Source organism: Labrus mixtus, chromosome 23 (assembly GCF_963584025.1).
Source record: "Labrus mixtus chromosome 23, fLabMix1.1, whole genome shotgun sequence".
In the NCBI taxonomy this organism is placed as follows: domain Eukaryota; kingdom Metazoa; phylum Chordata; class Actinopteri; order Labriformes; family Labridae; genus Labrus; species Labrus mixtus.
Window position 1 is genome coordinate 10,970,314 of NC_083634.1, and position 288,358 is coordinate 11,258,671.

The 288,358-nt window shown below is 40.7% G+C and overlaps 5 protein-coding genes and 2 long non-coding RNA genes across 13 annotated transcripts; 3 read left to right on the forward strand and 4 right to left on the reverse strand.

Moving 5' to 3' along the window:
- Positions 1–205: 205 nt before the first annotated feature.
- On the forward strand, positions 206–36,913 carry LOC132958792 (RNA-binding protein with multiple splicing-like). Of its 4 annotated transcripts, XR_009666831.1 has the most exons (9): positions 207–648; positions 14,843–14,920; positions 15,654–15,692; positions 18,293–18,355; positions 21,711–21,861; positions 23,541–23,668; positions 26,424–26,487; positions 34,057–34,177; positions 34,701–36,913. XR_009666831.1 is itself a non-coding variant. In XM_061031832.1 (8 exons), the coding sequence occupies exons 1-7, from the start codon at positions 586–588 to the stop codon at positions 26,484–26,486; spliced, it is 585 nt and encodes a 194-aa protein (XP_060887815.1). In that variant the 5' UTR covers positions 208–585; the 3' UTR covers positions 26,487–26,493; positions 34,057–34,178. The 4 variants fall into 4 exon arrangements, 1 of the variants encoding a protein (XP_060887815.1); XR_009666833.1 differs by lacking the exon at positions 23,541–23,668 and having other exon boundaries at positions 206–648; XR_009666832.1 differs by lacking the exon at positions 23,541–23,668 and having other exon boundaries at positions 26,424–26,493.
- Positions 36,914–42,810: 5,897 nt separating this feature from the next.
- LOC132958247 (fatty acid-binding protein, intestinal-like) lies at positions 42,811–45,212 on the reverse strand. Its single transcript, XM_061030963.1, has 4 exons — positions 45,055–45,212; positions 44,169–44,341; positions 43,891–43,998; positions 42,811–43,781 (listed from the first exon to the last, which is right to left on the reverse strand). Exons 1-4 carry the CDS (start codon positions 45,119–45,121, stop codon positions 43,731–43,733), a joined length of 399 nt encoding a protein of 132 aa, XP_060886946.1. The 5' UTR covers positions 45,122–45,212; the 3' UTR covers positions 42,811–43,730.
- Positions 45,213–70,192: 24,980 nt separating this feature from the next.
- LOC132958321 (doublesex- and mab-3-related transcription factor A1-like) lies at positions 70,193–72,006 on the forward strand. The gene is made up of 2 exons (XM_061031069.1): positions 70,193–70,773; positions 71,041–72,006. Exons 1-2 carry the CDS (start codon positions 70,308–70,310, stop codon positions 71,787–71,789), a joined length of 1,215 nt encoding a protein of 404 aa, XP_060887052.1. The 5' UTR covers positions 70,193–70,307; the 3' UTR covers positions 71,790–72,006.
- A 1,297-nt stretch (positions 72,007–73,303) lies between these two features.
- LOC132958319 (glucosidase 2 subunit beta-like) lies at positions 73,304–203,614 on the forward strand. Its single transcript, XM_061031068.1, has 15 exons — positions 73,304–73,455; positions 73,854–73,970; positions 76,821–76,916; positions 79,287–79,344; positions 80,309–80,426; positions 85,430–85,559; positions 94,813–94,879; positions 98,839–98,917; positions 118,981–119,067; positions 131,232–131,301; positions 163,733–163,802; positions 165,814–165,903; positions 185,108–185,179; positions 200,679–200,778; positions 203,166–203,614. The coding sequence occupies exons 1-15, from the start codon at positions 73,374–73,376 to the stop codon at positions 203,301–203,303; spliced, it is 1,374 nt and encodes a 457-aa protein (XP_060887051.1). The 5' UTR covers positions 73,304–73,373; the 3' UTR covers positions 203,304–203,614.
- LOC132958053 (uncharacterized) lies at positions 176,217–178,861 on the reverse strand. Its single transcript, XR_009666706.1, has 3 exons — positions 178,310–178,861; positions 176,527–176,891; positions 176,217–176,431 (listed from the first exon to the last, which is right to left on the reverse strand). It is a non-coding gene; the product is annotated as an uncharacterized LOC132958053 (long non-coding RNA).
- Positions 203,615–224,146: 20,532 nt separating the features above from the next.
- elavl2 (ELAV like neuron-specific RNA binding protein 2) lies at positions 224,147–256,016 on the reverse strand. 4 transcript variants are annotated; one of them, XM_061031055.1, is made up of 8 exons: positions 255,580–256,016; positions 242,870–242,960; positions 241,541–241,784; positions 235,012–235,115; positions 231,376–231,529; positions 229,521–229,707; positions 228,829–228,867; positions 224,147–226,799 (listed from the first exon to the last, which is right to left on the reverse strand). In XM_061031055.1, exons 2-8 carry the CDS (start codon positions 242,939–242,941, stop codon positions 226,469–226,471), a joined length of 1,131 nt encoding a protein of 376 aa, XP_060887038.1. In that variant the 5' UTR covers positions 242,942–242,960; positions 255,580–256,016; the 3' UTR covers positions 224,147–226,468. The 4 variants fall into 4 exon arrangements, with proteins under 4 accessions (XP_060887038.1, XP_060887037.1, XP_060887035.1 ...); XM_061031054.1 differs by having other exon boundaries at positions 229,482–229,707; positions 241,541–241,781; positions 255,580–256,015; XM_061031052.1 differs by having other exon boundaries at positions 229,482–229,707; positions 255,580–256,013.
- Positions 256,017–258,035: 2,019 nt separating this feature from the next.
- LOC132958816 (uncharacterized) lies at positions 258,036–260,361 on the reverse strand. The gene is made up of 3 exons (XR_009666838.1): positions 259,823–260,361; positions 259,540–259,634; positions 258,036–258,242 (listed from the first exon to the last, which is right to left on the reverse strand). It is a non-coding gene; the product is annotated as an uncharacterized LOC132958816 (long non-coding RNA).
- Between the last annotated feature and the right edge of the window lie 27,997 nt (positions 260,362–288,358).

Sequence of the window (288,358 nt, forward strand, 5' to 3'; positions counted from 1 at the left end):
GACTAAAATAACACTCAGCTGGTGCAGAAGCCGATTGGTGATATGCACCAATTTTCCACTGCCACCCTCTCAGCCGTAGACTGCACAGTGTATGGCTCTCAGCACTTGATAAAACTTGTTAAAGCGCAGCAGACGGTGCATCCCACCCTTTACCCCACCCTAAACCCCTCCCTCCCTCCCTCCTTCATCCCTCCTCCTTCCCTCACGCGGAGATGAGGAGAGAAGTTTGCCTGCGGCGCAGTCCACTGAACATTTACTGTATTTCATTTTGGGAACAGCAAAAAAAAAGAGCCTGCGGAGAAGCTTTCCAGGGAATGCTGAGGAATATCCGCCTGCACAGAAAACACTTCTCACAGCCGACTTTTCCCCCCCCCTCTTCTTTAAAACAAGTTACATTTTAGTCATCGTCGGTGTCGCTAAACAAGTGGGAAGCCCGGGTCAGTGAGACAGCGGCCGGACGCGAGGGGGCTTTTAATATTTGGGGTCCTGGAGCAGAAGGAAGGAGCCTCACAGAAACGAAGGACGAAAGAAAAAGAAAAAGAAGAAGATAGTCCACGTGAAGGCGAGAAAAGAGCCCGACTCAGAATGAATAACAACAAAATCGAGAAAGAAAACGAGCAGAGTGAATTCACCAACCACGAAGAGGAGGTAAGCACCTCTACCTGCAATTTGAATTTGAACAGGTCGTTACGTGACGCATAACGGCATCTTCGTACAGCATTTCAGCACCGCAGGGACGGTAGTTGCTTTTAACCACCATTCATACTTTGTAACCTGTAGTGTAACTTAAATATTCTGACATGACTTTGAACGTTTTAATGTCTCTATTTTGTTGAATTGTGAGCGATAAAACAGAGTAGTAAGCTCATTACAGTCCGTCTGCTAACTTACTGCAGTATGCACTCATTATTTACTCACTCAATCTAATTTCCTTTTATTAAATTATGCACCTGTCCTGTTCTTTATCCTTCAATTAATTGAGTTCACATAACCTCTCCTTTATACGCTGCCTCTTGCTGTATCTACGTCAAAGTTGAAGTCAGCCGTGTTCTTTCTCTTCATTTATTAACAGTGAAGTCCAACACATACTCTATCCCTCCAGAGTGAAAAGTGAGGAACAAGGAAGGACTTTATAATTGATGAATCACATCTAATACGTTCCTGAAACTGTTCTGAAGCCAGGAACTTTGTTGGAGATGATCAGTAACTTTCCTGCAGTTTGCAAGAAAGTAACTACAAGTGTTGAAAGTTGTTGCTTACTGTACCATTAAGCCAAACTTCACACAACACTGAAAATCACTACTTTCTGGAATCTGGAGCCAGGGGGGCGAATTAGTGTTCAAATATCTGCTGCTGCAACATGAAGGCTATATGTCTGCTGCACTACAGTCCAGTAAGAGTAGCCCAATCTACTAGACTTGATTATGTCTTAACACACCAGAATGATGTTGTTTGTCTAAAAAAAAAAAAGTGAGGTAATCCATTTCCCTTCTAACTTGCTGGGTAACAGCCCAGTTCTTCCTCTTCTCCTGGGTAAACATTGCATAATCTAGATCCATAACATGTCTTTCTTAGTAAATTGGTTTATAGTTCTCTCCGCATGAGGCGATTTTCTTTGGCCCCCGAAGTATCTCTACGCAAACGACAGATTTGTTATTTCAGAGCTCCACACATCCGCAGCAGAGTGACGTAAGAAAGGTGTATCAGATTATATCACATATTTCTCTTGGAGCAATTTGATTAAGGCTCGGGTTTTCGGGTTCGTCACTTTGTAACTGAATAGCCAAACGCACCCGATGCAACACCATATTTGGTCCACAGCTGAGCTTAGATGGAGTCAGTGAGTGTAGCGTTCTGCAGATGAGCTGCAGAGGAGGAAGCTGACTTCTTAGGAACCAGATGGAGAGTTTGGATTTAGAGCATGCATATCAAATGTCTTCTTTTTTTTTTTTTCCTTCAGGACATGGCAGTACAAAATGCAAAGATGTTCAGTTTAATTTCATAATAATTAAGAAAAGCAGGGTTTTTTTTGGGCAATTTTTTCCATAACCTTAACCAGCCTGAATAGTTTTTTGATTTGATTGATTGCTTTAACAGCACTAAGCGGTTAAACATCTACACTTCAACTAGATGTGTTTTTTTTTGTTTTTTTTACTACAGCGCACAAAAAAACAAGAAAATGACAGTTTCTCAGCTTACACACGATTCATTTTAGCGTCTGACTGCTTTGTTTTAGATCAGTAACGATTCAATCTTTAGTGAATTAGCTGTAAAGTTTTACTTAATTCTTCTTCCATAATCTAGATATCACTTAATTCATCATTCAGGCACAAAAGACAACAAAAAAAAGCAGACTTGTTGGACAAAATAAGCAATTCACAATGTCAAGGCTGTTATGTTTTAGTGGACCAAACAATTCATCTAGTAATGGTCAGAATAAACCGTTCTCAAGTTTAAAATTCTGTAACCTCTACAAGCAGCAGGACCAGACGAGACGAGACACGCTTTATGTATTGTGTAAAAGGCAGACAGAGAGAGATTAATGGCCGGACGAATCTTAATGGTTGTAGAAATGTTGGAAGCCACCCAGACTGGCAGGGAGTTAAATTTACTCTGGTGAATTAATGTAATGTAAGAGAACGTCACTTTGTCTTTTGTGTAATGATGTGTGTAAGCAAGCGAGTTCAGGAGCGATATTCCACATCCACATCCACACTCACATATAAAAGCAGACGTTTTTTGTAGGCAGGTGTGCATTACTCACGCTAAAATACACATGATGTGACTCATGATAACGGCACTCATTTCTGAGTACGACTTTCACTTTCATCACAAGATTTCATTCACAGTAGAGTTCAGTGTTTTGCAGAGATACAAAATCCGCAACTGCATAAGCGACGATCAAGTGACAATATTTCAACTTGTTTTGTATCACATTTTCCATCTGATTCTCCTGTGTGGAAACATTCATGATTATCACAGTAGCAAGTTCATGTAAAAACGCCAAACAGCACTAAAGTAGCCATAAACTATGACCTTATGTGTGGGAGCCAAAGTTTAACAACCTCTGGTATGACTCTCACATGCTGAACAGCAGCAGAACCCCCCCCCCCCCTTCCTCCCCCCCTCCTCCTCCTCATTTTTCTTCTTTCCGCACAGTGTAGTATGTGACTCAATGGATCACTGATTCTCACCACTAAAGTGCTGTAGCGAGCTCTTCTTCTCTTGCCTGCTTCACTGCTCAGCCATCTTCACTGTAAACCAAAGCTCTGTGATGCTTAATGTAAACCAGCGCTTACCAAACATGGTGCTGTTGCAGGCGAGGTATGCAGGTTGGAGCCCCCCCCCCCCCCCCCCCCCGGCAGCATCTAATCTTGCAGGCTGATTTTGATAAGCTTTATTATCAGGTGTTCTGGAGGCTTTCACATGCGGTGGCACTCAGCGGGTCACTGATGTAGTTGAGGTGACAGACTGACTCTTGCGTGGTGGATGTTTTAAGATACTCTCAGACCAGCTGTGTGGTTTCCACGCCTTGTATGGACAAAGAAACCTGCAAGGGTGTTCAAGTAGATCTGATTTTCTACTGAAAAAGGTGATTTGTAGATGGTTTAACATTACAGTTGCACATGTTTTCCTTAACTTTTTGATGTGTATTACCGATGACAGAGGTGAGGTGACAAACTCCAGACGTGTTTGTGTTATAAGGAAGGTAACATAGCCTGACATTGCATGCAGTGAAGGAACAGCGAACCAAAAATGTTTCACATCGAGATTGTGTTTACCTATTTTTGTGCCTTAAGGATAAGATTTTTTTTATAGATTTGCCCAAAAAACTCAGATGATTTATGATTTATTTGAATCTGCTTATATAAATTCATGTGTCCTTTAGCGATCACCAAAGCTGATTTTCTTTATAAACCACACTCAGAATCTGCAGAATAATCAATAATGATATAATTCTTTAGTTGAGGTCGAAATTCAAATCTGCAATTTATGATTTACCGGCGGTAGGTCATCTGTCGAGCAAAACTGTTAAAGATTTGCCTTTTTTTTTTATGTGTCTTAAATGTAAGAATGTGCACCTCTTCTCCATTGTGTTTAATTATAACAGGGATAACTTCATGTTTTGGACCGAGTTTCAGACAGAACAAGCAGAAAAGCTCATTGTGTGCTGACGGTTTCTCTATTATCTTGGTCTCATTAACAGAAAAAAACAACAACAGGATGTTTAATCTGTTATGGAAATAATAATTTGTACTTCAGATAATTGTTAGGCCTGTTTTGCGTTAATAGATAACAGACAGTGAAGAGGAGGGGGCGGGGGGGGGTGATGGAAGAGGGAGAGAGGTGAGGACAAGCAGTACATGTTGTGAGTTCATGGAATGCATCATAGCTAACCCGAGTCAGCCGACTAAGCTTGACCTTCAACCTTGTTGCTGTCAATTTCCCACAAGCTGACTTGTGTTTATTTAAGTGAAGACCTGTGCAGCCCGCTCTACATTGGAGGTCCCCACTCTAAATGCACCTTCTTTTTTTGACAAATAAGTGTGCAAAGAGTGTCTGCACATTTACTGTTTCATTTAGGATTAAACCACATTCAGTTGTAATCATACTCATGATCATAGTTATTGTAAACTGACCCTTGCTGGACATCTGAGCAGGAGTTTGAAGCTCGTAAAACATCTGTTGATTCTAGTTCTTGACTGTCCATAAACGTGTAAGTGGATCTTTACAAGCGCCCGAAGAGAAACAGGATATAACTCGAGCAGAGTTCAGCAAATGCGCCGTGTCTCCCTGGGGTGTAATTGGATTGTGCTTTGGCCTGCTTTGGGTATCCACCGGGCTCCTCTTCAAATAGCGGGTCATGTGGCCGGCATGACCTTTTCTGCGGGGAGACGTCGGCGGGGGGAATTGGTGCTGCTGGAGGAGCGTGACGGAAGCGGAGGGAGGCAGCATCTCTCCGTAACACACCGCTGAGGGCACGTGTGTGGTCCGTACTTGTGTCGCATGTATCTATGAAAAGGGCACGCCGATGTATTAACGCTCTGTGACATGAAACGTTAACAGAGGGGAGCTCAGAGGGGAAAGTGGCCCTGAACGGGCAGAAAGGAGAGAAGATTTACCGTCGATTAAGGCGATAATACACTCTCAAAAACAGTAAGATATACACAATAAAAAGCCCTCACACAAGGCACACAAACTCTAAAACCTAGCTCCTGCTCTCCGTCAGATCGGTAGGAGTTTATTTATAAAAGCGCGCAGGGAATTGTCATCTTATCTTAGCCATTTGTCAGCTGTGCGACAAGAGGTATTTGAAAAGACAACAACAAGGCTTAGCGTCAGGAACGGCTGGCAAAGGATCCTGATGTGAGGAGGGAAGGGGGGGGGGAAAAAAAAGAAATCAGATAAAGAATTGCACAAGATATTTGAATATATTTATAACCACAGCTATATATAAACTATAAAACTGACCATGAGTGAGGAGTGAAGTCTCTCATATGTTTCCCTTTAAATGCCCTACTTGTCATCGTTGAGTTCGCTTTGTAGCTAATGATACTCAAATGGAAGAAGTGTGTGCTGGTGCCTAGACAGCGTCGGCCATCTTGTCTTGCTTTGTCATACTGTACATTTATGTGCTTGTTCTGTCATCCCATTTAATATGCTAACTCACGAGCTATAATTACCCACCAGTTTTGCCTCTCTGAGCCCTCCTTCTCTTCAAGTAATTCTTTAATTTGTGTAATTTCTTTACGTCTAACACCCCTAATCCGTCCTCGCCCCCTTCACTCCTGTTTCCTCTCCTCACTTTTATCTGGCTTCCCCCTCCATTTCCTCCCCTCCTTTCTTTCCTCTCTTGGCCTTTTTCGTCCCCTTTCTATTTTGTTCTCTCGCTGCTTCCGTTGTCCCTCCTTCCCTTCTTCTCGCCACCCTGGTGCCGTTTATGATTTGCCACTTTTCTTCTCCTCTTTCTTTCTTACCACTCCCTTCTTCTCCATCCTGCCTTCACTCACTCCCTTGCCCATTTTAGTCCCAGTAGACAGACTCCTTATCCCTTATCGCCCCCATACGTTGAAAAGCATGACCCTGAGATCTCTGAACAGAAGGACCTTTTATGGTCATGGGAAGAGTCCTAAAGGCAGGAGTGAGCCAGGCAGAACGGTAACCAGGAGAACTGAGTGCCAACAAGTCTTTTTGGCCGGCCAGCGAGAGTTAGCAATGCAAGGTCAAACCGCTCAAGATTAGCTCAACAAGTTGGAAGAAAAGTTGAATAATAAGTATGTTAGTAAGCTCGCTTTGGATTAGTCGGTTAAATACTTAATGTTAAGTTATTTATTCTTCGACTGGTTTCATACTTCCAGGATAATGAGATTTGCTTTCTTTTTTTGTGTGTCATCCAGTTCACACAAAAGTCTGTGTTGTGGTTTGTCAGGCTAACTTTATTATTATGTAATATGAATGATCAACATAACACTGACATGATTAGCTGCTGGATTTATAAATCGATGGATTAATCTGCAACTACTTAGAACATTTAAAAAATCATTAGTCATTCTTTTTCTAAAAGACCCACAAGTGAGATTCATATACTAAACCGTTAGAGGGGGATTTTTGTAAAACCGCAGCCTCTTTGACTGCTGTGCTGTGTTTACATGAACTCCTTAATGCGTGATGTGAATGTTCTCCTGCACTCTCCCCACTGTTCAATCGCAGAAGAAGTATCCAGTACTGAGCGAGCAGCATCAGGGGAAAATATTGTTTCAAGTGTATGACGTCAGTACATTTTGGAGAAAAAAAAAATGGTTCTACTTCTGCTATTTCCGGCAGAAGAGACCAGCTGGACAAAACGTCTTCTGATTATATGATTGATGCTCGTCTCTGTCAAATCATTTTATTTAGCGTCCATGTAAACATTGCAAATGTAAAAAAAATATTATGAGAGAAAGATGGAATAAATGCTAATAATAAACATTTAGTAAATTACAAAAGTAGATAAAAAGTTAGTTCAATAACATTACCCACCACAAGCTACCAGCCAGAAAAAAAGAGCATTTAAAGCTAGAGCTGCAAAACCTTGTGTGCACTGAATTGAGTATTTTTACATGATTTTGTATGAATTCAACGGTACATCATCATCATCAACAGCTTTACATCACCATCATTGTTATTGACGGACTCAGGAGTCAATTAGAAAACAAACAAACAAATGTGAGCATAAGCCGACTTTCTTTATTTGAACAGTATCCTCAGTTTACACTCTTTAGTTACACATTCAAGCAAGTTACAGTTCTGAAACATTCATAAAACATGTATCACAGAGTGTCCAAGTTGAAGCGAAGTAATAATTATTGGTTATCCTAAAAATACAGGTCTCTAAGCGCTCTCACTTGTAAACACAATGAGGAACAGCTGCACATAATGGGAACATATTAGCAGAAGGCTTACATTTCCTCACGGAGAGACACAAAGCATGACTGAGTATCTGCTGTTGTTTTTGTCTCCACTTGCTTGGGACACTTTAACCCTCTGCCCACCCAACCTCTAAACCAAACAGTGTAAGGTGTCCACTCGGGCAGGCGGCAACAAAGGGAGTCCAGGAAAAGGCAGGGTCGGACTTGGCCGAATAGTTCACGTTAATGAGCGCTGAGGAATGTTAAGTCCATTCACCGGGAGTCATCAGATAAGAGAAAGGAAGGAGCGAGCAAACTGGTATGAGGGATTTTGACGAACTCTTAAGCTGACAGCAAAGATGTCGCTCATTTCAACGACACATCTTCCAAATAACACATTGACGCTTTCCTTTTTGGTGACGCCTTTTCCAGTCTACGTTCAATACAATGGAAACTTTTAATAGAGCTAGGAAGAAAAGAGTAAGAGAATGGGGGGGGGGGGGGGGGGGGAACAGTGAAGTGAGCGCTCACTTGCCTTTCCTAGGTCATTTGTTTTAAATGTCTTTTAAAGGTTAACCTGTTGGAACATTTACAGGCCCTCACTGAGCCGTAATTGTTGCTCAAAAGCACTTGAGGGAGAGAGAGAGAGAGAGAGAGAGAAAAAAACAAAGAAAGTCTCCTAGCTAAGTTGACGTTTGGAGTGTGCTCAACCTCAACAGCTGCCCTCTGACCTGCACTATAACTTGCGTCTTACCTACCTAATCTGTGACCCCGCATGTGAAACTCGACCCCTCAAACACTGGTGATTAACGCACATATGGAGTCATCCATTTATGGTCGTTTGACACCTCTCTCAGCCCTACAGTCTCTCACTCTTCACATTCTCAGACACGGCAGAGGAGGAGAAAAAACCCTGAGGATGATGGAGAGCGGTGCCAACACTGAACAGAGACAACTCAGATAGCAGAGGAGTGTGGGAGTCTGTCAGTTAGTCTATTTTTTAATAACGTGGCGCCCAACTGATGCAATAAAACTCAACTTGCTCTGAGTTCACATAGGCTTGTAGGCAGACTTTGATGTCAGATCAACAAAGTAAGAAGCAAATTGTATAATAAAATGTTTCTTCTCTTAAAAAATAATAAAATAATCCACTGTACTTTCACTTTCAAGGCTTCAAGGTTAAAACAGTGTCCTGCCACATCTGGGTCGAAGGCCCTCTGTCTAATAACTTGGCTGGCGGACACACACACACACACACACACACACACACGCACACACACACACACACACACACACACACACACACACACACACACACACACACACACACACACACACACACAGAGAGAGCTATCATCTCACATCGCGCCAAGGTCGTGTCCCTCATTTCAGCCGGAATGAACGGTCAAAAAAGCTCTCAATTAAAGTCAGGGCAAATATCTGAGAAAGTCACACAGATTATAATGAGGCATTTCGGGCCATAGGTGTTACAGATTTTATAAGTCTGCAACGCACGCTGAATAGAAATGACACATGAATAAGCGCCACGGACATTTATTTAGACAAATCAAGCAGCTTTTATAACAGCTGACAAATTGCCCTGATTTGTGACATTTTAATGCATTAAAACGTTTTAATGCATTAAAATGTTTTAATGCATGTTTTGAATGATGCTGAAGCTGTGAACTTTTGGATTTGTTATTTTTAAAAGCGTCATGACATTTTATACTCAGGTGGAAGGTTTGTCTCTTTGTTTCACACCTTGAGTTACATTTTTAGTCAACATGACTTTTTGCATTGAAGCAAGAAAAACAATCCTCCCTTTGCTGATATTTTTAGCATCAGATGCTTTTTTTTCCTCATTTCTAAATTGATCATCCTTTGTAATTTTGCTCCTTCATCTGGCATATTTTAGTGACAAATCTGGTTCATTACAACTTGGATCTTAATTCTGGAGGTTTGACCGTCACTTCTTTCTGTAGAATTACACAGACACAGTCGAAAGATAACATCCCAGAAGGAGGAAGACAGGGCAAGAGACATGAGCTATCAGACTGAAATGTTATACTCCCATTGTTCTCAAACGAGCAGACAGATTTGAAACCATTTTTAAGGTCAGCTGAACCTTTGGGGAGGTTAAAAAATAAGGAGGAACATAAAAATAGTACCTGAAGTTTTCTTTAGCAAACTTATGTGCTGTTTAAAATGTATAAATGTTGTTTAAATGTATAAACACAATTAAATTGTGTTTAAAAAGCACAGAAACACAACAAAAGTTCTCATGAGACTTTATATTATTTACAGAAACCCCAAAGTATTCAGCAATGAGCAAGCACTTTGCAACAATGGCAAGAAAAAAAGTTATTTTAACAGGACCTCAGGCAGAACCAGACTCATTGGTAGTAAGCCATCCGCTGTGTCTTGATGGGTTTTATCAAGGAGGGATTGTTGCTGTCTTTCAGTTGTACTGCTCACTTTTGGTTTTGCACAGAAATAAGTGGTTTATATAACTTGTCTGCCTGTTTACAGTCTCTATGAGCGTCTGAATAGTTGAACATCACGACCACCTGACCTTTGTTAAAGCAAAATATAAAAAAAGACTCCCCCATAGGACAGAAACCATACTTGGATTATATGATCAATTTATTGACAAAGTTATAACAGCAGCGGATTTTCACAAAAACCTCCCAAAAAAACAATTTAATCAAAAATGTCATCCGAAAGCTGCGACCTTTTGTTGTGTTTCGGTTGTTCGTCTACATGACAACGGCATTTTGGGTGCCTGAAAAAGGAAGGTTTTGAAAACAGATCCCAGAGTGCAAACTTTAGAGAACAGTGAGTCTTTGTCCGCGAGTAAACTGTTAAAACAATGTCCTTCTGAAAATCGGAGCTCTTAACAACATGCGCACTACGGGCCATACCCGAGTAGACTCTTTGCACACATGCGCATTAAGGTTTCAGTCAATAGCCAAGCATGAGTAGGTGGACTACAATAGAAATGTCAGGGTACTAATGTAAAAATGTCAACTTGCATGACTTTCAGTCTTAATTTCCGTGATATTTACTCTCTTTGTAGTTTAGGGTTACCTGGACTAACAACCCCAGCTCACTGCTCTGTAGAAGGACGAGGATGTGTGCATGCGCTTTCATTAGAAAGTCAAAGGATTGTTCTCGTGTGAACGTGGCGTTAATGAACTGTTGAATTGATCCATCGTTTTTAAGCAATAATGACAACCATTCAGGTGTTAGACATAGAGTGTTAGACAAGTAAAGGATTTCCTGCCCTTAGTTTAGTTTTTTGTAGTTTGTTTTTAACTGTTAGTTTTACAAAAAAGCTATTTAAAGACCTTACTTTTGTCCTTGGGAAATCAAGGAAAAAAGGATTACATGATATAATCAAATTTTGCAACATGTTTTAAACCATCATAAACTGTTAGATGAAGATGAAATCATTGTAAAAGTAATTAATTTTTGGCGGTCCTCCTCCCCTGTTGTGACAGTCCTATCCCCCCCCCACACGCTCACAACCAACACCACCTCAGGGGGGCACCCACAAACCTTCCAGGTGAAATGATAGAGTATCAATAAGGTGATGACCTCATCCGGTGCTTGTGGAGTCAAGGATCTCTGATTAGAGGTGCATTGATCCCCTGAGACTTGCTGCAGAAGTGGCCTTAATAGGATCTGATGTTTTTGGCCTGGGGCTCCAAGCACTGCTGTGCTTCACTAAGGCGTTGCCAGGGAACTGCGCTGGTAGCCGGCTGTGAGGTGCTCAGCTGGCTTGTGGTAGGTAGGGACTGCTGTTTTTGATCGAAGCCTGACTGCTTGTTGGTGTGCGAGCATGCCATAAATGGTCAATGATTCAAAAGCCCATACCAAGCTACTCAGCACTATGGAAATGTAGGTATGTGACTCACAGAAGAACCAACAAAACAGTGCTTTTATAACCTAATAAAACAATGGCAGAGGGTTTATCTCTACTCTTTTATGAATACACAGAATCCGCTCAACCTGAGGCATGACCTTCAGTTTAGTTTACTACATCGTGAAACTTTGATTCCTCACTCTACCCATCGTTTACAACTCTCATGTCTTATTTCCAGTTAGTCCTGGGGCAGCATAAATAAAGGCTGATACCGTAATCAACAGCAGATGTCTGCAGGAGAGAGCTGATGACACATTTGCCTGTGAGTCATCCCTCATCCAGCGTGTGCAGTCAGCTCCACACCGGACACACGACGAACAGATCATATATCACAACAGCTGACGTCAGGAAGTCTCAGGAATGAGGTTCTACACAGCCAAGAATGTCCCATTGTTCTGAGTGTGTAGGACCCATTGTTGTGTGTTTGCACATTTAGGTCTCAAGTGTCTGTAAGCAGACAGGAGTTAAATCAGAGATAGGGTATCTGATAACATGTTGTTAAGATGTGCACCGCTGTTGATGGTAAAACTTCTACACTATTTTTGATTTCAGAGGAACTTTCAGAATGAAAAATAACCCTGTCCTTCAAACAATATCCAGCATTTTACCGTTTTCCTTAGTTATTTTCGGCATCTTTACTTGGTCAAGTGCTGCCTCAACAAGATGTTTACAAATTTAGCAAAAATTAAAAAAGAAATCGAAACAATTCTCCTAAAACTCAAACATATTAGGCTTGTTTTTTAAAACTCTTTTAACAACTGTGTTTAGCTTTTGTTTTGATTTCTGCTGCACTACCACTCTATTAGTTTAATCAGCCTCAGCAGCTGTCAGTGAATGCCAATGCTGGTGCCCGATTGATGCCATCCTGTTCTGACTCTTTGTTCCGAGTAACTCCATATAAGGAGACCCTCTAAAAGAGTTTACTTAAACAGAACAGCCAGAGACAGAGCCCAGTGACGGGCCCCGCGGGGTTCAGCTCGGCTCAGATAAGATAAGATAAGAGGCGAAGGTGAGAAAGGCGCTGAGGTGAGATTTGTTGGCTGGATGGCCGGTTTGGCACTCTCCAGCCATCACTCGCCCAGTTGCTAAGCTCCTTTGTTTGTGTGTTGCTCTGCCTTTGGCATCAGTGGTGCGTATCAGGTTACATGTGGGAATGATGTGTAGTGTTAGTTCAGCAGTTCCTTTGTCTCCTGAGTTGTAAATCTACTACTTAATGAATCAAAGAGCTTTAAATCTACCGTGTGTAATGCATACCTACAATTTTATTCTAAATTCCGCCTTAAATTGAATCAGAATATTGAATAATTCAATTATTCTTCCAAAATCCACTATCACAGTATTGATGTGGGTGTGTAAGCTGGAGTCGCTCTGATTTACAGTCTACTGTTTGATTTTTCTTTTTTTTTTATATCTCTCTTGTGCACTAAAGCAATTATTTTCTTGTACCAAGTCAACTTCAATCATGGGATAATTACAGGTATGAGGAGTGATTAGTGCCTGTTATGTTACCTTGGTTATCTTGGTGCAGAGGTTGGCATTAAGTCGGATTTGACTCAGGGTGATCCACTGAACAATAGTTATGAATTTCACCAGAACAAGTGTATGAGAGAAATTTTGCGCTTAAATTCCCATCCATGTCAATCCGTGTAGCGTGAGCATGCTTGCTTTTAAAAAGAAAAATAACCCATGTATTATATTTATCTCATAAACATCTTCTTTTGTTACATGTAAGAAATACAACTTTCCTGTTTCCTCCCCTCCCAAATGTAACCGTATCTGCATTCATAAGCTGTGGTACGACATCTCAGCACCTGTTTCGTGTAGCGCTGCTATGTCTGTGTTGACTAAAGGTTGCCGCTGGAGCTGATGTGTCTGGTTTTTTGAAGGAGCTGCTGCTGTTCAAACAAGCCTTTTGAGACATGGTGGCCAGGATGCTGATTGTGATGTTGAAGGGGTGAAATGATATGTGTAGAAAAAATGAAGTTGTTTGAGCATGGATAATTCACTTTTTGCCTCTAACATTTTTAAATAACGCTCGCTTAAAGACTGAAGCCACTCTCGTGGACGCCGTTCTGTATTACACTTGAGCCAGCACTTGGTTAGCTTAGCTTAGCCCAAAGCCTACACATGTTGCATTAGAGCCGTGTAGCATTGTAGCATCTTAGTTTCACACTTTCAATTTTGTATGGATTGAACAAACCCGATTTAAAGAGATATTTAGTAAGGAGATGGATAACAGTTTGGCTAGCAGTTTTCTATTTTCTTCTCTTGCTTTGCTATGCTAACTTGCTTATGGTTCCGGCTTCATAAAGAATAAGTATTTTTAATTCTTCAAAACCATGTGTTTCATGTACGAGCCATTTACAAAAAAAACAAATCTGTACCATCTGATGCCATTTGCTAGCATAGCACAGCTTTACTACCCTCTCCTGTAATAAGTACAGATGTAGGAGATGAACTACAAGTGACTTACTCCACAGCTATTGTCCTCTTTGGGAGGGTGTCCAATCTTAACATGAAACACAACACATGTATTTATAAAATTCCAGTGTCGACGTGCTAGTTGATATGCTAACCTGTAACCTTTACATACAAGCTGGTGCTTCTGACAATGTGAGACACTCACACACTTCTATATAAGCTACAGCAGGGAAGCTAAGTTTTGGCTGATATTTGAATAATACATATTTTTTGTTGAACTCTTTAAGTGCACAGACAATTTCTTGTACCTTCTTGTAGTTCCAAAGCAATATTTTAATTTGATCCCATTACTCAGCATGAGTTCACCCCCGCACACCTCACTATCAGCCCTTTGTATCTCTTACTCACCGATGTAATCTAACTCTTTCATTTCTTAAAGTTGAGAGTGAGGTTAGAGGAAAAATATGCAGTAAAAAAGGTTTGTTTTCACAACAGTTTAATATTGAGATCCTCCCTCAGAAAGTACAGCTTGCAGCTGATTTTTTTTCTTGTGACAACCCTGAATTTTAATGCAGTAAACCGTTCATTTTGCTGTCTATCAACACTCACATGATAACAACATCTCTGCCTGAAAACACATTTGTATTCTCTCTCATGTTACTCATGCTGTGGTTTCCCACCTTCTCAGACTCATTGAGGACCACAACAAGTAAACTCTCTCTTAGTCTCCCTTTGCTAACATATACATTGTGATTCCCCAGCAACGCCAGCTCAAGTTGCAAGTTGAAGAGTTCAAATGTAAAACAGAGGCCAGAGCTGTGAGGGAGGATTGCCATAAAACACAGCAGGCTGTAGATTACACAGGAGAACACAATATGCTCACTGTAGAAAGGTGTGTGCGATAGTGTGTGTGGGTGTGTTTGGTGAGCTAAACCACATCCCTATCAGGGTTTGAAAAGTCTGCCGTTAGTGTACAGCCTACCTTGAGAACTATTAACTTATTTTCAGTGTCCTTATTACCTCATCTGTTACTGTCATGTATGCAAATCACCTATTAACAATGGCTGGAGGTTAATGAAAAATAAATGATCTCTCCTGTCTTCCTCAGGTCCGAACACTATTTGTCAGCGGGCTTCCACTGGATATTAAGCCGCGGGAGCTCTATCTCCTGTTCAGACCATTTAAGGTATGTTTGTATGTTTTAAATGGATGGGCTGCAGCTATTCTTAGCAGCTTTTTTCTTTCCACCAGTCAATGGGACCTCCATTAATGGTGATGAAATAAACGGCAATGGAAACTCTCCCGCGAGGTTCAAGTGTCTGTGCGCCTAAAGCCGAGTTTCAATCACATCTTGATCCACGGGAAGCTTGTGTGTGTGTGTGTCATGGAAAAATGGCTCGCTGCCTGCGAAACAAAAACAAAGCTATTTGCTTCACCTCAGAAACTTCACTTTGTCACAGGCACAAAGAGTCCCAGAGTTGAGCTCAGGTGAATGCATGTAGGTAGATGCTGGGAGCCTTTTGGACTGTCGCCCTTGAATAATGCACTTTAATGGGACAGCAGCAGCACCGTTCAAGTGAATAACGAGACAATCACTATGCATCCATTTCTATTGAATAAAGCTTGTTGCATGTACACCAAGTAGATTGTTTATAGCATGAGTATTGATGCAGTACATCTCAATTAATCAAGTAAAACACAACAACCAGTCAGTATGGTCTTAAGAGCTCTTTGAAACGAGAATCATAACTTACATTTAACCTTAAAATTCTGCATTAGGAATGAGTCCGCCAGTGTCTATGTTGGTCTTATTGCTTATTCCTACCTGAATCCTAAATATGTTGATCTTTGATGAGCTTTGCTTATTAACAATAAACAAAGTTAACAGTGCTGACATTGTCTCTATCTTTTTTCCTCAGGGCTATGAAGGCTCCTTGATAAAACTCACCTCAAAACAGGTAAGCTTCACCGCACAGTAAGGGATGTTTTCCTATACAAAGTGAAGGCATCAGTCAGTCTTTCATTATGTCATTACTGTATACATATCCCAATTTCTTGCTCATCTACACCTTTAATTTCCTCCTACGTCCTTTGTTCTGCTTCTTCCCTCTTGTGGTTTTCTTCTTGTTGACTGTGAAGGATTAGCGCACTTTGTCAGGAAGTAGCTGGGTTAGAAGAAAAAAAACGTCATTGGGGGGAGGGAAGGGAAAAAGAGTTGCACCAACTTGCCTTTGGCAGTCGGGTAGTATGCTTGTAGTTGCAGACTGGTGGGATGTGCGAGGATGGGAAGGGAGACGGGGGGGAAAGATTTTTTAAGGCGTCAAAGCGAGCGTTGTGACAAGAGCAAAACTGACGCTTGAGTTTAGCCTTGAGGGGCGCGGGACTGAAAATGAGCTCAGCTGGCAGGTGTCCACATCCAGACTTAAGCAATTTAGCTTCATGTCTGTGTTCTTATTACGACATTACACTGTTTCCCATAAAGACATGACAAGCTCATTAGAAGGGTTTAGGGCGATTTAAACTGAATATGCCGAGTATAATACCTCTAAAACTAAGAACAAAGGAAAGCTTTTTTCTTCTGGTGGTGAAACTTCTTTAGATCAAGTCAAATCCTATTGCTCAGATTGGGGCTTTCCTGTCCTGTATTTCATTGTGGTTGCATTCTTTAAATAAACTTTAAAAGGCAATTAGCAGCTAAATACTTTTTTTTTTATAAATTTGCACCTCATTGTGCAAATTGCCTGCAATTAACAAGTTTTCTCTACTTATTTATCTGTCAGTCCCTTTCAAGATTAGTCAATGCATTGTTAGGTCTGTAATTACCTAGAAAGTAACCAAAACTTCCTACAATCAGTCAAACATTCAATTTCTAGTGATAGAAAACAATAAACAAATGTGCATCATGGCTCAAGAGATGAGCCAGTAAACAACTTTTGAGGTCATGTATTCATTCACAGGTGTATGTTAGCCACCTTCTACACCATACTGAAAGTTGCTGCAGGTGCAACACTGCATACTCAGCATCCCTGTAAAATAAACAGATCATGTCCCTTAGTTTCTGCCTGTTGTTAAGTAAGTCTTTGAATTATCATTACAACAGTTCCTCTTTCATTTGATATGAATAAAAATGATTAATCGACTTAATTTAGCTGTTTTTGTTGTGGCTGAGGCCAAATTATTATTCATCTAAATTAAAGGACTCCAACATTCATAATATGGACGATGTGGTCTGTGCAGGTTTTCCTCTTTGTTAAATGAATAAATGAGTCGCTCAGCAGCTCTTTGTGCTCTTTGGCCTTTCTTTCCACCTCCCAACGTTGCCTCCTATTTTCATAATTGCCACCTTCTTCTTTGGGGCCATAAGTCACAGACGCTTATTTCAGGTCTTGCAACCTGCCTTAAATTTCCTCCTGCTTGTCTTTGTATTGAGCGCCTCTCCTCCACTTATGACAATTACGATGTAGAAATCAATCGATCTCACTTTTCCTCCTTGTCCGAGCACACACAGCCATCTCCATATATAGTAAGAGCCAGATCTCAGACCTTTTCTATTTATACTCCAGTTACACATCCTCCTTCTGACGTCTTCACTTAGTCCCTTTTTTATTTATTTTTTGGTTTCATTTCTCCCCCTCCCCACTTTCTCCTCCCCTTTCCCTTCTTGTTCAAAATTCCCATAACCCTACACTGCTTTTCAGATCACACAAGCAGCAGTGGGCCCCTATGGGAGCAACATGTTTGGAGATTATCTCCTCAGCCCCAATCCCCCCCCCCCCAACATCCACACACACACATTTCCCAAAAAATGTACCGGTATATTCTTTGTTTGTAGATGTTGTGGTGGCTAGAAATCTGTAAACCAAGCCTGCCAGCATCTGTGTTTTTTTTTTTTTTTTTCAATTTCATTTTATTTTCCTCACATTCACAATCGTGTGCACGGCTCTGGAGTGATGTCATCAGAATAGAAAACAAGCAGCTGTGAAATAAATGTGAACAGGAATATATTGCTTTGTTTTTCCGTTGACAGGCTTATTTACAGAGTTCTTTCATTTCTACTTTTACCTTTCACCTCTACATTCTTGTTTTCAACCCCTCTTTCCCCTTCATTTGTCTTTCTTCTCTCTCTCTCTCTCTCTCGCTCTCTCTCTCTATCTTTTCTCATTTTTCTGTCCCCCCCCTCCCTCTCTCCCTCACATGCACTTTCTCTCTCGCACTGCCCGTATTTGGGCATAGTACAGCTGAATGATGAATGCTCCTTGTAAGCGTCCAGCCCTCATCTCTCTCTGTCTGTCTCTCTCTCTCTCTCTCTCTCTCTCCCTTTCTCTGTCACCACGGTTTCATAAACAGGGATAAAAGAGGGAGACAGCAAAAAACAGGGGTGGGGGGGGGGGGGGGGGGGGGGGGGGGGGGGGGGGGGGGGGGTGATAGGAAAAAAAAGAATTATTAAAAAAAAAAAAAGAACAACATGTCTATGTCACTCAGACAGAAACGCCGACTCAGTTTTCTGCCTTAAACCATGTTTCTTTTTTTCTTTTGTTCTGTCTCCTTGTCTCCCCAGCCGGTGGGGTTTGTCAGCTTTGACAGTCGATCAGAGGCGGAGGCTGCTAAGAATGCCTTGAACGTAAGTGTCATGCCCTCTTGGTGCTCTGGCTCTGCACTTGTATATCTTGTGATGCATCTCTGTCTGCCTTCTGTGCAAATGCATGTGATAGCCGCAAAAAAATCCAGACATTCATACATTTCCTATCACATGCAAAACGCCAGAGAAGGGAAGCAAAGTCAAACATGCAAGGGCTGCTCTCCATACATGTCCGAATGTATCTGTTTAAGTTAATAAAGCCCTCTTCTTAAAGCTTTGCAGAGGATCCTGCAAGGTCAGGAGGAAAATTAGCTCCTTCTTCACATATAAATAGAAAATATTGATCCAGGGTTTAATTTTAATCTCTCTTATTTCAGAATGTAGCTCAGTAGAAAGCCTTGATGAGGGAGAATCAAATATGAAACATCCTCACAGGGTTTTATTCAGCTCACTTAAAACAAAGTAAAGACTGAGCCGCTCTCACACAGCTTAAGTTTCCCAATGTTTTTCTAACCTGTCTACATATTCAACAATTCTTCCAGTGCTTTTAAAGTTTTTTTTTGTTGATCTCTTTGTCACAGAAAAAGATCAGTTTTATCATCCTCCTAAAGCGGGAGCGTGACAACTATAGCAGAGTCTGTCAACTTTTCAGATGTTGACATATTGTTGCGCATCAAAGGCAGAGCAGAGAGTTGAAGAAAGGATACAAATTATCATCTTATTATAAGCCAACAATAGTCAGACTGTTTCCGTAGAATAACACAGTGGGGCTGAGAATTGAGCAGTGCTCTTGTTTTTTCGGGGAAAGCTTCGTCCCGGGGGTCATATGGAGATTTTGCAAACATCTATCTGCATATTGAAATATGGGAAAGACGGAGAAAAACCAAAGGAAGGAGGGGATTTGTTTCCCGCCATGGTACCTCTGTGATATTTCTTCTAAACTACAAGCAGATATAGCTTCAAAAAGAGCTCTTCATTCTTGCTAAACAACACCATTACAACAATTATCCCCAAAACAATCCACAAGGAAGTGCAAAGGAAGTGCAAAGGAAGTGCAAAGGAAGCTAAAGGAAAACACAACATTTCAAGGCAGGGATTCAACATGGTTCAAACTAAGATGTGCTCAGGCCTCATTATAGCCATGTACCTTATTATACCTCTGCAGCCTCCACTGGCAGAAGCTGCGAGTGCACTGAGCCAAGGCAATCCTAGTTAATTCCCTCCCCTTCATGAGAAGAGCCATCTCTCGCTTGTTTCAGCTCAGCTCCGCCTGAGCCTGCAGGGACGATCAACGCAGCTTCACGCTCTCTTTTTTTTGTGCTGCAGAGAACTTTACTCCTCGATGCTTTTTTTTTTTTTTTTCCATCATTGATCTGACCCTCGTTGTTTTCCTGCTCCTCTACTTACAGACAATCGAATGAGGTTAATTAGAGTGCGCTTATAGTTGCTGGTGGAATTCTTCCTGGCCTTGTTGCGTCGATTGCAGGCAAACAAATATCAGCTTTGTTTTTGGATGAAGAAGGCCTTTGTTTATGTCACATTCCTTGTTTTTCCTCAGGCAAAAGTAATTGAGAAAGAAAACTGATTCGGACTAGTGAACATGTCAAGGTTTTTGAAGTACATCAAACTGTGAGAGAAAAAAAAACCTGCTATGTCAGAGGGCCTTTTGTTTTGGCAATTCAAGGATTTGCCAGAATTTCGCTCACTTTAAGAGTTAAGAATCGCAAAATGTCTCACCAAATAATGGATTTCATGTCATGATATGAAGTTACTGAGTACAACACGTTGTAAGAATCAATGGATAGCTTCTGATTTTCTATGTTGGCCTTCATCACCAGTCTCCAAGCAGAATAACACGGCATAGTGAGAAAGTCACAGCAAGCTTCCGAAATAATCAAAATGTCCTCTTGCTGCCAATTTCATTCATAAATGTTAAAGCAAGTACTCAAACTGACTTCTTAAAGATACGAGTCACATCCCACTGGACATCTAACCAACACCCAATAATGGAAAAGATAAAAGCATGTGTGATAACTAAGTCCTCAGTGGTCTTCATTTCTTCGTTACCAAGGCACAAGACAGGAAGTCTTATCAGATGCCCTCATTTCATTTAGAAAATACTACTTCAGTGCTGAACAAAATCATTCCTCTGGCTTTTTCAGATTGCTTTGGGCAAAGGTTGATGAAGCAGAGTTTGAACTGTTGTCATGTTTAACGTCACTGAGAGACATCATGTGGTGTAGCCAAATTTAGACAACAAAGACACTTCCCGAGGTGTTGACTGAGAGTAACCTTTCAAGAAAACGATCTATCTAAGAGTTCCAAACAACTTGTCCTGATAACTTCAAATATGGCTCGAAGGTCTATTTTGGATGAGAAGAATATTTCTCTTTACAAAAGTGTTCACCTCAAATTGAAACAGAATATAAAAAACAAATAAAAAACTAATTGAAAATCTTTAATATTGTTATCAGCATACTTAAAGAAACCATTAAATCATGAATACCTGAATGAATTCTGTTTTCTTAAGATATAATCAACAAAGGTGAAGTAGCTGTATTGATGAATTGAGGTCAGCTGTTTAGGCATTAAAGATCATTTAGAAAAGAAAGTCTTAAGGGTTCTCAATGTAAACGTGGCATTTATTTTTTCTGTGCAGACAGAAAATGTGTGTTATTCTAAAAATAATTGAGTCTGTGAAGAAAAAATAAATAAACTGAGCTAAATGTCCTAGAGGCATTTATAAAAAAGAAAAGAAAAAACAACCTTTACAATCTGATCCGCCTTTAGTGAGTGACAGCCAAAGACACAACAATATTGAGACACTTTCATCAATGACAACAACAAAGCATTTTGAGGTTGTCTGTGAACGTTTTGATTTATTATCATGGATATTATAGAGCAACCCACCATTTATGTGGAAACTAAAGATACTAGGCTGGAATATTTAATACCCTCAACATTAACCCATATTATTCTTATGTTATCAAAGGCTCTAATTTGACTCTATGTTGAGAATTAAAAAAATGATTTTATAAGGCTTTTTTTTAAAGAAGTTGGCAGTTTAAACTTTGTTATTTTTATGTATTTATTCAGCTCTGAAGAGGTGCAATTTATGCTTTCAATGACGATGTTGATGATGATGATGATGTTGATCTTTCTTTTACATTTAGAGAGTCTACAGAAACATTATTATGACACACATATTTACCACCATGATTTGATTTCATCTCACAACTTACATATCTGATATACAGTATTCCTTTTCAACCATTCCTGAAAGGTGATCAGCGATATAAAACTAAAGTAAAAGATTAGATTTTATGACTTTGTTCTTCTCTAAGGGCAAACGTCTCAGTTTATCTTTTTGCTGATACATATCTCTGTTTGGTCACAGGGCGTCCGGTTTGATCCAGAGATCCCTCAGACCCTGCGGCTGGAGTTTGCCAAGGCCAACACCAAGATGGCCAAAAACAAGCTGGTTGGCACCCCCAACCCCCCGCCCTCCCAGCAGAGCCCCGGGCCACAGTTCATTGGCAGAGACCCATGTGAGTACTCCGACCACTTCTCTGCCTGAGATCGTGGTACTTTTTCTCTGTGCTGCTGCTTTCCTTGGCCATTAGTTTCCCTTGTTTGGGTTGATTGGACAGCTGCTTACTTTCAGGATTTGTTGTCATCTGAAGAGGAGTGTTTCAGCAATGGCTGTACATGAAAATGGAGAATGACTTGGCTGCCAATGGTTTTCATCGTTTGCAAACAGGTTAAGGCCATTTTCCTTTGATAATCTGTTACCAAAATAGATGCTCTCCAACTATTCATGCAGGACGTTGCTTTAAAATAAGATTCTGTGCACATCTGTCATTTAATAATAAGCGTTCTTCCCCTGAATCGTAGATGCCTCCTGCTAGATGAATGATTCATAAACAGAATGTGTTCCCTGTTAGATGTTCCTCTAATCATTTAGACTAAAGGCCCTTGAGTTGAAGTACCAAGCATCTACGGAATTTGCTAATACTTGCTGTCCTTTTTCCTATTTAGTCAAATATTATTCCAAAGGTTCAGCACGAATCAGCCTCTGATAGTTGAACGTAGGCCAGCTGTGGTCATACATTCTTCCCAAATGATCAAGCTGCTCTTATCTTGGAGAAAGGGCGTGTACTCAAAAGCCTGCTAGAAAATGGAAGGAAACGATTAATGGAACCATGACGTAATCAGCAGGAGAGAAATTGCCGGCATTTCCTGATAAGAGATGTTTAAATCAGCCATTTTTTCTGATTACGCCATGATAAACACTTACCAGGAGACACAGAGGGCGCGTGGAAATTGCTGCTTTCTGACGGCTCTTTGTTAAGCTGATGTTTCTATTTGACAAAAATACAATTCTAATCCTCAATTACAACTCTGCACTGTCACCTATTCCTTCACTCATGCACCATGATCTTTTTTCACTTTAATGCTCGACTCAGTGAGCAAATCATCATATCTGAGGTGGTTTCCTCTCAACTGATCCTGAATTAAGTCAGCCTTACTGATTTTGGAGGAGTACCACTGACTGTTAGCTAAGACTTAGCTTCTATTTACGTTAGACAACTCTCAGTTTAGTTTGATGAGTTGTTTGAAATGCAGAGTCATGCTTTTAATGGACTTCTATATATTGTACGAGGGTAAAACCATTCAGTTGATAGTTAACAGTAGCTTCTTTAAAGGGATTGTATTCCCACAAACGTATACATTGACTTAATTTTATGAGGCTCGGTATTAGAAGTAAGACTCAGTTAAGTTTGTCGACAGGCGTGAAGATTGTTGCTTATATAAGAGCAGATAAACACGTGTTTAATCCATTTCTTACATTTTTTCTGTGTGTCTTTTGGATGTGGATTTGGCATTTCTTCAAACCTGATATTAATCTGCCAAGTGTTATTGCTACAGCCAAATGCATACCACTTTGACATGTACAGAAATCCAAGGCTTGACAGGCCTGCCATGCCTAGTTACAGTTGCTAAGCCATGATTGGACAGTTGTTTGGGTTTAGGGGTTTTGGAAAACAGTCAGTTGTTTTAAAAGACGTTAAATGAGAGGAAGCAACTTCAGGTCACAAATAACCACCTATAGCTCACCTCGACCACCGCGTACACCACCACCACCCCCTCCACCCTGTCTCTCTAGCCACCCGCCCATCCACTGGCCACCTTCCTCACTCCACTCCTCCTCTTCTTCTTTCCACAGATGAACTCACAGTGCCTGCTCTATATCCCAGCAGCCCAGATGTGTGGGCGTCTTACCCACTGTACCCGGCGGAGCTGTCGCCGGCCCTCCCACCCGCTTTCACCTACCCCTCCTCGCTCCACGCTCAGGTAACCTTCAAACCCATCCCCTCCTTCCTCCCCCCCCCCCCCTGCCACCATCAACCCCACCTTCAACCACCACCCCTCTCCGTTTCTTTAACCCCACAAACAGCTGCTGCTGTCAGGCCTGGAATCACTCACTGCTTTATCCCACAAACGAACCACAGAGCACACACAAATCTACTGATAAGCACCAATCTTTACTTCTGCTGTGTTGTCTTAAAGTCACGAGGTAGTTAAGAATTTAGAGAATTTCTCTTCTTTTCTTACAGTCACGCATGTACATTTTTTCAATGTTTACAGGCAGTTGTGAAGCTATGCTGAATCTTTGGTTCAATTCTCAGCCGACATTTAGGGATGTTGGAATCTGCTGCTCTCACAAAGAAACAAGTTCTTCTTAAGCTGACTTTTTTTTCATTTATACTTTTAGTTGAATAAGTCCTCAATATATCCATCTTCTGTTGTAACCATGTGCCATGAAATCAGATTGTGTGCAAGTCATTTGATATATATTCAAGTTGTTTATGAAAGTGAAAGTAGGAACATTTAAATCTACAGTTTTGGCGAACATGAAATGCTGTTTAAAACATTACTCAAAGACTTGAGAAAAGTTCTCTCCATCCAATCAACTTTGAGAAATCAAACTCTACTAATCTCACTCTTCACATTACCTTTAAACCACCTGCAGATTGTAAAGCTCCTGTGTGGAGCTTTTTACTGGTTATGAAACAGACTGAAATGAATACTGATGCCTGAATATTACCTGCAAAATCAAAGTAGACTATCAGCATCAACGCTTTTAATTTCTAAAATGTTATTATCAGTGCCTGAAACTGCGTCTGTAGGGTAGGAGAAGCGATAAACAGCAAGCTGTCAAAACAGCCTGTTTTTCACATTTCCACAACAAAGATGCTCTGTGAGTGAAACCATTGACTGTTAAGGGAAGCAGGATGAGATTTCTTGTTAATAGAAACACTACACTTATGGGGTGCAGATGGCCTACAATGCTACATTTTAAACCACAGGAGTGGAAATGGGTAACCAATACTGATTGCAACCAATTAATTGCCTTATTACTCCGGCTGGAAAAGGGTGTGCTCATGGCGTCTTCAGAAGCTTGTGTTAAAACCACTTAGACTAAGACGCATTAAAGGTTTGATAGATAAGATTAAAAAAAGAATTCAAATGGAGAAATGTGTCAGGGTCAAACATCCCGATGACACTTTATTGTTCCCCATTAGTGGCATTATCAGTCAAAATAAGAGTTTAAATGGTTTAAAAGTTGTTTTTTACATCATCGTTTGACCATCAGATACTTCTTTAATTCTCTCTATTTCAACCAGCCATGATCCAGTTTATTGAGGTCTTCTAATCTGCACAGCTCCACTGTGGGTTCACATTCGAGTTCAGTATTGATCTCTTGAAATTCTTCTCATGGAGCCGGTATGCTGCAGCCGACCCTGTTTAGATTCCAGTATTAGACATGCCGTTCCTGAATTTCTGTGTTTTGATTTCCTTTTGTTTGGTGCTTTGCAGCATTTTAAGATCAAATTGTAACCGTTTCTTTAATGTCTTTTATCTCTGCTATGAAGAGCACATTTCCATACATAATGCAGATGATTCGGCTGTGAAAGTATAAAGGCCCCTAGCAAAGAGACCAAAGCTGAAGCTCAGGTGATGTCAGAATTTGAAATGAAGTCGAATCTGCCTAGCTGGCTCTTTTCCATATTTCTTGGATATGTGAGCACACACACTGACACACACAAAGAGATGCTGGCTTTGGGATGTAGCTGAAGCCTCTTCTGACCCGGATTAAATGCTGATGTGAGACTTAAAAATATGTAAATAAATTAGGCATGCGCTTTAGACTGAATGATAAAATCTCATTTGGATCAACATGAGCTCATCTGTCTGACTCCCTGGTTAATCTGCAGCTGTCTTCATTTCCAGTGACAGCACAGTCATGCTATTGGATTTCTTGTAAAACTGGGCTATTTTCAAAGCTATAGATTTGGAGAAACAATAGTCCCTCTGTAATGAAGCATCATGTGAATTTCATTTAAAAACAAGAACGTGTCTGCATCATTTTTTTTATATACAAGACATGTGACTATTAGCTACAGATCACTTTATACAGTACAGCTATGCAACAGACTAGAAGGAACATGTCATTCTATCGTTGTAACATTTTAAGCTAATGTCAGTCAACTGATTGCGAAAGCAAAAAAGTAACACGCTTCAAGAGTTGCAACTATATATTGGGGGACATTTGCTTCTTTGCCAAGAAACTGATTGATAGATTCTCGCTTATTTTTATAAAAAGTAAATATGAAGCTATAGCAAGCATCAATTATCTTAGCATAGCTTTTATGCCGGAAACTGAGGGAAACCGCTACCTGCGTGGAAGTAGTCCAGCAGATTACAACCCAGTAAAACTAAGAATTATTGTTTAAACACTGTTGTTGTTTTTGCAGTTTTCGCATGATTAAAAAAAGGATAAAACATTAATATGTAGTCTTTGATTGGTGGTTGTTGTGAGCGTTGGAAAGAGATTAGCTAGCTGTTTTGTTTTGATCTATCTGCCAGCAATGGGAATTTTTGTCGAAACTATTTCTTTAATATCAGTATTCCGACATTAACGATACTTTTTGTCCAGCTAACATTAACTCACAAAGCTGTATGTCATAATAAACTTTGTATAAAGGCACATCATGTTATGTGTGTGTGTGCGAGTGTTAATGAGTTTGTTATTATGCGTGTTTAGATTCGTTGGCTCCCACCTGCAGATGGAACTCCTCAGGGATGGAAGTCCAGGCAGTTCTGCTGAAGTATGTGTGAGTAACAACACACACACACACACACACACACACACACACACACACACACACACACACACACACGCACACACGCACACAGACCTCTACCCTACACTGTCATGGAATCGTATACTTTGTGCTATGCTATGCTAATACTTATGTAAATGTTATGACACTTTATCTAAAAGAGCGCAGAGATTTTCTTAAACATACCGTACGTTAAGAATATCACAGAGTATTACTCCACATGGCCAATACGTCAAGTAAGCAACCTCTACTTACCCTCAAACCTTCACATGAAAAGCAACCACTGAGCCTTCTACCAACTGACCAATTAATTAGCATCACTTATGCTGGTTGACTTCAAATGTAGACATACGACAGCACACAAAAATAATTAGCCTTTAAGAAGCAAATGTTGGGGTGTAAAGCCTAGTGGGTCAGTGAAACCACAGCCACTACTCAGGCAGCACCATAAGAGATGAAAGATGTGATTTTAAGGGGGAACTCCATTACTTTCCCCACTCAGGTCACAGCGTACAGAGCGTTGACTTCTCCTATTGATGTGAAGCTTGATCTCAGGCATCAAAGGCAGCGAGTCAAACAGAATATGCAACGAGCTCCGACGCCAACATTTTAATAAAACCGTCAGGGTTGATCTCAGCAAATACGACTAAAATGCTAATACCAGCTGCTTTGGTAGGTAATGTTTTTAAAGTAAGGTGGTGAAAGTCACTCAGTACATTCATCAAGTACTATGTCTGGGTACAGTTACAGTGTGTGATATACATCAGTAGTCCTGTTTATGGGTACTTTTTACTAGGATTGTAGAAAAAATTGTATCAAGAGGTTGTTCAGGACAAAGAAGAAAAGAACGCCATTGGCTTTTTTATTCTAGACCAGTACTCACTCAACCATTAGCTCTAGCTGTTTCAGTCTTAGCTAACTGCTGACTAGCTGAGCTAGCTGGTTAGTTAGTTAGCGTCTAACTCAACAAAAAACAACATCATTTATATTGAGCGGTGATGATCACTCTTGCTTTAGGTACGATTTAGTCTTTTATGAAAGATACAGTATATCTTGAAGGTTTGTTAGCTCGCACTTAACTGGGAGCAAATTAGCATCCATAATGGAGTCAAACATTCATGCGTCCTATTGGTCAGTTTCAGTCCTAGCCAAATGTAAGAAACATTAAGATAGTTAGCTCCTTAGTCGCAGTAGTAGTAGTTGTAGCTAACTTGTATATCCTTAAAAAGGAGCAACATTAGCATTCATATTGAAGCCCTATATTAACTCTCCCTTTAGCTCTGAGATGCTCGTAAACATATCTTGATAGTTAAAGAAGCATTAGCACATAAATAATTACAATTACCTGCTACAAACTTCTTTAATGAAGGCGGTGCAAATAAAAGAAACAGTGAACTTGAATCTGGAAAAAACAAACCAATGAGATGTTAAAAATGCTCTGTAGAGCTATTAGCTAAATCAGGTGATGATTTTATTACAGCCAGCGTCCCCTTTCATGTTACTCTAGTGATTTCAACCATTGAAATTATTGAAAGAATCCAATCTTGAGCCATGGAAAATTTACTGATTGTCTACAATTTTAGGACCAAATCATCTATTTACATAGAAATGGTAATGAATGAGCACTACACAAGCTGAATTTAATAGTGGCGGCTCAGAGGGACCTTATTGGCTCCACAGATCTGCCTTAAGTGTTCATGTTTGTGTGTAAGACTTTATTACCATGCACTCTCCAACTTTCCCATAAAAACAAAAACATTAAATATTGTCCTATAATAATGTTCCTACTGTGTTGCAGATATTATGGGATATTTGTCATTTTGTCAAATCCTGCCAGCAATGAAACACAGTTTTAATTTTAAAACGATTTCTGCATGTTGTGTTGTGACAAAGCACACAGTGGAGAATTATAAAGACCACGAGATAAAAAGAGAGACGTAGGATGTGATGCTCCAAAAAGTTGTAAATGAGGAATACCCACCATGAACCGCTGAGGTATCTAGTTTCTGCCTCAGGGGCAGTTTTTTATGAATCTTTATTAAGAATGATTAGCATGGAGCTCTATTTAAAATAAATTACAGGTGAACTAGTTAAAGTGGAGCTGCGGACAGTACACGGAGCAGCTGGTTTCAAATAAGTGCTTTGATTTCAATTCATGAGTTGACTATAACCAAGCATCAGCTTCACGGCACATGTGCCTCGCCTTTTTTTAAGACAAACTAAACACTGTTGTGCTTGCAGAAAAACCAAACCACAAAGCACAACAAATCCTCTGCTAGTCCCTGTATCTGTGTTTGCTGACTGTGTCTGGGTGCATTCGTGTGTGTGTGTGTGTGTGTGTGTGTGTGTGTGTGTGTGTGTGTGTGTGTGTGTGTGTGTGTGTGTGTGTGTGTGTGTGTGTGTGTGTGTGTGTGTGTGTGTGTGTGTGTGTGTGTGTGTGTGTGTGTGTGTGTGTGTGTGTGTGTGTGTGTGTGTGCGTTTGCACTCGGCGCCAGTCACTCTGTCACCAGTACCCTCCCTCTAACGTCTCAGGACAGGAAGAAACATGTCCTCCCGACCCCTCTGGGAGCCAGTGGGGAGTGGATTGGTAGTGATGTTAGCATGGAGGCTAACATTCATCAAGCTGTTGATTGGTGCTGGTCCTTAAGTATCCCTTTGTAACCCTTTGTCCTAGCTGATTTCAGTATTTACAGGAAATGAAACCTACTGCATGGGAAGAAGTAGGAGTCATTTGGGGGATTTCATCTCTGTTGGGGGATGGGGGCGGGGCCTTTAGGAAATAATTACTTCTCTATCAAACCAGGAGGAAGTAATTTAAAGGGTCAGGCTGCCCCAGTGGATATTAGCCCCTCAATGAAACATCAACATCCGGTTTGCAGTAGAGGATGCAGTGAAGCTGAGACATCCAGTCAGAATACTGTGAGAAGAAACAGGCCTCTGCAGCAGATGTACATGTTTGCAATGCTCTTAAACTATGTAGTGTTGACCCGACATGCTCAATCATCAGGCCTGACATGTAGCTGTACCACAAATGTGAAAGACATAGTTTTATAGTTGTCATAGTATTGAGAAATTAGAATTGAATGAGTTAGCAGCTCGCTCTTGGAACAACACAGGTGGGCAATTTCCTTTGGAAGTCCTTAAAAAAAAAAAAATTTAAAAAAAGAAACAGCCCTCAGTTAGTTGTTCTAGAGGTACTGGGGCATTTTTTCCCAGTAAAAGGAGTTAGTGTTGATGAAATTTAAACCAAATACCTTAAGCTTTCAACAGGAAGAAATTCCATTTAACTGAAAAAAATAATTCAAAGCCTGCCTACATGACAAAATGGAAAAATAGACATTACCAAACAATGTATGGCACAAACACATGCGATACACATAGATGCATATTTCTTATACTACATCGTGAAGCTTTTCAAGTCTCTGAAAGAATCGTATATTCTTAAAAAATTAGATAACACCAAGCTAAAAACTGTATTAATTTGAAGCTGGCTCCAAAAGCAAGTCAATACTCATATGATCCCAAGTTTTAAGACTAGGAAGCTTTGAGTGACACGTTGGTGCTGCAATCAGCTGCTAGGTCTTACCCCAACAAATTTGATTCAATGAACATTACATATTAGTTATCAAAACTCTTATCTGGTTAAGGTAAGGTAAGGTCAGTTCTGTTTATGGAAAGATGGCAGCAGCCAAAAGGCAAAACCAAAAATGTAGAACTTGGCTAAGTCTAAACAAACAAAAACTGTAAGAAAAAAGTTCCCACGATGGCCCTGCAACAAAGTTTCATTTGATAAGAAATGTGACAACGGAAGAAAGAGCGGTGTGGTATTTAAGTTCACTGACCCTTTAAGACAAACTGACTACATTTTCTGATATCCACCCACCTGGTTATTTCATAGACATGACTCTTCAACACTCTTCAATGTTATCGTGGATGAACATAGAGGCACTGTGAAGCAAATCTCCCATGGTTACCTTGTGCAATCTAATAATTCCCCTCTTTAAAACATCTGTCTCGTGACCTGAAGTAAAAAAAAAAATCTCTCGAGAAAGTAAAAAGTCAAAGTTGAGTGAGCCGTGCTGCTTTGTTTTGTCCCTGACATTTCACAGCTGTAGCAGACCTTGTGTCTCTTGGCCCTGATTGTTTGCTCAGTGGATACAGTTTGAAGTCAGAAAGACTGTTACTAAATGTCTTGATGTTGGCTGAGAGGAGGGTGTGACTTATTTGTGCAGCGCAATCTGTTAAGCGCAGAGCTTGTGAAACACTTTGAAACAATTTTAGCTGCAAGAGAGCAAGAATAAACATGAAACAGAGGTTACAGAGAGGCTGTCTGAGTTGCACTAGTATTGTACAATCGGTCTGATTTTGATGTGATTGAGTTCATTTGGAGAGAAAAAAAGCATTTGTGAATTGTTACTCATGTTGAAGGTGTCTGATGACAGTGAACGTTCACAAGGGGAATTCAAAGAGGCTCTGCGCCTGCGGTCCTGAGGGGCTTGTGGTCGGTCAGTGGTTGTGGCAGCATTGCTTAAGGAAGTGTAACTGTGGGATACTTGTGAATGTGAAGTAGCGTTCAGGGCTCTTTAGTCATGGCTAGTATGAGTTGTTGGAACCACCTGGAATTCTGTCCATCAAGAGAAGTGCCAACTTGGAAACCTTGAACCATTCTGAAAACCAAATGTACAGCAGTGTCACTTTAAGGGTCCCCGTTTTGACTCTTTAAAAACATGTTACACTGTAAGTTTTTGTTGTTGTAGTCCCCTTAAAAGCTTAGAGACTACCTCTATATCTGAATGTCAGTGCAGGTGAATTATATTTGACATTCATGCTCGGGCACAGAGCTCCATCCAAAGACAACCTAATAGTGGACATTAATGCCATTGCCTACTGAACTGCACGGAAAGGTAATCCGGATTTTCCATCTGACAAGACATGGCGGGGGACTGTAGTGTGTGATGCATGCTTGTGTGTGAGTGTGTGTGAGTGTGTGTGTGTGTGTGTGTGTGTGTGTGTGTGTGTGAGTGTGTGTGTGTGAGTCTGGCTTCCTGCCCTGAGGAGCTTTTTTACCCAATAGCCCGACAAAACCATTGGTTCCTGTGCAATGTTGGACTAAGTCCCACTGGAGAGCTGAGGGCCAGCTGGGGCGCCTTCTAATAAGGAAGTGGGACTTTGGTCCTTTGCCCCCTACTGACACATGACACACACACACACACACACACACACACACACACACACACACACACACACACACACACACACACACACACACACACACATACAGTATGGCTGCCTTGTCGCTGCACAGGGTCTCAGGAGCTTGGATACATGTCAGCAGCTGTGTTCATCACCACCCAGCTCCAGCAGCCAACGCTGGTATGTGAGAAACACAGCCGGGGCCTAAAGGCTTTTCTGCAGATTAAAGGGGCTTCAGACAGGCTGCTGTTTCGCGGCCAGGCTGCACAGGTAGAGACATCTTAAAGGAATATAAAAGTTTGATTGCCGATTTGAGCCCTGGATTTACACATTGAAGATACGCAACACTTTCAGTGATCATTGTTTGAACATATTATAGACAGCTTTATTTCTGATGTATTCTTCCTCCAGTTCCAAAGAGCGATTGGTTAACATTATCCTTCTCGTCACATGAAAAGAAAAGACACATGACACCTAAGTAAGGGAATCTAACATGATGAATGACTCTGCATTCGTTTTAGTCAGCCTTGGATTGATTGCGCGGTCGTTAAAGTGCACTTTGATTTGATTTGGAGCGGCTACAGTACCTACGCTGCATTGCCTTTCATGTGTAATGAAATTTTGACCGTGTCACTGCTGAAACTGAATATATGAAAGAGTTCCAATATCTGAGTCTAGAAAATGACAATATTATAAATCCTCTTCTTTTATCAAACATTTGATATATGCATATACAAGTACCACTGCTAGAACATCAAATGAATGCTGTGCATGTTGATATCATTAGTTTAAGCCACATTGGTTGGTTTCCTGAGTTCTTCTATTTACCTTTAGTGCATTACCCATCAACCATCATTTCCCCAAAGAAAACGAGACATGAAAAACTGCTCTTCACTGTAATAACTAAACTTTAAAATAACACTTTTCTTAATTAAGATCATTTGCCGTTTTTGACTGTGGACTTGTTGGTTAAAAGTTATCCAGCTAGACACCAAATCTGGTAACTGGCTGACTAGTTGAGAAGAATTAGCGCAGATGTTTGTCAACTCTGGAGTCTGCAATTGTTTGCAAATCCTATGAATGGCAAACTGATGATGCCTAGAATGGGAGAGGAAAAACACACTGTCCTTCTTAAACATGCCTACAGGGTTTGGCAATGGAACAGTTAAGGCCAAGGCAAACCAGTGACTTCTCTCTTCATTTGCAGCATGAGATCAATGATCACTGATAACACACACACACACAGGAACATTTTCTGCATGGAAATAAAGCACACATTCATGAGAAAGTGAGTCAGCTCCCACATTCTCAAACACTACTTGTTTACCTATCTCACATCATGCGCCTGGCCCGGTTATTGGCTGTAACACATTAAGCCAGCAGATCACTAAACCTTTTCCTAATCCACACAGACATGTTCAATGATCAACCCAATCTTTAACCTTGGCGTCTCAGCCAGAACAAATAGGGAGGTCTGGTTGTATGCGTCGCATCAGCTTAGCCGAGCGGCTGAGTATCGCATCGATTCCCTCACCCCTGATTGAGCGCGCAACAGTGCATTAGCTAGGCCAGCCGTGCCCCTTAAAAAAAAAAACACTTTTCTGAACTGTTCCCAAACCGTCTTCCTTCTTCGCCTGAAACAGTCTGTTTCTCTCCTCCTCTCTTAAGGTTATGTTTGGTTTTCTAATTGTTTATTGTTCCAAAGAGTCCTACCCCCAGCCCCCCCCCCCCCCCCCCCCCTTCCTTTGCCCCTCCCAACCCCAGTTACCAAGGCCTCCTTGAGATGTCTATTTTTGGTGATACATCTGGATTTGGGTGAGGGGTCCAAAGGCTTGACCTTTCTCTTCGGTCTGCTGCTGCTTGTGGGGGTGGGTGAGGGGGAGTTGAAGTGGTGAGGGATCATGGGAGATATGGTTGTTTGGGAAGTATTTAAGACTATTGTTGGCTGACATCCTTTGTGTAGCAGCTGGGGTTTGATTTTGAAAGATTTTGGAAAAAGATGGCAAAGTGGATTGTGAGGGGATAGTAAGCAGATTTGACATGTCATTACTGGTCCACATCATGAAGAATCAGTTTTTGTAAGGTCTGTTACTGCTAGGGAAAAGCTTTGTTGAATGTGAGAAGATGTTTTAGAGAAATCACTTCAACAATATTGACATGGGTTAGGAGAACACACATTTAACCCTTAAAACTCACGTAACACTCAAATCGACATCATAACGGAAAACGTGATTTGATTTATTATAACAGAACCACAAACTGTGGCTGTAAGGATCAATCAGCACGAAACACTCTTCACTAGCAGTCTGGACGCTGTTGCTGCGTGTTCTCTCCACTAAATCTGTCTCCTTTGTGTTGCAGGTTCCTGATGTGTGATGGTGGCCGTGGCCGGCTGTGATGGGCGTTTGCTGATTGCCTCTCGTGTCCAATTAGAAATCAGGAGGACGGCGCTGACTCTGGCTCTCAGAGCAGCATACCGTCGGTGAGTTAAGGGCTCGGGGACTTGAAGGCCATTGATCCCAACAGGCGAGGACAAAAGGTGTAAATCTCACCTCGCCACCAGAGAGCTGTCACTCTCCCTTCTGCCACTATGTCTACTTTTAAGAGAAGATTGGTGAAAACAAGCCTTTTTTGAATAACACATTGTCTGGGATGACTGAGCCAAACTGAGCCATATTGTCAGCTCTCAGCTGTGTATCTTATAGCCTTCTGCTTCAAAACTGTTTTGAAAATAAATCTGGTACCACATGTTTTTGGGATAAAAGTGTGTGTGTGGTTTTGGCATCACTGCGAGAATTTGAGGAGAAAACAAGAAACATGTTTTGTGTGTATATCTGTGTGTGAGAATCTACCGTTTTCTGATTCGTGTGGTTGTGTGACTATTTGAGTCGTGCAAAAGTTCCACACGCTCCCCTGTGTTTTTTTTATTAGTGTACATGGTTTGTGTGCAGTGACCACATCAACCTCATCCCCCTTTATTTTTTTCTCCTGTCTCACCCTCTCAGGCAGCAGCAGCCTCATGGGCCTCAGGACATACCAGACCCCAGCCTCCATCACACATCGAGCACCCCTACCCTCCCCCCAAAAGTCCCTCCAACTCTTTTTATACTGTTACATACTCCAGATTTTCCTGCAGCGCTTTGGCCACACCTCCTCTGACACCTTAAAGGTACCAAAGGCGCACACACCCTTTGTGACTGCATCCCCTGGCCAACGGTAGCAGGCCTCTTGCTGTGCATTCTGTGTATGTAAGTGTGATGACGATTCATGCAGGAACTTTGCAAGGCCAGATTTCTGGAAGTGTCGCCAAAGCGCTGCTGGGTAATGTTATTATATAACTATAATTATTACTATTCTGTATATCATTCATATTAATGTTATTATGATTATTAAATACATGTTGAAGCATGACTTTGCAACAAAAAAAAGATGGAAAAAAAAAACAATGTTGTACATTTTTAGATATTTTAAAGAAATACAAAAAAGTATTTTTGTAATCAAGACAATGTTTGAAACGTTTGATTGGTTCATGTTGTGTGAGAAACTTTCATATGTTTTATTCTTTTTTTTCGTGCCATTGTAGAATGGAAAGTTTCCCTGCTATACCAAAGCAGCCCTGTTGGTTTTTTCTTGTCTTCACTACATACTTTGTGTCTTTGTGCGGCGTCCTTCCCTGAAGAAGTCAACATTAAGTCCTTTGTGGGATGCGCAAATTGTCACCTGATCCAGCTCCTCATTTTTTCAGTTTTCAGATAATCAGTTGGGTTTAAAAAAAAAAAGAAAAGAAAAGAAAGAGGCATTGACGGGGAATAAGCCATCACAAGTGAAGGTAGAGTGACCGTGGAGACTGCAAAACACAGCAACCTGAGCCCTGCTATAATAAGGAATCTGCCTCTTCATTGTTCAGCAAGAGGACAGCAGTATAGAGAAACAAAAGACCAAAGGCATTTTTTTTTACACTGGAGAGCTATCTAGGCTAGTGGAATTATTCTGTTTTTGACTGCTTTGTACTCCTCAATCTGATTTCTTATGAAGTATGACATATTTTTTTTTGCCGCACGTCTCTTTTGGTGTCACTCCAAAGAGCCACTCTGCATCTGAAAGGAGATTCACTTAAAGCAATTTGTCTCTTCTGTCTATTTTTAGGGAGCCAACCTGCTTTTTGTAAAAAATTGAATTTGCATAACAATGATTGGAACGATCAAAAAGAAAAAAAACTCATCTTTTGTAATCTTGCGTCCTCTGGGCCTGCAATAACGTTTTCGCTGTTTGACATATCATGGAGTGATCATATTTCTGTGACATTTTGACGCCAAAACTTCTCATTCATGTCTCATTGTCACGAAAACAAAGAGTGATTCTTGTACTTTTTCTGATGAGGCTAAGTCACATTTCAACGGTGATGTGACAATCAAAAACCGAATCACTGCTATAAAAACAATTCTTTGTGTAATCTCTAGCCCAGGTGTGTACAATCATGGTGGAGCGGTTGAATCATATAATCAGTGTTTGTAATGATTAATATGAATTATATGCACATAATAGCAATTGATTTTTCTGAAGCAGTTTTTGCTTTTGCAGACATTTTTTGAAAGCCAAGTGTGGCACCAAATTTATTAGAACAAGTATTTATAAGGTGTGTGTGTGTGTGTGCGTGTGTGTTTTTATGGGTACTATGTTTTTAAAGTTAATAGAAGATGCCCATTATATAATTCATTGTAAGTATTATTGTAAGTTTAATTGTATATTCCTTTGGTAATTTTCTAGAGCTCCTTTATGTGTTTGTATCTGATATATGAAACATGTTTTACCTACATAATTCACTGTGAAATCCAGAGAAAAACACGCTCTTTGAACAAATGGATCTTTCTGTGTGTCGCCAGCAGTACGGTACAGACGTTTCTGGAAAAATTAATATGATGATCCCTCCCTTCGGTCAGTGAGAAGACTTCCTTCCCTGTTTCAGTATATCATGTGCGTACCTGTGTGTTCTGTGCATGTTCACGGCATGTGTGTTCTTTTCTTTCTTTTTTTCTTAATGCATAAAGTACTGTTGATATTTATGTACTTTAACCACTGTGAGGAGAAACTGTATTTCAGTGAATTGCAGAGGTTTGTTTGTTTGAAACCAAAAAAAAAGTGATCAAAATGAGAAGTTTTTATGAAAATGTTAAATGAAGACATTTCAGGCCATCTGCCATTAAAGATTGACATCAACCATGCTGTCATTGTGACTTCTTTATGAATGTAGCTGTTGTTGTGCTTGAAGGAGGAGTGAGCACTTATCTACTGCATACCTAAGGTGTGGATCCTCCTCCATATTTGTACTGTGATGCTAAAGTTACCCAAAATAGACTAACCAAACCATGGCTCAAAGGGCCTTTGTCCAGTTTGTTGGTTGAAGTTGGTTGCGTACCTTTACTTGCTTCTGAATGCCTATTAATATTGTGCATGTGTCCTTTAGGTTCTTTTATTTGAAACATATCAAGCACATCTTTTTGAGCTCCAAAACGGACGCTCAGCATTAATCATTTGAAAAAGCAACTTATCTGTAAATGAAAAAAAAACAAAAACAATTCAGAGTCAAGAGTAATTATGTCACGAAGTTAAACCCTTTTCTCGTAACCTCCAATCAATTGGGGAAATCAAAGCGTCACATCGCATTGAGCTGCCACAATTCTCCATGAAACAGCCATGTTTTCAACCAGCGCCTCTCAGGAGCTCATTTGTCATTAGCGTGGATACTATTTAAACAAAACACTTTCCATCACGTGTTGTGGCCGTAAATTGTGATGAAATGGTTTGGCCACTAAATTAAATTGACTTCAAAGCCTCGCGCACTAGGGTCTTGGTGCGCGCTCACCCCGAAAGCTCCATTGACGTTATATAAAAATGTAAATACACTTCTGTCCTGGACATTTGTGGAAATGGCACCTCTAAATAAAGCATCAAAAAGGAGACTGGAAAACAAAAACTAAGTAAAAGCTTATTAAATCTAATAGAGTGCAGAAACAATTTTCATTCAATCTTATTAACCAATTAAGGGGGGGGGGGCCTTCTCTTTTGTCAGTTTTCTGTGGTCTCTGTTTTAAGAGAATGGAGACTAGATTTTGACGTTTTCACTGCATTCAGAAAGTGCCTTTAACCAACAAAGGCCTGTTTAAAGCTCCATTTCCTCTTCCACTCTCACACTTGTCATTGGATAACACCTCCCCCACATTCCCAGGAGGCCGTCAAAACATGATGTGGGATCCTATAAAGTGGTTTGTGTACCAGGGGAGCGGGAGACCTCTTTCTGCCCTCTATAAGAATAGCCCTCCTAACCCAGGGGCTGGCTACTCCTGAGACAGAGGCCAAAGCCAATTTAGTTTCTCTCCACAGCTCCACTCTCTCCTGTCTGCTCAGTCACACCGGGTGGCGCACACCAGCTTCTCACATGACACACACTCGTCCACGCCTGGAGGGGTTACACAGAGGGTGTCAGAGCCGAGTAAAGAGGGGGATAAAAGTCCTTGTGTGTGCGTTCGTGTGGGCAAGGGGACATATTCATCTGGGTGCATGCATGCATACTGGCAACACTCAGTAATGGTGTTACTCCCTTTGACAAGTCCATTAGAGAGGTGTTTCTGTCCACTTTTACATCCCCCTTCAGCTGCAGCAAACAAAACATGCTCACCGCTAACAAAATCTGCAATGATTGGTCAAAACTACAATAAGACAATAAGATGAAAGCTCTTTATTCTCTCCTTAGGATTTATGCAGTCTGTATTTTATTTGCCGTGTCAACTGTTTTGCTTGGTTCATTGCTGTAGAACATTGACCACTCCTGACTGTAAAAGTCGACCCTGCTGGTATGTTGTCATACATTTCTCTTACAAGCAGTGCCTGATCCATTTTTAAGTGACCCCCCCCCCCCCCCCTTCTTCTTAATTGTTTATTCTGATCATTTTTAGAGGCCGGTGGGGGGGGGGGGGGGGGGGGGGGGGGGTGTGGTTAAACTTTCCCAACTGTCACCGAAAAAAAGAGACGTGTCAGAACAATGCTAGGGGCTCGCTGAGGCGTACAAACTTTCGGGTAGGAGCGGAAGTGTCAGAATGTTGCAGCTGATTAAATGTTTAACATTTAACAACAGCTGAGTCCAGAATATAACACGCTATTGTCATGCTTATAGGCAACAAACACAGAGTGAAACTGGATTATGGGATGTCATTGGTTTTGCAGGTATTTTGCCACAAACCAAAATTAGGGCGACAAGATTTATCCTGGCAACATGATAAGATAATAAGATAAGATAAGATATACTTTATTCATCCCAGCAGGGAAATGTAGGTGTTCCAGCAGCCAGCATACATACAAACAACACAACACAACACATATATACATACATATCCCACCCATACAAAAAAACATGAGCCCACAATACAGTTTGATATATGATATATGCAACTCAGGCTAAAGTTTAAAAGTTGAAATGTCTTCTGTCCTTACTCAAAGGGGAGTCGTTATGAAGTGCAATTGCAGTAGGTAAAAAAAAAAATGGCACTATATGAAAAATCAAAAGATCACCAATGTGATTACATCTCAGACGGCAAAGATTATGTATGTACAGATAAAATGTAGAAGTCAAGTTACAGAAATAACATTTTTAATCCTCACATCTTTGTGCACTTTGAGCACTACTTCCTGTCTGATAAGTGTATTTTGACTTTATCACAAAGTGTATCCTATCTGGGTTATTACTTTTAAAGTACAGATGTTGTATTGTAATCCAATGTAATCCAGCATTCAATACTTAACAAATTGTGATCATAGTCAACCATGAGGTCAATCTTTTTTTCAATGTGTAATGGGGAAACCATAAAGTCTGTAGTTGATGAGATCATCTTGGATTTGTAGTCACAAAATTACCCCCGGAATGGCACAGCTGGTAAAAGTTACATTTGAGCATGCACAATGGCGTAAATCCTGTGTCATTGTCAAGTCTGAAGACATTAAACTGGCTCAGATACAGAATCCCATCACTGACTCATCATTAAGCAGTTTGCATATGTGTCTGCAAAGGTCTGCACCGTCATTGTCTAGTTATGGGCCTAAACGGGGGTTGTTTTCTTGTTGGAAAGATTGCTCAACTATAAGGGCCCCTGACTCTTCCCACCACGCTGCTGGTGTCTTTTGTGATTGTTAGTCTTCCAGATAAGCTGACGACTTCAGAGTGAGTCAGTAAATTTGATTTCACAGCGGGTTGGGTGGGGGTGGGGGGGGGTGGGGGGGGGGGGGGGGGGGGGGGGGGGGGGGGGTGAGAGGAGGGGCAGAGGAGTGTTTTCCGCCTGCACTGTCCTCTCTGCGCTCTCTTCGTCCTCACTCTCAGCCTTTTCTCTGTCCACCTCTCACTATTTTTCCCTCCTCCTCCTCTTTCACCCACGGCTCCCATCTCCCTTGGGTGGGCCCCTGTTCCCTCAGTCTCACAGCAATCAAAACACTGAGGGCTAACTCTCCCACCACTTTCCTGTTTCTCACTGACTTCTTGTTGCTACAGTCGACTCCTCGGTTCCACAAAAGAACAGTGAGATGTTATTCTAATAATTAGAGCTCACATCCAATAATTCTGTAGGTGTGTGTGCTCGTCTCTGTACAAACTGGGTGTGTGTCATATGATAACTTGACTGAGGATGACATCATAGAATAACCAGACTCTTTCTATCAGGAAATAAAGAGCTCCACAGCGCTACCCAATGGTTGTAACAACACATTGCAGCCTGAATCCACAGGCTAAATGATTCTGTTCATAATAATAATCAGTGATGTAAACAGAGACATAAATATTTTTGAAACAAAAATGTTTCATACATATAAAGACATTGATCTTTGTTCTATTCATATGGAAATATAAATCCAGTTTTTGTTTACTTCATGACGTTCCTGTGAAATGAGTAGCCTAATGAGTAGCCTACTTTTGCTTCCTGTTCTGTGATTTTGTTTGTTGTATCACTTTGTGTTTGATTGTGTGGTACACAGTTAAAAAAAAAACATTACTCTGACAGTTTGTAAAAGTCAAATTAAAAGAAAAACTATAAGTTAATCAGCTGGATGTGGACCGTGGCACTGTTGTTCGTTTGACAACTGCAGGAATAAATTAATCTATTTTTTTTCTGTAGAAGTAGTAAATGAAGTAAGAAGTGAAACTAAGTCACTGTACACCTATTTGAACCTTTTTATCTGCTTTATTGGTGAACAAAGTAGCCAAATTATACAACACCCCTTTATACTTAAAGTATCAATATAGCACTCACTATGAAAACTTCCCCCGTCAATGTTATTATTGAGCATTATTTTGAATATATGAATATACAGTAGTAAGTGCTGCAGTTGCAAAGATGGAGCTAATTTATACTTCAAATACAGTTTGGTGATTTAATCTGTAGTAAACGGCACATTTTGTGGATCAATCTGATGTTTTGTATTAAGAATCTTAATCTGAAGTTTACTGGTCAGGTAAATGTAATAAAGTAGGAAAACCATTTTTATCCACATTTGGAGAAACAAGAGCATTTCATTACATTTTCATTGTACTGATTAGAGTTCTTAAGGAAACATAATCAGTTTAGTAGCATTAGTGTAAAATGTGTGATATTTATCAATAAAATGTTTTGGAAACTTTGGGGTTGTTCAAAGTCAGACCTACTGAGTCAGCACAGATCTGTAAGACTGGACACAACTAAATTATATTAAAAGTATTTCAGATTTTAAAAAAGACAGTCTGAAAATTCACTTTGTACAACAGATCTGAACTCAAAGAAAGTAGGTCCACCAACCCATTTCTCCTGCACTTAAACCTGCAGCTCACAGTATCTGAGGGGTCTCAGAGGACTCTACTCCCCACGGTGGATTCAGGGGCAAACCGGTGTTCAAAGCAGCCCTGCCTTAGCCAGATTAACCTTGTGCCACTCAGGGCTCAGCAGGGGGGCTGCGATCGATTGAGCCTCGACATCATCTCAGGCGGTCCAGGATTGGATGGCTGTCTTGAGGGATAATAGAATCATTGTTTGGACTATTGGTCTCTGTATGAGATCTGTTATATTACTTTAGGTCAGTACGGAAGAACAAGACAGTTAAAAACATCTTCATTAATCATAAAAAAAAGAAGAGTAAAATGTACAACAGATAGCCTCACCAGTTCATTGACAATCAGTTCTCTATTCTTATACAGTCTGAAGTGATGGAGGGGATTTTGTTATTGATATTAGCCCCGCCCCCATTGCATTGAAGCCCATTGGAGCCATAGTACATAGGCTAATAATTCATCTTTATAGAAGTGAACATTTTTACTTGTTTGTATGTGTTTGTTTGGCAAGTTAAAATGTTTATACATCAAAATGTAAAAATATGGAAACATACTTACTTAACAACTATTTAAAATCGCAAAACATTTTCTGCTTTATTTGCTGACAACATCGTTTACAAGTGCTGCTACTTTAAAAACGTAATATTTCATGCTTCACTTAACTCAATTTAGACAAATGCTGCCCTCTTGTGGTCAGAGAGGATCATTGCATACAAAGTCCCTCTTTCCTAGCACCATTGAAAGCCAGACTTCAGATTTTTTTTAGATTTTTTTTTTTACTATGAATGGATGTCATTATCCCCAATCTTTCTACAACGTCATCATGTGAGAAATCCACATTTCCAATCCATTTTTTCCACTGTGTGTTCCTGCTGATGGTCGCACCCAAAGACCAGCACATGACAGCACAAGACCCAACTGCGTTCATGTGATTGAACTGCAGACACGGCGTAAGAAGAAGAAGAAGAAGAAGCTTTTAAAGCACATGCCTTGTATGTCATGGTGATATGGCTCATCTTCAAAAATACTCCCCTTGATAAAGACCTTGATTATGAACTTATGAACGATGCTCATAAATTAGAATCACTATGAGATGATCTTTGTGCTTGATGTGATCGGGTTGATAACACTTGATTACATGACGAGCAGTTCTGACTTATGGTAGAATATTTACACTTGCATCATTCATTATCAAACTTTACTCACATTAAAACAACCTAACAATGACCCTTATCCTCAAATGTGTAAAAAAAAAAATGACACTGAAATTCGACTCAAGTGGTAAACAAAAAGTTGTTTTTATTATTACAGACTAAATTAAAAGACCATTAGTGCAATTTGAATTAATCCCCAACAGTGTAAAGACAATATACAACATATTTCAGCTTGTGTGGGATGATTATTGTACTGCTGAATACTACTCATGATGAAGTCCACTGTGTGAGTCAATTTAACAACAAAGACATGTTTTTACCCTACTGTTGGAGACATTTAAAGGGTAACCCCCCACCCCCCTATAAGCCAACTAAAGCATGTCACTCTTTTTTCTAGATACATCTTCTTATGTGCATATTTTGTATTTTCTTTTTTGCTCTTTTTTATTGTAAGATGTCTGCCTACACTCCAATAAAAAGAGGCTCAAATCTATAAAAATCTTCTTTCAATATTCCCCCCCAAAAAATTGAATAGTTTGGTTTTACCAATAAAGTAGTCCCTCCGAAAAACAGTTGTTTCTAGAGATACTTGATACTGTTCTCTCTCTTTTTTTTTTAGGAATTTCTAAGGTGATTGCAACATACTTCTTGTCCCAAAGGCTGGGGGGAAAAATCCACATGGTTAAATATCTCCGGACCGTTAGGCCATCTCTGGGATACTCGTCGTTAACGCTCTTTCTAAGGCACAAAGATTGGCATGGTGATGCACTTTCTCCTTCAGATTACTTGTTTTTTTTTTTCTTCTTTCTATCTATTGGCTGTCAATCATCATTTTTCTCAACATGACCTGCTGTTAATTGGAATAGCTGTTTAGCATTGCTAATAACAGTTGAGTGTTAAAAACTCTGGAAATTTCTAAACATTTTTGAGGTATATGAAGTTGAATCCCATTTAAAAAAAAAAAAAAATCTTTCTGTTAGGAAAAGAAATCTATATTGTGTCATCTATATAAAAATAAAATATGAACTTCAGAGGCCAGGTTACTGCTTCTTGAAAACCCTCTTGGCATCCACTCCCTCATAGTTGTAAGTCTGCGGGGAAAAGAGAGAGGCGTGCTGCAGTATAACGGCTTTTATAGATGTAAACAAAATAAATAAACTTAATAAATATGACAGATTAAATATATCTACACCTACTGACCTGCACCAGCTCTCCTCCCACCAGAGCTCGGGTGGTGGTCAGGACCTTGCTGTTGTCTTTCCTGGTGAATTTGCCTTTCAGCATGTCGCCCTCCATCTCCCATGTTCCCTGGTTGAAAATACATAGTCTGTTATAGAAGCTCATTTGTTGAGTATAATTTGCGTATATCTACCCTTCAATCCACTGATGTACTGTACATCCAAAGTAGCTTGATTACAACACCACACACACTAGCTGCTGTTGGTTTAATAATGCTTGAACTCCTTCAGGACACTTACTGAGACTTCTGTACCATCGGCCAGGCTGTAGTCGAACTGCACGCCCAGGGTGAAATCGATGTCCTTGGTGCGGAAGGTGCTGGACTCCTTGATGTGAAACTTGTCCCCGGTCTGCTCGATGGTGATCTTCAAGTTGTCGTGCTCTGCTAGCTTGCGCTTCATGATATTAATACCTATGTTGTTAAAACAGAAATGATAGAAACGTGAAGCCGATACATTTGTAACTCTTTCTTTCTTCACTCAGCTCAGTTTCCACTTGTACTCATGGAAAGTATTAGACTGTGCCCACATCCAAAGGAAGATCTGAATTTAGCTGCTGCTATTAATATGGGTTTGCACCACAAACAACTCAAGCATACCAACACATCCCTGTACTATGTATCACTCATACAACAATGTCAAGCTGTAAGGAAACCCATGACACAGCTACACAAATAATAATGTTAGAATAGCACAGATCAGACCCATTCAACTATTATTCAGGCCCTTAACATTCCCTTACCGGCCCTTTAAATATTTCCCCAAGTTTTCATCAGAAAGGCTGTTTAAGCATGGTGTTTACATGGTTATATTTTGAGAAAATTATCATTTTTAAAGAAGGCTATTCAGCCAATTCATTAGTAACTTTTTTTTTAAAGGAGTGTCAATTTGGAAAAAATAAGGTTGTTTATTTTAAGAGTTAAACGTGTGCTGTAAACAAATTCAAATCCTTATCTTTAATGGCTACACATAGGAGAAGTAGATGATTTGGCACTTCTCTTTTTTTCAACTTGGGCCCTACTAAAAACAAATCATTGAATAGGCCTGGAAATATAAAAATATAGAACTGATTTAGTATATATATATATTTTTTACACTATTCATCCTGCATCTATCACACACTCACCCATTTGCTCCATGAACTTGTCATAGTTTTCGTTGCGGTCGACCTTCCAGTTTCCGTTGAACGCCATGTCTGCAGGCTCTCTGGGTTTGAAGGCAGCTGGTGATGAAGCTCTAACAGACCGTGGGATTGTGAACGACCATTGGCCTGCATTTATATACAGCCCTCCCTTCACCCTATTCAACCCTCACACCACCTCCACCCCTCCCTGAGTTGGCATGGAGGATGCTCGTCTTTATCTCTCTGATTATCTGTCTGCTGATGTGGCCATTTAAAGACTGTGTCAAATGTAGGGCGATTGCCGCACGACCTCGCGGATATACACATAAATAAACGCAGGGCGACTCTCTCAGTGAATCTGGCACAGTTAAACACTGACCCATTGTCATGCAGGGGAGAGAAAAAAGAAGAGGGGGTGGGTGGTATAGCTGCCCTTGGTAGTCACTCAACTGAGCCCCTTTCTGTTCCTCAGTCCTTTTTGTGCCGCCCTGTTTGTGACTGGCATGAAAATGAGTTGTAAAGAACTGGCAAACAGTGACAACCAGAGCTGGCATGCTTACAAAGAATAGTGGCCCAGTTGAAAAAATGTTGAAGAAACATTCTATTTGCCAAAAAGTCTGAGACAATGAAGTAGCACCTTGAAACATGTTGATATCTTTAACCCAGTATATATCACATTGCATTTTTAATTGGAAAAAGAGGTTGTAGATTTGCTTTTTTAGCTCTTGAAACTTGTTGATGTACAGTATGATCGTTCAGTCTGCATTCAGAGACACAGCTCTGTTGTCGTTAGCTTCACTTCAAGTGATGACAGTTTCATTTATACCACTTTAGGAATTCTGGAAGAAATAATCTAACATTTTGGGAAGTATACCAACTTTTACACACATCTCAATTTCTTTAATTAGATAAGAAGACTGATACCACTCTTATATGTGACATTTTTTTGCCAGTCATTGGCTGCTTATAGCTTAGCTTAGCATTGCCTCTAAAAACAGAGGGAAAATAGCCAGCTGTGTCTGTGGCCAACAAAATGTGCTTGACATAAATCCAAAAGCTTTTGTCGATCACTAAAATCTTGTTTGGTCATTACAGTGGAGTTCAAAATTGAAACTTTTGAAAATTGTTCTGGACTATTCTGTGACCAGAGGGTAAAACTCCTGAAGGGTAAGCTACGTGTGTGTGAACGCAAACAGGTGATTTTTTCCACTCTTGAATTGGAAAGTCGACTTTGATTTTGATGGTCAAGATTGAAACTTTCCATTAAAGTGCAACAATTTAATTGAAAAATATCGATGTCTGGAGTGGTAGCGTCTCAAATATTGTAGCATTGTTTGCTAACATTTGACTATTGTTAGTGAGGTAGAGTGGATTTGTAACAAAATGGGATGTCGTGTGTTAAAAAACAACAGTAGCATTGTCCTGCTGAGTACCGATGTAGTTGTCATTCAGCTTGTTTCCCTGGACAAAGGGGCACTATAGCTGCATTCTTGAGGGGAGAAGCTGAGTACTCAGAGCTGGACTGTTGGATCATGGACACACACAGAATACTGAACACATTGTCCCACTCAGTCACCACAAGATTCCACTTTCATTTGTTATAACAGCATTAGAGGAGCAGTTTGGGTGTGACAGGTAAATCCAACCTAAAGAGAATAACACTTAAAGATGATAGTACATAATGTTGTCTACTACAAGTTTCATAATGTTACCCTGATGCTTTGTTAAACATGCTTTTGGGATCTAAGCTATTTGCAAAGATAGTGTAGCGTTTGCTTCACATAGCTAAACGGATGTTGTTAATGAAATGTGGAGAGAAATCTGTGTGTTAAGCCAAAAACTGAGCTGATTTGATCTGATTGTTGAGCGCTCAGATATTCTAACGTATGGGAAGGAGAAGTACTGCTGTGAATTTTTCGTGTCACAAAAAAAAATATAGATGGGTTAAAGCTAAAATAGCTAAAGTTCTCTTTAAGGGTCTTTTTTTTCTATTTAAAGACATATATTAAAATTGCAACTTTTCAAAATGGTGGAATTATATCTAACAGTACTCATGACTTTATACCGCCATGCACCAATGGCGGCCATTTTTAACCGATGCCAGACTGGAGCTGTAATTAGACGCTGCTCAAAAGGACAATGATTTAAACACATCCCTGTGTTTAAAGGAAGACTATGCGATATACAATTTGAACTTTTAAAAAAGTGGAAGTAACATTTATTCATCCATTCATTTGGCAATTATACAAATGTCAAAATGTAATGTTAGCTTGAATACTTTTATTCGCGATTGTACAGTTAGCTAATGGGTAGACAACCACCTGCAGCATAGTGAAGTGTGCAGACGGTAATAAATGTATTGTGTACAAGTAAGGTAAATCATGTAATAATACCAGAACCATTTAAATAATTAATGGTTTAAATGTTAAATAAACGTACACTTTGTTTTTTGTTGTCAACATAATTATTTCTTCCGTTTTTATGATTCAGAATCTGGCCTGCAATAAAATTACATAAATGTTGTGTTTGTTTCTAAGTGAGTTTCATAAAACAATGACAGCCAGCAGGTTACTGTGGTCTGTTTATAGCCCTGTCACCTGTCCCAGAATAATCCCTTTTTACTGCCACCAATAAGCACAGGTTGTACTTTGACTCTTGATTTAGCTCACATGGTTTGTACAACTGACTGTAGGCATGGTGAAAATGACATAATAAGACACGATAATGAGATTAGCGCGGACGTTATTAAACTTTTATATACCTGCTTTATATGGACTAAAAACACCCACACCCTCTCCACCCATCCTAAACACCCTCATTATGTTGTTGATGATAAAGTTGGAAGTGCAGCCTGCAGAGATTTCTCTTTTGTGTGTCTCTGGGGCTGATATCACCCTTAGATGTCAAACACTGATGTAACTCTATATAATCTCACTAATGACTCTTTGTAAATACAAATCATTAGATCAATGTTACTTTTTCCATATTGTTGTTCCCCAGTGGTCTCAATTGATTTTTGACAATGTCAGCAGAAGATCTGGTGTTTCTTCAGTGTATGTTAGTATAAACTGGCTACATTCAAAAGTCAAAGAAACCAGCTACACCAGAAGTTTAATCACCATATAAATCGCTTTTAATCTGAACTCTTTTGCAGATCCCTCTTTATCATCGACATGATGCATTGGTCACTGTTATACACAAACCAATAAACTGCCCCACGCAGAGGCATCGACCGACCCTGTAATAATCAGTTATCGAGGCTTTCTAAAAAGTAGAGCTCTCAGTGAAATTGAAGCTGCTGGCACTGGTTTAAGAAGTGCTCAGTTATTATACTGTATGTATTTCACAAATATTGACAATACAGTATAGAATTGCTCATGCATCATGAATCACAGTTTTGCAGCTGCTACAACTGGGAATAGTTTGAACTGTGTATACTTTATTTACTTCTGTATAGCTTTAGCTTCTGTAAATAGAAAACGGACATGTACCTATATTGGGATTTTCTCGTCTTGTGACCACTCAAAGCGCTTTGACACGGGGCTGAACCTGCCGCTGGGGAAGCATGTTCATGACAGCAGGACGAGTGGCAAAGGCACTCCTCAAGGCTGCGTTCATTCCCCCCTGCTCTTTCCACTGAAAACCAACAGCTGCACCTCAGGTCCCTAGTCTGTCAAGCTCCTGATGTTTTCTCAGACCACACCACCCTCATTTGACTCATCTCTGTTGAGGATGAGTCTGCCCTGCGTGCCTGGTGCGGTCAGAACCACTTAAAGCTTAATGTTCTGAAGACAGTGGAGAGGGTTTTAGTTTTTAGGAAAGAACACTACTGCCCCCGCCCATCGCCCTATGACTCCACTGTTTCCACTGGGGAGTCTTCACACTGGACTTCAAGTGTGGACTAAACATCAGTTCCCTCATAAACAAACAACTTTTGTAGTTCGTGTGGAAGCTTAAGAATTTCACCCGACCAAAGACAATGATGGTGAAATTTTACACTGCCGTGACTGAGTCCATCCTCACCTCTTCCTTCCTTCTTCCTCTTCCTTATCAAAAAAAGGTCAAGGGCAGGTTGAAGCTTATCATCTGCTTTGCAGAGAGAGTGGCTGGCTGCAATCTGCCTTTATTGTATTAATAAACTACAACTGTTAAGTATAATGATCTTCATTTATAAAATATGTGTTACTAGTACCTTACACTTAAGTTCAGTAGTTGATGTAAAGTACATTTCATCGCTGTTCTACAAGCTCAACATGTTGATTCTGGCTCACTGTAAGTCATAAATATCTGAAGTAGAGCTGAAAAATCAAGTCAGCATTAGAAGAAACTAGTTTCAGTCTTCCTTCTGTCTCTCTTCAAATTAAATATTGGAGACTATAGACACAAAAAGTTAAACATTGAAAGTTGTTTTTTATTGAGAGTCAAAATCTCACGAGCTCTGCAGATTCTAATGTGACTGAACTCTGAATGGACCCAATTTTCATTACACCACCTTTTCCGTCTGAGCTACACTCACCTGCAACCAGGCAGAAATCCACATATGACCCCTCAGGGATCAAGTGGATTTACCTCTCATCATTTATGTATTTTTGTGTGAGCAGAATCTTTCAATTACATATATTATATGGTCACTCTGTGTGTGACACTATTAACACAGCATGATACATGCATATATTCACACAGCTGACACTTGAACACAAGATAGGCAAAGAATATGAAGAAATTAGAAAATCAATTAAAAAAAAGAAAAGAAAATGAGAGAACAATAAATTCACAGATATTTCTGCGATTTTGGGAAGGTTTTACTCAATGTTGTTCTTCTGTATATCATGTATTCACAAATCCAAATATATCTGTTATTTATTGTTTCTTTCTGTATAGATTGTGTATAACGTACTTTACTCAGTGTGTCTCTCCTGCTTCAACTAGTAGCAGTTTCAGTGTTGGCTTACTCTATCTAGTGGACAACTGATGCAAGTGCACCGTGCCCATCACTGTTAAATATGTTAGTGCCCAGTGTTAAAACTGCAAAAATACTACAAAATATAAAACAGATATTTCATTTTAAACTTCAAAGAGTTGCAACTTTTGGGCTACACTTAAACACTGAGAAACGTTGAACCAGCCACTTTTAATGGTTCAGATTTTTTTTTGTCTCAGGTTTGCCAATGATAAAGAATTTATTGTACCATTACAAAAACTATTGACAACGTCTTGCAGTTTTTTCAGGAATATTGATTTCCACTGCCATCAAGCCAAACAAAAGTTATAACTTCCCTCAGAACCAGACCAGAAAAGCCAAAGAAGCAAGCATATATAAGAAAAAACACAGTCTTGCCCTAATTATATCCTTGTCGCCTCTGGAGAGTAAGGGAAAGTCAATATTATCAAGGCTCAGCCATAAGGCAAGATTTGAATTTCAAATGAGCCCCAGACAGTAGAGAAAGTTGGCATTCAGTCATCCCTGACATGAGTGCACACATAGTGGAAAGGCGAGCTCACAAAACAGCGCTGACAAACTGCAGGTACATTATGCTGAAAGAGAAACAGAGTTTCACTGAAGAGAAATGAGATTATTGATCCAAATGAGGAACAAGTGAACTCATGCACTTTGCAAAGCCATTATAAAGGCAGAATGTGAGTGCTGTTAATACATCGTTTTAAATGGAGCTGGGCCTTATAATCCTGCACGTATACATTACTGCTGCTCTATGTGGTAAAATGTGATTTAAATCTTCAAGGTAAACTGTATTAAAAACTTGCAGAGAATGAAAGTATTACAGAAAAGTTTCAGTGTTTTATGAATCATTACATGTCATAAATACTGCACCTTAAAACGTTAAAATAATCTCAAATAAATTCCTTGTCTTAATTGTTCTTTGAAAAAGCGTCACCCCTATCTCCCTCATTCAGCGTGTCACCCTTCCATATTTATTTTCCTGCGTCGATGGTGCGTTCCAGCTCTGAGAGCGGGATTACACGCCTGGCTTGGTCTACATCCTACAGCCTTTGCTGGGTATGACGATGCCACCCACACCCGCTGCAGGAACCCCGGCTGCTCTCCGGGGGGGGGTACCAGCATGGATCAGGGTGTGGGTTTATAAATGATCCGGGACCAGGCGCCATGCAATGCCACCCCTGGAGAAGACCCCTGAAACAACCCTGGTAGACCTGTGTTCATTTATTCACAGAATTGTTATTACAACTTGTTAAAGACTCAGAATAAGTTCAGAATAATACAAATACATGTAGCACCCTTCAGCGAGATGTATTTGGGTTTTTAGATTTTGATGTGAAATTGTGCCCCTTTGGCCTGATGGAGGCGCTAAAGGTAAGTTCAGTGGATCACCCTAAAAGTAATACAGAGATACTTTAAACTAGAAGGAGCTTTTGGACAAAACTGGGACAAAATAAAAAGCACTTTGGATGAGATCTTTGGAGCAGAAAAAGTTTTAGATGGTAATTCTTTTAATGCAAGCTTTGTACGTTGTAGAGGAATGCTGTAAATATTAGTGGTAATTATGGAGCCCAGATGGAAGAAAGCAGCAGATCAAATAAGATGCAGTAATAAAGCTGATATTGCTTTAGAGAGGATATGGCAAGATATTTGTATACACTACATGTTTTTATTGTATTTTAGCATTTGTCTGAGTGTTACCAAAAATGTTATTTGTTCATCTCCACATGCATTAAGGGATATCTTACATTCAAAGCTTCTGTAGTTTGAGCTTTTTGTATCTGAAATCATATTGTGACACCAAAAAAAGGTCTTTAGAGTTCAGCAGTAAATGTAAAAAACTCCAACCGATAATTTCCACTTGAGTTGATTGAAGAGCCGTTCATTACAATCATTTCGTCTCTCCCTCGGCGGATTCTAATTTCCACTCGGCGCTGTTGACCCAGTTCTGTTGTAAAGAAGTTGGCATTGTCAGAAAAGTTCAGAAATGTTTCGACACTAAACTTTCAATCCGGTATCAGACTTTTTTTTTTTTACTGTAGATCAAGTGGAGTGTGTCATATTACTGTGCAGTGACATTTCTCATGACTATTTCACACCTTCTCATCCTCAGCAGATGTCCGTGTACTAATGGCTTGAGCCAACATATGGGCAAACAAACAAATGCCTGTTTACATTGTGTGTGACCGGGGTGCAAAGTCGTTAAAGTGCTTAATAGTCATTAATAGCCAGTAATTATCAAACCCTCCACTATTCCTCTTCCACAGGGTATAAGGTGACTGTCCTCCTGCATCCTGTAAGTAATATTCTGTGACAAACGTCCTTATTCTCACAAGTTCTTGTAATACCCTCGTAGCACTTCCCACCTAATCTTGACGTTTCCTCTCCTCTCCTTGCTCGCTGAGTGTTTTTGTGCCAAGATGAAGAGCTCTAAGCTCTTAATTGCAGGTGGTGTGTGTGTGTTTGTGTGTGTGTGTGTGTGTGTGTGTGTGTACGCCTTTTCCCCCCCAATCCCAACCCCTTTTGTTCGCGGCGCTATGGGAGAAACAAAGCTTCCTTTTTTCCCCCCCTTGCTCCCTGCCCTGACTCTCAGAAGCAGTGTGGACGTAGGAAGGATTAAGTCAACATTTCTCATGACCTCTGAGGCCTTGTTTGCTTACAATAGGCAACCTGGCAGAGGTGTGTGTGTGTGTGTGTCGGTGTTTTTATTTGTGTGAACAAAGTGTTGGAGAATACAACAAAATATAGAACCTGAAATTACTTTGCAGAATTCAAGATCATTTTATCACTCTGCTCAGTTTGCTAATACTCGAGAATTCCCCCCCAAAATGAGAATCAGGCATGAACATAATTCTGCTCCAGAAATCTCCCGTAGAGACAATGAGTCATAAAGCACGGAGCAGCCTGCTACAGTTAACCGTTGTTGATCATTTGTTTCCCATTACAGAAGCTCCATTTTGGCTAATTAGTCTTGACAGTAACTTTTCCCTGCGGTGTTGATTAGATCTAATTAATGGCTGCAGGCGAGATGGAGGACTGGTGCCCTGAAGGAGCCGTTTTCTAACTTCCCTGGGTAATTTAAAGCTGTGCAGGAAAATCCAAGATTTTTGGGGGGGGTTTTGTGTTTATAAAACTTTTCCTCGCATCAATTTCCTGTCATACATTTGGAGTGATTGCTGTTATAACGTAAGTCCGAACATTTTACGTCAGCAAATGTCTGATGTTTTTTTTTTGTTTGTGTCATGCCAGTTGAGTTGTGCCTTCAAGTGAGCGCTGGCAGCAAAACTTTGCTTAAATCAGTGCAGCCTATGGAGCAGGCGACACAAAGAACAGAGCGATCCCAGGCAAACTTAATCCTCTTGATAAAGTTTACATGGAAAACAAAATTTCACAAGGACAAGGTAATCCCTGTAAATATGTGTTTGTTAAACATCAGTGACCTTCTTTGGAGAAAAAAAAAAAAAGATCTTTTACCAGCAAGCTCCTTTGACCCCATTCTCTTTTTCTCCATCGTTGCATCACACAATCACGATCTTGCCGTAGTAACTCATCCCTTCGAGCGCGGAGCTCAAGCGGATTAGATCTGATGTGAATGTCTCATAGGAAAAAACCCATGCCCAAACTATGCATGTTTCAGGGGAGCAGATCGCGGGGATGATCTGATTAATAGTGCGAAAAACGTTCCTTATCTGCGATGACTTGAAACCTCTGAACAAAGGAAGCAACAGACAGAGAGGAGAGAGAGAGAGAGAGAGAGAGAGAGAGAGAGAGAGAGAGAGAGAGAGAGGAGATGAGATGATTAAGGTGGAAATGGATTCAGCACCAAACATCTGCCAACATGTTGGAGCAACAATTGTCAGCTCTGGAGGTGGTTTGAGTCATCAGAAACTATTATACAGTTGAACTGAACGGGTTACTAAAGCCCATTACTATACTTTTGTTTTTGGGTTGTTGTTTAAGAAAATATAGCCTACAGTGCAGATTGAACATTTTCAGAGTTGTAAACTGAAAGCTTTTTGCACATTGTACAAAATCTGCTATAATTTGAATTCTTATTGTGTTAATGCAACAGGGCATTTTAATCTTAACTATTAAAAAAACACAACTGTACCTAATAATCACAGATCACACATACCATAAACTTCATAATGTAGGCTAGCATGTCACTTTCTGTCTTCAAGTTGCCAAACATGACAGCTAGCCTACTCTGGGCAGAAATCATTGAATGTAACTTCAAACAAACACAGTATTAGTTAATTCAGCTTTTAGTAGTTTGACATTTCTAGAATAATGCAAATAAGATTTCTTCTCCTCGGTTTGATTAGGCTAGTAGATGATGCTAGCTTATCTTTAAAAAAAACAGGCTAATGCGTCGATCACTGCAAAAACTGTACAAATAATGTAGCTAACAATTGTACCTAATTACTCCGTGTAACTCTGAATGCAGCTGTGCGTGAAAACATACAATCGTAATTAGTTATTAGGGTTGACATTCTACTCTTTCATTGATGTTTCTGTTGGTCATAAGGGACAGAAACCACTTTATTCCCATGCTAGTACGAGCTCTAGCGCAGAGCAGAGTAAAGTGTTTTTACCATCCCCCTTGGCCTTTATTAATCCCACATTTTCTACAACATACTGTTTGTAATTGCTGCATGGTTGGGGAGAGATATGGGGGCTCCCAGTGAGCGTTGCAGGGGCTGGTAGCAGTGTGTCTCAAAGGCCCCTGATGTTTATCAGGAGATACTCGGGAGTCTGATCACGGACTCTTCTGCTTCCATCACCACCTGCTTGCAGAAATCCAAATAATGACCTGTGTGCTAATGTGGGTGGTGGTCCTTATCTGCAGCCAATCACAATGAGGAATGATGGAATCGCCGCCATTGCTCATGGCGTTGCTCATTTCTTCAAAGACGAAGAAGAGGAGGGAGCTCATTAAGGGGATGAATTAATTTCGATGGGTTGCCAAAGCTAACAGAGAAGCTGGATTGACTTTTCTTTATTTATTTTTTTACTGCAGACTCGACTGCAGGCAGACAACAGCAGCTCTCTTGATTTACACTGTAGTGTACAATTTATGAATCTGGTTCTACCATAGCTACGTTTACTGCATTTCAGTCTATATAAGAATTATGTATATATACTTTGTGTTGCTTGGTCTATCTTTGTGGTTGGTTAATCACTTTGTTTCAGACTGGTACATCAAACCAGCTGTTGGCAGCTTGTAATATCCTCGTAATTTAAACATTATCTGACTACATTCTTGGTTTGATATATGCATGTAAAAGTATCTTTACAAAAAAAAACTATGTGGGTTGTCATGAAAAACTATTTCATAAGGCAGTTATTACTTGAACTATGCACTTATATTCTAACACTGGACGGAGAACACTTTTTTGTTTGGTTCCTCACCATCTTTTTTTTTCACAACTGAAATTTAATCCACGAATTTGACATTAATTGGGTAAAAAATCATGCACCCACACTTTGTTTGTACCCGTAAGTAGGAGTCAGTGTTCTTTTCCTCAGACCTATCAATACTTGCAAAACCTGTAATGTTGCATAAGCCTCCACTACATTGTGTTTGGTGCCATGAAGCAGATTATGGCATGCTAACATGTGCATACCAAATTTAGAGAAGGGACAAAAAAAGGGACAAAATTAGATCACTGGAATTTAGTAATGGTCGCGGAGCAGGAAACCCGTCTTAACATGAGCACACCTAGTGGGGCTAGCAAGGCTGTAAAATGTAAGTCATGTCCTCCAATTGAATCAAACATATTATGAATAATTTTGGTAGACTGAGCAGAAGTATTCACCCCAGGAAGACCATGGCTCTGGTCCATCCTGCTCCTGAGGTATCTCTCCACCTGTTAGAACCCTGCCCCTCCCACCACTTTACATGCACAGCATGACACACATACAAGCAAGCAGGTCTCCCGGGGTCTCAACAATGGCAACCCCTCCTCTAAGAAAGGGGAAACATTTGGGGATTACAACGCAAGTTTTTCAGAGTCACTCACCTAGAAAATAGAGTCCCTGAATGGAAGCCCTGACCAATATATTATGGTCACTGAGGACATAGAGGACCGCCCGAAGAGCAAGGGGAGCCAGGGAATTGTGAATTAAAAATCACCTATGGATAAAAAAGCATGTAACAACTTCTCACATATCAAGATGTGCTCATATCATCTGTCACACTGGAATTAAACAGTTGTTATTAGAATACGAGGGGCAAAAAATCTGTGTTGAGTGATATGCTCATTATTCTTATTGTACAGCAACATCATTTTACCACAATTACATCTCTAATAAAATGTGCAGTTACTTGCTGCACAAACACACACACACACACAGACACTCCTAATGGGGATGAGTCTACTTGTGCAATTACTCACAAAAAGTTTTATCCCTCATCATTATTCTCTAAACCGTGAATTATTCATGGGATTGGAATCTCTTCAGCATGTGTCGCCTGCAAGCTCAAACTCGCATTTTTAGTATTTGTACACTTAGTGCCAAGTCATGACATCGCGCACATAGAGATGGATGGCAATTACTGTTCATCAGCGTTCAGCGGGATTTAACACTGATGACATAGATTGTTGGAGCCAAATGCTTCAAAATAGAGCAATAACAGAATACCTGGCTGTAGTTTAAGCATCGTAATTGATAACAATTTGAATGTGGTTGGTATTTTGTTATTTGCATTGTTTGAGTGTTGTTATCGCATGCCTTCACTGACACTCCTATACACTACTTAAAGTGGGGAATGTGCTGCATTTTGACTCCCACACTTCGCTGCCGTCCATTTAATAAACACTCATGTGCATGGCAAAATCTGATTACATGAGGCTCCCAAAGACTCCGAAGCCTGTGGTATTCCACCATAAGATCAAGGACATGGCATGTGCTGCTCCTCATTATAATATCTAATGAATATCTTCTTTTTTTTACTGAGCAAATTGCATATATTGGAACTTAAATTATGCTCTAAAGCAGCTTTTATTTCACAACATTGTGACCATCTTTTCATACATCCTGGTATTAGATATTGATTGGATCTAATTTGACCCTAAAATTCAGAATTGCTTCGTAAAATTCTGTAAACTAGGGGCGCCGGTGACCCAATGATTGGTTCATGCACCCCATGTTCAGAGGCTGCAGGCGTCCCGGGTTCAAATTCCACCAGTGGCTCCTTTCCGATATCAGTTCTAACTCTCTCTCTCTCTCTCAATGATTTCCACCTCTATCCACTGTCCTATCCCTCTAATATAAGCATTTAAATTCCCAACACAAACTCTTAGACTACATGTTTATCTTTATGTATTATTTTTCACGTACTGACTGTGAACTAAAAGCAGATTATCCTCACATTAGACTATCCCAAAGGATTTTACATTAAATTGCAAAACTGCAGTCAAAATGTTGGAGATGAAACTTTGTTTTTTTGTTCCATCACCAGCAGCTTCTATATCTATTCAAAGCACTTTCCCATTTTTATCGAATAATATAATCTCAGGATGCAATTTTTACATTTTAACAATCCTGAAATATATAGTCTATGACTAAATTTACAACTCTCTAAAAGTATATTCATGCAATTGTTGTTATTGGATTGAGCTTGAATTGAGTGTTCTTATAACTGTCCTGACTTTCAGTGACACTACTGTATGACAGTTTTAATTGGGACAGTGTTTTATTCAAAGTCACACAGAAAGGTCCTTGTTTGAAGAATTTCACACCTTATTTAACCTAAGCTTGTTTCCAATAGCATTACATGGATCATATTGCACACAGTCAGGTTAATCCACCTGTGGAAGGAGGACAATAACTCTGCTGTTGTCAGAATCACCTTGTGCAAAGCACACATATGCTATTGAAGAATTCACACATGAAGATGTCAGTGCCACTTAGACAGACAAGACAGCTAAATAAAAACCCTCAATGTAAATTTGTGGTTTCATTTTTCATGCTACATAAAGTTAATTATGCTTAATAAACAATTAAGAAAAGCAGATCATTCGTCCTTTTTATTCCAACTTTATGTTTCTGTTGTATTTTTAGTCCATTATCAATTTTGTTTTTACATTTTTTATAAATAATTCCTGTCAGTATACATACCAAATCTCATGTACTGTAAGTCACATATGAATAAATACCAAATTTGAAACTGAATTTATAAGCTATATGTATTTAAATGTACCCCTGTTTTACAATACATTTACACATTTTGGCATCTTTTCCTACAGTGAAAAACAGTCTCAATGCTGAATAAAACACTTTGGGGTGTGTAAGGTTGTTAAACACTTAAATGAAAGGTTTTGCCATAGGGAAAGTAAGACACACAAATAAACTGTTGCTCTTATCCACAATATGCTATTACCTGAAAATTCACCTGCGTTTTTCTCAGTGGGCAGCCTTTAACAAATAGATGTATTTTCCCTGACAAAATCACTCTTTGATGTCTTTCCCTGTTGTGTTCGTCTTTTGTCCCGGTGGACAGCCCATCTTTATTCTATGCTAGCAGGGTAGCAGACCTTCAGAAGCTTTTCCAACCTTTATTTTCATGGTTTAAGGCTTTCATCTCATTTGCTGGCTGAGGAAGTGTCATGCTGCTGTGGAGTGGTGTGATGTTTTATTGTGAAGGGCAGCCTCAGCTTGTCTCTCTCGTTGGGGGGGCCAAAGCACCCTGCTTGCTAAAGGAAACCAAGCTGGCCTTAATAGGACAAAGTCCAGGCATTGATTTGACAGAATAGTATTTGGAATTAGATGTTGTAGCACAAGCAAATCACAGCTGGGGTAAAAACAATTCTCCCATCGGGGGGGAGTTGTCCCTGAGGGGGAGTACTGTACCCCCTGCCTACTTGAGAGGATCAAAGCCACGTCTTAAAGAGGAGGGAGAAACATTTGTAAAAACTGAAAAAAACAAATGCTTCCTTTTATAAAGAGGAAACACATGTTAGCTTATTAGCTTAACTTACATTAGCTTATTAGCTTAACTTACATTAGCTTATTAACTCAATTTACGTTAGCTTATTAACTCAACTTATGTTAGCCTATTAGCTCAACATACGTAAGCTTATTATAAAAAATCTAATAAAACATTTCATGTCAGTGAAAGAGAGGTTGGTATTTAATCATGTCAACTATAAAATCGATTAAAGATGTGCTAGAGTGCTATGTGTTATAAACAATCTCAAACCATGTTTCACTATCTCCATTAACAGATCTTTTAAGAAATATATATATTTTTCGTCTTTCTGAGATCAAATCTTAGAGAAACACCCACTGACCAAGACTGAGAGGTGTTGTTAAAAGTTCCAGGAATAAAAAGGTCCATGTCAATTTATTATTTGTGAAATGATGCCTTTAAACCTTTAAGCTAAATCAAGAGCTCATGTTTCCAACATTTTTCTTTGACTATATTTTCCCAGGTTTTCATAGAAAAAGCTACTTAAAAGGTGATGCACTGCAATTAAAACAAACACTTGTGAAAGGACATATATTAAAGCCACTACAAAGTTAATCACTTGTCAAAGGGCTCATTATTATAGGAGAGGGACAGGCCTGAAGAGAATCAGACAAAAGCAACACAGCGGAGGCACTTGAGTTACAATGAGGCTCTCAACTGGTGCTGGGGTGACATCACAGTTCCTCTAAGCTGTCCTTTGTATCCTTTCCCCTTACGCCTCGTCTCTTGGACCGTCCCCCTTGTTCACACCAGCAGGTTGTTTTCTCTTCCTCTCATTAAGCCTTGATCCCAAAATTAGAAGCCCTCCGAACACCACATCTGACCGTCTACTGACCTTGTTTGTCAGCTTGAGGAAAAGCCATGTTTATGTGACTGGTATGCAACCATGTCTTGTTAAAATTCAAAATATAGCAGTAAAATGCTGATCACTTTATTTCTTGAATGAAACAATGAGGATTACTATCCCTTTACATTTTACTTTACATTCGAGTTAGTTTTATATTCTTCATCTGTACACATAGGATGTTGGAGGGTTTTTTAGTCCTAAAATTGTGGTTAGATTAAAGCCAATAAAACGCCTTAGTTTGGTTGCACTGGCCAATATCGAAAAATTTAACTACATATTTTATCATAATTACAACAGCCACTAGATATTTCACAGAACAATGGTAAATCTTTTGGAATTATCTTCATTTGATTGGGCTGATGTTGTCAGGCAGGAAATGTGGAGAGTCAAGATCAGGAATTGTACCTGTGACCAAAATTTAGCCTCTGTATATGTGACGCCTCCTCAACCAACTGAGCTAAATCATCAACCACAGTACAAACATTTTAAGAACTACCTACAGGAGAGTTGATTAAAAAAGTAATTCAGGTGGTTCTACTTTTCTTCTGTGTCTTATTGTCTTAACAAGTTAGATAATTAGAGTGAGACAGTTGTCTGGCAAGTTGAATAACGTGTTAATTCAGTTAAATGTTTCTTTATACGCAGATGACACCTGTCTGTACATTAATATTAGTATTAGTTTATCTATACACTTTACTCTGCTTGTACACACACTTTAACATTAATTTATACATTTCAGCCTTCAAAATAATCCTGGACTTTCAAATCAAAAACACATTAGCCAAAGGGAACATGTTCCAGCAGCTCAAGTTTTTTTGTTGGAATATTAAATCCAGACACATAGAATTTTTTTTTAAGGGTAACTGATTAATCCCTCATTGCTAAATTAGCCTTGATAGATCTACAATTTATATATCTAAAGTTATTTCTCATTTTTCTCAGCATTATACCTGTGATCATTTCACCTTGTTTTACACTTATTAGCTTCATTTTCTCTTATTTACAGACACTTTATACTGAGGTAAATTTAACACTCCTGGATTTACTTCAGATAAATTATAATCTAATCAAAGTGCCTTTTATTTTATTTTTTTAATGCTAGTAAACAATTATATATCTTCAAATATAAGTAGAACTTTCTCACACTCTCTAAAGCCTCTTCAAGAGGATCTTAACCAAAACGTGAACGATGGCCATGATAAGCTGTGTTTGCAATTCAGGGCGTCATGATCAGATAAATTCCCTAAAGCTTGTGAACTCAAGGTTGCAGTTCTAAGGAACTGAAACCCGCATTGATATTGGGACTTCAGTTGTACAATTATACAACATCTAAACTGATAAAAGATCCCATTTATCTTTGGTTTTTGTAGAAGTGAGGGAGTAAGATCTTCAAAAAAGTTCCCCAAAGACCCACAGAGTCCCCCATTTGTAAATGTTTTTGAAAATGGGACTTTGTTCACACCTGTGGTCAGCTTTATTTTGTATTTATCCGTTTATCTGAGTTGAATCTGCATGCAGCCAGCATTTTGCAGTCCATAGTTGTGAATAGACTGCAGTGTGTATTGTTATCTGCTCCTGCGCCTCTGTACCTGACTGACTGTGGTTCCCCAGTGACTTTGAACCATATCCAGGTGTCAGTCCATGTAGTTGCATGTTTCTATGGTTTGGTGCCAACACATCTTAGTTGGATGGAAATAAATCATCATCTACATAAAATACAAATATCTTCACTTGATGCCTGCAACAGAATGCAAAATATCACAATGGAATAGCAAACGTAAAGAGGCTTCTGTACTTTAAATTCTGAACTCAGTTTGGACATCACATTAATTATATATCATTAATTATATCCATTATTATAATTATGTTGTCATTTTCGGAAGACATGCTGAAATTATCTTAGCAGTAAATCAACAAGTGTAACGGACGTTAGTAGGAAAAAAAACAGAAAGGGGGTGCCACTTTTCTTTTCTCAGTTCAGTCATTTATTCGGATCATAACCAATTTTCAGTGTCTATTTATTCTTCTGCTCCGATATTTTAGATGCCCTCATATGTGGCTCCATTCAACTCCATTTGTCTCGATGGTTTATCAGGTCATGCACTGTCTGAATAACGCACAGCAGGTGAGGGGTTAAAATAACTAACACAAGGTTACAAAAAGAATCTATTGTGACCTGTCCCCTCAACTGTAACAGATCTAACACGTCTCAGTAGTTCTGAGCAATGAATCAGATCAGGTAAGACATAAGGAGACAGGTATGCTGGGGGTAAAGACATCAGGGCAGGTTAGTTTGGTATTTCAAAATCTTTTTGAATTATATAAAATACCTCCCATTCCATTTTGACTTAGCAAACAAACATTTAACAAAATATTAAAAACTGGAGAAACGTGTATGCTCTCAGCTTAACCCCCTTAAAAAAAACAAAAAAAGTGTATTTGCTTCCGCTTCCCTGACAGCTTCATGTTTCCCATCATCTCAGTTGCAACACACATCTGATCTTAATGCAGATTACAGTTACTATCGGAGACAATGTTTAACAATTTCTAAGGTGTTATTGTCTGAAACTGTAAGCAAGAATATTTTCCCATAACACCCTGACAGAGATGTACAGCACTGATGTCTCCCCTCTGTGCTCTGTGTTCATCTGATAGCACCTTCACCTCCTTCTTTATGCTTCACCTCCCCCTTTTCCTTGTTTGTCGTTTTGTTCTCACAGGTTATTGCAATCTGGACATGTTTCAGATTGTTTCACTCTGACCTGGCATTTCGACAAATAAAACAGTTGCCTATCTTGCATATAAGATCGACAAAGGGCTGTTATAACAACACCTGTTTAGCACGAATACATCGCCAACATTTAAATGTGTTATATATTTCTCATTAAAGCTCCTGTGAGGTTTTCTTTCTGGTTTTGAAACAGGCTAAAACCAATGCTGATGCCTCCTTATGACCTACAGAGGCAAAGTTATAGTCATTTTAATGCCTGTTACCACTGAAACAGGGTAGGTGTCATACTATCTGTTACAGCACACTTACCAGATGGGCTTCTGTTTACATTTTCCACTTTGAGTTTACGTCTACATTGAGTTATACGTTTAACATGCAGTGAAAAACAAAACAGAGAGAGCATCACATGCATACGTACAATACAGGATCTAGATCAGCAAGAAAAAAGATGTACCACTTTGTCCACAGTGGGCGCTGAGATCGACTTTAAAGCTTTAACCAATAAACTTGATCAATAACTAGAGATGGTTGCTCATAATGATAAACACACAATAAACTGTCACCCAATGGTGCAATTCCTTGAATTTTCATTCAGCTATTTAGCAACTTTAAGCGCAATATTTAGATTTTGCAAACCGACAATTACAGTTTTGCTTCAGTCTCAGCGTTTTTCTGCAGTTATTGTTTTTTTTTAGCTCTGATAAATGTGCCTATGATATCTGCCCATAACCAATTACAATTGAAGGGAGCAATTAGCTTTTGACAAAGGAAGCAGATACAGAGAAAGATAGTATTCTGATGAGGTGGTGGAGACCAAAACTGAGCAACAAGATGAGTGCAGAATGGTCTTAAATTAATTTGGTGGCTTAAAAACATTTTCTCCGAATGTTAGTATCCATTTGCTGGATTAGTGACCTTCTAACTTGCTAACTATGACATGCTAAGGTGCTAATATATCACTCCTGTTCCTGGTGGGAAAATTTAAGAAAATTCAAATTGGAGAAGGTAATAGCAAGTTAAAAAAACACAAACATAATTTCTTCCTTGTGGCCTTTTCTTACCCACTGAAGAGCTAACATCAGGTTTAGTGTTGTAGATTTTCACATCCACTTCACCAGATTCTAATGACAGCTTAAGACCCTTACAACTAAAGCAAATCTTTTCCAGCATACAGAAATTAACCAGAAGCCTTTGCCATTAGGATGATGACAGGTTCTTTCACTCGAGACTGTGTAAACAACCCCTTGGAGGTCTAATTGTTTGCTTATTTGAGTTTGAGAGTTTGAAGATGGAGAGTCATTAGGTTTTTGTTTCGCTCTTTTCAAGACAAAATAATGCTTTACATTTAAAATTGTTACTACAAAAGCACATTTTAAACCTATGCAAAAGTAGAAATGGCCCATTTTGATGTTGTAGAAAAAGTGAAAGCAAGCGCTCATTGTTATAAGGTTTTCTGACTGTCCGTCAACTCTGGCTTATTTACTGAAGAGTCAGTCTTGTGTTTTAATGTTTACCAAGTAATATTCGATTATTTCCCAGGTTGTTAGCGCATTCATTTCCTTGTTACAAAAAGAACATACACTTAGAAACCTGATTCTCCAAATCCTTCACAGGGGGTTGTGCTCATGTGCCACTCAGTTATGCATTGTTGAGCTGCAAAGCTCTCGCTGCAAGTGTATCGTTAAATAAAGACGCTCCTTTCGACAGGAAACAAACAGAATGTGTAGCCAGAGTGAGTGCAGAATGAGGAATTCTCAGGGTTCAATCCTAACCTGTTTAGACAGCGAAGGTTTCATTCACTGGCACTTGACCTGAACCTTTCAAGCTACTAATGTTCCCGACACACACACACACACACACACACACACACAATAATTAGCCTGGAAAGCACTTAAATGCGCACAATGAGCCAGTATCTAAAAGTGAACCAGCATTTCCGTATAGATGCACCCATGTTGACGCAGATGTAATATGCATGATTAAAACAGGTACACACACACACATACACAACCCACCCACACACACGTATATACATAAATACGCAGTGCTCTTGAGCAAACTTGGCTGTCTTTGGCCCACCATTGTTCACTTGCACTGAGGCATAGCCGGGCTAAGTGAGGGTCCCTGATGGATACCTACCAGACTCGGACCACCAGTAAAGGTGTGAGGGGAGGAGACAGAGAGCAAATGGAGAAATACTGAATAGGTGAGAAGAAGATGGAAGAAGATAGCAGAATGTAGAATCCAAACGAGTCTGAGGAACATCTATTGTGCTATGCTTTGAAATGCACAGGTGTGTGTAAGTGTTATAGGGACACTTCCCTTCTTCTCTGGATTACAAAAGCAGACGTCTGCTGTATGAAGAGCAGAATGGCTTTATGCTAGTTTAATGTAAAGTTAGCAGAGCCACAAGTAGTAAATAGTCCACCATGTTTTAACTGAAAAAAAAACTTGTATGCAGTTTATTTAAAGCTGCTCCAATCAATATTTTTGTTTTAAAAAAGGAGTGATCAAAACGTATGTGAAAAGACGTTTTCTGTAGAGACTAACCAAAAGGTAATTTTTCACCCCATCAAGGAGAGTTTCATTTTAGCTCAGTATAGTATTTTAGCGTCATTCAGCTAAGTGTTTTGGTTGTTTGGTCCATTGTTTCCTTTTTTGAGGTTCCCTATCACTGCACTCATGTCATATATAGACACCAGGCGGATGTCTTTAGAGTCTTATACACTACCTGCCGAGCACAAAGTTAGCAAACAGCTTGCAAAGGTAAATAAGAATTATGCTGAAAAAAGTGCAAGAAATGTCCCCGGGACTGTTGCAAGGTATTCAAGGCTTCTGCTCCTTAGGAATATGTCTGTGCTGGTTGACATTAGAACACTTTTTTTTTTAATGCAGCGCAATAAGTTCAAACTTAGTTAAACACAGCACTAGCTAGACAGAAAGAAAAACTATGCTACCTCAACGTAGAGATCCTGTGTTTCCAGTTAGTGCCTTTTTCCACTATAAACAACCAACTTTCTGTAAATTATCCCGAAAGATTTTGTCTTTCACTGTCTCCATTTTAAGGAAGTTGATATTGTCCACTTCTCAGAACGCCGAGGCATTTTTGTTTTCCCAATTTGCAAACTTTTTGGGTTGTAGTTAAGGTCGTTATCTGTTTTCTTATTTTAGTATGATGTAACTGCTGGGTTAAAAACAATTGGGTCACAGATGTCTGAGTTGTGACTAAATATCGTAATGCGTGGGATTACATACTAAGAGTAAGGTACAACTTTCTTTAGGATATAATTCAAAGTTTAAGCGTATAGCTTTCGATTGAGACCACATCATTAAAAGCAAAAAAATCAAGTGATGTTGAAATTTTAAGTCTCATAAACTACAAAATCTCTGAAAGTAGAAGTATCTCAAAAGTAGTTTTTTAGATACTAAATGTCAACCTTCATGACGAACATCACAAAGATTTTACTCGGGATCAAAAATCTGCACCAACATATGTCTCCCAAGATGTGTGAAAAATTTCTGTAGGGTGCTGGCAAGAGGCGTAACTTCTGCTCCAGGCGATGTAAACAGAGACATCAAGTCTAAAAGCATAGCAACAGTCAATATCCCCTGACACATAAATAAAAACAGCAGAAGCAAACTTGAAAGTGCTACTAAAAGCAAAGTTGAGTGTTGATATCCGCTGAGACAAAAAAATCTGTTTACTTTCTTTTGTTTTTATACAACAAAGCCTTGGTGGCATTAAAGTGCAACGATGGAAAAAGACCTGCATATAAACAAGAAATCATTTGGATCTGTAGATCAAACGGCACGGAACCCAACCAGCCTGACGGTCGGCCATCATTGGTGGTCATTAAGCCGTCAGCGTCAAAGTGGAGGCTACTGTGTGACACTTAAATAACAAGGGTGTAAAGTGACAGAGGAGAAAGCAAATACACAAAGGTCAAGACACTTCACATGCTGAAAGAGAGGGAAATTTGTTGTAACTTGAGCGCTGTGATTTCAGAAACAATACTGCAGGTGTGAAACTTGAGGTGCTGAAATGTTGCCATGAGAAAGCTGGGTCATGTGATGTTTTTTTTTAACATCTTTGAATCAACTTTGAACAATTACATGATGCAGTTTTCTTCTTTGTGCATCAAAAGACTTAAAGCTGAAGGGGAAATTCTTCAATACAGACCCATTTAGATAAAAAGTGAAAGAATGGAATATCTAAATTACAAGGATTTATTTGATGCTATAAAAAAAATGACACCAGAAGCCATTTTATACTGTTTAATGAATGTCCCCCCACCACCAGCAGCATCACCCTCCCCCTCACCTCTCTGACAGTGGGAGACATAATCAGGTTTTGTAAGATTTGGGAGTAGATTAGCCGCCACCTTGCTTGCAGATAAGAAGCTGCGCTGATAAAGCCCTGTCCTACGAGGCACATGTCTGTGATTAAAACACCATATCTGACAGGAGCAGATCTGTTAAGAACACAATTAAGACACTGTCTGGTCATATCTACTCTAACTTCACTTGTATCTGCTAATCCCTTTGCTCTGACTGGAGGTAAGGTTGAACATTTCAGACTATAAAAATCATCCATGTAAACTTTAAAACTCTAGGTTTTCTGGTGGAAACAACAGAAATGTTTAACTCATAAACGCCAAAACATATAGCCCTCTTCATTTCACTTTCTAAGCTAAAATCAAAGACTCCTCTACTTGGGCATACTGTTATCAGACAGATGACATTTATTATAACCGGTTAAGTAACTGTTGAACTAATAGAACTTAAGAAATAGTTACCTGGATGTGAAGTCAAACAAATTGCGGTCAGCAAAGGAGTACCCCAGGGATCTATTCTGGGACCCCATCTATAAAATTGTATAGAAATGGAATAGCCACAAAATTAGAAATTGTAAAATTGTTCTTCATACTGTTGACAGTATTATATTCCTCAGAGCACTAACATAGACAAGCTCTTTCACATTTATGGACTGCTTTTAACTCATTAAAACAAGCTTGTCTAGCCCTCATTGGGTCAATGGCTGAAGACACATAGTATGTTATTTATTCATTGGTCAATTATTGGTGAACTCCAACTGTACTTGAACAGTTTCTTGTCTACAAACATGTCAAGACTTCAGTACTGCTATATTCCCATTAAGAGAGATAATTTTCAGACAAAGGATAACACTAGTTAAACTTTTTCCATTTAATAGGGTGGGACTTTTAGACTGTAATACTATGGTCAAGACACACATGAGAGGTAATGAGTAATTAAACATAACACTATAGCTCTTATCGATAATCCTATTTATTCAGGCTTTTCTAAAACATCTATTTTTGTCCCATTTTCCACCTATGTGTACTTGGTAATAACCCTGAAACAGTGTACTGGGACATGTATTTACATGTGGTTTTCAACAGCATGCTGCTCTATGCTAGAAAAGGCTGTAACTGGTCCACATAAAGGGCCTAAGTGGTCTGTTTAGGTGCGAGCGGCTTATCGTGCTTGGATAAACTTGCCAGCCACAAATCCAAACCTCAAATTCCTCTTCACAGTGGATGCAATGATAAAAAAGAGCTGCATGTGCGTCCACGTAGCATCTGCATCACTGGCATTTATTTGTTGTCTTTTGCTTTCTTTGTTGATGGATTCATTTCACATTATCTCCATGTCCTGCACAACTGGAGTGAATCTGTACCAACCCCTATCTGCCTAAACCCATAACTTGTGGTCCATCTTTCTGCAAATAGCAGTGTTCAGTACGAGTCATTATCTGGAGGCTTTGGTTACGACAAATTGCTGCACACAACATTTCAGGCTATTGTACAGTATGCCCTATATGTGTTTGCTCCTGTCGTAGAATCCGAAACAGCCTTATCACTATGTAATACGGGGTCTTATTTATATAAAGACTAGAATTTTATAAATACATTTAAATCCAAACTCAAGATTTTGTCGTTTGAAATTCAACAAACTTTACCATTACTGGATGTTAAAGTGGATGTGGACATGCTTGGAAAACTATTATCAAGTTGATTTGATGCAATCATTTCCGATTCCTGGAAAAAGTCACTCAGCAGCTATTTGTCTGTTTCCAACTAGTTTAGGTGTCATATGAGAGGAAAGTTTTGACATTGGTAGGTGTTGAATAAGGCGGGGTTTTAGTGTGATCAGTTGATAATCTTTCTTGATGGTGGATGATGTTTGAGTGGAGAGGTTTATCTCGATAAAAACAATATGCTAAACATTACAGAGACATTATTTAGTATTGCATGAATGCCTTTGAAACAAAAATTGGCATCTGAGCTTACCTTCCAAGATGAATCTACTGCTGACTATGACATGCTAAGTAACATGCAACTCGCCACCATGTAAGCATCAATTTCACTGATTGTCACCTTGGGCGCTGATGTGCTGAGAGCCGACAGATGTCAATCAAAAAGAGATCAGCCATATCAACACAGACTTCAGAACTGATTTAAAATCAAAATGAGCTGTTTCTGAACTTGTCCGTCTCTTATAAGTCTTGTTTTCAGTAGCGTTGGTCTTCTTTTTCAGAACGTTTAAACTCCTGCACCACTCTGCATTTAAAGTATGTAAAACTATTAATGCCTAATAATATCTTTGTCTGCATCATATAATTGTGTATTATACTGTAAGCAATTTCCCTGGCCTGTTCTGCTGCATATATTGCTCAGATGTCCTTCGGGGGAATCATTATCTCGATAAAAAAAAAGACCCACAAGGGGGGTTTAGTGCTTCCATCCTCTGCCTTTTTAACCCACATTCATTATTCAGAGATTGTCTAGTGGAGTCAGAACTACAGGGAATCCAGAGAAGCCACTGAAGTCTCAGTCTTACATGTACAGACGGAAAAGAAGATGTCTCTGCGCACTTTATATTTAAGTTACTAAAATATTATTTCACCTGACATCTCAGGCGATTAAAGGCATGCACAAGTGGCAGTGTTTTAGCTGTGTTTCCTTGGTGACCGCCACTGTGTTTGTAACATTAAGCTGTTTTCCATATAATGTGGGTAAGGCAATCTGCTGCGTGTAACTGGATCCTGTTTGAATGCAGAGAAATGGATGAAACATGTGACAAGGTGTGATCCGCCAGTCTTGCTGGGTGTTTGTTGGCAGATGGGTCCTTTGTCGGGGTAATTTGTTTGACAGAATAACCAGGTAGATAATTACATGTTGCTTTTGTGACCATTAGGGCTATTGTTGTGTTAAGAAACATCCTAATACTGAATATTCATTGCTCTGTAGGGAGGTCATTGTGTCTGGTTGACCTGAGGCAACATGTTTTTCTTTCAGAACACCTTTTTCAACTCAATCTGCAGGTTTGTTTTCTGTCGGTGCATATTAAACAACAAAAGTTAACAAAACAAGTTAAACTTAAAACAACCAAAACCAAAATACAATTTTGAATGGAATGATCCAGTAATTACAGAAAAAGTTCGACTGAAATCTGGTGTTGCTGGAAACTGCATATAGGCTCAATTGCATCAGATTAGCCCACTATTCACCCGGGATGCAAATAAACATGATAGGGTATTAAGAGGTTGGAGCGGAAAGGGGTGTGACGAGGGTGTTGTATTTCATGTCAAACCACCTGGAGAGGAGACACTTAAGGCGCGCGGGTTCAGGGTGCCAGCGTCAGTTTGGAAACACACCCAGAGAAGGCCACATCCCTTGAATGACTACACTTGAATAGCTAAATTTGACGGCAAGACTTCGTGGGAATGGACAGCAGGATCAGACCGCTCGGCATGCCCGGGCACACCGCCAACCCACTCGGTGGCTTGCAGGTCCCCCCTTCCCTCCTGCGCCCTCCTCCCCTCTTCCTCCGGGCTTGCAACCCTGCATTAGAGAGGGGTTACCCGCGCACCCCGAAGTGTGCCAGATGCAGGAATCACGGGGTAGTGTCCGCGCTCAAAGGTCACAAGCGCTTCTGCCGCTGGAGAGACTGCGTGTGCGCAAAGTGCACCCTGATAGCGGAAAGGCAACGCGTGATGGCCGCTCAGGTGGCGCTGAGGAGGCAGCAGGCGCAGGAGGAGAGCGAGGCCCGGGAGCTCCGGCTGTTGTACCCCGGCTCAGAGGCAGGGATCCCTCAGGGGTCTCCCGTAGGGCCCGTGGTGCCGGCAGCAACCAGCAACACTCCAACTTCTGCAAGTTTTGATGTTTTTGGAGGGGAGAACAGAAAAGATGGTGAGTTATAATGAAAATGTGAAGATACTGAGAATATTCACCTCATCCATCTCTATATAAAAACGATTTAACCATGCAATTGAGTATTAAGTACCGAACTTAAGTTGAGGTGTTATTAAATCACATACCAAAACATCGTCTATAATAACATATAATTAGTTAAAGATGACAGTTTCTCGCATTTTACGCACAGCTTTTGGGCAGACACGCATGCGTAAACATAATTTAACCACCTGTTTTTCTCTTGTTTCTTTCCTTGAATTTTAGATGAAAAGCTGTGCAAGTACAACTTCTATAACGGATTCATGGGTCGACCCCTCTATGCCCCCCACACCGCACGTCTCACAACTCCAGACGACAAAAAGGATCTGTCTCCAAACAGCGACATCCCCATGTCATTAACTGATAACAGCGCGAGTCCATCCCCGGTGTTCGATCAATCGCAGAGTCCACACAGGTCACCTTCCTCTTCGGATCCGGAGTCAGGCAGTGAGTCGGAGAAACCCAGAGACTATTCGAGCTTGGAACGGGATCCCACTGACATCATGGCCAGGATATTCCCCAACCAGACGCGGGACACCCTGGAGTCTATGGTGAGAACGTGCAAAGGGGACATTGTCAGGTCCATTGAACTGGTCCTGAGCTCCAAAGAAAACAAAACGGACTCTGATGTCCCCAGAGCTTCTGCTGGGTTTCCTGGAGCGCTCGGTGCTCTTGGGAACAAGTCCGCTTTCTCTCCGCTCCACATGCCACCAACGTCCGCAGGGGGGGACAGTCTGTACGGGCTCGGGCCTCGCCTGGGCGTCAGCCCTCTGCGGATGACATATACCTCCCCAAACGGTGCTATGGCAGGTTTTATGTCACCGTACATGACATCCGGACTGATGCCAATGTTTCCACTGCGTCCACCTTTGGACTACTCCTTCCCGGGCATGATCCGAGACCTTGCTTACCTCCAGAGCAAAGAGTCACTGTGCAGTTCAGGTCTTTACGCACGACTTAACACGGAAAAATGACAAACTTGATATTGAGACATTAATAATTTAATTGTTATTATAGATTGTCCTTCCAGTTTAGTTTTAATTCACAATCGAAAGTGCCTCAAACCAGAGCTTACGTTTGTAATGACCGCACTCCCCCAATTTCATTAAAAAGTAACGACTGTTTTGTGTTACGTGTATTTACATGTTGTAAAGACTGTGTATATTTGATAAATAAAGCTATCAAATGGTGTTCCTGTTTTGTGTCTTTGATTTTGTCTATCTATCTATCTATCTATCTATCTATCTATCTATCTATCTATCTATCTATCTATCTATCAAGTAAGGTGACATTGTAGTGATAAAATAGAATAGAATAGAATATAATTACTTTATTGATCCCAAACTGGGAAATTGTGGCGTTACAGTAGCAGGTTATCCAACACACAATATGAGTAAAAAAACACAATGTTAGCAAATCTAAACACAATATAATATTAAAGACAAAGTAAATAAGCACTAAAAATATCAAAACTAAGAATGTGAATATATACAACCAGGATTTAACTGAGCATTACTAGTCTTAAATAGGAAGATTAAATATGAAAGATTAAATGTAAATGTGCAAACAGAGTCGTAAATGGACAGTATTGATATAAGTTAAAGTACAGGATATACTAATCTAAAAGTAACAACAAAAACAAGTTTATGTATAAAACAGTAAAATCACTGTGTTAACTAACGCCTCCTTCAGGTCTCCAACAACTTTATAACAATAACAACGTGCTGATTCAGTACAACACCGCAGTTGTACAATAACGATGAGTGTGCGAGGCTATATTAAACAGTAATGCATGCAGCATTAGTACAGAGTAGGCCTAATAAGCAACAACATGATATTTTCTAAAATTGATGTTTTTGGCTCCCCCAACACAATAAGCTCCATAACCTACCTGTCTATAATTGGACTTTTCACAATAAACATTTCCTCCACTCTTGTTACGCACAAGTAGGCTATATGTCACATACCTACAGGTAACACACACCATACCATTTATCTGTATGTTTTAATTAATCATGCTTTAGTGTCTGTTTTTAGTCTAATTTGTGGCATGAAGGACTTTGTACCAAGTATTCAAAAAAAGCAAAGACCGTCTGTCATAATGTTAATTAACAGTATTCAAAACACCTGAGGCAAAGTGTAATTTCCAGCATGTATTCAGTTAAAACTGGTCGTATTGAACTTCTTGTAAAAGTCTTCTTGAGAAGTGATTATCTTAATTTGTAAAGAATTCATAGTTAAGACTATTGAAATTGAAAAACCTAAAAAAAAATGTGCGCTTTTAGTTTTAAAATGTAACTCAGTCTAAAAATAGAAGCCGCACAAGAGTATTTCTTTCTCCGCCTCGGCAAGCTGTTCTCGCTCATGATTGGTCAAAGAACCCCACGCAGCCCGAGTGCGAACCAATCAAATGCCTCAGCAGCGTCACGTGACCGCATGTTTCAGGAAGTACGGACATGGACAGTTTAATGTTGGCCGCAGTATCATGAGTTTGAAAACGCTTTGAGCGGGACTTCGTGAGTCAGGAAGGCACACGATTACAAAACTGGGTCCTTGTCATGCGTCTCCACGTCTTCGTCATCGCTGTCTTTTGCTGTGGTTTCGTTGACTCGCGGAAAATAAGAGGAATATCTTCGTCCTGTAAGTTCACTGTCCCTGTCGAGCTAGCTTCAGGCTAAGCAGCTGTCATCCTACTTAAGAATAACACTGCATGGTGTTACATGCTGTAACTTTAAAAACTCATGAGCTTCATTACAGACAACATTCTGCACGTCCTCATGAGGTTGCCACCACTGCATGTAGTTTGTAAATACATTGAAAGTGTAATGAAGGTAGTAGCAATAATACATGACCTATCATTATTTACACTTTCTGAAGTAGTTCATCAGTGACTTTGTGCTAAACCACCGAGATTTTCCTCTTAACACAAGTACTGTAGATATGCATGGTCATTCTGCTCCTGTTTCTGCTTAGATTTCTAGTTGCAATTCAAGGTCAACAGCATGCATCAGTGTGTTTTGTCTTCATCCTGCAAACAGATAAGCGCTTCTACAAGGAGAAGAAATCCTTTCTGTGCATCGATGGATCCAAAATAATCCCATTCGAGCAGGTGAACGATGACTACTGTGACTGTGAGGATGGCTCTGATGAACCAGGTAAAACTAAGCGAAGCACGGGCTAGTGGGTGTCAGCGAGCTGGGAGTCAACAGCTGTTCACTTGTCATTTAATTTTCATTTTACCTTTATTTATTCTCGAGAAATCCTCATTTACAATGACGTCGAGAGTACAATTAAAACGAATAAGAGACAAAAAAAGACAAAATACATAGATTTAAAGACCAGAAGAATAAGCAGTAAGCAGGTAACTACAGTTAATAACATTTACACTCATGAGTACAGTGAGCTGTGATCAAGTTTTTAAATTGACCCATGGTAACCGTTGTATTGAGTTTGAATGTGTTTTGTATTGTTTTTCCAGGTGTGTGCAGCACAATAGGTGAAGGATGTTTTCCCAAAGTTTGTTTTTTACATGCGGAACCGTTAACATCAGCCAGTCACTTGATCGAGTCTGATACTGATTATCAGCCCAGATTAATAAAGAAGTGATGCATGCTGGTAGATTACCCAAATAGCAGCCAATGCCGTTCACGTCTAACTGTTAGTGAAGGCCAACCAACTTTATCGTACAGGATGCTGAATTACTGAATTCAGGTTTTCTGTATTTTGGGAAGTGACATTTGACTTGACCTACCGAAGGCTTTGCAGACTCTTTAACAACCACACACAAAGATATGAAGAAATGTATGAATTCAATGCTTTTTTTGTTTGTATATCACGCCCCTTTGTGGCCCCTCCCTCACAGGGTTATGAGGTTGTAATGAGGTCATAAGTTCTTCTTTTTAAAATCACGATTGTAAATAATAAATCAGCTTGATAGTTTAAAAGGTAAAGAAAGCGTTTTGTTGCTTCGCATCACCATGTAAAAAAAAAAAAAAATGATGTAGTTTTTGGAGTTAAAGGCATTTCAAACGGCTGCTGAAGTTGAAGTGAATTGTTGGTCCTGTCATGTGTACTCGTGTATGTTCAGTGTTTAACCAAGAAAATGAGTCAAAAAATGAGTGTAGGTAGAAATATTCTATCACAATGTGTTTGGTATCTAAAGTATGTACTCTGTGTGTGCTGCTGTTTTGCTGTCTCATACTGTTGGGGTAAAAAAAACAAAACAATCGTTGTGCTGTGTCAGTAATATTGGTTTCAGCGCTGTAATGGACTTGTTTACTCATTACAACGAAAAGGAGAAAGATATTGACACATGCTACACACACAGGCATGGACAGGTTCCTATGGAGGGCACAAGTACCTTTGTGTTTATTTGAATTTGATGCACCAATGGAGAGGTGTCAGCGTGCTCGGCTGCACATGATAGAGTGCCTGAGCGGTTGTGCGTTTGGGGCCTTGCTCAAGAGCTCATCTTCAGTGAACTGACATCTCTCCAGCTAACAGACCAACTTCCAGACTAGATCCATGATGGGACATGAAACGGAAAACCCTCCAGTTCACAACCCAAGTCCCTCCAGACTGAGCTACTGCTGCCCCATTATTCAAATATCCGAGTGAATGACGACAGTGTCATAAACCAAACACATTAGCAGCTGATGCAGCCAGAATAGATACAGTTTCAGGTTTGTGCAGTATGAGTTGTTTTCAAATTTTCTTTTAAGGAATTAAACCGTATTTAAAAGCAACTGTGATGAACTTTGTTCTTGTGGTGGTGTCCGGACATAGCCATTCGTGTTATTCCCTTTCCTTCACATCTCTTTGTGTTTGTGGTATTCTCCCATGAAAAATCTCCTCCTGCTAACTTTGAACTGTCTTCTGTACTACTTATTATGAAACTTTGCAGGGGAAACTGTTATTAAAGGCATCTCCGGCCTGTGTGCTGTAATAGCTCTGTCAAAATACAACATGTTGACAGCTGTAAAAATCCTAAAATAATGATGTGAAAATAGTCTTATAATTGGCTGTTTGTTTTGAAGGTCAAAAAGTATTCCATTGTGTATTCATAGCCAGGTAATCTAACCTTATAGAATCAGTTCAGTTCAGACCTTTAATGTCCCTTAAAGGGAAATTGGATTTAACAGCAGTGGGTCAAAGCACAAACACGACGAATGTCACAGACCGAGGACACAACCTGATCCAATACAATCAAGAAGGTTGTACACTGACATGTGGAATAAACGAAACACAGACAAAACTAAAGCCAAAAAGTCTTAAAACATGATCGTTTATAACATACTTTAATACATATTGAGACAAGGTGAAAAGTTGAGGAAAATCAGCAGCTATCAGTGTTTCCCCTAGGTTTACAGCGTTGGGGGGGGGGTGGGGAAAAGCCGACACGACGACACGACGACACAAACACTTGAAGGAATCTTGGTGTTCATGGGTTACTTTTAATGACAGATGTCCTTTTCTATCGGAAAGGTATCCTTAAATGACTTCTTTCCCTGATTTCCGACTTGACCCACTATCCTATCCCGACAATAAAGGCACAAAAAGCCCAAAAATAAATCTTAAAAAAAGGGGGCCCCCCCCCCCCCAATATAATGGTAGGGGAAACACTGGCTACTTTTTAGGAATGTACAGAGGCATCGTATCGGTTGAACAACACTATCAGCTGATTCAGCCCTGTTGACAAACACTGGCCGCTTCAGTAAAAAATGTGGCGTGCGCCGAGGCCAGTAGCCGCTATGTATCTGTTGTGTCGTATCCGTTTAATGCTGGAAAGCTAGAACACCTAATTGCTGAATGTTGTTGCACAAACTCTTTACGTTTAGGTGCATATACAACTTCAGACTGCTACCACTAACGGGTTTAAAGCACACTTATGCAAGACTTTTAAAAATAGTTACCAAACATCGCTCCATCCTCGTCCTCCTCCTCATCTGTTAAAGTCTCCTCTGTTCATCAGACAGTGCTGACCTCTCCTCCTTTCCCCCCTGTAGGCACCTCGGCGTGTCCCCGTGGTCGATTCTACTGCACCAACCTGGGTTTCCGCCCGCACTACATCCCATCATCACGAGTCAATGACGGCATCTGCGGTAAGGCTTTTCATACTTCATTATACTGAATGGGGAAATGCTCTCTGTAGACTGAGAAGTGACTGTAATATACTCGACACAATGTTCAGAAGTGAGGCAACGGATCAGCAATGTTTTCCGCTTCCAAGGACAGCAGCCCTTTTATCCTTGAAGAAAGGGAACCTCTACCTTTATGTGTTTGACAAAGCAGGTGGGAAGGTTCGACGATTAGTGTACTCGAACATCCAGCGACTTACGACATTCTTGATGAGTTGAATTGTTAATGAAAATAGTTCCTCTTTCGTATCAGGTTCAAAGTTGTCTGTTCACTTCTGCTCCTTTTGTGTGCTTTGCAAACATGGAGCAGAATTCATATTTCACATTATTCCAAGAAGCTGACGTGTTGGTGTACAAACTGTCACTCCTTAAGAAGTACAAACAAACAGATGAAGGAGACACAGCAAACAAAAACATGGCTCTGTAACACACACATGCCAATGTGAACTCTCCGCACACAGTCTTCTTGAAAAACATCCTGTCCTCTTCCCAAGGCTGCTCTCTATTCTTTCTCGTGAAAAATCTGCCACAGTCTTTGCCTAATCAGATAGTTTTTCAGCCCTTCCTTCTTGTCCACTTTTGTTCTCTGCTGGCTCTGCACTTTGTAAAAAAATCAATATGTTCTGTTGTCGACATCTGCGCTCCGTCACCGGCGCTTTCAGCAGCGTTAGGCGGCATGTAACCATCGCTGGTAACACAAAAATGAAGGCATGAAGAATGAAAGAGGAGCAGTGGTGGAATATTCCTCAAAGCGTCCTTCTTCCTGTCCTCGCGCTTTTATTTCACTCCCACCTGTCTTCCCACACCTTTCCTGCCTCGAATGGAGCCACTTTAGAAGCTAACGCATCCTCGCGTTTTGCTCTTCTTCTGGTTGTTGAGAGATTCTATTGGCCAATCCTAGGCTCGCCCAGTGGCTACCATTAGGGTTCTGGATAATTGAGAAGTATCACACTGTGCCTTCTCTCTTTGGTGAATCATCTGAGCTAAAGTCAGAGCTCTTATAGAACGCCTTGCAGCTATAAGTGGATGATCTGGAGAGACCCTCAAAACCAAAGAAATAAAAGGAGGGACATCATGCACCTACAAAAATCTGTCTTTCATTTTTAAAGAAATCAGATCACCAATAAGTGCAACCAAGAGAATATCCAGGACTGAAGCTGTTTACTCATTAGGAAAAACTGAAGGAATAAATCATAACTTTATAGAAGTGGGGTCATTTATATCAGTTGGTTTTATTGAGTGGCAACCTCAAGTTGAAAATTAAAGATAATGCTATGAAGAGAAAGAGCAAACACATTGCAGTTCCTAGAATGTCCACTTGGGGCTGGTAATCTGTTTTGACTGCAGAAATGAACATTTTAACAGCCTGTTTCAAAAATGGTTTTGGTCTGAATAGCTCATGTCTGTATTGGTACACAATATACTGGAGGTGCATTTTTAATAACTCATATATTTTTGCATGATTTGAGGCTTGGCCCGATCTTACTTGACAGTTGGGCGTGTTGTAGCTGTTCACCACGGGGCTAAAGGTCTGTTGCTAGTTTGACCAAAGCTAGGTTGATAAAGCAATGACCGCCATCATTAGGCTTCAAAGCTCCACTTCAAAAACCAATAGGTGACATCACTGAGACTACGTCTATGTTTCTCACAGTCTACAGGTTTTATTCGACCAGTGAAGTCGCCCTCTGCTGGTCATTAGAAAGAATGAAGGTTTAATTTGAATTCCTACATTTACTTCACTTTTGGAAACGTTGGAAAGAAGGAACTTTAACTAATACAGTCTAAGAGTTGATGCTCGGATCAATTAGATTAGAGTTTTAGAATAGAGGCCTACAGGTAGCATCCAGTTAGCCTAGCTTGCACATATACTGACAACGCGGGCAACCTCCGGTGTTGAAAAAAGAAGCTAATGCGGAAGGGCCAAATCCTGCAGGTCATCGAGGGTCCGCTTGAGGCTGGCTGGAGCCCGGAAGTCACACACACACACAACATTCAAAAAAGCAGTTTTTTACAGCAGAAATGAACATGTTTACAGCCTGGTACAAAATACTAAATAGGTCTGATTTGACAGTAATAGAATCTCAAGTCTTTACTTTTAGGAAGCACAAGTCACTGATACATCTAACAAGAGGTACTTCAGTGTTGCTCAAAATGTGTTTTTTTTTTCATCATTATTATTTAATATACTTCAACCTGTGTTTCTCTCTTTTTCCTAACTATTTATAAATGACACGGTTCATGAACAACATATTGCTCACCTCTTCCTGCTGATTATCTTCCTCTGTTCTGTTTTTGTATGTGCATTGGATCGGTTCCTCCCGGATCTGGTGCCAGATTGCTGCGATGCTTCAGATGAATACAACAGCCACGCTCGCTGCCAGAACACTTGCTGGTCAGTTGAATCCAAACTGAGATTCAATATTTATCAAATAACACATGCAGATTTTGTCTCCAAATGTGTTGGAGGCCCACACACGGATAAGGAATTAAATATTCCGAGTACCAATCAATTTAGAAAATCTATCAAAGAGAACATTTTGGACAAACTGTTAACTGTTAAATAAACTTTTTCTTTAACATAGGGTTCTTTTTTTTCAATATTCTATCTGTGTGATAAAGTGTAAACTTGCTCCATTCATGTGACAGTGAGTCATTCTCTGAGCCACCAGGGGGCATGGTGTCACTATGATTCAAAACTTGATGCAGTTCAGACCAGTTCTTGTAATGCATATGCATTTCAGGATCGTATTGAAGAGTTCATCCTGACAGAGATAGAACTGACTCACCACTTCATTACATCTTCAATTCATACCTCAGATTGTTCCACTTATTTAGAGATGTTTTCATGCTGATCGTTTAGATTCTACAGGATGTCAATTACGTTTTGCATAGACGCTCGGTCTGTGGAATAGAAATGTTTATACGAACCCCGAGCTCCTGCCAGGTCATATTTATTATCTTCTCTGAGATTGTCCATACGACGATGCTGAAACGCAGCCCGCTGTGTAAATGTGACTTATTTTACAGTAACCCTTTTCTTCTGTCGACAGTTCTCTTTTATTTCATTCAGTGCATTTCAGCCCAAAACCCACTACAAGCAGAGTATATCTCATTATGTTTTCACAAGGTCCACACTCATATTGAGTTTGCCAGACTTCAAAAACAATTTAGTGCAGCCGCAGAGCATCAGCCCCCGTCTTATTTACTCTTCTATTTCTCCCATTTGGATTCCTGCTGCATTGTGGGCCCTTAAAAAATTGGATTGCACCATCTGAGCGGCCGTGGCAGGGGTGGTCGATGTTTTTTTCCTCTTGTAATGACGGGTCCATGCGTCCTGTGCTCTCGCTCTCCTGCAGGAATCTGGGACAGCAAGAGAGAGCGTACGTGGAGGGCCAGATGAGGACCTTGGATGAGGGTTTGCAGCTCAAGCAGCAGCTGATTGAGGAGGGAGTGCTGCTCTGGAGGGAGAAACAGGTACACGGTATTCTGCCCGGGTAACGACTGCACTGTGGCGTGCAGCAGGAACAGGAGAGAGGCATCAGGGTTTTACCTCGAAAGCTTTATCTTGTTCCTGTTGTGAGAAAAGAACACTTCTTGTTTTTTTTTTTTTTACTGCTTTTCAGACTTTGGATTACTTTCACCTGAGCAAAACATACACTCACTTCATTAAGGGGTTTATTTAAAGTCTTTGGGGCCCTTTGTTAGAACGGGGCCATAAAACAATTTAATTAGGGGAATAGGATACCTTTTTTTTTGTCTACCTAACAGCCTAGCATTCAGCAAAAACAGCAACTACAGCCAGTTAGTCTGAAGTTTCTTTATTGCAGATGAAGTACAGTTTGTTTTGAGACATTGGAAGATAATAACTCACTCTTAAAAAACAAACCAAAGGACACTGAATGGTTCCAGACAAAGGGTAAACAAGCTAACACTAGCTAACTTTATCTCAGGCTGCAGCCCCCTGGACATGATTTATTTAGCAGAGGAACATTGTGTTACACTGTCTGTTTTCAAAACTGCCGACTGTAATAGTAGTACGTACTGATTTGGCCAAAATGCAGTATGCAGTATGCGTTTCCCACAAAGCACCAGGTCAGAGATCGAAATGACGAACGTCCAGCAGGTGGCAGTAATACAACGCTTATGGACGCCAACCGCTATAAAAACCAACAGAAGAAGAAGAAGAAGAAACGACGATCAGCCAACATCTATTGTAACAGAGGAAATAATCACAATCAGACCAAACCACAATAAAATACCACTAATTATATTTTTTGATTGTAAGAATGAATTAAGTCTAAATGAATCACTTGTCAGCTTTCTTTCAGACCGGACGCTACACTGCAGTGAGATTTTCCGCCAGCGCGGCTGTTGTTAACTTCCGCGTTCCAAGACCACAAAACCAGATTAGCAGAGCCTGGCATACTGCATGCCTATAACCATAGAGTGGCAGTCATACTACATACTACTGTTGAATGTACTGTCCAACATAGTATGCATTACACACTGCATACTTTGTTGAATATGTTCTAGGAGGTTTTGAAAACAGCTCTTAAATTATGCTCTCTAACCTGTACAGTAACAATTCAACAGTTGTTGTATGTATGTATAAAGTCCTCAGGATATATTCCCAGCATGCAATTCATTCCAGAAATGTTGAGTCTTTGGACATTTCAGTAGTCAGTGAAGAAGAGCGCCTTTCTTGTTGAAACATTTAGTGCAGACGTCTGGAATGTTGGCAGATACATGATGAAGTTTGACATGATTCATGTACATACATTTACATCTCATATGTTTTCATCAACAATTCATGTTAGTTAAGAAGGTTTCTACATAACAAAACATCCCGTATGTGTAATGTACAGTATTTGTCAAGTAACTGCTTAAGAAATGGTCGAGTGTACAGTACCTTGGTCCTTTGTACAGGGTACAATTAATATTCTTAACAGCCTTTAATCCACTGATCTGATGCAAAGTGTTTGCTTTGCTATGCTCAGGGAGACTTTGCATTAAAATGAAGTATTTCTAGAACGTTCGGTTGCAATTTTCTTAACCCCGTCCTATGTTTTGATTTGGCCAATCAGCTTTTAAATGATGCCAGAACGCCTCTCAAATTATCATATCTAAAAAAAAAAACTTTTTACCCTCCAGTGTAAAGCCATTGTTTCCGTTATTCTCAATAGATTTAATTAACTTTTCACCCTGGCTCGGTGCCCTGCCACTTAGTCTCCGCAGTGTTGTTACCTGGCTCGCCTGCTCACACACTTTGATTGACGGGGGACACGGAGGTTAATTTGCTTTTACATGTGTTGTGCGGCGAGAATCGCTCTAAATGAGCAGCTTGTGCTCCGTGATATTGTTTTGACAATACATGTTCCTGGCATCTGTTGCTAAAGGCGTTTCCATCACCAGACACTGCCTGCTGTGAAGGTGGTTGATGACACATCAACATGAGTCATTCACTATTCTATAGCTCGAAGTCGTGCAGAAGAATCATTTTGAAATGTAACTCCGTTCTGTCAGTGTTTTAATTGGTGACTTTATGCCCTAAAAACAGTGAATTATGATTATATTGTCAAGTCTCTTATTAGAAAAGTTCCAGTTTCCTGTCATCATGCTACACATTAGCATTTTCTCTCTTTTAATTTCAGTTGATCTGAAACAGTAAGGAGAAAATGGCCGAGTTAAATCTACACAAGAAAAGTACCAGAGTGTTTTCAAGCCATTTCAAGTCGGCATGCTCCTTTTCAAAAGCTCCAAAATAAGCAGCAACCACTTCACACTTTCTCCCCTGCTCTCCATTTGCACGTTTAGTTCAACAAGTGCGAGACCAAATTAGAAGCTGCAGCCCTGGAGTTTGGTGCAAATTGAATTGGTGAAATTGGTGGCTGAGGATCTCTTTTCGATGTTTGCGAGTTATATTTACTGCTTCAGTAGTCTCATTAGCTCCATTTAGGAAACACAAGCTGCCCTCGTTACACTTTCTGATTGATCCAGTGCAGCATGTTGCACACATATAGAGGGTTCTTAGTGCATGTGTTTAACGTGCAGTTAGTATCATTCGAGGTATCAGGATTCTTAAGGGTCTACTTTAAGCATGGCATTGGAAGAATTTGCTTCACTGCAGAGTATTTGGAAGCACTTTAAAACACCATTTTTGAAAGGAAAGGCATTTCAAGATGCCTGTAATGGAATACAGTTAAAGATGCCGCTTATTTGAGACATTTTTGACTGAAGGCCACTTTTTGCCGCACACACACACACACTCACACACGCCTGATATGCCAGCCGATGGTCTCTGAGGATGCACCTTCCTTTTCTTCTTTTCTCTTCTTTTGTGTTCTCCTTTTTTTCCCCCCTCTATGTTCGTTTCCTGTGGCAGCTGATTGGCAGATCGAGGCTGAAGCGTCACCCGGCGTGCGCACCCCCCCCCCCCACCCCTTAGCTGCGCCGCACATCCTCTCAGCGTGCCTTTTTTGATACGGCAGGGTTACCTCGGGGGCCTCGTCTCGGAAACCTAACACAATGACTGAAAAGTGAACTCCCTGTGAGGTACAGGGGTTATAGAAGAATGTGCTGTCAAAGAAACAGGATGCTTAAATCAAATTTGAAAAAAAAGCCTTTACGCAATGAAAGCTAGTCAGCACTGTTGGCTGCAGATAGAACGGAAATAAGCATGCGGCTGTTAATGGAATACAAATTGGTATTCAATAAAATCCTCCTTCAGGAGTTTTGTCATTATCTTTCGGTTCATTGTCCCACTTTGACTGTACTTTTAAAAGGAGGAGTGTTAGCTAATCGTCTTTTTACCCTTGAGCTTTGTTTGTATTCCTTCCAGATTTCAGAGTAAATTTATTTTTCTGTATGAGTAAGAAAGCATATAAGTAAAGAAGGCTTTGAGATAACACTCTGTGCTGCGTGAGCACATCTGGATATTTAATACAAATAGTCTAACCACAACATTTTCTGATCTTTGTATGCAGTTCAACAAAACAACATCTACCGTAATGCTTTAGCTCTTGGTTCCTTGTCACAAACCTAAATCTTTTAACATGTTCTGGGTGTTATTCCCAAGTAAATACCTTCTGGTACTCTTAAAATGGAGTCCATAAATCACTGCGGCAAACTGAAGGTGGCTAAGCAAGCAACGTGTCCTAGAAAGTTAGTCATCCCTGTCCACAGCGAGCAGAATCCATCACTGCTTTATGAGAGTCTCCGAGGAGAGATGAGGCTGTATTGACACGTGCGCACACACACACACACACACACACACACACACACACACACACACAAACACAAGGCATGTCTGCTGCTTTCATATTAATTGGTCCATTACAGGGAGTGATGATAGGTTGTGCTGGGTTGTCAAAAGCTGTCGTTTTTTGGTCTGACAGCAACACCTCCTGACGCAAGTGATTTAAATAGTCCACTGCTGTTGGGGAAAAAAAACACAACCGATACATTCAGGTTGGTCGAGGGGGTGGATATAAATTGATGAATAAAGAAATGAAAAAGATAAGCCAAATGTAATCCTATTTCTTTTTAAATATCATTATGGTTCTATCTATAAATGCCTCCGGGGCTATGAGTCACTTTTCCTCTTTCAAGAGATGTATTAATTGTCATTTCAGGTACCATTTAGTCTGCGTTCTGGACTCTTAAAAAACATTAGATTAAAAATCTGTACATGAGGGTGCAACTGCAGCCAAGACTGCCATTAGGGGGGGGGGGGGGGGGGGGGGGGGGGGGGGGGGAAGGGGGAAGGCTTTATCGGGCCCAGTCGAATGGGGATGACCCATTCCCAGGTTTGCAAAAAAAAACAAACATTGTCCATCTGAATTTTAATCAACAATGACCACGTTTTATTTCACACCTGAATTCTCAAAAAACACATTTATTTCCTGTTGCCTCATCAAAAATAAAGCCTGTTTCAAAATGTAAACCCACTCTACATCATAAAATGATATGAGCCCTTAATAGTTCAATGTTACCGCCAGGTGAACTTAACTGTCATGTTGGAATGGGTGTAGCCAGTAGACCTGCACAACGTTAGCATGAAAGCAATCAAGAAAGAAGAAGAAGAAGAAAAGGAGTGAGCAGCCTCGGGCATTTGACCCCAATAAGAACTTGTTAACAAACTTACTTCAGTCGGCTCTAAAAGACTGATAGTAGCACAGAGGGAGGTAACGTTAGCCAGGAGGCTAGCGCTGACAGTACTGATTGAAGGTGCATAATCCTGGGAGGGCCCATTCACTAACATTAGCTTATTAGCACTAAATGCAGTGAAATGCTGAAGCGGATGGGAATGCAATTAGTTTTGCCCCTCGGTCACAAGGCAAAGTGTTGGAAGAATGTGAGTTTTGACCTCATGATGGCGCTATATGAAACTACAAAGGATTACCAAACTGAGTTTTTCTTGGATTATCCTAAGGGTCCAATACATTTCTTGTGTTTGTCTTCTCTTCACCTCTCTGCAGGCTCAGCTCAGAGACCTCCAGCAGGTAGCTGAAGACCTACAGATCAAACTAGAGGAGCACCGGAGGAGGAAACACGAGGCCGACAGACTCAAAGAGCAAACACTGAAGGCGCTGGAGGCAGGCGACAGCGGTAAGCGTCCTGTCACCTTTAACCTGCTATGATTTGGTTTGACTCCATTCAAAGCAATTCTCTACATAGTTAGGCTATTGTTACAGCCACCACAGGGCAGCCTTCCATTTTATTTCAGCTCCACCTTACATTGAACTAAAGCAAATTGACCTTCGCACCGCGGGCTGCGCGTTCAAGATGACAAATGGCAGCACATCAGAAACACCCGTAAGGGGTTAAACACAGCTGCCTTTGCCGCTGAAATAAATGGACCAGCAGAGGAGTGCTGAGCTACAGCATATTGCAGTCCCACAGCACTCCTTTTTTAACGTCCCTCAAACCTTCACAGAGACGTTTCTTGTATGACTCACAGGCAAAATTCCCTTATCGCTCAGAGCGCTGGCTGGCTCGGCATTTAAAGTGACGTTGAGACGTGTGTGTGAGAATGTACAGAAAAGTTGTGGGGATGGATGGGAAAGGTTCTCTGCAATCTTTTGCGCTGATGCCACAAGGAAAAGAGAAAAAACACGACAAGAAAATGGGTCATTGATCTGAATGTAAATACACAACAAAAATAACACGTTCATTTAAAAGAATGCCTTTTGTGCACATTTCTACTTCCTTGCCGTCATGATCTTTTCATTCCCCTCTGAAATGCCGCCGATTGATTGTGTGTCTTGCGTCAATCCGTCCCTCAAGTGAAAGTTTTGATTGCAATAAAGGTCATTTGACTTTGGCGGCTCCTCCAAGCACGCATCCATCATGCTCCCCGCCGTGCGAGCTGACCTTTGCTAGTCATCACACCTTCCCCATGCTCTCTTGGCTGTCATCCTTTACTTCCATTACTGCTCATCTTCAGGCTGTAACAACCATCAATTTTCATTTCCGTGCTTGCGTTGGCATGTCTTGTTGGCGATCCATCCAGGCTTTTGTTATGCACTTCTAATGAGTGTGTGTGTGTGTGTGTGTGTGTGTGTGTGTGTGTGTGTGTGTGTGTGTGTGTGTGTGTGTGTGTGTGTGTGTGTGTGTGTGTGTGTGTGTGTGTGTGTGTGTGTGTGTGTGTGTGTGTGTGTGTGTGTGTGTGTGTGTGTGTGTGTGTGTGTGTGTGTGTGTGTGTGTGTGTGTGTGTGTGTGTGTGTGTGTGTGTGTGTGTGTGTGTGTGTGTGTGTGTGTGTGTGTGTGTGTGAACTGAATGAAAGTTTCAGAGGCCTGTCTGTAAACTATTACACATGTTGATTACTATCTTAATTTAGGTTACTAAGGATGTGCTGATAGGCCTTTTTTTGTTAATATTGGAGGTGGCTAGTTTAATTTGGTTCCATTTAAAGAGCTAAAAAAAAGCAAACAGGAAAAAAGATTGTAAGGGTGAAGAGTAATCATTAAGGGAGTCATTTCCTGAGAGTTAAACTGAATATTTGATTGAATCTTTAATGCAGCCTGGCATGGCCCTGAGCTTGCTTTTAGAGATATTGCTCCTTCTAAACTCTATTTACAGATTTCTCATCAAAATGTAGAATGGGCTGGATTTAAGTACGGGAAGTGTTTTGGTTTTTTAGTACTCTCGCTGTCACAGTATATCTGAAACAACAACAACAAGAAGTCCTCGTTACTATACAGTAGATGTAGTTGTAAACACAACATTCCAACAGTGCCCGTCCTCCTGAGCTCATCGCCCTTAAAGGCGCACGGCCATCGCAGGAAGTAGTGTGTACGTTTATTGCTTGTACCTGCACTGCAAGCTACTGCACGCTAGCGCAAGCTAACCACCAGTGTTTGGCACCCGCCTGTCAAACAGAAAGCAGGCCAACTCTGCGTCCGAGGGTGAAAGCCAACCCAAGGCTCACCCTTTTTTTTTTTTTTTTTTTTTTAGATCAAGCTTTATCCGCGTGGTGTTTCGCCTCACTACGAGATTATATTTCCTCTTCTTCGCAGCTAGAACCATGTCCGTCTCATTCCCCTGTTTGTCCAGTTGTTGAATACTATCTAATCCCAAACTCACCTTTGCGCTGTCATTGGCTGGGGGGAACGCACCCAAAACGTCCAGTGTACTCAGAAATAAAAACTTCAAATTACAGGCAGAGGACCGGCTCTCCACCACTCATGTATGGAGGCCCATACGTGATGATTGAGTGGCATTACTTCTGTGTAAGTTTATATTGCACTTTTAAGGAAAAAGCTACTGACTCTCTCTTTAAATTAAACTGCACGCCTTAAACAAGGATTCTCAATTTTCAAAGCTCCTAAAATCTCATTAAACTTAATTAAACCGAGCGGACTTTATGACCTGTTAAAGAGATAAACTCAATTAAATAAGGATGGCTCTGTATGACCCAGAAAAGCAGAACAGACAGTCAGGTAGTAGACTGCCTTCTTAGACGATGACGTTTTGTCGAAGTTATTTTTAATGCTTTGTCACAGCCGCCACCAGGTCGGGTCCGGATGAATTGATTCAAAACCCAAAGAGTATTTGTTTACATGCTCCCTGACAAAAATCCAGAGTAAGCTGTTTTTTTAGACAGTTGAAATGAAGCAGGACTTTTATATGCGATTTTTTTGATCCAGCAGATGTCGCCCTTGCGCACTAGCATGAAACCAAAACAACTTGCGGTGCATTGTGGGTTAGCATGCTAATGCTAGCGATCTTTATTATGCTCGTATCCTCACACTGCATGTAAATTTACCTGAAATGAGCGTGATCTAGAAACACAGTTAAGCAGTGAGTACAGTATGTTATTCTTCTTTTCTCTAGTCCCTCAACAACTTTTATACGAGAGGGGAGGAGTCAGCCGTCGGGCCGGCTATGTCAACATACATAAAAAAAACTCTGAAAACATCACAGACAGTGGGACTCCGGTGTTACACCCATTGAAGACAGTCATGACTCACAGAGTTATTTTCAGAGGATGTACTTGATTTCTATTACATTTAAGTGTGAAAAATCACATATAAAGCCTTTAACATATACTGGACAAAAATCAGCTAAATCTTTTTTTTCCCACTAGGGGCGCCAACATCAACACAACATGAAAGCTCCTCATAGCTGCTTTAAGAAGAGGGCCATGATTATTTTTTTTTTTACATGCAATTCCAACCTAATTCATCACCTAATTTAAGATCATGATCTGTCAAACTGTTAATAAAGGTAGAAATAAAAAAATATTACTTCCCATAGCTTTCTTTTTCTTTAAAGTCTCCTACATGTACATTCTCCATGTTCATTGTTTGTTCAGTCTCTAAAAGACTTGATCCTCAGACTACAGGGGGCCCACAGGGACAATCTGTGTGTTATCTCAATTAAATACCAGAACATCACGACAAAGAATGTCTCGTCGTTCCCTTTGTGACCTGTCAATGGCATGTCTCCGAATAGAAATGAAAAGCCAGAAGAACATACAGCTGAGTCTGCAAAGTACAACTGGACTATGTTTTCCCTTCAGTGCTGCCGTCGCTCAAACATATCTCCGGGGCTTCACGCACAGTTATTGAGAAGTTTTTAAGGGACAGGTTATTGGAACATTGCAGTTTTGCTGGACTTGAAGATATTGGATATTGTTTTACAGTACGAGCTGTAGCATTTCATTTAGCCTTTTGCTTTTTTTGTGTGTAGCATTGAGTCCAAGACAAATGTCCTCAAGGGGACAATAAAGTAGATTACTTGGTATGCTATTACATGATATAGCATCGTATGGTGTCATTTTAACTAGCTTGGTATATTAAGTCTGCTCACACTTTATACAGTTCTGTGTGAATCCTCATTGAATAACAAATACTTTGCCTTTCCCAGCCAGTCTGAAAGGACACTGAACATGTGTGCTGGCTAAAAAAAGAAAAACTCTGATTGCCAACCTGAATAAGCTTTGGGTTCACATGGAGGTCTCTTCCTCCTCTGATGTTTATTTGATACGATCCCCCCCCCCCCCCCCCCCTCATGTAAAGACAAACTGCATTTATATCTCTTTAATGGTGCGTGCCAATATGCAAAGCTACACAGGCTCTGGGTTCACCCGGAGTTTGAGGGGATTTCCTCAAGTTCATCATTAATCTAGTGGTTGACCTGATTTCTGCAGCGGACCGTCTCTCTACTACTCGTGTTCTCCAAAGGTACACGAGTGCAGCGAGACACCACATGGCATAATTTAAGAGTGCTGAGATATCAGGTTGCCTCAGCAGTCAGACCCGCTTTGATTTACCCCTGAAGATGTTTAAATTTAGTTTTCTTGTTCTCTAAAGTAGAGCCTGACCCATTCATCGGCCAGCCGATAATACATATCCAGTTACTACAGATATTATATATTGTTTAACACTTGCAGTTCTCTTTCTGGCTGTCAAGATCCAGAGTGTAAAGCGGTGATGCACGTACATGTGCAGTTACTCTCCAGTTGAGTGACCATCTTGTCTTTGTCATACTGTTGATCTTGTTTGATAACCGCATTTGAGGGATCAACACAATAAATGTGTATATCTATCTATCTCTAGATATCAAACATAGATATAAGAAAGATATCGGGCAATGTATCAGTATCAGATTATTTGTCTCCCCAATAATGATATCGGTATCGGCCCCAAAAATCCATATCGGTCGGCTTACGCTAAAGTAACCTTCTCAAAGTGTTTGAGACAGACTGTCCATTTGAACTGGGATATGATGCAATATGTCCCTGAAAGAACCTCCTAATCAACGTCACTTCCTTCACTGTTTTTCGCATCTGAATTTCCTGTTGAGTGTCTGATTCAGTTTCTTGCAGAAGGATGAGACGTTCTCAGTCACATTCCTGTTTTTCTACAGTGGAGGAATCACTGCAGATTCCCCATCCTCTGATGAATCTTTAGGGTCAGTAAACAACGCCGAAAATAGCACCACTTTCTTCAAAGATCGACTGACCATAAAGATATTCAGCATAACTAAGGAACTAAATGAATGTGATTGAATAAGACGTGGCACTAAAGCTCTTAGAATAACAAAAGCTAATCTGCTCCCCCGATGTACCAAAGCCGAAGGAGGGTTGTTGTTCTCTTTGAAAGGGAACTGATTACGTTTTTTTGACCATATTAATAATGAAGCTTAGAGGTGTGACGCTATTTCACTAAAAAGGCAGGTCAACGAAAATGAGGCCAAAATGATGCAAGGACCCCGTCTACACCTGAAACACACGAGGGATCTTCAAAGTCATCTCGCTATGAAATCTTATCACCTACCTGTGAATGTACACCTGCTCCTTAACGGCATTCATGTTGTTTTGATGTTTCAAATATTGTTTTTCGGATTAAAATCTGTAAAGTTACAGGAGGGGGAGCTTGTAGAATGATGTTATCTTTCAGCTCTGGTATAAGGCACCTTGAGATATTTGTTTCTATTGGCACTGGGGGAGAGCTTGTCTAACACCTGTTATCCTTGTGTTTGTTCACACCTTTATAAATATCACATTTTTCATCCAATGAACAATTTAAGCCCCTCAAAACCGTTTGTTTAGCCTTTGTTTAATTACGACATTTCAATATTTGTCTTCTCCCTCCCTCCCTCCCTCCCTTCCTGAGTAATTCAGTTGAATTCCCCCTGAAGTCTCCTATAAACCAGTGGATCAACTGGTCTAGCCTCAGGACCCACCAACTACTCTTTCATGAAAAATCCCAACCCAAATGTATTTTATTTTTCAGTCAATCACATTTATTTAAAGAAGAATTGTGCGGTTTGGACCTCAGACGGTACGAAGCTTGATATCACAAAGAAACTGAATGAAACAAGCTTGTTGAAAAAAAAAAAGAGCTTCGTAGACCTCGAGTCGCGACCCCCTGAAAACGCCTCCGTGACCCACTTTTGGGTCCCAACCCACCAGTGGAGAACCACTGCTATAAAACAACAGATCCAGGGTGAAACATTCAGTGTTTCTAATACTCAAGTACTTCTGTCTACTATGAGAAATAAAGTGAGACCCTTGAGTTGCTCGTATGTATAATGTATTATTTTAATATGATACAAAGAAGGAAGCACACTTTGTCCTTTAGTATTTTGACTTTATGTTGTTGAAGAAATGGATATTTCATTTAAAGATACTTGCAACGCCTCTTGAAAAGAAGGCCATCCATCGTACTAGTATTTTTCATAGCCTATCTTTTATTCATTCTTTTATTTATTGTTGTATTTTATGCTCTTATCAGAAAGCAGAACTTGGAAACAAAGTTGAAAAAGGGATGTTGAGGTTCTGGCTCCATAGACCACCATGGCCCCCCTCTATCCAGTCATTAAAGCTGCTGTGAGTGCTGCTTATCTCGTTGTCCATATTGTCCTGTACATGTGTAAAGAAGTTTTTCTGATGATAACTAGTCAATCATATCAGTCACTGTGGAAATGTAAACAAAGGCTGTGTCTCACTCTGTCTCCCACTTACCCCGCGCAGCAGCAGCTTCAGACATGAAAGATAACTTAATCGAGTTGAAGGCCTCTGAATATTAGTTTGGTGTTTGAATGTTGGGACAAATGTTTGTATCTTTGTATCTTTTTTATGTTGTAAATGGAAATGCTGTGAAGGAAGACACATTTCAGACACTAAAGTCCTATCCATCCATCAGTCGATGATGGAAATCTGTTTTGTTTCTGATCATCTTGTCTGCTTTTGTAGCTCATAAAGAGGCATCACTATCAATTTCAGTCCATTCCATAACCAGCTGAAAACTCACCGGAGATGTCAGTTTTTTCTCTGTAATGTTTCCCTGCTATCATAAATGCTAAAGTTTAAGTTTATGTGTGTGGAAAATCTGGCCCGATACGGACATTTGAGATAACAACTAAGCCAATTGCAGATTCTAATGCCGATGTTTGCTTCATGACTTCTCTTGGTGTAAGACTCCCTCAAACCGTTTTCTCTCCCGTTTGACAATAAAGACAAGTCAGAGTTTTTTCAAGTGTTGACTTCATCTGTCCAATCAAAACCCTCCTCTCTGAATTAATAGTTAGATGTAATAGATGTCAGCATTAAACTGATTTGGCACAACAAAGAAACATCAGCCACTGACATTGTTTCATACCACATTATTTTCCGATGCCTGTCAACAGGGCAGATATCGGCCGATACCAATGTATCGGTGCGTCTGTAGTGTTAATGTTAAGTCCTGGAATGTAGGAGATGATCCTTTATCTGAGAAAGCTGAGTTCATGGTCTTTGCTTTCTTTATTTCAAGAAACTGTTCAGAGCAGACGGATGAGAAAAGCGATGGCAAAATATCTGAAAAATTATAATGTGAGTGTAATATCAAACACGTGTGTTATTAAAACCACTTCCAGTATTATCAGCTAATAGAGAATAACAAGAAGAGAATAAGTAAGAATCAGGCATTTGCAAGGTCGACCCTGATGAATCTAAATCATTATTTCTGTACACTTGAATGTTTTTATTGTGCTGCAATGTTGACGCAGGATCTGAATCATTGTGCTGCTGTAAATCCACACCATCTGCTGCACCCTTCAGGGTTAAAACGCTTATTTGCAGATCCAATATTGAGATTTACATTTTCTCCTCTTCTCTGAAAAGTAAAAGTTCAATGCGACACCTGCAGCCTTTTGAAATGTTTCATCTGAAAGCATTTTCCTCCTCAGAAAGGGGTAATTTCCTTCCAGGAAATACTGCTTGAGAGTGTCTCGAAAAGAACGCAGAATGTGTGTTTTGTTTGCCTGTGAGTGCGGCGCCTACAATAACAAAGGAAAAAAAAAAAAAGCTCTGTGTGGATAACATGCTCCGTGGATCTGCAGTCTCCTGCTGATATGTTCCATTTTCTCTCTTCTCTTTGTGCCTCGCTTATTTTACGAGTGTGCCGCGCTATCGCCAGGGCAACATGGGCGGATGAGTGATGGTGTCCATTAGTAAACACAGCCCCCTATATGTGCCATCGGCCTAAAGAGCCACTGTCTCCAAACCTCCTCTCTTTCTTCACTTATTTTCCACATTCTTTCCCACTCTTCCTCTTACCTTTTACCACATCAACCCCCCCCGCTCCATCTTTTTATTCCTCTCCTCTCCTCTCCTCTCCTCCATCCATTCTCCTTATGGTTGTTTTTCATGGCTACAGCTCTGCAGTAGAGGGGAGGGATGAAACCATTTCTCTTCCTCTGCTGTGCGCTTCTCGTTTTTTTTTTTTGTTTTTTTTTGCGAGACCGAACGACTAGAGGATGGGTTGAGAATGTCAAGCACTAGGCTGGGAATAGAGCTCAGTTCAAACAGAAGAATAGGCCACTAATATGACAGATGCTGTGTGTAGAGCAGAGGAATATTAGCAAATTGCGTTTTTTTTCCCCTCTTGGTTGAACAGAGGCAGCAACAGGGGCGAGGATTCTGGCTCCTCCATAAACATTTGCCGCCTCTGATCGTGTTCATTTATTGCTCCCTATTAAAGTTAAATCTAAAAAAACAGCATGCTTTTATAAATAAGGATTTAAGACTCATTTTGGAAACGCTGCACTTGGGATCTGTGTTTTTTTTTTTCACCAGGCATGCTACTGTACACTAGCAAAAAAAAAAAAAATGCTAATTTCACAATTAGCTTTTCTGTAATTAGCACGGGAAGGTAATTGCGGCGGATGTGCAATTAGCATTATGTAAAGTGCTTTTCCCCAGACTTAGGGGCCAATCAGTTTGCCCCTTTACATTCTCCACTCCGCTGATGATGTGGGAGATGCTTCAGAGAACTTCCTCTCCCCTCCCACTCCCAATGAATGCGATTCACAAAAAAAAAAACCACGAATCAGCTGGGGTCACATGCTCGCTGCTAAACGGGGGCCAGGGAAGTTTGTGCGTCTCCTTTTCATCTGAATGGAGAGGAGGGAAATCACTGTCATAGCAGCCGCTCCAGCACAAAGCCTCCTGATTGCATTCTGGACTCTGACATGCTGTTTTTTTCTTCTACAGGGAAACCAAATGTTCTTGCACAGCGTGACTGACTCATTGCCTGATTGCCCAAAAAGCACCCCCCCCCCGTCCTCCAGCCTCCCCCTCCCTCTCTCTCCCCCCCCCCTCTGCACCCCATGTTTTCACATCCAACTCCAGCTCTGTCCTTCTTCTCCATCCCTGCCTCTCAGTTTGCCTTCAGATGGATTAGTGTTTATAACTTTGATTGGTGATTACAGAAGAAAATCCTAAACAGCTTTGTAATTATAAAAATATTACCTCTTTGTCAGCGTGACTCATTGTGCTTAAAATCTGAAAAGCGAGATTACTGTTTCTCTTCAAACTATCAGATAAGTTTGGATTAACCTAGAATTTTTTTTTCATTTTTTTTTTTATAGATCTCAAACGTCAGAACGGCACAGTGAGCAGCACTTTCAAGTTACTGGACAGCAATAAAGATGGAAGGTAACTCGATATACTGATTATCTTGTTATTTAGTTATGCTGTAATGTTTCATTGCTAACACATAATGACCCTAGAATCTAAGACACCCCTCCAACACTTCACATGTATCTGTGTTGCCTTGAGATCTTTAAAAACAGTTTGGGAAAAAAGGTTTTCTTGATATTTAAAACTCCCTTGTTCAGTTTTTTACCAAACGCCACCACTGATATTTTTATACTGATACCCTTCTCCCCTCAGGATTTGACTCTCGCCAGGGTGAAAAGCCTTCTGTCACAGTATTTAGATTGCTATGAAATCCAATACTGAAGAAATTCTTAAAGCGTGTTTTCTCCTCCTACTGTGCAGTTTTCATCAAATGTTCCAGAGTGGGCATGAAAACTGGGCAAAAAGGAGCAAGGTGAAAGTTTTTCAGCTCGAGCTGTGTATTTCAGTGGTACCTTTTTTTACAGTGTCCTTGAACATTGTGCTCCTCCAACTTTAACCACTGCATGATGAAAATCAGCGAGATGAAATGGACTCACAACAGCTGAAGCACACACGTGTGTGAACCAAAAGATTTCAGTTCAAAAAACTCAAAAAGGAGGTTCATCCTTGCATCATTCACTGACTTGTATGATATATGTGGTATTAAGCTTTTTTCATAGGCAGATTCTTTTTATTGCTATCAAGCAATTCACGTAAAAATTGCATTAACAAAGAACAATGACTCACATCAGGAGCGGGTTTTAAGGTTGATTGACAGCTTTGTTTATACATCAAAGGTGACTCGATGTAAAGATTCAAACCTGTAATTTCTGTAAATGAGCATCAGGGGATTCAAAACCATGTCAGATGTGGAAAAGAGATCATAGACTTTGTGTTCTCTCTCTTGTAAGTCTTGTAGTCCTCAAGAGATTTCCTGAAAATGCAGCAAAGTGCTGCACATACAACCTAAACAACAACCGGGATTAAAATCATGACTCATATATTTTGCTCTCACCTCTTCTATTGCTCATCCTATAAAATAAATGGATGTTTCCTTAGTACCTAATTCCCATCAATATGTATACAGTCATTAGTCCCAGCCTGACTTCTGATGCAGTGAAGTCTCATCAGTCTGAGCTGAGTGCACACGTCTAATTCCCCTAAAAACTCCTACACTTATTTGTTCTCCGGTGAACTCCAAAAAGTAATCCGTTGCTTTATTTGCATTGTTTAATCTCCAACTCCCAGCAGACCCACTTGTCACCCCCCTCCCCCCCCCCACACACACACACACTCTGCCACCCAGGCTGCCTAACTTGCTGTCGTGAGCAGTGCTTAACCTCTGAAAGTGGTTCCCATTTTGCTTTCGAGCCTTAAATGTGCTGGTGGCTTGCAGAAAAAAAAAATAGTCCCCCTAATATCCAATGAGTCTGTCCCTTCTTATGCCTTTTCCCCCCCAACTGCTATACCCAACCTTCCCGCACCACGCCTGGTCCAAAAAAAGGAAGAAGAAGAAAAAAAAAAAATACTGTTTAAGCTAACTGGGCATATTCTCCCGTAAAAGAAGCAGGACCGGGCATAGCAAACAGAAAGCGCTATAAAACATATGGCCGCATCAAGGACGAAGTGCTTGTGTAGCGGTTTTCCCGGGGAGTGCTATGTGCCCACTTATGCATTCCTGCGCCTGGACGTGTACCATTATTCAGCCCTTCTGCCCTCCCTCCAATCCCTCCCCAGCTCTGACTCCATCCATCCTCTCCATCCCAAAGCGGTGTCTGCGCTTTAAACAAACACATTACTAAGCTGAAATATCTGCAAGTGCCGCTTATTCCTATACGGCCATTGTTTCCCGGCCCCCGTCAGTCAATGGGATTCTGGAGGCAGGACGTGTATTGATGCCCATTTGAATAAAGCAAGGTGCAGGCTTTTGTATATGTATGCTACATCACCATTTATTCTGAAAGGCTCTGCAGCGCACACGCCCAAGTGTCAGGCTTGATTTAGCCGCCGTTGTGATAAATGCAAAGCCCAAAGTCACCGGTATACCTGATGCTTGCACATTGCCTGGCAATTTGCTGACTTTGAAGCGGATTAGCATGCACATTGCAGACTCTTTATCTTGTACGAAAAAAAACAAAAAAACTCTTGGCTTTGTCCCTAATGACACTTAGCAAAACACTACCCCGTTCTTAATCCACTCGATTGGAATTGCTAATTATCTTTAATGCAGATTCATAGATAATTGTTTGCTCATTTATGCAGCCAACTAATCTCATTTTGGTGTCCATTCAGCCACCAATAATTGCTTCATGACAAAAACAGCAACCTTTTTTTTTTCTAATCCAGGAAGTTTTATATCCACTCTTGAATACATAAAGGGACATGTCAGAAGCTAACATGCTGCTGATTAGCATCATAATTGTATTTTAATACCAATATTAACTCTGGAAATGAGTTATTCTTCCGGTGATTTGCAGGTTAGCAGATTCAGATTCTCCGGTCACATTTAGAACATGTAGTTAGTAAAGTTTTACTCTGAAAGTTTCTTCCCATCAGTTTGATCTATGGGGGAGGGGGGGAGGGTAAAAAAAAAAAACTCCCCCACTCATTGGTCATTAAGGTAGCTTCTGGACTTCCTCGCCAATATTTCATCCCCGAACCTTCCCAAGCCACGCATACACACACACACACACATAAGTGCGAGCCAGCTGGCAGGCAGTTGGCAGCCCAGTGCAGGATTAACTGGTACCAGTATGCCTGTCTATAAATAGAGTCTACCAACTGCTTCAGGAAATGAACCATGATGGAGCCTCCCAAAGGCCCATGAACAGGTTGTGCTTTTTATCCCCTCCTCTCTGTCGGGATTATGAGTGTGTGTATGTGTGAGAGCCAGTTCCCTAATGTTTATTACTGTCTCTTTCAGTCAAATCAGCTGCAGGTGTGTGTTTTTGAAGCACCTGCTTTCATGATGCCACTGTCTATATGTGTAAAGATGCCCTCCGTGATTTGGGCCAAAGCCAGTTTTCTCTCCACATCCGTTCTTCTGCTGCCTCCCAGAGAAAAGAGCCATTGTTTTTTTTTTTCTCCCGCACTTACCTCGATCATTGATCCTGCTGTAGCGGAACAAGCCATTCGCTTTGTATGTTTGCCGGCGATTCTGTTGTTTTGATGGACTCCTGGGATTGATCTAGTCATTATCTCAGCACAGTGATGTTAGTTTAGGTTGGAGCCAGTGGAAGAAAGACACCAGCAGGAGAGGATGGCTGAAGAAAAGATCCAAGTGTTCTGGGATAAGAGATGGTGTTCTGTGTGTGGGATTTGATTGTTGTTTGTGCCACTTGGAGCCCGATAGGCTGAAAGGACAGATAGCGGGAGCCAGCGAAACGTTGACTGAGGCCAAACTGACCCAAAAGAAAGAGCGCAGGAACATTCAGCTTCAGCCTCGTGTCGCTTTAAAACACCGCTAAAGTTTGTTTGCACGTCAATACAATGGGTTAGCAAGTGCTGCTCGTGTCTGCTATCTCCAGAGGGGGAAACACAAGAACCACCTGCCTCACTTATAACTTAGATAAGACCAAACAGATAGTGCAGCTTAATCCATGTTTGTGAAGCCAAAAAGATGGAGCTTAGGGTTTAAAAGTACAATATTGACGTTTTTTTTTCTTCTTTCCTCTAGAGTGGATGTTGTTCTTGCCCTCAGGTGCTCTGGAATAAACGCTCAGCTTGTTGGATTCAGTTGTAGTGTCGAATGCCGTAGCATGTTCAAAACATCTTACTAGAAAGAACCACAATTAACTTCTAAATGAGGAATCCGTACTTTGCTCACCACAGTCTGTTAATAAACTTAAGCTACTGTAGTCAGTAGTTTTTCTTTCACCTTCAAACTTGCGTCTTACTTTTTGTGAGTTTTAAGTGTATTGGAACATTCCTCATCATTCAACCAAAAATACTTAATCATCTCTTTTCTTCTTTTTTTTTTTTTTTTACCACAACAGCATCACAGTGGAGGAAGTCCAGGCCAGAGTGACACTCGTCCATGATGAGGAGAGGATTCTCTCAGAGGATGAAGCAGTGGTAAGTGGCCTTTTTTTTCATAAAGTCTGCAATGCATTGGAGATAGAGCAATGTCCGTGGGCCACCAAAGGGTGTTAGGTCTTATTGATTTGGCTCTGTTCAGCGTGTTTCAAGCCTTGAATCTGTCTTATTGGCCTTTGAGTTCTTTAATAACCCACACTTCAAACAAAAACGTGAAACAAAGCATGGCCACATTTCCATTGGAGGACATCATTGTTTTGATTCAATACTTCTGTTTATTATTAATAGATCCCCTAAAAGACCAACATACTCCACATATTTCATTAAGAGTGATTTCCATACGCCGATGAGCTCTCTAAATCAAAGACAACATGACTTAAGTTGCTGTAGCGAGTGTTTAGTTGGTTAGTGTAGAGTTGGTTTTTGGCGCTAGAAGCGACTTTACTGGATTGGGAGGAAGGAACATGGAGTAGTCAAACACAAAGTTTTCAAAGTGGTGCATTCAAAGCCCATGATTCATTTCTAATTAATCGCTAACTAGCTAATAAGATGATTAACACACAGTCTTTCTCACAGTACAACATTAAATGTGTTACAGCCTTCAGAAAAGGTTCATTTCATCACTGCTCATTCACTCACGTCTCCGCTGGGAGATTCACACCTTTAAGCTTTTATATGATATATAGTGAGTTGTAAACAGTTAAAAATTGCTAAATGAATTAGCATTACTATTATTGAGGCCTCATGTTATTTCTACTACGCTCTAAACATGTTTGCTTCTGTTAGGGCATTTGGATAATGGGGCCTATTTGGGATTGTCTGGCATTGGAGCCAGCACAATGTGGTTGTCCTAAGATTAACATTTAACACTCTGCTGTTACTATTCAACTCTGGAGATTACAGTTTGGTATTTACCACACTGGTTACTGAATCATCCACAGATACATCATTCAAGATGTGCATCTAATCCTTAGAAATAATCCAGAAATAAGACACAGTCCTGTATTTTGTTTCAGTATTTTGAAGCTTTGCAAACAACAAACTGCTTCGTCTTTTAAAAATCCTTTTCGCCCAGACTTTTCTGTGTTCTTTTTTTTTCTTTTTCTTTCCATCTTCCTGTATTTGACTGTCAGTCCGGGTCCGCCGTGCTCTCCTCTCGTACCACAGGGTCCCTTCCACATTCATTTGGATTCTGAACAGGATGAGCACAGTTTCCTCACAGTTCGATCTCCGCTCAAGCTGCACGGTGCAGGGAATACGTCTGTCTGTTTCACTTTGAAACTTGTTCAGCCTCCCTCTCACCAGGCAGCACGTATCAAAACCTCTGACTGTAAACAAAATGGCTAGAGCTCAATTTCTCCCCTCTTCTTTTGCCGGCTCCCTCTTCTACCATAAATATCAATTAGTACGCACAACCTTACATGCTACAACAAAAAAAAGACACTGATGTAATCTCCTGCTGCAAGGCGGGAAAAATTCAGTTTATAGAGAGATTTCTAAATGTTGGCTGCATTCAGGGTTAGAGGCAAAAATGTCGTCGCTTGCTTTCATTTTTTGACATTGTGGAGTAAGTTTATGACAGAACATGAAAGCCTTCGTGGTCGGGAAAATTAGCACTCATTTGTTTTTGTTTTTTTTACTGATGGCTAATGGAGACGCATTTCTAATGCGTACAACGGCATCGGAGGAGAATGAATATGCATGAATCTGAAAATCTGCACTTAACTGCAAGCACAACAAACGGTGATCAAGCTGGGCAAATTAAACAGGGTGCCATTGACAGTACTTAACAGGCGATTTGCATTAAAACTGACAAGCAGCCCGGTGTTAGCACCTTAATCAAGGTCCAAGGACGGAAACGGTTTGCACTGTATGAGGATTAAATTCTGTGTTTCTGGGAGCGGTGTAATCGAGTGATTTTTTTTCCTTAAAATCAACTACAAATTGGTTGCCTTGTTGTTTCTGTCTCATAAATATGATTAATGTTGCCTTTAATATTGCAAGTTAGGTGCTGTACAGCAAGTACATTAGCTGTAGAAGTTTTGTAGTAAATACCACAGTTGCATGGAGAGCCCTGTAAGATGTTGTTTTCTTTTTTATATGTGGAGAGAAGGAGAAGAGGTGTTATTTCCTCCTCACTGCTCAGACATTGATTACTTTTTCTTCTGTTGCACTGGACCATGATTTTATTTTTTTTTTAATCTTTTTGCACACTTATTCAATTTGTGTCATTTTTTTTTCACCTTTTTTTTTTATTTTATTTTATTAGTTTCCTCGCTTCTCTTCCGTCCCTCTTAAGAAGCTTTGGCCTCCACAGAAAATTCAGTTTCCACTTCAGCGGCCCAGATAATTCGAGAACAGAGAGGATTTTCAGGAGAACAATTTGATGATCAAAGGAGGCACTCCACTTGGGAGAGGAGAAGAGATATTCGGGCGCGTCTTCCCCTCAGTGTTCTATCGTCACGTTAAAGCCCTCCACTCCTATAGAGAGCAGCGGTAATGCAGATTCAAGTTCACACACTTTTGGAAAAGGTAATCATAGGTTTCCAGGAGGAGTTTTTCTTTTTCATTGTCAGAAAAAAATAGCACCTGTCTTTTTCGGAGCTGTCTCCTTATTTCAGTCTTTCAAACACAACAGAATGCCAACAGATATCATTTCAATACTCTGAAACATTTGAAAGAAATCTCGCAGAGAGAAAGGACCACTGCTCTCTGCTATATTCTCAGATTTGCTGATCTGTGACCGAGCCGGGACTGTACACTTTGTGCTGGTGAACAGAGCTGCAGGAAATTGCCTTCTTTCAAGAAATGGGCATTTGTGCAGAGGTGAATTTCACTTATCCATCTACTACCCTACCCACCGCCTCTTAAAGCCCCTTACTCAGTCTACCAGAAACGGAAGGAGATTGAATATAGAATATGTTTTTTTTTTTTTTTTTGCGAATGGAATCCTCTGATTAAAAAGGAAGAAAAAAAGTCAACCTTTGTTGCTCAAGCACTTCTCTTCTCGGAGGTGATAGGAAGAGCGCAAAGATGGAGGACTTTCACCTTTCTTTAAAGTGTAGACATGGAAAAAAAAAAACTTCACTGGAGGCGCATGAAAAGGTTGGGAATTCCCCTCAACTGCTCGCAAGTAACTGTGAATATCTTGCATGTTTCACAGTTTAATGGTTGTAGCTGTGCCCCGGGGGATTCCGATATAAAGAATAAGAGCTGTCATCGGGTGGTAACAAGGCAGAAATGAAGACGATGTAGTTGGAAGGTAGTGGTGCATGGACAAAGTGGGAAAACAGGACCGTAAAGATCTCATTAAACTGAACTCTGACGCATCCATAACTATCGAAGAAGCAAATCCTGTGCGGTATAGAACCAGTGGACGCTTTAATGGTTTAAATAAAGGAAAGAAAGTGTGAAAGTTGTGTTCTCATGTAGACTTGTGTTTATAATTAAGCTCCTCCAAAACAACTTTGCTGTTGATTGAGTTTCTACATCATGAACATGGACATGAACATGCAGTTCTTTGAGGAGGTTGAATTGATCAAAAAGGAGACTTATTTTAAAGTTCCATAAACTGAAGTATCTACCTGAATACACCTGAAGACGCTACACGCAGCTACACGCAGCTACATTAAAGAAATATGCAAAAAAAAAAAAAAAAAGGTTGAATTTTATACTTAAAGACCAACAATCAGTTTATGGAATACATCATGAACAGCTTCAGCCACCAGGCGGTCAGGAAGCTGAACTCTCCCCCCCCCCCTCTCAACCGCCCATGCCCCCCCACTCATTTTGGGTAGTACTCGCTACTCTCTCTCTAACTCACTCTCTCTCGCTCTTTTTCTTTCTGCCCTCGCTCTGATCTCACTGTCTCTCACTTCCCCAGGAAAACCTAAATAAGCTCCGGACACTTTACACTGATGACACTTTTTTAACTTTCACTCATACTGTCCCCTCATCTGTCACTTTAACACAAAGGACTTCTTTTCAAAAGATTTATTTTTGGAGCTTTGGGCCTTTTTATTGGAGAGATAGATCAGTGGATAGAGTTGGAAATCAGGGAGAGAGCGAGAGTGGGGAATGACATGCGGGTTTGGAGCCACAAGTGGGATTTGAACCTGGGACGCCCGCTTGAAGGACCACATGCCTCCATGCATAGGGTGCGCGCACTAACCACTCCGCCACCAGCACCCCAAGACAAAGGACTTGGACACATATCTTTATACTTTCTGATTTGCTTTTTAAATATTTTTTTATACTAAGCAGTTTGCACCGTGGCTTGAAGATCTTTTTTTTTTTTATATTTGTGTATGTCCAGTACACATGGCAAAATGACAATAAACATGACTTAGACTTTTGTATATTGCGTTGAAGCGCTACGGATGTTATAGCATGACACTGTTCATACAGAGCGGTTTTAGAACTTAATTTCATTTCATTATTTACAGAGACCAAACTCAATCCTGCCTTTGAAGCTTTGTAGACATTTTATAAACCACACTTACTCTTAAGTCAATATTTCAAACTAAAAGATATTATTTTTGGTAAATTAAGACTCTTTATTAACCATAAAATGTCTCCATTCCTGATATTCCTCTGCACAGTGACACATTGACAGCATCCCGCGGCGCCAGAAAGCACCTGCAAAGCGAGCCGTCCTGACTTCACCTTTTCTCTCTCTTGGCAACAACAGAGGGCTCTCTTGATTTTCACAACATCCTCTGATACACACACACACACACACACACACACACACACACACACACACACACACACACACACACACACACACACACACACACACACACACACACAAAAAACACCCGGCGCCTTGCACTGCCCTCCAAACCCTCTTATGTACCGTCCAAGGTCAGCCGCTCGGCCCGGCTCTTCATACCATCTGTTTGGGATGGTTGACATTTGGCCCCAGCCAACACTGAAATCTCACTTCAGAGGGGGAGCCGGGATATTTGCATTTTGTTTTTGTGTTGTGTTGTAGGAGGGAAGATATCGGCTGTTTTTGATCTCAGAGGAAAGAATTAAGATGTTGTTTTAAAGTACAAGATATTAGTTAAGATGAGAATCGGGTGTTGAATGATTAATCTGTTTTTTAGGCTCTCAAACTGAAGTTCTACATTCATTAAAGGATCATGACTTGTCATAGAAGCTGCATATGAAGCACCTTTTACATCTTAGGTTTAAGTACATGTCTGACTGTTTTTGCTGGCCACATTTTGACCCCAAAACTGTATGTTTAAAAGTCTAATCAAAGCCACACAAGTAAGGAGGGTAGGCGTCTTTCTTCATCTCACTTCATGGTGTTCCCCCAGCTACCAGAAGGGGGCAGCAGGCCTCTTAAGTTGAGCGCAATCTAATGGGAAAAAAATGGAAAGTCACATTCACAGGTCATTTAATCTCTTTGTTTTGTCATGGGCTGGGCCTCCGGTGCTGCTTCCCTGCCTCACTCTCTCTCTCTCTCTCTCTCTCTCTCTCTCTCTCTCTTGGAAAAAAAAAAAGAAGAGAGCGAGAGAGAGAGAGCGAGAGAGAAAGATCCCTCCTGTTCAGAATGAACAATTCTCCATCTGCCTCCAAGAATTTCCTTTTTCATGCATTTGGAGGGAGCTCGCAGTGATTCTAGGATTTAATGTGTGTGTTCTGAGGAGAGTTCTGGCTCTTGATGGGAACGTAAGAGCAGTTTTTTTTCCCTCTCCTTCCCTTCAGTATTTAACTTTCTGAAATGCCTTTTTTTTTTTTTAGGAGCACTACATCCTCTTGCGTCACCGAGAGCAACCTAGAAGTAGAAGAAATCTGCAGACCTAAGCTGTACTTAGGATCCTAGTCGTACTGAACTGACTGTATGCATGTAGGCCATGATGTCACATTACAGTGTGTAGGCACTATGCACAGGCATGCTGCGTTTGAGTGCAGCTTATGCTGTAGTTACGGTATTACACTGTATGATCTGAGGTACTCGGATGGGGGAGTGAGATATGTGCAGGCTAGCAGAGTCATGGTAGTAAACACTGGCAGCCATACTCAGGTTTTGCATCTCATTTCCTGTATTCCAACAAGATTACAGCCTTGTGGTAAAAGCCTTCTGGGTATCTGAAGCTCACTGGGTTGATGGAAAAAAAAAAAGGGGGGGTGGGGGGGGGTGGGGTGTCTGTTCATTCCCCCCCCCCCCCCCCCCCCCCCCTCCCAGTCTCCCAGTACCATTCATCACATCCCATCACAAGTGTAATGTTTTTTTACTTCCCCAGCTGGAGTGCTTTCAAGTTATATAATATGAAATGACAGGCTGGAGTGATACGCTGTTTGTAGAGAAAACTGACCTGCTTAAAAGAAACGCTGTAACGTGTCATGTTCTTTTTGAGATGAGACGACAGCGAAGGGGGGAGGGGGGGGGCAGAGGAGGGGTTCCTGTAACTGCAAAGGGATTTTTGTTTTGTTTTGTGACTGTGCACCTGACGCCCCCCCCCCCCCCCCCCCCAACCTCATCCTCCCCTACAGCGCAAAGTCTCCTCCCCACTCGTTTCATTGTTGAGCGTCTGTAGTCGTCAGCTGTGCTGGAGGTCACACGGGTGGCAGAGGTAATGATGGAACCAGTGGGAGGTCACAGGAAAGAGAGGGGAGGAGGAAATGCTTTCGGCTGCTTCAACAAGTCTTGACAGAGGAGTCTCATATCACGAGGTGTCATTTCTGTCGTATGTACGTCTGCCTGTCTTCGTTTTTAGTGTCTGCGCCTTATGTCTTTGTTTAACGTCGCATCTATTGAACTGTTCCCTGACCACATTTTGAGAATTCACCCCCAAACCTGGAAATATCTCCCGATTGAAATGCGTGTCACCATCAATCAATTTAGTGTCAGACTTGAAAAAGTTTAAATCCCTCTCCTGCGTTTGCCCCACCTTGACTCCATCGCTGATTATTCCCTCTTACAGGCTGCACTGTCAAACCAGCCTGAAAGCAAGCTCAAGGCAACAATTTGTATTCTTATCAGCTTTAACCACTTGACAAACACTATTGATGTTGCACCGGTGTAACTGCTGCTCCCAAGAACAGGGTACACACTGTGCGACGAGCAGCATCCACAGAGAAAAGACATCGCTTTCCCTCTGAGACCATCTCTGCTGCTGCCTCTCGGGTGAATGCGCTGAACACTGATTTTTACATCACAAGAACAAACGGATGTTTTACCCACAAAACATGTAATTAACACAAAAGAGGGATTATTCCTTTTTTTCTATGAATAGAGTTTAATTGACTTTTATGACATGACTTTCAGCAGCAGGTAGAAAAAGTACAACGGGATGATTCTCGACTGATGCTAATGTAAGAAAGTATTAAATCAGCTGATTTTGGGCACATGCATTCTGTCAGCAGTAAGGTCAGGGTAGAATTTTCAGTTCAAGTCAGCATCACAACAGTAAAGTCCTAACCTGTCGTTTTGACATCACAGTTGATTTGTTGACATCAGTGGACACAAACAAACCCAGAATTTAAATTGCAGAATATTTTTTCAACATCTACTTTCAAAGAAATACAAGAGAAGAGCAACTTGGAGAAAAACCTTTTCAAGGGAAGAAGTCAAGAAAATATCAACACGCATCAGAGCATCTTATCAAGTCAAGTCAGTGGTCCCCTTTCACAGCTACAGCTGTATGACAATGACAAATACATGTCAATGAATCTATTCACTGGCTCTTTCTCACTGTCATAGCCTCTGTTTTTTTTTTTTTGGCCAGTTCAGCATTTTAGTTGCAAAGCAGCAGTAGAAAATGTAATTTACAAGTAACTTGATACATCTCTGACACAGCTGTGAGGTAGTGAGAAGTAAAAGGTGATGTAAAATTAAAAACTCTAACGCTGCTGCAGTTCTTTATTGTTTCCTGTGAAACCCTTGTGGGTTGAAAGTAATTTCAATCTAGAGTGGAAATACAGCATAATGGAAAAAATACTGAACTTATGACTCCTCGTGGTAATTAGAAAATGTAAGCACATTTAATAGCCGAGCTGAGATCGCTCATGGAAAGCATCAAGAAGGTGAAATTTAAAGAGGAAGTAAAAGAGAGAACCAAGTATTTTCAAACCACATTATCTGTTTCATTCATGAAGCTGTATTAGCTGCCGTATGGCTCATGCTAACTTTGCACTCATTATAATGTTGTCCAGATTTTTGAATCACAGCAAGTAAGGTGTGTCAAAGTGAGAATTACTCTAAAGGTCCATTCAAGAGACTGAGTAAGATAACATGACTCAAGACGTAGCTTCAAAAAATAACCAAAACTCCCTTTAAGTACAACAGCTTATCAGTATCAATCAATCAATCAATCAATCAATCTTTATGATCAGTATTAGTATAGAAAAGACATGCTTAACCCCAAACAAAAATCAGACAGATGTTTAAACCCACTGTTACTACTCTTAAATTTCCTGTGAGCTTTAAAACGTAGCCGGTTGTGAAAGAGACACATATTAGTATCAATGTTTCTAAATGGCCGACAAAAAGAAAACAATCCAGAGAGAAGACTGATTACTGACCGCTATAATGTCACTTTTAACGTCTGAAAACACTGCTGGGGTGATGGTTTTCCAAAAAAAAGGGATTACTCTACCCATGTAATTAAACGTCTAGAGGAAGCACCAACACTGATTTATTTGTGTTTACAGAATGTGGTCTCGTGTCCGTCATCATCAGGACAAACTAACTCTACTTTGCTGGCGATCTTTTAAATCTTTTTTTTTCCAAACTCTTCAGTCAAAAAACGCTTTCAAACCTAAACTTTATTGTGTTTCTATGTTCACGCTGGGAGCAGTCGATTCAAACGCCACTCTCAGCTCGTGAAATCATTGAACCGCCCTCGGATAGTGACCATCGGCTGTACACTACTTTTCACAATGCATCGTGGGATACAGTGAGTGGACTATAGTATAGGGTATGATCATGCTCACTCACTGTATAATGCACTATAAGGTGAACGGGGAGTGATTTGGGACACAGCGTTTGTTAGGGATCATGTAGAGTGAGCGGGTTGTTATCGCAGATGGAAAGCCAGACAGGCTGAGCAGAACCCTAAAGGATAGAGGTTCCTTCCTATATCCTAAGACTGTTCACTTAGAAATGCAATAAATTGAAACAAAATATTGATTTGGATTCATATGATTTCAAAAACGATTTACAAAACAAACAGTTAGTTACTAAAGACAATATCAAGGCATACAAATGATGCGCGTCCAGGACATTGAGTCCCAACATTGTTTTTTGTGTATTAAGGACCCACATGTATGTACTGTCTAGCAATAGCAATAAAACAGAGCTTTACAGGACGTTGTAAAGACATCTGCATTTAGCTTCAGAGGGCTTCTTCATCAAAGGCATTCTATCGAAGTGGAAGTCGTGTTTTAGTTTTTGATATCCAAAGGCACAACTTCTATCAGGGATCTGGCCTGCTTCTCCTGGTTTCTCCTTGCTGCGCGGGTAACTGCTTTGACATAATCATGACGTCCACTCCAAATTGGTTCTTAAGAACATAACAATTACATTTTGTGCTTCTAAATTTGAAGCAACTTCTGATTAAATTAAGCTCCAATATACTGTTTTTCTTTCACGATCAATAACCACAACCCTCTCCTTTTGGGTTATTTTTAACAATAATATTGAATTATTGCCAGCCATGCCACCCTCTTTTTTTTTTTTAATAAGCTTTATCTGCATCACAGATCCTCCAAAGAAAAACGCATGAAATGAAGAGTCCTGTTTTCTTACTCTAGATATCAAGTCACATCCAATATCCTCTGACCCCAGACAGACCACAGGCTCCTGACAGAACATTGTTGAAGAACCTCATATCCTTTGTGGTGAAACGGTTGATGTGTTTTTTTGTTTCCATGGTGACCCCCCGCTGCACAGCGCATAACACAATAATGAAAGCCCTCAAAGGCCGCGGGGGCACCAGAATAGCGTGCGTCGTTCCTCAACGTTTCAGCTATTGTGGCACTTGGAGGAGTTACACAACCTGACGTTCACCCTGAGAATGTTTCCTACCCACATCATCTCGGGGCTTTTGAGACCGGCAAAGATTGGGCTCGCTAGCAAAGGGATGACACACGGAATGACAAAACTCCTGTGTCTGTCTGTCAGGCTTGGTCTTTATCCGACTGACATTTGCTGGCTCAGGCTCATCCAGGCTCTGGAGGAGCCAGGGATAAGAGTCAGACACAGATGGCTTTTTCCCTTGCAATTCTGTCTAGCACAAGACTCGGAGAGGGAAGAAAAAATGTTTCCAAATCTTCATCCTGTTTTTACAGACTCTCTGAAATATAATTGCCTCTACAGAAGTATAAGAAACCAGCAAGTCTTCACATACTGCAGCACTGAGAGATTTGTGTTATGTGTTCTTTTGCAGTTTTTTTTTCATTCTGCTGACCCTATTGATGATTAAGGCTTGATAGGGCTGCTACTTCAGCAGAGACGTTGCTCGTCCTCCGAGTGAGTCAAAAGAACAATGCAAGAATGCCTTGTGCCATTTAAAACTGATGAGCCGAAGCCAGAATGAAGGAGGAGAGGGGAGGTGTAGGTGTTAAATTGATTGGCGAGAGAAAAAAGCATCTGCTTTGCAATAGCTTAACAGTTGCCTCAGAAGCCCGCCTGCTATTGTTTCCAAACAAGAATACCCACTTCTGTGTGCCGAGGAGTGTCGCCTTCAGAAGAAATGTGTGAGAGGGATAGAAATGGTTGCGTAAGAAACATTTAGAGACATCTTTTTTTTTTTTTTTTTGCAGCTTTCCAGGACCTTGATCTATTTTTTTTTTCTCTTTTTCATTGCCTTTTCATAGCCGCCTCAACTTCGCTTTTTGTTCTCCAGGCAGTTCAGAGGTAAAACGTGGGCAGAGAACAAAAGACAGGGGGGATGCAGGGCTGGAGTCAGCAGCTGATCCGATGACAGAAATGGCACAGAGGCGAGAGGGTCCCAGGTGTAGTCATGACTCAAGTAGCACTTCAAGATAGGGGGAGGGGAGGGGGGTTGTGATTGAGGGGGGACAGGAGCGGAAAAGAAGCATGGGGGCATCGTGGAAAGTTGTGTCCCTGTGTGACAAGCTGCCTGGTGTGTGCATACTCCCTGACAACAGGAAAAGCAAAGAGACAGGACACCAGACCCCTGTGACCTTCACCAAAGCAAGACAGGACTCACACCTCTGTTGCTGAACAGCAGTGGCATGAGTGTGCATGACTCTGCTTTTGTTTCAGTAAACTTTGAACAGTTAGACACCACAGGCCCTTAGATACAATAAATACTTGCGAGCCGTGAAAGGCAAAAATGCTTTGAAATCTTTTTGTTAAACATTTGTCAGTCTTTTTTCGATCTGCTTTGAACTTTTTACACGTTTAAACATGACCATCATCAGCATATCATGTTTTCATGCTTTGGTTTGGGCTTGTAATACCCACCACTTCTGCTCAGTGTTATACTAAATTAGGCGGGATGGTCATCAGCAATGAATGGAGGCATTGTTCCCTCTTTAGGAACAGACCATAAAGATTATACATCTATGAACTTAATTGAAATATAATTCTCCAAAGCATGACATGAAGGCATGATCATTTAAATACTCACCTTTGTCAAATAAATGGACACAGTCCTAGATCAGTTCTAGTTTACCAAACCCAATTGGTTTTGAGCTGAGCATACTGATGACGATTGTTCCCCTTGGTATCAGGTGACTTTTTATAGAAACAAATCCAGCCAAATGACAAACTACACTTGTCATATTCCATGCATGTCTCATTGCTATTATTTCTCTATTCTTTCTACTATAACTTGCTGATTATTGGAGTTGTCAATCACAAACAAATGGCGCCACCCAGGGAAGAGCTGAATTCCATAATTGGAAATTTGCCCCGTTTTTTAAAAACAATAAAATTATTTCCAGCCTTCCTAATTGGAATTATGCTGATATTTTGGTCATTTATTTTTCCATTTGTGTTGGATTTGAGTAGTTGAGCTTCTCTCTAATATGTTCCCATGTAAGGTTTTCTTCACAATTGTTGATCAGTATTTATCCTGTATGTGGCAGATTGATGGAGGTCGTTCAAACAAAGGCGTTTAACTCAGGAGATTAGGGAATACATTTTCAATCAATCCTAATTGTTAAGGTTAAAGACAAAAAAAAGTTGTATTTTTTTTTTAAGCCTTTATTTTAAAGATAGGACAGTGGAGTCAATAGAGTCAGAAATCAGGGTGAGAGAGTGGTGAGGGACATGAGAGAAAGGAGCCACCTGGGCCGCCTGACCGCTGACCATTTGATGACCCCTCATTTGGCCAGTTACGGCCTTTGATACACTGTTTACAGTCTAAAACAGCCAATAAGAGGCTGAGTTGAAAAGAGATGCTTGCCCCTGTTCTGACAGTAAATTCTACGCAACTGTGCCAATGACTGACATTTGTAGTAGCCAATGAAATTCTCTCAAAACATGGATATGCTGCTTCTATCAATACTATGGGTTGATTTCTTTATGTACACACTAAGGACATTGATTTAAAGTACGAGTGGTTTTCAGAATTGCATTCAAAATATGAATAAGATGATATTCATACCAAGATAGGCTATGAGCAGTGAATTATTTGGAGAAAACAGACAAATCTATGTGGAATTAGACATTGGGCACTCCCATCGAGCTGGAATGGAATGATCCATGTGTTTGTCTGAGACTGGCAGTTGACTGATCGTCTGAGAAACGAGGCGTCGAACATCTCGTTCACACAATCATATTTTAATGTTTGTCCTAGACACAACTGGCAACAGTATTTGCTGTCCAAACATAGAAATTAAGGAACCTAATTTCAAAGCCACACAATTTACTCGTTTAGGCTAGCTATTTACTTTATCAGCAAACATAATGCCCCCTATATTTTATTTTGGAAAGGATCCTGTACGTATTCAAAACATATGTCCCAAAAGTAGTACTCAAATTTGAACAACTGAAACAAGGACCTTATCTTCCTGAAGCCATATCCCCAACATATTCATGAAGATTCAAATGTGTCCCGTCTAATAATCTCAATAAATAGTCATGAAGAGCCTCTATGCATTAAGTAAGAAATTCTCCCCTCAACATTCTGTGCTTACCCTCCTCCAATCACTCTGGATGGCCACTGAGCTCCTGCCGCTCTCTGTTGGTGTTCATGTCAACCAGCTACAGTAAACACAGCAGTTGACAGCTCACAGGTGTGCCACACAGGTATAACAGTTTGTTTAAACCACAGCATCACTGATGCAAATAAAACCCTGCGTGTTACTGAGCACAGCTGCTCGGGGTTCTTTTTTTCCCGTCTAACAGTCTGGAGGATGATCTGAGTCACTCGTCTTTTGAAAAGTGAGTGTGTGGTTGATTTGTCACTAAACTGAACCGACCTGGTTATCATCATCTGTTCCCTGGTCAGAATGCACCCACACTCGCAGGTGGTTTATGTGTCGCACCAACTAATCCGCCGTCCAATTTGTATTTGGTGTTCAGCTGAAGATTTAACAGCAGCTGCTGTTTGAAAAGATGATACTGACAATGCAGAGGAAACGTATTAAAAAAAGATGCATATTTTTTAAACCTGTATCGTAAGATTAGCTTGTTATATAACAGGGCTTGAACTAAAATCCTGATTATACTTGTGTTCTTTCTTGTATAATTTCAGCTTCCTGCCTTTGTCATCATAGTGCATTTCTACTTTGTGTTCCCGTGCACTTAAGTCAGGATCAGTATTGTTGTCACTCTGCCACCCTGCCTCTCCCTCCTTCTTCCCTCTATTCTCAAGCACTCCCCTCACTCCCTCCACAGAGTGACATTCATTAATTAAATATGGTGTACTGCCGCAGGATGTGCTTCCCTTTCCACTATCTCCAGACACTAATAATTACATTGGCATTTAGCTCCGTGATAAGCCGACCCTATGGCCTTTATGAAATGTTCCCTGGGCCCGGATACTGAGCAAAATATAGACTGATGCGAAGACACATATCGATCCATCTGCCTGTCTTCTTGCTTTTATCTTAAGAAAAGAGGCAGCGTTCATTAGCATGGCTGAAGAAGCCAACAACAACACCTGATTTTTTTAAACACCATTAAAAGCTGAAATTGAGCTTTGCAGGTGAAACTCTGCACAAAGGTTGGCTCTGATTAAATCAAGTTAGAGCTGCCGCTGATGAAATAAATGCCACAGGGACCAGTGTCATCTTTGAAAAATACTCTTCTGTATCCAAAGCTTAAAGGTTTCATCTCTATGGTGAAGTGTAGATTTGGGCGGCATCGTACATTGATTAACAGTGAGTCTGCTGATTATTTTTTAATCAGGGGTTTTATCAGCAAATGGAGTCCAATTCAACCTTTATTTAAACTAGGACAGGAATTGAGCTTTCCCTGATTTGCAATTGTTTGTTTATCAATTGTTTGGCCTATTGTTGCAGCTTAATAAGACTTAGAGCTTTTATACTATTTTATACTATACTTTTAAATATTAACTGAGACTTATTCCCTTCCGTTCTCTTTCAATGGTTTATTGTGGGCTCACCAAGTAAAATAAAACAATGTGTGAATCTAACTGTAAGATCAATAATTGGATGGGAATACATATTTAGACTTGTTTGTTTGATTCAGGACAAACTTGTCAAATAGTGTTCTTAATTTTAATCAAAAAAGATCATTGAATATACCACAACTTGTCACATAATGTAATATGGTCATCTCAATAGTATCAAAACTGCATGTTGAGAACGATTGAACCAATGGTTCATCCACAACTTTGCTTTTTTATCAAATCACAAATGTTAAAGTTTTCTATCACTCCCATGCTGATTGGCTTGTTAGATGGACTACTTTTTTAAAGACTACTTTTATCTGGCTGACTGTTTTTGCATTAATGTCTACCACAAAACATTTTTCAAAATTATCTGAAAAATAAGTCCAAGGTAAACTACTTTAAAGTGGAATGTGACTGAGGCTTAATCGCAGAAATGTACAATATTTCCCTCTAACATCCAGAACACTTCTTTTTTGTACAAGCAGCCTTTTGAATAAGCAAAGAAATGTCAGGAGTAAGCTGAAAGTACAGCTTTATCACTATGTTTGCCTTTAAGATTCTGCCTCTGTAAATCCCAGTGAAGTTAGGCAAAAAGCTTTGGAGTATTAACTTTGATTTTTTCCTTTCCTAATGACTTTGCCTCAGGTGGCCTAATCAGGCGGGTACATTGGAAGATTACTTTGTGGTTTATCAGCTTCGGGGATGTATCAATTGATGCTAAAGTCATAATCGCTGTACACACCGAATGTAGTTAAGCTCACTATAACTGTTCACATCTTAGTAAGTTGTCAGCAGATAGACTGCTTAGTTATCTGTTTTCATGTTCCCTTCAATTCCCTTCAATTCCGTTGACTCGGAGCAAAAATACAGATCATTCTCAATATTTGCTACAAATACGGGATATTACTGTATTACCATAGGTATAAAGGACATGTTCAATTGGTACAGGTTCCTGTCAAGTCAATACCAATATATTGATAAGCTCTTGGATAAACTGCTGTTATATTCATCTAGTGTTGATGTAATGTTGACTTATTCAACACTAGCCAAACAAAGATGGCGGATTCCTTCCCTGTATGTTGACATAGCTGCTGACTTGTGGCAGTTGAAAGTTGCCTTACTGTGTGTTTAAATTCTGAGTTCTTATTAGACCGGGAAGAAAATTCACTAATGTGGGATCACCTCTTGAAACTGAATAGAAATGTAGCTGAAAGAATATTTGTTGAAGGTACTTGTGTGCTATGGTTTTAAGGCCTGTGACCTCATACACAACATTCAATAAATCTGTAGCAGTGAAGCTTGTTTGACTGCTTTAGCCACTGTGCCTACTACGTGCTTATAGAAGCCTTTCATCAATTTACTAAAGTCCTGTACGGTATAAGGCTGTAAAACTTTTATGTTTTACCCATAAGACTTACATTTAATACCAAAAAACTATGGGTCATGCTCCTGATCAATTTTAAAATCCCAGTGAACCATGTAACATTTCTTCTGCCTTGCTAATGAGGTTGCTGTTAGCTAAGGAGTCAGTGGCATTGGATGGCTGCAGAGCAGTTTGTAACATTTTCTAACATTACTGAAGTGTGGTTCAAAAATGGTAGGGTAGAGCAGCCAACGACCAGGCTGCTTTGTCCTTCATAATGCATGCCCTCTATGCTCCCCTCTGTTTCCATCACTCCTGTCTTGTTAGTTTAGTTATTTGATAAGAACAGAAAATCCTCTCAGATGAGATGCTGGAACCAGCAACTATTTGACATCTTTAATAGCTAATAACACAATCGACAATCGAAAGCATAAAACAAAATCCCTTCAGAATAAATATCCGTCAAATCAGCTGTGAATAAATAGACTAATTGTTTCTGTTTTCGTACAGAATTGATCATCTGCCTTACCATAAATTGCTGTAGCTTTACAAAGGTCAAGCTTCAGATACAAAGAGCATGTCAACCGCAACAAAAGATAAAAGTCTGACTACTGAATAACAAAGTTTGAACTTCAGCCTTAAACAAAACTGGCATTCAGCTCATTTCCTCTTAGTACACACAGCTGAATTTGTATTCATCTCAAACAAACACATTTCAATTTGGCTTTGAACCTGAGAAATGTGGGGATGAAAGAATACAATAACTCCACAGAGTCATGCCAAGCAATCCTACTAGATTTGCCCCAATAATCCCTGATCACCAAATTAAACTTGAGATTTCAGTCTTACTTGTTTCGTGATTGGTCCGGGCTGGATTTATCGGGGAAGGTTTCACTGGAAAAACCATCTGGGCTTCAAATTGGACCTGTGCACTCGGGGGATTGCATGTACCATTCAGTATCAGCTAGTGCTCTTGCTACCTCGGGGAAATCTGCCTCTGACTTCTATTATTTTGGTCGGTGTTTCCGTGCTCGTCTGTCAGAGGGCCTGAAAGGGGATCACTAGCGAGTCCTTTTCTTTCTGAACAACATGCTGTGCTGCTGTATTTGTCGCTGGCTGGGTTCTTGCAAAGGATAAAAGCTCAAATTGAGTGACAGGGATGCTTAGAGGAGGCAAATTGACATAAGTAGCTGGCGGCTTTATTACACATGTGACTCTCTGCTCATGCATGTGGATATTCTATATGCACACATGCTGTATGCACTCTAATACTGCGTGGGAGTGGTAATATTTTTACTTGTGTAGGCTAGTGGTAATAAATGTCTCATCTTTTTGTTTGTGCGTTTTTCCACATATTTGCAAGGTGATGCATTTCATAACTCCGTCTAGAAACGCAATATTCTCTTGCCAGGTGGATATAAGTGGTATTTGTAGAACTGTGCTTCAGGGACCAGCTGGATCTATCAAATAACATAACACAGTATGTAACAATGTTATTTGATCTATACTGCCTCCTCTCTCTCTCTTTCTGTAAGGCGATATCTCTGCATGCTGTTTTATCCGCTTTCATGTAAGTTGGACTAAATCAACTGGAGAGCTTGTTTGTCAGAAGTGTTGGCGAAATTTCACATAATGTGAGACAAATCTCTGGAAAGTTGAAGTTCAGATACAGTTTACATGAAAAACAATACTGTTACATAAAAGTGATACATGCTTATTGTGCAACTTAACCACCAGAATTTATATATATCACAGGAAATGTACACTTCAGATGTGTATCTTCAATACGTTTTTGTGTCTTTGCTCATATTTTGGCCTTCAAACAACACCTCGTTCCCTTTCTCTCAGCCTGACTTTGAATTGCTAAATTCCATTTCAGTAATGTGGACAAGGCAGAAGCTCATTACACTTGTACCCTGAAGGAGTGGAAGAGGTGCACATGAGCTCCATTCTTACCATGATCGTTAAACCATTGGCAAACAAGCAAATGCGATTACTTTGATGGGTGCAGAACAGACTGACAAAAGCTCAAAACAGACCATAAATCTAACGCTTGCTTTTTAGGAGCTGATAAACTGGATGACACCAAAAAACAGTCTAGCTACTAAGATAACAAACATGGGCAATAAATAACCCATGGTAACATCTATGAATAGAATGATCAGATGTTTAGATTTGAAATGTATTTTCAAATTTCGGGAATCGTAACAACCCAAAAGACTATAAAAGTGAATCTAGTCCACTGGTTGTCAATCTTTTTCTATCATGACCCCCTTAGAGAAGGTACATTTAAGCCCCCCACCCACCTGAATAAAAAAAAGTGACTAAAGGGGAAAAGTTTGAATGAGCAATATGTACTGCAGTCCAAATTCAAACATTAGAGAGAGCTGCCACGACTTGTTCTGAACCTGCTTTTTTCTATTGGCAAGAAGAGGTGGACTCCTCTGATAATAAAAATAAGTCAAGTCGTACAAAGCTAGAAATGAAAATGAGCTTATACTGTACTTCTCACTTCATTTATAGCCTCATTGAACCCTTCAACGACAAACAACATGATGTTCATTTAGTAAAATATGGTCCAATTTAGAGGAAAATCAACCTCAAAGCCAGGTACTTTCATAGCTCTACCTGTGATTGAAAAGTCTTTACCAATGTAACAATGGGTATTCACCATTTTTGTCCTAATAAAGTCACTCTTAGTTACAAAAATGGGGATGGCCAAAATGCCAAATTCACGGCTTCAAAACGGAGGTTCAGAACGAATAATTGTGGTCTTGGCGGTTGACGTTTTTATCGTAACATTAACAAGAACAGAAAGTCCTCTCAAATGAGATGCTGCTATAAGCAAGTATTTGACATCTTTAATAGTTTTTGACTCAATCAATAACAAATCCTAAATCAAAAGTGCTGCAGAATAAATATCTGTCAATCAGCTGTGGATTAATGGACCAATTGTTTCTGTTTTCGTAGAACTGGACTGTCTGACTATAAATTGCTGATTCCTTTACAAAGGTCAAGCTTCAGATATAAAGAGCATGTCACCAGCAACAAAAGATTAAAGGCTGAATACTGAATAACAAACTGTGAACTTCAGCCTCAAACAAAACTGGCATTCAGCTCATTTCCTCTCTCTGCGCACACAGCTTAATTTGTATGCATTTCAAACAAACACATTTCAATTTGGCTTTGAAAAGGCTACCTAAGCACAAAATAACTTTTTTTTTTGTTTTCACAGCACCTGCCTTCTAGTCCAAAATGTCCAGATCCACAGTGTGTGTTTATTAGCTTAGCTTAATTGTGCATAGTATCTAAAGGTCAGCGCCTGCTGTGATGCATCGCTGCCAAAATGGCTTCCAGGGGACACTGTTTCAGATGAATAAACACTGAAAGCTGCACCACCTTCCACCCCTCCATACCCGTCTCACCGCACGGCATCACATTGGGATTTTTCAGGCCTCGCACGAGGTCCTGTGACTGATGGGCATCCACTGGTACGCGCCGCCTCAATGACTTCCATTCCAGCAGGCAAAAGACAGGAGATTAATTCGCATGACAATTTTTCACCCCCTTTCTTCTCAAGGATTTTATCCAGAAAGCAGGAATGATGTGTTTGTCCTCCAGTGAATTAAAACATGCAGTTTATCTGTTGGACTACATCCCTCTCTCTCTGATTAATGGTATTTGACTTCCATAAGCAGTAAACTTCTTCCGCTCGGTTGTAAAAGGCTGATTTAATGAGAGGGTGACTTGAATAGATAAGCAGATATGGTGCTGGGGATTATTGGGAGGTGAGCTGAATGGGAGATGGATGCTGTGCAGTTTATTATCAGTTATGTAATGCACTTTTTATAAGCCCGTACCTGAGGGGCGAGGAGGCACTCTGAAGTAGATGCCAGATTGTGTGCATCCAGAGATATGCGTCACAATGTATGCACGCTTTTTGAGGAGATGTGTCCGCTTGTGATGCAGGTCATGTGTTAGATTGTATTAAGAATTTACAAGGAGAAAAACGTGTGGACTGTGGATTGTATTTAAAGACACAGGGGCTTTAGAAATATTGGGGCTCTTGTTTGATTCATATATTGTGTTTGTATCCCATTTGACTATAAGAACCTGCTCAGTTGTTGTTATCACACTTGGATTTAAAGTGTTTCTTTTCTTGCACCCTCCAGGCTTTGTTGGGAGGAGGTCATCAGATGGATCTCTTCAAGTTTCAGCACATGCTCTGGGACATCCTGACAAGAGGAGACAAAGTCAAGGTGAGCTCCATCAGTCTTCACGATCTGTTTCTCTTTAACGCTCTCCTTTTCATCTAGCTAACTGCATGTTTCATACGGTCCTTTATACGATCTGTTACAGTTACAGTGGGGTTTGGCAAAGTATTGTTTTTTGACTCGACCTGGTGATATCATTGGTGCAAGAGTTTCCATGACATTCAGTAACAGTTACTCAGTCAACCACTCAGATAGAGACTAGTAGGTGATTGCCTCTAAATTTTGTGAGGTTTAAAAAATATATATCTGAAAATTACGTACAAAATAACCAGATTTGGTACGGACATTGTCTTAATCTTATTTCACAAATGGCCTACAGGAAAATGTCTGGATTTCAGGTCCAGAAGATGACCTGTCTTTTCCTTTTACAAATGTCCTTGTGAGATACAACCACTGGAAAGAGTAGTATAGTGCATAGGTAAAGTGTGCAGTGGGCGGCTTGGGCTCAATAGTAGAGTCGGGCATCTCTCAGCCGGAAGGTTGGGTGTTCAATCCCAAGCCAAGTTGCATTGTCTTACTCTTCTCCTTATTTTATGTAGTTTATTTGTCAGGGACAATACATTTAGACATTGTTACATCTGATTAAAGTGCAACCGATGTAATGTGTATAGGACTTCTAGCCATGGCTAATTTGCAGCGCCTGGTTAGGCTTTTAGGACATAACACATACACGATATGACAACACTGTAAAACAGACATACGGTAATGTCCAGACACATGGTGAAGTTTTATTACATTCGGCGTCTTACGATGTGAAAGTCAGATTTGATCACTGCAAGCCTCTGCGTCCTGCAGTTACCCAAAATGCCCCTGTCTGAGTTGAACAGGAAAGAAAGACAATGAAGACAAAACATGGCTAATGTGGTTGTTTTCTCCGGTTTGGACCATTCCCTCAATCCATTGTACATTGTGAAAATAGAGCGAATGAGTTCACTGAAGTTTGAATTAAATGAATACATCAATTCCTTTAGAGATATTTTGTGACCCTTATCTAGCAATGATTCCACCTAGAGAATATTTGATACGTAACCTAAACCTTTCTACTGGCTTCTTAAAAACAAACATCCTATCAAGGGCTAGATACACAGTCAATCAACCAATCCATTTAAAAGTGCCAAATCACAACTGAATGTATCTCATGACACTTTAAATAAAGAGCCGGTCAAGAACTTTGTAAGGTTATCAACAGAGACCCAACGTTTTTTCACCAATGAACAAGCGCTTGACCACAGTGATATAGAAAGAAACCCTGAACAGAACCAGGTTCGTTGGTAGACAGCCATCTGCTGAAATCCGCTGATATAAATATGAAAAGAAAATTACGGATATATTTCCTGGCTGCGTTCAATGACAAGAAAAAAAACAAGATGATGAGCACAAAATGAGGAAATCTTGTGTTTCATCAAAATGTTCATAGGCCTTAATTACTGCTGAGTTGTACATGAAGTGTCCAGAACCACGGCATGATGATGTCACTCCAGTTACTCAAGTGTTATTAGTTTTATTTCCTGGCTCTGTGCTATCATGTCAGCCGCAACACAAACAACCTCATAATACTTTCCTTTCTCCAGTCTGTGTTCATTTAGAGTCCCTAAAACGCGGACATACTCCTTCCAGAGCACAGGTCTATAAACCACAAATTCATCTTACAGCTGAAAGAAAATGTCCGCTCCTCTCTCCATCTCCTGAACCGAGGACGTGGCGAGTGCGAGATACCATCCTTTCATTTCCGCTCCTCCAGATAAAAAGATGAGAGGTAAGGGAGGGGGACCAAAGTGAGGCCTATCGCCGAGCAGCGGTGATTGAGTCCCGTCGCTAAGCCACGGCGAGGATCTGCTCAAATAACCCACTCTGCCGATAAGAAGCCTGTCATTTCCATAGACAAAAAAAAAAAACAACATTGGGGTTCAGATTAGATTTCAGCGTCCGGATGGCTTCTCTTAGAATGTGAATAATACGGCAAACTCCTGTCCACCATCTTTTCATGAAAACTCCACTGAAATACACAGACTTGATTTGAATAGCATTATTATTACTTGTTAGCGGTAGCAGCGTTGTACTGAATTTTGATGCCGGCATTCAAAATATAAAAAATTGCTATTTCAGAATGATTGCAGGAATAATACAATTTCTAGTACATGTTGGTGCTCTCTTTTCCGAAGGGAATTCTTAAAAATTAAAAGGATAAAATCCTCCAAAGAGCAGCATTGTAATTGGGTTTAAGAGCTCTTAAGAGGAGCCTTTCTTTGATTTGCATACCACATTGTAATAGTGTTGATGTGCTTCTGAACGCTAACCTTTTTTTCGATTTTTTTCTGCTGACACAATTAGGTTTGAGTGGAGTATCTTTAAGAATTTTAGCTGTCTTCGCTCAAACCCTAATTACATTTCAGCAACGATTCTGACAACATAATTCGGGCATTAAAAGACCAGTTCATTGAAGCGTTATCAAAGAACCTCCCCGAAAAATCTGCAGTCTAAAATAAGAACAGTCTCTCAGGTTCTGACCAAAAACAGTAATTGCTCTTTAGACTTGTCCCCTTCCCCACAATTTGGACTTTTTTGGGCTCTGATAGGAGAGGCAGTCTCTAGTGTTACAAACAATAGAACTGAATGTATTCATGGCCATGCCTTTAGAGCTAATAGGTGCAAAACGCTTGTTGGAGTAGATCTTCAAACTGTCTGTGATCTGTAAATGGGAGCATTCAAGGCCCACAGAAACTCTTTATTGTCCTTCTAGATGAGTAAAGTTGTTGTTCTGTGCACTCTGAGTTCTTACAGCTCCAGTATGAAGGTTTGATGCAGTCAATCCATTTTTAGTTCTACTTGTTCTGGCGACCTTTCTCGTTCTTTCTTCTGTAGATATCTTATCATTTTTAGGTCCTTGTAAAATGTCTTTTGTCTTAGCGGCCTCCTGCAGGTGTGATAGAGTCGATCTATTCGTCATAATGTTCTCCCGGCTTCTGAAAGATGTCAGAAATGATCACCATTTCTACCGAGCATCTTAAGCTTTCCTTCTGTTTCTGCAGGAGTTATTTAAGCTGCTATATGACACTTCCACATCATGATGACACTTAGATTCTCAAGAGATTCTCATCCACTTGTAAGCTGTTGAGTTTCCATACCTCTTGGTTTCATCCTCTTCAGTGTCTCATTCAGGCATTTCTGATACCTCCTTCATGTTTTAGCCATATGTCAGTCCACTTAGACTAATTCTTTGATTTTCAACAGACATGATGTTCTACATGCACCCTGGGGACTGATATGACCTTTTTACATGGATTTAAAGGATTTGATTGTGTTATGCTAGAGCCTTGCATTGCTACAGTGGCCAATGGCGCTTTTCATTTTACACGTCATCCCAGCAACCTCCATTTCAATATTTTCTGCACTGAAAGAAAACATGGCTAATGAATCATCTCTCATACAGGCTTCTTAGGTTCTTATTATACTGTCTTTTCTTTAGTGTCGCTTTAATCAACGGTATATGAGGTGTCAACGTTTGAGGAGATTGGGATTAAGTACAGCCCATCCAAATGCCTTCAATGAAACATCTTCTGCATAGATTGTTGGTATCAGTTTCTGATCCTATCTGAAAGGTGTTATATGAATTGAATACACCCCTTAGTGCACCAAACTACTTTCATTACCAATAAGCCTCAAAAGACAATTGTTTTCAGGTAATTTACTCATGGAGAATGACAGTTTGGTGCTATAATAGACAGTTTTAAAGCTAGTGAAATGTCATTAATCAGTGTTTATCCACTGTTTATTTCATTGGAATTTGTCTAAAGAGGTTCTTGGTATCCATCTCTATTCTTTTCCATGTATGCTTTTGAGGCCTTTGAATTCTGAAATAGCACATGCATAATTGCTCCATCTCTTTTGAGACCAAAAAGAAAAGCAGGTTGTCACATTTGGCCTCAGGGTTCAAAACTGGCAGAGTCTGGTATTTGCAAATGGATATCATTGGTTAGAACGGTAAAGAACATACATACAGTTAACTTTTAATGGTCAAAGTGCACTAAACTTGAAAGCGAAGAGTTCGCTGTCTGTAATTTACCCACACGAACAGCCCTAAGTGACGTGACAATATGTTGAATCCATATAAAGCATCCACATGAAGGATTACAAAAAAAAGACTTAAAAATCTTTTGGAATGGACCCAACTGTGTCAGCAGGGCCAGCCAAAGCATGCTCTGGATATTTAAAGAGCCGAGCAGCCGAGTGTTTTTTTTTGGGTGATTTGGGCCTTTGCTGCAGAGCCTGGCTCTCTGTTAGAGGTACATTTGTATGAACATTTAATGGACCCCCTGCTGCTCTCCCTGTCGCCCCCCCATGTGAAGGGGCCTAAGCAAACCTGACATCAAGAGCATTCAGGGGACTCTCCATCTATCTTTCTTTTTATCACAGCACATTCTCCCCCCCCCCCCCCCCCCCTCACCCTCGCTCTCCTCTCCATTTTAAGCAAAGACAACTTTGGTGAATATTTCATGGGGGAACATTGCCTCAGTTACACTGTGTCGAGCAGGGTGAGCGGCACGCAATGACGCCTGACAAGCCCACACACACGCAGGCGTCCGCTAGGAGACAGCCTTTCTTTTTGTCTGTCTTCGTGACACTCCTACTCCCCCGTCCCCCCCCGTCCCCCGTCCCCCGTCACAGACACAAGCTCTGTGGCTGCTGATCATTTAGCTGTTTCTTTAAATGTTAGTATGACTGCAGAACTTCTGCTGATCCATCTGATTTCTGCTCAAATGCCAACATATGGATGCAAATCTGCTTTTGCACAGATTGCAACATTTACAGTGTTAAATGATGTCATTACACACTTTTAAGATCACACAAAAACTTTAGCGTGCTGTCTCTTTCCAACTTTGATGTTTGCATTCACGAGTGAATAACTATCAAAAGGGATTTTTTTTTGTTCAAAGGACTGTCATTCTTTCAAATATTCATAATGCAACTACGTGATCACTTGTTCTTTGTTCGATTCGGTTTTGCAAAAAGTGCGAGCTTCAACAATTGCCTCCGTCGTTTTGGAAGCCTCACTTAATTTCCCAACATTCAATAACATGGAGGGAAAAGAAACAGCCGCCTTTCCATGCTACGTACACCGATTTGACAACACCACAGCACGCTCACTTTGCTGCCCTTCCCCTCTCTCCCGTCTCTTTTATTAAATAAACAGCGTGCCGGCTCCACGTACACTTCCTACCTTGCCTCGCTCAGTGTGACGAGCAGCTGAACGATGTCACAGCTAACAGGGGCGGCTCTGTCTCTCTGTTGTGACAACATTCGTTTGATGTAGAAGTGGTAGTCCTCTGCTGCCATGTTCTCTCCCCTTCTGCTCTTTTTCTTGTTCCTACTCTGCTCCAATCTCACCGCTGTCACACATTCTAGAAGCCAACTGGCATGACCTGAAAGTGTGACGGCGACATGCAAGCTGCTGCTGCTTTTTTTTCTTCTTTCCCCTCTACGTTTTTTTTTTTTTTTTAAAACCACCCAATATGCATGCATACATAAAGAGAAATGCATCCTTTTTACCAGATTAAAGAACTTTAATTGGCGCATGCTCTTCTCTGAACTGGTGTCCCATGATGCAGCAGAGGGTGCCAGTGATGTATAAAAGATGTGTGTGTATGAGTGTGTCCCTCATTTGCATAAAGTTGTGTGTTTTCATCAAACTTAGTCACTTAAAAATCTGCCATATGTCCATGAATTTACAGCATACTGTAGTTTTTTTCAAAGACAAGTGTGCTGCTTTAGCAAACCAACATCATACTTACCTCCCTATCTCACACACACACACACACACGCGCACACGCACAGTAAAAAGTGCAGCATCCACCTCGAATCGCCCTTTCACTGTAATAGCGTCATTTAACGTCTAAATGATGCTTTCCAAAAGATATGACTCACGAAATAAAAGGTGCAAAATGTGGAAACAAAGTTACTGTTTTGCGTGAAAATAAATCAAAATATGTTCCAAAAGACAGAAAGCTCTTCTCTCCTTGTGGAGGAATATTTTGATAGGAAGCGCCATTAAAATTAATCAAAAGAATCACTTGTTAGAAACACCATGACTCACTTCGTCATTCTGCTGCGAGCTGGAGATACAGAAGAGGAAAAGCGCCGGCAGCCATGTATGGCATCGGAAAAGGAAAAGCACTCAGGGCGTCTTTGTCCTCTGTTTAAACAGCACCACAGAGGGAGGGAGGGGGAGGGATGGGAAGAAGGGGATAAGAGAGAAGAAGTTTCTCACAGCTGCCCAGCCTGAGGCCTAGAAATATATGAGGCGCTGTCTCTCGTCACAGCATCACCAGCCATCCTTTTTCGCCTGTCATTATTTTACCGCTCGCAGAGCACACACGCCGTCTCTCAAGCACACATACGCACACTTACACCACCACACACTGTCTGCACAGCATTGATCTGCTCTCAAACACTGCCAGCATCAGATCCTCAAACATGGCCAACCTAAACCAAATGGAAAAATACAGTGCGTATTAAATTGTTTGTTAAGCATTCGACATTAAACTTTTAAGATACTGCAAAAGTCATCCAGACCCAACCTGTTCTGTAATCATTTACCTGCCCAGATGAAACTGGGGTTTGATAGATAGCTTTTAAAGAATTGTACAATTTTGCATCAATACCTGGTTTTAGTAATTTGAAACTGACAAGCTCATGATTAATACAGTCAAATGCATTCTGAAAATCTATAACACAACAAAAAGTCAACCTCCCTTCTTGTAGTCCAACATGCACTATTATGGATTAAGAATATATGTGATTAATACACGTTCTGTTTCTCCGATTATATTAAACAATGCTAGCATAACTGAGTAAATCAAGAGAGTGATACCTGAAAACTGGACTTCACCTTTGTGCCTTTTATTGGCATTATTCTCCCTAGTACATTTAGCATATATTCATAGTTCTTGGGCCTATTAATGGTGCAACAAGGAACCTCCTTTATGATCATTTAAAAAATGAAAGTCATTTCAGGAAAAAGAGGGGAAAAAGAAAGAAGACACTGTATATTCTACGATCATTATGAATGTAAAAAAAGAAAAGTTATATATGGTGAAGCAAGTTCTGTCTTTGTTTTTGTAATTGTATACATCTCGAGAGAACTTACACCCAAAGCGATATCATGCCAATCTGACCAGTGATGTGACAAAAGGATAGTTAAACTTAACTAAGGTAATGTTAATGAGAAATTAAAATGTACAGAAACATATTTTTTTTCAACAAAAAATGGTAAAGGTACCTCAATGATGGAAGAGAAATGTTATTCCGTTCATGTGTTGTTAGATTCCTTAACAGTTGTAGTTTCTGAGAATCATTATATATACCTCCCTTTTCTTTAAGTTAGCACATACTTACAAAAAACCCTTTGGCTCATCGTCATAAAAAGTTGTCAAAAAAAATAATCCAACTTATATTTACATACATTATGATTACCAACAAGCCAACTGTTTGCTACATTGCGAGCTTCAACACATCTACTGTGACAAGCGAGAAATAGTTTTCTTCCAACAGGTTTTTTAAAATTAAAGATTGTTCACACCAGCATACTGTATGTCACACAGGTACTGTGGTCCAAAATAAATTTGCTTCAGTCGCACTGCTGTGATTTCTGTATCATCTGTCGAGCCGAAGTGAATTTTTCTGAGTTCATGAGGAGTTCAACTACTTGGAACGAAGACACACAAATTTCAACAAATCTTTTGACAATGCTGATCTTTCAGGAACAAAGATAATCATGCAAGGAATGTGACATGCCCCTCAAATATCTTACAGCTGCCAATATTTTCAAGGATGTGAAAAAAGGAATTTCACCGAGTGCTTCTTTGCAGGGGAGGTTTATTTTTACTATAAATGTTTCTTCTGTAGCTCTACATAGGTAACATTAGTTCTGCCTCCAGGTAAAAAAAAATTCACCAGTTGTTTTTGTAATGGTCACAAGGGGTTGCATGTAAAGGCCTGACAGCGGCGACCTCTAAGGCATGAGAACTTTTTGTTACTGTGAGTGAGAGCTCTGCAAAAGGTCCATGCTCGGTGCCGATCGACCCTTCACTCCGCCCTCCTGTCCAAAAGTCAAACTCTAGGGAGACTTCCCCAAATGTCAAACTCCAGTTCAGTTTGCATTAGCAGCAGTTTCACGAGGCAGAGAAGGTTTCTGGGAGCTCGGCAAACACTGTTCTGCTGCCACATTTACAATTAAACTCTGTGCCTCTGCAGAGATACCGGTCAAGTCGTGAAAACAGCTGAAACCTGAGTGTTAAATTACTGTAGCAGCTTCTGTTTGATTTAAAGGAGAGCTTGTTGGACTTTCATACTCCGAGAGATGTGGCTTTGCAATGAAATTTGCCGTATTGGGCTTTGTGGCAGCAACATATCCATCAAAACTTTGGCTGACAGGAAACTCGATGAACTATCCATCATCAGGTTTCACCTTAGCTAGACATTACTGATGGCTGTAGCAGACTGAAAGCTACTGGCTGTTTCAATAAGTCATTGCGGTATTTCGCGGGAAAAGTCAACCTAAAAGCCCAACAGTGGGAGGAATGTGAGTCATTGTATATTGAGAAAACTCATGTATGAGACCTCACTGCAGCATTTGATAGAGTGGAACATGTCATTTTAATCCACTGTCTAAAAACTTGAGTTGGCACAAAGGGTACTGTACTTAGTGTCCTTTTTAATTTTTTTAGAAAGGACCTACTCATAGTAGGAAACTGTAGGTTATTATTAATATTCTACTACTAATATTACCTGTGATGTACCACAAGGATCTATTTTAGGTCCCATTTTATTCTGTATCTACATGCCACCACCAGGCCAAGTAATCCAGTTTGGCAAAGTCTCTACTCCTTGCTATGCAGACGACAAACCAATGTACCTTTCTGGAGGCCCTGGTGGCCTTAAAAGCCTTGCTGCGGTCACGGACTGTTTCAGTGATGTTAAAAGCGGCACAACAGTTTCTTCTACTCAATAACTCAAAAGTCAGAAATCATATCGTTAAGGCCCCTCAACTCCATTAACCACAGTATGAGTGGCCTTTGTGCCCTAGTTGTTGTGCGTGAAGCCAACAATCAGAAATATAGGAGAATTGTTGGAGGGTTGTCTTAGCTTAGCAAACACGTTTTATTATCATGTCCAGAATTAAACCAATGTTTTTACAGTAAGACCCATGCACATATGCAAAGAACACACACATTGAGTGGTAAATGGTTCTGTAAAATATGACACATTCACCAATTGAACCAGCTGCCATTGGGATTCATCACACACACACACACACACACACACACACACACACACACACACACACACACACACACACACACACACACACACACACACACACACACACACACACACACACACACACACACACACACAGAGAGAGAGAAGGAGGTCAGAGCTCTCCTACTTGGCTGTCTTGAATATAGGTCTGCCAAAGTGAGCAACAACAACAGAAAAAAAACAACACTGAAAGTATTACATAAGTTAGGAATCCCGCTGATTTGAACCTTAAGTCGACACACAGGCAGCTATTTAAATTGCATCAGTTCCTCTGATGTAAATGTGTATAGCCTTCAACTCCCTCAGAGCTTTTAGTCATTTATTTTGATTAGGGCTGTATTTATAAGATAAGTCTCTTAAGTAAGTCGCCTGGGAAGCTGGGTTGGCGAGGATGGCGGTGAGGGAACAAAATGAAGTCTGTTTGATGATTATAAATTCCAAAATATCTGCTTGTCAATTAATTAGGCACTTCCTGGGTATGTGCGCCCTTCTTTTCATTTACCGGGCCTGGCTCTCAGTGGACAAATACCCGCGGTGCTCCCATTGTATGTCTAAGCCGTTTCACATCTCCGGCAGCTGGGGGAACAGAGAATAAAGATCCTTCAAAGGCAGACAGTTTTCAAGAGCAAGACTCTGTTTCCATGCGCCGGCTGATTTCTTGAAGCAGCGTTTGTGGCCGCTTGAAGGTTTTACTTCACCAGTTGTCTCGCTCTCAGACGCAGACAGGAATGGGGGAATAATGTGGACATGAAAAGAGAGGAAGGAGTGAAAGGACTGAGCTTGAACTGATGCTTCCATTATCTCTGCCACTCACACTGCTACAATATGTTGCCGGAGACTCATCTTGTTGTGGTTACTGTGGCGAGATGAGCATTGGCTATTGACATGTGGACACATCTACTTGTACAGAAGATCAAAACTATAGTGAACCAAAAATAAAAAATGATCAAAAACAGACCTATAAAATATCCTCCAGATATTCTGTTTTTACAGATGTTTTGGTCTTTGTGCAAACATTGAAAAATGTTTTTGTGGAAGCAGACATGCATAAAGGCCTGGTCACTCTAATGTTTAAATGGACTATTCTACTGTAAATCAAGTTATTTCAGTGGAATGTTCATGATCAGATGATCTGCTTGAATACATGACTTAATCTGGCAAGATAGCTGGCTAGGAACAACCATTCAGGAGTTTCCCCTGCATGTAGTCACTACAGTACCAAGCCTGTGGCCTAATACAAGCAGACAAGTGAATGTAACAGTGTGGGATGAGTAAGAGTAGTCGATGGTTTATTTTAGTTTTTAGGTCATATCCTTGCTCGTTTGGCACCTTTATTTTTTGAATGTAGGGAATTATTACAATGAAAAAAATAACTTGAACTGGAGGTGCTGGTGGCATAGTGGTTTGTGCGCGCGCCCCATGTACGGAGACTGTGGTCCTTCCAAGCTGGCAACCCGGGTTCAAATCCGACCCGTGTCTCCTTTCCTGCATGTCATTCCCCGCTGTTTCTCTCCCTGATTTCCATTCTATCCACTGTCACATCTCTAAAATAAGGGCATAAAAAGCCCCAAATAAATCTTCAAAAGAACTTGTACTGGTTTGCATTTAGAATGTAATAAAATCATTGACTGTGTTAATCCTTTTAGATGTACTACATTATTATAATCTTGACGTTACAGGGTAAATTGCAAACCTCACATATGTCAGAGTACATTTAATAGTCAATAGAAATGTTATTCCAGATGTCTAACATGCTCTAATGCGTCACAAGAACATGTTGATTCTAATTTCAGACGTCTGTAAGAGTAACTTGGTGAAAGAAATGTAGGCATAAAAAACTTTCCGATTTGTTTTAAGCCAGAGTTTTTTTTTTTTTTGTGTTGTTGTTAAGTTTTATAAACCACAAATACTGCTCGGGATGTCACAGCGTTCTTAAGCAGGTTTCTGTTCTCCCCTCAGAGTGTGAGTCACGTTGCATTTGGCAACTCCTCTCACTAACACAGTTGAGTTTACAGTCTGGTTTCCAGAGATGGAAAAATGTCAGCAAGCGACAAGTCATCAAATCAGACCCGTGTGTGGGAATCTTGTCCTGTTTAGTCATCTTTAATATATATATTTTTTAAAAACTCTGGAAGCTCTGCACCATATTTTCATTCTTTGTAAAGTCACAATAGAGAATGCCTACAAGCATCAACAACAGAATATAGCACAACTGTAACAGCACACACTTTTCACACCTCAGGTAGATTCCCCAGCTAGAGATAAATGTCAATATTTTGATTTTCAGTATACCAATATTTTGCAGCTACAGCTTTGCAGGGAAAAATATTTACTCTCGGAAGGATTTAGCGATTATCTCCTTAAAGCCTTCCACAAGGTGAGGATCCACCACGTGACTTGGATCTTTCTAAACGAACGTGGCATCTTAAAAAAGGGGATTTTAAAGACCTAAAATTGTTTTGACTCTGCCTGTTTCTCCCCAGCGACCTTAAACAGAACACTTGCATCCAGGCATGTTGTCTTTCATCATTAAACTGTCTCTCAAAGGCTCCTGGGAGCCTCCTAGAGCACAGAGAGGAACATTGTATTTTGCAACATCAAGCACGCAGCGTCTTTTAACGTCTGCTGGGAGGTTCTTATTAGAGTCATGGACCCGAGCTGAAATGATCACTTTCTTTCTGTCTGTCTGTTACACACACACACACACACACACACACACAAACACACTTCAGCTTCATACATTAATGCAGGTGATACCCCAAGATCTTATAAGTGTATGGATCCTTTGACCTTGTTTTCTGTCCCTCTCTGCTTCCATTATGTGCCTGTAGATCAAAGACACACACAGTGCAGCAGGCGGTCTTGTGGGAGAAGATCCACACTTACAGGCAGCTGACAGAGGTAAGTTATTAAACCCTTCTCACTGACCTCGCCAACCTTACTGCTCTCCTGGTCCCCGTATAAAATCCCTCCCTTTTGTTTATGATGCTGTAACCACAGGAATCTAGTAACATTTCATCCCCGTGACTGAATGTTTTCCAAGGCATGAGTTCATTCCTGGAATAGAATACATTTTTTATTGGGTCACAAACTCGTGGTGCTTTTTCCCCCCTGATGCTAATGGAATATGATTTGATCAAGGTATCAATCAATCATTATTTGTATAGCGCCAATTCATAACAAATGTCATCTTGAGACGTTTTACAAAAGAGCATGTGGGATAATGCGCAGGATGGATTTCTCCTTTGTGTTCCTCGCGTTCCTGTTGTCCACACTTCCTCGCCGCTGAGGTGGAGGTCGGAGCAGGCCGTGCATGAATGAGGACGGTGGTGGTTGTGGGGACGTCGGGGACTTCGGGTGGTAGCTGTGCCAGATAACCTTTGCTGAAGTTTGGGGGAGCTCCGTCTACTCGAGATAGCTCCTTCTTCTTTAAAAAAAAAAGCTTAAGGTGGAACCAAAAAATGTCTATCAATAGAATAATGCTCACGGGGAGCTGGTGACCCAGTGGTTATTTTGTGCGATGTATAGAGGCTGTAGTCCTAGAAGCAGGCAGCCCGGGTTCAACCATTGGCTCCATTCCCACATGTCATTCCCCACTTTCTCTCTCCCTGATTTTTTGCTCTATCTACTATCCTATCTCTGAATAAACCGCATACAAAATTAAATAATGGCTCGCAGAGCAAAGGGGAAAAGCCAATTTTGAAAGGCAGAAAATAGTTTATTGTAGTTATATAGGACGAATAAGGTTGAATTTACTCCTTTCCCACATTTCATTCTCCTTTCTCCCCCCCCCCGGTTTCTAATACATCCACTGTACTACACAAATAATGGAAATATACGTTAAATCTTAAAACAAACACACAAATGCATGCCTCACATTGGTGTTCAAACGGACCAGCACAGGAGCTGAAAGCAAAAACGTTCAGCTAATATAGCTATCCCAAATATTCTGTGGCTGTGGGAGAAGTATTCTGGCATATGCAAGAGCTTGGCTATTGTCTGAAAATAACAAACAGATTATCCATGCATAAGGGAGAGCTTTGTTTACCATACGTCTCTTCCTTTGGCCACAATTCCAAACACATCTAAAAAAGCGACTGCACCTTGTGTAGATGTGGGGCAACGTTGAAGAGGCTGTGTGTGTGTGTGTGTGTGTGTGTGTGTGTGTGTGTGTGTGTGTGTGTGTGTGTGTGTGTGTGTGTGTGTGTGTGTGTGTGTGTGTGTGTGTGTGTGTGTGTGTGTGTGTGTGTGTGTGTGTGTGTGTGTGTGTGTGTGTGTGTGTGTGTGTGTGTGTGTGTGTGTGTGTGTGTGTGTGTGTGTGTGTGTGTGTGTGTGTGTGTGTGTGTGTGTGTGTGTGTGTGTGTGTGTGTGCGCGCCTCTCCTGTTTTGTTTTCAAGGTGATGCAGCTAGTTTATTCCCCCCTTCACACCGCGAGCATATTATCCTGCTCCAGCTGCCGCGAGGAGACAGGCCCGGGTATTTATGACTAGCATAAAAAAAAGTGTGTGCATTCCCTGTCACCTTACAGCTCCAGATTTACTGCACATTTGACGAACACACGCAGAATTAAAAAGAAAAAAAAAAAAGAAAAAAAGGAGTGTTCAATTTGTATAGGAGTTTAGAGCCTGTCTGTTGTGCATCCTCCCAACGGATTCAGCTGTGAGTACATTTGTGTGTGTTGCTGTCGATGCACGCCTCCCACTGCGTGAGAATGTGTCGATCTGTCTGCCTGTGTGTGTGTGTGTGTGTGTGTGTGTGTATGCCTGTGTGTACTTTGGCGTGTGTGTGTGTGCACACCGAGCCCGCCTGCTCTGAAACACCAGCAACAGATAACAGATGGTCCCCCTGCATTAGAAGTGTTTTATTTCCCCGCGGAAGCCAGATATGTCAAAAATAAGCATGTGCAACATTAGTCATTTGGAATATTCATGCCCCTGCTGTCCGACGGTTTCCTTTTCACAGCCAAATACCACCAGCCCAATTCTCCTAAGGAAGTGTGGGGAATGCAGGCGGGGGGGGGGGGAGGAAAAAAAAAGCAGTCATCAGCTGAACTGATGGGGGAAAAGGCTGAGGCCTACTTGCAGCTTTAATGGAGTTTTTTTCCCCCCCTTCTTCTTTAGCATTCCAGGGCTGTAATTAAAAAGGGGCTACAGTGTGTAGATGTGTTCATATTAAGAACCACATCCCCCAGCCCCATCAGACACACTGATGTGAATATGCACACATGTCCATATGCTTTCTGCACCCACATTCACACGAAACAGTAACTCACACCCACACTGATAACCTCATGTGGACTCCTTTAGTATTCCTTCATGGACTCGTCTTTGGGAGTCCTCCTCCACCACTTATCTCCCCGTTTCTCCTCTCCACCTCCATCTTTTCAATCCTCTGTAGCTTCACTCTCTTTAATCTCCTCCTCCTTCTCCTCCCAGGCTCTCTACCCCCACCATCTCCCGCCATTGAGCACAGCAGCCGTCCCTGTCCTTGGTGGCAGACATGGGCATGCATCATTATCAGGCCTGATTAACCATCCACGTAGTTGGCAGCCCGGGCCCCCACCAGGGGCCAATGGCGTGGTTTTTCCCTACCACCGAAAAAAAAAACATGAATTTTGAGCAGCACTTTTTTCTCGCTCGCTGTGGTCCCTCGTGATCAGGGTTAATTCGTGGCAGCGTGTGTGAATAGTGTAGAGAGGAGGAAGAAAAAGGAGGAGGGAAAAAAAATAAAAAATGCTAGCAAACAGTGGTGCGCTGCTTATCGCAGAAATGCAATATGATTTATTCAGGAATATGCAAATCCAACAATCACTCTGTCTTGTTTACCGAAGGGACCTGCTGATTCAGTCTGAAAGGGAGAAAGAGGGAGGGAGGGAGGGAGGGAGGGGCACAATCCAAGCCATAGAAGCTAACATACAGTGCAAACACTGAGCAGCAACTGTATCAGAGTTTTGTTCTTAGAATGAGGAAATGAAGGATGTCGGACACTTTATCGGTTGTTTCATAGCTTCAAAAACATTCACATTTTTTTCTTGTGAGGCTAGATTGTTGATGTAAAGAGCCAAAAGTTGTATGCAATAAAGGTAAGGCATGTACAAAGCATTGTATTTGGATTAATTCAAAAGATGAACTGCATGCAATTACAGTCGGAATCTCCTGCAGTTAAAGATTTTTAGGAAAACGCTAACTACTGAGACTTTATGGTACCAACCAAAATATGCTGATAACAGTCTGAAAAACTGTGTACACCCCAAGCTGGAGCAACAATCTTTACTATAAAATCCTTCGCAAATCTGTACTACAAAATGCCCTGGTGTAACGCTAGAAAGGAAAACGACAGAGTAAGTAACACAACGTATGTTAGCTTGGCTGCTGGGTTAGCATACTGTTGCTAAAGTCAGTGCTACTAGCTAAAATGCAGAGTGGCGGAGACAGCAATGCTCTAAATGTTCCTGCTACTTATACTTTCATCACAACAAGCATATCTTCACAGACTAAAGAGTAGGATGAATGTCCAGGGGCAACTTCTGTCTGGCTTTCATCTAGCCTTTCTTTTGACTCGCAATTTTACAGAAGCAGGGCTTTATGCTAACACCAAGCAGCACACACACACACACACACACACACACACACACACACACACACAGCGAACAGTCAGTTTGCAGTGTGGAGACATTCGCAGTATTTGAAAGAATAACTTATGACTCACATATAATACCAGATGTTAGATTTGTAATCCTGTACTTACTCTCAGTTGAGGCGTTTGTTCACACCGTGTCGTTCTTTTTCAGCGTGAAGACAGTTAAAGGAAAACAAGTTTGCTGAAGCCAGACAAATGAAAAGCAGTTTGTTGTTCTCACCTCACACAACTCACCTTTCATACAAATATGTAGACCAAAGTGTTTCACGTAGCAACATAATAACTACAAAGGTGGAACGAAAACAGCAAAAACTGACAACAAGAGATGCTGCCATTTTACCAAAACAAAAAAATCGAACCCAAGTTATGTTGAAGGCAAATAAATAAATCAAAGTTTTCTTTCCTCGTCAATCTTTGAGTTAGCTTTATAAGTTTGGAACCTTACAAACCTATCTCAATAAGCTTGTAATAAATTACCCTCGCCAATGTATCCATTGAGACACAGACTATGGACATCAGGACAGTCAAATACACATAATCTGCATGCAAACAGTTTGCAAACAACAAGCTGTAGACGCGAGTACTGTACTGTACCTAGTCTGTCAACATGATTCTATGAGTTCCCACAGCATCTTTCACAAAGCCTTTGTTTGTCAGTAATTCTCGTTGTCTATGAGGGGAACAGCTCTATGTGTGTCTCAGAGAACCTCCATAGGCGCCAAAGCACACCAAACCAAACTCCTACATATTGTTGCTTTAAATAGAGGTCAAGGATTTGACTTTACATTGTTCTCCTGACAGTCTGCTTAACAACGTCATTATCAGCTTAGCTTCATTGTTGCTATCCCCTCCCCCCCCCCCCCCCCGACAATCACATGTCATGTTCTAATGTAGAACTATCTACACAGACTACTGAAAAGTTCTCATTAAATCCATGCAGAATAATCTGCTTCGAGTCGATTCCCCTTTTTGGTAAGAAATTAAAGTTACATGAACCTGTAGATACTTGTCTTATGTACACGTGTATCACTCGGAGGTGTGCAAAGAATCCCAGGTGTTGCAAGCTGATAAGAGTTGTTACCGTGCTGGAAAGAGCTGCAGGGAAATCCAATGATTGTTTGACGAGCATGTTTGACTCTTTGAAGCCGTTTGCAGCACCACCAGATAAGCTACTGTATTATTACTCCGCTTGCCTTCAGTAGGTTAGAAAAGATTTTTCTCTGACCACAGGAGCAAAAATGAAGCAAAATGGAATTGTGGTTGTGCTTGAAAAAAATGTAAAAAAGTGGCTATATACTGTGAATAAAATGTATTAAATTATGTGCAACAGTGCAGCTGGACAGACTTGAATATTATCTGAAGCCGAGTGGATAAATCTAGCTGTGTGCTATTTGCAGATATGCTTTTTTTTTTTTCTTTAGTGACTATGGGAGTCACAGTCCTGCGTGTCACATTCAATTGCTGCCCTTCATCTTCTCGGGATTGTAGAAATGGGTGTGAGTTGCAGCCATTTCCTCGCTCTCTGCTGAGAGCCCAATTAGCGCTGTTGTACAGAATTGATTTCTCTGCACTATATTGCATGTACTTTTCCAGGTGAGTCCCTACAGCTGGCGCGAGTGTATGGAAGACAACAATTATCCCCTCTAGCAGAATCTCTGAGGCCACACAAAAGAGAGCAGAGCTCAGGAAATTGATCTCTTCAGGCTTGTGAGCTGCTGTGTGGATGAGCAGAAGAAAGCAAACCCACACTTTTGTGATAGCTTAGAGCCACAAAATGCAACTTTTTGAAGTCAAACACCACTTAAATCCTTGAAATGTGTTCTTTTAAATGAAGAGACCTAGTCTGTGATTAAAATATAATAAACAGTTTCAGTCATACCCACACAGAAGCATTTGCATAGCTGTACATCGCTGCCTGAAGCAGGTGATTTGGGAGGTTTTTATTTTTGCCGGAACCATAGGTGGGAACGAGTTTGTAGCTTTTGCCCGTTGGATCAGCAGCAGAGACAGGTAGAAAGCAGAAAGCACTCTGAAAGCACTATAAAACTACAACCGAGCTAAACAGAATGACTCAGTGAAATGAAAAATCAACCAGGTCAGCTCCTACAGATATCTTGTTATAGATAACCCGTTTAGCTGTAAAACTCATGTTGATCAATTGTGTATTTTTTAAGCGTAGACTCAGGGTGTATGGTGTCGACCATAAGATCATGTTTTTGTTTTATCATCCTGTGTTGGAGAGAATCCTCAGGTACGGTTTGTCAGCCTGGTACAGTAATCTCTCTTTTCAGTTCAACTCTAAGCAGCTTGCTCGTCTGGTGCAGACTATAACATGAAGGTTATGGGGAGGACTGAAAACCTCTCCCTACAGTCGGTATATGAGCGGTCTGTTCTCAGGCAGGCAGATAGTGTGGTCTGACTGTCTCTCATCCTCCACTCTGAGCGTGAACTTTTACCATCTGGCCACCGATACAAAAACCCTTAATGTAAACTGAACCGCTTTAAAAACTCTTTTGTATCCATGTCGATCAAAAGAACAAGTATTTTCTTAAAGCTGTATGGGTTGTGCAATAGTGTCATGGTCTTGTTATGTTTGTATATTTTCTTACCTTTAAAAGTACATACATATCTCTTATGCTGTGTTTATGCAGATCTAGTGCAATATGGGTGATGACCAATATTTGCTTTTGCTTTTTCACTGGGTTGTGCTTTTCTCTTACATGTTGATGTGTTTTTGAAGATGTGGATTGTTTTTATTTATTTGATTCTACTGTAAAAGTAGCTGACTGTGGGGTCGCTGGTGGCGCAGTGGTTAGTTTCCAACTCTATCCACTGTCCTATCTCTCCGTTAAAGGCACAAAAAGCCCAAAAATAAAAGTAAAGTAGCTGATTGTGTGCAGCACTCCGCGTCCAAGACAAATTTCTCGTAGTGTATCCTATGGTATCGTAACATATCGTATCGTATTGTATCCTATTTAATAATAAGGTATCCTATTGTATAATATAGTATCGTATTGTACATGAATACAATTGAAAATAAACATTCAATTAAAACACTTCCTCTGTTGAGAGAAAATCTCTTTAGACTGAATCTTCGTCTTTGACCTCATTTCTCTCATGTGCGACGGATCTACTCATTACATCGACAACAGCTTTCACATTGAGTGGCACATTTCAGCCTGAAGGTGTTCTTTTGTTTTATGACAGAGTCTCTGCTGTTTGTCGAAAACATCGTCTTTTCCTCTCTTTTTTTTTTAAAGATACATTTACTGACATAGATTAAAGTGTACAACAGTTTCAGATTAATCTCTGGGTGTCTCGACGGGCGGAGTCATGATATCATAACTAACGACTTCTGGTGGGTGGAATACATTTGGACAGGCCGCCCAAATTAATTATATACACGGGGAACTGCAACATCATTTCCTATGTTGAACTGTAAGCAGACAGGCATCCCCATTACTTATCAAACTGAGAATTATATTCACTGATTTGCACCCTTAGATATTCAACATATGCAATACTTTTGGCTTTTTGCACTGGCTAGTCTTGTAAATACCAATATGCAACACACACTGCCTTCTCCATCTTCTTCCTGCAACCTAAATGGCTGGAAAATGCCCATCTTTCACAGTGATGTGTGTCATATCAACAACATGAAGCTAATCTGCTGGACTCATACGTCCTCCATCATGCTATTTTTGCCACGCACATGCTGCCTGAGAGGTCAGCAGCATTGCAGGGTTCTTGCGAGGTTGAATTGCTTGGAGGAAGAAGTTAATTTCCATCTCAACAGAGATAAATGACTTTGCTTTGACCTCACTTGTGCTGGCTGGCACAACAAAGACTTTGTGCTTTTGTAGGAGACAGGCAGCGTAAATACCTGTGGTTCAAAAGCAGTGGTTTTCGTATTGGGTGGTATGAAATGATTTGGTAACAACAATAAGTCCAATTTGATTGTGTCTTGGTGCTCCAACAAAAGACAACAAAAAAAACAAACATTTGAACCCAGTTCAATCTGTGCTGAGAAATGTGCTATCAATGTAAACACACACACATCTACGTCTTAGGTGAATGTGTTTATTTTCCATTACTTCATTTAAGTAGCATATAGGTGAACACACATTACTTTTTCTTTAAACAAAGCCTCACTGTACGATTAGTGACGGTATTTTCTGCATGTCAATGGCTAGAAAAAAAGGCTTCACAAAGATACTATATGATGCAGTGCTTTTTAGGAGTCAGTAACGTAGGTCACGGTGTAGTTGGTACGTCTAGTGAAATGAGTCAATTAGATACTAGTAATTATGCCATAAAACTCCGCTCACCTCGGTGACTATGGCTTCTCTGGTTAGCTATCTTTTCTTCTGTGGAATGTGTAGTTTACAACAATCACAGAAATCACCAATAAAAAACTAAAAATGAGAACAAACAGTTAGCTAAGTAGCTAGCTTGTTATGGTAACTCAGTTCCCTGTGTTTTTCTAAAACAGCAAATACAGCATCCGTAGCCAACTTTTTTACATTTTGTGTTGACAGCATTTCTTAAATACCTGATCCTCTGTCTTACACTTCATCTCAAATTATATATATATATATATATATATATACATTTTTCAAAAGGCTATCAAAAACACCATCTGTAAATGGTTTTCTTGGGACGTATTGCTCAGACTACTGCATAAGCTGAGTGAATCCTGCATATGTGGATCATTTTAAGGCTTCTTAAAGGTTCTCCATGTCGAGTTAGAGTTAATACCCTAATACAGGACAACTTTTGTATAACGAAAATAAAAGGTTTCAAAAACTAAAGTAGGAGTGCAACTATGACGTGTGAATAATCGAAGGTTCTGGACACAATTGCAGAAAATCAAAAACATTTATTTAAACAATAGGGAACAAAAGGGAAGGAACACAAACCCCCTACCACATACTACTATCGAACAGAATATGCAGTATGTAGTATGACTGCCAGTCGGCGCTTATTTTGCAGTATGCTGGTTTCTGGTCTTGGGATGTGGAAGTATAGAACAGCCCAGCTAATGGAAAACCCTGCTACAGTGTAGCATCAACTTACGAAGGTGACAAGTGACTCATTTTGATTTTTTTAATGACTTTGAGAATCAAAAAAGATAATTGGTGGTATCTTTGCGCGGTGTGGTGAGATGTTGATTATTTCCCCTGTAACTGCTGTTACTGTCCGTCATTTGGATCTCTGACCCAGCGCTTTAAAACAAGGAATAAACTATCTAAACAAGAGTAAACCATGACAGCAACAACACATTTACTTCCCTCACTATGATTATTTCATTCCAAAAGTTTCTCTTTTCTAAAGTTGTCTAAGCTCCTGGTGTGAAACCCATCACTTATTTATAAGCTTTGAACATTGTTACATTAATTATTCAGTGGAGACACGTTCCCATGGCCTTTATTTTGGAGGTTTATATGACATTTTAACATCATTTAGTATTCATACGTTTTTTTTGTCTCTTACCAGCTGTCAGCATTGTGCTCACTGTGCTGAAGCTGCTCAAACATGTTTAGAGAGTGTAAATGTTAATACAAACTTTAATTGACACAACTGTTATTTACTGTACTGTGACTCCATGCAGTTTGAAAATGCACAGTCATCCTTAAGTCTGCAGCTGTGTTGTTAGGACTGTCGAATGTGTTGTGGTATTCTTAGACATTTTCAGATTGGCTGACTCTTCAGGAAAGATATCCCCTATGTTCTTATGTACACTTTGGGTGTGCACGTTTCTGTGCCGAGGTCATATTCCCCTTACCAAGGTTTGGTTTACATCTTTAAAAATGGGCATTTTAGGAATTGACATTGCATGAAGAAGATATTAAAGTAAACCGTAAGCTGGTGAAGTCTGTTTTCTTGAAGGCTTACTCAAAAAACTTTATGTGTGTGCCGGTTAAAGATAGAAAGGAAATATGGGGAAGAGAAAGTGCAGTAAACCTGAGTCAAAAGGTTGTTTCCTTGACTACAACTGATGTGTCAAGGCCAATAGCCTCTAACAAAATGAGCTAAACCGGTGCCCGGAAGTTTTTCCATTTTCAAGCCATTTCTTTTTTTTATCATTTCTAACACAGTCAGGTCCAGCCTTTGCTAAATCGTGTACCAAAATCTCCACTCAATTATTTAACTTCTAAAAATGGAATGTGATATTGGAGTATTTCATAATTTACCTCAAATGGAGTTGTGAGTGTTCTGCACTGGGTTGCACCAGCTAGGCGTAAGGTCAAACTTAGCCTAGTTTGAGCTGATATCTGATTTTGGACGGAGTTTACACACCACTAATATTTCAAGGCCTGCCATGCAACTTTAAGAGCATAGACGAGTGCCTTTTCAATCACTCTCAAGTGATGACATTCATCTCCAAGTTGATGTGGTTATATGTTTGAATTTTTAGGCCAAAGAAAGCACATTTAGGTTTGGAAAGCCCGTGTCTTCTTCTTGAATTGTACTCTTGTGACCGCATTGTGCCTCTCCACACAGCGTCCCTGAGTTGCTGAGGAACTTGTTTCATAAGTTCCTTGTATTAACTGGTTGCAAATTAAGCAACTATTCCCATAGCCATATAAATCATCAAGTAACCTTCATGACAAACATTATTATTGTTGACACCCCTAGTCCTCCTATTCTCTTCACATCGTGTAAACATCGTCCCTGGTCTTTAAATCAGTGTCCACACAGGACACAAGGCATGTTCATTATATTTGGTATGAGTCACTTACCTCAATTTCTTCGTGCTCTATTTAAGTGCTTTATCATTTAAGATGTCAAAGTTTTAAAGTGCAGCAGCTACAGTAAAGTTTCACATTTGTACCCAATGCAACCCTCAAGATTAGGTAATGATGCAGCACCTGCCTTAAGGCCCCTAGAATTTTAGCTGATTTTTTCTTTAGTGGTGCATATTCCCAAACAAACATGCAATGAATCAAATTACCACAAGCCAAGTGACACACAGTAAACCTCAAGCTTTGGGAGCCCCTGGGGGTGTAGGAGCTGGGACAGTTGCTTACTCCTCCTGGTTGCTAAGCCAGCCGAGCTGTAAGCATAAACATGAGCCACTATTCCTTTTCCAAAAATAGCATCTTAACCTGTAAATATATGGTGGTTATCCTGCAAGGATTTTGTGTTCTCACATCCTCTGTACAGCCCTTTCAAACATAACCCTGATGGAGGATATTGTTACAGCCGTTTATTTGATCCCGGACCCCTGGATGTGCCTGGCTATATTTAACACAGAGGTTGTACAGGCTGTAAGTGACCATTATGCTCTCAATTATCGCTGTGTATTCTCCCCCACTGCCCGCCATGCTGCTTTAGCACTTATTAGGGCCATGCACTTGAGGCTCACCCACACCGTCTCACCTTCAGCCCACATTTGGCAGGTAATGAGCTTGACGGAGGAGATGGCATTAGACACATTTCCTGCCAGAGATCATTGAAGGGTGACCCTTGTGAATGGCAGTGTTGTGGTTTGTATTGATTTGTGACTCTAAAATAGTAGCATTGGTTAAAAGAACGATATTATTCAATTACTGATTATGACCTTGTTTCCTCTGGGCTCTTTAGGGATTTGGCTGTGCTGTGTGATGGATGTCTGTCTATCTCTTATTCTATTTGTAGAGCGTTGTTAGCAATAGCATTTGTAGAAATAGACTGTATGAATAACCACAGGTGTGAATCTTCAGTATCTCACGATTCCATTCGATTTGGGTGGAATCCATTCAGAATCTGAAAAATTCACAATTGTTGCCACACCCCTATAACTTATGGACTGAGCCACTATGCTACCTCATCTGCCTCCTTTGACGCCTTGAATTTGACATTTAGTCACAACCATCTAGATTGTATGGAACCAGAAGTGACCATATTTGAAGTTATCAGAGCTATACAGTGTAGACCTGTGGCTAATACATTAGCTGGGCAATGAGCAAGTCATCAGAATGAGATTTGTGTTGGTAGCTGACATCAGTAGTTTATTTCTTTGACCAAAGAAGCTAAGAGAATGTAGCTGACTCATTGAACGTAAAGTGTGGGGTATCTTGTAAAGAGTTTTTCTCTTCACTTATGTCCACCCTTTTATCTGCTGAGAAAAGCGAACAACATCCCGACTCCCTTGGCACAAGCTATCACAAATAACTCAATGTATTAAAAATACTGAAAGAGCTACCAAGACTGATATATGGTGGGCCTTGAAAAAGATACCTGCTACTAAGTGCTAACAATAATAGAATGTTTTTATCCCCAATAAATCTCACAAAATATGTTTCCAATTTTAACCTGATAAAATCTCCAAAAGATCCCAAAACAAAAGAAAAAATATTTAGATATAAGTCTGCTAGTGCCTCTAAAAGTATCCTCAACCTCAATTATTCTCAATAATTCAACTTCAATTCTTCACATCATTTCAATGGGTGACATGTATGAACATACATCCTCTTTACAGTTGTCACTAAAATGAGTTTAGCTATAGTGACTAAATCCATTTTTATTTAGTCTCTCTTTTGGAAATCGTCCTCCAGTGGCCACTCAGTGAACTGCAGTTGTTGGCTCTGCAGTATTGGCTATATTTTTAGCCCCAGAGGTCAACGCTAAATTATTGATGAGAAAACGGATGTAATTGTGGTTTCTGCAAAATATGCCAAAAAAAAAAAGTTGATTTAATGTCAGATTGGATGAAATGGGTTTAAATAATGACTGTTGCAATCTCTGTCAAAATAAACGTGTACATTTTCTACCAGTGTGATATTCAGCTCATCCAAAGCTTCTGTTACAAAATCTCCTGGCAGTTCAAGAAACTGTAATTCAGCTAAAGTCCCTGGTTGCTTTTAAAACTGGGCTACTGGCAGATCTGCTCATCATTAGATGTGCCTGTCAGATTTTATTGGATGAAAGCTCACGCTTGCTGAAGAATTAAAGAATTCAAGCATAGCACATCATCTAGAAAGTGGTTGCCAGCCTTGTAATGATACAGAAAAAACATAAGTTCTCTCCCACATTGGTTTGGTGTTAATTTCTTGGTCAGTTTGGAGCTGATGCTTCTCCACAGTCTTGGCTGCGGATGCATTGCGAAGACGCCGACCATACCAAGACAATACACACTTCTTTTTGCTTTCTTTGGTCAACATATGTCTCCCAAGATTATGTCCCTGAGTTGTTTTCAGTTGGTTTTCTGTATTTTGCAAGAGCTGCAATCTCAAGGTCTCAAGAGATTTGATGGCGGTTCACACACACACACACACACAGACATACTTTCATGAGAGCAGCAAAAATACTCAGCCCTGGGATTTACCTGTCAACTACACTTAAGCATGTGGGATAACACTGGTGAGACGCTGTGATGGTGAAATAAAGGCTGACACGCCTTTCCTGTGATCTGCGGTCAGTGATGGCTTCATGTATGTCAGCGCCTCGGAGCTTAGTAGAAAATAAACTTGAGATGGTTGGATGGGCGCCTTTGTTTTGAAGCTGTCATTTTCTTCAAAATCATTTTTCATCGCTGCTTATGACACCCAAACTTCATATTTAAGATACTTCATAAAAATCTCACTTCTTTACGTTCCTATTTCCTTTGCTTTGATAGATTACTCTGTACCATTGAAGGATTGTGGACTAGATTATCAAGTCTAATCAAATTGCAAAGCTTTAATTGACCTTTTCTTCAAGATTTAAATAAAGGTCACAGAGTCTCTGTAGGGGAGAATTCACAGTTTCTCCCTTGATAGCATGAGTCCATTAATTCTGCCCAACTGAAACCTAACCAAGCGATGTTTGCTAGAAAGAAAGTAAAAGTAAAAAGACACTTAAATCTCACGGGGAAAAAAAATAACAAAATTTTAGCAGAGGCTTCTGTAATATCTCTCAAAAGTTAGACAGCGGAGTAAAAAAAAAAAAAAAATGAACAATCTCATCTACGAACCTTACAAGACGGAAAGTGGAGCTCCGTATTAACTTTTGAAATCTGCACTTCCCTGCTCACTTCTCAGACTGCTGTGTCTAAAAGTACAGAGCAGAGTTTGGGGATTTAACTAAGCTCAAGAAGTCGGCTCAATTCCCAAAGCTTCCGCCAACCACCCAACTGCACAGCACTTTTGGAAAATAGACACACAGGTAACTGATTTCTCCACTGACAATGCAACAGAAGAAAAAAAGCTTGCTCTATCATTCCAACCATCTGGAAGTCTGGCTCCGACTTGAGGCTGATGTGTAACTTTTAATTGGAGAGACAGTGGTGGGAGGCAGAAGACGAGGAAGGAATGATCCCAGTGGATAGACGGGCGGCGCCGGCTGCCAGATGGACAACCTGAGTTCGCTGGAGTGCTCACCGTTGCATTCTCGGGCTGATGCGATGTGTTTTATTTTTCAAAGAGCTTGTTGAAAAGTTTTGGCCTAAGCAGGCCTGGACTGGCCATTGACAGAACTCTCCCCCCTTTAACCCTAATGACATGATCTCTACTCTTCATCGCTCACTGGTTAAGAGAATGCAAACTACCACCGAATGGTCTGACTTTGAAAAAAGATGGAGATGGAGGCATTAAAAGTAGGAGAGCCACAGACAGAAAAGCCGTAACAAAATTGTACATTAGTTTAGTTTATTCGTTTATTTGAATCAGGGACAGTGTACAAAAAAAAAAAAACATTAGTCTCAGAAGAGAAGAGATGCTTTGTACCAGATTTAGCTAGCTAGCTAATTTCCATCTGTTGTCTCTGGGTTGGTTAGTGTTTGAACAAACAAATCACTCTTCTGGAGTTGATTCTGTGTTTTAAAATCTTAATAAATTACATCAGTTGATCAATGGCATGAAATGGAAAATGTCTGCTGTCATTGTCACTGCTGTTGAAATAAAATCTAAGCATTGTCCCTGCACAATGATGTCAGATCAAAACAGCAGCATTAAGCAGCACTTCAGATGAGTTGTCCACCAGGGCCAGACTGGGAGAGTAATTACAGAAGGACATATAACATTAACCCAAACCTCCGTGCATTCACAACAAACCACATGCACTGTTAGGGGATTTTCTGTTTGCTGTTTATTTTTAAACCAAACTGAAACTTTTCTGTGTCTCTAACAAACATCCATCATTCTGCAAATGAAAGACTTCAGCTCCATCTGTTAGTTTTTAGTTAGTCCACTGGACTTTTACAAGAAAACCACAAGGTACAAGAAATATAAAAACTTGTTGTGCACCGTTACACTGGTACAGTATTTCCTTCTGACTGCATGATCATCTTGTGTGTCAGACTTTCTAATTCCAACTAAGACAGAAAACAAAGGTACTGCTTTTCAACATCACTTCCCTTACATGATATGACACAAGACATCCTCAAGTGGTTCCCATTCTAGACATGCCCATTATTTTTCAGCATAGGCCGTCTTGAAAAACTCTTCCTCTTACTCTACTTCAACCCTTTTAGCAGCTCTGCAATCTCAGTGATCCAACATGAAGCCTTTACATCATATAATGCGGAGTATGGTAGACCTGCTCTTTTTGTAACATGTCTTGGGAAATCATTTGTTAACAGTTAGTGCTTTGCCAATAAAGATCGATTGATTGTTCATCAAATAAACATTTATGAAAATCATGTGGCATATCATATGTGTCTTCCAGTTTCACCAATGTGAAGCACTGTGGGAGCGTACATTGACTGTCTCTCTCCAAACTCATTGTGGTATTCAAGGTGAAGTGTGCTGCAGGTTTGTGGTTGTGCTCAGTCGTAGAGTTCTTCCACAAACTTCTCCTCATTGTGGAACAGAATATAAACAAGCAGCCGTTGCAGCAGTGCTGGCTGTATTTGCTTGTATTTACTTGGAATGCAAAATGCAAGAGTATGCAAGAACTCCCTGCAAATGTGGAAATGACAGATCCTGTGTCGGTGCTGCTGTGTTCTTTCGGAGTAGTAATGTGACAACTTCCCCAGCAGACTAGTCCCCCAGTTTGTTCAAGAACAATGTCTATTGCTGGTCAGAATCAGATCTTCACAGGCGGAGTGTTTGTGTTTACTGTACAGGCCATCTGATATGAGGCTTTAAAGAGACCCCTTCAGGGCGAACTGGGAATACAGTTGACCTGTCTCTTTACTGTGGTGTAGCTATACTTTGTTCAGATAAAGTTGTTGAAGTGATTCTTTGTGCTGATCCGTGCTGTGTGCAGCCGAGTCCTGAACTTTGTCGTCTTTTTCCGCCTACAGTCCTTAAATTCAATTTTGATCTTTTGTGAAGAAGCCAAACTCTACCAATTCCAGTTTTACCTGGTTTCTCTCAAATTGTGTTCAGCTTTGATAACATTTTCACAAAAGAAAGGGTCAATTTAAAGAATGCTAGTAGGCATTTTGTTGAGAACATTGCAATGTCAGGCAGCTCGAACTATGGCTGATAGTTGAGGAACATTTTTGATTGGGAAAAAAAAAAAAAAAAAAAGTCCATTCTTTTGCATCTTCCTGTACCCACCCCTCTTAATGTTAACATGCACACTTTAATGTGAGTATTTTCATGAAGCATCCATTTGACTCTTACATTGAAGTCATACGTCAGTCTTAAGTGGTTGGATGTAGTGGCAGTATCTCACTGTCTTCGTTGACTGCAATGATCTGAACTCTATCTCTTATGTCAAAGAAAATCAACGTCTCATTGGATAAACTCAAACAGCCTTTTTTACATTTCTGAAATTGACCTTCTTATCACTCACTTATCAGGTGATGAAGATTTCCCTCCTGGTGCAACAAAGCAGGTTTTGTGAATGCCCTTGTACAACCTTACATTTGTAATGTTCCTTGATGCCAGCTGCAAGGATGAATAGATTTATATCAAATGGTTTATGTGAGTTAAACGGCGTTATACACGAGGAGCATTAACTCAGGATTCACACATATCTGAACAAAACAGAAAGCTGTCTCTTTAACAAATCAATATGTCTGTAGTTTTCATGTTTGAAAGGGGCCTCTGTCATAGATACTTTTCATTGTAGAATTTTTTTAAGAAGTGCTCGAAAAATAATGTTTCATGTTTCATTAATTTCAAATTGAATTCAGGAAACCGAGCGTTTCAAATTTCACATTTTTAAATGGATCCTCCAGATTTTCTCAGTTTACCATGCTCTTCATCCACGTGGATGTTTGTCTTCATTACACACTGCATATTCAGTTTTTCCTCCACCACTGCCTCCTTCTGCCCCCCCCCCCCCACCCCCACCACTCACACTCACACTCACACTCTCTCACACACACACACACACACACAGACACACACACACCTACCCATCCAACCTCAAACCCCCCTTGACGTGGGAATTCAATTTGTTCTGTATGTTTCATTTCTGCTCCGATTTAGATTTATTTCATGTCAGCTGCTTTTAATTAACTCTCTGGATATGCGACGAGAGGAGGGGGAGGCAGAGGAGAGCGAGTGAGACAGACAGAGAGATAAAAACTCCTCACATCCGCCAATGAGTTACACCGGCAATCATTTACCACTTAGACAGTAGTGCAGAAGCCCCCCGTTTGTTGCCCTGGCAACCGGTGCCTTGGTGATTGATTCCTTGCCAGTGTGGCATCGCTGCGGGGAATAGAGCGCATGAGCTTACCGTGCCCGCTACATCTTTTCTAATTAAAATGGGATTACAGAGTCATCGGCGTTGTATGTTCAAACAAATGCAAGGCTGTGAAGGAAATCAATTTCTGTAAATGTCAAGGTTGTTAAATACAACTATGGATAAACAAATGTAAGCGAGCTCAATGCACTGATATGCACACTCTATAGAGTACGTGGCGAGGTGGGATTTGCATGTCCGGGTCGCAGCGATTGACAGCGACAGTGCATCCCTCTGTGCGGGAGTCGGAGCTTGATTGACACCGTGTGATTCACTTTATGCAGCTCAAATCACCAGACACAACAATTAGTCTGTTTGTTGCTGTCTGCTAATCAGAAAATATTCCTCAAATTGGAGCTTAATGCACATCTTAAATGAACAACGGTTTCTTAATGTAATTGGATTAGACGAGTCAATCATATCTGTGCAGTTTGTGCCGTTGTTTTTCACTCTGCAGTGAATTGAGGGGCTAAATATTCTCCCGACGCGCAGAGCTGAGCCTTGATTACTTCACATTCTACAGCGGCTGCATGCACTGCCATGGGGATACTGCAGCACACCGACTTTTTTTTTCTTTCCCAACATAATCTTACATGCATATGAATGAGAAATTAGTGCAGTGAGGTGGGGGAGTAACAAAAAAAATCGAACATAATGTAGTAGTTTTTACAAATAGTGCTACAGAACCAGTGCGTCAGTTTAAATCACACATCATGTTCTCTGTCTTGTGCTTCCTTAACTCCCCTCCATAACACCCAGGTTTTCAAGTTAGTCACATGGATCACACTCTGCCGGTGCCATATTGTTAATGTGTCCCTCTTCTAGATAATGGCTCGCTTAAGAATCCCATTCTAAGTTCTGTAATTCATGATGTTTAGTGCACTCTTGAAGCCGCTGATGACCCCAGAGTGGCTCTTCAACTCGCGAGTATAAAGGGTAGAAGACGCAGTGCATGCAAGAGAGCCAAAACAAGCAAAGGAGGTGAAAGTGAGGAAAAACAAAGTCTTGTGCTGCCTTTTTTTTCCCCAGATTTCAATCATTCAAATATAGTTAGTAAAGGTGTACCATAGAGCATTGGGCCTGTGGAGCTCCTAAGTGGAGCTCTTTGGTGTTGGCTCTGTGGGTCATGACATGAAAGGAAATATTAGATAAGGGAATTTTATCATGTGACGCTTTTTACGTTCCTATGAAAGAGTGCCTGAAAGCCTGGGACTGAAGGCAGGAGAAAAAACAATGGTTTGGTTGTAAACAATGGAAAGCCATATCATTGGCTGATATGTCATACGACTGGGAAATATATTAAACCTCTTATGATGGACCTCTGGATTGGAACACACTTCAATTTCCCCCTCTATAGAAATTGGAAACAGGGTCCACCTGCAGCTCCACCAGTTCCTCGTAGCTCCACTATATCATGGAGGAGTTTACAGGGCTCGCTCCTTGTGGGTAACAAACTACTCTCGGAAATGAAAGTGCAGTTACAGCCTTATGAAACCCGAGTGCCCAGATTAGTCATAAATCACATTCACTCTTGTTTTCCTCTCAATCATTATTCCATACGCGGGGCTCAGCCTTTGCGTGCTCAGCAAAGCTTGCTAACATTTTTTTTTTTTTTTTGGTCAGATGAAACAGCCTGAATATAGTTCATCCACAGGGGGCGCCAAAATCCACACAAACAGAAATATCCATCTGCTTTAAATGAGATATTTAAATGGGCCTCTGCAGTAGTCAAGGGCAAGGTGCGGCGATGCCTCTCAAATACTCAAACTGTAGATTTTCCATTGCGTTCAGCACATCCACAATGTGCAGATTCTGTGCAGCTCTTTCTAACAACATCTGTTTTCTCCATGTGTAGTCTAGCAATCCTAGCTAGCTTACCTGTATGCTAGTTGAGATCTCATCCTACGGTAGCATTGATAGTCGTGAAGTACGGACTCAAAGCTCGCAACCAATTTTCCTAGAGCTGCGCATCCCTGCTGTATACAAAGTTTTTTTTTAAATGCATGACCTACGACCTATTAAGGGAGAAAAGCTGTGAAAAAGGTGGTGCAGCCAGTCTGGTCCACCTCAATATGTCATCCCAGCATGTAATACTCAATGAATGGAGGTTTTCAATAACGTCAGGTCGCAAGCAGTGGGTGATGGTGGCCGCTGAACTTGCCGTCCTGACAGCACATGTCTATTCATTTTACTTGATTATTGGAACCATTGCTTTATAGTTCACAACCCTTTTTAGATGAAAGGTAAAAATAAAGAAATATTTGCACCTTCTTTATATCTGCTGTTTACATAACTCTTCGTAAAGATTATAGGAATGGGAGTCTACATTCTCCAAGGGGCTCAAACGTCTAAAGAAGGATGACGGTGTACGTTTTTTTTTTGTTTTTTTTTCCTTTTGGGTTCGTGTGTTCAAAAAAAATCACACATACGTGTGCGCGAATAGCGTCGGGCTCACTCTCCTCACGAGTGGTGAAGAAAACCATCTGGGATTGTGTTTGTGTTAAGCAAAGTGCAACGCTTTTTTTTTTTTTTTTTTTTTTTCTCTCTCCCTCCCTTCTCTCTCATTCACACCGGTGCCTGGCATCATGTGGGGACTAATGTGGAAAATCTAAATCTGGACCTTGTTGATAGAAAATGGCAGGTCACACGGTTTGGCATGTGACGCTCACAAACCCCAGTGCAGGCAACGGCGCTAATAGATAATTGCCATCTTAATAGGAGGTGACATTTTGTTGCAGAGCCAGTGAGTCCTTACTGAAGATACAGCCTCCCTATTTGTTTTCTATTTTAGCGGGAGGCCTTGATTAAATGTGTATTTTGTAAATTAAATTGACACATTTCTCATGTGTCTAAACCTTATACTTTCAAATAATAAAAACTACACCTGTCACAACTAGAAAACATTGATGATACAAAACAATTCATCACATAAATACAGCGACTTTCTGCCTCCTCTTTTGAACTTGACACTCCTCAGATTGCAACAATCCCAAAATCTGCACACACACACACACAAGTCCTCTCACAAACACACACACACACACACACACACACTCATCATAACCGTTCGCTGTGGCCTCATACCCCCACCCCTCCGCCTCCCACTCGTCCTACTGATTGGAGTTGTCAGGAGTCAGAGGGTCACACTGAAGGATGTCAATAGGCCTCATTCACAGACACACACATGTACACACACACACGCGCGCGCACACAAAAACACACAAACAGGAAGGAAAAAAGCTGGAAAAAAACAGAAGGCAATTGAAAGACAGAAAGTAATACAGTCCTCTCTTAAGTGTGTATAAACCCACCCAGCAATCACCCCGTCACGTCAACAGCTGTGCATCAGCTCGCTCACACACTCAAGAGCATCACATTTATATTCATTATTCACCAGTCAGCTGCCTTGATTTCAGTGATTGGATATACCCTCTACCACCTCCTGGCCCCGCCCCCTCCCCTCTCCCCTCCCCCTCCTTCCCTTCCTCCCTCGGTCTCATGGGAAGGCTCCATGTCTCCTCTGTGCTCATGGAGTGGATAGCTGTGTAAGTGTGAGCGGCTGGGTGTCTTATGTTCGTTAAACGATGCCGGGTGTGCGGCGGTAACAAGGCTTCTGGGATATGAGTTGATAGAACGTGTGATTGGATGGATTTGACCAGGAGTCACGCAAAAAAAAAAAGAAGAAAGAGAGACATGGACCAGCATGCAGAACAGTACATATACTGTATTAGGTAGCCTAACTTCTACATAGATTAGTGTGTAATGTACTTTATCTTTCATGACCCCTTTAGTGAATACAGATGACAGATCTCTATTCTACATGCCTAGTGAATTGTTGGTATCAGGTTGGTATCATTTATTTTTGCCTTTGTTGGATAGGACAGCTGAAGAGAGACAGGAAATGTTAGGAGGAGAGAGTTGTGGACGAAGTAGAGCAAAAAGAGCCGAGGTCGGATTCAAACCCACGGTTCTATAGCCTCTGTACATGGGGCGCGTGACGTAACCGCGAGGCTAACCAGCGACCCCTCTGCATAATATCTTAACCCTTTTTGTGATTGTATTTGTTATGGTTTGTTCTGGATCAGTGACATCAAGTTGGACAGACAGAAAACGAATCTGATAATTGATTAGTCTTTTAAAGAAAGAAAAGTTACAAAGATACAACTCCTTTGGGTTCACTACAATCCAGTGATTCAACCACCCTAAAACAAAGCTACAATATGTTGGGATAAGATGCTATACGAGAAACTTTTATGTCTCCTTAGGGAAATTTGTCTGCACACATTTAACTGCGTACATAGATGGGGAAAAAAAGGCGGTGACACTTTAGATAAGGGTCCACAACTTATCTATCATGAATTTCATGCATGATTTAACCATGAATGAATGATGAAATATTAGTAAATTACATGTATAGACAGTATTTTTATACATTATTTAATGCAGGTGTTTCTGTCGTTATGAGTTATTCAGGGATGTTCATGGTTTCTACTGCCAGTCTCTGCTAAATTACTAATACGCTAGAACACAAGTCGACACATGCATATAGCTGAACAAAAATAAACTAATCATGGCCCTTGTGATCTAAAATGCATCTTTATCTCCGTCCCTATCCTCTTCATATCTTCCAGGTGTATTACAATTAGCTTCAGGTAACTGTTTGAAGCAGCGACGTCCTGCTTCTCAGTAACAACATGCTCATCAAAAAGGATCAAGAGCAGCTGAGCCGGGCCGAGAAGTGAAAGAGATGTTTGTTTGACGAGACACTGGCTCGGCTATCTTTATCTCCAACCATAAGCAGACACAACCACGCGCCAAAGCTCACAGGCACTTTGTGCACAAATTGTTTTGGGCACCTGTCATCCTCTATTATAATTAGCAAGTGGATGTCTAAATAATTGCCATCAGGCTGCGGCTGCTGTATCAGTGTTGGTAGCCAGAGCCCCGTCCCGCTCATTTAGTGCAAGTATTATTTAAAGGGCCGGCACGCCTTTCACAAACCAGTGCCCCTCAGCAAAGTCTTAAGCTGTGTGTTCAGTCGGCGACGGCATCGCCACCGCTGAAAATAATTAACTGACACAAGAGGGTTTGGTCTTGGCGTCACCATTTGTTTTGTCCACACTTGTCCCTGCAACACACACAAACAGGCGAGTGTGCGCACACATGCAGGCAGGGTTTGCTCACAATTGTGACACTGCCAAGAGAAAGGGAGGTAACACGCTCGATCCAGCGGGGATTGAGGGCGGTTGGAAAAGTAAACGAGGCAGATGGGTCTGTCTTGAAAAGTAGTGTGGTGGGGGGGTGGGGTGGGGTGGGGGGGGGGGGGGGGGGGGGGAATAGAAAGGCTCCTTTGGGGAATGAAAACAGAACAGTTGAGTTGTGTCATTTAGAATGACTGCTCAGTGAGGAAGAATCATGATGGAAGTTTACAGTAGTATTAGTCTGCTTCTTTTCTGCAAATCAGCAACGATGTTTGAACCTAAAAGTATTAGTCAAACATTTGCATCACTGAAGAAGACGCTGGCAAAAACTTGCAGCTGTTTACACAGTATGCATTTGTGTTGCAGGTGCATCACAATCATCCCCCAACTGTGTGTGTGTGTGTGTGTGTGTTTCTGTAATAGTGTGTGTGTGTTTCTGTAATAGTGTGTGTGTGTGTGTGTGTGTGTGTGTGTGTGTGTGTGTGTGTGTGTGTGTGTGTGTGTGTGTGTGTGTGTGTGTGTGTGTGTGTGTGTGTGTGTGTGTGTGTGTGTGTGTGTGTGTGTGTGTCTCTCTGAACCAGGCTCGCTGCTATAAAGAGCGACGCTGCAGGGCCTGTGAGAGCTATCCTGGAGTGTATCGCCAGCCGTAGCGTGATGACTTGACTCACACTTGTCGTTCTTCCCTCGCCCCCTCTTTCCCCCCGATTAGACTGATGTGGTGGAGATGTCACACGCGCACACACACACACACACACACATATACACAGTGTATATATATAGCATATTCACAGAGCTGTTGCGTGTGGCAATACCATCAGCCCACCAACCACTTCCCTTCAGGGCCAGTGGGACTGGTTGGGGGTCAGTGCTGCTCACTAGCGCCCTCGCCAGCTGTAAGCCAGTCACTAACGGGCAGTAAAGTCCAACAGCCCCTGACATGTCGCCCTTCCCCCCCCCCCCCCCCCCTCTCTTTCCGTCATCCTACCTCTGTCACACTCCCAGGCTTTCCTTTGTTGTCATCTCACTTCACCAGTCGTATGTGTGTCAGCGTGTGTGCGTGTTTGTCTCTTTTTCCCTCGCCTTCTAATTCTCTAATTCGTCTGACATGTCCTGAAAAGCCCCTACATTCGGAGAGACATTAGCATATCGGCGCTCTAAGTGCATCAGTTGGTGTACAGAGATGGACAGGGTGGAGATCTTCTTTTGGCTTGTTTCCCCCAAAAGTCGCCTTAGCAACAAATGTCACTTCTGCTCACCACCTATTATGACCCAGGCGTCCATTTTCAGTCCCTCTGGTTAGATGTGGTGTAAACAGATGCTGGCAAAAAGCAGATACCAGCGTTAAGCCAGCTGTCTTCTCCATCTCTGCGCAGGCATTGTTGTGTAACTGTAGTTGCAGCACAGGCTTTTCTGCACGGTCTGTTTTCCCCCACTGCCTGCTCAGCAAGCGCTCTCCGTGGTGCTGACTTAGACAGGGGTGGAACTGGTGCTGTCCATGGTGCTATCATCACCGCTCCAATTTCAGCCGGTCCTTGCTGAGCTACAGCTGACTGTGTTTTGAGTTTGTCTGTCTGCCCTCCCCCCCCCCTCCTTCCCCCCGTCCTTTGTGCTTCCTCATCGGATTTCTCGCGGAGCACACGCCGTCCACAGTGCTAACGCTGCTGGTTTTAGGCCTCGATGCAGTTCGAGCTGCCCCGGTAACCACTTTACTGCAAGCAGAGCCAATGTCTGCCGCAGATTATGAGCTGCTAACTGCCACTCTGGATCCACTTTTTGAATTCCCAGGAGCGAAACCTTTTCTTTTTTTTTTAAATTCCCCAACTCATATTGGTGGCATGTGTATGAGGAATTTGCGGATTTGTCATTGCTTTTGCCTATTGGCTGTATTTTCATGCAGGCACAGTGGTGTCTTCCTGAGGTGCAGGGAGGATTTCCCTTGTTCTGTAGTAAGTTGAGTCTCTGTGCACTGTGAAAGGTGGAATGGCATTGGCAGTCAATTCAATAACAGCAAATATGTGAACTCTGCTTTTGGACTCTATCTTTTGGTCAGTTGGCAATTGTGTCATTCATGGGCCAAATATATACTTATATATGTGTTGTTCGGTTTTAGCATTTAAGGAGTAAAGGGCATGCAAGAATGGGAACTACAAGGTATATATAGCCATCCTGAAGTGTAGTGACAGATATGTTGTAGAAATGATTGAATGTTCATGAATTGTAATAAGATTAGATGTTTGGGTTCAACATTTGTGTGTGTCAGCATTTCCTCTGAGCTAGCTTTAGCGACGGATGATGCTTGAGCTCCTGCCAGGATGGTTTCACTTGAAGTCAAAGAAATGTATAAAAGTTTCAACTTTAAAAGTGTAAAAGGTGCCTCATATACAGAGGCTGCAGTCCTCGAACCCACTGCCTCGCCGCGACCATTTGGTGCAGGTCATCCCCCTGCTCTCTCTCCCCATATATCATATCAGCTTTCCATGTCCAATAAAGGGAAACTGATAAAAATATAACCTACTAATACGTTGGCCACCAAAGGAAGATGCCCGTGCCTGTCCCTGTATGAAACAAATCCCAATCACACAACCAGACACTCTTCATTCATATGCGTAAACGTCTAAGAATTGTACGTTTTCATACTAAAACTTCAATTGCTAACTTCACAGGAGTCTTGTCTTGGAACTCCTTTGCACGTCAGCGCTCTTCACAAATCGCACTCCTACACCTGCGTCTCTCCCACATACAAACGCTCCAACATGTCTCTGAGTTCACATCGGGGCAACCCGGGGAGCCGTTCCAAGACAATGCATCTCAGCACTCACACAAATGAATTGGCGCGCGAGAGGCAGCGGGGCTCGGGTGTGTGAGGGGAGCGCTGCTGCTGCTGCTGCTGCTGCTCTGGCAGGTTACAAACCTTGGCGAGGGGGCTGATGTTAATTAAAGTCTCTGTTCAGCACTCTCTGAATTAGATGTAGAACGTTAAGCAGTGAGGGGGGGGGGGAGGGGTGGGGGTTGGCTTCTGTTAGCGTGGTGCTCGCCCTGACTTCTGACCCCACGTCCTTGAGATATAATTATGCTCACCTTGAGTGCTGGTTTGACAGAAGGAGCAGAGTAGGAGCCAGCAGAGAAGCATTGTGGGAAAGCTTCTCTTCACTATAGAATGAGCAAGCTACCCCCCCCCCACCCCCCACCCCCATTAAGCTGTCGAGGGGCTGACAAGATTTGCCTCTCACCCTCGATCGTGTGTTTTGATAGCCACAGGAGGAATGTATTGGATTGCAACCGTTGGAGGGATACACCAAATTAGCCCATTTTCACTTATCAAACGTTGGGAGCCTGATTTGAGCGGCTGCCAGCTTTCTGTCTCTTATGTTGTCTGAAATAGATTTTTCCTTTCCCGGCTCCTGAAGCTAACAGCGCTTGGCACCGCGCCAAGATGATCTCGGATAGAGATATTTCATGAGATGGCGCAGACGAGAGCTCTCCAGCGTGCAGCCCCAGTTATGTCGAGAGCTCTCTTTTTGTCTGCTCCTACTTGTCCATCACCCATTTACTCCGTTTCCTGCATCTGCTTGCATTCACTTCACATGACTACTTGAGTAAGCGTTGAAGCATCACATGTGTATTTTTCTTTTTTCGCTCCCTTTGAACCGGCACACATCAATGTTCATGCACATTTAGGCGAGGGAAAGATGATAAACTTGTCAAAACGCGCGTCGGAGAGTGTGTGTGTGTGTGTGCGCGCACGCCGAATGAATAACTTGTCATTAGCAGATCCAACCGTTCCTGCAGCTGCACGACCACCTATCGCGCGCTCTCCCCTCAGCAGACGTTGATCATCACTTACAAAACCATCAAAAGGGAGCGTGTTGATTTGTACATGAGAGTCGCATCCTTCCTGCTATTACAGTATGTTGCGAGATGACAGAGTTACCCCGGAAGGGGACCAAGTCATGAGCAGAGGAGACACAGAAGTAGGTCAGCTCCTAGGCATTTGTTACATCATACATATTCATAAACAGCACCCAGTTGTTGCAGAGTGAACTCACTCTGCACAGACTGTTTATTCTGCTCATCGGGCCCCCTTCTCTGTTTAAATGTTAAACAGTGATTACGCATCATGATGATTACATGAGCAATTGACTCTGACTGCTGCACTTGCACGCATTTTACCGCCATCACATGAATAGTATTGTAGCCACTCATTAACACCTCCTCGTCTCATTATACCGGGTATTCAATTTGACATCAGCATTCCTGCACCAAGTCCAAACATAGGAAAAGTGTATTGAGTAACTTTTTGAAGAAATGGTTTGAAATTCTTAGGAATGTGCTTGTTCGCTTTCTTTCTGAGAGTTAAGTAGAACGATTGGGAACGCTCTTTTATTTGACCGTTCAACATGAAGCTACATGCTAGCTTAGCTTAGAATAAGGTCCTAAATTGAGGCAAGTGGCTAGGTTAGCTCTGTAAGAAGCTACGCTGATTTTGATTCTACTTCTTGGCCGTGAGGAGTGACTCTGCTGGTGCACTGGACACTTTATGGCGACGACAATACCTCAGGAAGTCACTTCTCTCAGCCAAGGATTTGTCCTGTACATGACACTCTGTTCAACCACAAAGTGCATACTTTACAATGAGGTGTGCTCAGTTTTTTTTTCTTCTGATATATGATGGTGTTAGCTTCGGGTGTTCAGGTTTTGGTAGGTGGACTTTCATACAAAGCCGAGCTAGATGCTGTAAGCTATCCTGAATGTAGAGATAGGACAGTGGATAGAGGCAGAAATGAGGGAAGAGAGAGAGTTGGGAACGGCTTTCAGGAAAGGTGCCACAGGTTGGATTCGAACTCGGGCGCCCAACTGGAGGACCAAAGCGTCCGCACATGGGGTGAGCACACTTCCCCCCACACTACCTGTATCTTTATATCTCACTGACCAAAAAAAAGATAGGTATAAAGCAAAAAAAAGGTGTTTCCCAAAAACTCATATTATTTTTCAGGTCTCAAAGACATCAGTGAGTGATGAATGCAAGTAACTAGTTTTTAATGTAACAATGCATTCACTATTTGTCTATGAGATGTTAGAAAATAGGGACGAAACTGTCACTGGTTTCTAAGAATCCAAGATGTGATCTCTGGACTTCTCAAAGAAGAGTCAAGAACACACAAATGTTCAGGTTCAGGCTGTTAAATTTGTCAATCAGGTTGTAGGAAAGAAGAAAACATCACAAACATCTTTTGGAGTTAATAATAGAATATGTTTTTTATTTCTCCGGAACAAAGCACTTCAAGGAAGATTTGTTGTTTTCCAGTCAATTTAACACACTAATTGTCTGAGCACGAAGGCTCGTGCTGTACTGTGATGTTAACATGTAAGTATTAAAGCCTGAGTGGATGACCTTGTTATTTGCGCTATATAGAGAACGCAATATATACGTCTACGGTTACCAGGTGATGCGACTCTCATTTTCTTACCTTGTGAAACGATCACAATAAAAACATCTGATTTTATTCTAATACGCAAATCACATGTGAAGTGCTTACTCTCAGCGTTGGTTAACGATACATAAGCAGCGGTGCGGTGAATGGATCCATTGTTACTGTCAGTGCGTCCGAGTCTTGGTGCCGCACTCGTCCTTCGGCCGCTGTGTGATAAAAGGAGAGTGTGGGAGAATGAACACGAACTGAGTCAGTCGCAGGGCTCTGAATTGTACTGATGGTTCAAAACATGATGCTATTTCTGCCAGCTACTGTTATTCACTCAACCCTAATATAATCAGACACTCCAACATAACGATTATGCAGGCGGCGAGCTTGACCTCTCCTCAACTCCCAGCAGCCTCTGCTACAGTTTTCACAATCATTTGTAAGATTTGGACGGATAAGGACAGAAACACAGGGGGAAAGAAAGTGAACGACGGCGCTTTTCAATAAGGACTTTAATATCAGTTCACGTAACATAGCTCACTGAAAGGCACAATTTGCACCAATGGGCGGACTTTTGTGATGGTTGCAGGTGGCTATTCTTTCTCTCAACCGGCCCTGTTGACAGTATGTGAAAGGCCTCATCGTTACAACCTGCCGTAAACATTCCATTACAGGAATCCTCAACCTATAGTTTAGCCCTCCCCATTCCCCTCTCCGCAGTGAGAACAAGTCCGTCAGCTGTGTAGGGAAACGGAGGGGAATAGAGACGGAGAGAGGGAGGTGAGGGTGACGGGAAGACTCTGAGGATATCATGCTGAAAATATTGAAGCAGCAGAGAAAGTCAAACATGAAGAAGAAGAAGAAAAACGTGGCTGACAGATGGCGATGAATAACAAGAGGTTAAGAGGAAACTCGAAGAAAGCTTGAGCATGCTGACTGTTTTTTTTGTTTTAAAGAGACAACAAAAGTAAACACCTACATATGCCGACGTAATCCAGCTGACATGTGTCTGTTGCCTGCTGGTGGAGTGCGAGGTTCAAGGGGCGGCCTCGCTGCATCGCTCGCGTTCGGTTCAGCGTCGCTGCAACGACTCCCGACTGTCTTTTCTTAGAGCTGCAGAGAGATTGCCTCGCTTATTGATCCACTGCATGTAAACAGAGCATCTCCGGTCTGCAGCTCGAGGTTTGTATGCACAGGAGATTTCCGGCTGAAGATTACTACACAGCGTAATACTTTCCTGCTATTTTTGTAGCAGCCTTTGAGGTTTCAAAGGAAAAAAATGGTAAAGCAGAGTGTAGTACATTTCCTGACATGGGAAAAAAAAAACAACCATTGGTCAGTTTAGCTTACATTTTTTCACCCTAAAGTAATTTCTTCCCCTCATCATATAGCAACTTGTCTCGTGCACAGCATACATAATTGTTTGAATCTGGAGCCATTATGTTGATTAGCTTTATGTAGCATGAGAACATAAAAAAAAACAAGCTGAAGCAGCTAATTTATCCGCGCTGTTATTGTCATGCCATGGCATCCAATGACCGTATGACCGCTAATCTAATTCCCGCAGTCATTAGAGCATAAACTTGAGGTTGATTTGGTGTACTGTACCTCAGGTTATGTCGGCCTGACTGGTGCAGAGACCATTGGAGAGGCTTCACTCGCCCTGCGTTCCCTGCTCTGGGTATTTCTGTACGCCTGGCTGCTCTCTCAGTCTGTCTCTGTGTACGGCTCGGCTGCTGCAAGGGGTCAAATGTCACCCACTTGGGATTCTGCGTCTCCTTTTGTCATTGCTGATGCCTGAAGATTGGTGTGTGTGTGTCTGCAAAAGAGAGAGAGAGAGAGAGGGGGAGGGAGAAATAGGGCAAGAGAGTATCCAAGAGACGACTGGAGAGATATGTGGTTTTCTGGAGGAGTTTGAGGGGACTGGGGGTGGGCTAGGGACAAATCTGCCCCTCTTGGTGCTATAAAAATAGCCTCAACAGCGTTGGGAAATAACACAGCTTGCCTCTTGGACACACCACATCTGTACAAGGTTTGGCAAAAAAAAAAAAAAAAAAAAAAAATAGGCGCCGGGGGAATTGTGCGGGGGCATCTTTATGGGCAACCAGCTGAGACCACATGCAAGGAACATGCTAATTGGTATTCAGACCAGTGCTGCGACAGCTTTCCACTCGGTCCTCACGGCATACGAGAGTTTGGCGGCGACGACTGAGATAAACCTTTCCGCTACCAGAAACCCTTTTGAATCCCAGAGTCTGCCCGGCACTGCACAATTAAACCGGAGTCTTTTCGGCCTTTCCCCACTTGGTTTTTTTCCCTGTCTCTTCAGGGTGTCAGCCTCTTTGTTCGCGTTTAACCATGAAGGGGAAAACACAGCTGGCAACACGGTTCACCTGTGAAATGAATTAGTAGACATTCTACCAAACCGTTGGCCTCTTTTTATAAGTCATCCATGACAGTTAAGTAAGTAATATGACCGTATTCGTTTGAAAAAGCACAGTGAGACACTTATCACTATGACTAATAAATATCTGGTTATCTTGTGTGTAACTTCATACACTAAATATGTTATTCACGCTATGAACATGGAAGCTATTTTCCTCGGATGTCAAGCTCAGGGTGGGAAGCTGTCGTTATGTTGTACTTCCATTTTCCAGGTTTGAAAATTGAATTTCATTTTGCTGCTTCCCGACAGGTCAGAACTTTTAAGGATAAGGGGGAGTAAAAACCTGCAGGATGAAAATTCAAGCTACTATAAGCTATAAAGTAATGCGTTGGGTACCAACAGCGACATCAAATAGCTAACACTAGCATTCAACGAATCGTAAGCAAAGATTACCGCTGGCTAACATTGTTAATAATATTGGTTTAATATGAAAGTATTGCCCTCCAGATGTTCACTGCTGATTGTGTTTTCTCTTAATGGACAATGGGGAAAGCAGCAAATTATTAGGATTTCTTTCAGATTTCTTTTACTGCCTCATTGAGTGTTCATCTTTTGATCAACAACAGAGCTACCAAGAGCCTCAGATTGATTGTTTTGTGTTAGTTAAACTACCTTAATATGTTCTGTTTCTATTGACATGAAATGACAACGTGGCAAAGCAGCCTGTAGCTGAAAACAGCTGTTTCACTTCTCGGCTGATCCAAGGCTTAAAGCTTCTCTTTCCTGTTTTTACATGAACAACTGATCAAAGGGCCGCAGTGTAACATGAAAAGAGTTGCTCGGAGTTACAAACCAACAGAACATTATCGCTTGACAGAGCGTTTTAACATCCTTCATCTCATTGCTTTGGTTTTGAGGACTTAAATACTCAGCTCTTTTCAACCCTGTTTCCAGCGCCAGCAGGAGGCTGTTTTCAGATTGAAAAAAATAAAAGCTCTGTAGAAGTGAGTGCGTACTACGAGGCCACCACTAAGTGACAGAAAAAGTAAGCTACAAGCTATGGAGACAGTAGGGCACTTAACAGCTAAAGAGCCACACTTTTCCCTTGGGGCGGGGTGGTTGGAAATGAAAAAATGGAGCTGATAAGATGAGTATCAAAACACAAAAATTATTTTATATCCAAGTTGTGAAACTACGCTAACATTGGGTCTACATTCATCAAGTAGCCAGAACATGTGTGTCCACGTTGTGTAATTAAGTCAATTTAGGCTCAGAACTAATTTACACTGTGAAAATGTGTCAAATTCAGTTTGTTCTTCTGGGGCACCGGTAGCGTCGTGGTTAGTGAGCACGCCCCATGTTTGAAGGCTGTAGTCCTCCAGGCAGGTGGCCCGGGTTCAGCTCTGACCTGTGGCTATTTCCTGCATGTCATTCCCCACCCAACAAGTCATTTCTCTCTCTCTCTCTCTCTCTCTCTCTCTCTCTCTGATTCCCGACTCTATCCACTATTCTATCTCTACAAAAAAACTTTTCTTCTGCCCCCAAGTGGCCATTAAGTTACAGCAGATTAAAATGTTTCATAAATTATTCAAATCTCAACAATACATTTATCATGTCATGAATAAAAAACAAAATCATCAGCTGTTCACACAGCAGGTATACACATGGACGTTGACTTCATATTTCTTCAGCCTGTCACAATCATTTACAGGACTACGAAGACTGCGTCCCCGCTACAATCTGACATTTTGTCATATTAGTGACATGCGAGTGTGACAAAGAGAGACAAACATATCATCACTGTGGTCACCTCTGCTGCTCTCACACTCCCTCCGACTTCTTCTCCCTCTCCATCTCAGTTCACACAATTGTCGGTGTTAACAGACTAATAAGCTTGCAGGCCTTTCCTGCAGTCACCGCACCTGGAAATCACTTATTTTCCTCTTTATGTGTGCAGCCTTGCACCCTTCCCAGTCCTAAATGTAACAGCCTACATTAAAAGCCCACTGTTTAGCATCGCGCAGCTGTTGAGACGCAACAACTCCACATTGTTAATTTGTCTGACCTTTTGTTTTGTCTAGCTGCGGAGTGGGAGGCGACCAATCTGAAAAAGGTAGAAGAAGCCTACGACACAGTCAACACAGAAATAAGGTAAGAGAATAATAACAGAGATACCGAGGCAGAGGTTAGCTTCCATTGCCACATTATTTGTGGGTGAATCCTTAGCATTTTCCTCTTCACGTGGACAATGCTTTTACTTCTCACATTGCCACAGTATTGCAAGCTGTTTGGTGTATAAGCAGACCCTTAAAATAGACTCCATCCCTCTGTGCTCAGAAGCTGCACAGTAATGAATTTGCACTGTGTGATACCTAGGGCTAATTTTAATGAAGAAAAACAAATGCTATTGGTCGCCTACTGTGCTCCGGCGGGTAGGCCAATTCTGACTTACTTTGAGCAGAAGAGCGCCTGCCTCAGTTTGAATTAAACTAACTTCTTTGTGGCATTTTTTAAAGGCAGACATGGCACAAATTAGTCAAGCAAACACTAATTATTTCTGTTTTAATGGAAACTGGGACCCCTGTGACATCAAGTTGGTTTTTCATTTATTTTGTCTGGTATAAAAAATCTGTCAGACACATAATGCTGTATAAATATTATATATACATTGAACTTTAATTGATTTTGTTGCATATAAGAAATCTAAATCTGGGCAGCATTGGATGAAATGTGTTGTTACATACTCCTGCTCCGTGTCAGATGTTTCCACAGAGCTTTGAAGCCATCTGATAAGTAGCTGCTGTGGCCCTCAGGCCTGCAAACTGTTCATTACAGCAGGGAGAAAGGAGAAGTCCACCGCAGAGATGGCAGTTACCAAAAGGTCAAGATTTATTTCTCTGAAACAAACCCCTGTGTGAGGAGGAAAGAGGAAAAAGGAGCTGGCATGACTTCAGTTGCTCTTTTCCTTCATTGTCCACCTTGTTTTAGTCGCTCGTGGTCAAATTACTAAATGTCATTTATGTGTGTAAGAGCAACCCCCCATTATTCTCTGCAGGCACTGTCTTTTATCAGAAGGCAGATAGAGGTATGCTAGTGTCTTCACTTTTTGAAACAGCATAGGATATTGTGTTCCGTATCTTTTATTCTTTTTGCATCCTCTAAAGGGTAATTTCCACCAAAATTGCCTCTGTGCATGATTGTCCTGACCCCTGCCCTGCTCTGATTCACATGCACACACAGCCACGTAACCTGCGTTGCTTTCCTGACCCCCCCTACCTTATCAACCTCAAGCGCAACAATCACCCTCCCTAAACATTTGTTAACCCCATTAGCAATTCTGCCTCATGAATATGGAAATCAGGGCCCGTGCACCATTAGAGATAGGGCTCAGTTCACTTATTTGCGATTAGTGAAGAAAAGCAGCCTTCACCAGCTTCAGTAATTGGAGACACTGCATAGAAATGGGCTTAAAGGGCCACCTCATCAACTTACTATGGAGGGAGTCAGTCACTTAAAGCGTCAAGGAAAATAAAGTTACATTGTCAGCACAGTTTGGAGTCATTTAAAAGTTATTAAAGCCGCTTGTCAGGGACTTAAAGTAATTGACCTACATCCAGAACTTTGAAACAGCCTTGATGAAAATGGGAAGTTGTTGCAGATTTTCTTAGAAACCAGTACATAACTTCAGTTCAGGTATTTTTCTGAAAACTTCTCCTTCATAAGAAGATATTTACACAATACTAATTAACTTGTGTAATATCTAGAGGTGATGATCTGGCTTGATGCTAGTGTTAAAATGCAATAGATTGTGATATTTACATCTGAATTTATAAAAATCTGTCATAAAGAACACAACATCATCTGCATAAAGGCTAACAAAAAATCTAAACTTTTGTTTGCATTCATTACAGCAGTGTACGCAAATGTATTTATCACATTCTCTGTAACCTTATACATCATTGGACTACTTTTTTTCCCCACAGATGCTTAATTAACGATTAAATAAAATGTATGTGGTGTTTGTAAGAAGCCATGCAGCTTAACAAAACATAGTATTGTTCTTCTGAACATATTCTTGTAACTTTTTGATTGCCATACAATTTTACTCTTTCAGAAAATGGTCACCTTATATTTATATGTATATTTGATTTGTTTTCCTCAGTGATCTCCAGAAGTTGCTGACCATAGACTATGGACCGGACTGGGAGTTCCTGTTTTTGAACAGTCAGTGTTACAAGCTGAAAGTATACGAGTAAGTGTTGACACATTTTCATTTCATGATCTAAATGCTTTATTTTGACCGGTGTTCTTACAAGAACTTGTCTCACATTGTGTTATTTCATGTAAAAACATGTTTTTATCATAATAACTTCCATTACACTTGCAGAAACACACATTTTAATAGTTTTGACAGTCGTCTCATGAATTGTTAAAGCTCTTAATAGCATTGTCTACTCAATAATGGAAGTCCCGGAAAGCAATTACTCGTGTCATGCATGTGCACAGCAGGAAGCCATAAAACCACTGGATGGAAAAGTAAAACATTTTCAAAGAACCATTGTAAATTGAAGTTAACATAGTGTTTGGAATCGATCGTATTTTGATGAACCGATCTGGAACAAATGCTATCTGTAGTAAATCTGAAGCATCTCGGTAAAGATCCTCCATTGAAAGTTGATAATTTGTGAGCTTTAAGTCACCCTGGAGAAAGCCAAGCAGCTAAATCAACTAAATTTAATCAACAGAATGAGCTTCTTTTACTCTCTCCCGCAGCATCCCTATGGCCCCTGCTGGGGTAGAATCTGTTCTCTTCAGGATTGCTTGCCAGCTGGAGCTTTAGAAGCCTGTGGGTGGTTGCAGTTTTTGAAAGAAATTATCTGAGATCTGCACTGAGATCTGCACTGCAAATACACTTTTCAGACATCCTTGGAATTTGTGGTTTTTCCCATGCCCTTATACACCAGTGAAATGTATTGACTTGGTTGGCCATTTTGGAGACACAGTGTGACAAGGAAAGTTGAAGTCTGTGTACAGAAGCCGTAAAATCAGCATGAATGTCATCAACAACATCAATGTTGTTAATGTAGACACTATGAGATAGCACACATATTGCATAGCGATATTCAGTGATCTTTTGTGTTAGTCTGACTGAAACTGGACTTTTAAAACACATGTTAACATGTCAGTTCAACTGAAATAACACTAAGTGGAATTTCTCAGACTAACAGATCTAGATAATACGGCTGGGAGTTTGTTTTCTCTTGGTGAATACACCAATAATCTGGCAAGACCTGGAAGTCAAAGAGCGCAAATGAGTAGACAAAATCAATACAAAGGAATAACTATGGTGTAGAGTGTATACAGATGCACAGAGCTGTAAATGATCCATGTTTTCAGTGTTCCACATACAACCAGTTCTCCCCTTGCTAACTTGTTCGACGATTGTTTGGTCTGTGATCTAATAGGTCAACCAGAAGAAGGTCCAATAGTAACTAGCTGAATAAGGTATTCCAATGCTACCACCAGTGCTTGTACATAGGACATGGAGTAGTCTAATTAAACAGACTAATCGAGCTATAAGTGTAGCTTGACTTAACTGATCGAGCTATAACTGTAGCTTGACTTAACTGTGTATGCAAACATACTGAGTGATCATCCTTCACTCACAGGTGTAGACAAATTGTGAAGTGTTGTGCAAATGTAGTCCATGTAATCATAACAATAACGCACAAATGACTCTTCAACAGGGCTTAATTCTGCATCAAACAAACCAAATGTTTTTTCAAACAGATATGGTGATGTATAGTGTATTATACTGCTTTAAATACAACTCGCTGGTGATTGGGTAAACCCTCGGACACGTTTGCCAAGTACCTGAAAAGCCGTTTCAGGTTAACATGTCGTTCAGTCAGGAGCAGGTGCAAAACAGTACACAACTTTTTTTTATATTAAGTAATTAGATAAAAGCAAATCCCTCCCCAAAGAATGATTGGCCAATCAGAATTGATAAAGCAGGCTAGTAAAGCTTGAGCATCTCAACATAAGGTGAGAGTGGAAAGAAAGTTATGGTAATGTTTGAACAAAAGGAGCCTTATCTTACATTTTACTCATCACATGAACACAACATGTCTACTATGTAGATCATCAACAGGTGAAATTAATTTGTCCATCTCCAGTCTTTAGGCATGAGGTAACATATGCAACTCAGGAGCATATTGTAAGACCTCATTTAGAGCCTCTCTGTTTAAAATGAGTCTGCTGCTAACATCATAAAATCAGCAGGCGTTCCAGGCGCTAAGCTTTACCTGCCATGCAAGATTGGAAAGCCAACACCTTAATCTCACCAGACCCAATCATATGTCTTTAAATAGCTTTTTAATTGGTCATAAGGTTTAAAGAATGTGGCTACAAATAGAATACTTTCAGATTGAATGTAATTCTTACGAGCTGTATCCCACAGAAACACAAACTATTTTCTGTTTCCCTCCTCTACCCGGCCCACTGGTATCATCCTATTTTCCATCCTTCAAATCACTGAAGAGCACAATATCCACTAACGTCAACTCAGTTGAAGGTCTTTTGACCTACCAGCACCCTCTCAGCAATGCACCAGTCCCCCTTTCTGCTCCCCCCCCCCTCCCCTCTTTTATCCTTGCTGTTTGCCTTGAACCGTGATCCTGAAGAGACGTGACATTGACAGACACATAAACCATCGGCTCTCTATAGCTCTCCCTTCCATAGCCTCGAGTGGCCATCGGGCAGAGCTGCAGTTCTTCTCCCATAATGGAGCAGAATCACACACTCCTCCCTCGCCCTGGCTTCTTGATCATCGGTTGAAACCGTCTCACATCTGCCCTCCCTCACATTTAGATCTCTCACTTTTGATTAAACTGCTCCCCCCTTTTTTTTTTTCCTTGAGTGGAAGCCAATATTGGAGAAAAAACGCCTGGAGCCTTCAAAGTTTTTTTTTTAGAGCTGATGCACTCTGTCTGTTACATCACTAGAAGTTGTGTATTACTTCAGTTAATGGAATGTATCTGGTGTTTGTGCACGCTGTGGCAGGGAAAAGGGTGACTCTTGACGACAGTGGCAAATGGGATGATTAGCTTTTTAGCTGATTCACAGACACTGGATTAAGTCCAGTTTACACTTCTACGTCAGGGCTAAACTGTTAAACGCTGAAAGAGTTTCATTTCAATCTAAGGGCGTCAGCTGATATTTCTTTTTTTTGTCTTCACGAAGAAGGATCCTTTGTTGAGTTATTCCTTCTGCCTCACCTCACAGTGGTGTGAATCACGTCTACAAACTGGGGCTTGAATCCTTTTTTTTTTCTCTCTTCTGTCCAGGGAGAAAAAAATATAATTACTCTGATTTCAAAGGGGAAACAGCAGCCTTTTGTTGTTGAGCACTTTCAAGTGGAAAGATTAACAGCAAGATTAGAAGCTAAATGCCGTGTTGTGGTGTTCTCAGCATTGCTTTCTCATCAGTTTTTTTTCTTCTTCAGACCATAAACAGCTTACACAGGAGGCTTGTTTTCAGTGCATTATCATTTAATGGCATTTATTCCTATACTATACTGTAATGCACCAAGGGACGCCTGATTTCTTTTCAACATTACAAAAAAAATGTGCCATTAAAAAAAGCATGTATTACCCCAGACATGGTTATAAGGGTGCTGGTGGGCCCTTATCATGAAAAAAAAACAGCTTCTTCCAGTGAATCAGTAATAAGCTCGGCAATTCAGTCAACACAGCCTGGCACAGCATGAAGGAAGACACCCCATAATGAGTTCTCAGAGGCGGAGTCCCTACCTACAGCAGAGTCTAATATTTCTCCCGCGGATTTGTTGACACTCCTCAAAGCAACTTAAATCGAAGGGCCGTGATTTATGCAAGACTGTCAGGTCAGATTGACTCAGCCTCTGCTCTCGTGTCATTAGAAAGTACAGCGCTTCAGTGAGTCATGCCCGCCACCGTGGCTCTGCTTTGACAGGGAAGAGACGCTCCCAATTGTCTGCAGAGCATCACATGGCCTTAGCAGTGCACGGGGTTCTTCTAGGGAAGAGAGAGAGAGAGAGAGACTCCATCAGGATCGCCTAGAGGGAGCTCTTTTCAATTGGATGTTAAGCACAGCAAGGAGGTCGCTGTGTAGAGCCTTGGATGTGTCTGCGACGTGTCGGGAGAGGGAGGGACGTTTCATTTCAGCAAGTTGCACGTTTCGCTGATAGTGTCATTGTGTTCAGTTAAATGTTGTGTGACATGTTGCAAGGAGGCAGATGAAATCAAGCCACAGGAGATTGCTGTTTGCACAATCTTATGAAAAACAAAAATAAAAACAATAACAGCTAAAGCGCAGCTTACGTAAACTTTAGAATATTGTACTGATTTCAGGAAGCCTTAGCATTTGTTCGAATAACTTAATGTTAAGAAATAGTTTGTTGATGTTTCTTCTTTTGGAATATTTTGAAATCTGTACGTTTTATTTATTTAAAGCAAAGTATGATGAAATATTTTATTTTTGGGATTTCTGTCACATTTTTCATCGCTTTTAAAAGTTATTATGATTTATCAGCATGAACAACATTTTACAGTAGCTGGTGTTTTACAGATAAAATGACATCACAGGTAGCCAAAACACAAATGTAGCCAGTAGTTTGCTCCTTTGTGAATCCATACAATAATTCAGGATGGCCTGCTTCAACATCAAGGCGTTTTCCCTTTGGACTTTGATGTCATTCCAGAAAGACAACCAGACTTGAGCAAACAATGGACAAATGCGTCAGCACACACAGGAAATGAAAACCTCGTTTTGTCCTCGTTGTTTTGTTTCTGGGAGACGTAAAGAAAAGAGAGGCTCTGCTGAACTATCGTCTGAATGTGGTTCAAAGACGTGGTGTTGCTGCTGTCGCTGTTTATGCAGATCCATGCCTAGGAGCATGAGCACTTAGTCACACCCACTAGTTCTTGAATGATGAGAGATGTGGCACTGAAACTGTTGTTGAATTTAAGCATGAAATTTAGAATTACTCTAAATGAGCTGCTCGTGCAATTAATTCACTTCAGAAGGTCACGTGTGGTCATTTGTCAGTAACAGAGGGGTAATAAAAACTGTATTTACCACAGGAAAATTATGTTTAAAAGATGATAATCTATGTTTTCATTTTTGTCAAACAATTACATGAAATGACCAAACAAACAATGCTTGAGTTCATGTCTAACTACTTTAGCCCTTCAGTTAACTCTGTTTATGGTCCTCAGCTGTAATCCTATTGGTTACTACTAAAGACACACGTCCTTTGATTTTCTTCAAATGAGATAAGTTATGGACTACTTTAAGGAAAAGACTGGGCACTAGTGAGTATGTTTGACAGCGGGGTTCAATGAAAAATAAAAAGAGTAGTTTATTCTCAATTGTAAGTTTTGGTGTTTTAATAAAACTTAATGGTCATGAGAAAAATGAAGAATTTAGGACTGTCACCATTAGCCATTAAATTGCAATTAATAATGTCTGAAATGTAATAAGTACATTTTTTTTGCCGCATTAAAGGGAGAATATTCGACAATTTACACATAAATACAGCAGAAATCAAGTATATCCTCTGTAAATGTCTCTGTGAGTCGGGACTGTCGACAAAACTTAGTATTATTTCCTGTTAGTAGAGTTCAGGCACACATTAGTTAGTTTGATTACTTTTCCATTACATTATGTCTGACTTTAAGACCTGAGAACTGTTTCAACGATAAATAACATGGCTCCCATGATGCACTGCTTTGTAGGAACATGGATCCTATAAATCCTAAAATGCAGCTTAAGATGTTATAGCATCTCTTCATGATAAACTCCACTCCATGCAGTTTGCAGAAAGAGGATTTCTATGCGTCTAAGCCCTCTGTGTCTCTCAACACTCTATTGCATCTTAAAACTTGATTCATTTCCCTGCCTTTCTAATAAATTTTTCTTGGAGGCCATGTTGAAGAGCTCAGTCAGTTTATCCTTCTGTTGACTCACTGCCTCCCTCACCCAGTTAGTGATTCAACAAAGCCTTTGGCTTTCAAGACACTGCTCTCTTCCTGTAAGCAACCCAAAGCACGCCGAGATGTGTCTCATTCCACAGCAGGGGCGACCATCTGAAGTAGCAGGAGTTTTTCCGTCCGCCCGGTAGACCTGTGGGCTGGCAGCGAGTGCGTGTGTGGCTGTTTGGGTCATAAAACCATCACATCTCATCAGTCTTTGTTCTGCTGCCAGAGAAGTGGGCTGTGAGCAGAGGATCTGTGGGTTTGTGGTTTTGAAACAGTCCGGGTCAACTTTTCAGAATGTTTATTTTTTTTTGTTTATCCCAGATTGTTTCTGCACACACGTTTTTAATTCAGAGGCAGATCATTTAGAGCCAAGTTAAGCATCTTTACTGTTTTTATTTTTGTTCTGCTGTACCCTCGCAACTTATATTGTCTATCGCCCCCAAAACAAGAATGAAGTAGAGCCGCTACTCCTCCTCATCCAAATGAGTCAGGTGAGGTGTTGTCGGCATCTGACTAGGATGCTACCTGGACGCCTCCCTTTGGAGGTTTTTCTGGGCGGAGACCGCGAGGTAGACCCAGAGTTCGCTGGAGAGATTTTATATCCTATCTGGCCTGGGAATCACCCAGGAGGAGCTGGAAAACTTGCCTGGGGAGAGGGAAGTCCGGGTTGCCTTACTGCGCTTTCTGCCACCGCAACTGATAAGCGGAAGAAAATGGATGGATGGATGAAGTAACTTGTTTAAAAAGATCTTTCACAAATATTGATTGTGGATACAAAAAGAATCAAAATTGTTGTTCAGTAGTTGGACAATGTCACTATTACTTTGTTTAAAGCAGGACTGAAAGCTAGTGCAAATATTTTGATCTGATTTGTTTTGAATGGTCAGCCAAGACGGACTTCAGAAATGAAATCACCCAAATGTCGTACAGAAAGAATTGGAGCAAATGAAACACAACAACGTAAAAGTCAATAAAACCCAAATCAGAGATAGCAAAGTGGCTGTTTTTAAAAATAAGAGTTCCCTTCTAAAACAGTGTTTTTATTTTATTTTCTCTTTATGCTGAGTCTCATTAACAGCTCGGCAGAGAGAATCACTCCCAAGAGGACTTAGAGGAGATCCATTATTCTCACTTTAACCATTAATTGTGTCAGTCTGGGACACCTGTTGTGTAGCGCTGCTAGATGTGTAGCTCCTTGTTTATCTTATGCTGGCGTCGGTAAATCCCCTCATTTCAGCCTCTGTCTGAAACAGTTCATTTTAAGCTGCTGTCTCTTTAAGGCGCCCCTCCCCATGTGCCCACTGTCCTCCGACTGGCCAGCTCTGTTTGCAGTCACAGGGACATTTTAATTGAGCCTGTGTGGTGGGCCTGTCTTTCAAAGAGCTGCAGGGCTGGGCGTGTTCTAAAACTTTGCTCCATGCTTTGCTCTAATACGTCAGCAGAACCTGACGTCAGGGTCTGGTTAAAGACTCGAGACGTTATTGTGGACATCCAACAGCCTAACATTATATGTATGTATGTAACTATGGATCAGCATAATAGGTCTCCTTTAATGCATTTGACCCATAAAATGTATACCTGGATGATTGTCAATGCTTTGGTGTAAATTGGCTGAAATGACTGAAATGGATCGCTCCATGCTCAAATCCAAAGGTTGCAGCCAAACTGTATGTGATAGTTGAAAACCTCATTCTAAAATCACAGGGATTAGTATGCAGCTATAACAGCCTCCACTCATCTGGGAAGGCTTTCGCTGAGCTCACGGAGCCTGGCTGCAGACATTTGCTCCAATCCGGCGCCAAGAGCATCGGGGAGGTCAGGCGATAAGGCCCGGCTCTCTGCTCGTATTCAAATTCATCCCGAAGGTGATGAATGGGGTGAGGGCCAGGGCTTTGTGGAGACCATTCAAGTTCTTACACAGCGACCTCTGGAAAGCACTTCTTTATGGGGAATCTGTTTGATTCTCCAAAATTAAAAATCACTCTCTTCTCTTCATTCTCTCAGATGAAAATCATCTCAATTAAAACTAAAGGGGGGGGGGCAAGTTTTCAGACGGCTTGAACCCTGATTTTAGATAAGGCAACCGGAAAAACGGTTCAGATTTAAGTGTCTGCATCATATTCTACCTTTATCAATATAAACCATGAACCTCCTTTTTTTTTTTTTAAGTACTTTGAAAGATTCTAATGATGAGTGGTGAAAGTGACACTCAAAGTTAGAGACCCGTTATTTAACGTTTTTAAAACAAACCCGGTTTGTGTAAAAGCGACACCTTCAAAGCGAGCGAGGGTGTCGTGAGAACAGATGTTTCACAGTCACACTCTTAACTTTGAAGCCTTTAATTATTCACCCAGCTCTTTTTTTAATGTGGGAAACTTTAATTATCACCCTGAGTTAAGTTAAAGTAGATGTCTTAACACGTTTTAGTGTTAGGAGGCGTTCATTTTACACCTTTGCGTAAGGGAAAAGTGTAACATATCATTTTGAGGCAACTTGCTGCAAACCTACGTAAGGATTCTTTACATTGTCATCTATAAATTAATAATACAGACTTAATAGAAAAGGTCCTGTATGTAAAAAAAAATAATAAAGCTGGCTTTTTAGTCTCTAATGTAGCTCAGTGTTTGCTTTTGTCTTGAAGGTATCTTTACACGTATTGAGCTGTAATAAAGAAACCTGTGTTATCTGCTTTAGGAAGGACTCATACATTCTCAAAGTGTGTAATCATAACAATACTGTCTTTATAGCTCCTGTGAAACTGGGAGCTGCTTATACAAACAGATCGGAAATTAAAAATGAACAGTGACGTCTATGAGAACAAAAGCAAACGAGAGCATCAGCATAAAGATTGACTCTTTGTGTAAAGTTATTTTTAATGCCTGAAACTGCTGCCGCTGGGAAGGTGTCAGACGTGTTTAATGGCACACTGCAGGAGAAGCCTTTTTTTTTTTTTTTTTTTTTTTTTAATTTTCTACAGCAAATATTCACAGTGACTGTTTAAAGAAATGAGATTGAGATTTTTAGTTAAAAAAAAACAAAAAAAAAACGACTTGCACATGCACAGGGCGGGATCAGTTAAGAGGCAAGAGGCCTTGTCCAGAGGAGTTGATAAAATCAACAGAACAGGCTGTTTCTGTGTCTGTAGCTTTAAATGCAAATGAGCTGTGTCTGACCACGCCCCCTCTGGAAGAACTTTGGTGGCTCGGGATTTCTCGCTTCCATGGCGTATTGGTTATGGTGAGAAGGCAGACTCACAGGGCAGAACAAACACCGCCTGTGGGAGTGTCTTCCACTTGGGGGAGGGGTTACTTCCCTTTGTGATGTCACAAAGGCTAGGGACACATATTAGTGTTAGAAAAACATGATGTGTGTATTTTGCTTTTACCTTTAAGACAAGTGAAAGACCTCAAAAGACCAGCATTTGTCCGTGACTAACGCTTATATCTTATACTGTCCTCAAGCTTCCCTATTGGGAGAGAAAATAGCAGCAATAGTAATGTAGCATCATGTAGAGAAAGCAGCAAGAATGCAGCTTTAAATGATCTGCCACAGGCTATTTGCATCATTGCTCTTACTGATGGCTCTAAGAACTAAATTGGCCTCAAGTTTGGCTTGTTTTCTTTCTTCTTTTTTTTCCCCTTCCACATTTAAATTGAGGCATCTTTCTGAGCCACAGAGGCTCTTTCGCTCTGTATTGTTTTATCTTCATGGGTAATTGATGTGAGAAATAGGCCTCGGCTCTGCATTCACCTTCTCTCTTCATGTTGTTTCAGCCAAGCGGAGCGTAATAAGATAAGAAAACCTTAAAAAATATATATATATTTCTCTATCTTATGCATTGGGGCTCAGTGCTGCATAGAGAATTTCAAGGCTAGAATATGATAAGCTGTCAGGAAAAGTGAACTTCAATCAGACTCGTAGTAAAAACAGTGCACAGCGTTTTATCCAGGCTTGCATTTGTGGCTGGCCATGTGGAAAATGAAGGTAAACTGAAAAATGGCCTACATCAAGAACGTCTTCTTTTTCAGCCGGCTCCAGAAGAATGAACAATATAAAATAAAAGGAATTGCAATGACCCGCTCTCACAATGACTATGATGCTGCTTTTCATATTATATAAACTCTGAACATGAAAGAGTCTTGAGTTACAGAACTGGAGTTAGATTCAATAATCAATCCAACCCTAACAGCTGTACTTTTATGCTTTTTTCTGTAGGAGAAACACTGCAGAACTTTTTCCCCACACCAAGACATAAATCAAAGTGGCTCACTCCCACCTTCATGTTTCACAGTAGGTGCTCTTATATTAGATGCACTGCCTGGGAAAAAAAAAAATCTTGCTGTAGAACTAAAGGCAATTGCTCTTAAAATAGGAAAAGGCCTTTCTTCATTGCTAGATAAAAGTACGTAAAAAGTGAAGCAAAAAAAGGTAATTGCACAGACCATTATGTAATCTCTGGCTGACGTAGATAACGAGGAATAAATATTTGAATAAAGGATTATATTCCTGCTTCAAAATGATTGAAAAATGTTCTTTAATTTTCATTTCAAATACAACTTTCTACAGGGGGAGTTTTTTTGTTTGTTTGTTTGTTGGATAGAAGACAGTCAAAGTTGAAATGAAGACATTTTTAAAAGAAATATGCTGACTCATCGATATTTTAAATAGTCGCACACATAGGAGCTCTCCAATGCTTTAGATGTCGTTTTAATTTACTGCGAGACATCAATCACAGAAAATCAGAAACTAGTGGAACAGCAGCTGTGAAACGAAAAGGCAAGAAAGAGTCACAAACAAGCATAATAAAACACGTTGTAGCATTACCAGCTCTGCATTTTGTAAGTGCAAAAACTCACTTCATCAGCACTTATCCAAGTTGAGTCCAGGGATTGCCCTTTACCAGGTGCCTGTTTTATTTCTACCCATTTTGTTAAAAAAAGAATAGGACCCAGCGTGCCGTGCATGTTTCAAAGTGCTGTCGTCAAGAATAGCCATCAGGTTTTTGTTTCTGCTTGGTTTGTTAGGACTTCAGTTTAGATTTGATAGGGTATCACAGTCATCTATAGATTACCTGCCTTAACCTGCTCTAAGGTCACTGCAGCGGGGCTGTGGACGTGTTGAGACAGGGCTTAGAGCTGGATCTGCTGATTAAAGGACACACAGGTGCTAGAAAACCCTGCGGCCTTTACAAGCAGGTCAGATGATTCAATATTGATTCAGGCTGTGGGAAGAAAAAAAACACCTATCAGGTTTTCCGCCTCTCAAAATGTGTTTTTCTGTCCAAACATTTTAAAATGTAAGCCTGAGCTTGAAAACTCATTACATTATTTTTAGGTCACATGTTATCCTCCTCTTCAACAGATTTAAATAAGTCTCAGAGCTCCCCAAAACAATGTCTGTGAAGTTTTTGGTTATAAATCCACTCTGGTCCTGTATTTGATCATGTCTATGAACCCCTCTTTGTCAGCCCTGCTCAGAACAGGCTGTTTCTGTGTCTGTACCTTTAAATGCAAATGAGCTTTGTCTGACCACGCCCCCTCTCTGGAAGGGCTTGGGTGTCTCGGGCTTCCTAGCTCCACGGCCTATTGTTTACGCTGAGAAGACCGACTCAGAGGGCAGAACAAATGCCTAGATGTGGGCGTGTCACCCACCTGGGGGAGGGGTTACTGCCCTTTGTGTAAAGAGAAAATCTCTGAGTTATGTTTAAAAAATATTGTGAAATAGGGTAACTTCTGATTCTTCTGATGAGGTCACTCTGCTAGACGGACGCTGCCATCTTGTTTAGGTCTGTCGACCTATCAGAGGCTGTATCTTTGATCAGCTGACACTGTGTAGCTCTGACAGCCTGAGACAGACGTCACAGCCTGCTCTCAACACAGAGATAAAAGATGGAACTGCTTTGAATCGATTCATCCTATTCAGCTTATTCGAAAACCAGTAGATCTGTGCTCTTTCTACAAGACAGCTCCAGTTTAGCTAGCTTGTCAATAACAGCAGCAAATAATTACATTTCATACAGCAAGGCAATGTATATTTTAGCAGTCGGTACGTTAATTGTATTTACTTCCTGCTCACATTAGGCAGATGTTTGCTACTTTTGCATTTTTCCTTTTGTATCTGTGTAAATGTGACCGTTAGAAGCATTTCATTTTGAATTCCTTGTGTGTTGCATGAAAAAGGTGCTAAAGCAATTCATTTTTCTCTCTCACGATTACTCAGAGCTCAACAGAGAGAGGGAGAAGTTTTTTTTTTTAATTTAGGAGACCGAATACAATGTTTGCAGGGTAACTTTTCTTTCTTCACAAAAAGTAACACAAATTACATTTAGTGTACAATCTTACAAGTCATCTGGTCAGATATTCTTGTTCATAATACAATCATAATATACAAAAAAAAAAAAAGATCTTACAATGTTACAGTTCACTTAGCAGACGTTTTTATCCAAAGCGACGTACAGCAGAGAGTTAGTACAACACTAATCCATTCATACACCGCCGCTGAAGCAGCGGGAGCAATGCAGGGTTAAGTGTCTTGCCCAAGGACACATCCGACATGTTGCTCAGGTGGCGATCGAACCCTTGACCTTCCGGTTGAGAGGCGACGACGCTACCAACTGAGCCACAGCCGCCCAGATCTTACCTCTGGGGCGCTGATTTAGATCTAAGTTGGTAGAGCAAGCTCCCGATGTACAGAGGCTGCAGTCCTCGTCCCGCTGGTCGCAGGTTCAACTTCCAACCTTGACGCTGCTTGGTGCTTGTAATCCCCCGAGCATGTCAGCTGTTCGCCAGTGAAGCCTGTTATAAGCTGCTATTGAAACACACTCTCCTTCTAAACATGTGACCCACGGTTGCTCTTTGCTGTGGAGATAAACAGTGTAAACTTACGTAACAGTTTGCTGCTAAACAATTAGAAACATCAATTTTCATCGCTGAGGAGCCTTTGACCTCTGGCACATCAGTTGTATGTACACCGTGTCACCTGTATAACAATTATTCAGTGTTGACGTTGCTGCAGTTTGCAGTGCCACCCTCAGTGAACTCCACCCACGCCGTCACATAGCCGTCAACAGAGCGAATGGCTTAATTGCTGCTTCTCTCTGAATCTCAGTGGTTTGTAGAAGAAACACTCAGCTCGTAGTGAGCACAAGGGTCGGTGTACCAAATGAATGTAAAAAGTGTTTCCTGTAATAAAAATGGATTGTCAAATATAATTTAAGCAACATGGAGACTTTTTTAAAATGATTTTTGGCCCTTTTTGCTCACTGTAGTTACAAAGTTACTATGTACACAACAAGTAAGACCAATAAAAGGGTACAAAGATGACTTTTCCCAGCTTATCTTTTATCTTATATTCTACTGTACACTTTAAAAACACAAAGGCTTCCATTTGGTCTTGTTTCATTTGATCCAGTTTCTCTTAGAGATATTCCATAATTCCTAAATCTAGGCAAAACCAAAACCCTTTCAAAGATTTCTACCTTGATGTTCTACTGGCTCCTGGTAAACACTGAACACTGAAGGACCGCTTACCTAAAAAAAAAAAGAACTCAGAAACAAGCTCAGCAATGTCTGCTAGCATAAAATGACCTGATATGATTGGTTGAGAAAGCACACATGATAGCTGATTGTAATGTCTACAAATTAAAAAAAAAAAATTTCAGCTAAAAATGGGAAACAGTGTGTGAGGTGATAAATTGCATTTAAATATAAAATATGAATGAATAAAAGTATAAATAAGGAAATTTCTCCCAATCATTAAGGGTGGGCCAGTTGCCCATATGGCCCACCTGCTTTCCCCCAATGCATCTTGAACTCTTGGGGAGACTATCTTGAAGTCTCTTAAAGTTAACCCATTTTCAAACCCACCTATAGTGTTACAATGCTCGATGCTCGTACTAAGTATTGGCAAAGTTTCAGATCACGAGGTAAACGTAAGTTGGAGAAGTCTGCAGAGGGCGCTAAATGGCTCGTCCTGCAGATCACGCGATCGTTCCCCAATGTGAAACCAAGGATTTCACAAGACGGCTTCAAGCCTTTACGTCAGCAGGTGAAGCCGTTTACGTAGGCTGTTCTCTCAGCACTCCCCCTGACCGCCCTGCAACTCTCTGCCCCCCCCCCCCCCCCCCGTAAGGCTTCCAGGGAGCTGGCCAATCAGAAGAAAGTGGGCACGTGGGGAGGTGGGCCTTACAGAGGCAGCAGCTGAAATGAACCGTTCCAGGCAGAGGCTGAAATGAGGGATTTTACTAACCCAAGTTTAAGAGAAATAAGGAGATGTATGAGCTGAAAAGCAACTCTATTGGTTTCACAGACTGACAAGGTAAGAGGTGAAAATGAGTATAATATGGGGTCTTTATATATATTATACACACTCTTCCCAAAGGTGTTTCTATAGATCGAGGCAGCCTTTTATTTATTTCTCTGATGTGGTGATCCCAAACTGCCTCTATAATCAGTTCTAGACTCACCAAGGCCAGTTCACGACTGTCTGTGTTTTATCAGCTGTTTTTCTCTCCGAACATGATTTCACCGTATTAGCAGTGCGTGGGATTGTCATCATGATGAAAAATAAATCCCAATCAGATGCTCTCCATAAAGAGTGGCATGATTTGTCCTTGACATGATGAATTACAGTGACAGTGCTAGAACAACAAACTTAATGACGGCCTAAACCTTTCGCAGAGTACTGTTATTTCTTAGAGCCTTCTACCATGTATACTCTTACTATGACATTTGTCGGCCCTAAACACCTTGACACTGGGTACCAGCTTACTATAGCTAGCGACTGATATAAAGTTGGCTACATGCAAAGTCACAGTGTGGAGTTCTGGATCCAAATGGGAGGATCACTGCTGTCATTCTCTATCTATTGCTCATCAAAGCCTTGAAATGATTGTCAAAGGTTTAATCAGTGTCCCTAAAGTTTTATCTTCCCGTCTGGCTCTGTCTTATCCTTTGTTTCTTCCGCCCAGTGTCCCCCTTGCTCGCGCCATCATCTGTCATATTGACGGTTTGTTCAGCTAATGAATCATATGCTGAGCGTCATCACCACCACTTTCTGATTCTCTCCCACTCTCTTTTGCACACTTTTATTTCTTGTTATCCCTCTGTCTTGGCCTGTCTTGTCTGTTTCTTAGCAATCTATTTCCCTCACTGTCAGTCTCCTCAAAGGCTTTGTCACCACCCGTCCATCTCAGCGGACATGTCTTCCCTCGTACCTCGCTGTGCTCATTTGCTAAGGATAGCGAGGGACACTTTGTATAAATGTGCCTGTTTGACCTTTCTGCCGCGTCCCATTTATGTGACGCAGAATGCGAGGTGTCTGTCACCGAGACAGACAGCTAATCAACTTGCACCTCCGGCCGCATGTTTGGCTCGGCATCTCAAATCCATCCCAACTTTTCCTTTTAGAAACACATTTTCTGTGTAGCCTTGCCTTGCCTTTGTTTTCTCAAGAGCTGCCACATGGAGGCGAGTATCCAAGGTCAGAACACAGTGCCCCCCCCCCCCCCCCCCCCCCCCCCCCGCACACACAAATAGCCGGGCCTTTTTTCTTTTTTTTTCATGTTTTTGTGCAGTGCTGGCATGTCAGCAAAAGTGGGCAGGGATGGATGGCTTTGCCTTGAGGGTAAAAGAGAGGGTGAAAGAGAGGGGAAACGAGAGGTACAGACATAAAGGGGTACTCCCATATAGGGCTTATTTGATTGCTTTTCACTACGTTACCCCCTTTCCTTCCCTCCTTCCTAAGCTCACTATACCTCTGTATATCAGCTGCCATCTGTTTCTGGGCCCAGATGAGGTTATTTGTTGTTGCTGAAACACCTGCTTTACAAACTTAATGAATCTTGTGTCCTGAATGAGAGACAATAAAGCCTGTATCAAGAGATAATTCTTGTGTATTTACTTCTCGATTTATTTGATGTTGGAGGCTATTTGGTACACTGCACGTTGTTTTATTTGGCATCTATTTGATTCTTTAAAAGTTTGCAATTGTATCATTTTGGACCGAGGCAATGACATTTTTCAAATTATGTATCAGCTACCATACTGGCGGTTATGTAAGGTCTGGGCCCTCAGGCGTGGGTGTCCAGCTCGCTTGTCGTAATACAAGAGCTAACAGAGGGTGTTGAGTGTCTTTGATGAGGCCAAGGCCAGCTGTGAAGAAACCTTTAACCAAGTCTTATTCTGAAGAAGGGGAAAACGCCTAGATTCTACAGCCAGGCTAACAGCGCTGTGAGAATGTACTAAGGCACAGTGTTGCTTTTAACTTCAAGTTGGAATGTGCACGATGATGGTGCTAACTTGCTGCAGGTTTATTGTTTTTCCAGTTTTAAGGTTTCTTACATATTCCCATAAAAACTTAACATGGAGTATACCTGAGACTGATTTGAAAGTTGCTAGTTTCCCGGCGTCTCTCTTGAAACCACAATAGTCCACCTCATGGTGGCAGTAGAGCGATTACAGGGGATTCCTCTTCTGGCAAGAATGGATGAGCAGCAGTTGTGAGTTGTGGAGTCATTTCACAAACTCAACACGAAAATGGAAACCTCATAAAAAGAGTAAATCAAAGCTTCGCTATAAAAAGCAGGATTCAGCCTGGGGAGAATTTAGAAAATCCATGGCACTCCATCCAGTTTTGTTGAGACAACTTCTCTCACAAAAAGAAATGGTGGCACTATAGTGATCTAAATGGAGCAAAGCGGGAATGATTCATCCTCTGGGTAATGTGAATATATGAACTGAAGTGTGGTTCCAGTCCATCTAGGATCTCCATTAGAGTTCTAATCAGCATCAAAGCTAATCTAAATATTGTCTTCTTCATCATCCAAACTATCATTGTCATCAACAGTATCATCAAGTGCGTAGGTGTTCATGAAAGAGCTGGGTCTTTAGCTTTTTCTTAAAGGTGCGCAAGGACTCAGCAGATCAAATGGAGTTTGGTAGTTTATTCCACCACCGGGGGGCGACAGAGGAGAAACGTCTAGTTAGACACTAAGGGACTTGGATCAGACGCCGTAGTGGGCGGGAGGGAGTGTACTGTAGACCTGGACGATAGAGTTTAGGTAAGGAGAAGACGTTGTTGTCGCATGTTTTGTAAGCGAGCTGCAGAGTTTAAAATTTGATGCGAGCAGTAACTGGGAGCCAGTGGAGGGACATGAACAATAGAGTGACATGTGCTCTTTTGGGTGAGTTGAAGGTTGAAGACCAGTTGCTCTGCTGCATTAAGGTATAGCAGGTATAGAGAACAAAACAGGAGTTCACCAAAAACAGCAGGATAATCCTCAAAGGACAATGAATGCTTGCACAAAATTTGGCAATCCAACCAATGGCGGTTGAGACCATTTCTCTCAAACACATGAGACTCAAGATGGCGCTGGAGTGATCTACTGGAAGTGGATCGAAGTCTTCATGCATGTTCAAAATTGGTTTCCAATCAATCTAGGAAAAGTTCAAATATGTTGTACCATAAGTGGATACATAAATTCACAGATTGAGCTACAGTAAGTTGGATTGTAAAGTCACTGACCCTGATCTTCTGGGCACCATGAATGCCTGCGCACAACTTCTGTACAATTCATCCACGAGTCGCAAAATAATACAAAAATGTCAACCCCAATGAAAGCTCTAGAAAAGAAAACAACAGGGTTATCCATAATCCGTGAGATTTTTTTCACGTCTCCAGCAAAAGTTGTGGCTTGGCCAACAAACATGTCTGCTAGAATGGTTTCAGAGTGTACAGTTTGAGATTAAAGTAACAGAACACAAATAAATAAGAAAAAAAAAAGGCCAGTATGAAACCTTACTGCACAGTGTCAAATATCTTGGAGGGGGCAAAGAATTCTCAACAGGCTTAGTCATGGTGAGACACATTTAATTCTACTCCCAGCTGTACTGCTTACTCTGCAGTCAAAAAAAGATGCTTCTTGTATTCCCCCCCCCTTCTTCCTGTCTGGCAGATCAGGGAAGGGCCATCCCAGTCGAAACATATAGTAGACATGAAAGGATAAACGCCTAACGAAAGTCTCTGAGATGAGAAGCATTTAATACAATCCACAAACAAGAAGAAGTCGGCAGCCAATCACTTACCTCGCTCCCGCTGTCCCCCCCCCCCCCCCCCCCCCCCCCCCTCTCTCTGATGTTCATCATTTTCTTTTCTTTCATCTTGCTTTTCTCTCATACAGCTTTTGATCCCCCCCGCACTGCCTGGCCCACGTCTACTTACGCTGCAGCCGTTGCTTTCCCTTCCCCCTGCACTCTCTCACTCTCTCACTCATTCACTCTCTCTCTCTCTCTCTCTCTCTCTCTCTCTGTCTGTCAGGGCATCTTCTGCTCTTTTTTTAACAGTCAATGTAACGGTTCAAATGTCAAAGAAAAAACGCCAGGCTGCCTCTCCCCCTGTCTGCTCCACCACTGAGGGCTTTGATCAGTTTGTTACTGGAGCTAGTGATCGTGCCTCAGCTCTCGAGCACGATCCCCAGCAAGTACATTAGTGATGGTCTCTGCTAATTGCTAACTCCTTTTAGACTCTTCTTTGCCTCAGTAGAAGAGCTGTGGGTGGCATGGTAACTGGTTGCTCCTTGTCAGTCTTCTGTCCCAGTAGGAAGCCACTGAGCCAAGAGTCTCATCATTCAAGGATTCTGCTTTGGTTCTGGATTCTTACTGTTGTCACTTTGCAGCCTTGCTTCCAAGTTAAATTTTTCATCATTTTCAGTGAATTGTTCTTCTGTTTATTGGAAATTGCAATCATTTTATGTTTCATAATCGTTCAAATATGATGTGAGCGTCAGTCAGCTTTGCATAGAAACAGTGGCATGTCCTTCAAAGGGCATCTTCACCGTTAATGTGTTCAGAGTTTGTACTTGGAACATTTGAACTTTCATCCTCAACGACAACAACAACAACTCTGTGATCAACTCAAAGCAGCAGTGAAAGATTTGGGCGATGCTCGAGTATAAAAGTGAATACTCTTATTCTGTTTATTTCAGCAATTAACTTTGAAAACAATGAACTGTTGTGAGGAAAAGTACAACTACTATTACGCCCCACCATAAAGCAGCCCTATGGGGCTAACAGCAACCCACAAACTGAGCACACAAAACACTTTTACAAAGTCAAGACAAAGGTGTTTTAATAAGCCATACAAATAACTAAATAGTTAACAAAAGTCAACAAAGGTCTAAATCAACAAGACAACACACAATCCCTGACTGAGAGGCAACACACAGCCGTCCCACCTCGGCTTTAAAGCACTGAGGCCAGGAGCTCCTCGTTGAGTAATTAGTAGCTTCATCTGGGCCGAGCTGAAGACAACAGAGAGGGAGAAGGGACAAACAGCACAGAGAAACTACAGCTGTAATACTATCGTTGATTCAATCTTATTTTTGCTCAATATGGACGTTGTGTGTCTTCCCCCCCCCCCCCCCCCCCCCCCCCTCTGCAGGTACACTTACACCCTGTGCCCGTTCAATCAAGTCACACAGAAGAGCTCAGCAGGAACAGAGGTCTCATTAGGGTAAGTACCTCAATCATCCCTTTTTCTCTTTTTGTCTCCACTCTCTAAATCTCAAAGACGTCACTGGCTACAGGAGGTAATGGACAGTGGAAACATTTGATGTGCCGTAAGGAGGACTAGGTGTTAACAATTTAACATTTACACTTTGAGGGACAAAGTTTCCAGCAAACTTTAGAGCACAGTAAGTACAGTGTGTGCTTTGACATTTAGAGTCTGTAGCAGAACACTTTCACACTGCTAATAGAAAGCCAAGAAAAAGGTTACGTTTCCCCCCTCAGCTTCAAGGGAATAGGACTTGTATATATTATCGTCTTCGGTCTTTCATCATGCAATAAAGCCGTAAAATGCTTCTTTTTTTTTTTTTTTTTGGTGTTCATACCAATTAACTACATTCACATGGCAGACTTTTTAGTGCCATGACTGAACCTGAAACAAATCCCAGCGCTGCACTGCTATGAAAGCTCTTTAATCATCGTTACACTTCTCACATGAAGTTACATTAAGTCTAATATTTGCGCTATTGATTCGTACAAAAATCTTATTCAATCTGTGTTAGGCTTCATGTGACCTTTAATCAATCGCCAACAGATCTCTATTACAGTTTTAATACCTTCTGGTCAATGACAAACAGGGGGCGAGTTTCATATACTGCCGGGGTTGTACTGCCTCAGCCTCGATCGGCCCTCGAAGGGTTTCAATTTCATTTAAAGGATTATGCTCTGGCCTTTCACCGTCCCCTCAGGATTGGTTATGTCGGCTGCCGGACGTGTATCAAAACGGCTGTGTGCGATGAAAGATGTCATTCAAGCCCCACAGAAACAGACCTGTAGATGTCACAAGACCGGCTCTTTTTTTTTTTGTCTTTGTTCCCCCAGGAGTGTGTGTGTATCCTGATTGGGAGTGAAATTGTTCCATAAGATCTGCAAAAACAAAACCCAGTGACTTGAAGTGATCCTGATTCTTTTTACACCTCCTAGTCAAAACGATAGCAGTCATTTCACTGCAAAATTCTTCCTGCACCTTTTTCCATCTATTTATAATTCTAACATCTCTGTCAAAACAGGCAAGAAAAAAAAATATGTTCCTAATACTGATGATTTTCTGACTTTCTTTTTTTTTTTCTTCTTCTCTGACTTTTTCTTGTCTTTGAATTTCCCGATGAGGTGATAATTACGGGATGTCTCTTGCCGTCTTTGTCCAGACTCTCATTAATGTTAACCGTCAGTGATCCAACACTTTTCTAGGCTGTAATTATGGAAACGTATTCCATCGACATTGACACCTCTCTGAGGCAAAAAAAAAGAAGCTTTTATGAATTGCGGCAGCTCCGCCCCAAATGGGGAGATTCAATTACTGTGCTGTTTTGGTCGGAGCAGGGACATAAGCTAACAATTTGTTTTGCGAACAACACAATATAAACGCCCAAATGACCGGGGAAGATTTGCAACAAAGTGTCAAAACATTTCGTTTTCCTTTGAGTTATGAGACCATCAGGCTTCACTCGTCTCCTTTTGGCAGTTGAAGTGAGACATTAAAGATAATTTATTAGCAATTATCTCCTTTTGCACATGTACTTTTGCTTTCAGATGGCAAATTAATTGGAGTCTGAAGCAGGGCTGTGTTCTTTTTGCACTGCCGCCTCCCACACTACCCACTCACTTTTGGAGCGGAAAGTGCAAATGCTTCACCATGCTTTAATAGTGCAGGAAAGAGGAAGAACAGAATGCTAACTGTGAGTAATGTGACCCCGACGCTTCTGCCTGCCTGTCACTCATGATGGTATGGAAGGGCAGAAGGACCAAACAGAACCAGTGGTCGAACACGTCTCCTGCTCACACCAGTTGGTCACTCTGTTTGGAAAGAATCGCTGCCAAACACAACTTGAAGGGATGGTTATGATATGTATTACATATTCTTGTTTTTCACATGAAAGCGTACAAGGATGAAGATTTGTCCCTTACCTTAACCATTGATGTAAAAAAAAAAACATGCATTGCGTTGTGTTTCGTTGATATTTTCTTGGTTTTCTAGCCAAGTGGTGCAGCACTTTATGATGAACTACCCTGTTTCTAGAGAGAGTGCACTGATGGTATATGTGAAATGGTTTTGGGGCGAGGTGGGGGTAGGGGAGCGACATGAATCATAGCTTGCACGTAGGGAATAAAGTTCATTTTTTATCCAGACAGACCATCAGTCAGCGCTCGCAGGATATAGCTGGGCCTCCTGATATCAATCTGCATGGAGGCATCCTCCTTTTTTTTTCCCCAGAGGGGGCAATGGCGGAGAGGGGAGTGCTTTGATTTAAACGGCGGCATTTATCACACCTGCTTCAGCCTCCTAAAGGACAAGCATGCGAGGGAGGGAGAGAGAGAGAGAGAGAGAGAGAGGGAGAAATGGCATTAACATGTGTGGCCTGTCGATGAAAAGTGCAAACTGGAACTGTGACTACCGCAGCGACGACATTGCTAATACTTGCTCCGACCAATTCGGCTAATTTGGATTAGATATGTTACGTTCCTGCGGTATTAAACGGAGGCTGTCGCTGCTGAATTCTGATTACAGCTCATGGCCAGAGCTCGGTTTGTTGAAGTGTGTCTAGGCTCATAAAAGTTAAAATTGTCCCCCGAGCTCTAACCTTCCTTCATGCTTGGTTTTGCAGGATAGTTTGTGTTACACCATTAAGTTTACAAATGTTCTTAAGGAACAATAAATCAGCTTCCTCACACTTTCTTCCATAGCTGCCTGCTCCTATCCTGTGGCCACACACACACAGCTGTAAAGATTTCATAAGGCACAGCAGTCATACTGTATGCTCCCAATTATCTGTAAATGTAGATATTATACGACTCATATTCACCTCCTGAATTCCAATGTCTCCATTTTCCATTTCACTTCCCTCCCTTTCGGTAGCAGCAGCTCAACCGCTTCCTGAAATGGCCGTTGTAACAATAACATCAGCCACGATAATGATAACAGAGTAGAAGAAAATGCTTGCATTGCGACAAACACCATCTCGCTGTGACAGCATCATCCATCTTCATAATGTCCCTGCTACCCGCTACCCAGCCCCACCCGCCGCACACAGGGTGGGTACAATGACAGGACGGCAAACACAATGCTGAAAAGGAAAGCAAACATATGCACACATATCAGTGATATGAAGAGTGTGTGTTTGTATTTACCGTCTTTACTTTACACCTTGTTTTTAGAGAAGAACTTGCATACAGTGCATTCTGTAAAAAAAAAAGAGCATTAAAGCACCCTGTCACCGGCACTCAGCTCCCACAAGCCTCAGCTGTATTGACATGTTTCTGTACTTATAGTCAGGCTGCCCAATGACCTGGCTGGGCCCCTGAAAGGCCCAGTGAATGGGCCTTCCTTGGATCAGTAGCCAAAGCGCTAGCCTTCTTGCTAACATCCACTTCCTTGGCCTGGCTCCAGTCAGCTTTTGGAGCACTCAAATCAAATGTGCCTTCCTCTTTGTTTTTGCTTTAATAAGTAGTGATGGGTTATTGTAGCATTAAGATAAAAGTGGTTTGACTGCTGAAATGTAGGATGTAATTTGTCTTTGCCAACCTCCATGTGTCCCTCCCTTTAAGCTCCACCCCTACTCCCCTCCTTGCTTATAGTGACAGTATATAATGAGGTGGTTAGACTTTTAACGTTTGGTGATTTTGCCAAGATTGCCACACATTTACTCAATAGTTGTCTTAGAATCTGCAGTTTGTGGTGTTCTTGGATGAATCTCTTTTATTTATCATCTTTGTCTCTTAATGTAGTGGAGACGAGGGTTTTCTATAAGTGCTGTTTTACCCCTTGTATGAGTCCATGTCGTACGTGTGGGTTAGCATCTTTGTAGCTTCTTTGAAAGCCTCTTGTGCTGCGAGTGAGAGTGTATGATGAATGGCATCATGTGTATGTGTTTGGTATTGTATTAGAAGCATGTGGTTAGCTTAACTCGGCTTTGCGATAAGGTTAACGTCAATTTGAAACGGTTAGCCTGTCTCTCTCCAAAGTGCAAGAATCTTCCAGCATTTAATAAAATAAAAAAAAATCTGCCTAATCTGGTTTTAAAGGACTCAGAGGCCTCTGATATTATTGGCTAAAACTTTATGTTTTTGTGTTAAGTTTTTATGCTAAGCTAAGATAGCCAAACCTTGTCTGGCCCTTGCGCTCATAAGACCCTCCTCATAAATACTCTCACAGCTGTTCTTATAGTTAACAAAGGGCTGATTTGTTTTTTAGCTTACTGGCAAACTTGAGTCTGAGTTTAAATGTTGCTGCTAAAATGTAATTACATTTCTGCACACAATGATGCTTTACACTCCAAACATCACACAATCTAATAGATATTAAATCCACTTACATAAGTCACGGGACATGATAGACCCTCGACTACTAAGACTCTACACTTAGACTCAGTCAGCTTTCTATAAGAGTGTCGGCGGTTCGATCCCAGCTCTTGTACTCAACATGTCATTATGTCACTGGGCAACCCCAAATGGCTCCCAATTGCCTAACCAGGTGTGTGAGAATGGGAACGAGCTTCGTTAATACTCATGGTCCTTTAGAGTACATAGCATCCTCTGCCATCAGTGTGTGAATAGAGTATGAATGAAGGAATATGATATGTAATGTAAAAGCACCTTGAGTTGTCAGAAGTTAAAAACAGTCCATTTATACCGTAGATATTAAATATGCAACTTAGTTAAGTAAAGACATCTACTCATTCCAGTGCCCACAGCCTTTCTTTAGCCTTTTTAAATAGTCTATTGTTTAGTCATTTGACAACTGACTGTTGTTTTTTTTTTTAAGTTGACACTTCCTGTGGCTTTAGTCCGGACTTTTCCTTGGTTTTTAATATATAAGTGAACTAAAACAGCATCAAACATGGGGCTAAAAAAAACAGTCTGACAGCCTTTTTTTCTTTCAAATTAAATTGAAACTTTAACATGATACCCGGGGGGATATAATAAAATGTAGTGACAAACTATAACTGTTCTGAAAATGATGACAAAGCACAGAGCAAGGTGAAGTGTATTCTCAAGTTGTCATTGTCAAAAACATGAAGTGTGTTTTCAACTGAAAACTGGTTCAGACTGAAGCGATACAACCGCATTGTCAACATTAATCAGCAGTAATTAGCTTTAGCGCCTAGCTATTATGACCTGTCACCGTGAGCAGAAGTGCATCTTAAATATTTATGTTGCCCCTTTCAGAGTTGGTTTAGGATTAACACATCAAAACAGCTCCAGAAGTGTGAACTCTGAAACCTCAGTTTGATGTATCCCTATGACAAAGTACCAATGACGCATTGTGTTTTTAGACTTAAGTTGTAATATTACGAGAAAAGAGTCGCATTAATAAAACGTTCAGGCGGCTTGTAAGACAGCCATGCCTTTTCATGGTCCTGATATGTATGAAAATGTGCTGATGTGGCAGAAGGTATTCAGTGTAACTTCAAGAGGCTCCGCAGTTTAGCTATTTTCCGATATTCCTCTTCACTTTCTACATGTGGCTAAGACTTCATTCTCCTCATATAATAGAAAAAAATACATCTTTATGCTAACACTATGACCTTTTCCTCAATTTTGTTAAATAATCAGATCATCATAATTCAGACTTTTTTCTCAAATATATTTTTTTTATTTGGCCAAATATGTAAAATGAAGTTATTATAAAAATTAACTTATACATTCTTTCCAGACAAACTCATTAAAGAGCCAACATGATAAGAATGGTAGTATTCCTTGTTGAGATGAGGCACATTTCCCTCCAGACAGTGGGTGGAGATGATTTAAATGTAGCTGTGGAGGAGGGAGGGATCAGCTGAAGGGTCGCCCAATGAGTTTTTGTTTTATGACCCAAGGGAAATCAGGTGGCCACGCGGTGTGGGTCACGGGGTCGGCGTGTGTCGCCCTCCAAAGTTCAAGGAGTCGGCCTTCTATTGTGCCGGGGTCAGACTGCTCTGCTCTCATCATCATAGAGAGCACACGAGGAGAGGGGAAGGGGAATAGAAAAGCAGTGGTGAAATTGTGCAGGGCCGCGGCGAGCAGCCTTCAACCTTGGAAATAGTCTTTGTCTGACAGGCCAGGCTTGGACTACGCCCAACATGCAACGCTCAAAACAGGATAGACAAAACAAGAATAATAATAACTCTTAGACTGTGAGGGCGGATATGAAACCACGAGCCATGAAAGAAGAGAGAAAATCTTCACCACTCTGGATATGAGTCAGATTGTGCACCTTTAAAACAAGAACATATAAGCAGGAGAGGTTATAAATGTTCTGATTTATGATTTTTATGACTAAAGCAGATACATTGGCTGGAGATGTAGGCAGTGATAGTGCGTCTGTGTTACAGAGTCAAGGGAAAAAGACAAAAAGGGTATTGTGAAACAACAAAAAAAAGGCTATTAGTGTTGTCAGTTACTTCTGCAGGTTCATATCTCTCAGTATTCAAACCCACAGGTCTCCCTTGAACTGCTTTATTGAACAGTAGGTTTTTCAAACAGAAAAACAGTGCAGAACGGAGGTAGCCTAGCAACATTGAAACCACACTGAATGACTGCGTGTGCTCGCTGCAAGGAGAAGGAGCCAGGCAGCTGAAATGACAGCAAAGAGCAACCCCAGAGAGAGTGGGATGTGCTGGCCACCGTGGAAAATACAAATAGGTTGTATGCTACTGTAGACATACGCCTGCTGTGTACAGATCTGCCTTTCTGAGCTACATTCACACCTAGCATAACAACCGTTTTCTCACACCTGCTGCTAAGCTGGCTTTGAAGCTACTGACCCTATATTGTTCTCAAAAACAGATCTCCGACATGAAAAAAAATGAAATCCCCAAGTTTAGAGAGGAAGAGGTACAGCCATGTGAATGCCTCCAGGCTGTCAGTCCTCTGAGGGGCCCGAGCTGGAGTGATCCAGCTGAGGAGAGACTCTCTTCTCTGTGGCCATGGTAATATGGAAATATGTTCATTAGATCAATAAAAACCAGCCCCTTATGAGGGCTGCTGCCAATTCCCAACGTTTTGTTTTAAAAAGTCTTAAAGAAACGAGGGTCATTGAAGAAAATGATACCAAGTCCCTTTCCGACGATTAATTCATGTACACTTGCAGTTTTTCTGCAGTTTATTTAAATAAGAGGAGAAAAGCACTGTGGATAATTATCTCGTTAGGTCGCCACTTTATTGCGCAGCGATCGCGAGGGAGCTGTAAAAGTATTATTGTAAAAGTCCACAAGCAGGTTACCAATGAGCACAAAGAAATTGAATTTGAATTTGAAATGATATAGAAGGATAGCCCCTTGAGATGTATTATCTAATTTTCAAGGGAGTCCTAAATTGAACATCAACTTGAGATTGAAACTGGAAATGATACATTTGAACATCTCTAAAAGGTCACATATTATCCAAAATACACTTTATCATGTTTTTCTAATACTAATATGTGTCCTTCCCTAGTCTGTCTACAAACCCCCAAATTATGAGAAAAGTCCATCCTGGAAAATGTGTGCTCAAACAGGCCGTTTGGAGGTTTTCCCTTCATGACATCACAAAGGGCAGTAACCCCTCCCCCAGGTGGGTGACACTCCCACAGCTAGGTGTTTGTTCCGCCCTCTGAGTCTGCTTTTTCACTGAAAACAATAGGGCATGAAGCGAGAAAGCCAGAGCCACCCAAGTCCTTCCAGAGAGGGGGCGTGGTCAGACACAGCTTATTTCTATTTAAAGCTACAGACACAGAAACAGCCTGTTCTGAGCAGGGTGAAATAGAGGGGTTTATAGGCATGATCAAATACAGGATCAAAGTGGATTTATAACAAGGAACTTCACAGACATGTTTTGGCTCTGAGACTTTTTAAACTTGTAGAAAAGGAGGATCATATGTGACCTTTAACAATCGGCTCACTCAGGGGAGAGCTAAAAACACAACTTTCTTATATGTTGGAATCTATTATTTTCTAGATTTTACTTAAACTGTGTGCCGTTATTGGGCCCCCTAAGAAAAGTAACATGGAATCAACAATACTGAGCAGTGATAGCATTTGTGCTAATGCTGAATGGGACTCTAATGGCATGCTAATTAATTGCATACACAAAAATAATGTCTCCTGAGGTCAACAACTACCAAAGCAGATGATACTAAAGTTGAGTGAGTAGAAATAACACCACTTTCAAAGAGTCATTTACCAATTAGTGAAATCTGTTCATGCTTGTTTCTGGTGCAAGGCCTTCCTTTTTTTATAAATCCCCCTGGCGTTTAAAATCTTCTGCTCTTATAGGATGAAAATGGAACAGATGATCAAATGTTTCCGTTCACTCAGTGATTTTAAACATTGGATTTGTTCATGTGTTGTAAAATGGTTTGATCCTTTTCTTCAGTGCTGTACGTGAATATCTTTAACATCAGCATGTTTGTTTGAAAAGTTCTGAAGACCGATACTGATTCAAACATATTTGTCATTTTCATTAGCATGTACGTTTTCTCAGTACAGACAGTCCTTCAAACATTTGATATACATGATTTTTATATTCTGATTAAATTATTCATCAAACTGTCATTTGGAAAGCACCAAATCATATTTCCATGCATATTTCTTTTGAAGTAAAATGACTAATGGCCGTGTTGCATCTTCTAATGAGCTCATATCAAAGACGGCCCCCGTCCCTTGTTAAGCATTGATCGGTATTTGGGCAAAAAAAAAAAAAAAAAAAGGGAGGGGGGGATTTTTAGTATTTGATTATTTTCATCTCCTCTAAGCCGTAATGATTTAACCTACAGAGTGGTGACAGTTCCACTGGAACAAGGGCATAATTATGCATTTAAGTGTTCTACTTAATGTGCTCGTTTTCAAGCTGTCAAGGTCATTCGCTGGAGTGCCATTAGCTGAGAGAGGGGCCCTCTTACCTGGAAACATGGCAGTCGTTTAGTGCCCAACACTGGAGAGAGGAGCAGGGTGCAGTACTGCTGCAACCACCGACAGGCAGCTGTTAAATGAATGTAACGCCCCTGTCTAGGAAAATGTAACTCCTATATAACTGTGTGTATAATGTGTTTGTTATCCAGCCGCAGCCCACACCTCATCCCGCCATCAGGGTGAAAGGGTAACGACTCTGGAGGAGAGGGTTAAAGTGGTAAGGGGTGGAGGGTAAAGGATGGGGTGGCTGATACTCTGAACCCCTGATAGCCTTTCTTGTGTGTCGCCATGGCAACATCTAGCCCCGTCGTTAATGAGGCACAAGTGAAGTGTTAACAGAATACTGATTTGGGTTTGACATCGGCCCTGATTCATGTCTGTCAGGGGGTGTGGATGGAATATGCACCCTTAGATAGATTAGTTAGATTTATAACCACACATAAAAAAAAAAATAAAGATGGCCTCGCTGTTCTGTTTATGAAAACAAAATGTGCCGCTGATGTTACTATGTGATTTAGAGTAATTATTTTGGTCAGCGTGTTATCCATAAGAAAACAGGAATGGCTGCAGGAGACAAAAACATCCATTTAGTGGTTTTCTATTAGAATAGTTGACCTGCTGAAGATTATTTATATCCTCTCATCTGTTATTATCTGTAATAATATAAGTGTGTTCCATTCTGTGCCCTACAATACAGAAAAACATACCAACAAAGAGAAATAAATGCCCGTTTGTGAGTGTGAAATCATGTGAAAGCAAAGCCCTGAGTGAGCAAGAGCCCTTCACATGTTACTGTGCCTATGAATTATTTATTAAGGTGCTGCGAGCGGCGGGTGGTAGGAGGGTGAGAGGAGCATCTCTGACTGGCACGGTAATGGCAGTGTCTGCGCTTTCTGATTGGTGACCTTACACGAGTGGCAGGGGTTAGCGATGCTTGGCACTGCTTGGCTGCGAGAGAGGGGCATTTATTCTTCAGTGGATCCAAATTGGCCAGTGGCCTCCAAATTGCTCGCTCTACCTGTCGGCGCGCCGCGGCATCTCATCTTAAAAATGATTAGCGCATTAACAGCATAGTGAGGGGAATAACTTGCTGCCCCAGATCCCTTGTTAAAACAGAGAAAAGCATAGCTGTGAGGGATAATTCATTGCGGCGGCTAATGAGTGGATGCTACAGTGAGAAGGTGACGGTAATAAGCGCAGACTTTACACCAACTTAACACAGGTGAGGACTCAGAGCGAGGATCTGGTTGTTAGAGAAGTGTTTACAGGTAATCTAAAGCTCAGCTGGCACCTGTGGTTGTTGACAGTTGCTTAAAATAAATGGAGTTTATTTCAAGCCCCAGTCTTAATGTTGACATCCTCTTAATGACTGAAACTGATGGGAGATGATGCTCATGTTTAGAAAATGTTCAGTCCTGCACCTAAACTCTGTTATTACTCTGTTTTGGAATATTGTCACCTTTTATTTTACACAGTTTTCTTCCAGTAACCAGTGATTCCCCAATGACAGGGATGTGTTTGCTAGCTGCCTTCAGCTTGAACAACAGATTATTTTCTTTCATCCCTCATACAGATACCTTTGCCCAAATGTGTGTATTTGATAGTACGATTTCAGCCGACTAACGACTAACATTTAAAAGCCCAGTTTGAGTCGGACTAACTATAAATCCACTCTTTCCAACTGCTTAAACATACTGAATGCTACAGCTTAAACAAAGAAGCTGGACTGGCACATATGTGGTCTGAGGTAGAGAGCCCTTATTAAACCAGCAAACATAATCCCATCAACACAGACGGAGCTTTGTGCTGAGATCTCCTGAACAGACCAATCACATACCTCTCACACTTATCCTTTAAAAAATATCTGTTGTTAACACATTATTTTTTTTTTAAATCGACAAATCAATTGGAGATCAGTTTGTTGAAATTTGTCCGATCACTTTTTAATAAATGGAGGACTTTTCTTAATGCTGTTATGTGCAGTCAATCACGTTTAAGTACATATATTTATAAGTATGAATTCATCCTTAGCTATAGATGGAAGTATTTTTCTTTCCATGTTAAAAATGTATTTCCTTTAGATGCACGACTCCTGTATACAAACATGTATTAAACATGAAAATATAGAATAATATGCAGCTTGCATTTGTGTTTGAGAGGCAGACCCACTGATGCTGCAGTGGAGTTAACATCAGCTTTCTAATGTGTACAAAAACACAACGGATGCTCTGAAGGCAAATAAGCAAATTAATAGTCTGTTTTCTTGGGGAAACCACAGACGTACTAAACGGGGCCAGCATTGTGTTCATGTTTTCTCTGTGGTTATGTTCGTCCATTTTCCCTCTGCAGAGAAGGCCCAGGGTCTGAAAACACACGCACACAATCCACAGACACACATCAATGCACTTCTGGCCCAGATTTGTTTCTCCTCCCTCAGTATCTGCGGGCTGTTTAAACACCAGAGTGGAGTTGTTCAAATGATAATTGCTTGTGAAAGGTTGATTTGTGGCTATATCAGAGAGAGAGAGGGAGGGGGGGTGGGGGGGGGGGGGGGGGGGCGGGGGGGGTACTCTCCTCTCAGTGTTGAGCGAGATTAGCCGTGGATCTTCGGGATTTATCGCTCGAGGCACGCGGATTAATGCCACGATGAAGTTTAAAACACAATCAGTGGCGACCGCGTCGTTTGAAAAAAGAAATAAGAGGAGCTTAAATGAGCTGAGAAGAAGAAAAGAAGGCTGATCATCTATTTTAAAGCTAATTATTCCTAATGAGGATAAGAGTGTGAAAAAGAAATCTGTGAAAGAGTTCGAGCACTCTGATAACAACGTAACCAACTAAGTATTTTAAACTGGACATCTACACAAACTTCTTATTTACTTTTCTGGCTTTCTTCAGGTTGTTGTGTTTTTTTTCCAGGTGTAGGTAATGAAATCATAACTCCATCTGCTTTTCTGTGTCAATAGAAATCACACCTTAGTGATTCAGAGAGAAAAGTAAATGAGATTGCCTCCCTAATGTGTGCAGTACCAGGCATGTCTGAAACCCACCATCTCACCCACAATGCAAAGTAAATGTACGGATAATAGGTTTAGCGGGCTAGATATGCTGCGATTACAGGTTTATCTGTGATGGAAGGTGCTTTTTATGGCATTAGAAGAGGCCAGACAGAGGGTGAATCATAACCCAGATACCAGTAAATAAGATTCTCCAGGTTTTTAGGCCTTAAAAGAAGCAGTGTTCAATATCTGCTACCATTAATCTTCAAAAGGAAGTCTGCATTCGTGGCCTCTCTCTTGTCTCCGTGAGGTCGGAAATGGATTTCCCACAAAAGATAAGATGCAATTTACTCCGCGCTGCCGATGTTAATCTGTTTACGTTCCTTAATTTTGTTCATTCATGCGGTCTTATTGGACTGAAGAACAGAAATGTGTCTGTTTCCTCTGGTGTACGCCTGAACATCTGAGTCTGAATAGTAATTCTTAGGTGTGAATCATGCTGTTGTGCAGAAATACAGGATACAAGAAAACACATTCAGTTACCTTCAGATACTAGATTATCCCTGCTGCATCGTGGCGGCCGCTTTAAGCCAAACTGTGATGAATTGGATGAGAAAAGTTGTCATCAAGCCAGGGGGCTCATTTTGCACATTTAGGTTCTGCTGTGTTGTAGTGTCAGGGTCAGACTTCCATACAGTCATGTTGGTGCACCTAGGTGCCATGATGCAGCAGCAGAGGCCAATTGGGATTTCTTTTAGAGGTGTAAATAACTAGTTTAGTGATAACTGTTGACTGGCTGAAGAAAACGGCTTTCCAATACGAAGTGCGAGTAGGTTTTCTGACAGGTAATGGTCAATATGATTCCACAATGGAACTCCTGCGAGTGTGTTGGCTGAATCTCCGTGATAACTTAAACCGAAGTGATGGAGTTGTTGCTGCCTCCTGAGGTGTGGGGGAGATGCTGATACAGCTTTGAAGTTAAGGAAGATTATTAAGAAGGAAGCAGGCGGAGGCATGAGGCAATGGGAGCTACGGCGGACGAGGAGGTACGAAGGTGATGCGCATCGGGATCGCTGGTCAACTAGCAGCAAGAGCTGAAGCACTGTCACTTTCTCCGCTTGACATGTCTGCAGCCCCTGACAGCAATCCATTTGAGGGCCTCCTGGTACTAAGAGAGTGCTAAAACCCAATCAAACAGGCTGGAAGGAAAAAGGCGAGACGCTCGGGCCCAGCTGGCTTCCACTTGTGCGAGCAATTCACCTGCGAGTGACCCGTTCAGGCATCTTAAATAAGCCATGCACATCATGGATGGCAAAAGAAGGCACTCTCAGGGACCTGTGGACGGCCGCATGTCTGTGCAGCTGGAGAGTGCTTTTTCAAAGTAAAGAGGATTCCGTGTTGGACCTCATCAAGGTCAAATGAGAATGAAACGGCATTTAAAGAAGTGGGGAAAGAAATTCTATATTTCTTGGACACAGTTTAATACAAGATACACTATAATAAACTGTGTATTTATTGAGTTTTATAATCTGTCATATTAGATTCACGCCCTCTATGGTCCTGCTTTCATTCAACTACCAGCCCATTTTAAGTAAGTGAAATGTTGGCAAAGAGAAATGTGACTCAGGTGTGTTTACATCATCTGTTTATGAAGACAGACTAGTGGAGTATAGCTTCTGGTTTATGGAGATTGATGAACCCAGTAACATTTTCCCAACGACTTTATGGTCTCAATTTCTATTTTTTGATCCTTATCAGTACTGCATAATGTTCACACTATAGGGCATGATTATCAGCAATTGATAAGTTATTTAGTATGTTTACTTGCACAGTTAGGTTGAGCTACGGTTGAGATACATGCTTCGAGGTAGAATCGATTTAATTAACGGAAAAAAGGTCAGATAGACGGCGATACGTCCCCAATAGTAACTATTGACTTTCTTCTGGTTTTGCTAATAAGATAGCAAGTTAGCAATGGCAAAGTGGTGGTTCTACTTCAAACTCTGAAAACAACTTTAAGGCCCTGTACATACTCAACGATTTTTTTTTTTACTTTTTGGGTTACGCACTGGCACAGATGAGGTCTGATGAGGTTTGTATTTGGTGATATCTGGAGACAGATGACAAAGCAACTTCTGGTATGCTGTTGGACTTCTGGGTCAAAGCTTGGTGCAGGGGCTGTAGAACACCTAGTCCAGTTAGGGCCCCAATTAAACATGAACAAGAGTTAAATGATCTCCAACTCCATTATCTCAGTGTGTTAATCTGACTTTGACAAGTTCTATTTAGTACGATTTCAGCCGGACTCATGCTTTAAATGCATTTAAAAGTCCAGGCTGAGACAAAATGCAGACCCAAATCACCGTCAGTTGTAATATTTCTCCTCCTGTAAAGAGTGATGCTTCATCAGAACTGATACAACAAAGACGTTTTTCATCACCCATTAAACAAAAAATTGCCCCTTTTAAAACCAAAAGAAGAGGCAGAAACCACTTTCTGCTTTCCGCAAACATCATGCAGGCTTGTGTCATCTTGTTTAAATCCAGATATAAAACATACAATAGGCATTTATATGCTATAAAGATCCATTACAGAACCAATCAGGACATCGTCATAGGCCTTAGAATAGCATCAGATACGCGTTTTAATGCTAAAAGCACTACTTAAAGTACAGAGTTGCTCTAATCCTGCGTGGAAAGGTCACTGCAGGGACATTGATAAAGTGATGTGCACTTGTGACGGGCTTGATTCTGGTGTGAAAAGCACTTAGGCAGATTAAAATAACAGTATGCCAAACTTACAGCATTTAGTGTCTTTTTCCTCCACGGTGATTAAAAGAACAATGACAAGTCTGAACACATTGATTTTCATTATTTGTTCTTTCCTCTTGAGTATTTAGCACTTCAGACAGAAAAGAGTTGCTAGCCTATGTAGGGCAGGAGATCAGAGCGTTTCATTGCAATCTTCAATCAACCATGCAAGAAATGCAGAGAAGATTTCCTTCTCTAACAGGATTACAATGTTTTTACAAAAATCAATACTCGCCAGCAGCGTGACTGCACTCGACGCCACCTCAAAGGGGCAGCTGAAGTTCAACAAAAGATCACAGGAAGTTAGCTGGTGAGAGCGTGATCAAGTGGCATCTGTCAGTACTGTGAGCTGTGTTGGCCCGAGTCCACTGGCGCCCTGGTTTGCTTTGGTTCTCCAAATGTTTGGTGAGAATGTAATTAGCTCGCACTGGGCAGGCACAACCTCATTTGAGACGGGCTCCACTGGCCTTGAGATATTCTCTTCTCCCTTCCCCTGTGTGTTATTGCACACAGAATTAACTCTGACTAAATGGTAATTAATATTTCCCCTCCATTGTGTAAGAGAGGAGGGGACGCCATCCAAAGGAGGTTGCTGCCAGAGCGGCCATCTTGCCAGGAGAAAAACCTAGTGGTGTTCAAAATAAATGATAATGCTCCTGTGCTAAATATGTCCCCCAGTTTTAGTTTGAATGACTGATTAAAGTTTGGCTTCATGAAAAAAAAGACAGAAACTTTTATCAAACTGACCATTTAGTTTTCTTTCTTTATTACAGGAAGTGGGGGATGTGGGCAGGAACTCCAAAGGACCAGTACAGTCAGATGGTGTATGAGAATGGAGAACCATGCTGGCAAGGAGGTTCACGCAGTACTACAGTAAGTCGTACATGTGTTTCACACACAAACAGACAGGAGACACACACACACACACACACACACACACACACATACACTCATCAGTAATGGGAGCATATGAGAGCACAAAGAGGCAGACATGAATAAAGTAATAGAGAGACAGATGAACAAATGGTACAAGCACGCTGACAGGCTGTCAAACACACAGATGGATACACGAGGCAGTAAAGGAAGTTCTTCCCTAAATAAAAGATGTGATACAGATACCGTTTGGATTTTAATTTGTTATGACAATTGTGGACATTCCAGGGTTCCAAAGTTAAATTCCCCCGTAAACGCTCTCAAAACAAAACCTGTTTCCTTTGGTAAAAACATGTCTCCAGTGCTGTTCAGCACTTAAAATGTCAGTCAACATTACAAAACAACCCACTTTAAACTGCCTCTGTAACAGGTTAGGGAAGGAGGGTTTGACTTTGCATTACCGTGGAAACAGAAGATAATGAAATTATCACAAATTATAGTAACTCCAGGTTCACTACTTATTAGTTTAATAAGAAAAAAAAATAGTCCTTTGATTTGGTATGGCGTAATACATAAGATATCAGAAGATATTAGCAGCATAACAGAAACATAGAAGTGTTTAGTGTTCATGATACAGTACAGTTCAGATCATCAGATGCTTCAGCCACAACATTTAACTAAATGTTTTTAGTGAGCTCCAAAAGGTTCTAAACTATATAAAAACACTCTCCCCAATCAGAGAAGTTGAACACGACGGCTTTAACAACCCGACAACCCACCTCACAAATAAATCTAATGATATCGTTAAGCAAAGAGGCCTGACTGCTTTTGGGTGCTCGATAGAAAACAGCCAAATGAAGCTCCTCTTTCAGCACATTCATGAGGGACAAGTTGTAGCCTTCTCGCCCGGTCTGCTCTCTGCGTGCCTCATTCTGCGCATGTGTGTTTCAACAATGGGGACTTATTTGATCAGTAAAAGACACTCAGTCGTCATGGCCCACTCAGCAGACCGGCAGAAAGGAGTTTCTTTCAAAGCCAAGTAGTGGGAGCTGACTCGCTTTTACCCCTTGCATTGCTTTAATGGTTAATGTCACTCCAGCGTCTCTTTCCCCACTATAACCTCATTTTGATGAGATTCATTTACATTTCTGTGTTGGATTTGCTCAATTAAAAATGTAGCACCTCTAATCATCTTATTTGCTTTGCCTGCCCCCTCTTCAAATCAGAGTCCAATGGATGTCTTTCACAAATTTATGTACTCATGCCATCCAGGGGATCCCTTTGAAAGAGACTAAATTGAATCCCTTTGATACGACCCCCTAACCGTGTGCAGTTGGCATAAATGAAGTCTCGTCAGAAGTCGATGCTCATTATATTTGAAATGCTGAACCTCATCTGTGCGTAGTGCTCTCTCTCTCAGCGGTGAAACACTCGTCTGTCTTTAAACTGGAGAAGTGGGACCAGTGATGTATTGTTACAGTGGTGGATATGGAGGTAATCTAAACTCGGGCAGCATGCAGTACAGCTGAAGACTCTTTTGGGAAGGGGGAACTTGAGCGTTTCAGTAATTAATGAAATTCAAAGTGCTCTAAGTAAGTTAAGCTACAGCTGCTGTAGCATGACTCCGGCTCCAGATTCAAACTGATCTCTGCCATTGTTTTATAATGTCATCACAGTCATGTGTGAATGCAAATATGTTTGCATATATATATAAGCTTTTATGTATACATTTATGAATGTATGCACATATGTATTTATGACTTTATAATATCTAATACTATTTTTTTTTTCACCTGCAGCTGTCATATTCACACACACACATATCTGTTCATCCAGATATTAAGTGTTTTAACAAGAAACGATTTCTAATCCAATACGGGATAATAACCAAATGATTACTTGTACCTACCTGAATCTCAAGCATGTCAGGTTCCCATAGTCTTCCTTCTCCAGGTGCTTTTGTTTGCCAGAGTGATTTTCTTTTGAGGGTGCAGTGTGATGTGAAGGGTTGCTATGGAAACCCCTAAAAGTAAATTGTGTTTTTCCCCTTCCATTCTTCTGCAGGGGGTGTCAAAGGTCGCTTGTTAAAACATCCCTGAATGTTCTCCTGACTTCATGTTGATCTCCCATAATGAAACTATCCTCTGAAACAAATCATTTATTTACCCCAACCAACTCCAGTTGTACTTTAATTCTTGCATGCTATCATTTGTAGCATTCCTTTTTTCACAAATGGTGTAAGATCAGGAAAAAAACACTTAAAGAAAAGTTAGGACATGATCTCCTCTTGGGAGATAAACCTGCTATAGCTCTTGACTCAGGCTAACTACAGCTCTTCTTCTTCTTCCCACATCACCTTAACTTTATCTCTCTTTGTGTTTTTCTAGGTCACTCTGACATGCGGAACGGAGACAGCCTTGCGATCGGTGAAGGAGCCCAGCAAATGCCAGTACATCATGGACTTCCAGACTCCTGTGGCCTGTCAGCCGGTGTTGAAGCAGCGGGGCATACACAGTGAACTGTGACCCTTTCCCTTACTGCCCTTGCCTACATTAACTTAGCCCTCTATAGCTAGCCTGGGATGACAAGTTTGGATCCTAAGGGTTCCCTCGAACATCTGTGTTGTCAGAATATATATCCCAGTACTTACAAGATAGTCTTGCTAGTGTCAGAATCAGATTTCCAGTAACACTGCTTCTTTACAAATGGAGTTATCATTAACTGTTACATATTTCAGTAGAGGATGTACTCATGATTTAATGTATACAAGTATTCCTTTTGCTGCACTATATTTTTTTCTTCTCTGTATGAATAAATAAAGACAAACTGGATCTGAGACTGATATCATTTCTGTATCTGCTCAAAAACATGCACAACATACAAACCCACATTATATACACACACACAAACATACTGTACATTCACATACATACAAAAAAACAATCTTATCTGGTGAAAATTCACATTCGCATATTATCCAAGACATGAACACACATGCATTCATAGACAAATATTAAAATGACACAATACTATCATACATGTTTAAACATACATATATGAATACATACAGTACACATACATTCATACATATACACACACATACTACTGTAAGTACATGTACAGACATCCTTCCAAATATTCATGTTTTAATACAAACACATACAAACATACATATAAACACAAATACATATATACATAAATTTTTCTTGACATAGGTATGTATATCGTCATAAATACCTTTGTCGGGAAAAATGAAGAAAACAACATATGTCAAAAAAATGGTATGTATGTTGTTTTTCGACAGGTATGTGTACATACTACTGTATACACATACATACACACATACCTTCTACTTTATATAATACTGTATACACATACATACACACATACATATACACATACATACACACATACATATACACATACATACACACATACATACACACATACATATACACATACATACACACATACATACACACATACCTTCTACTTTATATAATACTGTATACACATACATACACACATACATATACACATACATATACACATACATATACACATACATATACACATACATATACACATACATACACACATACATACACACATACCTTCTACTTTATATAATACTGTATACACATACATACACACATACATATACACATACATATACACATACATACACACATACATATACACATACATACACACATACATATACACATGCATACACACATACATATACACATACATATACACATACATACACACATACATACACACATACATATACATATACATATACATACACACATACATACACACATACATATACACATGCATACACACATACATATACACATACATATACACATACATACACACATACATACACACATACATATACATATACATATACATACACACATACATACACACATACATACACACATACATATACATATACATATACATACACACATACATACACACATACATATACACATACATACACACATACATACACACATACCTTCTACTTTATATACTACTGTATATACATACATACATATACACACACATACAATCATCTACTACATGAACATATACATACATACACACACACATACATACATACACACACACACACACACACACACACACACACACACACACACAGTTACATACATACATACTTACACACACGTGCTGAAGTTAAATGGCTGTAACTTCAGCAAATTGAACAAGATGTGTGAGTACCGTGAACTCAAACTATTCTTATTATGATTATCTGTGAAGAAAAACATTCAAACCGATCAGCTGGAAACACAACGACTCTTTTTCTAAGGCCATAATCCATTTTGAATTCCCCTCATCTTAAGGAAACAGCACCTTATCACTACATTTGTTGTTTCTCCTGCATTCACTGTTTCAAATATGCAACAGATGCCAGAGCTGATGTCAGCACAAAAACACTGAGCCTACACACTCTTGTAACTCTTAACAACAGCTGGGTACGCTGCCAATCACACACACAGTGTCAAGCGCGGCACTCGTTCCAATTTTTGAGAGAACAACGTAGCTTCACTGGCATCTGGAGAAAACTTGATATCGCGTCATTTGCCGTATGTCGACCATGTGATGGTGTCTCGTAAAGGACTTTTGATGCTCCCGTGGAAGAACAGATTTGACAATGTGCAGGGTATCAACAACTCCTCGCTTTGCTGAATGATTATCATTTGTTCAATTACTTGTGTGCTTCACTCCACACAGCGTGGGAGTGGGGACGGTGTTGGGAGATTGCAGTTTAAATGGACAGTTGTTTGGAAATGAAACACAAAAAAAGGTAGCTTGGGAGTTTTTGTGCCGAGTTTTGAACTGCCCATTGATGTGATCGCCTCAGAACAGGAATGGAGTGGTGGGAAAGATTCAGGAGGGAAACTAAGCACAAGCTGAACACACACACACACATTTGCACAGAAGTTACGCACCTACATTCAGCACATTTGCACATGAAGGAGTAGGCATGGGAAGTCTTTCCGGTTGAGCGTGGGCGTATTTGTGTGTTGACTCCAAATTGCTAAAAGGGCCCAGAGGCTTTATGTTGCATTAAATCTTCAACTCAGCTCTGTGGAAACTAGTTCAGGATACTTGTTCTCTGGAGTGGGAGACACTGACTGACTGACTGACTGACTGACTGACTGACTGACTGACTGACTGAAGCCCACAACCACCCAGCATGGCTTTCGTTCTTTTTGGAGATTGTTTCTAAGCCTCCTCCTTTAAAGGGAGGCCAGTAAGACCCTCAGGGCTGAGAGGAAACATGGAGGCTAGCATTGAGTCGGCGTGCAACGGCCACATCTCTCTCACGTCCACTTCAAACTCGTCAGTCACCATACTGACGCTGCTCAGCCTACACGTTTTCTGCAAACAACACCACATTAAGGTGTTTGGTGATAGACATTACCTCTGTCTACAACTGTTCTGTGTGCACTGTGTGCATTGATTAGTTAGGTCTCCACCAACGAATGAAGAAAATATGCTTTTTAGCTGCTTAATGCTCAACTATTATTTTCACCAGTTTTTTTTTTTTTTGGGGGGGGGGGGTGTTCACAGATAGGGTACATTCACGTTTCTAATGTCTGATGACTCATCCTGCACTCAGAGGAGTTTACTAATTTTTCCTTTAATTAAAAAGCGTTGTCATCCAATCAGATTCATCCTAATGTTATGTCCCGCCTTGTGATTGTTTCTATACTGTTTCAGTCGGAAAATACTTCACAGCAACAGTCGGATACTCTGAGTGTTGTGTTTTATGGGCACTTTGGCCCGGTGTTTTTATTTTTACTGTGTTTATCATAAAAAAAAAATACTTGAATGATGAATGAAAATGAATGATTTTGCCATTATGAAGAGGCAGGATGTTTTCTTCATTTTGCAGAAGTTAGATAGTCTGGCTTTAAAGTGGCTCCAATGAGCCTTCATCAAGGTGTCTGAGATGTTAAAGGCTAAACAAAAACAAGGTTGTTTCAAACAAATGAAGAAATGTACACAATGTCAAAAGACTGGAACATTAGTTCATGCAGTAAGAAAATGTACTGACACCGTACAGAAATGAAGAGGAGTGAGAGAATGAGAGGCAGATGAAGAAAGACTAATATTGACATGAGGATAGGAAAGATTGAGGAGGAGAAAGATACACAGAAAGACAAATAAGCAGCAACAGAAATGAGAGAGACAGGATGAAGCTGGAGGGAGAAAAAAAAACAGCAATGGGAGTAGCCAAGAAAGGGAGCGAGAGAAGGAGAGAGAAAGATGTGAAACTAGGAGGGGAGGGGGTATAAGCAGCGCTGCCTATCTAGTGGAGGGTAAATGTTTCTGTGTTTGTGCTCTCACATCGGCGAGCGAGGCTCAACACTTCCCCTGTGGAGTGGATGAGTGTAAGCGTGTCGCGGTTGGAGGCTGGGAGGCCGAGCTGTGATAGCATGTGGTTAGCAGGGGCCTCCTGCAGCCGCCTGCTCCCACTTAGAGGAGAGGAGGCGCGGGCTGGGGAAGAAATGTGGGTATTTTTAAATTCCAAATAAATAACGCAAAATGGGAGTATCATTCACTCTGCCCCAGAGGTGAGTTGTGTTAGATTGAACGTCATATTTAATCAGCACTTTGATATTTGAGCTTCTGAAGCTGAATGAGACCTCCGCAACAAAGTGCAGGTGGATTGCCTAAAAATTAAACTGTTAAATGGTTTCTACTATCAAGGGGAAGAATGGGAGTTCTGACAGCAATGTATCAAACAGCAGACAAAAAGGAACAGTGGTTACAAATTAGAACTAACCATCAGGGAAATGATGGAAATCATCAGAGTTTGGAGCTGCTGCTGAATTTCATAAAAGCTAATAATGTCGTACCTTCAGAGCGGTGTTTGTGATCAGGATTTTGTTTGTTCAAAGACAAAGAGCAATCGAATGTTGAGAAGTAAAAAGTGAGCTCCTGGCTGCTATTGGCTGGTCATGGTGTATCAGGTTTAATACTAAATAAGACGGTAGATTCATTAGGAAGGAAAGGATGGTTAGAAGCCCATTTTAGTCATTTTAATTACTAAAATCACACCAAAAGTTAAGTGTGTGTGCCTCATTTTGCAAAGAGGGAAGGTGTCAAATATTTTTGGAATTTCCCAAAAAAAAAAAAAATTGAAGACAACATTTGCAAATGAGTTTCTGATAATATGCCACAGTATTGACAAAAAGGACTCAAACAATGGAGTGATTTTCCTGTAAGCTACACATTAAGAATCTGTTTTAATGAATCTTTTTCTCTGACACTTGTGCCTTCATTAGATAGGACAGGCTGAATTGAGACAGGAAATGCTTGACATGCAGCAAAAGGCCGAGGTCGAATAAGAAACCCCGGCTGCTGTGATGAGGAATAAAGCTTCTGTACTTGGGCCAGACGACATAACCACGAGGCTAACCGGCTCCCCTCTGTTTCAATTGCAACAAGGATCAATCACAAAATGCAACCATTTTTTTTTTATTGCAGCCCTATGCACACATGGATAGATGTTAGGATCGACTTCCATCAAAGACTTTTATATTTGCAGACAGACCGGCTCAGATTCTGCTTCTGAAAAAGAAAAGTTTAACTTTTTCTATTGTTTTGTTTGTGCCTTGTATCCATTTAAAAACCACTTTGTGAAGCCTTTGAGGACATATAGATTGGTTAGTTCTCTTTTCATATCATCATGCTTTCATCTCTGTTTTTATTTCTTTTTCATTAGTTTCTCTTTTTCTTTTGGTATTGGTAAAATAAGCTTCGTTTTTTTATAGCTTGCCACAGAATGGGGTTCTATCTTGGACCACACTGCATTACTGAAAGCTACTCCAGAGTATCCCGAAGAAGCATTTGTCACTTTAACATGAGCATAAATGTCATTTAGGTGTTTGCATGTGTGGATGTATGTGTACCTCTGCAGATGACGGTGTCAGCTGTTGAGTGCCACCTCCAGGGTAAATAAACCCGCTGACAGACTGGAACTTGATCAACAGTCACAATCCAAACACTTTGCCTGCCCTTCTGTGGCTGTTTTCTCGCTCAGCAAATTGTTGTTTTTTCCCTCTTGTAGCCCCCATTAGGATGATAGATGAGACGAGATGCAGAGGGGATGGTTAATCTTTCAGGGAGAGAAAGAACAGAGGGAGGAGGGGAGGGAGGTAGAGAGCAGCATGCTATGTACATAAATAAACAAGATGTCGAGATTTAGAGGGAAAATGTGTGGAGGGAAGGGAGATTACACAGAAAGAGGGTGGAGGGCCGAAGGAGAGGAGAGCAGGCCTGAGTGATTGAGACGAACCAACACGGAGAACAGATGGAATGAAACGCAGAAGAAAGAGAAGAGAGAGAAAGAGGGAGACGGGGGGAGCAGCGGGATCCTGGTGGGCGAGGGGAGGAGATTCTGGAGGGATATATCGAGCTCAGTTTCTCCACAGGAGCTGCTTAATGAGCACAGAGTTTGTAAGTAATTATTGGTTATCAACCTGATAATAGTCATTGCTCCATTTTGTGTTTCAGTTTCCACATACTTATACAATTATGGCAATTATTAACGAAGCAGCGTTTTGTAGCCTCTCTCTGCTTTGCATCTCAAACATATAGTGAGGGCCACTGGTTTGGATGTTATATAATACAGCTTCCCAGGGAGGGGGGGGGGGGGGGGGGGGATAAGAAGGGGCTTTCTTCTAAGCAGTGAAGTAAACCATGAGGAGGCAATTTGGTAAAAACAAATACCAGAATTTCACTTGTGACAACAGGAACGCAGCAGTTTATCAAAAAGGCCCCAATTTAGATCAAATGAGAGGACCTCTGCATCGAGGGGATGCCAGAATAAGAACTTGATTCCCCCCCCCCCCCCCCCCTGACATCTGATTGGCTAACCCATAAACTGTGATAAAAAAAAAAAAATGATTGGGAAGCATTTTTCGTGGCATATGAATGTTTTACAATTTCTATTTTTGGGGACTTTTTTACTGTGACCTTTGGAGATGTGTCTCATCCTTGAGAAATGTAATATTAAACTATGGAAGATTTATATGTGTCTTTTGTGTTGTTTCTAAATATAAAAAAAATATACATATGAAGCTAACATTGATACTTTTCTGTTAGCAGTTTTGTCAGAGTGGAAACATGATGAATGATGAATACATTCTATTTAGACCAGTGTGCGTGTAGACTGTATAAAAAGATGGACTACATGACAGCTTCTGCAAAAGAAGTCAAAATCTTTGGAGCTCCGCCTACTGACTGGTTTATTTGATGTTATGTAAGAGGATGGGATGCCATGAATGGCAGCTCTGTGGACAAATACATCTCATGTGATTAGCAGAGTAAAGGTGGGACGAAGTCAACTTTCTATGACCATGTTACTCCAACACAAGAAACTGTACCGCCATGAGGGATTTATCAGTGTGTCTTTAATGTCTATTTTTGTTACAGTGGCTGTATGGGCAGAGCAATCTTTACTGTGCAGACGCTGGCTTCAAACACATCACCAGAGCGGGATGGCAGTGCCTGTAAAGAGTGGAACTTTGGCTTCACTTTTGCGCATTGAGAGGAGGTGTTGTCCATTTTAATATATAGTTAACTGTGCAACCTCTACGCAAGTTAGTGCCCCCAGTAAGGTCTAAAAACTGGGCACGCCCCTGCTTACAGGAGAAAAAAATAAACAAAAAGGAAAATGGCCACAAGTAAGTGTCAGCATGCGGCAGAGAGGAGAAAAGAAGAAGAGTGATGTGGGAGCAAGGTGTGCTCAGCAGCCTCCACTGCGCAGGGAAGTCATCCATTTTAAAAGCTGCAGCAGAATACCTGCTAGCTTTTCATTAGCAGGTGAGACACACTGATAGGATCTGAGGAAGCCGACGGATGGCCGGCCAGACAGACAGATGGCTCTCCGCTCCATTAGCCAGCGACACAGCACTACACTGGACACATCACACTCCCTTCTCAAGTTTACACACACACACACACACAGATACACATGAACGCACACACAGACAGACACACTGGATTGTAGGCAGACAAAAGAAAAGAGCACTTGACTCTTTTAAGAGAATAAAAGAGGCGGAAAAGCATCTACATCTACAAGTCCGCAAAGCGATGTGAACACACTGACAGTTTAGCCTGAGGATTTATGGCCGTACACTTTTTGTGAATGAAATCTGCCCTTTAAATAATAGAGCTTGTTCCCCCCCCCCCCCCCCCCCCCTCCTCTTTTGGAAGAATTGGATTTAAATTTCAGATGAGTGCTGAGCAGGGAAACAGACGCAATGGCTGTTCAGCTAAAAAAGCAAAGAAGTCAGCGGTTACTTTTCCACTCTGCGTTTGATTCAGTCATCAATTACTGTACAGCGGCAGCAGTCGTGATAAATAAAAGTCAACAACTGACTTACAGCGAGGCCCTGTTGCTGGCACTCATCCAGCGCCCACTGCAACATATTGAGTTATAGAGCTACAATATCCGCCCGCCTGTATACACACATCATTGATCTCTATAAGTTCCTCTTCAAAGTCTACACGTTTGATCAAAGCTAGTGGAGGGTGGATGGCATTTTTCCAAAGCGAAAAGACCAGTGATGCACCTGAGGAAGACTATGGGGGGAGGGCGTCTCTTCTGCCACGACAGATCTAGATCAAAAGTACCTATTGCAGAATCAAAGTCAGCGCCATCAATATTTCATCATAGGAGAGCCTGCTGGTCGTCTCGCACCCCCTCCTGCAACCTCTTCTTTCTGTCCTTTCTTTTTTACGTCTACTATCTCCGCGGGCTTCATGAAGAACAATTGTTTTTTCTCTCAGATTTTGGAGTTCAAAATGCCTCCAATCAACTACAACAGCCCTGGACTCCGAGTCACTGCATCCTTATTATCTCAGAATCATCAAAGACAGCGCTAATATCCCGAATCACCACCTTCATCACTCATAGCTAGCTGACATCTGCAGTTTAACTAAGTGATACAAGCCTAATCTAGCCAGTGTTCACTATGTTGATCAGAGTAAACACATTTTGCTAAACATAAGCTAACATTGTACATGCTAGCATGCTAACATTTGTTAAGAATCACTAGGCACAACTTGTTATGATGGCATTGCTCTTGTAGATAAATTAAAGCTGATATGATGCTAGTCTTTGAGACCACGCCGAGGTCATGATGTGATGGTCATGAAGATGATTGACCATTAATATCTGCACTAAATTATAAGAGAGTCTGACACTCTGGATGAAAGTGGCTGAATGAACCAACAACAGGCTGCATACCTTTAGCAGAGACAAAAAAAAACTAAAGTCCTTTTAAATCCCCATGATTCATTTCCAATAATGCGTCCCGGTCATGGTCCCGATCCTAAGTTGTTAGTTTGTAAAAATACGCTCAGCGTGTCTTTACCGGTATTATTGGCTGCACTTTTTTATTGTGCGATTGCAATGACATGATTATTTTTTCGTCCGGCGAGGGGCGGACAGTGACGTCACACATTGGCGATTCATTTTTCTGATGACTTCACTACATAGTCCACTAACAGGGTTGTAGGGAGTAGCGAGTGTTATTTTGTACACAGCCCCAGACTGCCCAGATGACATCACTATGACATCATCAGTGTCATTTTTTTTTTTTTTAAAGGTTTATCTTTGCTTTAGTTTGATTTTATCCAAATGCTCTTTTTTTTATCGCCTGCAGTCAAAGAAACAGCAGGATGTCCTCCATCAGGTCACCTTTGGAAGAAATCAATCTAGCATGCTTTTTGCTGTCCTGATATGTGACATTGACTACGCCCAAAAAACTCACCTACAGGTACACAAAAGACTACAATGGATATAGAGTATCACAGTCCACGGCATAATGTAATGAAGAATAAGGATGTCCTTATCACTGATGCATGCGAAGTACACACTATATATTATATATATATACTTATATCTGGACAGAGACACCTCCACTTGTTTTATAAACAAAGAAGCCTACATATTCAAAAGCACCACTTCAACTTTAAGGACAGAATCTTCATCTCCAGGTTGAGTCACATTAAGTCAGAACGTACTTTACGACAGGAATGCGGAAATGTTTGTGTACAGAATAAATAATTGGATTTTGTGTCGCCTCACACTAAAGATTAGAACTTGTGAGAAATCCATGCAAATAGAACTTCAACAAGCTAAAAGAACTTCAGCGAGACAGTGTGTCATATTCATGACTACAACCCCAATGTGTCATAATTTGGATTCTTCTGCAATCCCCAAAACAGTGAGGGAGCAACGCTCATGCTGTGCAGAAACTAGGCTACGCTGTGCTTAACATGGCACCACACCGACTCATTCAGGAAGAGGTTAACTCAATGCAGTCTGGGGATAGAGAGAGGGAGAGAAACGGGAGAGAGTTTTCCCCCCTGTATAACAGAGGGAGGGAAATGAAACTTTGCATTATTTTTAGAAGGAAATTATGTCTGTGCATCTCAGTAATTATAAAGCAATTCGGAACTGACTGATAGGCCTCGGGTTGACTTTTTCCTCTCACTACTCTCGCAGTCTTATCTTCCCCCACCACGACTGCACAGACTCCTACATGCATTTTAATATGGTAATTATCGGGTGAATTCTAAACATTAACCAAAAGGAAAGAAAAAGCTGGCGAAAGCATTTAAAACGGGATTCAGCCACCGGTTTTCCTGCATCGACACAACTCGCGCTTCTCCCCGCTTCCTGATTAGGAGGATTTAGTCAGGGTATTTTTAGCCCCTATCTCTTTTGTGTGTACTGGCAGGCGCGCTATTTACAGTATTCCGCTGCCTTCATTTGGCTGATTTGGTGATAAACTTAGTCAATGAATGAGGGAGCTTATTGTTAAAAACTGATATCATTGTTAAAAATAAGAGAGCCCTACCCAACCTGAGCTGTTCCTAAAGACATATTTATTCCACAGTCTACATGCATTGTTATGTATACAATAAAGAATACTCTTAGAAAACTGAGTTTGCACATTGTTATTTGCTTTTCCTCCAACAGATTGTGTGTGTAGGGAAGGGGGGGGGGGGGGGGGGGGTTATTTGACAACCTTAGTCCCAGAGTTGTTTTTTTGCAAGCTAAAATAAATGGATACAGACTGAGAGAGAGAAATAGAAAGGAGAGAGGGAGACGAGGACCTCCCTGCGGACTCCCCTGTCTCGAGGCAAGTTTTTCTCCTGTTTGATGGAGCTCAACAGACAAGAGTTTCCTCACTGAGACGAAGTTAAGGGGAAAGCGTAACAAAAAAAAAACAAAACAAAAAAAAACTGCTGTGCCACGGCTCAGAGTTAACCAAAATCAGTTCCAAGGGAGGCAGAAACCAAAGTTGCTCCTTTTGTGCTTTGTTTAAGAGGTCATGAGGCCAATAGATCCGTTTGTTTCATGTGTATGTGGGAGTAGGATGAATCTGGAGCCTCTTCAGAGTTTTCAAAATCCTCTCTCACTGGAGCACACGTCTGCTGTCTGTCTACCTTTGGAGGTGTTAGCCACATATTCCAGCAGGAGGAAAGCTAGTGGGATTTTAGCATATGTGTTTTAATAAAGTGTTAGGCATTAAAAAGTAAAATATTCTGCACGCTGTACTTTAAATTCTGGGGCCATCCTGCTTCGAGTTGTGAATTTAATTCAATGTTGAAGCCTCTGAGACTGCTCCTCCTATATTTTCATGCTGAAAACAGAGAGGGAAGCATCAACTTAAGGAAGGTAAACACTGAACCCATGGCCATCAGAATATTAGACAGAACTCACTTCTTACAGTGTGACAAAAAAAAGCCTTCTCTGGTTAGATTGACCTACGTGACTTGATTTGACGATCAAGGTAGCAAAAATAAGACTTGAATATCTTTACGTTAGCAAAATAAATGTCCAGTCAGGCTACAACAGTAAGACCTGCTTAGAAACATATACATCTTACTGGTTTAGCTGCAGCGATAAACCCTTTGTGGTTAGCTTGGCTAATCCGTTGCATCTATGATGAGGAACCCACACCACCTTGGATAAGGATCAGGGTTAAAGGGGCACTATGTAAGATATCACCTGAATTAAGTCGTCAATCAAATGACCACCTACAGTATATCATCAGACATTAAGGACACATGACATGTTGAAGGCTTCTCTAGCAGCCAGTATGTCCTCCCTCTAAGTTTCGATTTCGGCCCTGAATGTATTTGTTTAACCAGAGACGTAGGCGGTTTTAAGGCACCCCCACACGGCTGTTTTGGACGCCCCTCGGTTTGCGAGGCAAATGGCAAATCTACAGGGAAGCAGTGGAAGTGGGCAAACAAACTGGTTCAGATATAATTGAACATGGCAACTTGAGTGCACATTGACTCTAGGGAGGTTGGGGCAGGGGGAGACTGCAGTACCTATTTTAAACACTAGGTGTCAGAGTTACATATTGCTCCTTTAAGGTTTCAGATAAGTACCAAAATACTTACAAAAGTTGAGTACAAAACTAGAGAAGAAAGATTGAAAACATTTATTAAATGTAATATTTTGTGTGTGTTTTCTACGCTGACACTGGGTAAATATTTCTGCAACAGAAGTTGAAAAGCAGATAAAGGGAAGGTGAAATGAGAATAAACTACATTCAAGTCTTTTTTGAACATGTAATGTTTGCTTTGTGTCGAATATGTTTACTAAAATTCTTGTCGCTTTTCTTGTTCAGCCACTTGAAATGAGATAGACGATGCCTTGACATGATCTCCCGAAAGAAAGTCTTCTATTTGTGTTAAGCTGACTTCAACACCACCCTAGAGGGCAACACCCACAAATGGCCTTCAGAAGGGTACCTTTATTTTGAAATGTTGGCTCACTGCTGCTGCTGTAATTGACTAGTTAGGAGGGAGGAGGAGCTTCAAGTTTCAGTCATAAAATCAGATCAAGATCTGAAAAACTTCAATGTTTGTATTGCCTGGTAAAAAGGGGAGTGAGTTGTTTTCTGTTCCCGTCTTAGAATGAGGTTTTGATTAGGATACTAATAAAGTCATTACTGCTAATTAAATCATGTTTAGCTGTTATATCTCTCTGTGTCAGCAGGTGCTGTCGCCATGTTTTCCTCTCAGTATGTTTCTAAGATTCTCTTGCACGATTTGTCCTTTCTTCTGTCCCTGTCTGCGTCTTCCTCTCTCTATCTCGTCCTCCCTCCTGGGTTAGCTTTGCAGCCTAGCCTGTGGGCCCAGGGATGTTGTATTAATTAACTCGCCTCACTGCACTCTCATCAAGCTGCCGGTGAATGGCCCTGCTCCAAGTTTTCCCTCCCGGAGCGCTCCAAGATGGCAGCATCCGTAAACAACTTGAAATTTACGGTGCTGCAGTCACAGCGGCGAGGCCCCGTCTCCTCCTGACTCCGAGGGAAGACAGAATGGAGCGTTCAATTCAAACAGAGCCTTGCTCCGCACACCGCTGTGTGGTTTAATATGTAAATGCGTTTTCGTTAGAGTCAAACTGCCATCACACTCATCTATTTCTCTTCTACTTCTCTGACGGCTGTGATTTGCAATCGCTGCTCTGAACAAAGTGCAATCTTTTTTAATGTGCACTGCAGTACAGAACGCGACGATTTCTCAGCGGCAGAGCAGCCATAAACAACTTTGTATACCTTTTGCGTGACATGATTAAAACGCATGCAAATCTCTGTCAATATTAACACGGTTTGACGAGCAGCCATGCAAATGACTCTGCTCCTCAGAGAGAGTGCAGGCTGTAATGAGGTAAATACTACACTGTGTTTTCTGTACCACTGGAGCCGAGCTGCAGAGGAAACTAAAGGTGGGTAAATACAACACTGCATCCCAGAGGACTTCAAAGCCCTGCTATAGTTTAAATAGTCACTACACATCATAAACTCCAATTAGAGGCAACATTTTATAAAGTCTTTTGTTAGAAAACCTAATAAGTCTTATTTTCCCTTTTTGATTTTTTGATTATTTTATTTTAATTTCACTTATTGTTTTTTTAATTTGTATTAATATAATTCAATACAAACTTTATTTTTAACCATAAAACATAGTGCTAACCTAAAAACTCTTACTTCCTAGAGCTTAAAAACAAATTCATCTTGAAAATACCCTTACTCACTTCCCAGGCCTGTGTTGAGCATGGGGGAGGGGGGGCACTGTGTAAGTGAAAGTGACAATTCATCAACTAAAAATATTAAGAAGTGGCACCTCTGAGTGAACTGCATAAAATAAGACACTTAGGGTCCAGAAAGAGACTTAACATGAGAAAGAAGAACTACAGAAGATTAAAAAAAAACCTATAAAGAGTGCTCATACACAAAAGGATGCAAAATGACTAAAAAGACACCAAACAACCCCATAAAAATATGATTCAACTACAAAGAGTAACAACAGCCTGTTCTGACTGATCTGACTGTTCTAAGATTTACAGGAAGCACAGCTCTGAACCAAACACAATGAACATCAATAATCATAATAGCAAACAGACGAGCAACAGAAGCTGAAAAACTACCAAAGATATGTTCAATGAATAGAAAGAAAAAAAGAACACAAAAGAGAGGCAACCACTAAAATGTGCTTTGTGTACTTTAGGAACAATTCCTCCTTTATATGTGGAGCATTTTAAATGCATCATTCTTAAGCTGAATCCAACCTGGTCCGGAGCATCTAAGTGAAATGCAATAAGCTAAGAAAACCGAGTGTGAGTCACGCTACCAACAGAGCAACACAGGCACTCTTCACTCTGAAGGTCGGGCACAGGAATACAGCGACCCAGCATCATCTATAAACAATGATCTGAGGCTTCTTCTCTTCCTTCCTGTGGACATAGCTTCTGTCTGTTTTCTCTCTCGGTGGCAGCAGTAGACCGAAATAGCCCTCTCAGAGCCACACCCTGAAGAGAGTCAAATCAAACATCATTATTTCCGGGGTAAATATTGTGAAGAGATCTCCTCTCACCGGGGGAAATGAGCACTCGTGGCACTCTTCCTGGTGTGCTCTGGTCAGCCTTAAATTAGGCCTCAATGCGGCAGAGCCAGCAGCTACTCCACCCAGCACACGAGAACGTACAGGGATGCAGAAATCACATCACATAAATGTATGGATACATCCAGATGTGCAGACACCCCACTGTTTGTGTTGATATATGCATGAAAGCTCAGCATGATGGAGTCTCTGCCCTCATCCCTGTGTTGTCTCTTCGTTTCACACAGAAATTACATTTTAGAGGTACACAGACATGATTGTATGCTGTAAGAATAATAGGTCACTGCAAGCATAAAGTTAGCATGACTGACTTGTAGCTTCTGCTAGCTTTCTTCCCTATTCTTTCTACCACAGAAAACTGCTGCAGTCAAAGGGAAAATACAGTTGTAGTGGTAAAGTTGGACTAGAATGCGTCATAGCCCATTATCGTCATTCATATCCTGCAAGTGCTGTACGACTAGTCGAACTGGCCCAAACTGCAGCAGATCATCAGACTGTGTTGAAGCAATGAGAGAATCAGACACTTGAGCTAGAGCTGATGCAAAACAGCAGTGTGATGCTGCAAAGCTGAGACAGTTCTCTGGGATTTGACAGAGATTATAAAACGTTGACAGGTTACCGTGACAACCATGTACTCTGGGAAATCTAAAAAGTGAAATAACTGCAAATATGAGTTATTGAATGATCATTTTGGAAATGTTGATAACAAAGTCCTATTAAGGAGTCCTGCTTTGGAAAACAAAACATGGTGACCCTACGTGTTTAAATGTGTTTCATAACTAGGCTTCATAATCCAATGATTAAGGAGGGATTCATAGCTTTTTTGCAAACAGTTAACAGCGTTATATTATAAAGAGCTTTAATCTGATTTCTTTGATTTTTTGTTAACACTTCCATGCTTGTTATTCTAATGGAGACAAGAAAAAAAGGAGTTCTTCAGGGATCTGTTCTGGGTCCTTTTCCATTTACCTTGCAAAAAATCATGTCACACTGAGGGAACAATGTGACTGTGTCATCAGTTAATAATGAAATACTTAAGGTATACATTTTTATATATACTATAAGTACTGTATATGTACAGCTATAGAGCCATTCTTTTCTTGAAGCTAGATCTTTTTCAAGAGTGGACAAATCAGAACCAACAGATCCAGATCAGACGTTACATGGTGCGTGCCATCCATCCCTGGGATATGAACTGATATTGTGTACAGAAGTGTATCAAATTTCACTCCTAAAAGTGAGTGTCTTGTTAACTAGAAACCAACTCTTGCTGTTCCTTCATGATAAAAAGTGTGAACAATAAACATGCCTTTTCTTATCAATCAATCAGTCTTAATTTGTATGGCTCATAACACAAATAATAGCTAATCAGACCGAATTGAATCTTTGAACGTTGTCGACCTTTTCACCACTGAGGAGTTGTCTTAAGCTTTAAGTCTTTCTATGCTCACCACAAAGTTCTTTTCAGGTTCATTATGTTTTAATGTATTTCTTTTGTGTTGTATCAGTAGGGTTAAGAACACTTTATTGAACACCACTGTCTCAATGTATAATAAACCTGGCAGCTGTGGATTATTGGACCAGCAGGGGCCTCAAGTGAACACTCCCAGCCTGGAGAAATAAACCCATTTCCCAAAAATACTTGCTGGAAAGCCTGGTTGCTTCAATGTTTGTTTGCCCATCACGACAAAACAAGTCTTAGCAGTAGCAATCCCTGGCAGAACTCTGTCCTCAAGAAGGGGGCTGCGGCCCTCAGTAGTTTCCTCTGAGCTGAAACTCCTCTTTGATTTCCAAAGTCAGCAGTCAGGGGCATGGATTTCCTCTCTGTTCTCTTCACACTATTGTCGGGAGATGTGAAAAAGAGAAAGAGGAGAGAGCGAGAGACTGGGGAAGAAGCTATGTAGTGTTGATTGCCGTCCTGTGCCAGCGGCTTGCCACAGCTGCTATTCTGGGGGCTTGTCTTTGCGTGGGGGGAGTGCGAGAGAGAGGAGAGATTTTGCCATGGTGCTGCAAAATGAGAAATGACACGGTTTCCCCAAACGTGGCGCCTCATCGGCCTGTTATGGATTAGTTAAGGCTGTTATTCTAATCTGCACCCCTTTTCTTCACTGGCTCATTATGGAGCTGAGGTGCCAAGGCCTCATAGGGAGAAAAACATGGAGCCTTGTTAAGAGTCGTTAGGGAAGATAGATGATGCCTTGTTGATGGAAGTCGGTGCCGATCTGACAGGGCTGGAAGAAGCCAAGCTCCATCCATTTGTGATGTAAGAACTTAAATCCAATCACCGAACATGTTTGACCGTGGACGGTGAAATAAGCAGCAGAACAAGGTTTTTAAACAGCCTAACGTCTTTGATGTCTGAGAAACTGAAATATGATGCAAAAGTGAAGCATTCAATATTGTACACTGCACCATGGCAGCTCTCTCTGTAGTGAGGATAGAGGGACATTTCTGAGTGGAGCTTTGAACTTTACGTTGAATTAAGTTCAAGCGAGCCAAAAATGCTACTTAAAAGTCAATTTCACTGTTTTCAACTTTGCAATTGACACATTTGAATTTGTGTTCTGATCACCACTTATCCTCTTCCACCGACAGGCGCAACATGTCTAACCCCTCGTAACCACTCATTAAAACGAGCCGTGTTTAATGGAAAAATCTCGCACAAAGGATAGGTACTTGTGGCTTTACCTGTGAATTATCCATGACACCGGGTCATTGAAGGGATCATATACAAGTCACATAAAGGACCGCTATTCATCCACTCTACCCCAATCAGCTCAAAGGCCTTTTCATTTCAAATGCTCTTGAGCGTTTCATCACCGAATGAAAGACAATGTTCTGCAGAGGACAAATAGTGTGAACAGAGCGCATTGTAAATCAGTGGAAAGGGAGATGGATGACACCAACACATTTTAACCTGCAGGGTCAAAGTGGAGCTGCTTCTCTAATTTACCTTTTCTTCACTATAACACAATTTGGGGTTTAGTTATATACACACTGAGGGGTAGATGAAACGACTTATCAACTAATCAGCCCATCAAATAAAAACCATTGGAAGCTAAAGTCATTATGAGAAACTAATGTTCAATTACAATCATCTTAATATTGTTTCTGTATTGTTATATTATGGTTGGAAGGGTATTGTGTTTACTGTGTTTTGTGAATGACCCTGTTCATAAATAATTCAATGTTTAAGCCAACACCAGTTTGGTTTATTTGTATTTTCAATGTTTAAGCCAACACCAGTTTGGTTTATTTGTATTGTCAATGTTTGAGCTAACACCAGTTTGGTTCATTTGTATTTTCAATGTTTAAGCCAACACCAGTTTGGTTTATTTCTTTTCAATTAATGCAAAGTTATCTCACCTCTACCAGGAATTTGTGACAATGCAAAATGCTGGTGTTCCAATGTTTGCAGATTTACCGCTTTTGTGCTCAAAAGTAACATCATGTCATTGACAAACTCCTTTTGTCCCATTTATCAGTGTGTGAATACAGAGCTCTCAACATACACAATAGCAGGGAACCAGCAGATGAAAAAGGCCTTTGTGCCTCACTTATACTGTGGAATGTGAAGAGGAGGGTAGGTGCAAATTATAAATGAGCATAATAGAAAATCTGGTGGGCCATAAATCACATCAGCAGACAGAGCATATGCAAATATGTTTATGTGTGCCTGCTGACATCAGCAGCTCTGGACAAAATGTACAGCATGTTTTATTTATCTCCTGTCCCATTACATACCATGTGTTAGGCTTTACAAGTGCAACGGGGAGGTTATGATGTGGGAGTAGAAAATGGGTGGCATGATAATGAAGAGGACCATCTGTGTGACCCTTTCTTCATCTACACACAGATGGAAATGTGAGGTTGGGCAAAGAGAGACTGTGTTGAGGACACACTGTGTGAGCTCACGATACCTAGCATATAATAGGGCTGGGAATCGTTGGGTTTCACACAATTCGATTCGATTTTCGATTCTTGGGGTCACGATTCGATTGAGAATCTATTTTTGATTTTACGGCTCTGTAGAAGGAAGAATGTGTGCTTACGTCGTTTCATGAGAAAGTCACAATACCAACTTCTGGTCTGGCCTGTATACTACCATGTGCTCCGTCGTTATTCTGTGGAGCCGTCTGCAGGGCGGGTGTTACCAAAACGTCGTCTGAACACAAAACCTTTTATAAACCAACCCCCAAAAACAACTCCGTTTTCAGAGGATCTTTCTTGTGTTAGTGAGGCCTAAAGCTACGGCACAACAAGGTTAAAGGGTAGAGAGGGTAAAGGTCTTTAAAATTGGCAACCAAAATGCAAACAGGTGCAAGACATCTTCATCAGAGTGGCACAGACAGCATCAAGTGTATCATAGGAAAAATTAAACTTACAAAAGTGTAAAAATTTAACTTGAACAAATGGTTACATTCGAACTTTCAATTATTGATCAAGATGTTTCTGCCTGTTGAAAGAACGCTTGTCCTTGCCACTGTTACGTAGCTGTTGAAAAGTGGTAGATTTTTATTGGCTCTGTAAATAATATAACCGAGTCAGTCTAGAGCTGCTCTTTTTGTTAAGTGTCTTGAGAAAACATTAGTTATCAGTTCGGGCTAATCAAATAAAGATTGATTGGTTGGTTGGTTGATTGACATGTTCTGTGGGGAACCACTGCGTCACACAGACCAGATAATGAAACACCAATGGGTCCCCTTTGGTTATGTTTAACCTTGCAGTATCCATCACACAATTTGTAGTCTAGGCCTTTCAGCAAGCAGTCGAACGTCACTCTGCATAATATGGTCCTCTTCAAAGTTAAAGGCTCTTTTCTGTCACTTAGACTTTTACTCTTTTGATCAGAATGACTGCTGGTCCAAAGCTTCTGAAAAGGAGTCAAAGTGATTTTCAACCCGCAGTCAAAACTCTGATGATTCATAACTCTATCAGAAACCCACTGACGCTTTCTTTACGCCAAATAACTGAGAAGGATGTGACATCAACTTACACCAGCTCATCTGTGGTGGGCATGAGGCCTAATCCTGTTTTTAGCAGCAGCATGTAATCTCAACATATAGCGAGTGGATGTCCAATCACAAGACTTGTCTGCCATGATAAGACCAGTTTGAGCTGGGGGAAGAGCCTTAAACATAGCCAGATAAGAAGAACCAAACATGCCGTCACTCAGCCAAAGCTCCTCACATCAATATCTGTTTCCAGTAAAGCACAAATAACCAGAGAGCTGCCATGCAAACCATAACACTGACATACGGGATGCTTTCAAACTGCAAAAACGACTCCTTTCATAGTGAAAACTGCTGTCAGGAAAGATTACTTCTGGTCTAACATGCAGGCTAATGGAACAGTAAATATCGGAGAGACTCTGAAAGCTTTTTATGCAGCGCACAGATTAGCTTCCTTATCTTGTGCCAGCCAAACACAGAGCAAAAATGACTACATGATTGAGCTTGCCATAAATATTGTTTTCATTAAACTGAGCCATGGGCTTGATTTTTTTTTTTTTTTTAAACCCTAACAGTGCACACTTTAAAGCTTTCTTTACAAAAAGGCACTGTGGTTTCTTTAGCCGCTACCATCTGCGTCCTTCCAATGCCCCACAAAATGACAGTCGGGCAGTGCGAGGTGGCTGCGCAGTGGGGAAGCGTACTTCAAAGCAGGCCATTTCATCTTCAGCGAGGCTGTCTGCCTCAAGTGGAGCATGAGATAAAAAAAAAAAAAGGGAAAAAAAAAATCAATACTCTATATCAGGATTCTTCCTTCAAGCCTTGTGCTGCTCTTTGTGATGGCACATCCAAGCCAGCACCTGAACTCTGCCCCGATTATCAGTTGTGATAACCTCAAGAAAACAGATGGCATTTTTCAGAGGCTTGACAACAGGATATTTAAATTCCTGTGCATTTATTTTTCCTTGTCAAAATCATAGCTTTCATTGTTGAATCATAGCTCAGATTAGCTTTTGTCCTTTTTATTTCAGAGCATGAATCAACTGCAGCAACAGAACAGGCTTTCACACAAACTTTGTGACGTCCCAAAAGGAATATACAAATAAAGATTCGTTGTTTTTTTTATATTGACATGTATGGTTGGTTGCAGTGTAAGATAATGAAAAAGGTTGAATAAATAAATCTGCCTATCAGCATCTCTACAGCTCATCACTGACATTTGTATGTCTTTAGTCTGACTTCAATTATTTAAAGAGCAGTTTACTGTAAAAAGAGAGGAGAGTGTTTATTGCTTAAACTTCAAAAAGCAAGGTAAAAAAAAAAGGTTTGAGGAAATTAATTGCTGTTTTTGCATATTGAACTGGAAAAAGCATCATATTTGAGAACAGGAAAACAGGAATGATGGGATCCAATCACAAAGCTTCATTGCCCTTCAACTTATTTATTGATGTACTGAACATGGAAAAAATCCAAAGTATCCAAACACAAAGTAAAGAACATGTACATCCTTTTAAATACTCAAAAGATATTCTATTCCAAAAAGGCTGTGAACTGAGTCAGACTATACAACTTCAAATAAATAATCATTCTCATATTAAGAATTGAGATAAGAGGGGTGGGAGGGAACATTTTTTTCATGCCGGACCGTCAGCACAATTTGTCAAGACCAAATAATGGTGTAGAAGTTAAGAAAGGAAAAAAGTTAGTTTCTAACAATAACTGGTCCGGCATGAGAAATGTTGCCTCAACCCCACAGCAGCAAGTATCACAACTCATCTAGACTTAAATGTAACTTTTACATGTAACACAAAGAAGGAATAGATAAACAAGAAAACGCAGTCGCAAAGAGAATTATAGAATGCATAGCACACTGCTCATTTAAGGGGAAGCATGACGAGTAATTGGTTTGAATGCCAAGCAGGATGCAGGTGCAGTATTCAGTGCATCTGAGGCTCAGGCAGCCTCCGTTTGTTTTTTCGAGATGACAGATGTTGTTCGACAAACTCTCGCAACAAAAGTTTGCTAAATGGAACTGCTTCGCTGACCTTCCCCCAAAGTGAATAAAGCAATATACACCTTTTTACCATTTTAAAGACAGGTTATATGCATTACGTATATATATGAGTATGAAAGAAAACAAACTAATCAAATAGTTCAAAACTGTGGTTTATATCCATTCTTTACCACATAAATATATATCTATAATGTTTATATATAAAAAACAAAAACATATGTCTATAGTTTCTTAATACCTTTTTTTTTTTTTTTTACGAAGCAAGACTATCTACAGACCAAACAACCAACAAATCTGATGCACTGTAATGCTAGTCCATGGGACGACAAATCAAGTCATTTAACAGAAGGAAAACTTAAAAAAGGTATATATCCAAATAAAAGTACCTTACATACTCCATAAAAGTAAAAAGAAAACGATATCTATAATATCACACTTTCCGATGAAGTCCAAACTAGAACCAAAAGGAGTCTGGCAAATACTCAACATAAAAAAGGACTTATTTACATAGCTCAAAGCTCAGGAGTAATCCGTTCTATCCTTCCCACTAGTTTTTCTTAAGCTGCTGCCTACATTGGCTTGTCCACAATCTTCCATACAAACTATGTAAAAACCCTTATTGGTCAATATTAAGACAAAATCAGTCTAATGTTAGATCGTAGGTACACCACAAACATCATGAGATCCGTCTGAAGGGAATCATTTAGGAAGAACTGATTTTCGGTCCCCCCGTTTCCCTTAAAGATTTCTCCATGTTAGAATTTTGCATGCACTTTTAGCGAACAAACCTTGGTATTTTTGTTCGTTTCCAAATCTAATCGGAAAGCGAGTTGCTAGTCTGAACAACCAGGACCACGGGGGGACCCACAAGATGATTTTACAAATGAAACCAGCACTGCCATTGATTCTAGAATCTAAAGATAATACAAAGATCTCAAAAGGTATCTTTTACATCATAAATCTTCCCAGAAATTTCAACCACTGCAAACTTTCCTGTAAAGTTCAAAAGCTCACAAGGTGTCATATGAAGATATTTCTCAAAGTATCCAAGTCAAAATATTTTGTTCCAGGTCCAGTAAAAAGTTTCTCCAAATTTTTCTTTTTATAAAAATAGATGCTTTTTAAACCCACATCAAAGAGGTTCTTAGCTCTTTGGCAAGGTACTGCTTTAAGAATTTTTTTTTTTGTCTTTTATCCATTAAGTTTACAATAAGCAACATTATGCAGCCAACCAATAACCAACTTATATTACAATGAACGGAATACTTACAAAATCAACTAAACTGCAAAGAGTATAAAGTAAGTACTTGCTAACCACTCAAGCCATAACGCACCTAAGGCAAAACTCAGGACACAGAGAAATACAAAGGAAATCACTACACAAAACCTTACAAGACTTACTGTTTCAAAGCAGATGTGCAACAAAATGACAAAACCTATAGTAACGTTTTAGACGGTCCATCTGTAAAGACAGCAAGAGAATTCAACATCACAGGCATTCACACCTGCAGGATTTTTTTTCTTGTTTTAAAGTATATTGAGAAGATTCAAAGCGTAGCAATGAAAGGAAAAAAAAAAGAAAATCACATTGTTGGACGCCCAATATTGTTTTTCTTCGTAACACTGATTTACAAAGCTGTTTATACTAATGTAGAAAGATACGGTCAATGCGCTTCCATTTTCTGTTTCAGTTTTCTGCTGAGTTTTCTAGAAACAATCTCAGGAGGAATTAGGCTTTGTGTGTTTTGTTGGTTTTGAACGAGACTTGCAGCACTCTGTCTCCGAGGCGGTATCCATTCAAGCTTGCTATGGCCACGGCCGCTTCGTCGTAGTTAGTCATGGTGACAAAACCAAATCCTTTGCACTTGTTTGTGTTGAAGTCGCGGATAACCTTGACGTTTGTGACGGCACCAAATGGCCCAAACATCTGCCAGAGGATGCTTTCATCCGCGTCTGGAGCCAGGTTGTAGACGAAGATGCACCAGCCGGTGCCTGCGTGCCCCGGGATGTTGATGCCAGCCAGGCTGGTCACTCCGTCAATGGCCATGGGTGAGAACCTGCTGTAAAGAACAGACATAACAAGGTTCAAGACCACAGCCATAGTGAACAGCATGAGATCGTGCAAACAAGCCTAACGGTATCTGACAAGTCTACAGAGTGTTTATCATTCTTACACTAAGAGGTAACACCCTACTCTCGACCCTTCTATTCAGATCACTCTGTCAGAGATCATTAGGTCAGATATTCTTCTGTAAGTAAACACTTTCTTCAGCAAGTGATGAGTTATGACGTCAGCCTTGTCAAACAGAGGAATGCGGAACGGTCATTGTTCTGAATAGTACACATCTACCATCAGACCTAGAAATAAAACATCCGTCCTCGACACTTCTGATGATAGGCCTACAAAGACCCGATCCAAAAACCATTTACTCCAGAACAAAAAGTGCCAAATTATAATAAGTAGCTCATTCAAGTTGAAAATTGTGCCAAGCCTGAAATAAAAGCCACACAGAAGACCTGGCTTTTGGTGAATGTGGTTTTGCAGTTTGATGAAACAAAATTCAAAGTGCATGGAAAGCCTATGAATTATTGCAGCAGGTGTCACATAAGATTAGCTGCTCCAGTTGGCCTCTCAGGGAACATCCACCATGACAGGTGTGCGCCCAGCATCAAGGACACGCAGAGAGATTTGGCAACCAAGACGTCAGCCGACGGGCCGGGCAGAAGAGAAAATCACAAGTCTATTGTCGCCCGTGATGGGCCTTTGAGCTTTCAGGGGATTGGACTTCAATCGTAGTCCAGGAAGGCATTCTTATAAAACTCAACTTAGACAAACTGGTATCCTGGCGAATCCTGAAAGCTGTCTGATGCAACAAAGTTTAAAACAGGACAGGGCTGTCCATAATAGATCAAGGTGAGAGCGTGGCGCTCAAAAATACAAGTATGCAATTTTGTGCAATAGCAAGTAAGAGATTGAAGAATTCTGTCCTTTGTTATGTAGACAAGCAGTGGAGACAATGCTTTAATCTAGACATGTTGTGACATTATGCTGAGATTAAAGGAATTCAAAACATCACCGTCACTAACCTGGTTATAGACAGAGACATATCAAACTTCATGACTGATTATATGAAGCAGGTGACTCAACCTGCTGGTATTTAACTAAAACATGAGGAATTGAAGTTTATAATCCTAAAGGCCTAGAAACAGGTGCATGACGGGTACAGTGAGCTCACTCCGTGTGTAAACGGTGTTAGCAGGCTGACTGAATATGTCCCTCAGATTGCATCCTTACATCATGGTGGCTCGATTTCTTACTGCTCCCTTATTTTATTTAGAGGGTTTCAGGTTTGTTGTGAATAAAATATTTGATTTAAAATAAAAACAAATGCTGTCGCTGTGTTGTAGTTTGCTTTTTTTGAGTTCATGTGATGTCTACAGGGTTGACTAGTGCTCCTTGGCTTTCATCAGCTTCCTACTTAAGGCTCTCATTTGTTCATTTTCTATGTTGAGTGTATAAATGAGTTCATGTCAAAAAGTTTAAATTGTATATGCTATATTTTCTTTATAATGGATAGAGATACACATTAATTCTTGGTAGCTGTGTATTGATGCTACACCAAAAAAAACACTGGTCTATGCTGCAGTGATTTTTTTTGCCCCCACCCATTCCAAGAACTCCACCACCTTCAGCTTTGATTTATTGAGGCAGAGCAAAAGAGACCGTGTGTGGTCTTTAGTGACGCCGTTCATTGGTTGGATCTCGAGGCATGTGTTACACAAGTCTACCTTTCTTTATCGTGCACACCAGCTAAATATTTGCATCATCACTTGCTGTTGAAACAAACACCCTGAGACTGGATTATGGCTGTACATTTGTTGGAACAGGGAAGTACTAATGCAAGCAAACAAAGCTTTTTTTCTTTGAATTAAATCAAGGCTACCTTATGCAGTGTTAGCTACCTACGCATGTTGCCAAGGGCTCAAGCAGGGAAATATTAACATAAGGGAAAAAAATATATCCCATCAGTTCCCTCGTGTTAGGTGTGAATTTCCCTCAGGATCAATTAAAGCACTAAATCAATTTACCTTTTGACTCCATAGGCCATGTTCAGCAGATTGTCCAACCTAAGAAACACAAACAGCACAACATACAAACATGAGTGTCTTTTTAAAAAAAAAGCGTTTTATGAGGCTGATGATGCTTCTCGACAGGATGACAGAGATGAGTAATTCCGTTCCGGTGATTCCCCAGACTCTGTCCTTATTAACTTTCAGGATGAACTTGTTTCTCAGTATTCACCTACACAAACAGCCTTCAGTCTTTCTATGAACTGTCAGCCTCCTGTTGGCTCATCTGGAAACATTGTAGCCTCATGTCCACAGATTCATTTCCACAATTTAAACAAAAATTGGACTCAATTGCCCTGAAAAAGACAAAACTATTAGATTTTTTCCTCCTTTAACCACCAGAGTATTGCTCATCTCATTTGACAAAATCTGCTTAAAAGTGTGTCATCGGCCTAAAGCTGCAACAGGAGGAACACAGCAAAGTTGAAAATGTGAAAATGAGGATGAATTATTCTGTCCAGAGTATTGATGAGCTCCAACACAGAATATTTTCATGAGACTGCTGAGAGACTATTTAAATGCTAATTTTCAAAACGCCTCAGACATCAACAGCCATATCAACTAGGCTCAGCTCTAATCAGATTTTCTTTTTTTTGGTGTGCCCCTTTTACCTGAAGCGTTGTGCCTGCTGTGCGAGGGGTCCTGGGTACCTTCGATTGGGTGACTGATACAGCTGGGACAGCAGGGCCTGGCTGGTCTTCTGGCTCGGGTTGTTTGCAAACTTGACTGTGATTGGTTCGGTGGCACCAGGTGGCTTCTGACAATTCAGACCTTTGATGGCCTCCTCAGCCTCAACCCGACGGTCAAAACGAATAAAACCGACCCCTCTGGAGACACCTGTGGAGAGTTCATTGAAATACTATCAGTTAAATGTCTTTAAAAGTCATAAAAACATTCAGGGATAACCTGCAGCATGAACGTCCCGCACCATCATGTAACAGGGTATATTCACTTTATTGTTCTTTGTTTTCAAACCAAAACCATGTGAAAATTTGGAGCATCTCAAATTGTACCCTTGCATCCTCACAGAAGTGAATTAAAAGTGTTAAAAAAAGCTAAAATCTCAGTGGTACAACGATGGCAGAGTTTGTTCATGCTGACATAAAACTTCATGTTTAAAATAGCAACATCTGAGGTGTTCAATCATTATATAAAAGGGAGATATGCATTCTGCACATATCACCATCAATAATCCACAGTATAGGCCAATTGACTTGTTTTTCAAGAATGATCAACAAGGACATCATCAAATGATGCAAAGACTGAAACACCTAGAAGAGGCAGAAGAACAAACACCAACACTAAAAGTTAATAAGACCAGGAAATATCCAAAGCACATGGGACATGTGCAGCGAGAGAAAGAGGGAGGAGTAAAGGTGAGTTTGTTTTGACCAGGCACCAGCAGCTATAACAATCATGGGACAGTGGTGGACAGCAGGGAACAACAAAGACCAAGAGTGCAGACTGTGACAAGGAAAATGTCCCAGAACGGCAGAAAGAGGAGCACCAGAAATAAATCTTTCCTAACAAATAACTTTAGCTCAAACTTTACAGGCAGCTGGATAGTAGCATTACATCTACTGCTGCTAATAATTCCCCTTTGAGGAGATGATTACTCAATGGCTAACATTAACAATTGAACACTATCTAGCTATTTAAGGTCAAGAAAAATGTTGAATAGTGAACAGATATTAAAAGTTTGTTTCCACATTATTCCTTTGACTCATTTACCTCTGACTGCCCTCTTGGCACATCCATGCATGTCTTTTGGCTCTTGGTCTTGTTTCTCTTCCTGCTGTCAATCAGCCTTGAGCATCAGTATCTTGACCAAGTCAAACAGTGGTCTGTCACTCTCACACCCCAGGTAGGTTATAATACTACTGTTTTTTTTATTGATGATTTAGTGTTTTGAATGTATTCTGGTATTTATAACATTTCTATAATACTCCACGTGTTTCTTTGGAGTCAATGCTAGTTTGTCAGTTTAAACAGGTTGCAAAACTCAAAGTGAATTCTCCTGAAACAAATGGTTAATGTGTGAATAATTCAGACAACCATTCCCATTGTGCATGCCTGAAGGAATATTTGGTGTTTCCGCAGCACAGGACTATTGGGAAACGTCGGTGAAGGATTCTGTTGATCAGGGTTTCATGAGAGTTCTGCTCTACATGACAGGTGAGAAATGGAGAATATAACGGCTGTAAGTGCATTTCATTTCCTGCCTGAAACAGGTATTGCATGTACACCACGGGATGGAAATAGAAAGGGGGTGAAAGCAGGAGGTGGTAAGTACGGGCAGAAAGAGACTGGACTGGAAAAGCATGGAGTCCTCTTGCTTTGAACCCACTTCGTATCTATGCATATGACACTTGGTGGAAAATCACTTTTTTGGGGACATTTGCCACCACACTCCTGATGTGTTTTGAAATCCTAACCGTGTTGTTGGGAGTCAGTTTGGGAAACAGGGGAAGAAAGAACTATGGACAGACGTCATGTCCTACTCACCAGTCACCTGGTCCACCAGAATGCGTGAGGTAATGATGCGTCCATACTGAGAGAAGAGCTGCTCCAGTTCTTTCTGAGTCATGGTTTTTGGCAAGCCACTGACGTACAAATTTGCATCTCTGATGGAGGCGGAGCTTGGACGCGCATAGGAAACCTACAGACGGAGACATGGCCATCAGTACATATATCTTTTAGCTGCATTAATACACTCAGACATTTCTGAGTCAAGAATAAGCTTCTTGTTGCCCTTTGTTGCATTTGTTCAAACTAATAGAAGAGGGGAGACGAGCAGATTCTGTGATCCATTTAGTTCAAATCTTTTTGGCATGCTTTAAATTTGTTACAATATGTTGGTATTTGTCTCTTTTCCTAAACTAGCTCTTGCCATTTAGTTTTTTTTTACCAATGTTTGCTGAAACAAGCCTGTTCTATGACAACTCTACAAAAAAGGTGTGTTCTGACTAAATCAGGCAAATATTTATGAATAAAAATATAATTCTAACAGACTGAATATCTTCAGTTTTTGGACCGCACACACAGCCACACACAGTTTGTCTAAGTTTACAGCAGGTCACTGAATGTTACTAATGTGAAGCTGCTGACTGTTGTCACACGCAGCCACCAGCTGTTACCTACATGAGGGTGAGAGTTAACGGAGAAAAGACGAAGCAGCGTTTAAAAACATTAAAGCTTTACGAAAGTCTGATAAAGGTATATTTTAAAATACTGTAATGTCTTCTTTGTAAAGCAGGTCTATATGACACTACTTAAGCACTGCCTTCCTTCATTGAGACTCTGCACAGGGACTTAGCAGTGGTATTTATTAAAGGCTACACCATGTTTGTATATTTTCCATATATCAGCAGATTACGTGGGGCCAGGTTGATCTGAACTGGTCACGGATCATGTGTTTCACCACTATGCAGCACAACCTGAGACTATAATCATGCCTGCTCTTTTTAAAATTGAATAAAAAAAACAAAAAAAAACAAAACAAACACTTGCTTAAAGAAATAAACTGATTGTGCTTCCTGTTCTGTCAGAACACACCTGCGAGGACACGTGTCAAAGAGTCGGTGTTGATAACAGTGTTTCCCCTAGGTTTGAGCTCTGGGGGGGGGGGGGGGGGGGGGGGGGGGGCAGAGGGTGGGGTCCTGCGAGTTGCTCCTGCAACTCCCGTTTCTGAGCGTACCTGAATGCATCTCTCATTGTCTGAGCACCCCTGAATGCAGCATGCTAACAGCGCATCCCCTGAGGAACGGCAGAGAGAGAGACATGCCCAGAAAAGTCCAAAGTCAACTAAGCCGACTACTTTATTTTCTGATGCTTCTTACGGACTTTTTATTATTGCGTGTGCGTCCGTCAGACACAACCACACACACCCAGGCCTCCGCTGGTGAGAGTGTACGCGCAAGTCTCTGTGTGTGCGAACGTGTCTGTGTGTGTGTGTGTGTGTGCATTGGGGCGAAACTCCGCCGTGCACGACACAGAGAAGAATTGTAAATGCGCGACCATGTAGAGACAGAAATGACATGCCGTCATGTAAATAAGATAAATAACAGAAGGCTATTAGTTTGTTTGTAATAAAAGGATGAGGTTCTATAGGAAAGGTATCCTTATGACTTCTGTTGTGATCTGGCGCTATATAGAAAATAAAATGAACTTGACCATCAAGGGGGGTGGGGGGTGATGTCTAATATAATGGTAGGGGAAACACTGCATAAGATTTGTGGAGCAATAACAGGAAGCAGAAATCACATATTTAGATTTGGTTCTTACTTTTACCCTCACAAAATGACTCTCTTCAAACTCTATTCAACCGTTTGTCATCATTAGTTTTTATTATTAGTAGTCATACGATGATGGCGTGATGTAGTTCTATCATTTGTCTTGTCCACACCCTGTTTGTCCTCCTGGACAGTGACGAATCAGTCTTGTAGAGAAAGTTAACTGTCACATTTCCAACTGAGATGATGGACAGAAAATGCACCAGAGATGGATGCAGCATTGGGCCCAGCTAGACAGCTCTCATTTAAAAATAAATGCATCATTTCCTGATATGGCTACAGACACCAGAAGAATGTATCCACCTCTTAAAACTAATCTCATTCGATGTCTAAAGTGAGAAGATGTGCAGAGCCCCAAGCATGGGGCCAGAGAAATATGCAGCATAAATCAACATTTGTCCATAAACACAGCCAGGTAATAGAAAACAGAGAAAGACTAGAGAGTCATCTACCAGGTCCTCTAGATCAATACATCATTACACCCCTGAGTAGTCATAAAGTCATTTTTCCCCAGTGCACCGTCCCATTTTTAGTCATGTAGACATTTAGACAATAAAATGCAGAAGGAACCGCTGCAGCTGATGGTTGTGTGGAAGATTAATACAGAGATTCAAAGAGAAGGAGAAATGAGTCCCCTGGATCCCGTGATTCCCTGTCTGCTGTCTCTACAGTCAATTACCTGAATAGCACCACCACTGTATTTAATTACAGTCTTAAATTGTCCTATAGCAAGTCCCTCTCTGCAGTCTTATGCAATGTGTTGTATGAAAAGGATTTACTCACTTTAATTAAACCTTCAAAAAAGGATTCCTTTATGTGCTCTCACATCGATAAGAGCTCCACACGGTCACCCCACCTTTCTCACTCTCGCCCTGCTCCTGCCCTGAAGGGAAGGCTGACAAAGCGAACGTGATAGCTAAAGCTCCCTGCCCTCGGCCAGGCTACTCCCTTGCTTCTCCTCATCCCTGCCCTCCCTCTCTCCCTCCTAGTCTCACCTTCACACTTCATTTGATGCTAATATTTGCAAAGTATATTCCTCCACCTCGCTGGGTTTATTTGCACTTCTGACAGAGAGGCTAGAGGATTTTGTATGTGTGATGTATAAAGATGTTGCCACGTTCTACTTTCAGAGGTATGAACTGAGAATGAGGTGAGGAGAAAAAGATGTGTTCTGTTTGATTCATGAGAATGAAGAGGTACGGCTGATAACACGGCTCATCTTCGGCTGTAATGTTCAAATGTTAAATACTGAAATTATCGCGCATGCAGCTCATATTTTGGTGCTATTCAAACAGGGATTTTCTATCACTAGATGTGTTTTTGCTCACAGACATTTTCATTTAAACCCTTCTGCAGATTTGTGAAGGAATCTGGCTGTCTCCTTGTAAGACCACTGCAAAAACATCACATCTAATAATCCGTCTCCACCATCCTCATATCCTGCAGTACTAGACGAAGCAAATGAGGTTTTCCAGCAGCACATTGAGCGCTACATTGCCTGATGAATGCTAATGGCAGCCACCTCCCTGTAAAGACATCCAGCAGTGCTACAGCACATGCAACCATAGAAACAGTTCTGCTCTACTTGAGGCCCAGGCAGAGCCGCATGTGCCCAGATTAACAATAGGCTCCCTTTCCACCCCACATTTCTCCTGCCTCATTATGCCTCGACTCCAGCCCTGAGAGCCGGTCTTGAAAGGCATGTGTTGGATTTCTGCTACTGGTCATGAATGGTAACTGATTTCAGTGAGTGGAATATGACTGCCTGATTAGGGTGCTCTCTGGAGATAAAAATCAACATGTCCATTGCCCGCCAGCAGATTTATAGAAAACATGCATCATATCTTGCCTTGATGGTTTTGGTCTGAAGTCTCAAGCCATTTAAGGTGTTGATGGCTTTTTCTGCATCCTTCGGGTCAACGTAATTGACAAATCCATAGCCCAGGCTCTGCCCTGCAATCACAAGAACAGAATATAAAAAAGGTGAAGGATAAATACAAAATACAGACAATGTTAAGAGCCGAACATCACTGCTTTTTAATGCTGTGAAATGGACATGTTAAATTCCTTCAGATGAGGGGATGGATGCAGACTGATATAACTTGAGGTTGTCTGAAATGGTGCTGGGGTTTTATCAACAGGCTTTCCTCCTGCTCGGGAATTTTGAGATAGTAATAAGAATCTGATTAGATAAATCAAAATTGTTTTATCACCATTCATTTTGATATTTGACTAAATTAATAGTCTGAATTTGGGACAAACTGTCCTAATAAATAACACCAATCCTTTCTTGTACTTTCTGTAGAGAAAGTTAAATTCATTAGACTTTACATAGATGGAAAGATAGATAGCGCACATCCGTTTTAGATTCTGTGTTGATTCTTAAAAATATTTACATATGTTTCTAAAGTAAAGAAATGTGTCACTCCAATGGTGAACAGACACCTTTAGCTTTACTCAAAAAATAAAGCCCCTATAGATCCAGATGACAATGCTGGACAAATGATCTTTATATCTTATTTGGAAAAGGTACACAGAAGTCTTAAGCCCATGTTCAACAAATATGTATTAGTCAAACAACGTAGAGTAGAAGCTCAAGATGACTTGAAGTCAAACCTCTTCCATTAAAAATAGATACTCTTTATTGTCATTGTATAAAAGAGGACAACACAACTTTGTTAGCAGCAATCCTGTACAGCAGTGTTAAAAAGGAAATTCTAAAATAAATACATAAACGACAGCTGATTGCTCTGCTTTCACAGCAGCTCATCTCTGACACAGTGCAGTAGCCGGAGCTCAATGTGTTCCCCTCCCTCCACAGTTTATCTCTAAAATGTACAATAGATTGACACCCACTCTTTATGTGCACAGAGGCAATTCAATTTCCTCCACCCACACTGCTGGGTCCCTCTGCAATTCCACTGCCGGTCAAGTTCACCAGCTCGAGCTGCTTCAGCATATTAAAAGTCCACATAAACAACTTGGTTTTAAGACTTTATGTGATTAAAGGTTCAAAGAAATGATTGAGGATGCATGGGTTTAACTAATGGAGAATCTACAAGGTGTGCACTTGTCCATCACATCAGTCAGACATCTGAATCAAACACGCTAAACTCTTCTTGCTAGATACATTAGCTTTACATGCTGCACGGTGTTAAGACTTTGTAAACATAAATCTGTCACTTTTTAAAAAGTATGTCATATAAAATAATTTCTGTATCATGAGGAAAATTTAAACAGACAGCTGAGTGTGAAATATTGCTTGCAGCATTGACACCCTATATGGAGCGATACGGCTGTGATCTGTCTTACCACCATGAAGAACTGCTCTCATGGGTTGTTCCGTTGTGATCAAATAAGGTTCATAAACTTAATTTCACCTTGCATCTCTGGGACTGATATAGCCAGGAGAAACATGCTGTGCTTTGAAATGAGCTGGTGAAATGACACTCTTACTTAAGCCTGGAGGGTAAGGCGCCCACTGCCTTTGTGCATCCTGTGTTCTACTATACAACCTGCATCACTTTAACGCTTATAGTGATGTCTTCCTATGGAGACGTCAAGTATCGGCTAAATCAACAGTCAGGACTGGGAGGCCTTTAACATGTTCTTATTATGAACAACTTGTTCACTTTCAGTTGTCATTAAGGAGTCATAATGAGCTGCACTTTCAAACACAGAGCTGCACCCAGTTTCCAGTGAAAGACGAGTGCTGCCCATAGTGGGAGGAAAAAAAACACACACACAAAGACTAAGCCGTAGCAGCAGCAGCAGCCAAGGCGAGAACATTTAAAGCAAAGAGGAAGCATGCATCTCTCTGGTGATTACTTAACATCTGATGTAGCACCAGCACACAGATGTAGGCTGGCTTAAATCCATTGCCACAGGGCCAAGGGAGAGACAAAAGCAACACAGTCTGGAGGGGATGGGATTTTATGTAGAGCTGAAATTGAAATCAGAGCATCGTTCCTTAAAAATGACTCCGAGGCTTTGAATAACATTAAGGGCCTAATTTCTCCCCCAACTTAGTCTGAAGTCAGTTTTTCTCGTCCCAATTCTAGCTTTGATCAGATAAAAAAAGGGATTTATAAAATGCTTCATGTAGAAAAGACTGCTGGTTAGATACTGTTCATGTGCATCAAGCCATGCAGCAACATACCATGGAATGAATTACAATGCTGAAATGCTGAAACTAGTTCTCAACAGAAGAGATCAGTCCTAGGATTTAGTCAAACAACTGAAACTGAAATATTGACACAGACTGAATGCACTGGGAACCATTACATAAAGCAACAATGAGCATGCAAAAGTAAAAGCAATTTCTTTCTAATTTCTGGTTCAGTTTTGACCAAACACACACATCAGGATTTTTACATTACTCTACAAGCTGCACATAATTCTGTTCTGCACCATTGAAACAATATCTGGTTGGAAAGCTTCTGTCACTGAGTTTGGTACTGTGGTATCAATAGGGAGCTAAAACATTTGCCTTGGGAAAAAAAACCATTCAACTTCCTTAAATGAAAAGTTTCTACTGCCTGCTAAGAAGAGCTTTAAACTCACCCTTTCCATCTGCTGGAATTGGTAATCTTTGATAAAAAGGCAAAGTATTTCTGATTCTGATTGTTTTACTTGCAAAGCAATCTAAATCAGATCACCACTGATGCAAAAAGCCTTACGAGGTGTGCCGTAAACACAACACATCTACACACTATGTTTCACTACAGGTGTCGGTGCAACCGTCATCCCAAATCCAATCTAACAGGAGCTCGCAGTCTGAAAACAAAATCAAACTGGTGTAAATCTTAACTCCACGATGCTCGTTTAAGTCAAGCCGCACACTGGAAAACAACATGACACATGTTACTTCTCACAGATGTGTACAACTATCGATGCTCTAATTAATGTTTCGCAGGAATTGAAAGCTGCATACTCTCATAAATAACCCTCAAGCAGTCGTATCCAACTGAGCAGCTTGGATTTTCTCTAACAGGACAGTTACACATGGCAAGCCAAATAAATGACGCCCCAACCAAGACTATTCCTTCAAAGGGAGCATGGGAATGTCTCACAGTGAAGTTAATGTTATTTGCACACAATGACACATCAAATTTTATACTGTTAATTCTAAGAGGAAGCTTCACCTTGTCAGAAGATATCAAATTCTAATGAGCCAAAAGTCTGACCAAAATTAAATTAAGGGCCTTGAAATGAAAGACAATTATGAAGAAGCTCATTTAAATGGATTATTAAATTAACTTTAGCAAGAAAGTTAAGTTTACAAAACCATGAATTATTTTTAAAACCTGTAAACAAGTTACTGGTCCCAAACATCATCAGCACCAAAGAAGAGCAAGTCTTCAAGGTCAGACTGTCTGGTTAAATCTACTTCTTATAGGTTGTTCTGATTTTAAATGAGAGTTTTACTTGTGTCTATCAAGTTGCAAAATTGGATAACAAACAAACGGCACCATATAGGAAACCTTCTCTTCATCTATTGTTTTTAACTTATTTTTTTAAAGGTCCACTAAAAGATCAAACTGGATTTTTAAGTGCTAGTGTGTAACTCTGAGTCCTCCTGGGTCTTACAGCAAATCTTTCCTCAGTCAAACATCCAAAAAGGTAAGTTATGTTACTTACTAAATCTGAATCTACATTTTTACCACTCCCCCTCCTTATGTAGTATTACCTCAAGTCCCCTTTAACTCAAGGGCAAGCGGATTTCTAACAACTTGTTTTATTTAGTTCCTTGCTCTTAATTATCTGGGAGTGCTATGTTCTAGTGTTATTTCACTTGCTCCTCCTTCCTACGCAACCTATCAAGCATTTTATGTTCAATCACCCAGCAGGCTGCGCTCAGCACTGATTTTAGACAAGGATCACTTGTCAGTTCAGCTCAACCCTTTTCATACATTAACAATCAAATATATTTCTTGTATGCATGACTTCACAAAGACATTTATTCCATGCGAGAAGACACACTTGACAGTTTGTCATCAGTGGATGACAGAAGTCTCAATTCAGTGAATACATAATGAGAGCCCCACACCACATACAGATATACACCAACTATATCATGTGGTGTAACCTCTTTCTCATTAGTTTTGAGTGACATCAACTCATTTAGTATACAGTGCTGTGCTGATAGAGGTCGGGTTGCAACAATACTAAAATATTCATTTAAAATGTCATACAAGTAAATTTATACTGTATTTATAAATATCCAAACAAGACTGCTTTTGATACTAAGGCAAACAAAAAGGGATATTTTTTGCTTAATTGGCAACCTGGACATATAGCTGGTCCAGGACAGGTCGGACATTAAGGGAATAGTTAGAATAGGTGGGGGGGTACGCACGGGGTCGGCGTCCGGCTTTTTAAATAAACGCATTTCCCACACATAGACGATACATGGGCGGTCCAATTTTCATTGATTCATAAAATTGCTGTGTGCTTAAGACAGCGAGAGAAAGACAGAGAGAGAGCGGGGAGAGTGCAGTCGCACGCGAGGACCTCACGGTCCGTTCTTCGGGCCGCTCTGTCAGCAATCAGTATGAAAGGACTCAACAGTCGCAGAGACCGAGTACGCAGAGCCCACCGTAAGAAGCATGAATCAGGTTTTTAAAAATTCCCTGCAAAACCAAGTGTGCAGAATCACATCAGCAGAGAAAGAGAAGGAGAGAGGGAGAGAGGGAGGGAGCGAAAAAGTCCGCTGTTTGTAAATCCCTCTTGTAACAGCTGTTGCTCTGTGCAGTGACACGCGCACATTACCACATTTAAAAACACAAAAACTAATTAACGTTTAAACGGTTGCCGATTTTACTAAATGTTTAGTATTTTTCTAAATGTTTCGCATTAAAACATTAAGTCACACCTCTATTGACAACCTTTAGTTAGAAATATCTTGACACATGCACCTATGACAAATATCTTTAAGAGATGGTCTATTGAAGGCATACACAGGGCCATGTGGTCTACAGGCAAAGCTTAGCTGAATATACTTTGAAGACATGACAAATGATGGAGGTGCAGCTCACAGTTGTCAATAAAGGTGAGCTATATATAAACATTGAACAGTATGAACAAGTATTAACGTTTCAAAATCAAAAGTGGGTTGGGGCGCATTATGGATGTTATTTCAAAGAAGGTGTCACATTACAGACAAATTATAAAATCTGCAGCCTATAAATTCAACGGTGTTTCAATAAGAGCCCCCTGCCCTCTTGCCACATTTTAATGGAAAGATCTGATGTCCTGAGTAAGGCTGCTCAAGTTTCAGGATAAAATGTAAATGAAACAGATGTGTGTATGCGTCCGTAAAGAGGCCACAATAAGCAGATGGAGGAAGGTTCAGGTAACCTTGACCAAAAAACAGCCTGCAGGAAAAAACAAAATCCACAAGACTCAGCAATTGTCTACCAGCTAATGTCAAATAGGCAATGTTAGTGAGATTTTGCTAACTCCCATCAAAACAACCTGAAATTATTTGCACTTCTTCTAACTGCTCAAGACATAGGAGATATAATAGTGCAATTAAAATGAATATCATATTAAACTCCTGTGTTAAAGCTACAAAAATATCTCTTTAGATGGAAACCCCCCATTTCCATAGTATCCATTCCAACTGCCCTAGGGTCTCTTTTGATTTGGAAATGCCACTTTGCTAGTGGCACTAGTATCATGCTGCATATTAAAGCAGTATAACAGCAATTAAAATCAGTGTTATACTGCTGCTTGGAAGGTTTTAAAATAGATGGCTAGAAGACACTGCCATATATTCTTCATAATGAGATGCAGAATGATTGGCTGCCTTTCAAAATTTATGCCTCTGCATTCATTGGAGGTAAAAAGGTCAGGAGTTATAATTCATGATGCCCCAAGTCAAATACACAAAGAGGATATCCCATACTGTGCATGCATAAACAGACGAGCTCTCGGCATGGACAATACTGAGAGCAGTGCCAAACCGATATGATATTTGGGTTTAATGTTGAAGTAAATCAGGAGAGAAGGACAGTCTAGGAAACACTAATTTCACCTAAAACAAAAGGTACTTTATATGAAAAACGTAACGGTGTGTCAATATAATTGCAAAATGACATGTTACGACCCTGGCTCAGGGGAAGCAACATAAAGGAGTCAAAACCTATCAATCATTAAGTATGTACTGTATGTGGTAGGCCCCGTGCTGTTAACCAGCCATAGAAGGAAAGGCAAGGTAAAATACAAAGTGCTTCACACAAGCCATCAAAAACACCATGACAAAGGGAAAAAAAAAACATTGAAGGTTGGCATTTAAAAGTTATTTCAACAAACTATTAAAAATCAAAAGAGAAGATCAAATAAAAACTGCAAAAACAAGCAAACAGCCGTGTTACCTGTGATTTTGTCTCGGACTAGTTTACATGACTCGATTTCTCCGATGCTCCCAAACAAACTCTTCAGCTCCTCTTGGGTCATGTTCTGAGGCAGATAGTTGACTATCAAATTAGTTTTACTGTCCTCTATGCTCCCTGACTCTACAGGTGAGGAGCAGTTGTTTGAGATTGTTGAAGGACCGTTGCTCGTGTTGTTGCAAGTTGGCCCATTTGACAGCTGTGTTTCCATGGCAGCAATTACCTGCTAAAGAGACAAAAACAAAGCAAGTTAAGACCACATACAAATCATGATAAAACATCAAACCCCCAACTAATAGTTAAAAAAGGACTCTCTTCACACAGAGTATTGTTGTCATGGAGACATGGCTAATTAATTAATACATTAATATTAACTATAATGAAAGCATCCAAGTTGCAGGGGACGTACAAGCCAATCACAATCTGTGTACCTTCCATGAAATAACAGTGCAGGTTTCTTTGTGTAAGGGGAAACTGTGATGCTGTGAATAACAAGTTCTTTCCCTCTAAAACACGCTGGCTTAGGCTATTCAGTCATGTACAACTTTTGAACTGATAAATTGACAACTATGAAATATAACATCCAACACCACTAGCTGGATGAAAGAAAGTTTGAAAAAGAAAAGAGTGTACACTGAATTCTCTTTCTACTATTTGTGACTGCTGCTTTTGTTTCCAGAACCATGAAGAGTCTTTCTAGTGAGAAATCAATGTGGTCCATTCATTTGTCATATTAAATTTTAGTAGAGCAATATAAGAGTTTGGAAGTAGCAGCCTTTTAGCTAACCTTTTAAGGTAGCAAAGTGAAATGCTTCATTTGGCAATAAGGCCTACAGCAGCAACAATTTGCAGACATCACTTAGCTAGCATTGGACATCAGGTTTTAAATTGGATAGTTGGATATCAGTTAAGGCAACCAGGAACAGGCTAATGTATGAAGAGTACTCCTTAGTTAACATTTTCATCACGTGAAGAGAGCAGATCTGTATCATCACTGCACGGTGAACATCATTCCAGACAGTCACAATTTTACAAATTGGTGCACAGAGACAATAATGCAGTCATTGAAAAAAAAAACATCTAGGTTAAACATATCAGCAGCACACAGGTTGAGACCATACCAATACAGACAAACAGCCACAACCTGGGATCTTTTCAGAATCAAAACACAAAGTACACAAATCCAAATTGTGATTAATGCAAACAAATGGGATTAATTTGATTTATCGGAATAAAACTTGAAGCTATCGTCATTGGTATGGCCTGAGCACTGAGGCGCCGAATGTTTACATAAAAATAAGTGCCACAGACCCCAGTCCAAGGCTCAGGCGCCCACGAACCACTTCTAAGCAGAGAAGCCACATCACACAGTCTGACTGCCATGTTAGTTTGGAGTTGCCGTCTGAAAATGTGGACACAAAAAATACTTCATGTTAGATTAACAAGAACAATAGCAACATTCAGAGGTGATCACATGTCATTGTTGGGGTGAGGAGAAGGAGGCTATATTTTTTTCAACTGGCTGCCCATGTAGATCGGCTTTAACTAGGAAGAGGCAAAAAGCAATGTTTCTCTTAGTCACAGTTCATCTTCTGTTTGGTGTAAACAGGAGGAAAACCTGGCAACAGTAATACTGGCAATAAGCATGAGGAATGGCAATTAGCTAAATGGATGAGAGGGCTGCACAGAGATGATCACTGATATTGGGAAGCACGAATAAAATCGCTCAGATTCCTCACTTCCAGCAAAAGTTGCGCTGAAACTTTCTGAATTTCATCCAGTCTGTAGCACACAAAGTATCACAAGTAGAACTGTAAACATGTCATCACATCTCATATTCTGAAAACAAACCATTGATGAGTGGTCAAAATCAACAAGGCAAGATGAGAAGCCAGAGGACACCAACAAACAGTGACAAAAAATGCATACTCTAACATCAATCACCACAAACAACACTGTTAAAGGGAACATCAGTTCAACATTCATATTCACTGTAGAGGGCAAGCATTGACGTCATTTTTCCACTGGACAACGCCCTCAGTCAGACTGAGTGACAAAACATTATGAGACACAACTGTATTCAATATGGGGAAAGGACAAAAACTGAAGCAAAACAGACAAATATCTGCCGAAACTAAGGACATCTCACTCGACAGAGTCTACTGAAGACACAGTGGACATTGAAATGTGGCTATAAATCTGGTTTACTGACATTTTCCCAAATTTCAAAGCTGGGAATTAGCTACACAAAGAAAAGCATGAAGACACAAATAAGCCCGGTCAACTTGTGCTGAAAGTCAAACTCCAAGTTTGAAACAAATGCATCTCTGTAATCTTACTACAGATTTACTTTAAGCTTGCGGTCTTCTGTAAAAAGTTTGCTCTGTTTGTCAAATCTGTTTAGTCAGACACACAACAGCGGGGCGTATTCAAAGCAGAGTTCATCATACTCAGAATTTCTTTGAGTTGAAGCTAGCTCGATTTTAACACCTAAGAAACTGTCGATGCTTCCTGTTTGTTTCTTATGTGACAACTACACACAGTACAGCTCTAAGCATTAATATTATTTCAGTAGACAAACTGTTATGTCTGTACCTTTCACTTCCTGAAAAATACATGACATGACATAAGTCATTTGTACATTGGGCAAAAACAAGTTAATTGAATTCACTGATTGCTGAGACATCATCGTTCCTTTACTGTACTGAAATATAAGCTCTTATTTATCATGCAAACAAACCATTAAAAACGAGACGAGGGAGAATGGAGGGGGTTCAGATTATATTCTTCAATAACTGAATGCATGTAGATTTGGAGATTTGATGAGTATGTGCTACTGAAACTACACTGCTTCTTCTTGTGGCTTATTCACGCAATGTTACAAATCCAAACATTTATATAAATATATTACAGCAGCAGAAGTTAATCCATTCTCTGGATGAGATGTTTTTTAAAATCCCCTTTGAATGCTTTGAAACACAATCTGCTGCAATCAGACACACACTGCAGCACCACCATCTTAAGCACGTTAACCCAGAACTTCCACCAGACCATTGCGTGTCCGGTCCGGTCCGGCTCTGTGCACCCTCGTCCAGTGATTTCACAGATTCACTTGCGACACCGCGAGATAATACGATGTATGTAGTATAAAACTCTACAAACACATACGGTCATTGTTCTGAACCGTCAAAACGGAGGGTTTTATTCTGAATTCCGGCATCCGGCAAAAATAGAAGCCTTGCGTCTCTGCTACGGAGCTGAGACAGCACAGCACAGCAGAGCCAGTGGAAGCATTCACATTGAATAAAAGTAAAGACCTATCAGCTCCGCTGCCGTAACGGAGCAGAGATGGACCGAACACACATCTGATGGAATTTGGCCGTCAGTGGCATTATCAAATGTTGGATGCAGCAAGGTCTATCTCACTTCACTCTACTGTACCAACATGAACATTAAGGTTCGGATGCTATTCCACCTTCATTATGTGATGGTAGATTGTAGTTAAAAACACACAACACAAATAACTGATCATTTAGTGTCCTATTATTGAACTACTTTCACCTTGTTGGTTGCCTCTTGTGAAAATGTCAACTTGCAACATCTGAAATGTGAATTGATTTTCTCTACTCAAGTGATGAAAACAACATTGCAACTGTCAGATGAACTGGTAAAAGTCAATACAACTGATCAATATTTCTTAGTGGGGTCATTTTACACCAGCAAGTGTTTCACCAGAGTCAGCTAGAGAGATGGATAATGTGTAAATCAAAACGTTCAGTCTTTACTTTTCCTATCTGTTATTTCAGAAAGCCAAAAGAGGAGTTTCAATTTGCTATGCAGTCTCCATTGCACAGTGTTTTGCCTAAAATCTTCTGCTATCTTAAATGTCCTGTGATTTCACACGGTGATCTGTGGAAGTTTATGCATGTCAAAAAATATTAACTTCATTCTGGAGTGATCACAAATTGTTTCTGACATTTTCTTTTTAATCCTAAAACACATTTAGCGAGCTACTTTTGTCTTGAATCATTTTTTTGTCAGAATATTATTTTGAATCTTGACTTCAGTCAGTGCAGCTGTCATGATTGTAGAGGACCTCCATTAAATATTTGAACAAGCCGTTTCATTTTCATTTGCTGCTTTTTATGGCTGTTAATTGTAAACAGCACTGCAGAAGCTCAGCTGTCACTGATTGGCTCTGCTACACATCATGATGGACATGAACACACATGAAAGTACAAATTGCAGCTCAAACAGCTGTAGATCTGTTCTGGACTCATATTGGATGAGAAAATGATTACAACCTCATCTTATTCAAGTGTGAAAAGCTGGAGGTGTTCTGAGAGTGTGTTTGATGACTGTCTACTGTCATATTCTGACTAAAAATGACAATGTACTTAAGTGTGAGTCATCAAGAAATTACATATCTTTCTGCTTTGATTACATATCAGCCTCATAGCCTACAATAGCAGTGCAAAGAAACAGCTGGTCAGTGGAGAGAATCTGCAGGGTTTGCCTGAATACATAGTATAAATAAAACTGCAAAGAAGAGAGCTGTGTTGGTAATGAACACAAACGCTATCTGACAGCTCTCTTGTCTTATAATTCCTCCAAAGCGCAAAAAATATTGACTAGAAATGGTGGAGATGAGATGTAATGGCAAATAAAGATCGTAATGGACCATCAAATATTAATTTCATACATTAATTGATGACATGGGAAATCTGTTTATTCTTACTTGAAGAAGGACTTTGAGGACTACAAGGCCTAAAAACAACCACCCACTGAACACATAAGACATAAAAACGCCAACTAAACTTGCAAAGAAATGGCAACACAGGTGGTCAGAGTGGCTGAGTAAAGATCAGCTACATGTTAGTTTTTCCACTCTGAAAACATGTCAATCACCACATGACTTTTTTTTGACAGTAGTGACATGTTCATCTATGCCCTCTTATTTCACATACAGCTTGTAACTACAGTGACCTCAGGATGTTCTTTTGGCAAAGCAATTTTTAATGTTTATTTATAAAGCAAACTTTATGTATCCACTACGATTAGGTCCACAGTAAACTCAACCCAACACTGGTTGGTGGGTCATGTTTTTGTAGCCAAGTCTGAGCAAGAACCTCCTCAACCCAATGCTCTGATCTGAATATCTACACGGATTTCTATGTACAAAAAAATATGATTTATTATGTACAGTATTTGCTGCCATGTGTCACATAGGAAACTGTAAAAAAAAAAACAATGCATTTCTGGATGTATATATGAAAGAACAATACAGCAGCATCACTTAATAGCTTGCTGCATCATAGTAATTGTGCTTCCAGGCAACTTGCTGAGTATCAGAGTTACTTTACAGTTATTTTGTTAAATTTGCTGCTTTTGAATTTTCTGCCATTTCAAAATCTGTTTTTTTTAAACCAAAAACCTTAAAAGGAACATTTGAAATCAAGATTAACGTGACACAATGCTGCCGTGCTTCATTTATCAAATGTAAAAAATGCTTTTAGATTGAACCGTAAGGAGGACTGAAATTGTGCAGAAAAGTGGAACATTCAGATCAACCTGTATTGCAGGTTGGTGAGAACAGGGTGTACATAGGTTTGGTTGATTTCTTTATTCTGTAATATCTCCATTAGCATCCCTGTTGTTTGTTGTCTGAATGGACTGTAGACAAAATGCATTGTGAGTGTTTCGATGCATAAGTGCAAGTACATGACTCATTTGAGTCATGTCCCTAAGCCAAAGTCAAAACCCATGACAACATAACCCAAGCAAAAATAGAAACTACAGCCTGACAGCAAACAGCTTCGACCCACAAGGCCAATTACCACAAATACATTTCATTCACTAAATTAAACTAGATGAGCGTACATGATTGTCACTTTGGGTCTTAACATGAACAGTCAATGGTCTAGTAAGAGGCCTACTCAGTTTAATATGCCAGCCAGCCTTACACAAAACAGCTTCACTTAAAGAAGCCTCTCACATGACATAACAGTTGAATATGTTTCAACCATACTTGTGTGTAATCTTAAGCATCTCAACCTCTCTACATGAAGAGCTAATTCTAAAATACATGCTCAACACAAAGGATGTTATTGTAAAAGGTAGACATTTACTGAACGCTCAGACTGCAGGCAGAGTTAAACTAAAACAGACCATCTGTAGCTCATCTGGGCATCACAATCTTGTACTTATAAACTGCAAAGAAAGAAGAACTCAACTCCAAGCAGCTCCAATCTGACCATTGAGACCAATCTTATACAGATTTTCCCTGAGGGTTTTTTTTTTTATTGAAAGAACAACAAATCAAAGTTTTCAACTTCAAATGATGAAAGGCAAACTATCTGAAGCAAGAATCTTGATACTGGGCAGAATAATAAAAACTGAGTTGACGAACATTAAATATAATGAAAGTTTCCTAGTCTCACTTAAACTTTACAGGCCAACTCAACCCTCCTGCTGCTCTTTTCATCTGTTATTTATCCAACAAAAAACCCTTGGCTAATACAAATATTAGTATAATATAACTAAGAATTGATTTCACACCTTAAGTTTTTTTTACAGTTTGCTCACATGAACAACACAAGAAAAAGTGCCCAAAGACAGATCATTCAAAAACACAGGTGGTGTTCAGCCAGTTTCTTAAAAAGGTAGAATGGTAAGCAGCTATGGGCTCCACATGCAGCCTCCCCCATGTGCATGTTGGGGAGAAGCAGGCCATGTGAGAACATATTGTTGATGAAGAAAATGACTTTCTTCAATCTCCATTTCATATGTTTCACCTTTTATTCTAAGTACAAAGCACAAACATTGGCTACGGTCCCGCCTGAGATAGCGCCACAAGGCAGAAATATTTCATTAGATAAACACTTGGAGGAGGAAGCTTGGCAATACGCCTCTCCCCCCAAAAATTCAGTCAGGGCTTTCAGTGTGTGCAGCCAGCCAGCAGCCTCCTCTTAGTGCACGCATTTGAGTGGGGAGCATCTTGTTTCCCCAGAGGCCTTGCCTCACAGTTTTTTCGTCAGGAACCAGCCCAGATAAAAACCACGAGGTTCTTTTTTTGTTTTCCCATCATCGCTAAAATAAACCCATCCACCTCCACAGTTTTACCCCACTGAGCAGGCTGCCTTTTAGGACTCATTACAGTGTAGCGTGTTTAGTTATTGGTACTCTCAGATCACACAGACGTCTCACAAGGGGGAGAAGAGCTTCTGCACGCAGTGTGACTGAACAGATACAGAGATCCCAAATTCAATTTAGGGATTTCTTTGACCTACCCACAAGCTCAAGTTTGATATATCATTATATGACAGCATGCAAGAGAATTCAGTACCGAGAAGCCTTTTACAATATTTTACATGTGAGAGATCCACTCAAGATTTTGTCATTGCTTTACTACTTTTTGTGCCTTCTCCTTCTGTCGCCCTTCAACCTCTGAAGCTGGTGTTGCTGGCTCCGTTCTAGCAGCTCACTGATTGTGCTAATTAATTACATGGAAAAGTGATTTTGAGTGGGTGTCTGGAAGAAACATTTCACAGCTGATCAAACTCTAGACTGGAGTACAGATGTAAATCAACTGATATAGATTCAATCACAAGCCGTTAAAGGTTCTTAACGGTATCCTTTACATAACTAAATCAATGAATCGCTTCACGGAATTTTAATAAAATCATCTGCATTTATTTTTGTATTTCATCTATCATTTAGATTCTCAATTAACACTGCATGCTTTGTCTGTAGCTTCACAAGTGTGAGGAGTCACATTGTCTCTGATAATACCTTTAAAAAGGAATAAGGTTTGACTTGTTAGTGGAGCAATGTGATCTTGTCAATTTTAGGGTACTCCGTTAGCTAAAAATGTTTTAACCATTAATAAAAAGAATCAATAGCTGCAGCTCTTATCCTTTACTTGTAAAGCTACTATGGAATGTAAGTGACAGATCTCGCCTACAACAAAAGGTTTCAGAGCCCTGTAAGCTCTAAATTAAAATCAGAATGATGTATTTAAATCCCAGCTGCCACTTAAGGGTACTAAGACTGCCATTTTAGTTTCAATTAACAGCAGCTACTCTGAAGGCCATCCAGCAATCTACTCTAGTTAGGGGGAAAAATCTGACTTATATACTGCAAGTATTGATTTTAAAAAGAGTTGTGCTATAAGGGCAGCCAGCTACGAACTTAAAAGTACTCTGTTAGCACTAACGATTTACAATGATCCACATCGGTCTGGACATTGATGGTGGGTTTTTATTGTCATACATGGAGCAGGTAAGAAGAGCAAAACTTCTCGTTTCCAGAACTGACTGACTACAGAACTTCTCGAAGATGAACCTGAAGCCAGCAGTGAGATCAGCGTGTACTGATGTGACACTGAGCACTTAAAGTGAGGAGGCACGAATCTCTGCTACTAGCTCCTCAGAGGATTAAATTGACCAAGTATGCGTGACAAGCTGCAGAGTGAAGAACTCCAGAGTGCACATGCTGACATGCACGGCCTGTCCTTGAAAACTAAAAGCCCACAAGTAACAGTTCAAAATATCCCAGCTGGAAACACAGATGTGACTAGTCTACCCACACACTGCAGTGTACAAATGCTACAACATGCAATACTGGAAAATTAGCCCAAATGCTTCAGATATTCCATACAGACACAGGAGTCGAGCAGAAAACTGTCCACTTTACTATGAGTTAGGGATATGTTTTGACCCAAGTATCTCCTGCGCAAATACCTCTTAATCAATCAATCTTTATTTGTATAGAGCCAAATCATAAATGTTATCTTGAGACACTTCACAAACAAGCATGTAACACACCTTACTCTTTGTTATAGAGTTTTTATAGAAACACTGAAGGATTTTCATTCCCCCGCTAGTGGTCCCAGGTTAACCTCTTTTTACCTTAAAAGCAGACCTATATGCTGACTCTCAGTGTGCCCGAGTTGAACTCTGTTGTCTCTCTGCTGACGCTGTTATACAATAAAGCATTCAGCAGCGTTCCATTTGCTGTTCTGTACCAGTGAGCCAGCTTTGTTTGAAAGTTAACATTTAAATCCGTCAAAATGTATTAACATAGATGTAGTCTTGATAGTTGGTCCTAAAGGTGTAAAGCTACAGTGGGGTCATTAAGCAGCAGCTCCCTCATGCTTTTCAGCCAATCAGAGTAAAACTGAAAAGTGATGTGACGTTAGGTTAACATCAGCAGGCTGCCTCCAGGGGAGAAGTTCACAATGTTCTACTTCTATTTGTAAAGACAGAAATAAATCTATGTTCGTACAAAAACATGCTTTGGTAAAAGTTTGGTAGTTTGTACAGCTCAAGAGACTTTAGTGTTTATCTATATATCGACTTATGACCAGAGGCCCTTTTTAGTCTTTCTGGTTTCTATGCCGTTTCTGAGCCAATGTCAATAAACATCAACATGTCACTGAGTAGAGATGATGGAGAATAGTCTTTTTCCCCCCCCAAGCAGCAGTTACAACAATTGTCATCCAAAATTATAAACAAAAATATACTCTGCTAAGATTTAATTATTTATATATGAATAATGTTTAATGCTTAGAGCCACTAGATGGTATTGACGCTTACAATTTCCTAATAGTGAAATTATTTAAAGAATTAAACCAACAAAGAACAGATTGAGAGTGAGGCCAACTATAACATAGAAATTAATATTCTCAGATATGGCTAATCTGCTGTAAGTCAAAGTGAGGTGCATGTGACACAGAATGCAGACATTGTAATACTAAAAGCTGCGTTATCGGATATAATCGCTTGTGATGCAAGACAAAAACCATCTCTACAAATGCTAACTTCAAAACATTTAAAGTTAGTCAGAGTATCTAAATCTAAGAAGAAAGTGTACTAATCTGATTTCTGACTGAGCACTAACATTGACTTTTAAAATCAGCCTCCACTATTTGACTGTAGGCCTTAAAACTTTTAGCCTGAGAAAAACTATTCAGTCTGAATTCAAACATCAAACACAGATGTAGGGTGTAGAAATGACAACATAGATGCTATGAGCTTCAGTTCAATAACCTCAAAATGAGAAAGACATGTCTGTAATGTCTAAACACCACTAGGTATATTCACACTCCCTCTGCTTCTCACCATAACAGGCCTACACATTTGTACAGCCAACATAAAACTACACAAAACAACACACTACATAACGCCTATATAAAGCATGATGTGTGGTGATCTATAACAGCAGCTGGGATGCAGTGACAGGCTCAAGAACACTGCAGCGCTGTCCTGCAGTAATGACCCACACATGCAGAGGGAGGGCCACCCTGTGGCCAACACACAATAAGGACTGAATAAACAGTCCTGTGCAGCATCCACATCCCAGACTCGATCACTAGAGAGGGGAAGGCCACAGGGAGAAGAAAGGGGGGATGGGACGGACATTTAAGAAGGACAAAGGGGACAAAATTGCTTTTTTTTCCCCCTGCTAAAGCCACCCACTGTATGCTAACCCAGTTCTGCCAGCAGCACACATTTCTGTACAGAGCGCAGTGATGTGGCCTTTGGAAGTTCACTCACTGTCCTGCATTTTAGTCACTCTGTCAGCAGCCTTTATTTAGAAAGGCAAACGTGTGGGCTCAATAATACATAAAGACAGCCGCTCTTATCTCTTGTCCCTCTCAGGAGCACAGAGGCTGCTGAAAATGTGGAAGTGGCAAGAACAGTGAGGAGGCAAGCGCCTAAAAAGGAGCAGAAATATAGAAATAGGAACAAGAGGCTTTCTCCTATACTAAAGCAAAAGCTGTCATGAAATCTGCAACGAGTTAAGTTACGAAGTAAGTTTAAATTTAACACCTGCTCATGCTCTTGACATACATGATTCAGGACCTCCTTTTCTCTCTTTTTTTACATAAAAACTCAGTCTTTTGCAAACAAAAAGTACCAACATTTTGTGAGCACAAATTCTTATTCAAATCAGCCGATTCAGACAAAAGGCAGTACAGGCACCTAGTTTTATCAACGGCAGATATTGCATTTCCACAGTATGATGATCCTATTCCATTCTGTCTGCCCTTAACATGTCCCGCTTGTTACAAAAAAATAAAATCAGAGGAAGATTTTGCAAAGTACAGATAAATCAAGAAAGCACATAAAAGTCAACATGCTGCAGCGAGCAAGTTCGGTTGTCAATCATTTTTGAAACAAACAAATACTAAGAATCTCCACGCACGCAATCGCCTGTGTCACACCTTTTAAGAACTAAAAAGTCATCCATATGTCTCTGTGCTGGTCTGCACGCCACAGGAGCTCAGCTATCCCTGTGTGTCCCAAAACTTCCTCGTAAATTAACTAGTCAAGTTCATAGCTGCTGGTTGCAATCTTTTTTTTTTTTTTTTTTTTTTATGACCTACTGCCGAAGATTATTCACCTCTGACTGCCTTCTAACTGATGACGCCTGTGGCTTCAACAATGTTAACATGCTCAATACTGAAGACCAGACATTTCAATTACTAGAACCAATGGAAGCACTACAAACATGCCTATTTTCACACTTTGAGTAACAGTCTAACAATTGTTCTTAAACTATTTGAGCATGCATTATGAGTTTATGCACAACCTAATGAGATCAGGGAGTAAACTATGATTATTATTACAAATATCAAGTGGAATAATACCATTTGGCGTCAGGTAATGAAAGAAATCCCTTGTGTAAACAATTGGAAAAAATAATTAACAGTCTTCCAATTATGCTGTTTTAAATCTAGAGAGCAGATTGAAATAAGTCCCTAGAGCAGTAATATTCACATGCTATATTATTGCATAGGCTATCTGTATAAAATGGATGTGAATAAAAACACAAAGGCCACGATTAAAGCAAAAGGTTGAAAGGTAGCTGCTCTTTAGCAATGGTGTTGCTAATTAGGTGAACTGCAGTGTGAAGTGGATACAAGGGGGAGAGCTTGAAGCTGCCTCGTTTAATTAGTTAATCTGTGACACCTGGGCTACTGCGGGCAACTGTGCACGACAACAAGACACACTGCGACCACACTCGCACTTTTTGCTGTCTAAATTACTGCGTAAAAAATCTCCCATAAGACCCCCGTCTGCTTGTAGCTAATGCTAAATGCTGGAGGGGGGAAACAAAAATTAAGCGTTTGAATCTTAAATTCGTCAAATTGCTGCACAATGTACGTTTTGAGTAGTAACACCAGCAAGCAGCTTTTAAACAATTAATAAAAACAAGCTCTGTGTATTATGGACTTTGGAAACCCGCCGTGTAGCGTTGGCTGCAGCATTTCTTTTTTTTTTTTTTAAACGCGGTTTTGGTGAGACTTACAATACAGGGGTAAAAGTGCAATTTAACTAGCACTGGGTTTTGTTTCGGCACTTGGTTACTTCTGCTAGCTTGGGCAGCATTGTGTCAAGCTAAAAGCCTGAATTTCCAAATGAGTCTGCCGGCAACATGTGACTCGCTGACATGCAGCTTCTCTAGCATTGTTCAGAGCACTTTGTCAGCCCATGTATTTATGCACAGTTGACTTTTACATGTTATTTTTTTTATGTTATCCCTCTCTCTGGAGTCTTACCTTTTAGCTGTTGTATCGGCGTCGCGGGTATTTATTGCATAAAGTCTGCAGACATCAAACTCTCGGTTGCAGTCTTTGCGCAGCAGTAAAAGGGGCGATGGCGGGAACGCCGCCACCCTAAGTAAACTAATCAGACCCTCAGCCAATCAGCGAAGGCACCGTCTCTTACCCGGAAATACACTATTAACTAATTGATTTGCTGCAGGTGTATCTGTGCTCTGTATGCTACATTGCATGAGTATCATTCAAGCTAAATCCTTAAGCAAAACAACAACACAACAATGACACTGCTGAAAGCATAGTTCCTTAAAACTGCCTATTGGTGCCAACAGGGTCCACAGTGTGATCAGAAAGAGGAAACAATTAGATAGGCTCTAGTTTAATTCTGCTGCTCTAATAAAGAATAAATAGTTTAATAAAATGGCCGTTTCTGTTTAAGGATTAATTAGCCCTATTGATAGGCTATTGTTGTTCCCCGGTTCCCCTGATAATGACATGAATATAAATGAATGTTGCCTGATTTTAAAAATAAATCCTAAATAATCCGGAATGCTGATGAATTGATAATGGCATTAAAAAAAAAGGTTAGAATCCTAACAGCAGCTGTGTTGTGACATCAGCTTGTCTCCACCACACAAAATCCATCTCGCATCGAAATTGAAAAAAAAAAATGTCAATCGTGGCAGAATTTTACAAAATACAATCCAGAAAACTCCAAGTAGCATAACACACAAGCTGCACTTAACCTATATAGCAAAGTACTACTCCTTTTAGAGTTACACTCAATCTTCAGCCCTTGAGGCTGTTTTGCATTTAAATTGAAGCTTACCTTAAAACACCTCTTCCTTTAAACCACTTCTGATTTTAGCCACGTATATCATGTATATATACATGATATATAGCCTATATAGCAACATGCAAGTTTACTTTTGAATGAAACAGAAATTTAAAAGAAAAACCTATTTGGTCTATTTGTTCAACTCTGGTATTAATGTGAAACGCCCCTTGTAAAACACTGTTTTCAGGCTAATAATTCCCATATCAAAACGCTTTAACCTAAGATTCAGTAAAATAAGCCACTACTATGCGGATCTCACGTTTAAGCACTCCAACAAGGCCTATGTTTCCCTACACTAGTAGAATAAATGCGCTCGACCAGGTCTGCAGCCTTGGATGGTTAAGATTTGAGCACATGTGCTGAGATCGGCTTCTTGTCCTATCGTGCACGATATGCCAAGGCACCGAAATACAGAGTAGAAAACCCATCAGCCTGTCAGAGGAAGCATGACTGCATCACGGTGACTTTCCTGTCGCGTTTACATGCAAAATGAGCTGCACCGAGACTACAGTGGAGGCATGATCTGAATCCACACACTGTCCTCGAAGAGCTGACAAAGGAGAACATGTCGATTTAAAATGGTTCAGGTGAATGAGCAAATGTGGAAAAATAGCTTACCGTTTCTATATACGAAAGTTATGGACGTCCTTTAGGGCAAACAATCTCTGAATGACAAAACCTGGCCAATAGCTCGTAAAAGGATGAATTCCGCTCTCTTTAGTTCAAACTTAGAAACATAAAAAGCCAACACAAACAAGATAAAATGAGGAAATGAAATATTTATTAAATCAAAACACAGAAATGAGTTCCTTTCAGCAAATGCATGAAACAAAAAGGAAAAAAGAACAGAAGAAATAAAAGGAATCAAATAATTAAAAAAGCCGGCTTCTGCCTGTCTCGCTCTTTACAGGTGCGCCACACAAATACGCGACATCACTGAGTGGAAACCAATGCGAGGAGGAGGTTGTCTTTAAAAGGAAGATAGTCCTGCCGGTGAATATATAGGGCCGTATCACAGCATGCCTATACCTCTCCGCTCCCTCCGTTTCATCCATTCAACCTACACATGAACACGCATTGCACGCGGAAGTATACCCGGAGTAGCTCCATCCACCGCTTGTGCACACACGAGCTCTTCACTGCCATTGGCTCGAGCGCGGTCCTCGCCGGGGCTCGAGCATCTCTACAAATCACAGGACGCCATTCGTCCTCGCCCCAGTCAGTCAAAGCGATCAAGCGTTTTTCTTTCCTAAATATGGCATTTGAAGTCAAACATCGCCTCGCCGAGACACACCGTGTCTTCAGAGTACTCGTTCGCACAAACGTGTTGTACGCCACATCATCACAGTGTCACCCTCATCCGAGAGAAGAGAAAACTGACTCAACTTAGGTCATTTTGCGTGCTTTTTGCAACGTTTCCCCCCCACCTCCCACGTTTTCAACAGGAGATTATATCCCACTTCTACCCTTGAATGAGACAATTAAACCCCGAAAAAAAAAAAAATAAAGACCACCAGCTATCGTCTTCTCTTCTCACCCGCCCTCACTGTCTTATCAGCTTTCATTTACAGTCATGAATGTGGACACAAAGATCTGAATTCAGCGCTGCAAACCCTTTTGTTGCAGGTTTCAGCACCACGGAGAGCTCCAGTACAGTATCCCTGTAACAGCCCACATGCTTCCTACTGTCTGCCTGTTAGACTTACAGTCAGTGGTCAGCCCTCAGAGCTCGACCTATGGGGCTGCAAACAAAGGAGGATGTTAATTTGGGCTCCCCTGACGAATTTGAAACAATAGCAAAATGCTCTAGTAGTAGTAATATAACAGCAGCGTGATGCACTGTACAGAGGGAGGCTTATCACATGCACATCTTTTGTCGGCTTTCAGAGGGTGGAGCAACAGTTTGGCTCATGTGGACACAAGGGGAGAGGGAGATCGATGCTCGCAGAAGCAAATACAGTTGCAGTGGGGAAAAGGCTATAAGCTCATATGCTCACTGCAGAACACCTGCAACACAATACAGGACCATGCTGGAACATACTGTATACCATACCATGTAAGTTTAGCTGCATGATGGAACCGATACTAAATCAATGGCAGGATCATGACATGTTATTTAAGAGGTTTCATGTAAATCTCTTGAAATCCAGTCGCATACATATACTACACAACCCTCTCCTAGCGTGCAATCTGTAAATGAAAAGGCAGACATGGCAGATCTGTGTCAACAAATGGACAATTTTATTTAAAAACCATAGTTGATAGTTCACTAAAAGGAGTCTCATACAGAGATAAAGGTTTGAGAAATGTGCACAGCGGGATCCTTCACAATGTGAAAACTAAAAACAGAGAAGTTGATAAACGATAACAGTCACAACCTCTCCAGAGCTGCAACAGAATGATGTGGTTCATTCTTAATTCAAATCTTTAAATGAGGTTCAGCTGTGTCCCAGTCTCCAAACAGGAAGCAAAGAGATAAACCGCTCTTTTATGATAACTATGTTTAAACACAGCTAATTCATCATTGATGGCTAACTCAGGTTATACGTGCAGAGAATGTTTGGCAAAATACTCAGTACAAAATAATCTGAATAAATCACTGTATGTCTGCCACAAAAATGTTCTACAGAGAAAATGAAGGAGATAATATACACATATGTTTGTTCATGAGTGTTTTGATTTGAAAATTGAACAAAACCTTTCAGCTTTCTGTGGGATCATCAATACATTAACCCCCCAAAAAAGCTTTTTTTTGTAGTATTTCATGAATAATGAGGAAAAGGTAAATGTTCTCTAAAGTATGCACAGCTTTTAACAACATGATGTAACTTGAAAAAATAAAAATAATCCCGCACACTTCTCTTGCTAAGCATCTCCAAATTTATTAGAAAAATACCTTTTCAGTCCCTCTGAACCTTTGTCAAAAACACGATGTAAGAAATAAACATCAACAAGTGAAGTGTGCAGAAGAATACAAATTGTACTGAAACATTTTATGTATATTTTTACATGTGTGTGTCCAATCATTGATTCAGAAAATGTCATCACAATGTCTCTCACTCAGTCCACACTCAGTGACACAAGGTAGTCCCGGTGTTTCTGGAAACACTGGCGCAAATGTCTCTTTGCATTTTAATTACTCACAAATTGTGAACTGTAGTGATTTAATCCCCCCGTTGATTGCATTTATTAGAAGCGCCAAAAGAGTGACCATGTCAGGACAGAAAACTGCAACTCCCTCCTTTGGTATTTCATCAGCCATGGTCACTCATGGAGCTTCTCTACGCAGCCACACAAAGAATACTTCATCACAAAAAGCACAACTGAATAAATGGGTCTGAAATATGTGATAAAGTAAGACTACTTCAGAAAGTTTAGAGGTGCACATCTTGCATGCTCTTTGCAATTTTGAGCATTTTGTGAATTAGGGAGCATGTTTTTGGTTGACATCATTTTTACATAAAACTAAATGGAAGGGCTCCCGGTCTAGTGTTGAAACAACAAGTGTTTAATGATGATGAAATCCATAGAAATTGAAGTAAGAAAAAAACTTTAAATTTGGTTTTAACTTATACATTCAGGAAATTCTGCTCATAGTCAGTAGAAATGTCTGAAAGTGCTCTTGGGAATGCCAATTATTCTATTAAGGAAGTTTTCAGAATCAAGCTGATGAATGATATCCTCTTTTTCTCTCCCTGGATCACCTGATGAAAGTATAACATTTGAAACGTACAGGAGTGCACAAAAACAGTTGTAGAAAATCCAAACGGATCTATAGCGAGTGCCGCTGGACATATATGACATAGAGAAGACGTTAGTGCTCCGATCTCAGACGCAGGCTAATGTTGAAGCACAGCTCCACTAAAAATCAACTAAGTTTGACGGAGTTTCATTTTTCTGCCTCAGACTTCTTCAAATTAGCATGACAAAACTCAAACACTTTAAGGTCAAAGAAATCAATCTTCTTAAAGGTATTTCCAGGCTTTTAAATCTTTATGACAGCACATATTTAAGACTTGCTGCTCTGGTTTTTAGCTTTAGGGGAAGTTATTCATGCCCACAAATATCAATTAGATCATTAGCATTTAGATGGCGTCGAAGAATTCTTAAAATGAAGGAGAACACGGACCTTTTGGCCCTTTTTTTAATGGTGATTTGTGAAAGTGTGTCTCAAAAGAATGTCAGGAAGGCTTACTGGGTTGGTAGATTATATTTAAAAGATCAGACACAATGAGAGGTCAATCTATCAGCATAAAACCGGCACCAGAACTTCCATGTGATGTTCCTAGAAATAGAATTAGACAGGGAAAAATAGGGTGGCGGCAAATTAACAGCTAATAAAAACGAGCTGCTAAGCTAATTTTTCTTGTCATCTGACGAATCAACTCTTTCAATTCAGGTAGTGCCAGGCTTCTTTTTTCAAAATCTGACTTGCTAAATCCCCTTAGACATTATCACAGTCTAGCAGTCCATAATTTTGGCTCAGGGTTGAATAAATACAAAATCTCTTGGTGTATTAAATATTAAGCCACCGGGGAGATTTCACCCTCCAAGGCAACATTTATTAGAAAATCTTACCAGACTTCCTGTAGCTTTGGTCCAGCACCATCTTCCTGTCAAGGCCTCACAGCATGCTGCTGGAGGAGCCTCACAGCGCCCAGGGAAACAACCATCTTGAGTGTATCAGGGAGACAGAGAAGAACAGTGCAGTGTGGGAGAATTGACATATTTGACACGGTTAGCGAAATGTAGAAAAACCCTCTGAGTGGATCAATTAAAGAAGATTTATTTTGAGTGTTTCAACACAGTCAGAGCAACAGAAGCAATCATTCGTAATGCAGAAGCAGCCTTTGTTTTGTACCTTCCATACCACTGCTCACATCACTGCACTTCCTGGTCTGATACTCAGAGTTCAACCTGTTGGTGTGGCAGACTGTTTCCTGACCACGCCCGTGATGGGTGGGGCAAGGGGGCGCGGCCTTAAAGGGACAGTGTTTAAAAAAAAGAACATGAAAAAACAGAATTGAGACATCCTTGATTGTTTGCTGCCTTGATGGTGTAATGAGAAGGTATGAGAAGGAACATTGCATTGAAACAAGATTGAGTACATTTAAAATGATATTCTACAGCAGCAATTCCAAAAATGAAGACTGGTGTTGCACACATTAGAAGTAAAAATTACTCTGGGACCTACCCAGACATCTAATCTAAGTTCCCTGATCAAATCTCAAATGAATTATTTCTCAATATATCCCTATTTCATGAATGTATAAATCCTGTTAAAGTGGGCCTATAGCAATTCAGGGCGAATCAATAATCCATTTACATTTGTGTTTTACAAATCAAATTGTAAGGCAACATTATAATTACTTAAAATTTAAAAAATGTATATCCTCTTGTAACCCACCTGCAGTACCTTCAAAGACCACCAGGGTGCCACAGTCCATATTTTGGCATCGGTGCTCCACACAGATCAATGTTGAGATTAAAGACAATAATGTCACTAAGTTTAGCTGCAGGGTCCCTGATAATAAAACGAATAATTCCAGAGTTACATGCATGTCATGCTGCAGAGTTCTTGAAGACTGAGGGGCTAAAAGGTGACCAACAGCCTCATCAGGGGACTCTTTACAGTAAAGCAACATCACCCCGTAATGGAGAGAAAGCACTGCAGATCAAATAACCATCTATATCCCAGGGCCACAAATATGAACTAGCGTGTAATATGTACACCCCCTCAGAGGGAATGTAGGTCAGTGTTAGGGGTCGTTAACCTAATCCATCTCAGTAATGTAGAGCGCCAAGGTCTCATTTGGACACTATGGATTTCGGTATGACAATGATTATTCAGTGACTTCCTGAAGACAGGGGGCGCTGTTTTCTTCTGAAGTGACTCATACAGAAAGTTGTGAGAAGTATCTCGTCACAGAATGTGTTTTTTATTGCTGTGTGTTTCTTTCAGTGTATGTGTTTTGCTGGGGTGTAGCTATGGTTGTAAAAACATCTAGAGGAAGAACAAGAGTATTCAATTTTCATTTGTAACCCCCCATCCTAACCCCTTACCCTTCTACCCATCAGGACAATATAAAGGATGTGAAGTCATATCTTTTGTTTCTTTTCCAGATGGAAATGTTCAATAGGGAACTTCTGCTCAAACTGGACTTTTTTTTTTAAATGTTGAACATTACTTTTTTTCAAAACTTAAAGTTAATAATATTCATAAGCTCATGCACACTCTGAAAAAAATATTAAGGGCAGCCCAATGCAAGAAGTGAATGAAAATTCATAACTACAAACCCCATTTGTATGTTACAGTAAAATACAGTGATTAAAAAAAATCCTCTTTTACAGATTAGCAGAATAAATAATAATAAGAAAAAACAGGACCAATGCACTGATATGAAGTCATCAAATATTCCTACCTCCTCCTCTCCTCTCCTGTCCTCTCCTCTCCTCTCCTCTCCTCTCCTCTCCTCTCATCGATAACCTGTATGACTGATCCAGTGGGTCCCACCCTCTGCTATTAAATGTCAAGGGTGAATGCTCTTGACCTCCCCACACTTACCAACAACCTGCAGAGGCTGACAGGCCGGCATTTTATCAGACCCGGGCGTTCCATCTCTCCAATAGATCCTAGCAAAGGGACCCAGATGTCAATAGTTGTTCCTTTGAGACATTAACGCTCCCCGTGCCGCAGCCTCTCCTGTGACAATGGTCGAGGTGATTATTAACGCTCCCCGCTGGGACTGGGCAGAAGTATGCTGAGATGAGCTTCCTGAAAGGCAGCAAAAGAGGGTAATAAGCAGCGCTGCAGAAGAATAACTCTTTGAAAAGTGTCTTTTTTAGCCCAAAGATTGCTCTGATCAGACAGAAGTGTGGAGGCAGGGGTTCTCTCCAGGGGCCAAACGTGGCTTTGTTCAAATATTTCTTGGTGTAACAACCGTTTTTTTTTGGGTTGCAGATCTATGTATTAATATTAAAGGAAAGTTCAGTACAAGCTATTTCAAAAACATACATTTCGCTCGAAGCATTCGGATAAAAAGTGGACAAAACAATGCTTTTTTTCTAAAGTTACTGGAACGGAAAATTGGAGTTCTTGTACCTAAAAGCCATTCAGATTCTGCTACACGCCTGACGATAATATTAAAAAACACAAAGAATTGTGGAAACTGACCGGTCATCAGTCATTATTGAAAAACTGAGACGATACAACAAACTTTGTGAGCCCAGGAGGAGCATGAACTGATAAACTGATTAGTGTCCACTGCAAAGTGACAAATAACAGAAAAAAGAGCAATCAAGAAGGTCACAGCAGAAAACCAGAAGTCATTCAACAATACATACAGCTACAGCGTCGCTAAGCAGCCTGACAAGTCACTTGATAGTTCATCGGTGCTGTCCTTTAATAATGACAAAGCTTCCTATTAGTGGACACTATAAACACCAGACCAATACAAAAGAGAGTCAATAATAAACATGAATTCTATTGAATAAGCCACACAGGCAGATAGACTACATACAGGCTTTATAAATGATAACAAAAACAGCATCCATATCACAGTATAAAGGCACATCATGTCATCCAAAGTACTTCCTAAAGTTCTGTTGAGGATCCCTGCATCCCTAACCTGTCACTCAGAACACTTTTTGTCTGAGCTCAAAGTCACCCAACAGGGACTAACGTCACAACTTTTATGATTTCCTTCTAATTCCTTCATCATCTACTTTCAATGTGACAACTCAGGACTCCGACCAATGACAGAAGCAGCCTTTATAATTAACACGTTTTGCATAGCTCCTATGACAAGCAGGAATACTGAAACACTAAAATGCAGATGATAAAACAAGGTACTGGCCCCAAAATATTTACAACTTTCCTTCAAAGCGTGAACTTGGACACAGACATAGTCCATAGTGAATCAGTGAAAAAGCTGTTTAAGCATCTCGAGCTTCTGTTTTGTGATTTTTTTCAAAGGCTGCACTTTAATAAAGAGTGGGGTTTAGGGTTTTTTTTTCTTCTTTGAAAACAAGTGAACCATGTCGAGAGTCTAGATATGTAGGCCTATTTATTGCTTCACCATATCTGTATTGTTTATGTTTTTATTTAGAGACAGCACAGTGGATCGAGTCAGAAATCGGGAAGAGAGAGTGAAAGCGGGGAATGACACGCGGGAAAGGAGCCGCAGGTCAGATTCACAAAGAGGACCACAGCCTCTGTACAGGGCGCCCACTAACCACAAGGCTACCAGCGCCCCCTGTATCTGTCATTCAAAAGAAGTAGAAGAGCCCTGCTTGGTTCAGGTTTTTTTTTTTTTTTTTTTTTTTTTCACAAAAGGTGCTCATAGAAAGGTAAAGTCTGTCTGAATATTTCTTTTTCTCATCAAAGGTTCAAAAGGACTTGAAGAAGCTACACAGAACCATCAAAGTGGGTTTACTGCACCTTAATAAAAAGCTCTCACTATTATGAAAACATATTCCTCACAGCACGGAGGAACCTTTAAAACTGTATCTCAAGATGTCATGTGCTCTGCCTTTGATTTATCCTCACTTTATTGTACTTCAGTTAGAAGCACGCTTACAAAATACTTCTTCAAAGTAACTTGGAACAGTTTTTTGTACTTTTCATGTAAGCATTGAAGGTGTGAAACATAGAAAAGAACAAACAGAAAGAACATCAAACCTCGACACGATCACTTAATGTCTTCTCTCCTCTGATGCTAATGTCTCGCTGTCATTCTACCTGCTCTAAACCAGAAGGGGGGGGGGGGGGGGGGGGGGGGGAGAGAGCCTTAAGGGGGGCTGACATCACTGCCTCCTTTTGTCTATTTCCCTGTGGTATTAGAGGATGATGCTTGTGCATGATGTCATTGATTGCAGACCATCCAATATGGGTCCTGCTGGGAAGCCCAGTGCTCCCACTGTGGCTGTTACCTCTATGTAATGCAAGACTGGGTGATGTCATTGCAGGAGCACAGGGACCATAAAGTCAAGGATGAAACATAATGCAGCAAGATACATTAATAAAGGATAAGTGATATGGGACAAAGGGGCTATATTCATCTATCATTAAGTGTGTTGCACTTTAATATATTGCAAAATGCACTGTATACTAAAGTAGGGTACATTTAGTTGATTTGCAAGTACATTTGAGTTTTGTGATTTGCAATTCAATTACAGAGAATGTTAATGTTGGATGTAACCAATGTGGTTTTGTCCATTAGTTTGTCAACTACCGCTCAGAAGCCAGAGGTGAACATATGTAGACCACAGGGTGAAGCTGGAGAGGAGTAGGGGTTGGCAAACACCAGCTTTTCAACGCTGTAGAGTCTATGTTTGGTGTGTATTCATCCGTGAGTAAACCAACATGTGTCTGACAGAATGAGATTCTCGTATAGTGGCTGCCTGAAGTGTTTGGTCAAAAGAACTAAGAGGCCTTGTGGGACAAAGCAGTAGAAGTGTGGCAAAAAAAAAAAAAAAAATCGATTCACGTCAGAATTTATTCATTTGTTAATTTGTAATCCATTCTGAATGGATTCAAAACATCCAAAAATCAATGCTCATCATAATGAATCCCATTTATACGCATTCATTCATACACAGCCAACAAAGCAGCGGGAGCAATTTGGGTTTAAGTGTCTTGCCCAAGGACACATCGGACATGTTGCTGCAGGAGCCGGGGATCAAACCCTCGACCTTCCAGTTTAGAAACAATGACTCTTACAACTAAATATCTGAATTGACACTGAACCTTGTGAGCGACGTGAACAGGAGTGAGAGCGGCTGTAAAAGGTTTGCTCTTCTGCATTGTAAAAATCACAATTCATTTGACAGCATGCATAGACGAATAAATGATTCTGATGGAAGTTCATATATAAATGTATCTTTCTCAACACCTTTTAGACAAACCAAATCACTCCGTGTCACTTTGTCTACTGAACAAAAAAAGAAAAAAGGCGCTTTTATTGAAATGGCTGTTCAAGGGTGAGAAAAAAAACGACTCTTAAAGCAACAATAACCAAATAAAACTCGACAACGTTTCTTTTCATCTCAATCCTCAGGGAAATACTGCTTGTAAAAGATCAGGGAGAGGTTTTTCAAATGGCTGAGAAAATAGGGCATGAAATCTCAATTAGATGTGTCAAGATCCTGGGAAATTTCAATGCTTCTTTTTTTTCTGTGTGTGTGTGTGTGTGTGTGTCTCTGGGAGACACTGAGGGGCTCTTGACCACCGAGTACCTCATTCCCCTCCTGAAATAGCCGGGTCTAATAGTCTGATTGGAGAGCAGGACGGACATCTCTTTTGGGGGAGCAGGTGCAGCGGGAGACGACGATCGATTTGGTTGTCTGTAGATAAAATAAGAAATCAAGGGGGGTTTTATGTGGCACCGTTCCCTGGCAAAGCTTTCACAGGAGTCCAGGAGATTAGAAAGTGAAGTTCCCAGAAAAACAAACAAAGGGCATCATTACACCGCGGCTCTAGACTGCTCACACTTTGTCTCTTAAGCGCAATTTGATCTTTGGCTCCCTTCTTAAATCAAACGCCTGAGAAGAAGAGGGAGTTTCTGAGCTCGCATCTGATTGAAAGCCAATTGTCTCTGCCTTCAGCCTCTGGCACAAGTCCTTACACGAGAAAATACACTGAAGTGAAAATAAGCACTTTGATGCGCCGCAGTTTCTTCTCGCTGTCTGCAGCATTTGTTTGCTTCGGCTCATTATAGCACCATTATAAATGTTACGCTTAATTGACGACACGAGCTCTGTTGCTTCTTCAGGAGCATCACAGTTCACTCGACACTGAAGACACACAGGTCAAACTGTGACCGATGGAGAGTTTCGCCCCGCGCTCATTTATTTTACATTATTGCAAGCTCCTTCAACTGTTCCTCTTTTAATGATCCAGCTAAACCAACGCAGGCCCCCTTTTTCGCAATCCATGCTTTAAAACTCATGTTAACTGACGCCTGCTGCACGCTCACTGTATCATTTCACCTGTTTACCATTTAAAAATCAATGCAGGGAGGAGAGAGCCACAGCACAGAGGGCGTCTGATTTGATTTCACTGTGCTTAAATATCATTGAATCTCATGGTTATAGCGCGATTGTTTCTAGACTAAATCTATTTCCACGTTTGCCTGCGATTGTCGTGGTGTTTTGTTCATTGGCGTACAAAAGCCTTTTTCACTACAGCTTCCAAATGAACAAATAACCAACACCACGGTGTGTTTTCGACACAAAAGCAAAAGAAAAAAAAAAATGATCAAGACATCTCCACTTGAACCCGGTTCATTCAGGAGACACTTCATTAAGAGTGAGCAATGGTTTATTTAACAGTTTAGGAGAAGATAAATATGTAATGTCCTTGGTGATTAGACTCTGTCATGATGACTTCATGCACTCAGAGGGGTAGAGATGCCAACAGCAGGATACGATCCCCACCAACCCCCAACCCCCCACCCTCCCTGGAGTCTAGACACTGGTGGTGGTAGGAGAAAGCAGGAAGTGATGGAGGTGATTGGTGCGGAGGAGGCTCGTTGCGATCGCACTGAAACGGCAGGCCGACTGCAGAAGAGAGAGAGAGAGAACAGATTTTAAAAAATGTGACAGCAGCAGGACGATTGGTCGAGAGAGGCTGTGGCAAAATCTGATTGGTTTATCACCTAAAGAGGAAACGGCCATAATCAGCTGATCACCTCAGCAGGGAGACGGAGGGAGTGGAAGAGAGGGAGTGGCTAAAGTTGAATGAAGGAGAAAGACTGAATGTGTGAAAGAACATAAACCCTCTCTCTGCTTGAACAGACTGAGCTCTGTTTGTGGGTTGTAAATAAGTATATGCATTTATCAGGTACTGTACTTAGAAGAAGTGCAGATACCTGTATTTTCATCCCACTTTATAACTCTTCTTCACTACTATCCTATTGTTCTTGTTGCTCGATTACATTTCATTGAAAGCTTTAGTGAGTAGCTGCTTTGCAAACCTTTATCAATATACAAAAGATCTTTTCAATTTATACATAATGATGATATTAAAAATAGATCTGTCACAAATGGTCAATTGTGAAAATAATTGCCAAAAGAAAATATTGAAAACTTGAACAATAACTACTCAATGGTTTATGTTGTCTTTAAGAAAAGGATTTAGCGGTTCAAGCTTGTTAGAATTGTTAGAACAGTGTTAGAATTTGCAGCTGTCTTTTGTAACAGTAACTCCAATTCGATTTCTGGGGAGGGCGCCGGTAGCCTCGTGGTCAGTGCACGCTGAAGTCCTTCATGTGGGAGGCACAGATTCAGATGCGACCTGTGGCTCCTTTCCCGCATGTCATTCCTCAGGCATAAAAAGCCCTAAGATAAATGTTTTAATAAAAAATAAAAGAAATAATATATTTGGCGGTCGACGTAGCGGACAAAACAAGTCATCTCTGGGGAAATGTCATGGAGATTTGTTACGTTTTCCTTGACTGATTGCAGTGTGAAACAATCACTAATTCATCAAGAAATGAATCAGCAGATGATGAAAATAATCTTTAATTTCTAGAAATAGATTTATGCTGTATGAACAGTTAGCTTTATTTGAACCAGCTTCAAGTGTCAAATGTCCCACACATAAACACAAACATAAAAAGCAGTCACAGGTCTATTGTTCTTTTTCGTTCAAGTCTTTCTGCTCTTAGGGTGGGGAACACGGGTCCTAATGTAACTAAATTGAACCGTGCTAAACTCTCATATTACTTGCCATGAAGATTTATGTGGCCATATCTTTGAGATCCAAAAAAGCCTCTTGTTAAATCCCCAAGCGTTCCTGACCTTGTATTCAAAAGTGCGGCATGATTGCAATTTATTATGCATTAACCAAAGCCAGAGTCAGGCTGGACTACACATGAAGAGCCAACATTTTTCACAAATTAAAGAAAGGATTTCATTAGGAGACAATGAGCGAGGGATAAATGTTATACATTCGGGTCAAACACACAAGTGATGGGATGATTAATTATTCAGCCATGGCCGTTTGCTGAGATAATGGCTTCTTCGCCCTAATGAATTTAACTAAAGAGAAACACGTTGGGTCCTATTTTGGTTCTCATTCTGAGGTATGATTCAGCTCTGCAGTGTCACTTAGTGTATCCCTACAGTTAATTGCTTCCACCCAAAGAAATATTTGTACAAATTAGAGAGCCCAGCTTCAGATGAATCGAGCACGGATCTCATTCATTATTGCAGAGGGACTTATTGTGATGTGATTGAAACACATCCACAGAGGACAAAAAGGACTCCTTCAACTCATTGACTACTACTACTTTGTTCCAAGGCCTTGATGCCTGTGTGTCTATATTCACTACAGAGTAGAAGGTTAGATACCAGTTAGAGAGATATTTAAGTCTTTGTTAAATTCTATTTATTTTGTATATAAAGCAGAAAAGTTCTCTGAGACCCTTTCCATCTAAATTCTATTTCTGTACAAAGAAAGACCTGTCTGTAATCTGTTCCAATACAAATGATAAAATGTATTTTTCTTTTCTTGCCATTGTTTTACATTTAGATATGGTGATATGAAAATGAACTCACATGTTTTGCGGGATGGATCATCAACATTTTAAACCTAATCCTGACTTAAGTCGACCTCACTTTGGGGCTACAGGAAAATACAAGGGTCTACCAAATACAATTAGACAATGCAATCCATCCAATGGAAAGCCATTGAACCATATGAATCTTTGAGCTTTGTTTTGGCAGCTGGTTCATTCCCCTTCCTTTCATATAGATTTGAAGGAGACCTTGTCTTGGTCGGGTCAAAAGTGTGACAGCTTGAGCCTTTGAGGCATGTGCGTACATGACTACGATAGAACAAAAAAACAGATTGCAGTATATGTTACCCATCAATTGCAAGTGTTGACTTCTTTATCATGTCATGTAAGCCTTTTCTGAATTTCATTGAGCTGGAATGTATATGAATTGGATTTAGAAAAAAAGAATGAAATGTGGCTATGTCACATGTTTACTTAATCTTGTTAGTCGTAAGTCAAATTGCTGCCAGGGGCGTTTGTGTCTACACAAGCTGGTATCACCAAAAAAGAAATTGAGCGATTACAGAAAATCTGCTAATTAAATGCTGAATTTGTACGCATGGGGCTAGATTGGAAGAGTCCTGGTTTCCATTTGTAGTCCACTTGTAGTTTGAATGGTATTGACAAACACTGCTTGAACAGGCTTTGGTTGCCTACAAGAAACCAGAAGAGAAGAAGTGGTACATATTTGCTACATGTATTCCAAACTACCAAAAAGCTTTGAATGAATTTATATGAACAAATAACTAAATGAATGCAGATAAGAATCTGGTTCTAGATGTTAATATCGAATACATTATCATTGGTAATGTGCTGGTAGGTGTGTAAACAATGGCCAGTGCAAAATTGGTAGGCCTTAGCCGGGATATTAGCTGGCTAAACTGGAAGCACAAAAAATAACAGCATTTGAACCCATAGTCATGTGTTTGCCAATGGGCTACACAATTGGGAGCTTGATATTTTACTGGATTAGTGAAAAAACGGACGTAAAGGTGGTAAAAGATAAGGAGAGGGGGTCACACAGGTCAGTAAGATGTATCCTTTTGGACTCTGTACAACATTTTGAGATATTTTGGCCAAGACCAATGTGGCGGATCTGCCAACCAACATTGTCAACACTAGATCAATAACAGGCATAAAGGCCATCGGAAAACTTCAACAGAAGACGAATCAAAAAGTTTCAGGTATCAATCAGTCCCTCTTTATCAAGTGCCTTGTGTGTCATAGATCTTGAGGAGTCTGTCAGCATGCGGAACAAGAAGAAGAAAAAAAAAATCCATTTCGATTACAGTCTCAAAGTGGAACATCCAGGAGAGAGGATAATCTCAACCACATTTTCCAGGGCTGCAGACACTGATCATACAGGCCTGCGTGTGATTACAGGGAGCTCAATTAATGTAGACACAGGGGACGGTTCAATCACAGAGACAAACATTCCCCCAACATGGCTTACGTGACCTGCAACCAATGGTCCATCTTAGCTCCATTGATTGAGTTCAACAGGTTTGGGTTGGTGAGCATTGCAGACATCCACTTGAAACTTACAAGTAAGTCAAACCCCGGTGGTTGCCATTAAAGTTAACATTTGAGCTTTGAAATATGTAAAAGTGTGGGATTCTCAATAACCGAATCATGCTGATACCAGTACCAAAAACAAGATTTAGTTCTGTTTTACATTTGGAGCAGCTGTGTATTTACAATTTTCTATCCACATGGTCTTGTGTATGCTCTCATCTCTACTCTCCATTCTCATGCAAAGTTAAATATACCTGTGCTCGCACTGGGGGGAAAAAAGATGAATATTCTACAGAGACTGGCATTGCAAATCCGTTTGATACAAGCCTTTTTTTACAGATCACACATAGGTCTCGTGAATTACTCCCTTTCCATTTCAAAGCGCCACAATCTGGGATTTTTACAGCAAAGATATCTCATTTAAAATGGAACCATAATTGAATCTGAGATCACGCGCCTCGCTCCCAGATATGGCGCCTGTTCCCTTGACACAGGCATATCAGAGGCATCCGACGTTTCAAAGTGGCTTTCATGCGATTTCATGAGAATATGGCTAATACGGAGTGCTTAGGCAGATCACAATGGGCATAATCCCGTGTTTGGAAGACTACCTCCCAGTGGCGCACAAATAATAAAGAAGCCTTAGTCTCCCACAGACGGAATGCTTCAGTCGCTCTGATTTGTTGTGACTAAGACTTAGATTGAACAGGGAACATGTGACAACCACAAAAAGACAATTGTCTTCATCTTTGCCTCCGCTGCTGTGTACTGTACATCCTTCGTGGGCAGCAGGAGACAACATACACTGAAGCTAAAGAGGAGACCGAAATAGAAACGCTATAGACAGTATCTTTGTTGTGAAGCAATATGAGCCACTTGATATCTAAAAGGTAACACATTCTCCATTTCATCTTTCTGTGATGCACTAATACCTGATCGGAATAAAGAGTTTTTAGAGTACTAAAACATGTGATCCTTTGTTGCCACTGGTAACCTTTTTGGTGCAGCCACTTGCCGCCCAATTAAATGAATCTTAATTCACAACGCTCGTATTTTAAGCTGTGCCTCACAAAATGTAATTTAGAGCAGGCTGGCACGTTGCTTGTGCTTTTTACAGCCTGCGCTCTCCTGGGACGAGAAGACAGGCATTTTTGAGCAAATCAAAATCAATAGCTATCTAAAAGGGGCAAATCTAAAGACATTAATCTTCGGGATCCACCAGTGATTCTCACTGTAATTAATCAATGCTTTAAACTGGAGAAATTTGCCAATTAATCTTTAATTCTCTAATGGAATACACACAGACGCATGCACGCATGCACGCACGCACACACACGCACACACACAGAAGCAGCAGACAGTGGGACTAAGTTACACCAGCTCTGAGCCTATTCAATACGAGTCTAATGAGGTCTACTATGAGTCAAATGTGGTCTTTTTGAAGCAGCCGAGTGTGCAGGAAGAGGCCCCATGAAGTGGAGAGTAAAGTCATTATGCTTAACATTCTGCAAAATGTACAATTGTCAGGAAAGATGACTTCAATAAGAATGGCTCAGCCGGTTCCCATGGAGATTATTTGTCCCCCCCCCCCCCACCCCAAAAAAAAAGCACCCAGGCTTAAAGATCACCATGTGTCCCGTGGCATTTTATGAACTCTAGATGAACCCACTGGTGGTGTTTAAAGTTTTTTTTTTGCTGATTTAAGTGAATCTCCCCCATGTTTCCGCATGTGAACGATCCATCCGGTCGGCCAAAACGGAGCTCGCAGAGGCCTCTCTGCACAAGATCCGACACGCAGTTCACTCTGCATTTGTGTAAGCTTTATCAAACAGGTGAATCCACCATGGCACCTACTCAGCGAGAGCCTGAACAAAAACACTACAGAAGAGAAAATCAGTCAAGCCTGTCACATTGACCTACTTGACAGCGGTGTGTGAGCCGAACAGTGAGAGCTCGAGAAGTCTTGTCTTTTTCTTCCTCCCTGTGTCCCTGTCCTCTTTTCTCTCATTCTCCATTTTTGTGTTGTTTGCTGCACTTTGTTAACCAGAACATACTCTAAAGCGACAACAAAAGCGCCGGATAGATAAATCCATTACGATAAAGGACAACGTGGCATTTCACTTTTGAATACAAATCAATTCCACGGCTTTAATTAAATATCACAGCTCTCGTTTTGTTCATTTCTGGAAGCTAATTGGAAGCATTTTAGGTTGAAAGAAAGCAACTCTCAGGGAGAATATCTGACTGTCGAAAATGGAGATGAAGCTGCCAAAGAGCGCCATGGGAATCAAGTTGGTAAAACAACATGCAGTGTACTTGTGTAACCTTTAACATCTCCGCTATCTTATTTCAAATTCTTACACTGAATACATAATGTGTGTGGATCACACTGTATGTCACAGGCTTCGCTGGGAAAGTGTTACAGTAAAAATAATAAAGATGATCTCCCTTGACCTTAAGCAGGTCTGGAAATATACAGACAGAAATAGAGCAGCACACTGCTCTTAAGCGTTTGCTGTCACTCATTGCTTAACTGCCATGGTAACTGGAGGTATAACATTTTCAGATTGAGATGTGGAAAAAAAAAAAAAGTTAAAGTTAGGTTTTCTCTCTTTTTTTCCCCCTCACTTGGCTATACCTTGATGATTTAAAGCCAATCGCTAACATGTGTGACAACGTTCACTCACACATCTGAGCGACGTGTGAGTGAATAAGTGTCGAGGCAGCGCAAGTGGGAGTTGAATGCTACAGTTTGTTTGTGTTTTATGCTACTTCGGGACTCCTGACTGTGGCGTTGACATTTCTGAATTTCACACAAACCAGCTCCAGCACAATACATTTCCAGTCGCACTACTCCACAGCTCTGTTTGCAGCTAATTAGCAAGCTAGCTTTCTTTTCATCTTTTTACCAGCAATGTTACAACACTGCATTCATTAATCCTGAATCCTGGTCAATTATACAAAAAACATGTTTATTTCTTATGAGCGACAAAGTGAAAAATACAAAAAGCTAAAGTGTCAATAGATTTGATGGTTGATCCTCCCGGCTTATAGAGTTAAATGGCAAGTTGGCTGTTTCTCTTTGCTCGTAGTCTCTATTCTGTCTAAACTGATCCAAGCTCCAGCTCTTGACTTATTTCAGACATGAGTAGAGAATACATCTTATCAATGAACTCTTAGAAAGAATGAAAATAACTGTACATCTACCAACCATTTCTTTCACTGAGCGTAACAAACCGCCAAGACTCGCTCCTAGATTTAGTTTTTTTTTTAAAAAGGGAATATTTTGGCTTTTCCACACACATCTTGTAGAGAGGAAGCCAATCTTCACACTGTGCGCTACAAACTCTACATTTCACTTGTTTTATTCTCTGTCATGGCAGCTACTCCCGACACGGGGGAACAGTTTAGAATCAAACTGCCAGGAGTCGACAGCTCTGGTGTTTAGGGAGAGAGAGAGAGGGAGAGTGAGAGAGAGAGAGAGAGTGAGAGAGAGAGAGAGAGAGAGAGAGACGAAGAGATAGCGAGCTATGGCGGGAAGAAATGTGGAGGCACAACAGGTAGCTCTGTCAAACTCCAGGGGTCTGCTTTTGCTGATCCCTGCCTCTCATTAGAACAGAAGGATGACACACAGGCAGTGTAGGAAGAAGAGAGCATTCTGGGAATGAGACAGAAGAGGAGGAAGGAAATGAGAGAGGAAGAAGAAGGGCAAAGGAGGCTCCTTTCTCTGACAGGTTTTTGGTGTTGCCGAGACGTGTTTCAGGGAACGGTGCTGGTAAAACAAAGCTTCATGAGAGGAAGGTTAGGTGGGTGAAGGACGAGTAATTGGATGCAGTGGAATGACAGGCTGCTGGGTGAATCCTCCTGACCCACTGACTCACTGTGGTAGTGGGGATGTTTCTGGAGGAGGAGCAACCCCCACAGTCGAAAAAAAAAACCCCAAAAGTCTCTGTGGGTGTTGACAGAACGAAAACATCGGAATCCACCTCCCAATATTTATTGGAAATGCTCTCACAATCCACAGGATTGTGGGTGTTTGCATTCCCACCTCACAAAAGTCCAAATTTGACAGTTTTCTGGGGGGGGGGGGGGGGGGGGGATATGTTGCTCGGGGGCACACAATCACAATCTGTATGCGTGGTGAAATGCCAAAAAGCAGCGGCTGGCACAAAAAAAAAAAACAACAACTGAAAACTGTCATCTAATGCAGAGACAGTGTGAGAGGCTGTCAAACACCAGGTACTGTACCAGAGTCCTGCTGTCTGTAACGACAGAATGTTACGCTCCGGTGAACACGGCGAGTACCAACCGTGTCACAGCGAAAAACACAGAGAAACTGTGAAGAGCAAAAAATAGAAGATCGTGACACATAACGAGAGGAACAAAATGGCCTCCTGTCAAGATACTGTAGGTCAGCGGGAGTAGGAGGCGAGCCTGACCACGAGCATCAGACCCCTTAAAAAAATATATATAAAAAAAAAGAGATATTTTGTATGATAGCAAATTAGGTCAACTACACAACCAACATAAGAGTGAGTCATGGCTGCAAGGTGTTTTCACACACTTCTCTAACACAGCACAAGCTGGAGAGAACACATGTGGCCTGGTTTGCTCACCTGCTCGGAAAAAAGAAAAAAAAAAAAAGTACACATGAAGTGGAAAATGGAAAAAAAAACAGCTTTTAATTATTGATCGTCTGACTGACCAGCGACTCCCCCCCCCCCCCTTAAAAAAATAAAGCAAAAAAAAAAGCCTCCTAAATGCTTTGTCTAGACACAACATTGTGTTACTAACGCTCGACTCGCTGATGCACCACCACTCAAGTATTTAAATAATTAGTTCAGCTCGATGAACACTGATTAAAGTAGTTGGTTCCAATTTCTGTATTTTTAGATCATGGTGTTTGTTTTTTTTAAATCAGTGGTAAAAAGTTTTTCTTAACTTTCATTCTCACTTCATTGCAAAATACTAACCAGCTGACCAATATGATGCATTAAACCCGAATCTAAACCAAGTTAGACTTTCACTTCTTTTATTCTATTTTATTGAATCTTTTCATTGTATACACTTGATTAACCCTGAGGGTGTTTTGAACTTTGTGTGGAGACATGTCAGAGTGAGGGGGCTGCATAGGGGAGTATGCTGAATAGAAGTTACAGAAATGAACAGAAACACATCGGAAACTGAGATTTCAAGTGGACATGGAGAAACTTCTCCCTTCAGCTGTTTATTGTGAAAAATGCTCTCAGCGTCGAGCTCAGTGAAGCTCAAACATTCAAGTGGAATGCCAATAAAACAGAACAATCTTTTTTTGTTTTTCAAGTCTAGGGGTCCTTTAAGATTGCACTTTGAAGTATCAGGAATATTTATAAAAAAAAAAATAAGGTGCTCTATTGAGAAGATTGCACTGACTACAAAGAAGAAGAAGAACAACTGGATCTATAGTGCATCACAATCGTGTTTCTTATAGTAGCAGTGATTTAAGGTCAATGTGTTTTTGAGTGTGTATTGGTGAACAAATCACACTACAAAGATTATCTATCCACATGATCTTAGAGAACCGTCAGGTTTGTTTTAAAGCACATGGTCTCCTCAGCCGCTTTGATAGTGTTTCTCCAGTGAAGCTGAGGGAGACACTCTGGTCCTTGGAGACGTCTAAATATCACCACGCTTCCTGGAGATGGGCTGTGCTGGCGATCTTCAGGGACGGGTGTGTGAGGGGAGGGGGGCATAATGACCCGCCATAAAAATTTTAACTCCCCCACCCTTTTTAGTGAGACACTCAATTATTGATACATTTATGGTCCGACCAAGAGGGCAGCGGGACAGCGAGCTAAAAACAACAACAAGCCCTCTTTTTTATTTTTATTTTTTTCCTAGCTGTCATTCTTGTCAAGCATCCACACGAAAGAAGCAAGAAGCAACACACACTCTCTGGTGGAAGCAATAAGATTTGAATGTCACAAAATAATTCTTCACCGCAAAGACCATGAAGGCCAAGCTGGGTGGGTGAAGCTCACATGTGACCGTTCATAATTTCATTTTCAATATCTTTTCTTTAAAAGTTTAAGGTCGCTCTTGAGGTACCTGACTTATCTGGTGTATTTAAACCTCCTTCTTTGTGTGTTTTGGTTAGCCATTCAATAATAGAACAAGACACAGCTCAAGTGAAACCTCCTTTATTATTTGCCTGCTGTCCTGTGGCCCTGCATAATCACCCTGAATGAGCTGTAATTACACTTCCCCTCAAAGGGTATCGGACACGTAGCTTTATTGAGAAAGATGAAACACTGACTCAAACAGCAGTGCTTGGCATTCTTGCGCTGGAAAAAAAACAAACAGATTCCACATTTTCTACAGGACCGTGTCCCACATTCTTGGGCGGCTGGTTTCAGTAAACGTCGATACAAGGCCGTGTCAAACCGAGTAAAACAACTTCAACTCATACATAAGGCAAACAAAGGAACTCCTGTGGGAGATAAGTTGTTGAATTTCTAAGCAGAGATTCCATCTACGGCTTAAACATCTCTAGGTTTATACCTCACAAAAAATGATCAAAGATCTTTGGAAAAAGGACAAAGAAATGTACCCCATTTTTTCCTACTATTTTACTACAATACAATAATCAACGCTGTGGCAATTGCTGGATTCTAATTGAGTGGCCCTATCCTGTCTGCCTCCTGTCAGTGGATACGCCAATTTAAACGTAAAACAAACCACCCACTAATTCCCTTCAAGATCACACTGAATTCCACATTTCTTGGGCATGCAGGCTGGCCAATTTGCAGGTAGTAGTTCAAACAAGCAGCCCATGAATCATCTGTTTCTTAACCTCCTGTGTTATCTGAATATGTTGAGTTTTTAGTTGGTTATGAAACAGACTGAAATGAAAACTGACGCCTTTATATGAAGTAAAAACGCAAAAAAGAAGATCATCAGCATGAAGGTTGATTACTTCTATATAGTCTTTTTCAATGTCATAAACCACTGTGCAGGGTAGGTGTCAGACATAGTGAACATCCTTATTATGTTCAGTTTCCGTGAAAATATTCTTGATAACTGGTACATTTGAATGATAAAATAAGCAGGATGAGATAATAAATAATAACTTAACTGTGAGTTAACAGACCAAAAGTTCAACCCAGGAGCTTTAAAGTTTTTTTTATAAATACTTAAAAAGTTATATTGTTTTTTTGGGGGCCTTTTGCCTTTATTAGATAGGAAAGCAGAAGAGAGACAAGAAATGTTGGGAGGAGAGAGTAGCGTTAGCCACGCAGCATTGGACCGAGGTCAGATTTGAACCCAGGGCCACTGTGATGAGGACTATAGCCTCCATACATGGGGTGCGTGACATAACCACTAGGCCATCCGCGACTCCTTTTCATGGACATTTTTAACAAAACATTTAGAAACATGAAAATACGTTTTTTTTATGTTGTGAGTTGGTGTTTGTGCATTTTTTGTTTATTTAAATGTTTTTTTTTAATGATTGTTTGTCAAAACTGACTTGACTTTGAATTCAAAACTTTAAGATTGGTTCTACCAAAATTTAAACGACTATATTGGTGTTTCTAGAGTTCCATCTCATTGTTGGACTATGGACTTTAAAATGAGTGCAACTTAGTTCCAGGATAACTGAAATACGGGTTGGTGTTACTATTATCATTTTTCATTGTGATAAAATGCTGTTTTCTCTAAAGAATTTATGCTTTTTGCTGCAGATTTCAGTCCAGAATTTATTTTGCACCACAGCTTAACAGGATAAATCAGTGGAGAAGCACAACAGCACAGAAATCAGCCGGCTGAGCAGAGACTCCATGAATGGGAGGCCCAGACATACATGCCCTCAAGACAAGTGATCTTTCACTGGATGCTGACACTTGCCAATTACAAACCGCCCACATCCCACTTGTTTTTAAGAGTAATTAGTCAGGCCCAGTGTGAATTCCATGAGGGTCCGGGGAGACGAGAGAAATCCAGCCACAGGTCAGCCAGCTCAGTGGAGGGTTTAGTGCTTAGAGAGCCCCCCTCTCCATTCAACTCAGCTTTCAGAGTGTGTGGGCTGCATTGAAGTGGAGTAATGGAGTGAGGGTTCGGCACGCTTAACGCCCCCGAGGTCAGGCGCGATCATCATCACACAAGAACCATAAAAGAAAGAAAAAAACACACAAGCACTGGGAGGGCTTTCCTTTTCTTTTACATGCTGCTGTGTAGTCAAAAAGATGGATTCAATATGGCAGGAATGGAAAAGGATGGATCTCCATGTGGTGCAGTCAAGGGAACTTTTCTTGTTCTACTTGTGTAATAGAAAAGAAATATTTCTGACACTTTTTTAATAGGTGGGAACATGGAGCTCTCCACCATATGGCTTTGTGCTGATGAGAGCAAAAGTAAAAAGTGTGACTCAGTGTGAGGTGGGTATCAGCTGAAAATAAGGGGTGGTGAATGGATCTGGATTTCTGAAGCTTCACACTGTCTATGAAAATAAGAACGATGAAGAAATCAAAAGACTGTGTAAACCAACATGGATCTTCACCATCGGAAACCATTTCTTCTGATTGCTTTATGAAGACCAAACTACGATTAAAACATGTTTGGTCTCTCTGTAGCTGCTGCTGTAACTATACAATCTTTAATTATCAGTTCAATACACAATCCAACATCCATTTTTAACACCAGTGCCATTTGAAACTGAATGTGAGACAGGCTCTGCAATTTCATTATAAAATTGGTAGAAAAAGTGCCTCTGGACCAAGGCCCGAGAAGGAAAATGGAAAAATTGCTTTTCCACTTGAATTCTATTTACTTCAAGTAAAATGAAATGGAAATACATGAGGCACTTTGTGTTTGCATTTGGATAATGGTCAAATATCCCTTATTTCTAATTCGTCCATTCAACTCAAAAAGAAATCAGAGAGTCATCTGCATATGGGGCAAATAGTTGAAGTAGCGTCAGGAGAGGGGTTTACACACAAATACATTAATTAATTATTAATTTGTATGTGGAAAAGGAGATTTTAGAAAATACCAAATCAGAGACCAAACCAAGTAAAGCAGAACACGAAGAACCATAAGCATTGTTGTCTCAATACAATCAACCTGAAGGTCATGGTCATTAGAATACAGTTTGAATATACAACAAGATCTTATTCCAAATGTATATAATGCAGCAGGTTGGTCAGTCTAAATAATGATGTAGGCATCCCTTTAGGGCCAGCTTTGAGAAGACAGGGGTACGAAGCCTATAGTGAATACATAACAACATTAAGTAGAAGTAAGGTTTTATCATTAAGCAACATTGGGTTAAACTTAAAAAAAAGAGCTTGTGTACTAATTTTTCGCATTCTATTACGTTTGGACAAACAACAGTATTTAAAACAAGGTTTGAGGATATATCAATAGTCAATACCTTGGTTGATGATGAAAAACAAGCTGAAAACCTTTTGTGAATGAACAAAATAGTGCAATGTCAGCATGTTTTAATTTGGACAGTTGTGGACTTTCATTCATACCTGCAGTCCAACTTCTGAGCAATCTTCCCTACTCTCTTTCTTTTTAGTACGAGAGGCTACATTAATCAAACGCACCAGTGAAGAAGCAACTGTGGCCCAGGCCCAGAAAGTTTGACAGCACCCACAGAGGATGGTAACAATAGTTGTGCGACTTGCCTCTGACCTCCTGTCACAGCATGATAAATACCTGGCCGAGGATGTGTTCGACCTGAACAAAAGTGGGATTGTGGGACACTGATGGCGGCTTTGTTTCAGCTTGGCATGAGGTGCTCCCTTCTCCTATTTGTCCCTCTTGACCCCTAATTTCACATATTTACTACATTTAAACGCAGCAGATGGTGGGCTGGCTCTGGCACAAAGCAGGTCACGAAAATAAAATCTCAAGGAGCTGGGGGACAATTTCAAATCCTCAGGGTGTTGTTTAGTTTTCAGCTTGTATACAGAGTTTGGCTAAAGAGACGCTCAATCCCCATTTGTTTGCTTCTTCTTATTGCTTTTTTTTTTAATGATGTTTGAGCTTCGTTCTTGTCAACTTTCAAGGTTATACTCGACTATCAGTGCAGCCTCTATTTGTGGAAAGAGGGGAAAGACACATTAGCAGTGTTGTGAGCAATTCCTAGTCACCCGTCAAAGTGCGCCATGTCCAGTAATTGTGGTTTAATTGGCAGTGAAATGTTGTTTTCTGGTTTGACAGCTTACAAAGGACGTTAAGAGGGAAGTGGCTCCACTGAGGGCACTATACCTCCCTCTAATGCTAATGAAAAACTAAGTAATCTGATTGCTATTTTTCTGAAAACTGTCTCATTGCTTTATAATAAGAAATAATCCAACGGTGTGTACTTGCTGAATGCCTCATGAGAAAAAAAAAACATTGCTATTTACAATTTTTGAATTGCCTCATGAGAAAAAAAAACATTGCTATTTACAATTTTTCAGTTTCCTGTTACTGTTTTGAGGTGCATCTTGTAAGGAAGTCAACTGATAGGTCAATGTAGCTATGCAATTGTATTGAAAAGTAAAAAAAAATATTTATATAATATGCTTGTGGTATTACTATTGTATTCCATAGATTATGCAACTTTGTAATATTGCAATAATTTCTCAATGTCTTGTCTTTTATTGGCACCAATACTCTGTCTCACCGTGCACACAATACTAGGTGTTTGTGACAGGAAGTCTACCCAGGACTGACCCCTTTTGATTTGAGCTTTGAATGAGATTGTCTTTGGGTTGCAGCAAAAATAATGTTCTGTCTCCTTTTTGAGCATGAAACAGAAAGACCCAGTGTAGCCGAGCCTTAAAGAGCCCATATTTTTGGGGTTTGTATATTTAATCTATGTACCTACTTTTGTACGTTCACAATAGCTAAATTCCGAAAAAAGTGTCTGTTTTCATGTACTGCTCCTCCTTGCTCCCTCTACGCTCTGAGTCCGTCAGCTACGCTCTGCTGAGCCCCCACTGCAAAGCCCCACGTGGGCCAAGTCTGCTCTGATTGGTCTGCCGATCCGCTCTGTCGTTATTGGTCAGTTGCTCAGCACGGTTCTCAGAAATGTCCCGCCTCTTTTACCATATTGGGAATGCAGCCACTGGCTCCGTCTGAGGGGAGCATAAACATTAGGTTACGGCATATGTGGGGGTGCTACAGAAGTTAACGGGCGTGCAACATGAGCTGCTGGGCTTGCCACAACAAGCCAATGGGCTTAGATCAGTGATCTCACACTGACAATGACGTCGGACTGACAAATTTTTATCGAGGGGGGCTAGAACCGAGCATTACATGCAGCAAATGCTACAGCTAACAGGAGGACGTAGGAGAAGCCGCGTTTCCGCAGACTTTGAATTTTTGCACATAGATGTGCCTAAACATGCACAGGACACTTGGAAAACACACTAAAGAGCATATAAAACCAGAAAAAGCATAATATGGGACCTTTAACTATTGATTAACCATGACGTTTTAATCTCCGGTTAATAGTGTAACTTAAAGAAGAACTTTAAAAAAAATGTTACTCTGACACCTAGTGTTTAAAATGGGTACTGCAGTCCAAATTCAAGATAGCCTTGCCATGTCATGAACACTGAAGCTTCAGTGTTTAGCCAGCTCTGAATCTGTCTTGAAACCTTTCTGCGTTCTAACTTCTCTCCATTTTTCTTAAGCATCTCCAATATTTATCCTAGTTTAACTATGTTTCTGGCGCGTTGAGCTTATTAGAAAAATGCTGAGGCTTTTAGGGTCAGGTAGAATCAGTTATATCCGAACCAGTTTGCTTGCCCGCTTACATCGCTGGAACACCTTAACGGCAACCGAGGGGGCATCTAAACGGCTGTCTGCGGCTGCCTTTAAACTACTTACTCTCTCTAGTCAAACAAAAACAGACCATTCCAGACCAGAATCGAAACTTAGAAGGAGGACATACTGGCTTATGTAAGTTCATTTTATGGTTTAACTCAGTAGATATCTTACATATTGGACCTTTAAACACAACATACCTAGTAGAAACTACAATTTAAATGTTCCAAAGGGAAACACTTACTTGGAAGACTTTTAGATTCTTTCCATTATGCACACAAAACCCTAAACCATACATAGAAGACTACATTTGGATCAGGGTTTCCAGTAGTAAATGCTGCTCAATGTCTGTTTCTCTCATGTCCATAAGACGGTGTTAAAGCTTCTCTCTGCTGAAGACCACTGAAACAAATCAAAAAATGGTCATCCTCGCTCATCAGTGAGGATTTTTCTCCCCCCTTTCCTCTCTTTCAGCTAGTGCCCTGCATCCTCTTTATCTCTCCCTCCATCCCTCTCTCCCCCCCCCCCCCCCCCCCTCCCTGCTTTATCAAGGCAGTGAGACCCCCTGGGAGGCTCTGATCTCCAGCGCACATCCTGAAGAATTAATGACTTCTAATGTACCAGTTAATGCAGAAAAGGCGGAACATCCATCATAACTGACAATTTAATGGCGCTTTCATAGATGGGCCACTCACATCTCTCCTATTCTCCTTCAACTTTTTCTCCCCCCCCCCCCCTTCACCTCTCTAGCTAACGGACAGACACACACACATTAATAAAAATATATAGAGCACATACACAACACTTACACACCAGAGCAACATTATCCTTTCCATTGATTGCATGGGAAATGATTCTCAAATATTCTAACTATCCATTCATGGGAAGCATACGTACTTACATTACTCCATGGATCTGAACGGCCTAAGAAGCACAGAGTCAAGAGGAGATACCAGGGTGGGACTATGGAACTAACTGGTAATCAAACGTTAACAAGTAATAGTAGATAAAAGTAGTTCTGACAAATGTGAATCATAATGAACACTTTCTTAATGGATCGTTGGTAATTAATTCTGAATTAGCTGTTAAATGGTCCATAAAGGCACATTTCATCACATCTTTCCTACATTTGTTACTATTTTTGTCCCCTTTTCCAAAGACGTGTATCACCAAGAGCTGTTACCAGGAACGCTACATTAACTCTTGATTAGCCCACCATTACTTAAAACCAAAGGTCTAACTCCTGAGTGTGTACCAAATGCATCATTACCTCATGAATGGCATAACCTTGAAAGAGCGGAGATGTATTCTCAGCACTTTCAGATTTAAATGATCTTATAAGGGAATTAAAGCTTGGGGAAGCAGTTTTGGGGTTTTATTTGCATCACCGGGCAAAAATTGCATAATATATCAAAGCTTTCAGCATATTTAAATTCAAGAGGTCTGGGAGAAAACTGGACTTCTGCACCTCCTCTTGGCCACGTTCTCAGACTGTAAGGGGAAAATCTTTGTTAATCACAGGTTACTTCAGACTCAAGGCATAGCTATTGACCCAGTACAACAAAACAGACAGATGTGTGATACTTTAGGTTAGTAGAAGAGACATATGGATGCAATGCAACTCCCCAAAAAGGTGACAGAGTTATCCAAAGTGCACCACAAGGCTTTCCTTCAATGAAGACTGAACAGGCTGACTCTCTTAGTCTGAGCAGTACGTTGGTATGTCAGACACTGCCATTCATAACTGATGCTGAGAGACAGCTAATCGTTTTATCAGTGCTATTGACTAGCCAGGGTGAAAACATCTGCTGCTGCATCATTTTACCAAGGAAATCGGAAAGGGTTTAAGGAACAAGGTGTCAGCAGCAGGTTTGCTGTGTTCAAACAAGCTGCTGCTAAAAATGTACTTGGGACGAGGTAGTACGTTTAACAAAAAAAGTGTCATTCAGAATTGTAGGAATTAATAATTGTGAATACATTTATTTCCAAACCACTAATGTTTACTATTGAAAATATCATGAACATTTGACGCAAGGCCCCACATCCCTTGGCTTACTTTGACATGCTTCACACAAAAGAAACGTTGTTACACAAGCTTAATTTTAACAGGGGGGAAAATAACACCTTAAGAGACTTCAAATGACCCCTTAGAATACATGAGGACAAAAGAGAGCTTAAAGTATAAAGCAATGCTCTTATTTTGAAAGGTAGCTACACATGGTAGATTTCTTCTTGTAGATAATCGTCATCTAACTCTGAGGATCCATAAATGCACATGTATCAACTCTTTGCAGTCAATCATTTCTAACTGTGCTAAGTGGGAGCTAAATATATCTTTTACTGTGGGGCCTTGCCAGATATAGAAATCAATTAGATGATAACACAAATAAAGTGTCCAGTGGTGTAGTTGGAAAACAAAGACAGAAATCTAAACTCTCATATCAGTTTAAAAGCATTTAAATATCTAATTTCTTGAGGGGAAAACATGTCTGTATTATTCATGCACCAAAATGAGCTCTAAAAACTAAAAAGCATATAACAAAAGCATGAAATACCAATATCTTAATTGTAACCACAGTTTGAGTGACATGTGTTGGTATGCAGCAAACATAACAGCCATTGTGAATTAAGTTGCTGCGCGGCTTCGTCACCGAGCAGACTGGGAGAGAATTTCTTGGCTCCACAGCCTCTTTGACTTGATGTAGAGGACCAATATTCCCCGGAACAGCTTGCACAGGCAGCTAATGTCCTTTTCAACACGTCTAAAATTATGTTCAGAGGACTGTCCAATCAATGGGATTGTCCAGCGATGGGAGACCGAGCCACCTTGCAGCCAAATGAGTCGACGTTTCATAATGGTGAGCTAAATTTATTGCAGCACCGGAATTGGTCTTTGCAGGGTTCAGGCTGAGAGGAGGGGGAGGCAGATAGTTTTCTCTCAGCTATTTCCAGATAGCACAAACGTAATTGAAAAGTGTCAGAGACAACAAAAACACTGCCGACTAAGGCCGCGGTGTATTAGCTCGATAGAGAAGTTAGTTCAAGAAATAACTGGAAAAGTTGCAACAACAAAACAAATGTTGTGACTCCGGAGAAGTTAGGATAAATGCTTATTTAAGCAGGTTTTTTCTTTTTCATTCATCACCATCAAGATCTCAAGATGCTTTGACCACTAGGTGGCAGATCAACCAGCTGTGAAATATTGAATTGCAAAGTATACTGTAAAGTACAGATATCTTGTCAAATTACACATCTTTTGGATATGATTATGATTAGAGTTATCTAATGTTTAGATGTAAAACACGTTCTCACTGCACCAGTAGATTATCAGTAGTTACAGCAGGGCTCAATTAGGGTAAGTGTAGGGGGCTTTAAGCTGTGTGAGGACCCCCCTCACTTCCTACCTGCCATTATTAAAGAGACAGGACAGCAAACAGAGCCAGAAATCAAGGATAGAGCCAGAGAGGAATGCCACGCGGCAAAGGAGCCACAGGTCGGAATCAAACCCAGACTGCCGGCATTGAGTACTGTTGCCCTGTCGATGGGCGCTTGAACTTACTGCTAGCCCCCTGCCTGTAGTATTATATTGTCTGTGCCATTTTCATGACAAAATTCCCCTTTTCACTAATGAGTTTTCTGATGTAGTAGAAGACAGAATGTGTAAATGCACCTTGGAAAGTATTTGCAAGACGATTTGTTCAAGCTAGCCGTATTAGCTCCTGGCAACGCTAACCTAGCCTACAACAAAGGAACTTTGTCATGGGGATGTTTCTCCACTAAGCGATTAAACGTTGTCACCAGAATTACTAGCCGGATATGAACGGTAGGCTGTGTCAGGTTAAACTTGACAGGAATAATGCGTAACCACATTCAGCACAGGCATGTGGAAGTCAGGATCAAAGGCTGGTGTTGCTAGCACTGCCTTTCATTTATTTTAGCAAGATGATACCATTAGCTGCAGAGCAATGCCCCTTGCAAAAATAAAATGAACTGGTTCAAATAGCCGAAGGCCACATGTAATATGTTTTTTAATGTGTCTTCAAGCTTTTTGCAGTTAAATATGGGGTTTCATCACACCATCACATTCTGCTTTTAAAGACATTTTACACAATGTCCCCACTCTTTTGAATTTGGGGTTGTACAAGAGCAAATGTTAAAAATCCAATAAAAAAGGTGACCCTGTTTAAATCAGTCAGATCCATTGGTGATATTTAAATATTAATAGTTATAACTTCAAACTATCTGCATCTTCTTCACTATTACTATTAAACATATGTTCTACCTAGATTCTAAGTATGTTGTTTCTAACATGGATCTACTCTGTGTGTATCTTTTGTGTAGGCATCCACAATAAACCAAAACGCAGAGCAGACGGCGTTTGGTCTCTCTTAAAACAAAGCAATCCAAGAGGGACGACTCCCAGCAACAACAACAAGCATGCAGCCTGACAAGTGGAGACAGATCCTGGCACAAGTGGATGTTAGTATGCAGTGAAGCACGAATACTGTAGGAGGCAAATCCATGAAGGTAAAGCCAAACAGCATCTCCACAGTCACAAACAGCCGTAACCTTGATAAGAATTTATTTGATCTACTTGGCTACTGACGAAAAAGATGCCGATCCGGCTTTAGTTATAGCTGTCAGTGTCTATCTGTCACACTTTGACCCCTCCGAGGTGACACCAGATCCAATAGAAAGTGCTGAGCCTTTACAGAGTTTATTTTTAAAGGGAAAATTGAATCTGTGACAGATGCTTGTGTTTTCCGGGGACATTGCTGCTCACATGGCCGGGCGGGTCAAAAGTACAAGATAAGCATGTTAGTATTGAGCCGGCAGATGGTAAGAAAAAATCGTTACCATTGACCTGCGACAAGCTATCAGATAGCCAAATACAGCAGCAATTGATCACATTAGTGGTTTGTGTACGTGCAACCATGAGAGCCGCGAGTCGGTCATGTGTAAAATGAGGAACATTATCAGTTTGTTGGAGTCAATTACAGATCTTTAGGTTTTTAAGTGTTTTTTTTTCTTTGTATATTCAGCGTAAAAGCCTGTCAATACAAACCTGTGTCTCTACTTTCTTTCAAACGTGGCTGAAAAAGCGTTGAAGCTCACAGTGTATCCTCTGCATCGGGTTAAAAATGAGCTTATAAGGAAAAACAGCCAATAATGACAGAAAGCAATGTCTGCCTTTTTTTCAATTCTACCCGCTAAGTAGCAATCTGAAGTCAAATAGCCGTCGGTATCCGCTGGATGATGTTTAGCGCCAGCTCATTTAATTCCTTTATTATTTCTCAGCAAGCTCTCTGCTTCAGAAATCACAGGAAATTGATTCCATTATCTGTATCACTTTTTTTCCCCCCTCCGTGCATAGCACCTGCATATGAGATGCAACACAGCCGCCATCTTAACATCTCTGCCACTGAAGTGACATTACTATTGTCATGGCAACAAACCCCCTTTTCTCCATAGAGAGACTGGTGAATGCAGCATCCTGTTTTTGGAGGCAGGTGAAGCAGTTTCAGACTTGTGTACAACAAAAACCTTGACTTTTGCTACAAAACACTTCCTACATGTTAAAGGAGTATAGATGAACACAAAACAGCCTGTTCTGAAACAGAGGGGTTTAAAGGCATGATAACATACAGGATTGGAGGGGATTTTTGGCAAGAAACTTCACAGACATGTTTTGGGGAGCTCTAAGACTGATTTAAACTTGTTGAAAAGGAGTTTAATATGAATATATTTCTGCACCTAACTCCTAACCCTCAGTACATGGGGCGTGCGACATAACTGCTAGGCTATCCGGGGCCCCTACACACTTATTCTCACCATAAGACCTTTGTATAAAACTTTGGTCTGTTCACAGGAAAAAAAAACAGTTCACATTTAAAGTCACTTCATTGGAGATCGACTCTCCCTCACGGTCTTCAAATGAAAGTTTGAAACAAATAGTGTTGATATAACGAGTAATTTAATGCTCATTTAGTGTTGATAGAACAAAATGAAATAGTCATAATAAAATGTCAAATCAAAGCCACGCTTTCAAACGACTTCATTGCAATTAACAATTGTTTAAATTCCATCAGCAGTGAATAAATAAATGAAGATAGTCTCTCTGTTGAAGGACCGAGGGTAATCATTTCATTAACAAATGTGCCAGTTAGGCCCTCCAAACGCTGCTCAATTTGCTGTTCAGTACAGATTTTTGTCTGTCTTTGGCAAAGAGAAGACTGAGTGAGGGAGGAAGAAAGAGTCTTTTGATGTGACTCTACTCAAGGACATCGACACAGCACCTTGCAAAATCTCATTTCCATAGTGTGAAATTTCCTCATTCTCTCCCATGATAGCTTCATTTCATAGTGAAAGCTAATTATGGGCGCTATAATTTCTTTCAGCAGCCGAGTCATCAGCTGGTCAAATACAGAGCGGCTTGCCAAATGACACAATATAATTGCTGTGGCAAAAACAAATGGTTTTTAAGACGTTGGTCCTCATGCTTAATACATTTTAACTCAGAG

Bases quoted from the DNA above. Each gene is read 5' to 3' on its own strand.
- LOC132958792 (XM_061031832.1), top strand. From the start codon at position 586: ATGAATAACAACAAAATCGAGAAAGAAAACGAGCAGAGTGAATTCACC. The intron at 649-14,842 runs GTAAGCACCTCT...TGTCTTCCTCAG, and splicing joins TCACCAACCACGAAGAGGAG to GTCCGAACACTATTTGTCAG. The intron at 23,669-26,423 runs GTAACCTTCAAA...ATGCGTGTTTAG, and splicing joins CCTCCTCGCTCCACGCTCAG to ATTCGTTGGCTCCCACCTGC.
- LOC132958247 (XM_061030963.1), bottom strand. From the start codon at position 45,121: ATGGCGTTCAACGGAAACTGGAAGGTCGACCGCAACGAAAACTATGAC. The intron at 44,342-45,054 runs GTGAGTGTGTGA...TTAACAACATAG, and splicing joins CAAGTTCATGGAGCAAATGG to GTATTAATATCATGAAGCGC. The intron at 43,782-43,890 runs GTCAGTAGGTGT...TTTTCCCCGCAG, and splicing joins TGGGAGGAGAGCTGGTGCAG to ACTTACAACTATGAGGGAGT.
- LOC132958321 (XM_061031069.1), top strand. From the start codon at position 70,308: ATGGACAGCAGGATCAGACCGCTCGGCATGCCCGGGCACACCGCCAAC. The intron at 70,774-71,040 runs GTGAGTTATAAT...CTTGAATTTTAG, and splicing joins AGGGGAGAACAGAAAAGATG to ATGAAAAGCTGTGCAAGTAC.
- LOC132958319 (XM_061031068.1), top strand. From the start codon at position 73,374: ATGCGTCTCCACGTCTTCGTCATCGCTGTCTTTTGCTGTGGTTTCGTT. The intron at 73,971-76,820 runs GTAAAACTAAGC...TCCCCCCTGTAG, and splicing joins GGATGGCTCTGATGAACCAG to GCACCTCGGCGTGTCCCCGT. The intron at 163,803-165,813 runs GTAAGAGAATAA...TGTTTTCCTCAG, and splicing joins ACAGTCAACACAGAAATAAG to TGATCTCCAGAAGTTGCTGA.
- elavl2 (XM_061031052.1), bottom strand. From the start codon at position 242,941: ATGGCAGTCAGACTGTGTGATGTGGCTTCTCTGCTTAGAAGTGGTTCG. The intron at 231,530-235,011 runs GCAAGATATGAT...CTCCGTCTGTAG, and splicing joins TTCAGACCAAAACCATCAAG to GTTTCCTATGCGCGTCCAAG. The intron at 226,800-228,828 runs GTAAATTGATTT...TGTTCTTTACAG, and splicing joins ATGGCCTATGGAGTCAAAAG to CAGGTTCTCACCCATGGCCA.